The 260004-nt window shown below is 50.0% G+C and overlaps 10 protein-coding genes and 1 long non-coding RNA gene across 32 annotated transcripts; 4 read left to right on the top strand and 7 right to left on the bottom strand.

Annotated features, from left to right (window-relative positions):
- Nucleotides 1–1009: 1009 nt before the first annotated feature.
- UNC13D (unc-13 homolog D) lies at nt 1010–21547 on the top strand. Of its 3 annotated transcripts, none has more exons than XM_075111195.1 (32): nt 1010–1029; nt 9011–9043; nt 9306–9413; nt 9811–9870; nt 10142–10208; nt 10291–10468; nt 10834–10878; nt 11310–11378; nt 11576–11645; nt 11985–12089; nt 12414–12506; nt 12759–12862; nt 13126–13243; nt 13847–13971; nt 14200–14290; nt 14581–14637; nt 15037–15134; nt 15362–15413; nt 15728–15858; nt 16200–16320; nt 16906–17049; nt 17227–17325; nt 17638–17844; nt 18015–18083; nt 18430–18509; nt 18752–18857; nt 18936–19007; nt 19129–19212; nt 19508–19628; nt 20178–20301; nt 20656–20861; nt 20955–21547. In XM_075111195.1, the coding sequence occupies exons 2-32, from the start codon at nt 9011–9013 to the stop codon at nt 21059–21061; spliced, it is 3144 nt and encodes a 1047-aa protein (XP_074967296.1). In that variant the 5' UTR covers nt 1010–1029; the 3' UTR covers nt 21062–21547. The 3 variants fall into 3 exon arrangements, with proteins under 3 accessions (XP_074967296.1, XP_074967295.1, XP_074967293.1); XM_075111194.1 differs by lacking the exon at nt 1010–1029 and adding an exon at nt 2676–2821; XM_075111192.1 differs by lacking the exon at nt 1010–1029 and adding an exon at nt 6248–6412.
- Nucleotides 21548–24817: 3270 nt separating this feature from the next.
- Nucleotides 24818–71024, bottom strand: UNK (unk zinc finger). Of its 9 annotated transcripts, none has more exons than XM_075111213.1 (17): nt 70750–71023; nt 51490–51699; nt 49651–49827; nt 49086–49216; nt 48820–48955; nt 47069–47186; nt 45994–46078; nt 43940–44082; nt 42573–42620; nt 41509–41673; nt 37154–37222; nt 36306–36480; nt 35057–35158; nt 33345–33533; nt 30267–30448; nt 29484–29741; nt 24818–29082 (listed from the first exon to the last, which is right to left on the bottom strand). In XM_075111213.1, exons 1-17 carry the CDS (start codon nt 70845–70847, stop codon nt 28927–28929), a joined length of 2442 nt encoding a protein of 813 aa, XP_074967314.1. In that variant the 5' UTR covers nt 70848–71023; the 3' UTR covers nt 24818–28926. The 9 variants fall into 9 exon arrangements, with proteins under 9 accessions (XP_074967314.1, XP_074967316.1, XP_074967313.1 ...); XM_075111215.1 differs by having other exon boundaries at nt 30267–30364; nt 41473–41673; XM_075111212.1 differs by having other exon boundaries at nt 41473–41673; nt 70750–71022.
- A 1120-nt stretch (nt 71025–72144) lies between these two features.
- Nucleotides 72145–74259, bottom strand: LOC142065252 (uncharacterized). Its single transcript, XR_012663321.1, has 2 exons — nt 73094–74259; nt 72145–72928 (listed from the first exon to the last, which is right to left on the bottom strand). It is a non-coding gene; the product is annotated as an uncharacterized LOC142065252 (long non-coding RNA).
- An 886-nt stretch (nt 74260–75145) lies between these two features.
- Nucleotides 75146–76325, top strand: H3-3B (H3.3 histone B). Its single transcript, XM_075111226.1, has 3 exons — nt 75146–75287; nt 75371–75524; nt 75622–76325. The coding sequence occupies exons 1-3, from the start codon at nt 75160–75162 to the stop codon at nt 75748–75750; spliced, it is 411 nt and encodes a 136-aa protein (XP_074967327.1). The 5' UTR covers nt 75146–75159; the 3' UTR covers nt 75751–76325.
- LOC142065249 (uncharacterized) lies at nt 75772–84507 on the bottom strand. 4 transcript variants are annotated; one of them, XM_075111223.1, is made up of 17 exons: nt 84442–84507; nt 83639–83921; nt 83159–83266; nt 83002–83074; nt 82692–82848; nt 82560–82605; nt 81609–81667; nt 81467–81502; nt 80377–80429; nt 79967–80099; nt 79681–79877; nt 79411–79456; nt 79245–79310; nt 78685–78744; nt 78429–78511; nt 78163–78257; nt 75772–77301 (listed from the first exon to the last, which is right to left on the bottom strand). In XM_075111223.1, exons 2-17 carry the CDS (start codon nt 83673–83675, stop codon nt 77267–77269), a joined length of 1284 nt encoding a protein of 427 aa, XP_074967324.1. In that variant the 5' UTR covers nt 83676–83921; nt 84442–84507; the 3' UTR covers nt 75772–77266. The 4 variants fall into 4 exon arrangements, 3 of the variants coding, with proteins under 3 accessions (XP_074967324.1, XP_074967323.1, XP_074967325.1); XR_012663320.1 differs by lacking the exon at nt 84442–84507 and adding an exon at nt 77564–77792 and having other exon boundaries at nt 77234–77301; nt 83639–84236; XM_075111222.1 differs by lacking the exon at nt 84442–84507 and having other exon boundaries at nt 83639–84235.
- A 135-nt stretch (nt 84508–84642) lies between these two features.
- Nucleotides 84643–90652, top strand: GALK1 (galactokinase 1). The gene is made up of 8 exons (XM_075111225.1): nt 84643–84844; nt 85663–85852; nt 86178–86297; nt 86819–86954; nt 87369–87550; nt 87798–87948; nt 88956–89118; nt 90162–90652. The coding sequence occupies exons 1-8, from the start codon at nt 84677–84679 to the stop codon at nt 90231–90233; spliced, it is 1182 nt and encodes a 393-aa protein (XP_074967326.1). The 5' UTR covers nt 84643–84676; the 3' UTR covers nt 90234–90652.
- A 2-nt stretch (nt 90653–90654) lies between these two features.
- Nucleotides 90655–116455, bottom strand: ITGB4 (integrin subunit beta 4). Of its 2 annotated transcripts, XM_075111211.1 has the most exons (40): nt 116353–116455; nt 115943–116025; nt 115330–115431; nt 114690–114894; nt 114043–114139; nt 113432–113603; nt 112483–112746; nt 112009–112098; nt 111722–111844; nt 111404–111571; nt 111046–111122; nt 110692–110903; nt 110290–110393; nt 110021–110119; nt 109248–109374; nt 108986–109105; nt 108371–108477; nt 108009–108042; nt 107362–107550; nt 106723–106826; nt 106227–106285; nt 105555–105578; nt 105245–105393; nt 104985–105164; nt 104261–104409; nt 103700–103904; nt 102604–102764; nt 102074–102254; nt 101717–101854; nt 100985–101167; nt 100649–100780; nt 99427–99627; nt 98356–98529; nt 97698–97871; nt 96614–96763; nt 95305–95493; nt 94880–95035; nt 94258–94422; nt 93697–93813; nt 90655–93093 (listed from the first exon to the last, which is right to left on the bottom strand). In XM_075111211.1, exons 1-40 carry the CDS (start codon nt 116453–116455, stop codon nt 92951–92953), a joined length of 5610 nt encoding a protein of 1869 aa, XP_074967312.1. In that variant the 3' UTR covers nt 90655–92950. The 2 variants fall into 2 exon arrangements, with proteins under 2 accessions (XP_074967312.1, XP_074967311.1); XM_075111210.1 differs by lacking the exons at nt 97698–97871; nt 99427–99627.
- A 13470-nt stretch (nt 116456–129925) lies between these two features.
- On the bottom strand, nt 129926–161304 carry SAP30BP (SAP30 binding protein). Of its 2 annotated transcripts, XM_075111498.1 has the most exons (11): nt 161112–161304; nt 160891–161000; nt 157832–157879; nt 144165–144207; nt 137730–137818; nt 134679–134770; nt 134155–134215; nt 133701–133752; nt 133250–133308; nt 131978–132062; nt 129926–131301 (listed from the first exon to the last, which is right to left on the bottom strand). In XM_075111498.1, the coding sequence occupies exons 1-11, from the start codon at nt 161287–161289 to the stop codon at nt 131120–131122; spliced, it is 999 nt and encodes a 332-aa protein (XP_074967599.1). In that variant the 5' UTR covers nt 161290–161304; the 3' UTR covers nt 129926–131119. The 2 variants fall into 2 exon arrangements, with proteins under 2 accessions (XP_074967599.1, XP_074967600.1); XM_075111499.1 differs by lacking the exon at nt 157832–157879.
- Nucleotides 161305–161312: 8 nt separating this feature from the next.
- On the top strand, nt 161313–199861 carry RECQL5 (RecQ like helicase 5). Of its 5 annotated transcripts, none has more exons than XM_075111493.1 (20): nt 161313–161415; nt 161812–161942; nt 163208–163329; nt 165165–165683; nt 166397–166502; nt 166946–167057; nt 169263–169425; nt 169780–169862; nt 191070–191297; nt 192782–192881; nt 193384–193420; nt 193920–193978; nt 194126–194202; nt 194678–194771; nt 195228–195362; nt 195826–196493; nt 196714–196792; nt 197560–197916; nt 198439–198511; nt 198627–199861. In XM_075111493.1, the coding sequence occupies exons 2-20, from the start codon at nt 161822–161824 to the stop codon at nt 198725–198727; spliced, it is 3234 nt and encodes a 1077-aa protein (XP_074967594.1). In that variant the 5' UTR covers nt 161313–161415; nt 161812–161821; the 3' UTR covers nt 198728–199861. The 5 variants fall into 5 exon arrangements, with proteins under 5 accessions (XP_074967594.1, XP_074967598.1, XP_074967593.1 ...); XM_075111497.1 differs by having other exon boundaries at nt 197668–197916; XM_075111492.1 differs by having other exon boundaries at nt 161381–161513.
- SMIM5 (small integral membrane protein 5) lies at nt 171534–187437 on the bottom strand. 3 transcript variants are annotated; one of them, XM_075111500.1, is made up of 4 exons: nt 187335–187437; nt 178885–179038; nt 177172–177497; nt 171534–172378 (listed from the first exon to the last, which is right to left on the bottom strand). In XM_075111500.1, exons 2-3 carry the CDS (start codon nt 179009–179011, stop codon nt 177376–177378), a joined length of 249 nt encoding a protein of 82 aa, XP_074967601.1. In that variant the 5' UTR covers nt 179012–179038; nt 187335–187437; the 3' UTR covers nt 171534–172378; nt 177172–177375. The 3 variants fall into 3 exon arrangements, 1 of the variants encoding a protein (XP_074967601.1); XR_012663408.1 differs by lacking the exons at nt 177172–177497; nt 178885–179038; nt 187335–187437 and adding an exon at nt 173667–173826 and having other exon boundaries at nt 171681–172375; XR_012663407.1 differs by lacking the exons at nt 177172–177497; nt 178885–179038; nt 187335–187437 and adding an exon at nt 173667–173809 and having other exon boundaries at nt 171681–172378.
- A 959-nt stretch (nt 199862–200820) lies between the features above and the next one.
- On the bottom strand, nt 200821–228492 carry MYO15B (myosin XVB). The gene is made up of 43 exons (XM_075111491.1): nt 228434–228492; nt 227838–227915; nt 226233–226290; nt 224562–224692; nt 224358–224453; nt 222342–222577; nt 222083–222261; nt 221293–221365; nt 220664–220870; nt 220493–220572; nt 220193–220290; nt 219924–220011; nt 218403–218513; nt 218125–218219; nt 217309–217551; nt 216720–216816; nt 216224–216370; nt 215757–215943; nt 215552–215642; nt 214778–215000; nt 213108–213223; nt 212543–212602; nt 212240–212315; nt 211600–211718; nt 211227–211345; nt 210627–210768; nt 210379–210490; nt 209891–210051; nt 209513–209625; nt 209335–209398; nt 209018–209090; nt 208560–208636; nt 208101–208177; nt 207390–207520; nt 206669–206763; nt 206325–206402; nt 205897–206005; nt 205343–205491; nt 204817–204944; nt 203691–203824; nt 203078–203211; nt 202036–202176; nt 200821–201770 (listed from the first exon to the last, which is right to left on the bottom strand). The coding sequence occupies exons 2-43, from the start codon at nt 227838–227840 to the stop codon at nt 201711–201713; spliced, it is 4911 nt and encodes a 1636-aa protein (XP_074967592.1). The 5' UTR covers nt 227841–227915; nt 228434–228492; the 3' UTR covers nt 200821–201710.
- Between the last annotated feature and the right edge of the window lie 31512 nt (nt 228493–260004).

The following is a 260004-nucleotide window of genomic DNA, read 5'->3' on the forward strand; positions in this document are numbered from 1 at the left end:
CTTGCTGATATCCCTGGGGGCTGGGGAAGGTCTGTACCCTGGCAGGACGGGGCATGTGCGTGCTTGCCCGGGATTGCCTCTAGCCGAAGGAAGCGACCCAGCCCTCCTCCTCCTCCTCACCATTCTGCCCAGATTTTACCTTGAGCGCTCACGCTTCGTGTGACCTCTTACCAAAAAAAAAAATTAAATAAGTTTTTTGCATTAATTCCTTTATAGCTGGGGGGATGGGCTGATTTGCCATGCCGTGTGTATGTGTGTCTGTCTGTCCTCCTCTGGGGGCTGCAAGGAGTCCCCACCACCCTTCAAGCAGTAGATGGTCAGATCATGTCTCTGCTGCGTGACGGACATGTGGTTCATGAGCTACGGCTCGCAGTGCCAGCTCCCTGTGCGAGCCCCGCTGGAGGTGCCAGGAGCTGTGGGGCGAAGTTTGGACGCAGCTGGTCCCGGAGCAGCCGGGAGGGGGCCAGCCCTTGCCGGTGAGCGGCTCGCGTTGGCCGATGCGGTGGCATCGCAGGCACCCCCAGCAGTAAACAGTTGTTCACCAGGTTGGTATTACAAGATGGGTTTTGCTAAGACAGGCTGTGATCAAGAGGGGGTTTCGGGTTTAAATCTGTACAAGTGAGCCAAGTGACAAATGGGGGTTTTTCTGTGGGTTGGTGTGAAATGCCAGGACGAGCAGAGCGGAGACCTTCATTTTAGGCGGGTTTTCTTTGCAGCCGTACCAGGTATTACTCACTCGTCCGCTCTCCTACATGAGTCAGCTCAAAGAGCTGCCATCATGAGACTGAACTGGAAACTGGTATTTCAGCACCGTCCTTGCTCAAGGGCTGTCACTGTGCTGCTGAGAGAGGCCGCAACGGGATGTGATGAGACCCACGTATTGGCGAGCAGGAGTGGGGACTCGTACCCACCGGCGGGGGCTGCTGTATCTCACGCCTCAGGGTGCAAACAGAGTGGGAGCCACCTCTGCCGCGTCCTCCTCGCCGCCCGCCTGCCGTTTCCTACGGCCTCTGGATACCGGAGCAAAAGGTATCAGCTTGGCCTCCATTTGTGAGCTCGGTTTAGCAAATCCCATCTTTCTAAACCTTTCCTTTCCCTTGCTCAAGTTCAGCCTCTCCTCCTCCTCCACGTGCTTTGCTCTGTAAGGGCTGGGCCCTGGCTGGGGCATGGCCGCTCTCCCCGCAGTGTGGATCAGCTGCAGGTATATTCCGTGTTTTGGGGTGTCTGTCTGGGATCCAGGGGCGGGGCGGGGAGGTTCAGCCCTGCAGCCTCCTCCCATCGTCCAAGCATGCGGCTCCGCGGGGCTTGGTGGGCTCCTCAGGGGGCTTTGACACGTGTAGGGAGAGGTGGGGGTGGAAGAGCCAGGGAGGGACTGTTCTGGTGCTGAAGCTGATCAATAATTTGGTGTGTGTGCTCCAGGGTAGGCACGAAGATGCTTAATATGCACCGTGGGGCACGCCTGGTAGCCGGGTGTCTGCCCTGAGCTCTTCCACCTTCACAGGCATCGACCCTGGTCCCTCGCCGGCTCACGCGCGTCCTGTAGGTCCTGCTGCTCTGAACTCAGTGCCCCGAACTAGCAGATGAAATTACCCTGACGTTTGTGTCCCCCTTTCCTGTCCCTGCAGTTAGAGCCACCGCTGCCCCGGCCCCGCAGTGAGGCGTTGATAAATCCAGGGGCTGACACTGAATTCATCTCTCCAGGAGAGGGAGGTAGATGAAGTATTTGCTGCACGCACGTAGCACATGGCAGCGGTGGAGGAAACAATTTAAAGCAGTCGCGGGGCACCCCAAGCCGAGCGGACGGCACCAGGTCAATACATGAAGTCTGTGACCTCCTGAAGGACAAGGCAGGCTGCTCCCCGGGGGCTGTGTGGGGAGCCAGCCGCAGCGACTGAGCCGCGCCGCGGTCCGGGCAGGCCAGCCCCGTGCTCTGGGTCCCAGGGGGGTGGCAGGGAAGAGGGGTCAGGGTGGGCAGGACACGTCGTGCTGTCCCCCTTTGGGTCCCAGCCAGCTCCCTGGGGAGCCGGAGCAGCTCCGAGCAGAGCCTGGCATCGCAGCGGTGTTTTCTCCAGAGGGGCTGGGTCTGGCCAGTGAAGCCCCCCTGGCGAGCCTGGTGCTGACTGCCTCGCAGGCAGCACGGCCAGAGTCATCCTCGCACGTCCCCGCTCCGGAGCCAGTGGTCTCATGCCAAACCCACACTCCTGCCGGGGGAAACGCGGCTTTCACAAGCGCCCTGCCCCGTGTGGGGGGCTGGAGGTCCCCTTTGCTCTTCCCAGGAGGACGCGGTTTGCCTTGACATCCTTCTAAGATGTCCCAAATGGGGTGGGGGGCTGCTGTGTGTCCCCCCACCCCTCCGAGGCACCACTGCTTTTTGCTAGGTGTGCTCAAAGCCCTTGGGAGAGCCTGTGGAAGAAAAGATGTAGGGTTAGGGCAGAAATGACTGGAAGGCCCTGTAGTAGACAAGGAGGGGAAACGACTGACACCCTTCCCGGGTATGAAATCCCTGGTCCCGGAGCACAGAGCACCTGCAGGTCCCCGGGGGGACGCCCCGGCCCGGCAGCCCTGCGGCGAGGGAGCAGGACTGTCCCTGATTGCATTTTGAAACCGCCTTCCTCTCCTCCGCGCCGGGCTTTCACCGTACGCCTTGCCAAACTCCAGCAGGCACAGCCTGGTTTTGCAGAGTCATTGGACCCCGTGTTTAAAAGGAGAAGTGAGGGAGGGACATGTTGAAATCAATTTTTTTACTATTTGCCCATTCCCAGCCGAGAGATTGAAGTAAGGGTGAGGGCAGGCTGCCGCTCCAGGATTGTCAAGCCCGGAGGTAGGGAGATAAACTTCTGTTCATGCTCGCGGAGGGTCCTCTCGTACCAGGTTTTCCTTTAAGATAACCTTTAAAGAGGGGGGTAATGCTCGTTCCTTGGAGATCTGTCCTCTCAGCAGCACCTATAACCCTGCGCATGAGTGAACTGTGGACTTTGTTTATACCAGGGGGAGGCTGTTACCCCACAGGGCGATAGCCCTAGAGCCCGTAAGGAAAAGGGTTTTCCTTTCGGATGTTCTTAAAAGGAATGGAGGGGTTCACTCCATATTGTGCTCGTTCTGTATTATGCCTGGGTAGTTATTCTGGAGGGCAGAGTGATGTTGCGGGGAAGGGGGTGTCTGTTTTGGGGAATGCTGACCCGCTCCCTTTGCGAAACAAAGTCCTTTTACAGCCCTCCTGACCTGGGATGTTTTGCGAGGTCCTGGCTAGTTGTCCTGCGGGTTTGGGGCTCGGAGTTTATTGGGATTGTGCCTACTAACCAGAAATCTGTGCTACTTCTGGAGCTGCCTTTATAAGGCTTTTCTTATTGTTTCCTGGGCGAGGAGTAATTCAAGGCGCAAATAGAATTAGAAATGCGAGCTCAGTGATTTTTGTCACTGGTATTTGGTGGAGCAGGTGGCTGCTGGTAAAACCCAGGGGGGAAGAAAGGGTATTTGCTGCTATTGAAACAGGACCACCAAACAATTCTCCCTTTGCACACAAGGAAGCTCAAAACTGTGCGAGCCCTGCGCAGCCCTTCCGTAAGGGCCACGCTGGCCTCTGAAGGGGGACGCCTGCTGCCCACCCTGCCGGGCTCTGCCTGAGTGTTTCCAGCCAGCGTTGCAAACCAGCCCCGAGCAACACAGTGACCAGCTGGGGGACTTTCAGGGAAAGTCCTTTTTAACAGACGCTTCCACACCGAAGCTGAAGTTTTCCTCTCTAAAACCTGCAAAACCCCGGCACAGCCACCGGCTCCTGGCTGGAGAGTGATGGCTTGATGCTTAGCAATATTTATGAGTGTAGTGGATTTTATTTCTTCAGTGTTATGAGGAGAAGGGAGGTAGATTTGAGGGTTAACTAAACTCTTACTGGTTGTTTTCTCTGTGCTGGTTGAGGTAAGAGACGTTTGTTTCACCCTGTTATTTTTTGCTGGGAAGAAGCAGCAAAAGGTGTGAGCAGCTTGGGGATGCTCGCTCTGCCTCCTGCCCTTATCTCTGTGGTTGCTCTTTGCTTGGACAGATTTTTTTCTTTTGCAATCAAAGCTAAAAGCAAAGATGACAGCAATTATTTTCAAATGCAATCATGCACTCTGCAGCGCTACTTCCCACTGACAACGTTTTGCAGTGGAGCACGGTGCTGATGTCCCAGATCAATAAATAGCATTTGTGTGTGTGTCAAGGGAGAGGGATGCAGAATAGAAATCGGCTCCTCTGCCGTGTCCCCCTCCATCGGCAAGGGAGGAGATGCTTTTAAACTGCCTGCCCAAGGCGAAGCAAATGCTAGGCTGGTTAAAGTCGAGGCTGGCAGGGCTGGGCAAGCGCCTCCGAGCATCTCTGCCAGCAAAGGGCACCCTCACCGGGCACGCGAGGAGGCGGCTCCACCGCCAGACTGGGGAGCGCAGAGGAAGTGATGCTGAAGCCCAGTTCCTCGGGGCTGGTTCCGGGGGTCAGTTACAAAAGAGCCCTCCCGGCACAGGAGAGGCGTAACGAGCAGCTTTTTTCAGACCTCGGGGGATGAGGTTCAACGATCACTGTGAGAGCAGGGATGGATTTCAGCTTTTTGGTGTCTCACTGGATCTCAGGATTTTTTTTCTGTAGATTATCTTGGCATCCCCCTGCCTCTGGCAACGTGCTGCACATGTGCTGTGCACCCTCACAGCCCTGGTCCCATGCTGGCTGCCTTGGATAAGGAAAACCTGACCCCCACACCAACCCGCTGCTGCTGCCGGCAGCCCTTTTTCTATCTCCTGGTCTCCCAGCTTCAGGGAACCCCTTTTGCCAATATAACGTGCTCTGACAGGGTTTCAGGGCAAAGGGAAGTCATATCTCCTAGAGCAGCTAAAACAGTGCAACCTGCCTTCATTAAAGGATTAGATGATTGCAAGGATGGAAGGGACTGGCTGCCGGCCTCCCCCTCCCCGGTCCTCTCACAGGGATGCTGCTGCCAGCATCCTCCTGCAGCCCTGGCTCGATCGCGCGTGCTGCAGGGTGCCCCCACGCAGGTACCGCCGTGCTGCTGGAGGCAGCTCTTCCCAGTGCCTTGTACGGTAGTTAGGAGGACAAATTTTCCAGTGCAGTTTCCACCTTTGTGGTTGTGGTTTCCTGTTTGGATTAAGCAGAAATCCGTAACAGGCTACAAAGCACCACTGAACCCGACGTGGAGCCTCTGACCTCCACGCTGCAGCTGAAGCCGCTTGCGTACGGCTTCCAGGAGTGTCTGGGGCCAGAAATAGGAAGGCTGGAAAGACAAAAGCTCCCCTGAGTGTAGCGTCAGCCATGGTCACGGCCCTGCTTTGCAGAGCCCGTGGGGGCTCAGCAGTCGCAGCACCGACTCGCAAGCCCGGAGCGCAGGCTGATGTCCTTCCCCGGGCTGTGGGTCCATCCGCTGGGCAGCAAATGCTTGCGCAGCTCAGCAGCCCCTCCGAACCCGAGCCTGCTCTTAGCTCTGTGTGTAAGTACATTGAACATCCAGGAGCAAACCAGCTCTTCCCTTGGTCATCTCCTGGGCTGCAGCTCCCCCCGTTTGCCATCAGCGCAGGCGTTTCGATAGGGATCTTCGGGGAGCTGGCGCCGCTGCCGCTCTGTGATAGGCAACGGCCTTGTGAGTTGCAATCAGATAGAGTGTTTACAAGATTGAAAGCTGGCAGTAAAGCACAAGTTTTTAACTCAATTTCCTGCTGCTTCTTCTCCTCAGTAACCAGCTCTTCCTGGACAGTCCATTCAGGAACAAGGCTGCGCGGCCTTTCCCGGGGCCGTCCCCAGCATGTGCACTAACCGCATCTGTTCTCAGCCCAGCCTGGTTCAACACACCCGGGTGCCTCAGGGATTCCCGCCCCTGCAGCTCTTGCACCGGGTTTCAAATCCCCTCCATCCGCAGGGCTGAAGATGGCTTCTGCTTTCTCTGGGGCCCTCGTCTGTGCTCGTGGATGGAGCCCAAATACACAAGCTGGCGCCCAGATCCTCCCCATCACCCCCTTTCTCTGCTGGGCTTTGCCTTCTCAGGGATTGTTTCTGTCCACTTATTCCAAATTCCTTGCTCATCAATAATAGCAGGGCCTGGATGTGACACCGTTCTTTTGCTCCCACCCCATCTGTGCCATGAGATCCCCGTTGCCGAGGGGCTGCCTCTGCGGGACGGGGCAGCGGGAAGGGGGGCTGGGGCGCCTGCGTCCCTGTGCTGCTCTCGAAGGAGGCCTGTGCACGTTTCCGTTTGTTAAAATGGCTGTGTTGAGATAAGGTCTGTGGTTTCCTCTGAGCATGCGAGCGAGGGGGAGAGGCGGCAGTGCCAGGCAGAGCTGCAGCCGCTCCCCTGCCCCACGCTGAGCCTCCCCCCGAGATGGACACTGCTGGTGAGACCCCCGTGGGGACCTTCCCTGGGGATGAGACCCCTGAGGTGGGTGGCTGTGACGCCCGCAGGCTGGGGAGCAGGTTTGGGGCTGGGGAGTGTGTTTGGGCTGTGATGGCCCCACGGAGGGGGTCGGGGCAGCTGTGCCCAGGGGACCCCAGGTTGCAGAGCTGGGTGCTGAGGCTGTAAAAGGGGAACGAGAGAAAAGGGACCGAGTCCATGTCCTGGCCGGGATGCTTCGCAAGGGCGAGAAAGGAGCGGGGGTGGGGATCTGGGGGTACCCTACCCATGCAAACGTGTGCCCAAGGGCTGTGTATGGGATCGGCTGCAGCTCTGTGCTGGCACTGAGGGTCCCCTCAGCTCAGCTACAGCTTCCCAGAGTCCCCCAGCCCCTCTGGGCTCCCTGCTGCCAGGAGATCCTCCAAAGCCCTGCTCTTGGCTGACCCAACCCAACCGACTTCCTCTGCAGTGGCCGGACAGACGGCATCTCCACCCCCGTGGAGATGGGACCTGCAGCTCTGTCCGGCACTGCTGGGAGCATGCGGGCATGATTTTGCATGTTGGACCCTGGGATGATCTGTCTTGCTGCCTTTCCCCACCCCCAAGGGACTTGTCCTCCCTCCTAAGCGTCACCATCTCGGCAGCCAAGCTGGCCTCCTGCACCCGTGACGCTGCCGCCGCTCACGGGGTGGGGGGGGATGCTGGTGGCAGTAGCCGGACCTGGATTTAAGCACTGCTTCTGGATTTGAGCTGGGGTCTTGGCGTGGGGATTAGCAGCAGTAAACACATCCTGGTGGCTCAGCTCAGCTTTAGCTTAACCAGTCCCATGTGCTTACGGGCTCGGCCAAAGCAGATCCTGCGGCAGCCGTCCCTGATGGCAGAAGGGAGCAAGAGGGAGCTGCCCCCTGCAAATCACAGCGATTCCTCCCCCTGCCCACTTGTGCTGCTCCACTGCTGGGCCAGGAGCCCATGCTCGTGCCTTGCTGATAAGTGATGGCAGCAGAGGAATAAGGTCCTTTTTCTCTCCCCTCTGCACTTGCAACCCTGCTATGGGGCAGCGCCGCCCACGGGGGTGCCGAGGGATTTGGGACGGGGCCCTGGTGCAGGCAGGATGGTGCCAGGAGCAGCAGAAGGTGGCCGGGCCCCTGGGCAGGGGCAGGCAGGAGCAGGCAGGGGCCCTCCTGGCTGCACAGGTCCCCCTTTCACAGGGGCTGCTGAGCCACGGCAGCCCCTGGCCCCGACCAGCGGTTAAAAGAAGGGACATGGAGGCAGCTGGGAGAGAAACAGCTCGAGGGTTAAACTCGCCAGGGGTGGAAGAGTTGAATTTAGTCCAGATGGCTGGGGGATTATGCCAGCCCTAGATTTGCCATAAGCAAATATTAATGGTCTAGCTTGGGGTTGTTGTTTTGGTTTTTTTTTCTGTTAAGGGGATCCTAAGGTCATTCCAGGGCCAGGGCTGACCCACAAGTAGGGCTCGTCCGTCCATCTGTCCCTGCCAGCCCTGGCTGAGTGGGATGCTGGGGCTGTGCTCGGCGTACGCCCCTCAGCACAGAAAGGGCCAAACTCGTTTAAAAAATTTCCAATGTATTTTTTGGCGCCACCCCCTTGCTCCAGCACCGGGGCCGTGGCGGATGGCACGGGGGCACCAGTCCCCCTCCCTCTGGCTGTGTCACCCAGCCCTTGGCGGTGGCAAAGTCACCGTCACCCAGCCAGGCTCTGCGGCAGGGACGAGTTGCTCAGCCATGGTGGCGGCCAAATCCAGACCACGGTTAGAGGAAGAGATGCAGGATGGGCTCAGCCTCAGCGTCGGGGAGGGAACAAAGGGTGAGGAGAGGCTGAGAGCTGGGGTTTGCCAGGGAAAAACGGTATTTTTGGCAGAGGCGGTTTTATCTCTGGGATGGACCCATGTGGCGCTGGGATGAGTGGGAGGTGACATTTGGAGTGGGGGATGACGGGGGCTGTGCAGGCAGCAGGACCCCCCCCCCGCAAACCCCAGGGCTCAGTGTCACTAGAGCAGGGCTGTGCCTTGTCGCATGGTACCGGTTTAATTTGCCTTTTGGGAAGTAAATGCTATTGCTGGTCATCCTTCAGGTGGGGAATGGGCTTTCAACTCAACAACGAGCGATGCACCATCGCAGCAGAGCTCATTTTTCTTTCTGGCAAGGGAACTTGAGTCACAAATCCCGATGGTTTTTTGGCGGCTCCTTGCCCATAGCTGCCTTGCCCAGCCTGCAGCTCCTCGCTGCACTTTGGCCCCCTGCCCTCTCCCTTGGCTGGTTTCCTCTCCAGCCTGGTCCTGCTGGGCTTGACCAGGCCAGTGAGCAGCTCTGTGGGGCGAGAGGTGGGTGGCTGGCTTTTAAAGCCTCCTGTGGGTCACCCCAGATTGCTGTTGCCATCCTTACTGCCCCCTCCTCAGTTAATAGGTCTTGGGGGTGAAGACCCCATGCCACCCCACCAGTGGGTGATGGAGGAAGAGGTCCCTCGGCCACGGGGTGTCATGGCATCCTTTGGGGCATCACATCTCCATGGGCTGTGGGTGATGCCGCCCTGTCCCAGCTGCCCTGCCCTGCTGTGGTTTCCTCCTAAAACCGCTCTCTACCACGAGACCTGACGGGAAACCTCTCTCTGCTTCTCTTCTTTCTCTAGATGGATCTGTCCCATCGGTTCTCCAAGAGAGAGGTACGAGCGTGGCCCTGCCACGGTCTCCCCTGATGGCACTGGAGGGGGGTGGCGGCTCTGCTGGGGCTTGGGGACACGGCTCAGCTCGGGAAGATGTTCCCAGGGACAGTCAGTGGCGGTCGGGCAGGGCTGGATGCCAGGAGGGGGGCAGCAGGGACCAGCGGGGAGCTTGGGGAGGGAACCCGCTGCTAATCCTGGGCGATGCACAGAGCAAGTCCCTGCTGGCCTGGCCCTGCACGAGGTGTCGGTGTTCCCCCCACAGCTGGCCCTGCTCTACGAGGAGGTCCTCTACACTATCTGGCACCGCCTGGGCAAGCCTGAGGACCACCACGTTGCAGACACCCAAGAGCTCTATGCCTACGTGCAAAAGGTGGGTCCCCCACCTCCCCAAGAGGATCCCCAAAACCTGTCCCTCGACACGTCCACCTTCCCGCCTAAAGGAGATGGGGGACACACGTGCTTGGAGGGAGCTTTTAACAGGCACCTTAAGAGACATAGCAGTAGTGTCCAGCTGGAGGGCTGGGACAGCTTGCAGCTGGGAAGTATTAGCCTTAGGGAGAAATATTTATCTTAGGCTCAGGGTGGTGGGAAGAAGGCTCTCCCTCAAGAGCTTTCAGCTGGTCCCCAGCCCTTCTGCTGGGCCCTTTGCTCCTCTCCTGTCCCTTTGAGCTGCAGCTGGCTCTGGGGGAGCGGAGGGAAGCCCCTGGCTGCCCTCCAGCCACCGTTAACAGCGCAGCATCTGTTACCGGCCCTAATATCTACAACAGGCTTTCGGCATGGATGTGGAGGAGCACAGAGTCATCATGCAGCAAGTCATGGGATTGGAGGTACGCAGCGAGACGGTGTCTCCCCGGTATGCTGCAGTCAAGGGGGTCCCTGCATTGGGGTGATGCGGGGGGGGGGGGGGGCCGTGGTACCTTTCCAGCCCATGTGTTTGGCTTTGGGGTACGGGGTGCCCCGGGCAGTGCTGGGGGAGTCGCTCATGGGCTGTTTGCTGGCATGAGCAGCAGCCAACGATGCAATCCTTCTCGTGCCCCACCCTTCCTCATGGCCTCTGCGGCCCCCACATTAAGCACTTTTTTTTTTCCTTTCTTCCAGAGCCCAATTTTTTGCCTGAAAGCAACCGTGAAGGAAGCCAAGGGGATTTTGGGGAAAGACGTCAGCGGTAAGTGGAGTTGCATGGGTGTTCCATCGGAAAAAGGCAGCTGCAGCTCCCGACGGGGACTTGCACGCCTCCGCCCTCACAGGGTTCAGCGACCCGTATTGCCTGCTGGGCATCGAGGCCAAGAGCCAGGAACCGGCCCACTCTGACCACAAGAAGCGGATGAAGGCTGTGGTCAAAGACCTCATCCCCGAAGACCAGATCCATCGCACACAAGTCATAAGCCAGACCCTCAGCCCGGTGTGGGATGAGACATTTATCCTGTAATTTGCCACCCCTCGGCTTTGCTCATTGAGGGGATGGAGGGGGTGCCCAAGGCTCTTGGGGGTGGATGTGGGGGGTTCACCACTCGTCCCAACCAGGAGCTGGGGCTCTGCCAGGGCGATGCCCACTGGGGCTTGCCAGGCTCCTGGTCTGACCCATGGAGCAGGTCAGGGGAGGTGAAAAACAAAAGCGTGGCAAAAATCCCTCCCTCAGAGCTCTCCCACCACTTCCCCGGGCTGCCAGGGGTGGTTTGGGGTCTCCCCCAGGGAGGAGCCTCCTGCCTCTAATTCCCAGCTGTCCTGCCTGCTTGTGCCGGTCCCTCGGATGCTGCTTGAGTAACAGCATCCTGCCTGGTGTCTTGCAGGGAGTTTGAAGACATGGAGACGGCCAGCTTCCACCTGGACATGTGGTGAGCAGCAGCACCCCCCCAGCCAGCGACCCCGGCCCTGAGCGGGGTCCGGCCTCCCGGGAGGGTCGCTGGGGTGGCCCTTCCACCTGCACCCTTTAAAAGCCCCAGAAATCAGCTGCAGACCCCTTTCTCCATTGCTTTCTGCTGGAGCAATGCACAGTGCTGGATGTGACCAGTGTGAGCAGAGAGAGCCCAAGCTGGTTTTGCCCAAGCAGGGCTAATCCTGAGCCCTGATTATATTCAGGGCCTTATATTCAAGCCCTGTGCTTGCAGAGTTTGGCTGGACATCCAGTTTTGGGGGTGGTCTCAGTCAGTCCTGACACCCCCAGCACTTTCGCTCTTTGCTGTCATTGTGGCTCCCTGAACTGTTTCACAATCACCTGAATTTCCTCCTTTCCCCCCACGGTGGGTTTTGCTGCCCACCCTCGCAGGGACTCGGACACGGTGGAGTCGGTGCGGCACAAGCTGGGCGAGCTGACGGACCTCCACGGCCTCAAACGGTTGGTGCTGGTATGGCCCTAACGGCTGCTGAGGAAAGAGGGTTTGGAAATGCTTATTTGCCTGCTGGACTTTAAAAATTGCCTTTAGAAGGAGGGAGGGAGGGTGGCAGGTCTGCGTCACCCTTCTTTGCCCTGACCGCAGCTGGGTCATGGCTGCAGGAAGCCTTTTCACCCCCTCCTTCGTTGATGCCTTTCAGGATCTTTAAAGATGCTCGCAAAGACAAAGGGCAGGACGATTTCCTGGGGAACGTGGTCCTTCGCCTGAAGGTGAGTGCCGCGGTGCATCCTCTCTTCCAAGTGACTCTCCAGGTGCTGGTTAAATCTCACAGGGTCCGGGCAAGACCCCAGCCCTGTGGCAGCACCGAGCTCACCCAGGATCCCGGCTCAGAGCCACAAATTGATGCCAGGTCCCTCAGATCGGAGGCAGGTGCCCCAGCCACCCCAACACACGCGCTCAGTGATTATACATCTTTTATTTTTAAGCCAATACTAGAGTTATCCAATACAGTATCTTCCTGCCCCACTAACAGTGGGACCTGGTCCCTGAGTGGGATCCTTCCCCTGGGAAGGCTGCCCGGGGCTTCACCCCTGTCTCTCTGCGTGCAGGACCTGCACTGCTGGAACGACCAGTGGTACCAGCTGGAGCCACGGACAGAGACGTACCCCAACCGGGGACAGTGTCACCTGCAGTTCCTGCTGACTCACAAGAAGGTAGGAGGGGATGGGGAAGGGGGTCCCTTTCCATTGCCTTGGAGGATGAGGCAGCTGCTTGTCCCGTGGGGCCCATCTTGGCAGCACAGATCCCTGCCCCAGGACAAGAGGTGCCAGCACCAGGGTTTGCACGTGCTGGAAACCATCTCGACCCTCCCCTGAGGTCCATGCCAGCATGGGGGCCTTGCTCCTGGTGTATGTGCACCCCTTGGCTCAGCTTCAAACGGGGCTCTCTGGCCCCATGCTTTTTGGGTTCCTGTGTCCCCACGCTCTGACCATGTCCTCCGTGTTCAAGCAAGTTATGTTTATTGCTTGTCTCTTCAGAGAGCCACCACGTGCAGCAGGACACAGCCGAGCTACACTGTGCATCGCCACCTCCTGCAGCAGCTGGTGTCCTATGAGATCCTTCAGCACCAGGTACCGAGGGGGAGAAGCAGCCCTGCAGCAGCTGGGCTGGGGTGAGGGCTTCCTTTGGAGCCCAGCTGCCTGACGCACTGCTGCAGTGTGATGGGGAGGAGGGTCGAGATGATGCCTGCCCATGCCTGGCATCCTTACGGGGCACTCATTCCTCCTGTGGTCCTGCAAACACAGCCCGGACGGTGCCTGTCCCCCTCCTCGCTCAGCCCAGCTTGCGCTGGGACATGTCACCCTCCCTTTGCATCCTCGCAGGCCGGCAGCATCGCCTGGGACGGGGAGCTGAGCAGGCACGCCAGCACCGTGCTGTACCTGCACGCCACGCAGAAGGATCTCTCCGACTTCCACCAGGTCATGGCGTGAGTACCCCACGCCTGGGGAGCCACGATGCAGCATCGGGCGGGGGTCAAGGGCCCCGACTCATTCCCTGGGACCGTCTGACCGCAGCCAGTCTCTCCCAAGAGCTCAGCATGGCTGGTGTTGGCCCTGCACTGAGCAGCGCCAGGAGACCTGGGTCCTGCCCCTGCAATCCTAGCAACAGCCGTGGGTGGGGGAGCCCCACGCTGGCCCCTGGGAGCCCCCCAGCCCCAGGAGCTCAGCCCAGCCTCTCCCTCCTCCCCAGGCAGTGGCTGGCATACAGCAAGCTCTACCAGAGCCTCGAGTTCAACAGCAACTGCCTGCTCCACCAGATCACCAGCATCGAGTACCAGTGGGTGCAGGAGCGCCTGAGGCCAGAGCAGGTGAGGGGGTTCCAGCACCGCTTGGGGGGCAGAGATCAGGGAAATCTGCCACTTGCACCCAACCCCGAGCCTCTCCTCCAGCTCCCAGGGCCATTTCCCTCCCTCTGTGCCGGGGAGGGCAGGAGCTTGTGGAGTACAGGGGTGCTGGGGTGACTGGAAGGCATTTCTGGGGAGAACCAGCCATGGGGACCAGGACAACCCATGGGTCAGGGAGCCCCTTTGCCCCGGGGACTTGTTCCCCCTCTCCAGAGAGAAGCCCTTGTACCAACATCCCCCTCCTCCATCGCTGCCATCCAGTCAGTCACACGCTCTGCAAAACTTAAATATGACCCAATTCCTACTTTTCCCCACCTGTTTTCCCAGGGCATCCCAGCACCCTACTGAGACTCTGCACTTTTCATGCATGGCAATGAGGTTTAAGCGCAAAGCTCAGTTCAGCCCCTCCAGGGAGAAGTTACCTGAGGCATCAGGGGGTTTCCCATGCCTGGAGCAGGCTAGAAAGGAGCGGGAGACACCAGCTCCCTCCGCCACGGTGTCGTGGTCCTGCCGGCATCTCTGTCTGCTGCTGAGGAGGACAGCACATGTTTCCTTCCTTTCCCCCAGAAAGCAGAGCTGGCCGAGTCCTTCCAGTCCTTGCTGACCTACGGGATCTCCCTCATCCGGAGGTACCGCATCATTTTCCCCCTCTCTGTCCCGAGGTCCATGGAGAGGCTCCAGTCCCTGCTCCGGTGAGTCGAGCACCGCTGCTGGCTGCGCGCGGGGTCGTGTGGGTTGGCCACCGTGCAAAAACCCGCACGAAGCACTTTCTGCCCCCTTCTAGGCTGCTGTGACACTTGTCCCTCGTCCTGGGCTCCCCGTGGGGGACGTTGTTGGGAGGGGAAGGTCTGTTTGGGTAGGGTCTCTGTGGGGAGAGGTGGTTGTTCCTGATAGGATGGTGCTGGGTTCTCACTTTGCAGGGTCCTGGTCCAGATGTGCAAAATGAAAGCTTTCCACGAGCTGTGCACGCTCAGTCCCAACCTCCCCAAGAAGGTCTCCTCAGCCCTGAAGGTAGTGGGACCAAGGCTCTCACCCTCCCCAGCCCTGGGGAGGTGGCACCCTGCGGCTCTCCCTTCCCATCCATGCCCTGCCCAATGCCCACACCTCAGCAAAGCCACGCGGACCACCATGGGGGCGGAAAATACCTGCTCCTCTTCAACCTGGTGGTCCCAGCCTGTGGTTCCCACCCCTTGGAGCTGAGTCCTGACCACACCCAGGGGACAGGGAGCGTGAAGGGGGTGACAGAGCTGGCTTTGCCCCCCCTGCTTCCCTGCCACCACACCAGGGCTCCTCTCTTGCAGTCAGGCACGACGGAGTGGTTTCACATGAAGAAGCAGCACCTCAAGCCCATGGTGAAGGTCAGCTCCTATCTCTGCCTCTCTGACATTATAAGAGGCAACTTGCTGGGCTTGGGGTGGGAGGCCCGAGGGGGTGGGAAGACAGGTCTGAGACGAGGCTTCTCCAATTTTCTGATACTGTCAAGGGTTCCCAGTTTAAAAATACCATGAGCCATGTTACCTGCAGCTGCCGAGGTGCATTGAAGCTTAAGGCCTTGGTGCAATGCTCAGGAGAGCAGGAGGTGGTCCCCAACCCAGCCACGCAAGCACAGGGCGACAGCAGATGTTACCAACAATGTGGATCTAATGATAGGTTGCTACCCCAGGAGAACAAATCATAGAAACACATCAGATGAGAATGGAGCCCAGGTCATCTCAAAATCACTGAGCATCCAAAACAAGCTTTTCCTTCCTTTGCAGAGCATGGAGGAGAATGGCAAAGCCTTGTCCAGACTCCTCCTAGAGGTGATAGGGGATCTCCAGCAGTGCCAGAAAATCTGGAATAAATTCTTCATCAAGTAGGTTTCAGAGCTTGATTCCTCCCTTGTCCACCTTCCCTGGGGTCAAGAGCAACAGGGCACTTTGATGCCTCATTCCTTGGCTCTTGGGGTGCACAGATAGCACCCGTGGTCCCATCTCTGCCTCTCAGGGCTGTATGTCCTTGCCCTCACGGCAAGGGCACGGCCTGGGAGGGTTTGCTGGGCTGGGGCTGGCAGGCTCCTGACTCCCCCTTTCTCTCTTGCAGCACCTTGAAGTTGAATCTCTTCTCCATTGCCTACCTGGAGCTGGAGCACCTGGTGAGCAAGCCTGGGCTGCTCTGCACTCCTGGGACTAAGGTCTAAAGCCAGGCTGAATTTTTTGGCCACCCTTTGTGTGGCAACTGGTTCCTGCAAGCCTGGAAAGGGAGCAAGACAGGGAAAATCCCCGTCTTTCCCGTAAAGCGACTATCATCCGCTTACTTAACCCAAGGAATCTCCTGAAATGCCACCCAAAAGGAAGAGGCGTCCCCTGAGCTGACCCTCACGCCATGGCTCCAGCAATCCCCTGGCAGACCAAGCCTTCCTGGCCGGACCCTCACTAACAGCTGTCCCCCCTCCCTTGTCGCTGCCAGGTCGCGGAGCATGTCCAGGAGCAGCTGCACGAGGTCGACAGCAGCATGTCCAAGCCCACGGCCGAGAGCCTTTTCCAGCTCTACCTGAACCTGCAGGAGCTCTATCACATGAAGGACTTCCTCCCAAAGAGGTATCCATCCCAGAGAGAGGGGAGTTGCTGCAGCAAGGGAAGGAGCAGTTAATTGGGAAGAACGCCGAATCCTTCCCATTCACCTACCTCACAAATTACACACAAGGCAGACCAGGCTGTTGGAGTCTGGTGTCGGTGTGAGCATCACCAGAAGGGTTTCAGGCTTGCCTCTGAGTGGGGTTGATGGAGACCTCAACTTCCAGACAAGGGGAGGTTTCTCCTTAGCACAGTGCTACGTGCTCCCTCCACCTCGGGGCAGTTTCTTGTATGTGAGGGCAAGGAGGGGTGTTGGCCCCACGCCGTTGCTGTGCGGTTGGAGAAGCTGGTGCCTTCGCCCACAGGGATGGACCTCTGGCTCTGAGCAGTTTTCACCAGTGGTTCAAGGAAGCTGTGCCCCAGTGGCTGCAGAAGGCCTACACCATCGCGCTGGAGAGGGCGCAGAGAGCCGTCCAGATGGACCAGGTAACCCGGGGAGGAGAACGTCTCCCTCTGTCCTTTGGGGGTGCTCCAGCCTCCTCCACGCCCTGCCGCTGCGCCTGGCTCACAGTGTTGAGACCACCACGTAGGTGCCTCTTGCAGCCCAGGAGTGGGCTGGTTCCTCTCCCAAAAGCATAACAAAGGACGTGGTCTCCTGGAGCAGCTGATCCCACCCTGGCCCCAAACCACATCCCCGTGACCCTTCTCTCTCTGCCCTCTGGCAGCCCGAGTGAGCTGATGAGCCTGCGTTTGGGCCATGCCCTGGCCATCCCCTTCGCTTCTGACCTTTAGGAAGCTGGAGGGAAGACAGCCGTGGGCTCCTCGCCCCACTCTTCAGTGGGGTCCAGCAGCACCGGGTTAGAGTGTGACGGGGCACAGCCTGATGGGGGGAGCTGGGGGCGCTCCATCCATCCTCATCTCCTCCACTCTGCAAAGTGACTGGGTGATGGCATTGGGATATACGGAGCTGATGATGGGCCAGAGAGCCCCGAAGTAAAGGAGCAGCTCTCCTGTCTGGGATGGCTCCTTTCTGTACAAGCTAAGTTGCGTTTGTTTTCTCTGCCCTCCCAGCTAACGCCCTTCGGGGAGCACAACAAGCACAGCACGTCCACTGTCGACCTGTCCACTTGCTACGCCCAGATTGTGAAGACCTGGCAGCAGCTCAACTGGCCGGACCCCGAGGAAGCCTTCATGATCATGGTGAAGCTCGTGGAGGTTTGTATACCAGCCCTGCTCATGGGCATCAGCAGCCGGCGTTTCCTCTCCTGCTCTTGGAGACATGTCTCCATGAACGGGGCCAGTGTCCCGTGTCGATGTGGCGGGGTCCCCCGGCCCCACGGTGGTCCCTGTGCTGCCCAGCTCAGCCCCGTTGGCTTCTTCTCTGTCCTGCAGGACATGTGCAAAATTGCTCTGATGTACTGCCGGCTCATCAAGGAGAGGGCTGAGGCTCTGTCGCTGAACGAGCAGAACGAGGGCGAAGCGGCCAACAGGGTGGGTATCAGGGCAGGGTCCGCTGCTTGGGAGGAGGCAGCATTGGGCCATGGTTTCTGGGCAGGGGGACATGAGCTGCTGAGCACCCAGGTGCCATCCCAGGTCTGGCCTTCATGGGGACCAGCTGACCCCCTGGAAGCCATAATCCTGGAAAATCAGGAGGGGAATGGTGTGAGCAGGGGAAGCAGGATAGGGATGAGAATGGGGGTGAAGATGGGGATACTGATGAGGATGGGACTGGGGATGGGGATGGAGCTGGCAGGGGATGGACTGGGGGCTGTGGGACACCCTGAAGCAGACCCACCTCCCCAGCTCTGCATCGTGGTGAACAACATCAAGCAGCTGCGGCTGTTGATCCGAAAGCTGCCATCGCAGCTGGACTGGGCCCAGCTGGAGCAGCGCACGGAGGCCATCATCGACCAGCAGCAGATCCAGCACACGCTGCACAACCAGCTTGACAGCACCGTCTCCTGCCTGGACCACGAGGTCCAGGTTGTGGTGCAAGCCTTGGCCACCAAGGTGAGGCCCTGCCACTGACCCCCCTTGGCCCTTTCCTGGCCCAAAGCCGGGAGGTTCACCCAAGGGGTCCTGGAGCCCACAGTGCTCCTGGGATGGAGACAAGATGGGCCCGGGCATGGGCTGGTGCAGAGGGCAAAGCCCAAGTGCCTCTGTGCATTTCTTCCCGGCAGCTGGAAAAGGGCATCGCCAGGCACATCCAGGAGCTCTCGTCTTCCAATGACACCCAGGAGCCTGAGGATGTAAGTACCTGCCCTGGCCCCTCCTGGACCATCTTTTTTTGGGCAGCTGTGAATAACCATTGCTGGAGGCCCCCATCACCCTTCCCCACCTCTCCCTGCCCCACACCTGGGGCACAGGACACACCATCAATGGGGCCCAGACCTCCATATGCTTCATTTGATGCCCATGTCAGCAGCAGGACCAGAGTAGGCACAGCCTGCCCATGTCCTCACTGTGGGAAGGAGCCCCTCTGGAGACCCCTGCTCTGCTGGTTCCAGCCAGTAGTGCTCTGCCCCTCTCCCCGCTGTGCCCTGCTGGATATGGCCTCCCCATGCTCTCCCCAATGCCCCTCTCCTCTCGCTGCAGTCTATCATCCCGCTCATGAAGTTCCTGGAGTCAGAGCTGCAGTATCTCAATGAGCATCTGGTCCAGGAGAACTTCAAAAGGTGACCAGGGCACTGGGGATGCACCACGGCAGCAGCCAGCAGCATCGCCGGCCCTCGGCAGGAGCGTCCCCCCCAGCCCCATGGGGCGTGGGGACATCCCGCTTTGGGGCTGCCTGCTCAGCATAGCCAGATGAGCCAGTTCCCTCTGGGGCTTTGCAAAGCCCCTTGGCTGAGGACCAACCCCCCCAACCCAACCCAGCCCCCGGACCCCTGCTCACAGCCTTCCTCCCTTGCCCCTGCAGCCTCCTCACTCTCCTCTGGCATCACACCTTGGCCGTACTGTCGGCAGCCACGGGGCAGCAGGTCCCCTCGGCCCAGTGCTACAAGAAGCTGCACTGTGCCCTGAAGGTACCAAGGGGGGAACCAGGGGGTCCCCGGCAGGGGTGGGTGTTTGGTTGCCGGCGCTAACAGCATCCTTCTCTCCAGAGCCTGGAGCTGTGCTTCCATGCCGAGGGCTGCGGGCTGCCGCTGGAGACCCTCCACACTGCAACCTTCCTGGTACGGGGTGCTGGGGATGTGGGGGTCCCCAGGGCTTCCTTTGGGTGCTCTCCAGGGAGGGTGTCCCCCAGGCTGCAGACCCATCCATGTGCTTGACCATCACCTCTCGTCCTCCCTGCAGTCGCTGGAGACCCACCTGGCCCTTTGCTCTGCCACCAGCCGCAAACTCATCCAGAAATACTTCAGCAACAGGATCCAGCAGCAGGTGGGAGTCAGGATGGTGCCCCCAGCCCCTTCCCACAACCCACCCTTGCACACGCAAGGCTGCCTGGCACAGCCTGCCTGTGGAAACATGGGATTCCCCCACCACCCTCCCAGGCCTGGGGCTGTTGGGGCTGGTTTTGCCCCAAGGGTGGGCAGGAGGGCTTTCAATTGCATCCCAGAGGATGCCCATCACCTGGAAGTACCCCAAAGTGCCTGCTCAGCCGCCACCAGAGCCCAGCATCCCCTCCACGAGCTTACCCAAAGGCAGCACCCTTTTCTTGTACTCCACCGCTCAGCTGGACACCAGCTCAGAGAAGTACGGGGCGGTGACCATCAAAGCGCTGTACCTCCCTTCGGAGCAGAAACTCCGCGTGGAAGTGCTCAACGCCGTCAACCTCATCCCGCTGGACTCCAATGGTGGGTGCGGGTGGGCTGGGGAGCCCTACTGCCCCGGGCCCCCCCGTCCTCGGTCCCCGATACACCCTTGGGTGGGAGAGATGCTGGCAGTGCTTGGCGTAATGGGTCTTGATTTGCGTTTGCATCCAAGGAGGTGGATTTGGGGAAGATTTGGGGTTATTGCACCGGTCCGGGGTTGTTCAGTGGGGTGCGGCAGGCAGGAGACTGTACCCCCGTCCCGCTGCCTTCCCTTTGCAGCACAAGCCAGCAGCCAGGGCAAAACACATCTCAGACAGAAAAATGTGGCAAGGGACAGTGTCTCGGGTTGGCTGTCATTTGGGGAGGTCTCCAGGAGAGGTCACTCCTATTGCAGCCACCCGTGGCAGATCCACATGTGGGCTGGGTTGGGGGTGTTCCCGCACCCTCCCAGGAGCGTGGGCTGGGCTGGGGGGTGGCTGTGAGGGTGCCCTGACACCCCCAGTCACCCCAGTGTGTCCAGCCACCGCGGCTGGGCTGGGCTGGCTGTGCCGGAGGGGCGGCCGGAGGGGGCTGATGCCTGCACCCCACCAGGCTCCAGCGACCCCTTCGTCCAGCTCACCCTGGAGCCCCGGCATGAGTTCCCCGAGGTGGTGGCCCGGACCACCCAGTGCAAGAGGAACGAGCTGCACCCCCTCTTTGACGAAGCCTTCGACTTGTACGTAGGGGCTGGTACCCACTGGGGCCCCCCCCAAGCCCCGCAGCCCCCTGTGCTTCAGCTGAGCCCCTGCTATGGGGCTGCTGCCCTGGGAACTGGGTCCTGCCCTGGGGTTTCACCCCCTGCTCCCCAGTGGGGGCTCAGCCATGGGGTGCCATGGGGGAGATTTGGGGGGAACCCCAAACACCTGGGGCCCGCAGGCTAGTGTGGGTCTGTGCCAGGGCCCTGTGCTTTGAAGGGGTTGGGGTCAGTGTGGTGCGGGGGATTCGCATGGAGTATCACCCTGTTTGGTGCCTGGAGGGAAGGTTGAATTTCGGGACAGAGGGGATGGGATGTGCTGGTTTCTCCCTGCAGCTTGATCCCCCCCGAGAAGTGCCGGCAGGAGGGGGCCTGCCTGCTGCTGACCGTGTTTGACTACGACACGCTGGGGGCCAACGACCTGGAGGGAGAAGCCTTCTTCCCCCTCCGCCACCTGCCCGGCCTCGACACCGATGAGGACCAGGCTGACACCGGACGAGTGCCCCAGACCCGCCTCCCCCTCACCCACCCCAAACCCACCGGTACGTGAGCCCCACTGAACCCCGCTGGCCCAGCGGCAGCAGGAGGGGGCTGCAGCGAGCGTCTCCCACCATCCCTCCCCTCCTCTCTGGCAGGAGATGAGATCCTCCGGCTGCTGGAGTCCAGGAAGGGGGACAAAGAGGCTCAGGCCTTCGTTAAGCTCCGCAAGCAACGAGCCAAGCAGTCCAAGGAGACGGAGTGAGGGAGGAGGAGGGAGAGGGTCCCGAAATGAGGGCGGTCTGGACAGTGGGACCCCGGGAGTGGCTCTGCAGCCATCCACAGGGGCTGGGGGGGACAGAGGGGGGTCCCTGTGCTCCCCACCACCTCCCAGCACCCCCTCACCCCCACCTTCAGGTAGCAACGCTCCCGTAAGGCTGGGGAGGGTGGGCACGTGGTATTTCAGGAGCTGTCTTTGCCTGTCTGGCCTCGCAACACTACACGGGGGATGTGAATGTGTGTGGCTGTCCCTGCCCGTCCCCCTGAGCTTGTCACGGCTGGTGCTGCAGCGCCGGGCTGCGTCCCCAGCCCTCCTGCCTGCAACACCGCGTCAGGGCAATGCAGATGCGCTGTCATTTATTTAGGGTGGGGTGGGGACAACCCGTGGCCAAACCTGCCTTTTTTTTTTTTTTTTTTTTTTTTTTAAATAGATAAGCCTCTTATTTTAAATTAAAAGCCACAAAGCTGCTGATGTGTGGGCTGAGTCTGTGCAGGGGGTGCTTTGGGGTAACGTGCGAGGTTTTGGAGAGGGCTTGGCTGTGCTGAACTGGCCAGGCTGTTTCCCTCCGCAGGGAATGAGGTAGCGTTGTTCTGAATTCTGGGCCATTGCAAAATAGTAGGTATACCAAGGTATAAATCAAAGGGCTGGGAAAGCTGCCACCACCCAGCAGCGCCCGAGGCAGGAGGGGCTGAGCACGCAGCACGGCCACTGCCCGTCGACCCGCTGGCGGAGCCAGGGTTTGGCCTGCGAAAGAGCCCGATAAGCTGCACATCAAGCCGAGATCTGGCTCAGGCACGGCAAAAGGCTTTTAGGATGGGTGATGCCTGGTGGTTTGGTGATGAAGAAAGGGCCCCAGGCAGAGATGTGTGTCCTCAGGGCTGCTCGGTGCTGGGCAAGAGGGGTGGGAGCAGGAGCCATCCCTGCCCAGCGTGGCACTGCCGGCCCCAGCCTGGCACCCCCCTGGGCAGCCGGTTGGGCTTTGTGCTTTGGGGGATGGTGTGTGCTTCTTTTGTTTGGTTTGTTTTTGGTTTTTTTTAAATGCGCGTAGCTCTCGTGTGTATTTATTGTATTTCACCACCAATCATTCCAGCCTGGGGGTGCTTGCTGGAGCTGAGGGAGCCCGGGAGCTTGGGCAGCAATGAAGAGCATCATCAGCCAAACCAGGCGGCGACTGGGGCTGCGGAGAGCCCAGAGGCGGCGGGCAGGGCGCCGGTGTTGCCCGCAGCCCGGGCCGGGCACCGGCATCCCTCTGCCACAGCACGCAGGGGACGGCGGTGGGCAGCGGCGCCGCAGGGTGCATCGCCCGTGGGGGGCGGCCCAGCAAACATGCCCGGCGGGGCGGGAGATTGCTGAGTATTTCGGAGCTTGTTTTAGCTGCAATGAGTAGTAGTTATAAATCTGGAGCTGCCTCTGCCCCCACCCTGCCAAGGGGGTGGCTGTGCTTGAGCTGCAGTGGGTCCCTGGGACCTGCTGCGTCCCGGGGAATTAAAAGCATCGCCCTCCTGGTTGCCGGAGCACCAGCTGCTTTCTCGGTGGGCTGAGCAATCGCTGGGTCAATTCAGGTCAAGCCCTCGATGTGGGGATGGGGCGGGGCGGGTGGGGAGGAAAATGCTCCTTTGCTATCTATGTGACACGGCCTGGCTCATCCAAACCCACAGCAGGAGGGATTAAGGAGCTGATCGCTCACAAGGAAGCCATTTGCTGGCTTAAATAGCTCGTTTCAGTGCCCCCTTTTAGCTCTGCAGAGAAATAAGCTTTGGGGGTGGTGGTGTCTGTGCTTGCAGAGAAGCTGCGGGCCCAGGCCATCATTCCTGCCGGGCTGCTGCCGCTGCCCCCGGAGAGAGGAAACCCCATGCCTGCACGCTGCAGCTAATCCGGTGCTGGCACCTGCTAGCCACCGGCCCCACACGCTGTTGCAAGGCTTAGCTCAGGGGGCTGCAGGTCTGAGCGTGGTTTAGCTTATTTTCAGCTCTACATTTAGAAACCGTTGTCTTCTAACGTGCTCTGGGCTGACCGTGGCCCAGGCTGTCCGCGCCGCAGCCGACGGCGTGTCCCAGCAAGCAGGTGGCACAGGCTAACCTCTGGTTTGAGGTGGTTTGCTCTCTATTAGCCAAGGTGGTTTAGCTCAATTTTTCCTCAGCACCAGGCAGCTGTGTGGGTCTTTTCCCACCCTCCCCCCCCCAAAAAAAGAAATCACGCCCTTTGCAGACAAAGCCTAATAAAACATAAATGATCAGAGCGTAACTAACCCCACGGGCCAGAAGGAGAATAGCCTAAGCATTTAAAAAAAAAAAAAGGTTGAAGCACACAAAACCAGCTCCTGGCAAATGCAAGACTGAGGAGGAAGGCATCCCCACCATCATCCTGGTGGTGGAGAACCCCCGCCCCAGGCAGGGTGCTGCAGGGTGCGCGGCGGGGCAGGCACATCGCTTGTGTTGCATTACTAATAACCTAAGTCGGGTGATTGGGGTTATTGCTGTGGTTGGCCTAAAGGCAAGTGGTTGATGCACCTTCGAAGCATTAATTAGACGAAAACTCCAAGGTGATTCCTGGATCCGTACGTAACGCACGTCCTTGCGGGTGCCCACGCATGACCCTACGTTTGTATCCCCCCGCAGCTACGCGGGCACCGGCCACCCGGCTCTGTGGGAAATGCTTAGCGATCCCTTCTTGCCCAGACCAAGACCCTGGGTGATAAAGCATGCTTTGCTCTGTGGTGTTACCCTTTCCAAAGGAGTCTCAGCCCCCCCCACCTAACCACACTGCATCAGCTCTCCCCCCTTCCCCTGCACCTCAATCATAAAGGTGAAGGGCAACGCCCCCCCTCCCCCGAAAAGGGGGCTTGAGCCAGAAGGGAGCGCAGGAAGAAATTATTGGTCGTGAGAAAGGGAGAAGGCAAAACTTGCCATGGAGATGTATTTGATCTGGTTTGGGGTGGTTTTTTTTTGAGAGCTTCACTTTTACTCTTTCCCAGTGAGGGCACATCTGGGGGGGCTGCGGCCAGTTCTGGGCCCCCCAGTCCAAGAAGGGCAGGGAACTGCTGGAGAGAGGCCAGCGCAGAGCTGCCAAGGGGATCAGGGGCTGGAGCATCTCCCTTGGGAGGAAAGGCTGAGAGACCTGGGCTTGTTCAGCCTGGAGAAGAGAAGGCTGAGGGGGGATCTCATCAGTGCCTATAAATATCTGAAGGGTGGGTGTCAGGGGGCCGGGGCCGGGCTCTTTTCAGTGGTGCCCAACGCCAGGCCAAGGGGCCACGGGCACAAGCTGGAACACGGGAAGTTCCCCCTGAACATGAGGACAAACCCCTTCCCTGTGCGGGTGCCAGAGCAGGGGCACAGGCTGCCCAGAGAGGCTGTGGGGTCCCTTCCCTGGAGACATTCACCCCCCGCCTGGACGCGGTCCTGTGCCCCAGCTCTGGGGGTGCCTGCTCATGCAGGGGGTGGGACGGGGTGAGCTCCAGGGGTCCCTGCCAACCCCCTCCGTTCTGTGATTCTGTGACTTCTCCACACCTCCCCAAGCCCCAGAGCAGGGCGCAGGGCTGCACATACACCCTGGGCACGCATGCGCGCACACACATGCACACACTGCTTTATTATATATATTTTTTTTCTTAGCAAAAAAATAAAAATTTATTGTCCTCTAAAAAAAAAAAATCCATCCTGCCCTTGGAAACTGTGACACAGATTGAGTTCTTTCCAGCCCCACATGCAAATTCACTCTGCCAAGAAAAGAGTCTAAACCAGGTTTCCGACAGCCAAAACACATATTTACAGAGTACGAGAGAACGACAGCTGAAATCACAGTTCTATACATGGAATCAACAACACGTTTTACGCACCACCGATCACCATTCTGCCAACTTCTACACGGACTGGGGCGCTTCTGCCCAGTGCCCTTCCTCCCGGGGAAAGCGGGGAAGAGACTGGTCAAGAATTGCCACCAGAAATACTGCAGTGTGTATTATTATTTTTTTTTTTTAAACATATACTGTATTTATTTCATTTTAACATTGGAAGCTACGGAGTGGGGAAGCCCCAGAAATCTCTCCGATGCAGTCACTACTTTGCAGGAATACTTCACCTTTAAAATACTAGGTTTTACATCAGTAACACATATTTTGCTGTTGGCCATCACTCCCAGGATTATTATAATTCTGGAGGAAAACACTGGTAATATCCTTCCTTCTCAGATGGGGGGAAAAGGAGAAAGAGAGGACGTTCAGAGGCTGGTGGAACAGCAATGAGTTACTGAGTCCGTTCAGCATTACGGGCTTCCTCCCAGCGTAAGGACTTCTCTCCACGGTCTCAGCTGCACAAGCCTTGCAAGCGGCTCAGGTTCAGCTTCAGAGATGTACAGAGCGTATAAAACCCTTCGGCAGGGGAGCGGCCGCAGCGACTCCCCTTCAGGGGAGGTCTGCTTAAGGAAAATGTTGTGCTCCAGCTGAGCGCTTCCCCCCGTCCCTCCCGCGCCACAGCTGGCACGCCGCTCCCGTATCTACGGCCGGAGATGATCTAAAAGTGGTCCTGTTAGCCCAAAGCGATGCCAAAATTCTTCAGCTCCTGGCTATCGTCTACAGCTCTAGCCTTGCTTTCCGATATCTACCTACCCAGGACAGTGTTGTCTTAAGCCATCTGCTTCTACATTGTTTTTCCATAATAATGTAAAAGTTTATTGACCTTCGAGATACTGTGGTTTCACAACACAGCTGAGACTCCCCTTCCCCCAGCTCTTAGCTCGGAAGCGTCCGACCTGCACCATTAGTCACCAAGGTCAACACTTCCTAAGCTCCCAGAGATTTGGGGAGGAAAACGTCATTGTCCAATAAGGAGTCTGTGCGGAGAGGCAGGGCCCGGGCGCGTTCCCGGCTGTTACCCAACAGCCGGCCGGGCTGCTCACCCAGAAGCCTTGCGGACCAAAAACTTCGTTTTGAAGCATGACTCGGCCAAAAAAGCCCCCAAAACCTGACGTGTTACTGCGCGTCCTGTAAAAGGGAGCTCCTGCTTCAGAAGGAAGCGTGACAGTACATCACAGGGGCTGTACATCTTAGCACCGGGTTTATTTCAGCAAGACTCTTTTTTACACGACGCAGAAGCCGACCATAGGCTCTCGAGCAGCGCTGCAATTACGGCTTGTCCGTCCTTCCTGCCTGGGGCGGGTCAGAAATGCCCCCCTTCGCCCCTGCTCTCACCTCGCTCCGTTATGCGACAATTTCATAAGTGGCCCCCCAAAATATTCACAAAATACGCAAAGATGAAGTTCTCTCTTCCATCTGATGCTTAAGAACATAATTCACATTTCAGATATTTTTTTTTTCCTAAAGCAGCAAACAAATTAATAGAAACCTAAATTTAGGAAGCGTTTCTTGAAGAACCAGAGGAAAGCGAGAAACAGCCTATGTGCTTGTGCAAAGGGAGTGCTGAGATACGCTGGGGTGGGGGCGCGGGAAGGGGCTAGTGCTGATCCCTTCAGGCTGTTCCGCCACGAGTGCAGTGTGGCAACGGAAAGTTAGAATTTAAGGGCCACAAAGGGATGAAGTTTTGAATTCTTTGGTCCTTCAGTATAAGTTTTAAAACAGAGAAACTGTTTTACTCAAAAGGGAAAACAAAAACATGTTTTCTCTGGCCTGGAATTTTCAATTTTCCTTGTACCCCCCTGCCTAAACCACGTGCCCCCAGGGAAACGCCCTAGAGCCCAGAGCCCCGCGCGTGGCCGCGACCGCACGGCCGCGGGGCAGCCGGAGCTGCCGCCGGCGGGCAGGTTTTGGCGGAAGAGAAGGGACAGAGGGAAGAGCGCCTGAGGGAATCAGCTGCAGTCACGGAGCCGGGCGCCGGGCAGCGCTGAGGCAGGAGGGCTGGCCAAAGGCAGCGCCACCCTGCCCAGAGCCCAGGGAGGCGGGAGAGCCCACAAACCACCACGCTAATCCACGGTAACTTACAAACCAGTAGCCAAAAGCGGCTGATCAGCTCTGGTTCTTATAAATATTAAAGACCTGATTCAAGAGTTTATTTCCTATGATTTAAGTTAGTTACAAAAACTTTTTAGTAGATTTTAATCTTAGCTGGGCTTTTTACCTTTTTCCCCTGCTTTTTTTGTTTATTTTATTTTTTTTTTAAAAAAAGAAATGTTCACGTATTTTAATAAAAGGTCTTCCCTTAAGAACAGACCAAGGCAGATGTGCTGCCCCATGGCACAGACATTCAAAGGCTATAACCAAACAACATAGCCACAATAGTCACTCAACAGTGTCTCTCCATAAAAAAAACAAATTTAAAAAACTGATGCTAGTTACAATAAAATACACATGGAAAAAAAAAAAGCATTTTTACCAAAAAACCCCAAAACAAGTTAATGGGAAAAACATAAAAAAAGAACTACACAGAGCTGCACTTACGAGATCATCTGGGAATGCATATTAACCCCTTCCATGTAAAGGAAAGGTGGAATTATGGAAGCAAACCTAATTATGTCTTTGCATTAAATATGAAGCTTTCTGAGAGGCTCCGGTAAAAACTCAGTTTTCCTACAACAGTGGGCTGCCGGAGGTTCCAGTGCTTTTCCAGGTCAGGGAGGGTAGCACAGGCAGCCTCCCCGTGCAAAATAAAAAGGTTTAGTCAACCGAGTGGCCTTTTGGTTGAGATCCCAGCAGGTTACTGCAATCCACCTGATGTAAAAATCCAATGGACACACCGGTAAAGAAAGTCACAGGAAAGCTCAGCTACCGGGCAGGTCTAAGCTGGCGTCTCTTTCTCACGCTGGACTTTCCCTGTCACCACGGGCACACACGATCTCTAGCGTGGGGGCTACTGGACCCCGCAGCCCACAGACCATCCTTGAGGTGCTGACACAGACAACGGCGACTGTTCAACACAAGTGGCCTCAGACTACCTGGAATTGCTTCACGCATTCCAGCGGTGACTGTGAATCAGGTCCCTGTGGCTAAAACAGAATTAATCTGGCCTGACACAGTGAAAAGTCTCTAGACAGCCACCAAAGGAGTGCCTGGAGAGAACTAACCTCTGCATCCGTATTTCTTTCATAAAGGGCTTTAGCTGACACGAGGGCAATACTCTAAGGCTGCTCAGGCCTGGAACGCATTAGCTGTACCAGCAATGAACACTAGTCACTGAATTCTGGGGCTCGGCTTGCTCTAGGTCCAATACTTTTTTTTTTTTTTTCTCTCTTTTCTTCTTTTCATACAAATATACAAAGAGCGTAAAAAAAATTTAAAAAGCGAACTTTGCTGATTAAATGACAGACAAAGTTCCTGCACATTCAGAGATCGGCAACGTGAGGCCCACCAGGCAGGCACCCAGCGGAGCTTCCATCAGGGAGGACGGCTTTAACCAAGCTGGGTCAGCGAAAGAGCAGGGAGACCGAAGACATGAACAAGTCATTTCAATCCACCTCGATCCTCCCCGTGATCTCAACTCTTCCTCTGGAAAGCACGTGGAAGCCCCTCTTGCCCACTCTAAATCCTTCTGGAAATAGTCAAAAATTTGTTATCACCTAAATAGAAAAGAGGAGAAACACAGACTCTTTGCAAATGGCCCTTTGATCTGTATTAAAACAGCTCTCAAAGTTCCTCAAGAGTTAGAATTAGTGGGGCACGGGTGAGGGGCAGTTTAGATACGGGATGTAAAATATTAAAAAGTGCTCTGCAACTAATTTTTGTTTTATGTGTGTATGTGTGTGCGTGTGCATATATATACATACACAGACATGCACATACACACACATATATACATATATATATATACACATACATATATATATGTACACATACATATATATGTACGTATGTATAAAGTTAAAAAGTTCTATACGATATGATTGGAACAAGCGTCCTTGGAAGGTCACGACTGGAGAGAGTGGGGCCTGTTGGGATGGCAGATGGGGCACTCGCCCTCCTCGGCGCACGTTTCACACAGCACTGCGTGTTGGCACGGTAACACCACCCGGTTCTCCTCCTGACACTTAAGGCATTTCACTGACTGCATCTGAAATACCGCCTGCAAGAGAGGGGGACAGGGCAAAACGTAAGTATCGAAGCCACAAAGCAAAGGGGCTCCCGTCCTGTGCTCGGCAGTTTGGGGAACAGCAAGGAGGCAGCAGGGGAAGGGCGTGCGGCTGTCCGCCCGTTCGTCCTCTGAAGCAAAAGCAAAGCAGCACAGCATGATGTCTTTTAGGACCTTTAGGATCAACAGAGCAGCTTTGGTTGACTTAAACTCTGTACTTTAGGCACAAAAAAGAGGTATTTTCCTGTAAGCTGGCTAAAACTCACTTTGGCTACATCCACACGGAACTGCTTTGATAGGCTGCTGATTTCTGGCTGTATTAAAGAAAAGGGAAAAAAGCTGCGACCCGTAGGAGCAGAGAGCAAGGCCCTGCCCGGAAAATCCCTGGCACTCACCTTATCGACTTTCTCCAGGTTTGCCCGCAGCTGTTTCTGAAGGGTGTAAAGCGAAGAGAGTGAGAGCGTTTCCAGGTCGGAGAAGGAGCGCAGAAACTGAGGGTCCTGGCCTGTGTGGATCCTTTCCAGCTCCTCCTGCAGTTTCTTCACTTGCAGCTCCAAGGCTTCCCTCTGCTCCCGGGCCAGTTCACATTCCATGTTAGCTGTGTTGGCGCGATCATTTGCTTCCTCTGCTTCCTTTTTCCAAGCATCACAAGCCTACGGGTTCCGACAAAGAGGGTAAAAGAAGCAGTCTGAAAACTTGGTCAGCCTCCGAGAGAGGCAGAAATACCCATTTCCATACGCTCCTCGCCAGGAAAGTGTCCTGTCCAATCTGCCCCGTTCCCAAGGTCTGAAACTCCCATGGAGCTTTGCTCACTCCAGATACCCGATCTGGTTGGGCTGTGGTTCTTATTTGGCTCACGCCGTTAAGGGGATGAACTTTGCGTACCAGCAAATTGTCATGGATCTGAGGCCACTGGCACGTCTAATAGACTGTCCAGCACTTCGGTGCCTCTGTTATGGCACCTGGCCTTGCACTCCCAGCATCTGAACACATCAGGCACAGTGATTCAGTCCCTCCTTCCATGGGAGAAGAAAGAATAGGAATGCTTGAGAGAACCTGTTTGTAAAACCTACAGCTCTTCCCATCACCTCAATATCTGGAAAGCTCCTGTTGAAAGGCTGACACCCTCCTACTCCTTTACACTGCCTAATCCCTCTTCCCAGGAGTTGCCCACGTACCTGTTTGGCTTGTTTCCAAGACTCTTCCCACTGCTTTATTGTGCCGTTGGCTTCATCCAGTTCTTGCCGTAGCCGTGCCAGCTCCGCAGCACCTGGACCTGACAGAAATGCAGGTGAGGTACTGGGCGAAAAACTCCCCGAAGCAAAGTGTTCCCATATGCTGCTGTTCATCCCATTTAAACCTGTTTCACAGGGAAATAGAGAGGGTTACGTCACAGGTGCTGGCAACTTCCCCATTTCCTCCCTACCCCTGTGAAATCCAGGATTCAAAAAAGTGTACACAGGAAAGAGGAGATCACCTTAAGGATTACTTTCAGTCCCAGGACCCAGGAGTCCGTCACAGAGTGACTTTATATGGGAAGTTTTACACCATTAGGCCTCATCTTTAATGACATAGGGAGGACCCAGGAAACTGAGTGGAGGCAACTTTTAAACCAGGCTGTTTTTAGAAGCATCTGTTTTACAGCAGAGCTGCCTACCAGCTTGCACCCCCCTTCTCACATGAGAGCCTCCTAACTGCTTCCTACCTTCCCACTTTGCTGTGCAGCACAGCCACCAGCATTGGTGAACAGGCCGGTTCCCACAGCCGACCCAGGCCGTGCTTCCCCTCACGTTATACCCCTGGAAGACTTCTGGTTTTGCCTCCTCAGCTTGGTGCTTAGAAAAGGAGTCACTTCCCAGACTGTGAGACTAAAATGGGCCAATGTCACTGCTGTTTGCATATGTAAGGAACAGCACTAACTGGAAAACCCTGTTTATTAACAAGTGGAGGCGATAGGATATACATCAGCTTCATCCCCTTCCGAGTTCTAGTTTAAAGCTAGCCACTGCCACCAGAGGAGACTAACCAACCAACCCTTCCCTATTTTAGCTTGTTCAAACAATTTCTCTTTTCAGGAAGAAATTCAAGGCTTAGGAGACAAAGCAGTAGAAAACCAGTTGTAAACAAAACTGGCTATTCTTCTCAAATTCCAAGGTCTGTACTCTTTTAATAACAAAAATAGTTTTACTTCAAACAAGCACCCACACTTTGCACTCAGGGGAGAACTAGTAGGAAAAGCTCACATCGAGACAGAGCTCCTGAGCGATGTGGACTTGTACGCACACGGCCACGCACCAGTTTGGTTAAAGAGTCATTTTCAGTCCACTGGGTGGGGACATTCCTAAATCCGGCTGCATTTGATAATTCTGATCTTAGAGCAGCCAAACTGACTGTGTCTGCAAGCAAGCCCCAGAGCAAATGCCCTGAGGGCCAACCCGGCACCACTTACGTCCCATTTAGTACCAGCCAACACACGCAGTTACAAAAAATACAGCTGAAAAAAAATCGTAACTTGTCTTCACCTAAGGCTTAGGTGCATTAACAAGTCATCGAGCAGAGCAACAAGGGCTCAAGCCACTTACCATCGATCTTTCTCAGCTGCTCTGAAGCATGCTCTGTTGAGAGCAGGAAGTTTTAATGGAACCTCAACTCCCATTTTGTTTTTAAAGCTCCAGTTTTCTTGAAAGGGAATCTAGCAGCAAGCAGGATGCTGGCAAGCCACAAATTCTGCCATAATGCTGACCAAGCTTATCCTGTTGTTTCTTTTTACTCTCTCCACCTGCCGTTCTCATCTCACATCTGAAGTAGTAAGCCCCTTTGGTCAGGAACGCCTTCGCCACACGTTTTGCATCTAGCACAGTGGGAACCAGCCCAGGACTAGGTATTTTTAACTCAGATGCAATACAAATAAGTAATAGCTACGCACACTACACACTAACTTAAGTGCATTCAGCAAGTCACGTGCAATAGCTAGAGTCCAGATTCCCAACTGCTAGGTTACTATTTAAATATCCTATCAAAACCTCAGCAAAAATGATTTTGTTGTATTACAGAAAAATAACTCTTTTTCTTAAAAATCAAGTAGTTACATGCATTTGTGAATTTCCTGCATTTCTTTGGGGTTTTTTATTTGTATAATTACATAGTTAATACAAATGTGACTGCTTAACTTGTTTCTTCTGAAATTAAAAGCAGGCCTTAACAGGAGGTTTTCCTTTTCTTACTGAAATGGGGACGAAAAGCCAGCCTCAACACTAATTAATAGCAGAGGTACCCTCTGATGTCTCTTTTCTTATTACAGTAATCGTAAAAGCTCTGAGAGCCAAACAAATAGCAATCACAAGGCATGGAAGCATGGTTTCGGCCTATGCAAACAAGGGATGCAGTTACACAGATAAGTGCACACACAGATAGATTACAAAAGCACGTAATCATTTCATTAAGCTGAATATTAAAGATTAAAGTGTATCTCAAATTTGAAGAAGCATGTATGTCTAGTATCAATAGAGAGAACTATTATTTACTAACAGAAATCAGCAGAGCTCGTGTCACTGCAGCCTTTCAAACAGTTTTATTTCTCAAGGCAACCCTGCATCTTGATGATAAAATAGATTTGGCCCCTCAGTTCCCAGTCCCGCCTGGTACAGCTGAAGCTCCAAAGCAGTTTCTCATCCCTTCAGAGTCCCTCCTACAGGAAACAGATCCTCAGGGCAGCAGGGGGGGAAGGGAGCAAAGAGGACAAAGCTGGAACACTAGCTTTTTGCAAAGTCCACACTGCAAAACTGCGTGCAGAGTGGCGCACAGGAGGAAAAAAGTACAATGACCTGAGTCTGCCCTGGAGCTCCCAGAAGGCAATCTGGCCTACAAGCAGTCCCAAGGGCAAACTGCAGCCTCCACCCTAGCTAAGCAAAGCTGAGGACCCAACTCGGAGTTTCTAGTGAAGTGACGTCTCGGCACAGCACTGCTGGCAGGAAAAGGCATAGCTCTGTCCCCTGAAAGGCATCATCAGAGCAAGTCACTTAACCTGTCTCTTTCGCAGCCCAGAAACATAGGAAGTAGAGGGAATTGCTCCCTTGTTGACAAGGTATTGGCTGATTTTTGGTAAAGCAGCTTCTAGAACTGTTGCTGTTCTCATGGGAAGAAGAGATATAAATGGCAGCAGTGAAATAATACATTAAAATTAAAGCTAACTTAAAAGAAAATACTTACATGGCACAGAGAGGCATGTACATGGGACACACACACTGTGCATTTACCTAATGATCCATGAGAAGCTGATGTCCCCAGGAACGTGCTTTCTGATTGGCTTAAGTGTCCCTGGGGCTGATGGAGGAAATGCGATGAGAGGCTGACCGGTGGAGAAGGAGAGGCAGAGTGAAAAGAGGCAGAGCTTCCAAGGGACCCGGGGATATTTACAGGAGCAGAACTTTGCAGCAAACTCCCACCTGGACAAAGAACACACAGAGAGGATGGCTATGTATGACCATGAAGTATGGGCCAGAGCACAGTGCAGGAGTTCAGAGCAGAAGGCGTTAGCTTCCCTCTCTCCTTCCTAAGCCCCTCGGGATTCCCTCCGCTTCTCATCAGTTTCATTCCCCTCTTAGCCTTTAAGAAGAGCACTGAAGCTGCTGTCCCGTCAACCATGTAGGTTAAGACCCTCAGTTCAGCAGACTACTCTTTCATCGGCCAAAGCAACAAAAGGTTTTCTCAGCAGAGTTCAATCCCTATCAGTCCAGAGAAGATGAATTTGGTATCTGGTGAAATACTTTGTAATGAAAAATTCACCTCTAAAACATGTGCCTCTTCCTTTAATACTTCCAAACAACCCGGAGTGAGAAGATTATCAAGCTGGGTCAGGTCACGATCTTACCCGCTAAAAATCAGTGACTAGCTTTAGTCACTTTAGACATACTTGAGTGCCTGGATCTATCAGTAATTAAAAAAAAAAAAAAACAAACAAAATAAACAAAAGCCCAGCCTCCAAAGACATCACACTTCCCTTCCACAAGACGTCATTCTGTCGGCCACACACAGACTGAGGGAGATCTCAGCCCTGCTCCCCACTGTCTCCTCATCTCCCTTCTTACATCACCAGGTAACACCGAGACCTGACGTGAACGGAGGGGAAAGTAGTGTGGAGGATCTCTAAGCCACTGCAGAAGGGTAGTGGCAGAAGCAGGTCTGTCAGCAGGCACGCACAGTAAACTCCCTGACCAGGCTCTTATCTTTGGCAGGGAAGTGGAAACGATGCTCTTTAGGGTTTCTCCCACAGGCCCTTTCCCACCTCAGCACAGCTCCAGGCAGCATAGTTCCCCTTGGAAACCCTCAGACCACCAAAGTTTGCTCTCATTCGAAACCTGTCTTACACAGCAAGGGTAGCCAGAAACTACAACCACTTCCAAAAAGCTATGAGACGTTTGGTTTTTCCCTGGACGCTCATTAGAGACAGGTAGAAGCGGCCTTAGCCCACCGCCACGTATTAAAATGAGACAGACGCTACAGGAATCAAATCAGCAGATCATGATGACACTCTGTGACAGACAGACAGCATTACCAGGTCAGTAAGTTTCCTGTTACTGCTAGGGAGAGGTTTCTGCTTAAGATGCAAATAGTTATACTTTGGCCTGTTTTTAAAGGTATCAGATGGCTTCTAGAGTCTACTTACACACTAAGGAAGAAAAAAAAAAAAACAAAAGAGAGAAAGAAAAATAATCAAGCAAGTCCCATTCAGTCTCAAGAAACATCCCAAAGACACCTGGGCCCAATGGCAAGAACTCAGCTCTGCTAGTCAATGAGGGCAAGCTTTGACTTCAAAGGTGCTCAGCGGTTGCCAGAGTTTGTTATAATTGCTGTTTTAACCAATGGTATTTTGGGACTGGTTTTAGAGCTTTGTTGAGCTGGCTCCACTGAGGTGACTGGGCAACACTGCTTGGCAGAAGATAAAGAAAGCTCTGTTGCTTTCATGTACCTATCATGATGCCACTCGTGTGGGGCACTGTGCTGCTGTCAAATGTCTTCTCCAGGGCAGCCACTCCGAATTCATTCAGGTCCAGGTCATCCAAGGCAGACTCTGCCAGACACAGAGGTACCAATTATGTTATAAAGGACCAACAACTTCAAGAGATAGGATGGCCCAAAGAGCCTACATGCAGAGGAGCCTTCGCTCTGTATTTGTCAGCCTGCACAGCCCTACTCTCCGCCCTGTGCAACGCTGCTCTTAACTGGTTTGGCAGAGTGTCATGGGCAGCTTTTCAGTTCCGGTTCTTTTGACTGATCTGATTTCTCTTTGTCTCAAAGCATTCCCAAACTCTATACGAAAAAAAAAAAATGTGATGAAATAACAGCAGTTCCCATAAGTCTTCCCCAAACTGCTCTTTCAAGTCTGTCCCTAATATGCAGTAACACTGGCTTAGGACATGTCTGGGTCTGGCTTGTGCTTCGTCCCTACTTTGCTGAAGAGCCACTCAGAAAAGAAATACCAGTAGAAGGGAACACTTGAAAATAATCTCTGAGGTTCAAAGATGAGGTAAAATAAAGAAAGCTTATGAATGCCTGCAAATCTTGTATCTCTTTAAACGTGCCTCATCACTAATCATGATCAATATAATTCCATCCCACACATACCCACTCATTTCTATTATTAACAAATTAGTGAGATCACCTCAGAAACGTTAGATTTAAAAAAAACTAAAAAACCAAAAACCACCACAACCAGGTGACCAGAAAACCTGTACCTGTCTAAAAGGAGTGGTTCCACTCTCTGGACTCTCCTGTTCTCCTTTTTCTTACAGCCTCCGTCCCACACTCTATGAAGGGCAAGTCCTTGCAACCTACCTGGTGGTAGGCCTTGCTATAAAATTGCCATTTAGAATGTAAGGGGTTGTAGCTGTGGAAAATGCCCCCCTGATTTCCTGCCTACTGCAAGACCTCCTGATCATTTGACAAACCTAAAACTAAGGCCCTTTACACCATCTGACATTCTGAATAAGTGGCTCAGAGGCCTTCTGTTGGTCCCATGGGTGAATTTCATCTGTAATGACCTGCAGAAAACATCAGATGTGTCACAGTCACAGAAAAAGCTTACAGCCTCAGGAATCTGCCAGCACTGACAGATGAAAAATGAGTTCACTGGAACACCCGTGGCTACTCCAAGTCTCATACCTGGTGATCCACGTCTGAGGAAGCCCTATTAGCCTAAGTAAAAAAGGCAGAGTTACCTATGACAGACTCAACGGTGTCACTGGTTGGGTAGAAAGGAAGGGCATTGGCATTCATGCCCGGTATGCTGCTGGTGCCGGCAGGGCTTGGTGGCGTTGCAGCCAGGCTGGAGGTGATACTAGAGGAGATGCTGGATGTCAGTGGGCTCCCCACTGGGAGAATACCCAGTATGTCCTGAAACAAGAATTTTAAAAGGGAGAGAAGGAGGAAATAAAACATCTTTATAGAAGCATCCTTTCAGAAACATGCAGGAATGAGCCAAAGATCAGCAGCAAACCTGTTCCTGCCTGCTTCCAACCTGACAGATGGCTGGTGCTACTGCTGGACTGGGGGTGGGGGAGAGATTAACAGCTTCTCTTTAATTTCTGCCGACTGTTCTCCATTTCCCCGCCCTCCCCCCAGCATTACAAATATCCTTCAGGCTGCCCCAGAATTAACTCCTGTGACCCACAGGTTGCATGCAATCATAGGGATGGGTCACACAATCACTCATACAGACTTAGCTCAGCACACGACTTAGAACTTGATATTAAATTCTCTTCGCCAAATCCTTGAACTTAGATGACTCCAGAGATCCATTCCAGCTCAATTTTCTGTAATTTGGAGACTCACTCCAGCACGGTCCAGGCCTACGTATCTATCCTGAATTCGCACAGGTCTAGCCACGCACAGATAACCCCTCCAGCAAATCATCCCATCTTCATGAAGTAATCCCTCAAGCTGAGCACCCCTAATGGTGTCTGGGCTGTCATTTACTCCCTGCAGAGTTGTCTGGATCCAGAGATTTCCTTGTCTGTGGTAGCGCGAGCCCTGAGCTAGCTTCAGAGCCCTGCTAGCCGTACCGTACCTGTTTGGGCTGTAACAAAGGTTGCTCCTGGCTCCTGTGTTCCAGTGAGTGGGACTTCATTTTCGCTTGCTGCAGTAAAGAAACAGAACAAAAGATAAGCAGAGGGACCAGCAGCAAAATTAAAAATGGCTGACTGCTGGCTTTGGAGAGGCCATGGGAAACAGTCACCTCCTCTCTTACAGCCTGCTCTGGGCACTAGAGAATTCAGAGGGCGGGAGAGCATAGCAAACTGAAAACACTCCAAGTAATTTGCTTTCTTTATAGCAAGACATCACACCTTAGAGTTATGCTAAGACTTGCCACGATTACTTTTGCCTTCAATGCTGCTATAAGTCCTCTGCTAGCACAAAGGACATATTAAGAACCAAGACCAAGAATGAATTATTTTGCCCTATAAATAACCCATCAGCCCTACTAGTATCTAAAAAAAGGGCCAGAAATGGCGGGAGGCACACTATATTTTTAGATTATGTAAACATTTTTCAGCTTTGGGAAAATAAAGTATGTAGATTATGTCTTCCCTCAAACTTCTGCAGCTCCCAGCTAGGATTGCAAAGTGAAATAAAGTAGTAACTAACCCATTTTAAAAGCAGCAGCATCAAAACTGATTTAAAAAAAACCCAAATTCTTCCCCCATCTATTAACACAGAGAGCTCAAAGCTATTAAAACGTAAGTGAGGTCGAGGCTGTCTGGAACTGCAAAACTGCATGAATGCCAACCTATATTTAGAATTCCACTATCCAGCCTAAAAATTCAGCTTAAGGACCTTCCAGTACTATATCCTTAACGGATATCAACCCTCTTGCCTCCCAACATCAGTCAATTCTGAGCTACAGTAACCAGAGCTGGGAAGGAAGCGGCCTCTCGAGCCTGTTGGCGCGGAACGGTCTGTTCTGCAGGCCTTGCTCTGCTCCTCCGGTGCCGCTACACGCGCGAGGCACAGGGACATCAATCACAGCCTCCGGGCACAGAGAGGGAGCACAGAAGTGCTGAGCCAGGGCTACTCCTTTACTCGCTCTCCAACCCCTCCAGTCTGAATCAGAGACATATTCCAGTCACAAAGTCCGCTCGATCATTTTTATCGCAAGTGCAGGCAGCCACCATCTCCGCAGGGGAGGTTCAGGCGTGATGTACCGCAGCAGCGCACGAGACGCCGCGCTGACCTGAGTGATACGCCTCGACTTCCTGGCTTAAACAGTCTTATGAAAAAGATCGATGATTGCTGGAGAGGCATGACATAACCAGACAGGCGAAAGAGCAGCGGAAGAATTCATCTGTTCGTTTTACTTAATTAAATAATTTTCTCTGCTCAACTGTATGCCTGTGGGCAGATGGGGAGGTCAAAGCCTGGCAAACAGGCAGTTGAGATACAGATGCAAAGATCCTTCTGCGGTAGGTGCCATCCTCTCACGCTTCCCTGAACAACATACAGTGCGTTTACATCCAGCAAAACTGCCGCTAAACCGATCACAGGCTTGTTTTCCCTCGTGTGCAATGGACGCGTTACGTCAGCACATCTGTGTGTGTCTGATAACACGCCTGCTAGATTATCCAACACATCCCTACCCTGCTTGACACTCATCTGAACACAAGATGTGCTACGAACAGACATCAGAAGCTGGAGTGAAGGCACATACACAGCCGTACCCCCCCACCGAGAGGCTTCCTGCCAGCGTAGCTAGCTGGCTCTGGTGCAGTTCGGTCTTACTGGAAGGTTTTTTTTTCTTTGAGGAGGATAAAAATTGAACTCATTTCTAAGCTAGCCTCAATTTCCACTGCCTTGAATTCACATAACACTGGTAAAAAACAGAGCAAACCAATTGCCACCACTAAGCCAGTCTCCTTTAGCTCTGAATAACATTAGAAAGGGTACACATCAAGAAAGAAATTCAAAGGGCAAGCTGAAATTCTCCAGCTCACTCTGTTGCTGTCAGGAAAGAAAACAGGGGACATAAACTACGAGTGAAAGTGCATGTTTTCTGACCAGCATGGAACAAACCTACTGCACTGTGTGTCAGGACTTAGGGACACCTCCTGGTTGTGGCACTCGAGTCCTCCCAGTGCAGCCAGCATTTTCCCAGCTTGCTAAATCTTTCGGGACTCAGGAAAAGTATTTTTAGCTTTAACTGCTGGCTCAGCCTTACCACAAACTATGTGGGACCTATTAACACAGAAGGTGCATTTTTCATTCTAATAAGATAGAAAATATCTGTACTAATTCTACAGAGGGAAAATGACAAACCTATTGCAGAGCTGAGGCAGAGTGTCTCCTAAGTTTTCAAATATGAGTGAACAAAGTTAAATGCCTAATTATTCGTCTAATTTACAGGGTATATGAGAGTCTCTGGTGCCCACTGCAGCCAAAGGGAATTACAGAGGATTTAAAAAAGTAAGTAATTATAGATTAAAAGAAAATTAAATCAGGACACTTATGAGACACCTAATTTTGTCTGTAGAAGCCTAGCGTACGACAACTGTGATTACTTCCATCTATATCTTAATAGCTATTTATTCCAGTCATTTAATACAGGTTTTTGCTTAATTAAAGCCACATAAGTAAGAAGCTACCTGAATACAGTATCTTTGTAGCACAACCTGGACTTCAGACATAATGCTCATCATCTGGCCCTCATTTTAAAAGTCCTATTCATGCTCCATCCCCTTTCTCCTTGGCTTAGGCTTGCTGCTCATTTTCTCCAAAGCAGGGCCTCCCTGGCACCCTGCCTCTGCTGGCAGGAAACAGGGGTTCTCTCAGTCCTTCGGCTCTGGGTTCACCCCTCCTTTGCAGCAGAGGCAATAGAGAACGAGCACATGTTTTTTCTTTTGTTTCTAAACAACTGCTACAAGCTGCTGTGCCTGCGAGAAGTGCCAGGATCACAGCACGGTCTGCTCTTTACCCCCAAAGACGTGTTGCATCAATCTGAAATTTCCTAAGCCACATCCACGTTAAGCAAGACAATGAAAGCATTTATAAGAAAGCGTACATGCATATAGCTTCATCTGTATTTGTCACTAAATCATTTTAATTAGGCTAAAGAGTGTTCAAGACTGGTCCTTCTGCAGCGTTCGGTCATATTTTCCCAAAGTTGTAAAAATAAATAAAACAAACCCCACAGAGCCTGCTTCTAAATCCAACTACTTATGCAAGATCTCGTCTGGACGGGATATTTCCACTGTTTTCTCACAGCAGTGCAACGCTAACACAGCAGTGTAAGCACAAAAGGCTAGCTTCTTTAATATTACAGACAAGAGTTTAAATGTAGCCAGGCTGAAAGCAGCATTTCTTGTCATCTCTTTTTCAAGCAACATAGACCAGGTATTTTTATTCCTTTTTATATTTTTTTAATACCAAAGAACTTGTAGGAAATATTTTTGCAAGCACCTCTTCATAAAAGTAGCTAGTACTTCCCCTAAATCAAGTTGTTGTTCTACTACAGTTAGAAACTCAGCGAGGAATAAGAACTGAGACCCAAGTTGGACTCGGCTGACTTGGAGGGGACGGTGCAGAGAAACTATTAATTGTAACGTCAAGAAAGGAAATTCACAATAAGAAGTTGACTGTGGAAAAGCTCACGTGTGGCAGAACAGATGGAAGAGACTGTTGTAGGCTTAGGGAGCAGTCTGACGCTGACACCAAGATGGAGAAGACCGAGGAAGCAGCAAGACAAGACTGGGATATTCAAAAGGGATACGAGGGAACATCATTAGAGATGTGGGTTGGGTAAGATTGCAGAGGGTTCTTCAAATGAGAATGAGGAATTCAAATTTAATGCAGAAGCCACAGGAGAGAGTCAAGGGTCAGAATAGCGCAGCCAGAGAAGCAAGAGACAACTAACATGACATTTTTAATACACCAGAGAAATGGATGGTGAAAACAGAAGACAAACCAAGTCACGGAGATCAGGGTAAGAGTTCGGAGTGAGAACAGAGAAGGAGGGATGAGTTTCCGTGAGACAATACAGCAAAAGAAACAGCAGCTCTTGGCAAGGACCTAAACAGGGAAAAAGCGCAAGAAGTGATATCTGGGAAGCTACCCAGGGTCAACACAGGACAGAAGTTGTGAGGGATTAGGAGAAGTAGCAGCTTGACTTCTACAAATTGAGTGTGCGATGGCAGCTACGCAGACAAGAACAGATGAAGGATGGAAGAGACTGGAAGGGAGGCTGAAAGCTACAGCAGGGATCTGAGAACTGCTAATGAGAATAGCGCTTTCTCATTTTTGTTCCTTGAAAAAATAAAAATACATTCAAGCTAAACTGGGCAATTTCTCATTCCTCCTCATCCCCCCCAACTCCTCCAGCCAATACTCCCGACTAACCTGGCATTTGAAACTCTTCAAATACTCGGCCCCCACCTGATCTTCTCGCTCAAACCCCGGTGCTTTCTTGTAGCTGCCGGCTGCTGTTACAGAGTCTGGAGGAAAACCAATGGTCTCCAAGCTGTGTGGCTTTCCAATGGCGCCAGGAGGAGACCCACATATATTAGATGGGCTTCCGAGACTGCTGTTCCTACAAAGAATCTAATAGAAGGAACAAGTGTCAGGAAAGTATAGCCAGCCAGTAGCGACAACTCGAAGAGGAGAGGCACCCCACAGAAGAGCTCATTCACTTCACTGTGCATTGATTATACTGACAGTCAACACAAGCATACAGGCTTCCAGTAAACAGTAATTAAAAACCAGGACAGAGCTCCAGTAGATACTGGATTTATACAGTCCCACAATTATGGTTTTACTGCCATTACTTTGTACTGGAGTGCAGTCTTATAAAACCCAACCTACAGCTCTAGTGACATTTATTGTTTTTGAGGCCTCGGATGTGACCAATCAAGTTTCCAAACCTGACCAAAACTCCCTCTGCTCTCCTTCGGCTACGGTGGATCCTGTCTGCACTCTGAGTAGTAGAGTGAAACCTGGAAAGGTGCTATGGCAGTCAGAACAACCAAGCGTATCTGAGCTACGTGTAACACCGTGCCTTTTGCTTTCCAGTTGGAAATCTGAAAGTTTTAATGCAGGCACAAGGCAAGTATCAACAGCTGCATTAAAACACCCAAGGATTTCCAACAGCTCCATTCTTCAGACTAATAGCAGGGATCACAACCACATGCAACAAGGCTAGTTTTGCACTGTAGATGAAGCCACAGACAGCAGCAAAGGAGATTAAGATGAGTTTTTGAGAAAGCGCCTACCTGGATCAATGCAGATATCCCATTTCTCTGGGACAAGAAATGATTTGCCTGCACTGGCAAGCATGACTCTGCTTCAGACAACATTTCGACAGCTACTGCTACCACAGATTCAAATGTGGCACAATCTGGGCTAGCATTAGAAAGAAGGAGCATCCTACAGTGTTTTGATTTTATTTTTATACAGACATTCTGCTGTCCATGCTTCCCTACAGTCGCAAAGATACTACTCACTGTGGTGGAGGTGGGGCTAGTTGGCAGAGTTCCTGATTTATTCCACACCTACAGTACAAATACAAAACAGAACAGGCCATGTGAGGCTGGCTGCTAAGAGGGACCTTTTTCGCCGATTAATTCATCGTGTAAAGTGATCACCAGCAAAGCCATATTTGTTTGCAAGCTACATACAGATGCCCTGTGGAGTGATGAAGTCACAGAAAGACATGTGTTGCCATTTGGCATATATCCAAGGATTAGGAAGACTGTTTAAAAGACTAAGAGTCTGAGATAAAAAAAGACCTAAACAGTCTATTAAGTGGAAGGTATTTTCAATTTCGCTGCAGTTTTCAGAGAATTTAGATGACACATTCACAGGGTGAAGGGATGAAGGGGCTTTGGTTTTTACTGCTTTCCACAGTGCTATTTAGTGAGAGAAAATATTATGTCCAGGCTTTTGAAGATCTGTTTGGAATTCTAGCTGCAATCGAATTCAGGAGAACTATGAACTGTTAGGTCGGCTTTGGCACTAATAAAATTAAACTATCAGCTTCTCTTTTTCAAAGAGGGGGATAAGATAGAACAGAGGTCCTAAATGAGTTCACCCCATTCTGGTCAGTTTCAAATGAGTTTAAACTCATGTCATTTTACCTTCTCAAAACCTCGACCAATCATTTGAAAAGGTTACACACCTTATCAAGAGCAGTGCAAACAGGAAAGACTTCACAAACTAAAAAAAAGAAACCCAGCAAAAATGAAGTGGTCTGGCATTCCATGGGCTTCTTATCGGTCTGTGTTTATCTGTCCAGCATTTAAAGATCTTCCTTCTTGTAAGTGCAACTAAAATAAAGTACTACCAACGATCTGGGGCATTACTTAAACACATTCCAGAGTTTAGCTATCTCCAGAAGTAGGAGAGGGAGGGCATCAAGGATATCCTCTAATGCAACACACAATATGCACAGGCTAAACCTCTGAGATTACATATGTAAACAAACTCAATTGTAGTTATGTACTTTAGACATTGTTGGCTCACAGCCTTTAATTAGAGTACTTGGAAACTAAGCCCAATATGTACCTCCAGACAGGAAGGAGTTGGACTTCATGTGTGGATGTATTCCACTTTCCTGAAAGTACATCCACAAACTTCCCACATAAAAGAAGGCTTCGAAATTTTATAGGTGAGGGGACAACACTAAAGCCACTGAATTGTATGTTCAAAACAAATAGATCCCTTTAAAGAGTGTGGAGCTGAAATCGAAAAGAAAAATGCTGTATCTTTTGGGCTTTCGGATACTTAAGATTTCTTTTCTCGGGAAAAAGAAGTACTCAGAGAAACCCAGATTTATGAAGTACGGACAAGGCTTCCCCACAGAGCTACATACGTTGCTAAGGTCTGGGGCATGTGGGCTGGAAGGGCTGACCGGAACAGAATCGCCAGCTGCTGACGGCATATACATCACAGGGCCTGTCTGTGTCGGGCTAGACACAGCCGAGGACTGCTGTAAATCTTCACTGAGCGCAGGCTCTGGAAGAAATAAACACACATGGAATGTTACTCAAAGCTGTACAATCGCAATGGAGCACAAGACACTTAGGAACAAGAATATTTAAGATATTCTTGAGAGAAGAAATATTCCACAAGTACCTACTTATAAGTATAGAAGCAAGGAGAAACCTTATCTGGCAAATGGCTACTACTTATCTAATATTCCTTGCAGTATTCCTGTCACCACTCGTACACTATGCTGCCCTTTAGTCCATTAACGCTGCTCCAAAGTTATCTCCCCTGTGTGAGTTGTGTTTTATTCACTCAGCTGTCTTGAACTGAGCAGAGCTTCCTTCATTGCTAGGCACAAAGTTGATGGGTCCATTATAATTAGCTGAGGGAGATAAGCTCCCATCTGTGCTCAGTACACACCACTACCAAAAAAAAGGGAGCGTTACATAAAAAGGCATAGACAAAAAGGAATTGTCATTGGATTGGAAGGTAAAGCAGAGATGCTGCAGACTTGTAGTATTTACATCTAGCACAACTCAGCATCTTTACAAAAACTACAGAACAGACACTAAGCCTGTATCACAATACCTTTAAAGTACTGCTTTCAACACATTTCTTGCTAACAATCAGCAAAGCTCGTGCTAAGAGCAGATATAACATATAGGCTCCTGTTATTTTAATTGAATTAGGCCCTCAGTGTTCACCTTGCTAAGAAAGGACTAGAAGATACAACTCCATAAGACAGCACAAAAAATAACCAGGTTGGAATGACCCAAGTGCCACAGAATGTTACTCTGGCTTTGAAGTAGTAAAGTATCAAGTGCAGTAATCTTGTTAGGAATACGCATCTCCTGACCAAAATACTGTTATGCACTAGGGAGTTGGCTAAACTCTGTTTCTTTAGCAAGACTCCATTCTCCCTTAAGCTGGATCATACTGTGTAGTTGCACTACTGTGTTTCGGGGCATCATAGCCCACAGCTCCAGCTATAATTACTGCTTGTCCACAAGTCTTCCTACACAAGGAACTGCATAACCTGTAGGGAATTTACTCTCACCATCCCCTGACAAAGCCAACAATTACTAATTCCACCGTTTACAAAGGATAATCAAACACAAAGAGGTTTGCTCAAGGCCATGTACTGAGTCAGTATCAGAGCCCATCTACTGACTTCTGAGTAACCTGCTCTAACTGCTGCAACTTCAACAGTGAGACTGGAGTGCAGAAACTGAGTAGGAGCCCTAGGACCAGGAGCTAACTATTTATCTATAAATATTACTACCCACCTGAATATAGAGCCCCCACAACCGAAACAGCATCACTAGTTCACAGATGACGGAAGTGAGGACTGAAATAATGCCATATAAATCAGGGAGCTAGCAGGAAAAGAGGATTTGAGGAAAAGCAGACAAAAAGCTGCACGTTTTTCTCCTCCAACCTGACTGAAACCTAATTTACACCTGATTTAAACTCTAAGCAAAACTTTGTAAATAGTAAAATAGCATTTAATTTTTAAAACAGATCAATACATTCTCTATAATCAGCAATTTTATCCTCAGCTTTTTAAAATACACTTTGCAACTTTGCTAGGTACAGTTCATCCATGTACAGAAGAGAAGCAGCTCCCCCTGTTCCAGTCCTCCTAAACTGACATACAGAGAACTGAGCAAGCGAGAGGGAACAGAGGGAAGGATTTCAAGAGACAGCGCGGAGCGTGCTACAGGCTAAGTCCTTACAGCCCCCCTACTGCCTTCAGCTCTGCCAACACCTCCCACACTAGCACAGTTTTATAGGAATTATCAAAGTTAATACTTTGCTTTTGAAAATCATTCACAGAAGCTCTAGCTTAGTGGCCCTATATTTTAAACTATCTCTTCTGGCCAGAACGCTCTCCATAGCTCAGATATCCATGAAAGACGAGAGAAGCAGCCCACGTACGTTCTACATGTGCAAAGGCACAGAAGGGTCCTCGGGGACAGCTGCCAGACTGCTGCATATCATTGCATTTGGTGGATTTGTAGATCTAAGGATGGGAAAAAAAAAAAAAAAAAAACAAACCAGACATGAACAGGAAAAAAAACAGTGACCGGCAGCCCAGGTACAAAAGTACTATGAAGAGACTCGACAGCAAGATAGGAACACAGATAAAAGGCACAAAGGCCAGCAGAGTTCAAGGTGACCATTTCAGCGCTTTACTTCAAAGAAAGGAAAACCCACTGTAGTTACAGAAACACCAAAATAGGCCCATCACAGCTCAGCTCACCCAAAGCTTAACCCATCACGCATCAGCTCACCCAAAGGTCACCATTTACCATAAGGTCCCTCAGTCTCACTGGAAGCTCCATTGATATTGCAAATGGTAAAAAGTAGGAAACAGCTGACAGATGACAGCACAGGAAGGTACGGCCACACGTTTGCAAGGAAAATAACAAACCATTGACAATGACTGTAGGAAATGGATTATTCCCTTTCCCCCCAGTTTGACAGGCGGTGACAATGGTTACTTTGCCGATACAGGCCCAACAAAGCTTTTCAACACTGTAACATGAAGCAGACTAGGACAAGGTCTTAATTACACTTTCTGCAGGGATCCTGGAATGCTCTGGGCATGCTCACAACTAAGAGCTTAATGGGTTTTAGCACCAGTTTGTGGGTATCTATGGTTTGGTGCGATCATCGCCAACCAAGAATTTTTCTCAGGGGAAACAGATGCTGTATGCTCACCTGCAAACCCATATCATGCTTTCAAAAGGACCCCCATACATGGGACTGCTCTTACACTTGAGTTCTCCCTACTTTTCTTACCTCCTCCCATATGGTCTACCTAATGCAAAGGCACCCCTGCCAAGCAGCTGGATTTCAGCTTACTTCCAACAGGCAGTTTCTCCGTATCCCAGGACCACATGCAAGCAGCCCACGTACTCTCCCAGCTGGCACGCTAATTTACTTCATAAGCCTGGAATGCTTTTGCTTTTCTGGTCAGCTACCAAATGGAGCGAGCAGGTTACCGTACCTCTGGATGGAACTGCTGTTCTGTGCGAGTGTGGCAGTATTGGCATGAGTCCCCATTTTCACACTTACTGGGATCTCCCCACTCGTCTCCATGTTTCACACTGGGACATGGCGAAGACCTGTGTAAATAAGGTCGCAGGAGAATGCATCAGACCCACAAATGCTTTGCGCTTTGCTTCCTCAGCCGGGAGGCAGGTTCAGCTGCTCTATCTGTTTGGCTGGCCGCTGCCTCCCCAGCCCCCACCTTGCTGCTACCGCATCTTCTTCCCCCTCTTCCCATTTCCCGGTGAAAGAAACATGGCTTAGCTCTCCATCTGAAACCGAATACAACCCGAACCAACATAACTTAACAATATTAGCAGCTGATGTGATTAGTGTCAGAGATGCTGGGTCTGGTTTCTGTTTTGGAACTGTACGTTCATAGAAAGCTAATAAGTTAATTGGCTAATCCTAAAACACATAATACCCTTACAGTGGTACATTTCCAGGGTTTTAGTATGGCCATGTGGAAAAGGGGCTGAGTCAGGTCACTGGGGAAAAGGCAAGTCCATTTTCTCCCTCCCAGCCAGGAACAGTTCTTTTTCCCAGTTCTGAATTTTTGCTGTGACCTACTTCCCCCACTCTTTACGCTCTTAACCATACCCTCGAAAAACAGCAGAGGGAAGCAGATATCAGCAGCGGATGCCTGCAGGAAAGAGGCAGCCACATCAGCTGGGGGTGGGTAAAGCAACGCAGAAGTGAGCGGAGAACGGGAGGGAAGAAGCTTTCACCTCTTCCCTTCCCAACACACCCAGGCAGGGGCAGAAAACGCATCGCTGCTGCCTGAAGACTGGCTTGGTGTTTCTCTTTCTCCTGAAGGTGTTGGGATTAAATAAATAAAAATCAAAGGAACGTTAGTTTTTTAAATATGGGCTTTCAGTGCTGATTCAAAAATTTCTGTGAATGCTGGGGGTGGGGAAGGGAAGTGAGAACATCCATGGCATTTTCTCTCCCCGCTTTCTGGTCTGCTCTTATGTCTTTCAAAAAGGAACTAAGGAAAAGCCCCACTGAGACCACAACAAAAGCTCTGTTGTGTCGGAGGAAATGAGGGCCTATAAATTGGATGAAACGCGTTCAGGGAGACATGGCATGCTGAAAATCCAGCAACAGCTGAGTGACGAGAACACCCTGGTGCCTCAAAAGCACACTCTGTAGCAGTCGGTTAGGAATGCATGTCCAGCTACAGTACTGGCCATGCCATGCCTCGCGATCCCCATCACCAGGCACCCACAACCAGCAGCTTCATGATCCTGAATCCTTTACCATGAAAACACAGCTGTGTGAGTTTGTTTCTAGATGGGGGTTAAACCTTTCTTTTGTTTCCTTTTTCCTGCACTGCTTTCTAAAGCAGGAGTTTGTACGGTAAGGGAAGGCCAGACACAGGTTCTATTTGCCTTACAGCCAGGGCTGTAACGTGATTTAGCAACAGTCATTTATTAGAGACACTGGTTCCTATATACAACAAAACTCCTTGTTTAACTTGTTATCCTCTTTCCTAGGCAGAAATAACAGTCCATCACATTTGCCACTACAGGCCTTGGAGACACACTAAAAAAAACTCATCTAGTGGACAAAGTCCTAGATCCTTCATTACAGATTTCATAGAATTATAGAATCATTAAGGTTGGAAAAGACCTCTAGGATCATCAAGTCCAACCATCAACCCAACAATACCATGTCTCCTAAATCACAGAATGTCCAGGACCATGTTACCTGTATTTGTGTTTTCTCGGGCTTCTTCTTCTGTCTTTGCTATTGTGGTAGTAGGGACAGGCATAACCCTGGCGACAGAGACGGGGAGGTTTCTTACATTGCTCTGTCTTGTAATTTCCCAACACGTACGTTGTATCTGCAAAAGAAGGAACCAGTTAGCGGGAGATGACCGTGATCTGTATTTACTATACAAAAGTTTTCGAGGGGAGCAGGCACTCCACGAACACCAGACTTTCCCAGCGCCACAGACCCTAAGTGACACTCACCTTGCCACCTTGGCTCCTCACTCAGTATTTTCTCTATCATAGCATGGCTAGCAGCGACTGCAGACTGACCCTCTATGCCACCTTCTGATGTAGTCTGACCATTCTGCAAAGCCTCCATCGCCTGAAGCTCCCTTCGTGGACAGAGTTAAATGAATATACAGACTGAGCAGGTGAAGAGACAGATGAAGGTGTATAAACACTGACATACTGGAGCACAGTAACAATTCCTAAGCAGGTGCATTTCATTCATGCATTTTTTTGTCAGCACATCTCTAGTCAAACAGCAACTGCAATTCATGTTCTTCATTCCCTGGGAATTCCAGACGCATTATTTTGACCCCCCAGACTCCAAACCACGGCACAACTAGTTTGAAGTGTGCTCCCTTTCCCCATTTTGAGTATCCTCCCTGGAGATTTTGTAGATTTGCCTTATTAGGAAGGGATATATCATCATCGCTCCAGCACTAAGCTTTTCACGCTGAAGTAGTCCTGTCCTTCAACCATCTAGCTTTTCATTTGGGTACAGAAATTACCCTTTCCATAAAGAGCCCCAGCCTCTACTAACCTGATGTCATACACCGGAGAGCGTAGGTCATGGGGCCCATGAGCGAATGCGCAGTGGACTCCGTTCTTTGTGCAGTTTCCCTTGGAGTCTGTCTCATGAATGCAGATTCCAGTTTTGTAGTAGCGCAAGTGATACCTCCTCTCTGTGTCTCCAGTAGTTCTATGCAAGAAGGGGCACCTGAGGTACAGGAGGAGGGCAAGAACAGCCTGAGTTTGGTCACACAGGTGATGGACTCCACACTAACAGAGGACATATTGCCGATACAGGATGCTGTAGTTGACACCACCTTTGCTAACTCTGCCTCTTCTCCTGTGCTGTGCCTTCCAAAGCTACACAGAACCCCTAAACCTGTCACCACACAGTATAATAGCTTCCCTCCCAAAAAGACAGCTGGATTATTAAGCCAGCAGCAGCTTATTGTTCTAGCCTAGTGACTGCCACAGATCTGGAAACGAGCAAGAACACTGTGAAGGCGTTCCGATATACTAGCCATGACTGAAGGGACATCACATGGCACACACCATTTCCTCAGCAGCCCCTCTAGACTTCGTTCTGTTACTGTTTCCTGCTGATGTACTCCTAGAGGGCTGCAACAGTCTATAGCGAGATGCATCCTTTATGCAGCGCACAGGACAAGACAGGAGAATTACAATACTACCATTTTAACTGACGTTTTATTTCCCCCCTTGAGCAGAAAAGAACTATCTACACTGAGTAGTAGTAAAAAACAAGAGCAAGATGGAATAGATGAAGTTTAGATATTGCAGCATCAAGCTAAAAAATACAAATCAGCAAGGAGTTCTGAGATGGCAACAGTTTTCATTTACTGAGTTTGAGCCAGACATGAACAAGTGATCTAGAAGCCAAAGCCCCCCAATATCCTATTTCCAGTCCCTTCTAGTTCTCTTCTAACGATGAAGAAAGTACTGAAACCGAGGCCTCAGGCTGGGGGATTATTCCATTCTGCTGTAGTCACAAGATCTTTACTTAATCAGGTAAAAAAAAAATATTGTTTTCCCGATAAATAGCATTTTTCTGTGTGTTTATACTGGCACCATGAAAGGGAACTGGAATTCCATCTTTCTATAGCATCTCTATATAAAACACTCCCTATACTTGACCACAGTTTGGCTACACTATTTATTCTTCCAGATCTGTCATGTGGCTAAAGTTATATTACTAGGTTAACCCTTTCATTGCTGGAGTCTGCCACATATGCAGTAGAAACACTTGCACTTCTGCTCCAGTTAAACTTACCGCAGTCACAGGGAGAGAAGCCCCAACAAAACACACTCTTCCTCATGTTGCCTTATTCTGGGCACCTGCCATTTCCCTGATGGCTTCTTAAAAGTTCAGGAAGTCAAAACAAACTGGCAAGTAACCAATGTGATTTAAAAAGCTGGGGATAGTTAATTAGGGGGCAGACTAGAGGACAAAGCTCCTCCTCTTTCAGCAAGCTGTTAAAAACTAAGCTACCCTGCTAGTGAGCAAGAGCTATTATTTGACAGACAGGGACTTCGGGGAACAGAGTCCTTCTCAGTCCATTCACCAGCAAGCTGTTTTTCACACCTTGACTTTGCCAAAGATTCCAAGGCCCGTGAGGACACCGAACGATGCAAGAGCTGAATTCCCATCTAAGTGACCCGTAGGATCATCTCTGCAGCAGGCCGGGAACACATGGGTTGCTGTGACAGTTTTTACATCTGTTCTCATGTTACGCATGTTACAAAGCTGCTTTACTGCTGACTTGCCTCATCTCTACGAGAACTGGCTGGAATCATCACCTGGCCTGATCCCAAAAGCCTAATGCCTGAAAAGCAGGGTGCAGTCTTTACTTACTCATCCCCTTCTGGGCAGATGCCTGTGGTCTCATCATACTTGGTACAGTAAATGTCAGGGCTGTAGTTAAATGTACCATCCCGGCGGCGGATAGATCTGCGACGACGCTGGTTGACAAAGTGCCAGTGGAAACAAGTGTAGGGCCGGTGCTGGGTGCACTTGTGCTGCACGAAGAGAGGGCACTGCTCCGTGCGGAACTCCTTCAGGTAACTGCAGGCCGAAATCCAACAGCAGGAGGTCAGGACCAGGATGCTGGCCAGAGGCAATACCCACCCGCCCCGCAGAGTCCAGGCCAAACCCAGCCTGCGCCCGTCACGGAGATCTGATGTCCTTCCCACACCCTCCCCGGCTCTCCCTCTCACTAACGGAGGCTGCTGCGTGTCTGGAACGGGAAGATATCAGTTACCAGGGCAGTGAACACAAACATGAATGCTAACGATAGCAGAGGTTTGGTGTCATTGTAAAGAGGCTTTCATGAGCTTAGAAAACAGTTTGTGAGAAAACCAGAACTCTTAAGTACCTTTCTATCCATTTCTACCTCTAACTCTGAGACCTATCTGGGCAAAAAGGGGTTTCCTTCCCTAAAGATATATGTTCAGTTTAAAAAAAAAAAAAACAAAACCCAAAAACCCCAAATAAAATACACTTCCTTGTAGCAATGTTTAAAGCTTCAAGTTACTAAGAAAGACTTTTAAAAGACTCTCCTCCGGGTTTAACTCTGCTTCTTCTTCAGCACGTGGTTGACTATGAAATTAAAATTAATTAATTTCTCTCTTGCAATCTTGTGAATTCAGGACTCAGTCTTGGAAAGTGGGATAACTATCCTCAAACTCCTGCATGTTTCTGTGCTTTATTTTTAATATGTAATTCTCTGAAAGTATGTGCCTTTTATCCCGAGAACTACAGAAGTCACAAGCTTTTATTTGTGACACTAATAACAGCCTCTAAACCCAGATTGTAGAGGATTACAAAATGCTTTAGATCAACATAATGATCTGCCTGCGATCTGTGTGTAGGTGCTTACAAAATCCACGCTGCCTGAACCCCACCAGCTGCCCTGCATTTATTGGGAACGTACGAACAGCTCAGGTAGCTCAGACCCGAACCCGTCCCGGTTTGGGTCTCAGGGTCACCTGCAGGAGCAACACAGAAGGCCCAGAGCAAGCAGGCGCGGGGTAACTGCATCCCACAACAAATCACATTCCGGTCTCTTACTTTTAAAGGTCAGTTTAAGCAGCGAGCAGTGAAATTTGTCGGTCAAAATAGAAGTGCTGGTAATCTGTTGGAAGCAACAGGATGATATAACAGCAAATGTGGACTCATTTTAAACTGCTTATGTACTCCCAGGCAACAAAGCAGAGTACAGGAATTTGTCAAGCGTTCATTCCCATAGCAGACATCTTTCTAACGTGTTTCTAAATAAATGGAAAGCTGTCTGATACCCAGAGATGTATCTACAGATAATGCCATCATGCCAGATTCATTCTGAAAGCAACATCTGTAAATAAAGCTTCCTTTCCTCTTTACCCCTGGCTGAAGAGAAAGCCTCGGGAAAATGCACAAATTCAAGTTGTTTTGTTTACTATGAAGAGAGAACACCGCTGGCTTCCCTACATTAGATTTTGCAAGCATGAAAGGATAAAAGCTCTCCCTCCTCTTCATCCTCCACAACTTGCAAGTTCCACCGCTTCGGACCTGCGGACGCTCGGGGCTGGAGAGCCTTGCAGCCGGCTGTAAGCCCTTGTCAACCCAAACCCATCTGTCCTCCGCAGTCCAGCCTGGCTGGAACAGTATCTACATCGGGGGCCCAAGGCTTAACATCAGAAGAACCAGAGCCGGCGTGCAGAAGCAGGTCTGTTTGGAGGAGCTGAGGGCTAACAACATCACTTTGTTCCTGTTCGCTTTTAAAAAGCCGGCTCCATTCAGGTGGAGATCCCTACTCCAACCGCAGCAGCAATTCATCTGAAAACTGAATGCCGCAGTAAAATTAATCCATTCTTGAAAAGTTTTCCAAGCTGTCGGACCAAGTAGAGTTGTAAAAGGCAGAATTCCACAGATTATTTTATCTTATCGGTGCGCTAGTAAGACTTCGAACAAAGGCAACTATAACAACATTTAGGTTAGAAAGTGAATTAAGTAAACTTGAGCAGCACGTCACTTAGGCTGCCGTCCAGAGGTCCTACACAGTCACCCGCCAGTCCCTTCCACCTCTGCGTCCCCACCCACACGTCAGAGACACGAGGTTCAGGTTACTCCCATTTTACATACGGGGAAACCGCAAAACAGCTGGCTATGTGCCCTGGCCAGTATCACACAGCGATCGGAGTTGACAGCAGAAACCAAGGGCATTTAAACTCCTCCATCTTCACTGGAGTGAGTCCTGGGCTTAATTTGAAGAACAGCATCCTGAACCTCTTCGATGCTCTGGAAGCTAAGGGGAGATATCAGGCCTAAACAAACGGGGTATCGAGCCCAGCAGCACTCCAGACTTCTAGTGATAGGCGCGTATGAAACACTGTTAAAAAAACCTAAAATATAACAACTGCAAGATCAACCAAGCTGAAAGAGCTTCCCTTTAGCAGGAGAGTTTAAAAACGTACTCACTGACTAGGGAGTTCAGTCTCTGGAGTGTCAATCGCTGCTGAAGAGCATTTGAAAATTAATTGCATTTCATGATTGGCTAAACTCCCTGGAGAAACATTTATTATAATGTAAATGAGAGATAATTACATAAGTAAATGGTTCACCTGAAAAGTGTTTAACACCTAACTTGCTTCATCAGAAACTCATTCTTTAATGCTGTCTATTAAATAAATGACCTCTCACTCTTAATTTCAAAGCAAGTCCTGCAAACAGGTACCACTGAGCTCTGCAGGACACATTAACTGTGCGTGACCACCTCTGCAACAGACCCAGCAGAGGAAAAGGAGTTGTCACATTAACTCAGTTGTTTCAAGCCTTTCAATCACGGCTTTGGGTTTGTCTTTTTTTCAAGCCACTACAACGTTTTAAATCACCCTCCTCCACAATAGCCTGAATGGTAAATTGCCTTATACCCCTTTATTTTCCTGAAGTGAGTTTTGGCTCCTCTGGGAGAACACGGACCACTCAACCAGCCACTTTGTATTAAAATATATGAAAAGGCATCTAAACCACATGCGTTTTGGGAGCATAGAAAGGATACGCAGACCGCACTACCGCAACGTGATGGCTCACAAAGCGGAGAGCTATTAATATTTCAGTAGCCTCTTTGCAGAGGCTCTAAACAGAAACGCAGCAAACACTGTCACGACAGATTCTTCTGGTGTCAATGGTCCCCGTAATTTTTTTTCCCAGAACAGCTGAGAAAAAGGAATTCCTGAATGACCCTCGGAACGGAAAACATGTTGAGAGCTGGTACGCATTTCACGCCGCGTCAGCCAAACGCTGTGCCTGTACAGGAAGAGGAAATCCAGCAACGATAACTTGCATTTCTCAACTCCTCTCTAAAGATTTCAGGAAACTCTACAGCCCCCACATGAGGGACAGAATTATCACCTGCATTTTTACATGGGTTACTTCTATGTTTATTTAAAAAAACAAAACTGTAAAACTAATCAGCTCGGTGTTGGTCTACTTGACTCACTTCCTTTTGTATACACGTATATCTCATATTTTCAAACCCACACAACTTCTTAAAAAGTGGAAAGCACATAGCACAGTGGTCTTTTGATACTACATTAACATCAACAGCAACACCCATGTTCCTGGAGGAAATGTTATCATTTATGAGTCCTACTGAACAAAGACAACTGCAATTCTAAACAAATAGGACAAGACCAGTGAGAACAATGCAGATCAAAGTCCCCAGGCTGAATTGACCTTGCTGCCGAACAGGATGGATGCTACTGGAAATGAAAGCTTATTTCGCTAGGAAGACAACAGGAGAGGTTCTTAGACTAGCTTTGGGAACACCCAGAGTCTGGCAGGAGCTGCAAAGTACTAGAAAAAACCCTCCAATGCTACTTCGCTGAAATTTCACCTCCTCTGGGGTGAGATGTGGGAAGGGGCAGTAATTACCCTCCGCAAGAATGTACACTAGAGGGGGAACTGCTAACTGTCTTTAATTGCTCGTAGCAGCTGGACTCTCCAGGGCAGGGTAGCAAGTGCTTACATCTGCAGCCAGTAACTGCAGCCAGTTCCCGCTCTGCCCTGGAGGAGCTGAATCATAGAATGGTTTGGGGTGGAAGGAACCTTTAGAGTTCATCTAGTCCAACCACCCTGCAGCCCAAACACCCTTCAACCAGATCAGGTTGCTCAGAGCCCCGTCCAACCTGACCTGGAATGTTTCCAGGGATGGGGCATCAACCACCTCTCTGGACAACCCATTCCAGGGTTTCACCACTCTCATAGTAATAAGTTTTTTCCTTATATCCAGTCTAAATCTCCCCTCCTTTAGTTTAAAACCATCACCCCTTGTCCTGTCACAACAAGCCTTGCTAAAGAGGTCGTCCCCATCCTTCCTATGGTCCCCCTTTAAGCACTGGAAGGCCACAAAAAGGTCTCCCCACAGCCTCCTCTTCTCCAGGCTGAACAACCCCAACTCTTTCAGCCTGTCTTCATAGGAGCCGCAGCCTGCTTTGGGAGCTGCGGGAAAAAAGATGAGCGGGGTGGGGGAAAAAGAAAAAATTTGTGTTTCCAAACACCACCACCAAAAATATAAAAAAATCAAACCTAGAAAGGAGGGCTGGGGGAAGAAACCAAGAAGAAACTCTAACCTAGAAGCTTCGTTTTTAAACTCAACGTTGCAGTCCTGTCCTGGTCACGTTCGCTGCCTGCTGCTGTTGCAGAGATGTCTTCCTCTGCTGCAGCTTTACTGGTTTGGCTCCGTTCACACCCGGTGCGCTCAGGCGGCTCAGTACGGGAGGATACCTGCATCCATGCCGCATTCCAGGGCTGGAAACTTTCTGCCAAACAGTCACGCCTGCAGTGGCGTGAGCTCAACTCAGGAAAATGTGCTGGTAATGCATGAAGACAGCTGAGCTCTAAATTCCTTGTTAAAAGCCTTACCCAAAGCTCCCTGAAATCACTGGAAGACGCATGCTGATGCCAAGAGGGAAGTGTCTGCTTTGTAACGGAGGGATCAGGAAGACTGGGGAGAGAAACAATACTGAGGAGCTTGGAAACAAAAGGATTAAAACCAACTCTTCCAAACTCTCGTGGCTCCTGTAACGCAAAGCCGGGCCCTCCTTTGCTTCCAACAGCCCCCTGCACTATTTGAAATCTTTACGTAGGCCCCAAGGTGAGCTCCTCTCCTTTGCAGCCCTCCTCGCTCCTCCCAGTCAATCCCCTTTCTGCCAAAATTCCTTCTGGGCCCAAAGAGAGCGCGGAGGCTCATAAACAGGATCTGAATCTTGTGCAGCACTATGAGACACCAGAGAGAAAACCATTAGATAACTGTGGCTAATCCAGACTAAGGCACTATCTGTGAATGTGGGGCAATAGTGAGATCTAACTCCACTGTCATCTAGATTTCACGCACATGTGGGCATGTTTACACCCATGAAACTACACTACAGCACCCTTAGTAGAGGCCCACGTTATGTGACTGGTACCGGCGCTGTTTATCTGGTGTTAGACCAGTGTAAACTACAGACATCTTTTGCGCTATCGGGCAGGTCCATGCTCAAAGCACTGGCCGCTGTCGGAGGGGCTCCATCCCTGTGGCCGCTCTTCGATCACAAGAGACTAACCCAGAGAAGGTAGTCCAGGCCACGTTCAGGCAGCGCAGGCTCTGCTTGTTCCTGTAAAGTTCAGCCCAGGGCAGTCACTTCACTTTATTATTAGCACTAATATTAGGAATTACTAGCTTAGGGCTATATAAAGATTCTTAGTACTAGCCACTGTCCAAAAGAGCCCACAGAGGCAAATCTAACCAAGAAATCTGCAAATAAAGTGTTCGTGTTGTTTTTTTTAAAGGTTGTGTGTTTGGTTTTTAAACCAAGGCTTCAGTTCCTGATAAGATTTCAGATATCAGGAAGAAAATGCTCTTCTGCCATTACCATTTATTTTAGTCCCGTCTGCCTTCTCTCAGCAGAGGATCACGCTGGCAAAGATATAATTTAACCGGCACAAAAGCACATGGGAATGCTGGGGACTTTCGCTGGCACTTTTATACCAGTCACATCCTGCTTTTTCAGACAGGACTGCGCAAGGCCACAGACCTCGTCGTGAAGTTTCAGGTGGTCCCAGTTCCCCTCACTTGTAGACAGACATCCTGAATATTGCAGTCTGAATGAGAGAGGTCACTGCTCTCGGCCGCTCATCAGCTTTCCTTTGCTGGAAGCTCCTGTTGGCACTGATCTGTCCAGACAGCAGGCTGGGGAAAGTTTTCCTAATCCAGTTTAGTCCAAAAAAAAAAAAGGAATAAATTTTTTAAAATCACCAGCTTAACTTTAAATTTCAAATTAGCGGTTTGAGCTAATAACGGATAAAATTATCTGAAGTAAACCAGAGTGTGCTTACCAAACAGATACCAAACAGACTGCCTGCAAAGCAGGCAGCATTGCAAAACCTAGGGGAAAATATTTAACCATAGATATAGATGTTTCTAATTCATTAATGCTTATCTATGGAAAATATTTTCAAAACTGCTACTTTCTGCTTATGCTCAAAGAGCCACCCAAATGCAAGAGGAAGAGAGCTGTCCGTATTTAATCAGCGCTCTAAATTCATTTCACCCTCATAAAATTTTATTGCAAAAGATGATATCTGACACACTTTAAGTAAGAAACCCATGACTCAATTATTTTCTTTTACTGAACTGTGGTATTCCAATTGAAATGAGTCAGTGGTGCATGACAGAATCTACTTATTCCAACAGGATACTCAATAAACATCCTACTAATGCACCTTTTGTTTAACATATCATTACGGATAGAGAAAGCCCATGATACGCAGCTCTGACATTGCTCAGGAGTTTTTGCTCATAGGGCAAAGAAGATATTCCAGAGTAAGAGGATAAAAAAAAAAATGTGGATGTAAAGAATAGTGTCATTCCAAAACAATTAGTTCAGAATGGTTATTCTGGAACTCAATGTCTCGGCATCGGCAGCTCCCTGTAACACCCTTACACATCTCTTGGCAAACAACAGGGCTACTAGAAGGGTTGGCTCTTTAAGGAACCCCTCAGTGCAGCGAGGAGCTCGGCAGGTCGCCTACCTTGGGGCTTTTCTTGCTTCCAGTCACCACGGACTCCAAACCCGTTCAGAGAAAGGGTTTGATAGCAGCATTCCCACAGCACCTTACAAAATGCTGGCATTTCAATGCAAAGCAAGCTTCCTGCCAGGGGACAGAGCCTTCGACTCCCAGGTTTTCTAGGGATTTGGGAGGGAAAAAAGTGTAACAATCCAACTTCAGAGGAGTTGTAGTTCCTTGTTCCCAGGGTGGGCACAAGGCAACCAAACCCCTCAGCTGACAGCTGCAGCCAGGTTTATAGCCCACCTAAACCTCTGCAAGGAAATGCTCAGCATCCTTCTAATAAGAGCCATAGTTAAGACAAGTCTGTTTCAATAAACAGTGTTTTTTACTTACTGGCAGATGTAATATAATATTGAACTAGAGCCTCACAGGAATCACTGCTGAATATCAAACAATAACGAACACTTTTAGGAGCAATCTTGAAGGTTTTAATCATGATTTCAGGAAAAGTTCTGACTGGGTTTTACCAGTCATCTCTATCAGTTACTGTGGCTCACCACAATTGGCTATTTCCCCATTTTCCATATTTAACGGTATTTTTCTAAATAATCTCAAAGACCCGACAGAATCCTCAAGCTTCATATCAAGAAGAGCTCTTGCACACGCCATGCATCACTTGACACAAAATGCAAACGTCTCTTTCAGTACATCCCAACAACTATTGCTCTATTTGCCTTTCCAAACCCTCAACAGCCAGGTGCGGTTTTGTAAACCTTGAAAAGACTAGAAAGCATTTAAACCTCAAAGAAAAATATATGGATCACATTACAAAAACAAAAGGCTGACTGTGAATGTGGGGAAGGAGAAAAGGATGAGGAAAAAGTTTCAGTAAGCTCACATCTGTCAAGAAGATAAACTTCACATGCCTCAGTGTTTTCTTTATCACCTAAATAAATTGAACCATCAACTGGAAAAAGGTCACACAGCAGACAGCACTGTGTGATTTTAAAGCTGTTAGATTTCCCCTTCTCCATTAGAGCTTGACAATAATGTCAGTCTAAGGGCAAATAAAGAAAGCGAGAGTTGGAGAGACTTATTACAGATGCATGGAGTTGGGCTTGTTTGGTCATGGAGGTTTTTTTGTTTTAAGAGTTCATATAACTCATTGTGTACCTCAGTGGTCAGAAAGACAACTGCTCACACCCATAGCCCAGGGGTCCCCCGCTTTTCGCTGCAGAAACAGGTAGGCAGCACTCACAAGCTTTCCTTTTTCTAGGCATCTGATTGATTTAGCAAGTAAAGTTGAGCTGGACGCTTCTAAATAAATGCTGAAGGATAGAGCCTACTGCAGAAGCTGAAACACAAACCACTAGGTCACGGAAAACTCGTAACACACCAGCAAGTACAATAGTCATATTCAACAGTAACCTGATTGCTACTGTAACTCTATTTTTGGATTTCAATGCAGATCATGAGGTGGACAAAAATGCAAGTTATTCAGTTCAGCCACAAGGAGAGAACTATCTACTACCCATACTTCAGAGATAAGGACTTTGACTGACTGACTGCAAAAGTCCATGCTAAAAATAAACACGTGTTGGCAACTATCAGAAATGATCAAGACATTTTTCAGTGAAAACGTCAGACACAAACAGTTGTGTCTTGTCTACACTGAAAAACTAAGGAAAACCAAAGAGAGCCACTACAGCGCGGTGCCAGCCTACCACGAAGTCAGCCTTGCACCAGCTTCAGGCAAAGCATTGGTTGGTTTCCACAGTCATAGCAAAAATGGCTTTGCTTTGAGAGAAATACCATGTTGTAGCTAAGGAGCTCACCAATGATCTGTCTTGATGAGGAAAGAAAATCAAGGATTTCAACTCAATAAAATGAACATTTGTCACCTTTGTGAACAGCCAAGACACAAGCTCTGCTGACTCACACTCGCGTTACGGTCTGCAGGTGTCAGGGGAAAGAGGTGCTCGTTCAGACTTCCCTCGAGCCGTGCATCCCGTAGGCTTGGCATACATCGAGTTGTGTCGTTCAAACCCGACGATGAAAACAATTTGAGCTATTATTTTGGCAGCGTGGTCTCTTTAAAAAGCATAAACTCATTGCGTCAGTGGACCATGAAATGTATATGACCAAGCCATACCAGTAAGATCCATTTTAAACACAAGTGTTTGTTTACACAGAGCTTTCACCTTTTTAATTAAAACAAGCCAAGCACAGGCATATGTAAACATTTAACTGCACTACATTTTGGAGGGAGTTGTTTCCTTAAAAGCCATTCAGCAAGATCCAGAACCCCGTATAAAGCCTTGAGCTTACATTTACATTTCCTTGAGTTTGGCCTCTTTTCTCCCAAATTAGTTGGCCATGAATATGTATTACTTGACATGACCTCAAAATTAACTAAGCATTTAGACAGTTCGTGCAATGTTTTAAAAACACAGCCCATTTTTTCCAAGTTTAAGTGACATATTCTCAATTTGACACTGCTAGTTTACATAAACAACACAGCTGCGCCTCAAGTACACCTCCCTGCTTTCAAGCACGAATCACCCCCAACCAAGCCAACCCTCATCTCTCGCTGGGTTGGTTTCTGCTCTACAAACCATTCAGCTGCCATCAATCCTTCCCTACAGCACCTGTGTAAGTGCCGAGTCTATGAAAACAGGATCATACTGAAATAATCATTTTTCAGTAACGTGTGGGTTGAGCCTAACTGTTTCAGTGAAAATCCTGGAGCTTACAGCATCCAGACAGCTGCACACCGCCGAAGCTTTATACCTGGTTGAATTATCAGCACAACATATCAACACATGCTTAAATACAAGCAGTTAAATATTTTACTACTAATTACTTCGCAAAAACATCCATCCACAGACTTGTCTATTATGGTCATTTATTCAGCCTATATCCAGATGAATTTTCTATCTTATATTAACTGGATCAGATAGAGGATGCTTCTTCATCCCAGCGTTAGCATTTGTAGCCTCGGACACGTGAAGCATGTCTGCACAGCGGCAGAGTTCAGACGGAGTTTACACACATCAGGTTTGCTGCACTAGACTACAATAAATTAAGGTCTGAATGACACACCAATGCCCTGCGCTATAAAAATTAAAGTCCCAACTTCCCGTCAAGTTTTTCCACACTGTACTTCTCTCACCATCGGTTCAATCACTAAGCCAACTGTAGAAGCACTAGCGACGGCTGGGAACAGGGCTGGGCTGTTTTAAAACTTGTGTTACTCACTCTGCTAGTTCCCTACAACAAAACATCCCACATGCAAGAAACTGTAAAGGCTAATTCAGAAAAATATTTATTTCCATACCAGCCATAACATAGCTCAGGGTTTCAGTTACAGATTTTAATGGGCATTTTTAAGCAGCTAACCTTCACCAACTTGTCTCACAAGAGGTGCTTCGGAAATAGAGCACAGTAGCCTTCCTTCTCCTGGCCACGCCAAGAAGCCCCATGATTTAACAAACAGCTCGTAGATCAATTGCAGCCCCGTACTCACAACAGTTAAGACCGTACGTGAACTGTTTGAAGGTCTAATACTTACACTGGACCAAACCCAGAAAACCAAAACTCCACGAGCAATGATGGATCTCTAGTGCTCTCATCCAGGCACATCAACGTTTGAAAAATGAAACGGCATCTGCTTCTTCTCAGGTTAAATGCCAACCAGATTCGCAGCAGCCTCTTTGGAAAGGCTTACATTTGTGAACTGGCATTTTCTCTTGTGAGTTTCAAACCAAACACGGTGATTACCCAACAAGCATGAACCTGCATCCTGTAACACATGTGCCAGCACAAAGATAAAAGCCAACTCTTACGGGCTGATTTTGAAGAATCGATGTTGGCCATTCAATCAATTTTCTTTTCCATTCAGCACTCAGATCAGACTTCACCCGTGCCTGCAACAGCCCAGCGGACTCTTCCGACACTCCATAGGGCAGGTACACCTCAGAATCAGAGCCCTACACACACCGACAGACGGATCCAAAGCAGCACCACTACGTGACCCCACACCAGACTGCGCTTCGAGCGGGCACCCCAACATCGAGATGCATACCGGCTCTCCACCAAGGGGAAAGCCAACAAATCCCAGCCTGTACCACAGCTTCTCACGTTCCGTTCCGACTAATCAACGCACAAACAAATCTGGCGGCGCTCTCAAGATACTCGAAATGTGCAAACGACATTTTTTGGTTGTTGCTGTAAAGCTGCACAACTGCCCTGAGGCACCTGCTGGCTTTATTTCTGCTATGATGGGAATATTCTAGTGCTATTAATAAAGCTTGCGGTCTATTGAAAATTAGAGGAGAGAAATCACCCCTGAGTACACTGGGTGCAAACTGACAGCTTGTTTTTGAGCTGTGGTGACATGCTGAGGGTGAAGGCTAACAGGTAAAACAATACTGACTTTAATTCAGATTTTTGCAGATATTCATCAGGTGTAGCTTCAAGAAACTACTTCCCTTTCCATATCACAGAATCACAGAATCCCAGACTGGAAGGGACCTCAGGGATCATCTAGTCCAACCTTTCTAGGACAAGCCCAGCCTAGACAAGACAGCCCAGCTCCCTGTCCAGACGACTCTTGAACATGTCCAACATGGCCGAGTCAACCCCTTCGCTGGGGAGATTATTCCAGTGATGACTGTCCTCACTGTGAAAATTTCCCTCTCGTGTGCATGACTGCTTATTGATTTAAGGAAATTCTAGGCATACAATGATAAAAAGCAATTCACCCTTAATTTCTTAAGTGTAACTACCAGTGCCATCATTCTTAAGAAGCCAGTATGTTCTACTGAAAAGTATTCCCAACGTTTGACCAGCAGAGAGCTGGGGATGGCCTAAGATTTTTCTTGTCTGACCTCAAACTTGGTACAAGTTTCCCTTCTGCCAGTGTTCTGACAACTACATTCAAATAAACATCTCTGACTTTTAATAAGAGATAAGAATCGGGCCAGGATCAAGCATTTCAGTGAGCTAGCACTTTCATGGCCATCATTGCACTTCAGCACTTAAAATTGAAATATTTATTTCAAAGAAAACCTAGAGCTGTTCTTGTTGTAACAGTGACCTCCTAAAGCCGAACGAGCGCGACAGCCCAGCGAGGGCATACGAGCCAGAAGACGGCCTACGACAAAGCTACGCAGAGAAGAAACTGTTGGTATTCGTTTTAAGGGAACATTCATTCCAAGTGATATTTCAAATGTCAAACTGGTATTAACTGCATCAAGCACTGATCGAAATACACAAGACAGAGATTGCTGAGGAAATGATCGCAAGCATCTAAATTGGCTGTCATCACGAGGTGGAGCTCGAGAAAGTACAAGCCTTCAGCATCTCCCGATGTACCCTTCTGGTGAGGCTTTGGATTTTTGATTGCCCTGACACAAAAGACAAACTATCTCTCAATAAAGTAGAGGAAAAAAGGTAGCTAAGAAATTGCTCTGGCTCTACAGCCTGCTGGCACGCAACCGTTCATTAACCTGGGACACCGGGGGAATTGCTCTGTGCACGCGCGGGGCGTAGCCTTCAGTACGGCTTTGCACCCGATTTGCAAGTGATGGGCTGAACATTACAGACAGTTTATAGAGTATATGAAGTCTTTGTAAGATAGAAACCTCTGGGATCGTCTCCCTCCTGCAGTCCATGATTTCACCAAAATCTAGTTTGAGGGGTTTTTAAGGAAGACACCAACTGACACGATATTCAAAACCCAAAGACAATTAGACAAAAAAAATTCTTAGGAACAGTTTAGATGTAGGCGATTCCGTGAGGCAAAGGGATGGACCAGGTAACGTCTCACCAGCTTTTTCAGGCCTGCCTCTTGTGCTTTCAGAAAGATTTATGAAGTTTTTAAGAAGCAAAAAGTTAACGGAAGGAACAGAACACCACCTCAGCATCCTTTGCAAACGAACATAGCTCTTTGGATCCTGACAAGCAGGTCCTCGTGAGCCGCGACGCAGCAATTTATGCCATTATTGCTCCAGCTCTTTATTCCGCTCCTCTCTCAGGAATTGCAGCTTCTTCTAACAGGGCTAACAGACAGGAACGCGTGCCTGCTCTGCGGCTGCCCCAGCGACAGCCTGCTGTACGAATACAGTCTAGCAGCGACAGCCAGCTCATGCTAATATGCCACACAATAAGCGTGATTAACTGATGCCCTGACACATCCCCTCCTGCCCCGCTGGTGCAGGGGCTGCGGCGTCCAGCAAACAGCCAGGCAGCAATGCTGTAACGCGCTGCGGGAGGAGCTTCCAGAGGACATCGGTCAGACCCTTTGTAACAAGGAGGCGGCACACGTCAGCTGCTCACAGAAGTTAGAAACACCTTATTCTGGTGGGAAGGACAGATCTGAAGGAAATAAAAGATCGAATTCCAACAGAACTTCCCTTAAAAGAAAAGTCACACAATATAAAAAATATTAGATGATACATAAACCTACAAAATGAGAAAAATCGAAGTAGTGGGAAACTCTAAGCACTGAGGTTTTCTAAAAGAATTATTTTTTTTGTCTCCCATACCACAGAAATTTATCCCATATGCTAATATAAGCAATGTATAAGCATTAACATAATACTCTTTTTAAAAAAAAAATCAGAAATTTGAAAGAACCCTTTATCCAACTTGGAACAATTCTGCATGACTGAATCCCTCTCCTCTTTCAGAGAGCCTCAGATTTTAGAAATACCAAGCCTAGTCAGACCAAAACTGATTCTGAAAATGTCACAGCAGTACACGAAGCTTTTCACTCTGCAAAATATTTATATGCCACCTATACAGCAGTTACCTGCATGTGAATTCCCTGGTACTTCTGGTATCCAAAAACACTCACTTACGAAGTGTAAAGACAGGAAGCAAACCCGAGCCCCAGTCCCGCACGGCCTCGGCACGTGCATCGACTGGCAGCCCCGCGCGGAGCCTGCGCTACTGGTGGGGCCACGCGACCGCCGCCGCCCGCCCGCCCGGCTCCCAAGCTGCGGGCTTCCACCTCTCATCCTGTGAGGAGCCGTAAAGCCCAGGGCGTTAGTTTTCAGCGCGTGCAGTCGGTGGCGAGCACATACCGCAAAGGCAGCCCTTCCTGTTCACGCTCCAGGACTTGATATTTCCAACTTCCTGTAACTATTCACACAGTTTGTGGTGGACTTGTGTTCTGTGACGTTCACGCAGACTGCAAAAACAGCAATAGTAACCAGCTTATACTCGCCTGATAAGCTGACAGTTAGACTTAATGATGTAATAGTCTGCTACCAAGTCCCTGGTTTAGAAGCGCTGACTTATTCTGTGCCTTCCTAACTGTCTCCAATGTTATTACCAAACCTGAAACCTAGAAGCGCATGGGCTTTGCTGTTGTTGTGTTTGTTTTCTGGGTTGTTTGTGGGGGTTTTTGTTTGTTTTGGTTTTTTGTTTACTTTGGTTTTTTGTTCAAATGGCAGGGCTAGTTTCTATTTTTGTATAGGTCCATACCAGCTTATTGATCTAAGGGCTGTCACCAGTAAAACCAAAGCAGAATTAGGGCAACAGTCTGTTATTTTAAGAGTTCTGATGGTTTAAAAAGAACACAAAAGGTTTCTAAAAACAATTTCAAAAGCCTAAACGTATTTGCTGGGTTGTGAAGACCACCCAATTCAAGCACATCAGAAGTATAATCTAACAGACTATGCAGACAGATGCGAGGGGTCCCAGAAGAGCAAGCCACTTGCAACAACAACAAAAAAAAGCAACAACTCTAGAAACGCGTTAGCGACGCATCTGGGTTTTGGTTTTTTTTTCCACAGACAGTCAGTCTGCACATCTGAGATCAGACAAGCTGTGTTCGCCCTGCCAGTGATAAGACACTCTCCACCAATAAGAAGATAAGGATTACTCTCTGCTACTAGAAATGCTTTGAGGTGCGTTTTTGCATGCCATTACTTTTGAGTAAGAATTTAAACATAAAATTTTGAGATGAATAAGACTGCGCGTGCAAGCTTTCCATTGAAATCCAAGCCCACCTATGATCTTGCTATTTTTGTTTCTTCTTCACCCATATTTCCATCACTATCCTAATCAGAGTTTCTACTCAAGGCCGAGAAACCACCAGATATGGCACCACTCAGAAACATGCAAATACAAAAACATCTTCGAGCTACACCTACAGCATTGCACCAACCTGATTTTCACCCCGGCTTAAAACGCCCTTCGCTCAGGCGTGCTAGTCCTTCTGCCTCTAAACGGCTAGCACCGAAACGGTTGCAAGATAAAGCCTGGGTGAGCGCAAGCGGCGGTGGCTAACGGGACAGCCCGACCCAGCGCGTGGACGCGGTTCTAGCACTGCTTACAGGGTACCCATCCGTCAGGAATTTCCCACAATTCCTCCCCTCGTGCAAAAGGAAAGGCAAGTTTTTCTGTCTTTTACGTGGCAAAGGCGTAACCGCGCAGCTTGTCTTGCTGGAGTACAACTCCCAGGCATCTCAGTCTAGAACTCAAGTGAGGGGGCAGCCTGCGGGCACACGGAAACCCAAAGGTTATTTACAGGATGGCTGCTCGAGTTTAAGACGGGCACACTCAAAAGAATTACCTTGAGTAGTGATGATCTGGGTTACGCCCAACAAATCTGTGTCCCAAAGAGTCTATCACCTAAATCAGAGTATTTCCAACACTGCTTCTGAGCATGTGTATTTTGAATAGACTAGAATGATGGCATCCTTTGGTTTTTTCCATTAAATGGGTTAATTTATCTTCACCCAAACGTTTGCTTTCCTGCAGAGTTATTAAACTGCCTTTCAGGTGAATGCACAGTGAACAAAGGACTGCTCCACTTTCACCTATCTGAATTCTGCCAGATCAATAAACACCCAAGCCGTGGATCCAGCCTTTACAATTCACAGTCAAAGAGTCTGGTCTGACTGAAAACCAACGAAGACGGCAACAGCCGAAAGGATAGATGGTAGCAAAACAAAACGACACCAGAGCACTCGGTATCTGCAACTCCAAGCGACTGATCTCTTGCTTTCAGTTTCTTTGAACTCAGCCCCTCTACATTTGTAGATAACACATTAAAGACAGAGATAGATACACACAAAATAACCATGCCAGCTCGAGCCACGAAACGGTGCGAAGTCAATACCTCGTTGAGGTTTGACGGAGCATACCCAAACCAAATCTACTTCCCGCTGCGAGCGATCAGCTAACCCCTGCACGGCGTGGCACCCAAACCAGATCAAAGCCATGCCAGCCCGCAGGGAGCCCAGAACCGAGCCCACCTTGCCCATTCCAAGGGATACACGGCCCTCGTCCCCCACGGGAGCTGCGGGATCGCCCAGCACAGCCACACGCAGGGATCTCTCACGCAGCAACCCAGAGGGAGCGCTAACAGCAGCGGTTGAGTATTTCATTACTTGCTTGAATTCTACAAACCGAATACCAGATCCCCAGATGAGAAACACGCCATTCATAATTAAATAGTAAAGTCTAGCGAACACCAGAACAACTTAGTCTCCACGAGCGTCCAGCTGCACGCTACAACTGTGACCAAGGACACGCTCAAAGGGGTTTTTGAGGCTCTCCTTCCGCCAGCAAACAGCGCCAAAAGCATGAAATAGTGTCAATAATTCTGGGGTTTTCAAGATTTTATTTTGCTGTACATCTAGAACTAATACAAAAGCTTCCTGACGGGATATAGATCTGCAGTTCAAAGTACCTAAAAATCTCAGGCAAATAATTCCAAGAGTTTAGAAATCGACACTGATACAGAAATTGGAACATTTCCTAACAAACACAACCAAAACTTTCCAAGACAGAGATCCCCGGCACCAGATTGCCTGTCCCCAGGGAACAGCAAAGTATGCAGATAATTAAGCTTACTTGAGTTTACAACTTGTAACCTTTGTGTCATTTTATGGAAACAAACTATATTTAAGGGAAAAAAAAAGAAGAAAATATTTACATTTTGACAACATACAACTTGTTCACATGGACGACCACCAAGTAAGTTCCCATATGTTATCAGAAGGAGGTTTACAGTCTGATGTGACCTCGTGTTCTAATCCGAGATGTTCAAAGTATGGCTCACATCCCGCCGCCAGCACTCCGCAGCCCCCAAACCCATCCTTTGCTTATGGTTGGTTATTCAGCTTCTCTGCAACGGTTTTCACCAAAGTATTTTTAGCATCCATCTGAAAATACACACTTTGCCCCCTGGAAAGAGGCAAACTGCACCATCACCTCTGTTCCACACTGTCCCATTTCCTCCTCCGTCCTTATCTTCCTCCTTTTCCTCCCATTTCTTGAATTCTTTCTTCACTGTTTCTTTCCTAATCCTCAGTATCCTTCTTTCCATGGACATGCTTCACCGTGTTATCGCCTTCCTCTACCTAGCCCACTTACAACCCCTCTACCTCACCTCCTCGTCACCTGGGTTTTTCCCCCTCTCACTTTTGACCGATTGCTTCTGTCATCGGTGTCACTCCACCTCTACCGGCAGGTCCCGCACCCCCCACCAGTACAGCAACAGCCCTAGCAGACCCCTTCATTCCAGCTGCTCCTACGGGGCGGTCAGACTTCAGCTGCAGACACTACCAGAAATGAAGTAACCTACAAGGCTGCGCCTCGCCAGCTCCCTGAGGATCACAGCAGGGTCTCCACGATGGACTTAAAACCCAGGAGCCCTCGTTCTGCCACAGACTCGGTTATTCCGAACGGCCTGAAGGAGGAGGACATCAAAGAGGCTGTGACGCCTGCGGCGGGCACAGGGGCTGTACGGATCCACGCCTCGGCATTTCTGGCAGCTCTTCTTATCCCGTGTGTCACAGCACAGAAGAGGTCCGTCACCAACTTTGTGAGAACGCAAACTAAAGGAACACAGAACACACTCTGAACCTGCCCTTCTCACTCTGGGTGGGGGCATCGACACGAGTGAGAGATACGGGTTATTTGTATGACTATTTTCTGTATGCGGACAACACCCTAAAATGATAAGGGTAGACAGTTAGGCACACATATTTTGTGCACAAGGAACCGTCTTAAACTTTTTTCTTTTAAGGAGAACAGGGAACACCTGACCTACTCCGACCCATCGCACGCCCGTCGCTAGCCCACCCTCACAAGGACAACGCTCGCTCTCAATCCACCCCGTTATCCCGATCGCCGAAGGAGAACCGAAGAGCATCGCCACAACTCCCAACCCAAACACCTTATCGCAGGCCAACTCCGCACAGCACAAGCTCCAGGAGAGTGAATATCCTCGGGACGATGCCGTCAAACGGTATTTTTTTTGCTTAAGGAAGACACATTCCAGCAGCCAGCCCGCACCGAGGCGCCGTCTGCAGCGGCGGAGGCGACGCGCCACGTGCCCACCGCGTTTCCTGCAGAGGAATCGCGCCCGAGCGGCGCGAGAAAAGGCGGGAACAGGGCGAGCGCGTCTCGCGGGCTTCGTGCGCCGCCTCCTGCGGGGACGCTCCTCGCACGCACGTGTAAAAGGCTCCCTCGGGCCACCTCGCGGAGACGCTGCCCTGAGGAGGGACCCTCGTGGACTGGCGTCTCCTCACGACGCCTCCCTCCGCGGGGGCCCGCGGAGCCCCTCGGCAGGTGGGGGCCCGAGGTGACTGGGACCCCAGCGCCCCAAAGCACCGCCGCCGTCACCGCCACGCGTGCCACCTCCGCGCCTGAGGTGACACGGCCGCGGGGCTGGGGGCAAAGGCATCGCCGCCAAAGCGCAAGGGCGCGGAAGGGGGACCCCGGCCCCAGGAGACGGGACAGGTGGGCGCACCGGCAGCAATGGCGGCCGGGACCCCTCCTCACACACACACCCCCACCCCTGGGGGGGGGGGGGGGGGGCCGCGGCCGCCCCGGTGCGTCACGGGCGGCGGGGGGAAGGGGAGCCGCGCCCCCGCCCCGCCCCGCCCCCCCCGCGGGCGGGACCCGCCGGTCGGGGCCGGTCGGGGCCGGTTGGCGCCGGTGCCGCGCGGGCGGGCGGGCGGGCGGCGGGGTCTCCGTGCGCGCGTGCCGCACGCTGCCCGCTGACGTCAGGCGCGTGTTGGCGCGCGGGCGGGCGGCGGAGAAGCTCTCGCTACGTACGTGTAGTGCTGCGGCTTCTCGGGCTGCGCCTGCAGCGCGCTGGCGGCGCTCGCCGGCCCGGCCGCGGCGGGGCCGCCGGCCACCGGGCCCTTGGACATGCCTCCTGCCTTCCGCTCCCGCCGCCGCCGCCGCCGCCGAGGAGACCTTTATTATTCACTCTGCGCGGTCCGCACGGAGGGCGCCGCGCGCAGGCGCCGCCGCCGCCATTGCCGCCCCGGTGCGCGGGGCGGGGTGGGACTTGTAGTCCCGCCGCTCTCCCGCCCTCCGCCAACCCGGGAGGCGGCGGGGCGGCGGCTTCCGGTCGGCGGGACTACAACTCCCAGAGGCGCCCCGCGGCGGCGCGGCGCGCACTTCCTGCCGCGCGGGGGCGGGGGGGGCGACGGGACTTGTAGTGCCGGGGGAAAGGCGCGTCAGGGCGCCCCCTGGCGGCGGGGCGGGATCGCGCCCGCTGTGCGAGCCCCGGGGAGGGCCCCGGGGAGGGCCTGGCGCCATTCATCCCAGCCCCCCCAGTACGATGGGGAAGGGCGCGGGGGAGGCCGGGGCAGGTGGCCTGTGAGAGGATGAGGAGTTATTTGTGGCAGGCGGCCTCACTTCCTTCCTCCCCCTCTTCCCTCCGCCTCAGGGACCGACGCGGGAGCACAGCGTTCCGGCCAAAGGGTTATTTTAGTGTTGGCATCTCTCATCGCTCCATAGCCTTCCCCACCCACGGGGTAACGCCGTCCAGGAAGTGCTCAGGAATAGCACTGTGGTCCTGAGGAGGAGGAGGAGGAGGAGGAGGAGGAGGAAGGCCCAGCAAGCCACATGGAGAACCTACCTCGGAGTGGGTGATGCCAAAGGCCTCGGGACGCTGCGTCCTCAGAAGATCGCGTGGGCTCCCCATCCTCCACCCTGAGTAGAAAATCCCCCCCCCCCTCAAAAGGAGCCGTGTCCAAGGAAGTGGCTGAACAGCCATGCAAGAGCTTCCTCCGTAAATTAACCTCCCTCCCGGGGGAGGAAATTATACGAGCTTCTTTTAATAGGACTTTGATCTCTTGGGCTCCGCACAGAACCGCTTCCCTCGCTGGGCTCCTCCAGCCGTGTGGTAAAGGGCAGCACAGATTTATAAGGCAAACACCTTTTTTTAACTCTGCCAGCACATGCAGGGTGAACAACGTTAATAATAAACTTCGGGGCCTGGTCTGTGTGCTACCTCCCCTTTGGGGAGGGAAATAACTTTTTAAATTCTCATTTACACCAATTCAGCAGCTATGACTGGGGTCATTTAATAGCTTATTCCCCTGTGTTTGGAGGAATAAGTCACCGGGTATCAATACCTCCTCATTCACCAAACCACCCTCTGCGGGAGGCTGGAGAACCATAATTACGCAGCTCTTGGTCAAGTAGGACAACTTTGCATAAGTCAGTGCACGTGGAGGTATTTAATATCTATGGATGCACACCCATACACCCGATGTAAAATCACTGTCACCAGTGAACCCGCAGAAAAAAAACCTTCAACTGTTGACAAATCGCACCAAAAACACCATTGATGTGCACAGGGCTTCGGAAACCACGGGCTCGAATCCTCGTTCGCTGATGTTTAGTTGACAATCTGGTACCGACACCGTTTCATCTTCCAGTTCTCTTGTGTTTCACGGTCGGGACAACTCACTGCGCTCCGCCAAGAGAGGAACGCTTAGTCGGCCCCCCCAGCTACGCGTGCCCAGGGCGCATTTAGTTTCGTCTTTGCGCCGGTCCTCGTTAATGTGTGCTCGCCTGCTCTCTCCAGCCTTGGCGTGTGCGCCTTCCCCTCGGCCCGGTTCGTCCCAGAGGACGCACAGCCTTTCTCCGGTCTCAACGAGAACCAAAAAATCACAAGTAGCTCTAAAGCGAGAAGCATAAGCAGCCCCCGCTACAAAACCAGGGCAGAGGAAATACCCAAGGAGCCCCAACTCCCGGTAACCAACACTAAGCGCTGGTCTCTTGGCTTTAGTGATAGCAGGGTACGGTCTTAAAAATAACCAAATTTTTAGTATATGCTGATAGCACCAGAGCAGGGTTCTCCATTTCTTCTTCCTAAGCATGAACAACTCAGATGAAATGGGAATTCTTTACTTCGGAATTGCCAGAACACGTATGACGCAAATCATCACTTACCTGCACCTCCCAAGTCGCTCTATTGACAGGCAGCTTTTTCTCTCTGGTAAATAATGAACATTTTCCTTTACAAGCAAGAAAAATCAACCTGAAAACGAGGGCCAGAGGCAGAGGAGATGCGCAGGAGACGCTGTCCCGCCGGCAGCCCCGGCCCGGGCACACGTGACGGTCCTGTCGCACCATATTGGCACGTGTTTGCTTGACTTACCCGAGCAGGCGGCGAAGCGAGAGGCACGCTCCCTACGTGCTGAGCTCCGGCGATCCTCGCTCTGCCCGCCGCGCCGGGCGTTGGCCCGAGAGGCTTACGCATTCGGCGAGGATGCAAAAACCTCAAGCAAAGTGTGCGTGATTACAGCTGTGCTCCGGTTTGCGGAGCTGACGGGTACCTTTAGGAGCCAGCGGTTAAGCAAGCGCCTGGTTGCGTTCGCTATATGATCTGTGGGGCGTTTGGGACCTGTTCTTCCCGATGGAGGTACCCTCCCCATGGGGGCAGGAGCTGCCCTCGCTCACAGCAGTCGCTACCAATGCGATGAAATAGTAATATAGAGTGAGGCAGCAACTTCCCCAGAAAGATGAGTCTTTTTACGTAATTGCTATTTATCCTCCTAGATGCTGCCAACAGGGAACATGGATTACGGCTTTCGACTAGCAACAAAACTTTGCGATTCGCTTTGGAGTCGAAGGCGACCCACCAAGCTGGCGGGGTTTGGGGGATGGGGGCGCAGGGGGACACAGCCTCGATCCCTGTGCGCTCCCGCCTCCCCAGGGCCGGGGGTCAGACCCTTCACCACTTTTGCTGGGGGGTGTCACGGCCCAGGAGGGCTGCCCGCTCCGAAACCAAGCCCCCTCACCCGCCCTCCCGGGCTGCTGCGGCGATAAAACCCGGGTAGAGCAACCGCGGGCGGCGCTGCCGGAGCCCCTTCCCCTGCGGGGGGCTTCGCTCATCCCCCGGCGCGGGGGGGCACACGGACACACACACGGCACACACGGGGGACGCGAGCCCCGGGCGACCCACCGCCACCCCGGAGGCTCCGGCGCCCGGCCCGGGGGTCGCCGCCCCCCCGCGGCTGCCGGAGGAGGCAGAATTGGGGGGGGGGGGGGGGGGGGGTCGCCGCCGCGCCCCCAGTCCCTCAACCCCCCGGGCGGCCCCGTGGCCCGGCCCTTCGCCGCTCGCAGCCCCCCGCCAGCCGCCTCCGCGCCACGGGCCGGGGAAGGGGCGTCCCGCCGGGGGCCGGCCCGGGGGAGCCGGCCGAGGGGAACCCGCCGCCCCGCCGCGCCCCGCAGCCGCTCGCCCCGCTCCTATTGACTTCCCATTGTGGAGCTTTGCAACAAAGGGTAGGATCCAAACCCTGCCCCGTTTCGTCCAATCAGCGCGCAGAGCGCCCGCCCTTCGTCCATTGGCCCCTTCTCGCCCCGGAATACCCAATCGGGCGCCTACTTTAACAACCAATCAGCGCCCGGGCGCACGCCCAATCAGCGCCGAGGAACCGGAGCACGGCCTTTGTGTGTCGTGACGCCACGGCGCCGGCGGAGGTCCCGTCCAATAGTGCGGCGCGCTGCTTCCAGGCATTGTGAGGTCACCGCGCCGTGTGCCGCCCCCGCTATAAAATGCGGGTCCCCGCGGCGGGGCGGGCGCAGTGAGGGGGAGGTCGGCTGCCGAGCGGCTGCGGGCAGGAGCGGCGCAGGCTTCGGGGCGCGGCGCTACCGGTCACCGGTGCTTCCTTCTTCTCCCAGCGGTGAGTGGCGGGCGGTGGGTGCGTCCCGCGGCGGGTGACGGTGCTGCGGGGCCGCCGTTGGGCCTCGGCGCCGCCCGGAGCCTGCCGGGGTAGGCCGGGCCTTGCCTACGTGCCCCGAGTCACGGCTGCTTCCCATCCCCCCCCCCGCCCTGGGGCGGCCCCGGGAGGAAGGACGAGGAGGCGGCGGCGGGGGCAGCGTGACTCAGGCGGCTTCCCCCGGGGAGGGGAGCGGGAGCGGCCGGGCCGCGGCGGGGGTGGAGGGGGGGAACGGTGACTCCTCCTCCTCCCGGGGGAGGCCGCTGGCCGGCCGCCCGCCCGCCGCGGGGGAGGGGGGGGTGACTTGCCGGCATCTGCTGCTTCTGGAGCTTAGGGGAGTTGGATGTTCCGGGTTGGGGGGGTGGGGGCGGCGGCGGACAGACAGACAGACGAACACCCCTCTGACAGGGAGGCCGTGCGCTGCGTCGCCGGGGCTGGCGGGGACGGGGAGAGCTGGGCCCCCGTGTCACGCCCGCCTGTCCCCGTAGGTAAGTGAAGAAAAATGGCCCGTACAAAGCAGACCGCCCGCAAGTCCACCGGGGGGAAGGCCCCCCGCAAGCAGCTGGCCACCAAGGCGGCCCGGAAAAGCGCTCCCTCTACCGGCGGCGTCAAGAAGCCCCACCGCTACAGGTAAGGCCCCGGGCCCGGCCCCCCGCCCCGGCCCCCTGCACCCGGCCCCGCCTCACCCGCTGCCCCTTTCCCCCTCCACCCAGGCCGGGCACCGTCGCCCTCCGTGAGATCCGTCGTTACCAAAAATCGACGGAGCTGCTGATCCGCAAGCTGCCCTTCCAGCGGCTGGTCAGAGAAATCGCCCAAGACTTCAAAACAGACTTGAGGTTCCAGAGCGCGGCCATCGGTGCGCTGCAGGTACTGGCGGCGGCCTGCTGGGCCTCGGCGCTGGGCGGTGCGCAGCGTCCTTCGCCGGCGGGTTCTAACGGCGTTTCTTCTTGTGCTCTTGAAACAGGAGGCCAGCGAAGCGTATCTGGTGGGTCTGTTCGAGGATACAAACCTGTGCGCCATCCATGCCAAGAGAGTCACCATCATGCCCAAAGACATCCAGTTGGCTCGCAGGATACGGGGGGAGAGGGCTTAAGTGAAGGCTGTTTTTATGGTGTTTTGTAGTAAATTCTGTAAAATACTTTGGTTTTAATTTGTGACTTTTTTGTAAGAAATTGTTTATAATATGTTGCATTTGTACTTAAGTCATTCCATCTTTCACTCAGGATGAATGCTAAAAGTGACTGTTCACATAAACCTCAGTGATGTGAGCCTTGTTGCTCAGGAGTGACAAGTTGCTAATATGCAGAAGGGATGGGTGATCTTTCTTGCTTCTCATGCATGTTTCTGTATGTTAATGACTTGTTGGGTAGCTAAACTTGTAAGGTACTAGAATTGATATAAATGTGTACAGGGTCCTTTTGCAATAAAACTGGTTATGACTTGATCCAAGTGTTTAACAATTGGGGCTGTTAGTCTGACCATACATCACTGTGACCAAATGTGGACTTTTTCAGAGGGTGAAACTACAAGTCTTAACCACAGTGTAACTTACAGTTTCCTAAAAAAAAAAGTAAACCTGGCAGCTATAGAATACACTATGTGCATTTATAATAGCTATTTTATATATTGTAGTGTCAACATTTTTAAATTAAATGTTTTACATTCACATGCGAGGAGTCTTTGTCATTTGGTGTGTACGGGCTTGAGGGCGCTTCCTCCTCCTGGCTCTGGCAGGTCAGTGGTAGGTGCCCACGAGCCGGGGCTGCTGCTCTGGTGCAGGCCATGGCCACCTGGGTAGGTGGCTGGAGCTTGAGTCACTGCTCCTGACTGGTGAGAGCAGTGCTGAGCCCTGCAGCTGTGGGGCAGAGGAGGAACAGCCGGATGGGCAGGTCTAGGCAGACTTTGGGGCTTTTCATAAAGCTGGACTGCTTACCCAGGTCAGCTGTTAGATCCAGCTCAAGAAGGAAGTTTTTTTTTTTTTTCCCCCTCTCCAGCAGATGCAGGGAAGTTTGTTTTGAAGTGGTGTGACTGGTCCAGCTTGTCCTTGAGCTGCGTTGGGCTGTGGCCTGTGGGAGCTGCCTCAGGCTGGGCTGAGGATGGCAGCCTGTGCCTGGAGGGCTGCTGGGTGCTCAGGAGGGTTCTCATCTGCCCCCCTCAGCTTTTCTGATGAAACGGGATTATACTCAAACCTGCGTTTAGGAATACCTCTCTCTTTGCTAAGCCAGGTCTGGCTTTGCCGGCACTTCCTTAGGACAAGGCAGAAAGGCAGGTAATTAACATGTGAATGGCAGGGCCGGGCGGCTCTCCCCACTCCTCCAGAACCGGCTGCGTGAGTAAGGCTGGGGTTGGCACGGAAGAGTCGCGCAGGGAAGTGGTTGAGCGAGCTCGTCTTGATTTATTTCAGTTCAACCACGAGCGCCATGGCCCTTGAGGAGGGAGGACAGCACCGCTCCCACCAGAGAGCAGGCGCTGGGGCGATGCTGGCCCTTGGCACAATCGCTGGGAGGCCGTCGGCGTTCCCGGTGCTCCCCTCCATGAGGCCAGCCGGGGTGTGGTGTGGGGCCTGTCCCGTCGGGGTGCCGCCGTGGCGCCGCCGGGGCGCTCCCATATCAGACGAACCACTCCGTGCGCTCAAACCCTAGAGCTGGAGGAACAGGCACTGCTTACCCGCGGCACTCACGCCCCTGTGCCCGTGCTGGTCCAGGCACACTCGGCGCTAACGCAGCCCCCGGTCAACGCGATAGCGTCGCTGCCACAGGGCTGCTAGGAATGTGTTCTAAAATAGTCCAAGATGAGGGTTTACACGAGTATTTTCCTCACTGCTAAACCTGTAGGGAAAGAGATTTCCTTGCCTCCACGTTGTGAATTTAATTGCTTTAAAGGCCTGGATCAAAGTTAAGCAGCACCTGGGCACCTCAGTGAGCTCAGGCAGCTTCAGGGGGTGGCTCTGTCCTAGGGCATGGCTGCGACATCCCCACAGGAAACCTGGGGTCCTCGGCGGCCCAGGGGCCGAGTGCCGGGGGAGCACCGGGCAGCTTGCATTTAGGCAGGTTAAAAAAAAAAAAAAAAGAATTCCAAGTGATCGGCTTTATGGATGTTTGATTTGGTGCTAAACCGCAGTAGCAGGCCGGGTTCCTGCAGGAAAAGTGTGTTTTAAAATAACATCCCTCGAAAACAATGTTTCCTCCAAGTTCTTAGTAGAAACAATGAACCATCTGGGTATGCCCAGAAGCTGTTTCTTAAAATAAAATCATTGTCTAGCAGTTCTTAAAAAAATAAAAAAAGAAACAACCACCCAAAACAAACAAGCCCGACACACAACAGAACGCAAACCCCAAACCCACCAGAAAAACCGTATCAACGCATTCAACGCATCCCTTCATCTTAGTAACCTCAACAAAAAAGAAATTAAGTTAGCGCTTGCGTGTCGTGGGCCAGAATAGCGATTCTTGGCATTCCGCGCTCTCGCTGTGATGAGATCGACAGCCGTAACCTGGTCCCTTACCCATTCTCCTGACGATTTCCTCGCATTCTTGCTCAGAACCCGATGCAAACACCAGGCAGTCGAACGTGCTCCTGTCAGGGCTCTCCGGGGAAGTGCTAAAAATGGAAACACGTCCATTAGCTGGCAGAGAGCGCGGCTCCGAAAGCCCAGCCCCGGCTTGTGGCCATACCAGAGACCCCCGCGGCGGGTCCGCGTGGTGCTCTGTTATCTTCCAAGCCCTGCATCCCTCTGCATCCCCCCATCCAGGCCCCACGGGCAGCACTTACGCCACGCAGAAGGCAAATAAACTGCGGCTGTCCCTGCAGCGTCCCACGCAGGAGATGGTGGGGTAGGGGTGGCGGCACAGGAGCTGCGCGGGGGACGGGGGAGGCGGCGTTGAGGGGCTGCAGGTGGTCCCTGCCCTCCCCGCTCCCGACCAGCTCCGTGACCCCCCCAGGCGGACACCGCGACATCGGCAGCCTCGGCAGGCACCAGTTTTTCCTGTAACCGCTCTCACCCGGGCCTTGGCCGTCACTTGCTCACCTCGGAAGACACCTTGTCCTGCACGAGGAGTTCTGCTTCCCTCACATCAAACAGCACCTCCTGCATGGGGGTGGAGGGGGAAGAAGCCCCGATCACCACAGCGCCCGCGCTCTCGTTTTAATAAGACGCTTACAGGAGAGCGAGTATTCAAAAGGCTGAGGTGACCACATGCAGTCACACACAGCTTTTTCAAGGCGAGACCATTGCGCTGCCCTTCTCATCACCCCCCGCCCCAGTGCTCTCGCACTGGAAGCTGTTCACAAACAACCCCCAAAGGCTCAAGCAGCAGCACCCTGAGCCCTGAAGCAGCCCGGAACCAGGCTCAGCCTCCCCACAGTTTCCCATGCGCTTTGTATTATTTTCCCTTAATGCACTTCCCTATCCTGGCTGCAGAGATCCTTCTAACCAGAAAAACAACCCGGCAGGGGTGGGGGCTGTCAAACACTCAGCCAGGCCAAGCGAACCTGGAGCCGGCAGGAACGAATACCCGTGGGCAGGGACCGCATTTCCCTGCGGTTTTCTCACCGTCCCCGCCGGATGCCCTCGGCCCCGCCGCTCACCTGCGCTGCCGAGCGCCTCTCCAGCACGGCGGCGATGGCCCAGTCCAGCACCTCTTTGCCACCATTCTGAAACGGAACAGGAAGGAGGGGATGAACCACAGGCACTTAAAAAGAAGCCCAGAAGAGACAATTTGTCTGTAGGCACGTCTCTGCCCCAGCGCCTCACCTTCCCAACGCCGATCCGGCCCAGGTACCGCAGTGTGTAGAGCAGCCTGGGGAGAAAAGGGCTCGGGGGCATCAGAGCGAGGACCCCACGCACCCTCCTGCTTCTCTATGCAAAGTGGAAGCTGCCCACAGCCCCCCACCACCCCCAGGCCACGGGCATAGCTTTGGCCCCACAGCCCCAAAGGGAGACCAGGGATAGCGTGGGCAGGGGCCTGCCCTGACACCAGGACCCCCAGCCCATCCTGGGGGCTCCCTGTGGTGCTGGACCTACCTGCCCCCCTGCAGCCTCTGCAGGTCCCCCTCGCCCCTGCGCCGGGGGCCATGCTGGAGCTGGAAGCGGGGCTCCTTCTCCTTCAGGACCTTCAGGTAGGGCAGGAGTGGCTCGTAGACCCCCCCGTCATGCCACTGCCACCGCAGCAGGCGAAAGCTGAGCGGTTGTCCCTTCAGCTTCTGCAGCACGGCCCCGGCCTGGAGGGAAGGTGAGGGGAGGACGGGGAGGATGGGGGGCAGGAGGGGGGGAGAGGGGGGAGATAGGCGAGCCCTCCCTGCCCACCCACCTGCCCGCTGTAGGCGTTTCTCAGTGAGCAGCCGTTGATCTCATCGAGGACATCGCCGGCCAGCACCACCTCGTCCACCTCCGCCTGGCTCTCGGGGAGCACCTCGGTGACAAAGACTCGGCCGTCCACATACCTGGGGGTGCAGCCGAGCCCCGGGCTCAGCGCCAGGGACCCAGCCCGGCTCCCCCAGCTCTTCCGTACCATCAGCGATGTTTCCCCAATGCCCGGAGACAGGGAAAAGCCACCCCAGGGACAGCAGATACTGGCGAGGCTGAGCCGATGAGGAGAAAAGCACCCAAGACAGCCGCGATGCTCACAGCAGGGAGCTTATCTCCCCTTTTTGGGGGGCTTTGAGTGCTGTGGTGTCCAGATCCCGCTGGAGAGCAGAGAGGAGGATCAAGGGCTCCTACCTGAGCACCAACCCCAGTGCGCGGCACGGGACCGTCTCGTAAGTGATGCAGACCTGGAAGAGAGTGGCCGGTGACAGCGGCCCTGCAATGGCCACAGGACCCCCAAGAAGCGTGACCAGGAGGAGGACGGGGACCCCTTGCCCTGGCTCAGTTCTGGCACTGATGCCAAACCAGGGCTTCGGGAGCCCAGGGAGGGCCCGGTCCGCAATGCCCCCAGCTGGGCTGGGCCTAGTGGTGGCTGCTTGTCCCTGCCCTCTCCTGGGGTTTGGCTCTGCCCAGACCCTGGAAGGACAAACCCGCCTGATGGACGGGATGGAAGCAGCAGGTGAACCCTTAACTCAGCGATGAGCCCTGCTCCTTCAGCCCATGCACCCCCACGCGGCGGGGAAGCGCTGCCACCCCTCCCCAAAGGCGCTGCCGTTTGCAGCGGCACTTACTGTCACATCGCATTACCCAGGGACCCGAAACACGGCCAGTTCGGCCAGGAGCACTTGCTGTTAGAAATGCCCAGAAGCCAGCGGGATCCCAGCCTCCGCAGCAGCGCCGCGGCTCGCTGCGCACCGTAACCAGCCCCAAAGCCACCTTGAGCTTTTTGGGGGATTCTTTTGGGTGAAAAAGGCAGTGGCGAGATGCTTTTCATTTTTAAAAGGCATGAAGGCAGCCCCACTGTTCTCAGTAAATGCACTGATATTTCACTGAGCAAAACCAAGAGCGAAACCAACTGATGCATTATCTGTGTCAGCCCAGGGAAACGGGGAATATTTTTGGCAATAAATCAGGGAAGGGAGCATGGGAAAACTTCATTTGTGTCAGCAATTTAGGCCCGGGTACCACTCTTGCTTGGTTTTACTCCCAGGAATGCTGGGGTCTGCTCCTGGTGGCAGCGCAGGCCCCCGGCAGGAGCCGGCATCGGTGGCAGAGGCGGTTCTGCTTGTGCTGGTGAACCTGAGCCAATTCACGCCCGGCTGCGGCCTGGCGGAGAGCTGCGTGGCAATCTCTCCCCACCAGATCACTCCTTATCTTCCTCATTTGACTTTTCAGCGAGGGCCGGGCGGCGGAAGGACGGCTTCAGGAAGAGACGAGCTCTTACCGGCAGCAGCCAGCTTTCGTCCAAGAAGCTGCAATTCTATGAACAAAGGATCATCAGCGCCATCGGGCCCAGCGAGGAAAGGGCCGGGGCCCCACGCCAGCAGCCGTGCGCCGGCCACCACCCTGCCAATTTGTCTCCCTACCTGCAGGTCCAGGGAGAAATCCATCTCTGTCAGCACCAGCAGCAGCGAGAGGAAAGGCTCTGCAGGGGGACAGGGATGGAGAGGCAGCGTCACCGCCGGGTTCCCGGCAGCCACCGCCTCGCAGGGACATAGCAGAGGTCCGAATAAAGCCATTTTCGGCATAACTAATGAGCCCTGGGGAGCAAGGCCCTGAGAGCATCGCAGCACCGCGACACCCAGGCTGCTGCTGGAGGCACGGGGAGAGAAGCGCTGCAGCACGATACCTGCTTTCCCCAAATTCAGACCAAGGCTCACAGCAAATGCTGCTGAGGAGCAACTTTCTCTCCATTTCTCCCCCTAAATGCAAAGCGAAGCCGCCCGGGCTCTCGTGCGTGAGCCTCGTAGTTACACTGACAGAGATCTGCAATCTGCTCATGCACCAGCAGCGCGAGTGATTTATAAGCCATCTAGGGACAGATTTAACGCAGGGTTATTAATCATAATCAAAAGATTAAAGGCTTTCACCCTTGCCTGCCCCCCCGCAGGAGTGTGGCTGCGACGGGGTGGTGCAGCTTGTCAAGGCAACGCAGCCATTTACCGCACCAAACCCCTTGCGCGGCACCGCAGCCTGGGCCCAGCTGCCACAGGCTCCCCTCAAAGCTGGGCTGCCGGGTCTGCTTAAACCAGTGCCCTTGGTACAAAGAAATAACACAGAAGACACTTCAGAAGCGATTTTCCTATCCCATGACACTAAAGCCAACCTTGGATGGATTAAAATCCTTTTTAAATAGTCACACCTTTTCCATCCCTGCAGCAGCATATTTTGATTTCACTGCTAAGTTTGGCTTAGAAAAATCACAGTGGACTGTTTTCCTGGCCCCCCCCCCGGCCCCCAGCAGTGCGGTGCCGTAACACCCGTGACGGCTGCCCAGGGGTGGGTTACATCCCGCCTCGGGGGAGCCGCCGTCTTACCCCGGAGGTCTTCGTTGCCAAGGATGGAGCTCGATGGATCATAAAACTGAAACAGATAAAATGCCACTGTTTCCCCACCGCTCGCTTCGCTGCCTGCACCCACGGATGGCGGCTCCCCACCGTGTGCCACACCTCCGGGAGCCGGGGGGTCTGCGCCAGCTGCCGCACGGCCGCCGCCAGCACCTTCCCCTGCAGGGCCAAGCGCAGAAAGTACCGCCCGCGGCCCTGGGCCGTCCGCGCCTTCTCACAGCTGCCCGCTCTCTGGATGCTGATGGAGAGGGGGGTCGGCCTGTTTGGGGAGAGGGGAAGCGGCTCGGGGCCCAAACTCCGGTGGTGTGTGGGAACACCCTCCCCACACCGGGGGGGCTTTGGGACGAGCACATCATGGCGGACACTTCCACGGCTCTGATTTTCATCCCCAGCCTGGTTCGGGGTTGCTCACCCGCCACCGTCCCCCGTGGGCAGCTGCTCCAGCCAGTGCCAGTAATCCCGTCTCCTGAAGCCCCAGGCTGGCTCTGCGGGAGAGAGGGAGCGCGAGGGGCCTCGCCGCGGGCACCGGCACGCTGCCGCCCGCCGCCCGGGCGCGAAGGACCACTCACGTCGGAGCCCCTTGCGCAGGATGCTCTCCAGCAGCCGGCACAGGGAGGCGAGGTGCGGCGAGGCGTCTGTGCAGGGCCCCCCGCCCTCCCGCAGCCGCAGCACCCCGCCTGCGGCACGGGGAGCATCAGCACCCATGGGTGCCCCAGTTTGGCGGGGGGTGTGGGGGGGCACCCATGGGAACAGCTGTCTGCACAGCCCCGGGAGGGGGTCGCTGGTGCTGCGGGAGGTGCCCGACACCCCGGCAGGATGCGACCCGCCGCACCGGGCAGAAATTCAGGTAAACGTCCTCAAAGCCGAAGGCGGGTGCAAAGCCCGGGTCAGGCAGCGGCGCTGCCCGACCCCCCACGGCAGCCCCCGGCCCGGGCAGCGCCCGCCCAACCGGGGCGGGTGCGGAGGACCGGGCTCCGGGGCGAGGGCTACCGGAGGAGGAGGGGAGGGGACCGGCCCGGGGGGGGGGGGGGGGGGCGGGCCACGCTCACCTTTCAGGGCGCTCAGCAGCGGCTCCTTCCCGGCCATGGGCTCGGACCACCCCCCCCGGCCCGGACGGTCCCGCGGCGGCGGGCGGGGACCGGCGGGGAGGCGGGAACCGGGAAGGGGCCCCGCCCCACGCGGGGGAGGAACCCCCCGGCCCGCCCGGCCTCGCTCTACGGGCACGGGGGGGTATATATACACCTCCACGCACGGGCGCGGTTACGGCGTGAGTTCACGTACGTGTGTCTAAAAAGCACAGGCGGGCATCGGCACGTATGTACCTATCTACCTCTATGGGTATATAAAATCCATGCGTTGGCATACGTATTGGCATAAAACGCATATATAACAGAGGCGCTGGTGCATATACATCACAGAATCATTAAGGTTGGAAAAGACCTCGAGGATCATCAAGCCCAGCCATCGACCCAACGCCCCCCGGCCTCCTAAACCACGTCCCCAAGTGCCACGTCTGCACGGTGTTTGAACCCCCCCAGGGACGGTGACTCCCCCCCCTCTGTGGGCAGCCTGTGCCAGGGCCTGACCGCTCTTGTGGTGAAGACATTTCCCCTCACATCCAATCTAAACCTCCCCTGGCGCAGCCTGAGGCCGTTCCCTCTCGCCCTGTCACTGGTGACTTGGGAGCAGAGACCAGCCCCCCCCCCTCACTCCAGCCCCTCTCAGGCAGCTGCAGAGAGCGAGAAGGGCTCCCCTCAGCCCCCTCTTCTCCAGGCTAAACCCCCCCAGCCCCCTCAGTCGCCCCCCAGCACACTTGTGCTCCAGACCCTCCCCAGCCCCGCTGCCCACACACCGGTATCTGTCCGAGCACTGGGACAACGTCGGCACCGGGGACCGGCCGCGGGAGCGCGGAGGGACCCCCGCATCCCACCCCCACCCCCCCGCCCCAGCTCCGCCGCGGCCCCGCAGCGCCCCGAGGTCGAGCCCCGGCGCCGGCGGTGCGGGAAGTGACTGAGGCGGGGCGGGGGCCGGGGCGGTGCGGGAAGTGCCCGGGGGCGGTGCGGTGCTGGGGGCGGTGCGGCGCGGCCATGGCGGAGGTGGCGGAGGGGCCCGGGTCTGTCCCGCTGCTGGCGGCCGCCCTCCGGGCGCACGGAGCGGCTTTCGGGGGGCCGGCGGCGCTGGCGGCGTGGGCTCCCGGCCGGGTCAACCTCATCGGCGAGCACACCGACTACAACGGCGGCTTCGTGCTGCCCATGGTAAGGGCCGCGCTGCCTCCAGGTCCCCCTGCCGGGTCCTCCCTCCGGGGGTCCGCGGCCGCCGGCCCCCCCCCCCCCGCCTGCCCTGGGATAGCCCTCCCCGGGATCCCTCCCCCCGCCCAGGACCGTGCGGGATCTCCCGGGATCCCCCCGCACCGCGCCAGGGAGCACCGGAGCTCGGAGCAGGACCCGGAGCATCGGAGGCAGCACCCCCAGACCGGCTGCGGGGGGACGCGATTCCCCCTCCCCGACCACCGCTTGGAGGGCTGAAGCCTCTTCTCTGTGACCCCGTTAAACAATTTGCCGCTCCCGGAGAGCAATGTTCTGGTGGCAGAGGTGGTTGGAACCAGCTGGGGCTTCCTGACCTCCTTCAGCTGGGTGGGGAAGCCCCCACTCAGCGTAAATCAAACGTACAGCTAATTATTGTGAGGCCAAGGAGCGTGGGAGCGGGTCAGCTGAATTCCCCTTGCAGGCGAGAAAACTTCCCGAAACCCCTCACGGCCTCGTCATGGGTTTCCGCTCCCCTGGAGCCCAGCAGCCAGCGCCCCGGCGCTGAGCTGGGGAGGTCGGTCACAGCATTTCGGTGCTGTGAAATGCCCGCTGACCCCATGTGGCATTAAATAGCCAGGACGTTTAATGCTGCGACGAGCCGGAGCTTGCGGTGGGGGCTGGCGGCTCCGCATGGGCAGAGTTAAGGGTTAACACATGTTGGGTGCTGCCAGCTGTGGGTTGAAGCAGCCACGCTTGTCCCCTGCCGCCGGTGGGGATGCTCCAAGGGGTGCCGCGGGGTCTCAGCCCACCTTCCCCCCCTGCCCCAGGCCCTGCAGCTGGGGACGGTGCTGGTGGGATCCCCCACGCAGGACGGGACCATCTCCATCCTCACCACCTCGGCAGAGGCGGACGAGCCCCGCAGGGTGCAGTTCCCGGCTCCCCGCCAAGGCAGCCCCCTGAGGCCGGGGCAGCCTCACTGGGCCAACTACGTCAAGGGCATCATCCAGCACTACCGGGGTAAGGCCCAGGCTGCCGGGTGGGTTAGATCCCCCCTCGTGCGGGGCCGGTGCTCAGCGCCCAGCTTTTGGTGTCCTCTGAGGGCTCTTCCAGTGCCCATGCGATCCTGCAGCAGCTGCTGGGGCCAGGCTCCAGCAGAGATGCTTTCAGCTCCAAAGACCCCTGGTTTGGGGAGAGGGGAATACCCAGGTCATGCTCTGCCATGGGTCACCCTGCGTTTTGAAATGGGATATCGGACAGGGGCTGCTGTCTGCCAGTTCCCCGTGAGCTGTGGGGCAGCCCCAGCCCTGCAGGGCCTCACAGCTCCTCCTGTCTGCTCCTGCAGGTGGTCCCGTGCCAGGCTTCAGCGCCGTGATAGCCAGTGACATCCCCCTGGGCGGGGGCCTCTCCAGCTCGGCCGCTCTGGAGGTGGCTACTTACACCTTCCTCCAGCAGCTCTGCCCTGGTAAGGCAGCGTCTGGTCCTGGCCCCTGGCACCTCCGTTCCCGGTGGGAGCGGGATGAGGGGGGTGCCCTTATCAGATCCCGCAGCCCTTGGGGAAAGGCCGCTGTGGGGTGGGCCACAACGCCTGGCCGCAGCCAGAGCTGGCACCGCCGTGGCTGCGGGGCCCCTCTGGCTCACCCAGCCTGACCTGCCCATGCCTCTAAAGCCCACGGACCACCCTGGGGCTGGCCAGAGGGATGAGGAGATATTCCCATGGGGGTCATCTTCTCCCCACCCTCATGTCCCCAGAAATGGAGAGAGCTGAGACACCAGTGTCAAGTTACTGCCTCCAGCTGTATCTGGGGGCCCACGCTGGCACAGATGACGTGCCATGGTACAGGAGCAAGCACCTGCCGCTGATGCTGTATAAAAAAAGCATTCCATGGGAAAGCAACCCTTTACCTTTGTGTTTGTTCCCCCTGCTCCAGGGCAAGGGGCAAAGGGCCCAGGGCTGCTAACCTGCTCCCCTCTGCTCTGGCACAGATGACGGTGATTTGGTAGCCAAGGCGCTGGCATGCCAGAAAGCAGAGCACACGTTTGCCGGCATGCCCTGCGGGATCATGGACCAGTTCATATCCGTGTTGGGCAAGGAAGGCCACGCGCTTCTCATCGACTGCAGGTCAGGGCCGAGCGCCGGGCTCGCTGCACAGTGCCCACCTCCTCGGGCAGGTGGGGACGAGCTGGTCCCATGGCCATGAAATAAATGCAGGAGTGCAGGGAGGGGTTAACCCCTGAACGCAGCCAAAAATCTCATCGTGGGGCTGGGGCGCCCTGCATTTTAACTCCTGTGTCTTGATTCCTCCTCCTGCATCCTTTCTCCTGCTTGCCTGGGCTGTCTTTCCCACAAAGTTGTTAGGGTCTGTTATGGGACTAATAATTGGGAGGGAGTGAAATGCTCCAGTGAAATCTTAAACCACATGGACTTTGCCTCTGCGGAGGCAGGAGCCGCCTGCTGCGTGGCCTCCCCTGGGTGGCTGAGGGCTGGAGCAGGCTGCGGGGTGGGCACATGGCCCGTGCTGAGCTCTCACTGCAGGTCCCTGGAGACTGTCCTCGTCCCGCTGACCGATGACAGCCTGGCCGTCCTCATCACCAACTCCAACGTGCGGCACACGCTGACGGGCAGCGAATACCCCACGCGCCGGCGGCAGTGCGAGGAGGCGGCAGCGGCGCTCGGCAAGGCCAGCCTGCGAGATGCCACCATGGCCGAGCTGGAAGGTGGGGACGGTCCCGCCCTTGGCTCCAGCCTCTCCTCGGGGCAGCGGGAGCTCGGTGCCCCATGGCGCGGGCTGACTCTGTGGGGCAGCACCTGGGATGGGTGGATGGGTGCGCACGCCGGGATGGGAGTGTGCCGCAAGTAGCGAAGCTCTGGCACAGGATGGTTGCAGGACGTGGCCGTGCTCGCCCCCAGCAGCATCCCACAGACCCGAGCAGATTTGCTGCAGGGGCATGCATGTCTCCGCAGCGGCCAGGAGCCGGCTGGGCGAGGAGGTGTACCGGCGGGCCAGGCATGTCATCGGCGAGATAGCACGGACAGCCCAGGCAGCGCAAGCGCTGCGGGACAGGGACTACGAGACATTTGGGAGGCTGATGGTGGAGAGTCACAACTCCCTCAGGTGAGGATGTACCAACTGCGGGGCAGGGCAGGCTGTGTTGGGTCCTCACGGGGTTCCCTTGCCCATGGGTGCAGCGCTGGGGGCAGCCGGAGACGTGTCCTGCCCCATGTCTCTCACGGCTCAGCCTGCTGGGGAGTTTTAGGACAAGCCCCACTTGTGTGCCGGGGTGCTGTGACGAGGCAGCGGATCACGTACCTACAGACGTGTGCTGCTTACAGCAGCGCCCAGCGGGTCCCCAGCGCCGCAGCCTCGCTCATGTATACATCCGCTTAAGGCAGCGTGCTGGCTTTGGCCGGGGTAGAGTTAATTTTCTTCACAGTAGCCAGTATGGGGCTGCGTTTTGGATTTGTGCTGGAAACAGTGTTGATAGCACAGGGATGTTTTAGTTCCTGCTGAGCAGGGCTTGCACAGGGCCAAGGCCTTTCCTGCCCCTCACCCCACCCCACCAGCGAGGGGCTGGGGGGGGCACAAGGGGTTGGGAGGGGACACGGCCGGGACAGTGACCCCAGCTGACCCCAGGGCTGTCCCACACCGCATGGCGTCATGCTCAGCACATGGAGCTGGGGGAAGAAGAAGGAGGGGAGGGGGGGATGACATTGGGAGTGATGGCGTTTGCCTTCCCAAGTCACGGTTACACGCGATGGAGCCCTGCTGTCCGGGGGATGGCTGAGCACCCGCCTGCCCGTGGGAAGGAGGGAATGAAGTCCTCATTTTGCTTTGCTTGTGTGCACGGCTTTACCTGTTAAACTGCCTTTATCTCAACCCACGGGTTTTCTCACTTTTACCCTTCCGATTCTCTCCCCGTCCCACCAGAGGGGAGCGAGTGATTGAGCGGCTGTGCCATGCTTAGTTGCTGGCTGGCATTAAACCACGACAGGCAGGGCTCTGGGCCGGGATCTGCGGCACCCTGCATTGCATCCATTGCCGTAGCAAACTGCAGCACCAAGACACACATTTCAGCTGTTCATGGTGCAGGACAAGGCTGACCACGGATCTCCTCTCTCCAGGGATGACTACGAAGTGAGCTGCCCGGAGCTGGATGAGCTGGTAGCGGCAGCCCTGGAGGTCGATGGGGTTTATGGCAGCAGGATGACCGGGGGAGGCTTTGGCGGCTGCACAGTGACGCTGCTGGAGGCTGGGGCTGCAGAGAGAGCCCAGCACCACATCCAGGTACGTGCCAGGAGATTGGCTTAAAGATCCCAAGGAAACACTCAGGGCCACGCTCCTGTGGCCCTTGGGGGTTGCTGTGGCCCAGCCGGTGCCATACAGGGATAGCCCCAAGTCTGTTGAGGTTACTAAGGTCTTGCAGGCAGTTCAGCACCGCGCTGGTCACAGAGCACTGCCCAAGGACCTTACTGCATTGAGAAAGTGAGAAAAAGGTGCCGGGCGAGCTTCAGGAAGGCTAAATCTGTCTAGGGAAAAGTAATCGAAGCTGAACTTAGGCAATGCTGAGCTTAATGCCGGCAGTTGCAGCCCAGGAAAGATCTGTGTTGTCATCAATGTCCTCTAACTCGGCAGCTCAGCGTGCGCTGGTAGCTCAAAACGCCAGCAAAGTGGGGGGTGTCAGGCAACGGGGGCTGTGAATGAGGCAGAGCCTCATTTTGCTGCTATATGAGATCATGGTGCGCCCTCTAAATCGTGGGGGGTGGTAAAGAAGGGGCAGAGGGAGGCGTCTGAAAGGCGGAGAGACCAAAAGGGCAGTTCCTTTGCCATCTGATGAGAAGCTGGGAGAGAGGCACCACGGTCAGGAGTTATGAAACAATGAGGGGGGGTAGGTAGAGGTGAGTGTGGCACTGACCCTCACATCCTCCAAAATAAGGTGACTTAGAAGAAAAACAGAGCTGAGGAAGCACCGCGCCGAGCTGCTGGTGAGCTTCCTGCTGTTGCCAGAGGCCGCGGAGGTCAGCAGCATCAGCAGGGTCAAAAAGGGTTGGAAAAAGTCCCAGAGAACAGTCCGTAAGGGGCTGCTGAAGAGTCAGCTTGGGGCTGCATTGATAGCCTCCCTGCCCCCTGTGGTGGACGGACCAGGGGACCCCAGGCAGGGGCCAGGACAGCATACTGTTTCCAAAAAGCATCTCATGCGGCCACCTTTGGAGCAGTGGCTGGGCCAGCCGCAGGGCTGGGCCGTTCTCCCCCTGGCTCCAGCATCCCCCAGCCCAGGCGCTTGGTGTGGCCCCAGAGCACCAGCACTTACTGCTCCTCTTGCCTCCTAGGAGAAATACAGCGGCACAGCCACCTTCTACCTCACCAAACCCTCCGGTGGGGCAAAGGTGCTGCCCCTGTAGGAGCGACCACCTCGCCTGGGATCGCCTCCCGCCGAGGCAGCTGCTTTCCTCGCGTCACAAGGGAATCAGTTTGGCTGCAGCAGCTGTGTAATAAATGCAAACCACTTGCACACGCGTTCTGCGCCCACCTGAGCCAAGCTCTGATGCCAAAGTCACTGAGGAGCTTTCCTCAGAGGAGGCTGGTTTAATTCCAGTTCGTGCTGGTGTAACAAGCCTTTACTGGGACGTGTGGTCCAGTAGTGCCTCTGGAGCTGCAGTCACAGGAGGGGAGGGGGGGTGGAGGAGCAGCAGGTGCTGACACATGGGAGAAGCCCCTGCTTGGGTTTCTGCTTCTGCCACATCCCTCACCCGCTGCTGCAGCTGGAGTGCATGGGGGGGATTTTTTTTTTTTTCTTTTTAAATAAAAGCTAAAGGCAGCCTGTAGAGAAAACATTTATTGAGTGCAATAGGAAGCCATCTGATCAAAGACCCGCTGTCAGAGCAGGCTGTGGCTCTGCCTTGGAAAGGCTGAAACAGCACCAGCCCGATGAAAATTAGAAAGTGATGCTGCTCTTGTGTGAGGCATGGGATAGGGGCACGGCCACCTTGTGCCCGGGGATGGTGTCAGGGCCTAGAGAGCAGCAGCTCAGAGGCTGTGCTGGTCTCTCGGGTAACAGGATAGTCTTTGGTTAAGATGCTTGGACCCTTTTTAGGCAGTTTTCAGCATTTTACCCTGGACCACAAAGCACAGGGAAAGGGTCACAGCGTCCTTGTGCAGGAGGAGACACATCAGCTGGAGAGGAAATCCCAACCACAGAGGTGAGCGGCAGGCAGGCTAACGCCACGGGTACTGGCTCAGGAAAAATAAGTGCTTCTTGAAGGCATAGTAAAACCACAGGGTTGATGAAGTAGCTCTTGACCCAAGCTCAAAACTGACCTAGATCCAGCTGCAGTCCTGGAGATGCCTGTGGCCTTCACTCACCCACGTGCATCTTTGGCTCGAACACGTACCACCCATCCTGCTCAAATGAACAGCCCAGAGAGGAGAGGGAGCTCTGTGGTGTCAGCGCTGGGAAGTCTTCTGAGTCCAAAGGGAAAAAAACCACCCAAAACCAAAATCACAAAACAAAAAGGCCAAGGTCCAGTGTCAGATCAAATCAGGCGGGCGATGCTGCCAGGGAGACCAGGCAGCTGCTGCTTCGGTTGGAAGCTCTAATCCAGACCGGCGGCAGCTGCCGCTTCGGGCAGGATCCTTGCTTTTGGCAGGCTCCTCGCCTGCTCCCGTGCAGCTGAAGCACGCCGGGGAAACGCGGGGCTCAGCAAGGCATGGAGCCCAATTGTTCTCGTTGGCAGCGGGATGCCAGGCACCATGCCCAGAGCCAAGAAAACGAGTCCCAGCAAGGTCTCAGCCCTGCACCCAGCACCGTGGGAGGACAGCTAAAGCTGAGGGCTGAAGGAGGCCCAGAGCCTCGCTCAGGATGATGAGATGCCTCAGGATGATGACGAGACCACCTGCTGTTCCTTGCTCTTCCTTGGGTTTACTGAGGGATCATGGGTTCCTTTATGGATATTTTTGGGCAAAAGGGCTTTTAAAAGATACCCAACATATTCGGCCCCCCAAACCTCACGCTGTCCCCATCAGCCAGGTAGGAAACCCCAGGCGCCGTTCCCGTCTCCAGGCACCACTGCCCGGGCCACCCCCATCCCTCGCCTCCAGGCAGCCCGATGCCCTTCCGCAGGTGCTGTGCCGCGAGCGGGTCTGGCCGCATGCAGCCTTCTGCCGGAGCCTCCGGTGCCGGAGGATGTAAGGCCCAAAGCAGAGCCCACTAGCTAATCGACAGGCTTTCCACAGGGTTTAGCGGCCTTTGGATCAAGCCCTTAACTAATTCTTCCACTTACTCACATTTCTGAGCAGCCACAGCCCAAGTGTAGCCTCCACATTCAGCAGAGGTCTCATCCATCTCCACTTCTTTATAAAATAATAAAATACATTTATATATATACACTACGAAAACTGTACAATATGGTATGCAAAAAAAAAAAAATGCAGAGGCCATCATGAGTAATGCTATACAAATGAAAGGCTAGACTTAGCTATCGTGGTACCAAACTGTTAGCAGCAAAGGACAGACGCAAATAAGTGCGGTAAGAAAGCATAGGTTACCCCAAACGCCTACCTTGCAGCTCCTCATATAAAAGAAAAAACCCCAAACAGAACAAAATAACCATCTCCAGTGGGCAGGCAAGTTGCCAGGGAACCTGGAGCAAAGATGGAAACGGTGACCCTCTATAAATCAGGATGTTGCCAGCTGGGATCCTCTCAAAACTGAGGACCTGAGAATAAATCTTTCTGTTCCATTTATCTGGGGAGGCTGGAGCCACTGAGACACCCGAATTTTGGCAGGTGTATCTGGATGGATGGGCACTGAAGAAGGGTACTGGAGTAAGCGGTGATTGTTCATGGAAGGCATCCCTGTGGAGTCTGCAGAACTGAGCCTCTGCAGAGCAGGACAGGGTGAACAAGCCCTGAAGGGTGAGCACACACCTGATGACCCAACCGTGCCAGGGCTTTGAGTGCGCGGGGCTTCGAAGGAGAGGCCCAGAGCTTGAAGTGCCTCTTCCCACAGGAGGAGCTGCCCAGGCACCGCAGCAGTGTCTGGATGAAGCACCCTTGGGTCGTTCCACAACGTCCTGCCATCTGAACGCAAATATCCCGCTGGTGGGCAGCCTGCCCTGGCTCAGGCCTCGTAGAACTGCCTCTCCATCTGCTTGGTGAGGGTCCCACTGGACATCACGGTCCGGCTCACAAACTCCTTGGTGACTTGCTTGGTGAGGGCGCTGCTGGTGCTCTCCACTCGCTGGGTCGTCATGAGCATGCCATCTGCAATGAGAAGCTCAGTGGTCAGGACACCACACGCTAAGTATGGGGTCACAGGGAATGGGATCTGCTCCACCTGATAATTCCTGGCAGAGTTTTTCTCCTTAAATACCACTTTCACTGATTGAAAACCTCTCCAGATCAAGTGATTCAGTACTTTGCTACATCAGTCAATGAGATGGATCTCCTAACAGCTCCCAAACTCTCTGTGTTGCAGCATGAAACCGTGAGTTCATTAACTCAAGTGGGACAACTACACTGATGTAAATGAAGATGGTCGTCATGATTCTCTGGGGTTTTTTCTGCTCTGAAGAGGTCTAACCTTGCAGGAAGAGCTATGATTTGGTTCCTAGTGATAGTCCTGGGGGACTTTGAAAGTTCAGCGTTCCCTCTGTGTCTGGGCAGCACACAGGGAAGCAACTGCATCTGCCTCTGGGGTGGAGCAGGGACATGGTGCAGGAAAGGTCTGCTCCTCTTCATCAGTCCCACCTGATGGACCCTCCCTCCCTGCTCTTCACACTTGCGGTAAAAGCACCCTCAGACCTTTGGAGAAGCAAAGTTATCCTTTGCTTTCTGAGGGTTTCGAAGCAGACAGCGGGCCCCTACCTGTGAAGTGGGGATCCAGAGAGGAATGGCTGATGCTGGTTTTGGTGGTGTATTCGGTGGGGAAGTTGTACACTTCTTCTCTCATGTACTGCTGTCCCCCAAACTGGGAGAAAGTGCCTGGGAGAAGGAAAAGGGATGAGTCAGCCAGGAAACAATGAGGAGCTTCCAACCCCTCAACCAGGAGTAAAGCACCAACAGCCAGCTCAGGAGGTCTCTCTTGCTGACATCAGAGCCAGGTTTAGAAGGAACTGGGAGGACTGGGAAGGTCTTACACCTGTGCAGTGTAAGAAGCTGCAACCAGGTATGTGTACAGCCAGGCATAAGACAGTAGTTTCATACAAAATTAAGCACTGGCAGGTTCTCACGATCGTCCCTCATTCGGTGCATCAGGATTCGGGCAGTGCTCGCAAGGCACAGTGTTGTTGCCATGGAAGACAACGTCACCGTGTCTTTCATGGAAAATGGAGTCACCACCAGAGCTGGAAAGGGACTCCAGGAGTTTTGTTCCCTGCTCCGAGAGGTTTCATATCTTTGCACCTCCCCAAAGACACGGTACTGTACCTCCATCCTGAGATTCGATGGTGATGATGCCTTCTCTCTCTGGCCCAAAGCCTTGGGTGGTCTTGGCTTGCACTTTGAACTTGTACGGGACTTTTTCACTCAGGTGAGGCACAGTCAGGGTAGTTTCTGGCTTGTCTCCTTCAACATAGATATTCCTGGGCTCCCCTAATCCACACAAACAAACCAGTGGTGAAGGCAGACAGGAGTGACAGTCCCCCCGATCACAGTCCCCCCAACTCTGGCTGCTGTCCTGGCTTTCCCTAAGTTTTATGCCACCCACAAACTGTATGATCCCACCCAGTTCTACTAAGAGTTAAGACAACCCTATTTTAGAACATTTGTGATCCTCAATAACCGACCTCTTCTGGGTTTGGGCTGTAATAAGCTACAGGTCCTTCCTCTTCCTACCCCATTTGTTACACCAGACCATGCAATGAGAAAAAGCGTGAGGGTCCAGCAGCTCCCAGGCCTGGAATCAGCCGCATGCCCCCACTTTGCCTGCACCGATGTAAGCAGGCAACTTTATTGCCAGTCCCAACAAAAATGCAGCAAGCTGCTGCCTTTGCTGAAGGTATCTTGTGCTCTACACAGGGAACTGGGCTTCCACAGCCTGATACCATACCTCCTCCATGCAGCATCTCACAGGTGATCATGTAGCCCAAGATGGACCCGTTGGGCTTGCGGGGTCTCTCCCAGCTGAGCTGCAGGGAGTCAGGGCTGAGGGCAGTGAAAACCAGTGGTCCAGGAGCACTGGGTGTGCTCAGCGTGAAGGGTGAACCTGCAGGGCACAGTGAGAGGTCAGTATCACAGAAGGTGGCGAGGAGGAGCCTGGGTCTGCACACAGCATTTGTGAAATGAGCTAGAAGGTCTCAGCTGTCTAGACAGCTAGTGGAAGGTGAGTACGTGGGGAAGGAGGTCCTATTTCCAAATGAAAGGAAGGAAAGGAGAGCTCAGGTGTGGTAAGGGGAGAGAAAACAGCAAGGCCAGCACTGTAGACAGCAGCAGAGATGTCAGTGTAACCCTTCTCCTGTCCCCTATCCACCTCACCTGGTACAGGGTTGAGCGGGCTCTGCGGGTCCACTTGGGACTCTATGGTGATGACTCCTTCCCTCTCGGGGCCCCAGCCTTCCTCACTCTGCGCCTTCACCTTGAAGATGTAGGATTGGTTGGGCAGCAGGTCCTCTACCACCACCGAGTTCTGGCTGGGGTTGGGGATGGTAAGTCGGTGCACCTCTCCTGGGACACATAAGAAAGGGGGATGTCAGCACCGTAGAATCATAGAATGGTTTGGGTTGGGAGGGACCTTTAGAGGCCATCCAGTCCAACCCCACCCCGCAGTGAGCAGGGACATCTTCAACCAGATCATGTTGCTCAGAGCCCCGTCCAACCTGGCCTTGAGTGTTCCCAGGGATGGAGCATTGACCACCTCTCGGGGCAACCTGGGCCAGGGTTTCACCACTCTCAGAGTAAAAAATGCTTTCCTTATATCCAGCTTAAATCTCCCCTCCTTTAATTTAAAACCATCACCCCTTGTCCTGTCACAACAGGCCTTGCTGAAGAGGTTGCCCCCATCCTTCCTATAGTCCCCCCTTTAAGTACTGGAAGTCCGCAATAAGGTCTCCCCGCAGCCTCCTCTTCTCCAGATGAGCCACCGCAACTCTCAGCCTGTCCTCGTAGGAGAGGTGCTCCAGCCCTCGGAGCATTTTTGTGGCCCTTGTGCAGGCACAAAGACAGAGCCATGGCTTTCACTTAAACTCTCTCTCAAATGAACTGCCTGGAAAAGTCATCTACCTGGCCACCTCCATCACACCTTGCCACCAAACACTGCTAGGGCAGGATGAGTTGTTGTTCCACAGAAGGCTTGGGACAAACAACAGCTTCTTGAAAACTCAAGGATTTTCAGCCAAAGAGAATTACATTTTCACTAACACTGCCCCAAGTTTCATGTAAAAATAAGAGATTTTCATTGCACTTCTTCCTCCAAGTCCAACGTGATGAAAAAACCTTCAACTAAAATGTTGGGGCTGTTGGAGAATGAGTCCAAGGTTTTTTTGGAGGAGAGGTGACTCCACAAGCAACCCCAGGAATTGCACCCCCAGCAGAAATGGGGAACAAGAGCTGTGGGGTAGCTGAAACATTTCCTCAAGGCTACATGAAGAGCAGAGGTGGGACCAGACCCTGAATCACAGAATGGTTGAGGTTGGAAGGTACCTCTGGAGGTCACCTGGTCCAACCCCCCCCCCCAGTCAGGCTGGTCATCCAGAGTCAGTTGCCCAGAAGACCCAGACCAGACTCTCCACCACCAGAAACTCCCACCACCAGCTGCCTGGTGGGCACTGGCCGCCTGTTCACTGACCTCCGTTGAGGAGCTGGTACTGCACGCTGTAGCCCTGCACCTCCTTCTCGCAGTGCGGCTCCTGCCAGCTCACCTTCAGGGAGGTGGGTCCCAGGGCAGAGAACACCAGGCGTGTGGGGGTGTCGGGGATGCCCAGCGGCAGCCTAGAGTCTGGGGCAAAAAGAAATGTCAGTGCGGAGAACTGGGGGCTAAAGGGGCTGGGGGAGAGGAGGGACTGGCACGTGCAACTGTGGGATGGTCCTGATGGTCCAGGGAGAACATGGCAAGATGTCACCTCTGCAAGCTGGCCCATCACAAGGGGGTACTGGCTGGCTCTGCACACCTACAGTGATGTCCCATGGCCTTGGAGTGCCAACCCTCGGTGGGACAAGGCCAGGTAAGCTTCAGGCCCCTGCAGTAGAGAGACCAGAGCAGGGGCCCAGGTGCTGTGTGTGTCCCATCTCGCTCACCCCAAAGCACCCTGTCCAGTCTGCCAAACACTTCGTGGACATCTTCCAGTGAAGCTCTGAGACTAACCCTAGTCTACAGCTACGGCAAGCCCAACACCTCCAGGAACTGTTCAACTGGATGGAGGCAGATGGGACCGGCTGCTCCTGGCTCCCCACCAGCTCAGCCCACCGGGACACAGGCTCATGGCGAGCGCAGCAGCCTCCCAGGCAGGCGACACTCAGGGAGTGAAGCCCCTCTTTGACATAAGCTTTGGCCGAGGCGCTTGCAGAGGGACACCTCTATGGAGCACACGTTCTCCCCAAGAGTTCTCCAAAGGCCTGTGGGGTAAGACTGGAACAACAAGCTTGTTAGGAATGAAGAGGACAAGGACAATGAGCTGATCAGCTCGTTAGAGCATGGTGGCAGTGGTGGGATTAATCAGCCCAGGTGGGTTGAAACACAGCTGAAGTCACCTGCAAATGGAAAGGTGGTGTGATGGAGGCACAGGCCAGGTCAGGAGGAAGATCAGTGCAGCACACAGCAAGCCATGGAGAGAGGGCTTGGGGCAAGCAGTGGATGGCAACACTCATGGATGACCGGTGGCTTGGCTATTATGGGATGCATGGCGGGGAAGAGACACTGGAGACAGCTGTACCTATGTACTTGCAAATCCCCGCAGACCCATCAGTCATGATTATAGAGTCCCGAAAGCCAGTGCTGGGGTAGTAACCCTTCACCTTTGCCCTGCTCCTGAAACCCACATCCCGGGGCCGTGGGATTGTCCTCCCAGCATCTTCACGGATGGGAGGGAGGAGTGTCCCCGGGTAATCTACAGAAGCAGTGCAAGAGAAAGAGAAAAACACCATTGCAGACTTCAGAGGGGGTCCAGCCCAGGTGCTGGCTCCTGCAGAGACTTTTTAAGGCTCAGATTTGAAGAACCTTTTAACAACCTTCTGTCAGTGCCAGCTGACATACACGTGTAGAGCTGAAAGGCAGCCATGCTGCTAGTGAAGTAAGAAGAGACACATGCTCTTCCCGGGGTGCTTTGCAGTGTGAGGATAAGGATATAGCTCCCTTTCCTGAGCACTCTGCACATGAGCGATGGGAACCCTTTCCAAATTGGTCTGGGAGCAGGGTGGCCTTAGCAAAGCACCCACACAGCAGTGTTGAGGACGTGGCCTTCCAGATCTCTGGTTCATATGCCCCCTTAGCTGTGAACACAGTCCTCACCCCAACAGGACTTGCAGGGGATGGGTCTGAAGACAGTCATGGGGGTGGAAGGAAAGGACAGGTCCCATCACCGCAGCACTCACCGTGCCCCGTCAACATCGTGGAGTAGTCTCTTGTCAGCGAGGAGCTCCCCATCACCCTGTACTCCTGCTGCATGTGCGAGCTCAGCTGCTGGTAGCTGGTGTTCGTTGTCCTTGTCAGCGTGCCACTGGCACTGCCGGGGTAGGAGAAGTCCATCCGGCCATTCAGTAAGTGCTCTGTGAAAGAGGGCACACCGTGAGGAACATGGCTGTGGACAGGGCTGCTCCAGTTTCCATGGGGAGGAAGCAGGAGGCATCATGGTGTGCCCTGCCTTGGCTGCATCCCAGCTTCAGCCACTCTGGAAGGTCATTCTGGAGCTCTACATCTAGAACAAGCTACAGCCACCCAGCACGATGATGGGGAAACAAACAGGTAAATGGAGACTTTGCTCTACATCCAGCACCAGAGACACCCATGGTGCCCAAGGTAACTCCAGACCTCGGCCTCACTGGGGCACTGCCTTGAGTCTTACATCTCTCCTTTGACGCAAGCACAGGTTTATAATTTCAGATTAAAAAAAAAAAAAAAGGTGGAAGAAAAACAGCCCTTTATGGAGGCAGTTTCTCCGTATCTCTGGATCCCATCTCAGCTGGATCTGAAAAGCAATCTCTGCTCCATTGTTCTGGTCCTTTGCAAACCCCCATCCCTTCCCAGCAGGCCAGGAGAGATCAGCTACTCATGACAGAGTGATTTCTGTTTATCAGTCCAGCAGATCTGCCCAGAAGCTCAGGACACTTAGTTAAGGTGAGGAGCTGTCCTTGGAGGTGGCACTTAGCAGGTATCATCTGAGTTTGCTCCTGCCTTGAAGGTCCAGCCTTTTGTAGAAGAAACTTGCTAGCAGGCTCCCAAGTCCATGCCGAGATGGGGGTTACCTTGACACTCTTGTGAGCAGACACACCAGGACAAGGCTTTGAAGCAGGCTACAGCACGTGAACAGTGCGTCATGCCAACATGAGGATGGGCACACGAGGGGAGGAAGGGGACACGTACTGGGACAAAGCCCAGCTGCTGGCCCCTTGGCTCAGAGCAGGACGAGACAGGACACTCAGTGCCGTAACGAAGCCATCCTTCACCTGCTTGGGGCCGGGGGGTCCCGCTCCTCGTCAGGCTGCCAGTAGCCACGTCACTGTCCTCCTCATGGAGGAGACCCTCGGTGTCTGAGGAGAGGTGGCTGCTGCCAGAGAGGCGGGGAATGGTTTCAGGTGGGAGCCTCCAGGTGATGCGGCGAAGATCCAAGTCTTCTCCCAGCAACTGCACATATTTCCACCTGGAGCCTTTTGGGACAACGCAAGCACTGGTGTTGGCATGATCTGCAGGGGACAGAGTGGGCTACCCACCACTTTGTGCTGCTTGCTGGGGAGAGGAGGGGGCAGGCGCCAGTGGGAACAACACCCCTTCACAGCCCGTCTCGCCAAGTGTTGGCTGCTGAGTTCAGGCGGTGCAACCATCGTGTGACTGGTAGATGGAGGGACCGTGACGTGCATGGGGTTTGTCAGCTCCAGGGCTGGTTTCCAGCCCTGTGTCCGTCACAACAAAAGGCAAGAGTCAAAGTTCCACCACATGCCTGTCCCTGTCATGAAAGGTCTGCAACAATTGCCCTTTCCTCAGGAGGGGTTTCCTCACTCTCTGATGTGCACATGGGATGGTAGAACTCTTGGTGTTCCCATTACTGCTGCTCCCTACAAGGACCAGGGGCTTGCTCCTGCATCCCAGGCCCTGGAGAACTCTCCCAAGGAAGACCCTCCAGATCCTACTGACAAGCCTCATCGTTTCACTTATAGCCCATCTTCCCCTCATTGTCCCAGGACAAGACAAGGAAGCCGGCCTCATTCAGCGAGTGAGGTGATGGAGGAAGAGAGGCCAGTGCCTCCCCAGCACTTGGTGAGTTCCCTCCTGTTGGCTTGGCCAAGACCCTGAGCATTCAAGGGACTCAGAATTCTGTGCCTTGGTGGTGCCTGTTTGCTGACAGTAACTCTCGTGGTCCAGCCACATAGCAACAGGAAGGGAAGATGAGCAGGGAGGACCATGAAAAGCTCCCCCCTCACCCCACGCTGAGATCACTTTTTGCCTCATGGATAACAAGGAGGCACTGCTCTCCTTATTTACACTAGAACTAGTCGAGTGTTCTCATAGATACAGCTACTGTGCCTTGGAAAGGCTGATCTCCACCATCTCCATGACTTGGATCTCCCCATCTCCATGAGGAGGAAGAGAGCAGTGAAGTTCATTGGTGAAAGCTGTTGTCAAGGAAAATTAATGTTAAAAATGACCTTTGCAAAACTCCAAGCAACATACCCGAATCATCGGAGACACTGGGATGCTTGCTGCCAACTGGAGAGCGAAGCACATCTGTGCTGTACATCAGGTAGCTGTCATAGTCCTCACCTCCCTCAGCATCAATGATGGGGACGTCAGGGATGATGGGTACTGGAGGAGAGGTGGAAAGTACTATTAGACAAGCAGTTCAAAACCACACAGGGCTCCCACGCTCAGGCTGGCCTTCAGCATTCAGCAGGGTGGCTGGTGCAGCGGAGCAGGCAGGGTGCAGTGAAGCAGCTGGGGTGACGGGGAGCACTCCTCAGCACTGCTCACGCTTCCTCTGCTCCCCACCCAGGCAGGGCAGAAACTCACTGGACATCGGGCGCTTGGGCTGTGTGGCAAGGTTGATGGTGGCTTCTCTGTCAGGTCCCCAGCCAGCACCATTTCTGGCCTTTACCAGGTAGCGATAGGGCTGGGACTCCCGCAGGTTTTCTATAAGCACCATGCGCTTCTTTGGGTCTTCAACCAGCACCTTCTTCATTGGGCCAATGGGTACTGCAAATATGGGTACACACATCACCCATGACGTCATGAGATAGAGGACCCCACAACACCCCACCCTTGACCAACGGGCTTGCTGAGGTTTGATATCAGGACAGAGCCTGGCTCTGGGACAAGGTGCAGAAGCTATTTGGGCTGCTCATGACAGGCCTGACATCATCTCGGGGAAATTCCCAAACTGAGCACTGAAGTCAACCTACAGCAGAGGTCTCCTCTTACTGGTGTGTCACCCAGTAGCATCCCCCGGCACCCTAGCCCTAGGGCTAGGCCTATGAACTAAGTTTTTAAGATGAAAGCCAACTAGGGAAGTGAATAGGAACTGAGAGTGCTCCGGGCTTTGTAGGACTAAGTTCTGGGTGGTAAATTCCCTACTCCTTCCATCAAGAAGTGACCCCTCCAGATCCCAGTTTTCACAAGAAATATGCTTGGAGCCATTCTGGCTCTGCTGCTGTTTGGGGCCAGCCCAACCCGCAGAAAGCGTACTGTAGCCCCTCAGCCTGGCTGAACTGCCACAACTGCCCCGGTCAGAAAATGGGCTCTCACCGTTGTCCTCATTAACGAGCCCATAACTGACTTCGTAAGCCGTGATCTCCCCGTTGGTTTCTGCAGGCTCAGCCCAGCTCAGCTGTGTCACGGTGGAAGACACAACATTGAAAGCCAAGCGGCCAGGCTCGCTGGGGACTGGAAAGGCAAGAGCAAAGGGTCCAGGTTACCACAAGTCAGAAGCCAGAGCGTGCAGATGCCCAGCGCTCCCTGCATCGCAGCTGAGTAGCACTGGGAGCTGCTCAGTGCTCGTCCCCAAGACCATCAGAGCTCAGGGCTGGAGCCCTGACCCCGTGCCAGATGCACGGGCACCAGCTTGTTCCCACACAGTGGGAAGCAAAGCGCAGAGTCGCTCACCGTCCTCAAGTGTGCGGCAGTGGATGGTGTCAGAGTAAGCCCCTTCACCCATGGCGTTGTAGGCGCAGACTTGCATCTCGTAGTCACAGAAGGGGTAGAGGTTACTCAGCTCTGCCGATGGCACTTTGACATCGATGAGACGGGCTTCTGACTCAGGGTCCCCTTGGATCCAGTATTTCACCTGGCAAAGCAAGAACAAGCCATGATTCCTTCAGATCCTCACCCCATCTCTTACTAGATGTGCTCTGGGAAAGACAGGGTGTTGTGCCATTCCTCTGAAATGGAAGGCCAGGATAGTCTGGGCATTTCATGGTAAGTGATGGAAAGGAGACGAACCCACCAGGAATCTTTCCTGCAAAGCCCATATCCACCCAGCAACGGTCCCTCAAGGACGGAGGGGGCCAGAGAGTCTGAGCTTGCTCCCGTCCTTTGGGCTGCTTCTCACCATCTCTTTGGCACAAAGGACTGTGTGTGTCAGAGACCTGCAGGATGGGACCCACACCCTCCCCTGGGATCCCCTCACGCCTTACCTTGTATCCCAGAGGTTTTCCCGGTGGAGGAAACCAGCTGAAGCGGATTTCCCTGGAGCTGAGAGCATGGGCACTGGGATTAAGCGGTGCGCTCAGGCGGCCTTTGGGGGACTGGGAGACCTGGCTCAGGCCAGTCATCGAGGGGACACCATCCACCACCTCTGCAGACACAAGAAAGAAAGGGCACATCAGTGCGAGCTCCCCTCAGAGAAGGAAAAGAAGGAAGCATGCCTCTCTCCAGCAGTGCCCGGCCATCCCAAGTGAGCCTCTCAAAGCATTTCTGAGGGGTAGAACCCCATGGCAGGGAAGGGAAACTGAGGCACTTGGTGGCGACATCCCCCAAAGCCACACAGCAAGCTGGCACGAGAGCCAGGCTCAGACCCGCCAAGTCTGGCACCTCCTGCTGCTTCTCACAGGCTGCCCAGGTAGGAAGAAATGAAGAGATCACCTTCTTGCCTCTGAAAATCTTTAGCTCTATGAATGTATTTAATAATGCTTCAACATGCTGCAAGTGAAAACAGAGATGGGCAGAACCTTCTCGAGTCGCCCAGTTGCTTCTCCTGGAAACCCAGCAAGTCCAGCTGAGAGCTCTCTGGAGCCTCTCCAGCCCCAGTGCCTGTCCCTGAAATGGTTCTGGTTGGTCCAGTAACAAGGGACTTTCTTGTACCCCCAGTATTTGTGACCCATACTGTGATAAATACCTTTATGTTATCGACCCACTTGATGACAACCCTTATAGCTCTGCTTGTCCAGCCACAGGAACCACCGAGAATAGCTCATGGCAAGTCCTATTATAGCTCTCTCCTATTTGTATAGCTTTTTATTCAAATCCCCAAGGAAAAGGAACAAAGAATGCTCTCTATTTCCTTTTGAGGCACTGATTATCCACCTCCTCCCCACCCACTGTCTATACCCACTGACGCCTCTAGAGGGAGGCCCAAATCTACCAGTCGGGGCTGGAGGAACCTCCTCGTTGCTGCTTTTTGGGTGAGGAGCAGGGCAGGAGCTCTGCACACCACCTCGGGGTGGGCTGGTCCGGTGGGGGGGTCCCACACCCGCTGCTGCCCTTCCCCATCCCCTGGCTGCCAGCCCCTACCTGGGTCGGCGATGGTCACTACGGTCTGGGGGTATCGGCCGATCTTGGCGCCGTACTTGGGATGGAGGAGGTCAATGGCAAACTGCTTGAGCTGGCAGTTGTGTAGGAGGGTATCTATTTCCGTCAGCTCCAGCAAGGGGACCTGCACCTCCTTTCGGGTCTCCCCGGGCTGGAAGACCAGGTCACCCTCTGTGAAGATGTAGTCCTGGTGGAGAAGAGGTATGTGATTATAGCCCACAGCATCCATGAGAAGGCCCCCAGAGAGCTTCCCCTTATTTCCCAGTGAACCCCCCACTTGCCTCCCAGTGCCCGCAGCTCAGGGGGCAGCCAGTACCTTCTACCTCAGGAACAAGCAGCCTCTCAGGTCCCCGAGGCACAGGTGGCACGGGATGGAGGGGAAAGTGTCCCCTGGCGCTGACCTCAGGCCTTGGATCTCCCCTCTCCCAGCCACATCCTCTTTGAGCCCGATCAGCTGCTATTCCGCAGCCCCAGGGTCGGATCCTGCCCAGCCCTCTGTGCCCACTCGTTCCTGCCCGCCAAGGCCAGAAGCATCATCCTTACCCTGCCATTCTTTGCAGTGAGATCTCGTGTCCTGTACATGACTTGGGATTTCCCGTTGTCTATGATCTCCCGGAGAACAGAGATCTTGGCCAGCTTATCAAAGCGGCTGTGGGAATAGGCTGGCTGCAAGAAGGTGATGAGGCTGCTGGCTGGAAGGGGCAGGAGAGAAGGAATGTACAGAGCCAATATATGAAGAATCACATTACAAACACGAAGGTGTCCTCCCTGAACAGAGTTCCTATTGCCCACGGGCGTGAACTGTGGATGAAATACTACTGCATGGGCTGGGGACTTAAACACTCCTGGCTCTTGCTCCCTGCTCAAAACAATGGGATGGGAAGCAAAGGCAAACCGCTGGGGACATTCACCTGCCCCAAGCACAGCGCACCAGCAAAGAGGGTTTACTTTACTCCAGCAACCTATGAACTGGAGCAGCAGAGGCGTATGGTCAACCTTGGATCTGCCACAGAATTGGTAGTATCTAAACCTGTGGTGGTCAAGTGTTTGGGTCTCTGTCACCAGGGATGGCAACCCTCCCTCGGATGCTTTAAAAGACACTCTAGTTTAGACGCAGATGACTTAAGAGTCACCAAGCAAGTCTCTGGCCTGTGATCTGGGGGAGCTCAGATAGGCAGGCTGCACCCTCCTTAGAAACCACATGAGACCATCTGGACATGGGGCACACAAACACCCTCAATCCTGTGCCACAGCTGCAGCCCTTCACCTTGTTCTTTGATGATGGTGATGTTGACAAGCCTGCGTCCAATCTCTGCAATGCCGGTGGGGACATCAATGGCCTCCACCTGCAGCTGCTTCTCATCATCATCATCCTCCCTGATGAAAAGTGGGACACGGACATCAACCAGCTCCACGGCCTCTTGGAACTCCACCATCCCGTGAGCATCTAGGGGAAGGAGCAATGGCGAGAGGTGGGAAACGTCCCCCCTGCCCAGCCTGGAGGCAACGCTAGGCTCTGCTCCCTACCTTGGTCTGAGGTCACAGTGTAATAACCTGGCGAAACCTTCAGGTCATTGAAAGCCTCGTGGGAGACGTGCTTTTCCATTACTTTGATGATCTCTGGCTTGGCTGAGCGAGGGGCGGTGAGCACTGTGTCCACAATGGTGTGGTCCTGCCTGCAACCGGTGGGAAGAGAAAGCCAGGTAAGAGCTGAGGCCAGGGTAGCTCATCTCACGTGGGAGCTGCAGGGGGTAGTGAGTGCATGGGGCATTCAGTCACCCCACACGGGTGTACAAAGGGAGAAACGGCACAAGAGATACCTGCAAGTTCTTCTTACCTTTTCCCAGAATTGGGCTGTAACCTGGCAAAAAAAAGAAAAAAAGAAAGAACAAAAAAACAAACCACAAATCAGAGTGACTAATGCATATGGGGAGACAAAGTTCTGTGTGAATCACAGCCCCGTGCAGGTCTGAGCTGTGGCGGCTGCCCTGTGGGTGCCAACCCATCCTGCAGAGCCTGTGGCCCCATTGCATGTTCCCTCCTGCCTGGCTGCTCCCTCCAGCCCTGGGTTTCCCAATGCAATGAGGAACATGCCTACGGGGGAGATCACGTCTGTTCAGAGCCCCAGGAAGGGGATAACACGACCTGCTCAGCGCTGGCATCCCCGGACTCCTCCGTCCTGCACCAGGCACTTGTGACTTTGCACAGGGCTGAAACTTTTTAAGTCAGCAGGAATTTTCCCATTGAGCACCATGCGAGTGGGATTTGTCCCTGTTTGTGGGAATCTCAGTCCAAGGCCAGATGCAGCTGAGGTCACCTGCACAGCTGGGTGGGCTCTGCAGCCCCGGCTGGGTGACGCACGGCCCCGGGCTTGTGCTGGGGATGTCTCACAGACCACGCTCCCTCCTGGCATCCTAGATTTCACACCCCAGCCCTCCGGACCACTCCCTCATCAGCAGGGCCCTGGGGGAACCTGGGGGAACCCTGCCCCGCTCCCATCGTGACTAACCTGAACTTGGTCTGCTGGAGCTTGTGGCAGCCAGGGATGTGCTTGAAAATGTCATTCAGCTGGAAGGAGCAAGAGGGACTCTCACAACACATCCTTGCCGAACAGGAACATGTGCAGCAAGCAGACATGGCTGCCAGCAAACACGAGATCCCTCTGGCCACCCCCAGGTCCTCCCTCCTCGCCCTGCCACACCAGAGACCACAACATGGCTCATCCCAGGACATGGCAAGGGGCTGCAAACTGAAGCCAAACAGCAGGCTTTAGACCATGTGCCCTGAAGCAAACCTCAAACGTCATCAACAGGATGCTTTGATAATTCTCACAATCAAGATCTTAAAATCTATGCTTTCGGAAAGAGGAGAAATTTCTTTCTCCTTTCAAGAGGTGTCTGGGTTCATAGGGAAGGGGTACGCCCCCCCTCCAGCATCGCAGACACCCCGTCAGTGTGGCTGTCCCCCAGTCCCACCCCAAGCCCCCCTCATGCCCAGGCTCTTACGTTCTCCTCCACTTCCTTGCGTAGCTGCTCGCACTCCCGGGAGTCTGGCTTCACCAGGTTTTGTGTGAAAAGCCGGGTCAGCCTCAGAGACAGCCCATAGGGAACTGAAAAGAGAAATTTCCAAGTCAAACTCCGTCCTTCTTGGGCAGAGAAATGACCCAGCCGACAGCTGGAAGCATGGGGACATGCGTGACGCTCGGTGTCCAGATCCTGTACCGCTAGCACCCAAACCCCACAGCACCAGCAGAGAAAAGCCTCCGAGAGCTGGGAGGTTAACTGGGAAGCGCTCTGCCAGATCCAGCAAAGGAAACAGTGTCCAGTGGTGGCTCTGGGCTGATGAGGTGGTGGCATCAAGGCTAGGTCCCTGAGCTAACGAGACTGACACATGCAGGGTATTTCCACCATGAGGCTGTCAGGTGGTCTCCAAGGCTGCCAGCTGTCCTGCTACAGGCCTGGGCACAGGAACGTGCTGCTCAGCTTCCTCCAGGATAGAAGTAGATAAAAGAACAACCCCCCTTGCAATGGGGCTTGGAGGTAATAGCACGGCTGCTGGAGCTAGCGGCCACCACCAAGGGTTCATGTCCTTTACGGCACCCGCCGCACCTCCTCTACGCCCTGTTCCCCAGGTGTGGCACTCACTGAGGTCTTTGGGGTTGGCGGCAGCGAGGGAGGTGAAGCCCTGCTTGTGAACGTTGTTGTTGATCTTCCAGCGGACTGTGTCCCGACCCTTGAGGGACCCGCTGCGGACCATGGGGGTGTCCAGGTGGTCGGAGGACATGAGGCTGTGGCGAAGCATGTAGTGGTCCTCCTTGAAGCCAACGGTGCGACCTGCAGAGCCAGGGGCAGGGTCAGAGTCTGGGCAGACTGGGACAATGCCAGCCATCAACTTCCCAACACTGGAGACTTTGTTCTGGGGAATCTTTGGGGCTTTCACCACACTAAGGGTGTTGGGATGTCAGGAGAGGAATGGGGTGGAAAGGGTCAGGAGTTACCATGAATGGGGAGAGCACATCACACCAGCTAGGCGTTACAAGGGCCACTGGTCAGGGGAGAGCCAGCAGTAGGATTCCCATCGGGACACACCAGGGTGTGGGGCAGGGAGGAGCAGTGGAGCTGCAGCTCAAGGGCTCCTTGGCTCAGGCTCTCTGCTAGGAGCTTTTCCCCCGATCCACCTCTCCAGCCCAGAGAGGAGGAGGAGGGACGCTTATCCCAGCACGATCCCCCCCAACCCAGGAAGGCAGTGAACCCCACAGATCCCTCTCGCCCTCAGTTCAAGGGGCTGGTACCTCGTGCGCAGCAGGGAAGCAGAGCCAGGCAAGCCTAGAAAACAAATGGCCAAAGACACAATCACTTTGAGGCCAAGGGCAAAATAACCCCCACGTCTCCAGCTGGGAGGATTCACATCAGCGGGGGCGGGTGGGCGGCGGATGCATGGGGCTGTGGAAGCTGATTTTAGCCAGACATTCCTTCAGCGGGGGAAATCCCACAGCAACTCATGCCGGCAGCAGCAGAGGTGCCATATGCAACTGGGACCCAGCCCCTGCCAATCTGGCCGTACTGGAGGCTGGGTGGATTCTGGAAGTTTGCAATGATTTTGGCCTTTACCTGATCCTCTCCCCAGCCTGGGACAGCTGGCTGAGACACTCACCTTGCAGCAGGTGCAGAACTTCCAGCAGAGCAGCAGCAGCAGCCCCAGGAGCAGGATGAGGAAGATGAGCAGCGGGATGAGCCAGAGGAAGCTCCCCGGCGGGCACTCTGCGAACGACAGCAACATCACTGCCAGGCATCAGCCCCGTGTGGGGTTTGCAGGGGGGGAGTGGGGAGGCAGAGACAGAGGGGAAAGGCTGGGCCACAGCTCTTTGTGAGGGATGGAGCAGCCCAGTTAAGCCTGAGAACTTCTCTCTTGGTGCTCACAACAAAAGTGCCGTTCAGGGAGAACTACTGCACGTCTCTGCTCCCAGCCATCCATCCCAAGGGGCTATTCAGCACCTCGCATCAATCCCTGCCCAAGCCGCAGTGAAAAAGCACTGATCTCTAAAGGCACTGGTCTCTGAGGATGCTACACTTCACTCCTTGCAGTTCACGTGACAGCCAACGTCACCAACCCCATCACACATGAAAGTGGGCAGGAAGGTACTTCTGCCCCTGGTCCTGCCCAGGGGCACAGCAAAGGGACAAAGCGGGGATCAGAGGTGTTGTGGAGCAGGTCGCTGCTGATCCAGACCCCAGGCTGGACATCCCCTCCTGCCAGGTCCCTGCTCACCTTTTTTCTTCTGCACGTGGACAGTGGTGTTGGGGAGGACGGTGGGGTCTCCCTCCAGGGTGTAGTGGTACGTGCAATCATCCTCCTCGTCCTGGAATGAGCAATACTCGCTGGCCTCCTCTGCGGAGAGGGGGGACATGGTTGCAAAGTCATCAGGACCAGAAAAGGCTTGGGGAGCAGCCCCACATGCATACACACATGGGGCAGGGCCCACAGGAGACATGCCACATGTGTCTGCACCCAGCTCCACTTCTCCCGGTACCTTTCTTCAGCTCTTCCACCATCTGGATCTGGAGGTGGCATGTGCTGCAGTTCCCTTTCATGTTGCCTGTTCCCCAGGCCTGGCAGCGAACACAGTCCCGGATGCTCTCGCACACAGCCTGGAAGCCCTGGGCAGAAAGGCGAGGTGGGATGGTCAGGAGACAGCCCACGGGGAATGAGGGAGGACATCGCCTCTGAAAGGCAGAGCTGCAGAGGCAACGCGGTGTCCTCAGCCCAGCGCCAGGGCAAGGTCAAAGAGAGGAATAACAGAGGGCACGCAGCTAACGAAGCCAGCTCCAAAAATCTCTTATACCAACAGCCTGCATTTAGGTAGTGATTTAGTCTCCAAGGCTTTTAGGTGGCCTTCCCAAAATATGCCCAAGCCAGCTTTCTCCACTCCCGCTGGGGGATTAGCCCACATTTGTCAGTGGGGAAACAGGCATGAGAACATGAAATATTTTTTTTCCCAGTCTCAAGACAAATCAGAACAAGCCAGGAGCCAAGCCTCTAATCAATGCCCTTCACCGGTGTGCAGATAAACACAGATGGATATTCTACAGCTGCTGCTGGTGAACTGGAGGGCAAAGAAAGCCTGCGGCTGCAAGGCAGCTCCCGTACTAGACCCTTCCTGGCTGCCAAAGGCAAGACTGACCCCTGATCAGGATTTTGCTCCCGACCAAGATGAGTCTTCATCTCTGCTTCGCTTTCTTTCCCCAGAGGCTCTACAAGGGAAGGAGAAGTGACAAACGCAGAGGAGCCCAGGCTGAGGCTTACCAGGGAGTAGCTGATTTCACAGGTGGAGCTGGTGTACAGCGAGGACTTGTCACAGATGCATCTGCCACATTCACACCTCCCATGGTTATTGCAAATGCCCTGGGAGGAAAGAGGTGAGAGTTGGTGTCCAAGGGCAATCTTAGACATGCAGCAGCACTAGGAATCAGCAAGGTGCCAGCTCCCAGCGGCCCTGAGCCTCGAGCATCGGGGCAATTTGCTACAGCCCTGCTTGGTCCAGTCATCCCTCACTCAGGCAGGGAAGGACCTACCCCTCGGCTGTCGATGCAGGTGTCATTGCTTGTGGGACATTCGCAGCCTGGGCCCTCCCAGCCGCTCTCGCACACGCACGAACCGCTGGAGCAGCGACCGCGATCTGTGACGCAAGAGGAGGCATTACCCAGGGAGCGGTGTTGCACTGCTCCCTTCGCCCTGCTCACGGGCTGCCCCAGCTCTCCTGCTTTCCTTGGGGTGCAAAGGGGCTGCAAACAGACTCCACGGCATCCTCCCCACACATTTGCAAGCGCACAGTCCCTGCAGCCCATCACCGGTCACTCAACCCCCCCATGCCAGTGCCACCAGCCCAGGGACACCCTGCCTATCCCACCGGCATGGAGCAGGGCACAGCGCACCCTGCAACTGGGGGATGCTGGGGGTGGCAGGGCTGCTCTCACCGTTGCAGAGGAAGCCAGAGGTGCGCGGGCACTGCAGGACGTCGTACTGGCAGAACATCCCGTCGAAGCGCGGCGTCAGGTCCTCGGAGTAGCACTGGCACTTCCCACACAGGCACTCGCCCCGGCCCGAGCACGGCTCTGCATCCCCATCGCGGATGCAGGCTTCATTGTTGGGGGACGATGCCGGGGAGCAGTCGCACTTGTCCCCTCGCCTGGTGGGGAGGAAATGGTGCTGAGAGAGGTGGGAACAGAATGCACATGGGCGAGATGCCCAGGGCACGAGTGTGTGCCACTGTGGGTCCCCAGCCCCAGCAGGAACCCTGGGAGTGGTATGGAGCTGGACAAAGTCCTTACCAGCCCGGGTGGCAGATGCACTGTCCGCACACAAAGTCCCCATGGAAGCTGCAGCTGGGCGAGCTGAACTCTTGTTGCTGTAAGAGAAGGGAAAAAAGATGTTGCCACATGGGCTTAGCAGCCCCCAGGACCATTGCAGGAATCAGAAAGGCAGATCTAGGGGCAAAGTTCTGCCCACAAGACTGAGCTCTGCCATAGCACAACATGCCCAGCTCGGTACAGACAGTGGTGAAGATGTCCTTGGCCAAGCTGAGCAACGGTGAGGGGTCGAGCAGGACCCACATGCACCAGCCAACACATTCCCACCCCGGGCTGGCCAGGAGGAGGTCATCCCTCTGCAACATGCTCCCCCACGTACTTGTTCACAGAGGCACACATCACAGACGATAGAGGCTGTGATGTTGAGGCTGTCGCTCAGGGATGTGGGTTTCACACGGATAACTCCCTGCCGGTCTTTCTCAGGGAGGCTGCAGACGTGCTGCCCGCCAATGTACTCGAGGGCCTTCACACGCACATTGAACTTGCCCTGGAAGGAAGGGACACGCCGCAGGAGTGAGCCAGCTCTGCCGGACCACGGCTTGGCAGGACCCTCCTCGGGTGAAGGAGGAAGGAGGGACGCAGCAGAGGGCTCAGCCCCTTGCACGTGCCTCCCCTCCGGCACCATCCAGGGACTCACCACTTCCCCACGGGTGATGTGGAAGGAGCCAGATTCTGTCTTTTCATACTCTGAGGAGGTGAACTCTATCTTCATGGCTTTGGGGACAAAATCAGCCCGGATGTCCATCTTGGAGCGGATGCGCTGGGTGGCAGAAGACGATCACAGCATTGATTGTCAGCAGTACCCCTGTGACCACCCCACAGCCTGCTCCAGCGAGGCTGCATCCTGCCTCCTCTCCTGGGCAGGAGATGCCCACCCTCTGCCTCCCCTGGGAGCAAGAGCGAAGCCCCAGAGAGCACCGTTACCTCAAAGGCTGTGCGGAGCAGCTCCACGATGTTGGAAGAATCCTCCTGGAGCACCCCGATCTCAGAGATGGGGAAATACTTGTGCAGTTTCTGCAGAGAGACAGGAGCCCCCTGAGCCAAGACCTTGAGAAAACCCCTCTGCACCCACTAGAGTGGGCTCTGCTTTGAGCAGAGACCTCCAAAGGTCCCTTCCAACCTAAAAACCTCCAGCTCTGTGTCCCCGCTGCTTTACAAGAAACAGATGTCAGCATGGGGAGACCTCTAGAGGCTGCTCCCAATAAGACCCTGAGACCTCCCATGAGCCAGAGCAACCCAACACCCTGTGTCACCCTCCCAGAGTATCAAGGTGTTGTTTTAGCACTTGGGAACAAGAGGAAGGAGAACACTTCCTCCTCACAGCCGCGCTGCAGGCAGAGAAGCAACAGTCCTGGAGGAAAATAAGCCCACGTGGCACCACCGCCATGGTCTCCTCACCTCATAGTAGCTGTAGGAGTGGTTGGTGACAGCAAAGATGGGGATGATGTTGTGTTGGCCCAACAGGCGCACCAGGGTGGGCACCGACGGATAGTCCTGCTTGGTGTCATACACGTAGGTGCCACTGGTGTCTAGGTGACACTTCTCATCATTTTTCGTCAGGATCCCTGCCAGGATGTTGGTACCATCAGCTTCATAGTGAAAGGCAGATTCAGTGGAGAACACGAGCAGGTGAGTGCTGTCTTTCCTCCAGCCGATCTTATCCTACGGCCACAGAGGGGGAGAAGGAACCTTTATCTCTGTGCCCCGCAAACCACTGGACAGCACTTGCAGCTGCTGGCAGGCCAGCGTTGGCAGGAGCTGGAAATCCTGAGGGCCAAGGCAACACCTCCACTTGGCAGCAAACGCAACCAGCTATACAGCCCTGGGAACCCAAACCAGCAGGTCTCCGCTTCCCCCCTCTGCACCCCCAATCCATAGGAGGTCTCCCAGCGGCTTGGTGCCAGGCACATATATGTACAGGGGGCAAGCCCACGCTTTTTGGGGTGTATTCGGAGCTGTGCTCATCCCTCAACCAAACGGCCAAGCCCAAGCAGGCTGTTTTTCAGGGAGCAGAGTTTCACCACCACGGGCACGAAGCGGGACAGAGCAAAAAGCACACTCAGGCTGCCCAGCAAGCAGCTCCTGTGCTGGGGATCAAACACCAGAGGTGCACACACAGGAGGTCTAAGACCTCATAAAAATTGGGGATGCAAAACAATTCGGCACCGGGAGCATGTGGCTGGGAGGGCAAGAACCAATTGTAGCTGAACGTATAGCCTGGCCTCCCTGGCTGCCTCATCAGCTGCCCAGCCTGCTGCTCTTTTGCTCATCACCCGATATCAAGACAACCCGCTCATGAAAAGCGGAGCCCTGCCCACACAGAACCTGCATCCCCGGCCACCATCACCTTGCAAACAGCTGTCTGCAGGATGGCATCAAAGCCGCCCTCGGGGGCATCCAGGTTGCCGGAGATGCGCTCTTTCCTGAGCTCCTCGCTGAAGTGGTTGACGTTGCTGGTCAGGCGGATGACGTTCTTGAAGGAGAAGGGGGGGTCGGCGTTGTTCCAGGGCTCGCGCAGCCTAGGAGAGAAAGGGAGAGCAGGGTTTCTGTGGGGGGCAGGAGCAAAGGGATGCCTGGGTGCAAGGAGAGGAAGCGGGGAGAGAGCCCCCAGGGTCTGGGGAGCCCCTTAAGGAAAGACATGAAGTTGAGTTGGCAATCGGCACTGAGAGGTAGAAGGGATGAGGGCAGAAATGGAGGAGAAGGCAAGACATGCGATCTGTTGTGGTAGAGCGGGGAAGGTCTGAAATCAGAGGAGGACACTGCTGGCATTGGCATAGTCCTGCAGAAGCCCTGAGCACAGGGTGGGGGAGGCCAGGGGAGACAATCAAAATGAAGGGAGAGAAATGGATGGAGACTGTCACACCACAGAAAGTGAAGATCAGGAAAGCCATGCAGAAACAGAAGGCACCTGCCCTCCCCTCTCTGCTCCCATCCCAGGGACCCATCAGCCTCACTCACTTCTCAGGTCTCATGTCTGTCTGAGGGGATGAGACTTTGTCCACAAACTTGCCAAATCCAATGGTGTAATTGGAGGTCAGTTCTTGCAGGAACTCCGCTGGGAGGAGAGGAAGGGAGGGAGAAGATGTGAATAAAGATATGCCTGTGAGCTTGTGGCTCCAGGGAAATAAGTCCTTTCCTGGGCATCTTCTCTGCTGGTCAGGTCTTAGATAAGACTCCCAAACTATCAGCTTTTAAGCTCTTTGGGCTTGGGGCTTGTCTTTTTTGGGACAGAAACCTATACCACCTTTGGTAAGCCCTTTCCAAGACTGGAGCTTCTGCAATAGCACACACTGTACCGATAGGGTCAAGATGCCAAAGCCACTGCACAGATCAGCTCTGCAGGGCACCAGCCCCTACGCTGGGCTGAAAGAAGAGAGCCCACATGGTGGTCCCTGCAGGCCCAGGAGAGACATCCCTCCCAGAAAGCTGCACAAAGCAGCGATAATACAAAACTAATTAAAACCAACACCTCTCAGCCCTTTACCAGTTGCATCCCTTTCTCTGGTGCTGGCAGAGAACTCGCAGCTGCACACAGGAGTGAGCTGAGCTGCCTGCCTTCATCAGCACAAGACCTGGCTCCCCTCTTCTCCCAGCTCTGGTCTCACCTATGTTTTGGCCCATGCTTTTGAGGTTGTCCAGATCATCAGACATAGAGTAGGAGAAGTCCATGAGAATGTAGAGATCCACAGGGCTCTCCAAGGGCTGGAAGACATCCATGTTGAAGCTCATCTCCTCACCAGCTCGCAGCCGCATGAACATATGCTGGGGGGACACCTGGGTCCTCTGCAGCTTCGTGTCGATACGGACATACTGTGAAGAAAGAGCGACATGAAGAGGATGGACTCCGTCTCCTGCAGAGATGCAATGAGGAGGATGCAAGGAGCAAGCTGATACTTGGGAAGGCAGGGATGATCATGCTCCCTCCACTCCTGTACAGCCAGGGACCGAGGCAGCCTCCCCTGTGTCCACGCACACCCAGCTGGGCGCCTCCTCCAGACCATTTCCCTTACATCTCTTTTGCCTCAAAAGCCACCCCAGCCCTGAGCGATCAGGGCTGGTTGCCAACAGGTTCATCAGCTAGCGAAGGCAGAGCATTGTTTTTAAGTAGACCCGACACAGACAGAGGTCTGGACTTCATATTTTTCCTGCTGAAGGCTCTAGAAGAGGATGAAGGACGTGAAGGACACTGGGAAGGGTGGGACCCCTCAGGAGAAGCTGAGCAAGGGCTGTCTCCCCAGCACCCACCTGCTGGGTCTTTATCTCGCCCTTGTTGTACACGATGCTGGCCTCCCTGCAGCCGTACCGCAGCAAGTTCTCCCGCAAGTCGCACCGAGGCTCCTCGAAGCTCTGCCAAGGGGGCAAGAACAACATTACAACCACAGAAGGCAGCAAATCCTGGACGCAGAGGGAGAAGGCTCTCGTCAGGGTCCTCTGCTGAGACCGTTAGCGAGCCTTTGGGAGCAGGAGAGGGGCAGAGAGATGGGGACAAGCCTCACACAGAGATCCAGCGTCCCCCAGCACCAGGGCAATGTGACCGCCAGTGAGTTACTGGGTTGTCTGAGATAAGACGCTCCCTCCAACCCTTGCACACACTGCTCCAGATCTGGCACACTGACATTTTCTGATGAACTCCTGTATTCAGGAGTTTGCCCCAGCCACCGCTTCCTCCGCGTTTGCCCACACCAAAGGAAACCCACGTTTCAGCGCTTCCCGTCCAGACCAGCTCTTTGCAGAGGGAAACCGGAGCCAGAAGCCAACCCTGCTCTCAGGTCCCTCTCCCGGTTTTCACCAAGGAGGGTGGGATCCCTCCGTCTGCAGGGCGGGAAGCGGAGCCCTGAGCTGCCCTGCAAGCTCTTACCTCATCGGTGCAGAAGGCGCAGTCCTTCTCCACTCGGACGCACTCGGTGCAGCTCTTTGCCCGGGACAGCACGCAGCGGTTGTCTACGGGGAAAGATCAGGCCATAAGGAATGGACAAAACAGGGCAAGGCATGGGAGGGCACGAGAAATGCTGATCCCGTTTCCCACTTGAGCCAGTAGAGGTTTTGCCTGGGTGGTGAGTAGACACTGGCTACAAAACAGCAGCGGGGTAGCAAGAGAGGGGCCCCAACTGGTGGGGAGATAGAAAATAGGAGGAAAGGCACAGGGCAGATCTCCCAGGGATTTATCCACGTGAGGATCAAGGTTTCCAAAGCCCTGGAGGGGTGTGCACAGTCCCTGCGGGGCAGCGCCAAGCAGAGACCGCAGACAGACACGAGAGCTGCACTCACTTTTGCTCCTTTGGCAGAGGCCGGTGGCACAGAGCAGGGACAGGAGGAGCAGCCCCACACACGCCCGTGGCAGCACATCCATCCTCTTCCTCCTGAAACACATGGATCGCTACGTCACGGAGAGCCGAGAGGTGGAAACGGTCCCGCAGAGCCCCTGCCCAGCCCCACCGGGGTGGGATGGCCCTGCCAGCCCCGGGGAGGCTGATGCAGACACAGTCTCTGATCCCAGCACGCAATGATCAGTAGCAATCTCTGATCTCGGCAGGGCAGGGCACAAAAGCAAAACCAAGAGTGGCTCGTCCTCTGCTCAGGCACGTGCGAAAGGCTCAAAGTCCCCGGCAACGCCAGGGCAGAGCAGCTGCCACGCCGCAGCGCCCCTGCGCCCTGGAGTCAGGGCGCCCAGCCTGGTGGGTCCCCAGGGGCGGCGGGGTCTGTGCAGGCAGCTGGAGTCCCGGCCACAGCCCAGCGCCGCCCGCACGTGTGAGCACTGACCAGGTCAAGACTTTGCTTTTCCTGGTGGGCTAAGGAAAAAAAGAGAGGGGGGAAAACAAAGCAACTGTCTACATCTCTTCCCAAAAGCAAAACGGACCCCTCCCATTAGCTATTTCCTATCACACTAAAAGTTTCCAGGATGGTCGAACCAGCAATAAATAGAGGGTGAGGCCTTGGGAAATGCCAAACTCGGAGCTTTGGAGCTGTTGAATGAACCCGTCTTGAGAGCCAGCAACTCCTCTCTGTCCTGTCCAGGGCAGCGGGACCGCTTGTGTGGATCCAGAAGCCAAATCCTAAACAGAATGAACCATTCTCCCTGCACCCACACGTGACTGAGAAAACTCAGTGCCATCCAAAAGTCAGCATTTGGACATGGTAAACAAGAGACCAAGCTGGAACTCGAGCTCTGGGGCTGCTGTGCTGGGGGGTGGCTCTGACTCCAGCACCCCAGCGGGGCAAGTGAGAGCAGTCGAGGCAAAAAATCTAGTGTAAAGACATCTTTAAAGCATCTCCTTTCTGGAAGATGCAAGTGTGAAATATAAGATGCAAATCAATAGCTTTCTAGCCTCTTGCTGTGTAAGCCCTGACTCTAAAACAAATGAAGAGAATGTGAAAACCACTTGAAACAGGGAAGGAAAATGGTAATACTTGTTGTGTGCAGCAAGGATGTCTGAGTTCCCAGGGGACATCCAGCACACAGACCAGTCATTTGGTGACTTAGCTACTAACAGCCTGACTTGGGGCCCAGGGGAACCCCTGGAAAGACCCTCTCTAGTCTCAATTGTTGGATCACCCTGGATCCTGCATCAGCCTCTGACACCAATAGAAATATATTGAACGCATGAAGCTGAGCACCTGCAGGAATCCTTGCAGCATTCCTGCTGCATCAGCCCCAGGAGACATCTCCCTTGCTCTCCATGGTGGTCACTGGATATACAGGTAACACATGACAAGACATTGGTATCTCATTTGTCTTGTTGGTTGTGCTCAGAGGGATTTATCACACGGTAATTAATCCCCCATAGCTGAAACATGAGAAATACGGAAACCCCAGGGCAGCATCTCTGCTGGGGACGCTCAGGGAAGCTTTGCTGTTTATCAGGACCTGGTAGCCAATATGCTGTCTTGCGTACAGGTAAAAGGTACCACTTGGCCAAGGAAATCTCTGTATTTTCCTCCCTGCAACATTGACCATCGCCAGCTTGGGCTCTGCACACGTTTGGTTTGGGGGTCCCCCTGGCCAAGCCCCTGCACTGGCTCTGAGGCCAGCAGTTATCCTCATCCCCGGACATGTCTGTGACCTCCTTCAGTGAAAGTCCCCACGCCACCACTCGCTGACAAACACCACGTCCCTCACCACCGAGACAGGCGGGTTTTGAAGCCAGGAGAATCCCTTTTTCCCTTGCGCCGCCCCAGCAAGTCGTGCCAGCCGCAGCGACCAGCACTACGAAGACGTGGGGAGACGCCAATTAGAAGCGAAATGAAAGGGTAGGGAAGTCCTTTAAGCCCATCAAGGGAAAACACAGCAAAAACATCCCCCAAGCACTTGGCAGATCCCATCTCCCATCACGGCAAAGGCCACGAGGAAAGGATTGAGTACGGGGACTGGATTGCTCAGCTCACACACCCGTCTTCCAAGGTAGCCTCGAAGCACATACCTAATTCATCCTCCTTTAATCACAGGTAAGGGAAGAGTCACCAAGGGATGAACGGACATGCAAACCACTATCATATCTCTTCAAGTGCTGAGACAGAAGACCATAAAAACCAGCTCAATATTAGCATCCTGTTGCCTATGAACCACCAGCCTCCAAGGGTTTATCTGGCCGGTTGCCAGCGCGCAGGGCGTTGGTGGTACAGAGCATTGCTGCTGCCGGCCGCAGGAATGCAGCCCGTAATATTGGTGCAAAATATGCAAGTGGCCATCCCGTGATGTCAAAAGTGTCCTCTGGAAGGGAAAGCTGCGGGGTTTGGTTGGATTTTCATGACGATGACAACAACAACAACGACAGAAGCTGTTCAGTTGTGCAAAACAAGGGAACAAAGCTGAGCAGCTCCCTGCTGCACACATCCTACCCCGTCCCAGACCGCAGCTCTGGCCTTTCCTCCTGGTCTCCCGCTCCTCCAGCCTTTACCAGCGCCTCAGCACAGCCAACAAACCTGCTCCAGAAAGACCCTGGCAACCCCAGAGCCTGGAGAAGCCCAGGGTGGGTAGTTCATCCCCAAAACAAGGGGATGCTCCAAAGAACCCACTGGAGCAATGAGCCGGTGACACGGTTGGAGCAGCAGAGCTTCATCACCCTGCCCGCTCCCCACCCCGTTCCCAGCCCAGCAGCTCTGTGCTGGGAGGGGAAAGGTTGAAGCCAGGCATTGTCCCAGGGTGGATGGAGGAGAGGGACCAAGGAGCAGGTTATGATGAGCCACAAGCCCATGGTGGGAGCCTGGTCCCAGGTGCCACGTGGGGGACAGGGGGGTGGGAAATCAAGGGAGATGCTCGAGCTCCCCAGTGCAGCCCTTCCTCCCTCTGTGGTGGGCATCGCAACTTTTGGTGGCTGCAGACACCCCCATCCTGCCAAGGGGCGCACTGGGGCCTTGTATGGGACTGACACCCTGGTAGGTGGGAGGCATCTGGAGGAGCATCTGCTTGCCGATATGTGCTGGGGACCGTGGTGCTTGCAGCGTGCTGGGGTAGGCAGGTGGTGCTGGGCACCGTGACCAGCATCAGCCCAGGGCTGGTGGTCCCGAGGGAGAGCTAACAGCAATAGAGGCAAAGCAGAAAGGCAGCCAGGTGCCTTCCCCAGGGACCCCAGACCCGCTCCCCCCCGGGCAGTGCAGTGACAGCTTGCACAGGCTCGGTTCCCCCAGGGCAGGGCTGCGGGTGCATGGATCGGGGCCACAACTCACACTCTCTCCCTTCCTGGCACAGGCAGCAGCGCAGAGCTCCCAGGGGCCGTGCTCAGAAACATAGAAATTATCAAAAGCGACCTCTAGAAAACTATCAAAAGCTTGACCTGCAAATCAAAGCATCGCTCAAACACAAAATCACGTTCATCTTTGAGTTTGTCTTCCCTGTCCATTTCCCCTCTTTCCCCAAGTATGCCTCTGCAGCTGGGAGGCTCCATGAGAGTCACCATTTGTTTACAGCGAGGAGGGGGATCCCTGCTCCCAGGTCGAGCTCCAGACCCCAGACACAGCCCCCAGCATCCTCCACCGAAGGTCAAAATAAGCGGGACCCAGCTCAGGGACCCGTGTGGAGCTGCCAGCATCAGGGAGTGGCCGACACCACCCTGTGCCTGCAAAGGGCCGGGAGCTCTGGTACCTCCTCCCTCTGCCCCCCCAGGCTCGGGCAGGGGGGAACCCCAAGGGGCAGAACCAGTGGGAAGGTCAGGACCCTGCCTGTGGGGCTGCCTGAATGCCGGCACAGCCCCAGACCTTCCTGCATCCCCCGTGCTGCTCCCAGCACATTCTCTGCTCCTTTGGCCCCACAAGACACTTTCCCTCCCCTCCGTGGGCGCTCCTCATCCTCTGTTTCCCTGACCTAACCCGTGCCTGTCAGCTCCCTTGCACCAATCCCTCTGTCCACCTATTTCCCATGTATTTCAGGTCTGCCAACTCACAAATACCCCAACATCTGCAGCTCAGCAAAGGCCACCCCGAGCCCCCACGGCCTTTTCCTCCCGGGACACCCCTCCCCTCGGCTCCCCCCTCGCAGGGGGTTTCCATGCAGTCACCCATTCTGCAAAACAACCGCCGTGGGTTTGGCGAGTGGGAGCCACCCGCAGCCCAGCGAGCCGCCAGTGCTTTCACCCGTAAGAGCTTTCCCTGGGTGCCAGCTCCAGGGCACGATCGCCTTTTCCCCTGGAAGCGGGGCTCATGGAGAGAGCAGCCTTTGAAACCTGCAACAAATGGTCCCCGAAGGGCTCTGTTCTGCCTTGGCACACAGCGGTACCCCCACCCCCCCCACACCCAAACACCTTTGGAGACAAAAACCTCCCCAACACAGCGCTGCAAAGCCTCGCTCAGTCACGAGCGCTGCCTTTCCCAGCTGGCTGAGAGGCACGAGACGGCGTCCGACACCCAAAACCAGAGCAAAAAGTGGGGACGAGCAGGCAGGGAGCTGAGCCCCCTTGCTCTGTGCCCTGCCTACCTGCTCACGCAAGGAGCCCCACACTTTACTTCACCCCCCGGTTAATCAACACAGTGAAATTAAAGCAAGCGGGATGTTAAAGAGCACAGATGAATTAATTCCACAAACCTCATTAGCGCTGGGTCTGACTCAGTGTCCAAATCCTCTGCTGCAGCCCGAATAACAGGCACCCACACACCAAGCCAAGAAATTCTTCCGAAGGCAGAGAGGGAACACGCTGCTTTGCTGCTGTGACTCGGTTTCCAGCCTTGGACTTTTCTTTTTTTTCTTCCTCCCTCCTCTCTATTTTTCTGCCCCTTCTCTCTTTCCGGTTAAACGTCAACTTCCAGTCCAGCGGGGAGGGCAGGCAGCCCGCGATCCCGCATACCTCCCCGCTGACTTCTGTACCCTCCACTCAAATACCGACTTCGTTCTCACTCCCCTCGCCGTCGCAGAGCTGCCGCCTCTGCCTCCCGGGGGGCTGGCGGGGACCAAAGGCGGGAGCCACAATAAATGAGGTCGGATCCCAGGTGAGGACGAGCTTTATCCCAGCTGGGGAGGGAGGAGGAGGGGGTGCCCGTGACTCAGGGGTTGGCATTCCTCCCTCGCACACCTGGACGGGCAGGCACAGCCCGCGCAGCCGCCCCGGACCCTCCCTGTGCACAAGCACCGTCCCACGGAAGGGCTGAGCGGGTGGTGGGGCTGTGCCCGCCCTGTAGTGGGTGCATGGAGGGGGCTGCGGGTGATGGGCAGCATCTGCTGCTCCACTTCACCAGCCTGCTCAGGGCAGAGCCGAGGGTGCTCCCTGGCCCCCCTCGCTGGGGGTTTCTCCAAATTTCCCACTGGCATGAGTGGGAGGTGTCACCCCTAGCACCCAGGTAGCTCCTAGCTGAAATATCAGGTAAGTTCCTGCCATGACAACCACCACCCGGCTGCCGAGCCCAGCCTCGGTACCTGGCTCACAAAGAGGATGGATCCACATCCCGCTTTATCCAGGGCACGAGCACGACAGCCCACTCCTCAACCGCACCCACTCCAGCTCGTGGGACAGTGGAGCCCCTCGTAGCACCAGAACTGAGCCCCATCCACACCTGCTCCTAACGCATCGTGCACAGTCCAAGGGCGCAAGGAGCAGCAATCCCACCGCTGCACCCAGCCCTTCTGCCGGGCGGGATCCAAACCCCCTTCCCCAGTCAAAGCAACAGCAGCGAAGGGTTTGGGGTTCAGGTGAGGTTATTTTTTTTTTTGCCCCATGGCGCCTTTCCTTTAGGGTCTGGGGTTTGTCACGGCTCAGACCCAGCTGCACCTCCCACGGTGCGGAGCAGACACGTACCGGCGCAGACGGGATCGCAGAGGCTGCGTTTTACCTCCCTGATAAACCCTCACAAGGGAAGCTGCATCCCCTGGCTTCAACACAGACAGCAACAGCCGGATGAAAAAGTCACCTAGTTCCTGCCTTTCCTGGCAAGTGAAAATACAAGCAGGGCAATTTTGGCCTCTTCATTATTGCATTATGGTGGCCGCTGATTGACTCCCTAATGATGGTGACCAAGCATTGATTCAAATGAAAGCAAGGGGCAGGATTCCTTTCACTACAAGAAATAGGAAGCTTGAGTAAATACATGTAAACAGATTAAGCCCCAGGAAAAAGGAGGGTGTGCTCGTGCCTTTAAAAACAGCAGCAAACGGGAAACAGGCAGGGGCGCAGCTGAAGATGGCCCAGGCAGTTGAAGTCTGGTATTTCCTAGTCTCTGAACACTTGACTCGGCAATCAAAACATTACCCTGGCCCTTTGGGAGATGCCATTTCCTATATTTCAAGAAGAATTCTGAAAATTAAGGTGCTTTTTTGTCTGGGATTTTTTTAACCACAACATACGTTTACTGCAATGTGAGAGCTGGGACGTGAGGCTCTGATGCTCAAGCTACGGCTGCGGCTGCTGGCAAAGAGCAGGTCGTTACCATTGAGGGGCTGAAGGCAGAGGCTCCCGCTCTGCCTCCGGGAGCCACAGAGGCAGCAGACGGCGGAAAGCTGGGCTTCAGCTCCCGAGGCCGGAGGGGAGCGTGTGCTGGTGCTCGCAGACACGTCTGCTCACCTCCCCGGTCTTCCCTCCGGTCCTGCCTGCCAGCGGCGCCCCAGCCTACCTCCCGCCTCCACAGTTCTCCCTTGGCAGCGGGGTAAGCAATGCTGCCAGGCGCTGGAGTTAAAAAAGGCAATGTGAGCTGCAAGCAAGAAATATACTGCTTAAAAAAAAGAAGTATTTTAGTGATGGTTTCCCAACAGGAGCCCTGGAGCCAACCAGAAAAGCTTGGGAGCAGCTGGCTTCCACCCCTCCACCAGAGTCTTTGGTGTCCTGGGTTTCTGGATGTTCTCCTGTCTCCACCTGAGATGGAGGATGCTCATATGTTGCCTCCTGTCAAGTGTTTGGTCTCACCTACAAACACTCTGACAGCCCCGGGGCTGCCTGACACCGTCTCTCACCTCCGTCCCAGCAGCCTGGAGGGGCAAGGACGAGGACGGGCTCTGCTCCGCACCTCCAGCCACGAGGAGCCCCTTTACTCACCACAGGTGCTGCCAGAAGAGCCCCGGCTGCTCATTTTCCGCCTTTCTTGGGAAAGTGTCCCCCTCAGTCTCCAACAGTCCCCAGCAAACGGAGCCTGAATTTTCATGGAGGTTTAACTCGGCTGCATTTAAGGAGACATTTGCAGGGCTGATAAAAGGCACTTTTCTGATACCAAGACAATTCGACCACCAAACTTTGAGGTGCCAAAGCAGAGGGGAATTATAAATTCTCAGTAAACAGTCATAAGAATTTATCAGGTTTTCACTTCATCTTGTCTTTTAAAAAAACCTATTGGTTTTTATGGATTGCTTTTCAGGCAACTTCTCCGAAATACTTCTACCAGAGAAGAATACCTGGTGAGCTCCAGCCTTTGCCACTGATCGATACCTCACACTCCCTGCCTGCTGGATCAGGCTTTTGCTGCACAAATCTGCTGTTTTAAATACCTGAGAAGTGGGACTTTGGGAGAGGAAGGATCAGCAGATTTGGCTGCAGGTGCCTCCACCAAAGCTCACAACCCCATACATGGTACAAATATGATTTATAAATCAGTGATTTTCTGCTGTGGCAGTGTGGCCTGAAAATTTTTGCCCTAGAAGTAAAACCAAGTCATTTTTATAGCTCATGCTAAATTACCGCTCTCTGCTGAGGCTACCAGTCCGAGTGCCAATTACTGATAATTACAAGTGGTTTAGGGATAATTTTGTTCTTCTTTTTTAATGCCACGCCAGCTCGTACAGAACCTTTCTTCTTTCTGTCCTGCCACCGCAGCGTCCCCGGAGACGGCTCTGGGGCTTTTTCTAGGTCTCTGTTGAGCGGTTACAGCTGAGGTCCTGCCGCTGGAGCACGTTCATTCCCTTTCTGAGCTCTGTACCAACATCCCCCGCACTGCACATGGCATTAGCAACATCCTGCTATCCGGCATAAATTTGAGGAAAGCTTATAATATATTGTCAATGTACCTTAATGTACACATAATTTATTGAACTAAATTGTGCTTAATATGATTACCCAAGTAATTAAAAGTGCAGGATGAAGTCCTCCCATGTTCACAGAATGCCAGGCTGGGAGGGACCTCAGGGATCATCTAGTCCAACCTTTCTAGGAAGAACCCAGTCTAGACAAGGTGGCCCAGCACCCTGTCCAGACGACTCTTAAAGGTGTCCAACGAGGCCGAGTCAACCCCTTCCCTGGGGAGATTATTCCAACGGTGACTGTCCTCACTGCGAAAAATTCCCCTCTGGTGTCCAGTCGGAATCTCCCCAAGAGCAACTTGTGTCCATCCCCCGTGTCCTCTCCATGGGACTCCGTATAAAAAGGGAGTCTCCATCTCCTTTGTAGCTACCCCTTAAGTACTGGTACGTGGTGATGAGATCCCCTCTGAGCCTCCTTTTCTCAAGGCTGAACAAACCCAGCTCTCCCAGCCTATCCTTGTATGTTATCTTCCTCAGCCTTTCCTCTAAGACAGCATTAACTACGCGGGTCATCCGTTGTTCCATGTCAAACACGTACCTAAAAAAATAAATCTTGTTGAACATCACTGATGCCCACTTGCCCCCGGGATGGACCAGCAGCAAGAGGTAAGCGGGCCAAAACTACACAAGAGGAAAACGTTAATAAAGGATCCAGGATCAAACTTCAGCCCACCGCAATCCTATCATCCTTCCAGAGAAAACAGGACCTTCCAGGGTTACATCGGCATCTTACCCAGCTGCCAAAGGGCTGAAAACGCACCCTCCCCCCGACGTTGTTTGAGAGATTTAGCGAGGCAGCCCCCCTTTCCGCCCGGTTTGTGTTGGGTGGCCCCACGCAAGGCATTCAATGGTGTGGGCGAGTCTCGTGAGGAGCCAACCAACACAAGCCGGGAGAGAAGGTGGACTGTCACCTTTTGCCATGATCTCCAGCACCACAAGAGGCTACACAAAGAGGAGAGAGGTTAGAGGTACCAGCAGCTTCACCTCTTATTGCTGCACCAAAAGGCAGGCTTGTTTCCTTCCTAATGCTGGGTCATACAAACGTGGTAGGGGACAGACAGACAGACGCCTTCTACGTGAAAAGGCAAAACCTTTTCTTGTGAAATCCTGGTGCTTTGCTGTTTATTGGCAACCGAAAGCACGAGCTCAGCCCCAGCCAAAGACAAGTTTCAAATAAACAAAGACTAAATATTGGAAGTCATCGGTGCCCATGGTTCTCGCTTAGAACAAAGGGAAGGAAGTTGAATATAAACCGTCAGCGGAAGAGCAGCGCACAGCAAGGCTCGGGGGTGGAAAACTGCTCTGTAATGGTGAAGCACGAATACGCTGGGGTAAGCGCTCCTGAAAGGAAGATGAGGCCTTGGCAGAACCTCACAGCCCCCTCATGGGTCTTGCACCTCAACAGCTATTTATTTTAATGTTTGACAGTCTTACAGCCCTGCTGAAAAGCACCTCCTTCTCTGGAGGTAACAACTCTGGCCTTTCCTGGGTTCACACACCTAACAAGCAGCCCACACCCTTCGGTAACTTTCTGGACACATTGCAAAGACCATCTGTTTGAGGGCCTTTGCAGAAAGTTACAGCCTCTTTGCCCCTGCGATGAAGAAGAGCTGGAAAGGAGCTCAGGCAGGTGTCTGCTGGCCGGGCGCCGGCTGAAGCGATCGCCTCCATGCTGCTAGAGCTGGCCGTGTCAACGGCAAAGCCTCGCCATGGCCCAAAGCCTTGGCAAGGAAGACTTTTTTTAAAGTCTTGGTAAATAACTCTTATAAGGCAGGCAGTGCTGCAGTGATCCAACTAAAACATAGCTTCAGGTGCTCACATTTTACAGTTTGAGGTGGGGCTGGCAAGGGTTGCCCCTCCCCACCTGCTCTTTTGGTTAGGCAGCACCCAGAGAGACATAAAATACAAAGCAAATCCTGAACACACAAAAATCGCTTCCCACAACAGCATCAAAGGAGGACAGGTCTCTAAATCACAACAAGCAAATAGGAAAGAAAATCAACACCTCAGGGCACGGAGGTGGGAGAAGAGACTTCAGAAGGGAGGGCGGGAGCAGAACCAAATCTGCCAAGGATGACCTCACCACGGCAGCTCTCCTCCCTCCGCTGCGCAGCCCAGCACAGTAGAGACACACTTGGACAGGGAGTTTCAGCTGAGACAAACCTGCTCAAGCTCAGAGACACCCATGCTTAAAAAGGCGGTAAGCAGAGAGAAGCCGGAGCATGAGCCTGTAATTCTCAGACTAACAAATAATGAAAACAGGACTGGTTTTACTCTCCTGGCTACAGTTAGTCTCCCCTTGGGAGGCGAGGTAAGCGTGATTATCTACAGCTTTTAGGAGTCAGAAGTGCAGCCTGAGCAAACACTCTTGCAGCAGCATAAAGAACATTTAGCCGTGCAAGCCGTGAGTTTGCATTAGTGCAGCCCGGACGCGGCTTGCCGTTCGTAGGGGCTATTGAAAACACAGGCATTTAAAACACTCAGCGGGTCCCTCCTGTGCTCGGCAGCCATCCCGCAGCCCCGGTACCATCACAGCCATATAGATTTTCAACAAGCAAACTAGTCAAACCTCTCATTTGAGGGCTTCAGGCCACGGCTTCGTGGGCCAGGAAAGGATCCTTTCCCTCGGGACGTTGTTCTCGCACGCCTGCAGCTCCCCCACCATCCCCTGGCGCGCTGGCTGCCCACAGCCAAGTGCAAGCCACCAGCCTGCGGGATCACGTTCGCAGGGGTAGGGAAGAGGTTTTCTCCTAGTACTGTAGTTTCCAACCTGCGTATCCGTCTCTTCTGACGGCAACACGCACGACGAGCGGTGAGCTGTTGCACTGGCTGCGAGCGCGTCACGCAACGGTTGGCATCTCCGCTTCAGCTTCTTGGAGAGAGGAAAATTTAAAAAAATCCCCAAACCAAGTTACATGTGTTTCAAGTTGCTTTCCCCACTGCGGACAGCAAACACGTGGTTGTGAGAGCTCAGGAGGCAGCTGCCAGAGCGCAGCCCAGCTCAGCCGGGTCTCTTGCAGGAACCTGTTACCGCAGGAGCGTGGGAGCTGCTGCTCCAGGCGCCCCACGGCCACCTCCGCTCAGCGCGCCTCAGCAGCACCGCGGCAGGAAGCTTTCTCCTAACCCCAATACGAAGCACCACCAAGCCCTGCTGAGGAGCATTTTCCTGTTGCTCCAGAGTTGCTGGACATCGTCGCTCCCTGCCCGCCACGGCAAGGCAGGAGCCAAATGAGCAGCGTTTCTTAGCGCTGGTCATAAAGTGGAGTGACCGTGGATGCTGCAGAGCAAGAACTGGGCACATGGAAGAGGAAGGGGTGGGATGCCAGGATGGGCGATATGAACAAGATACTTGTTCAGATTCACAGCTGCCAATGGCACTTTCTTGTTTTATTTATTTTTTAATCAAGTCCTTTTTCTCTTCCTGCAGAACTACTCCTCTGGTTCGTGTTGAGCTGCAATCTGGTACCAGCTTTTAAAAAGAAAAAAAAAATATTCACACCCCCACCCCCACCCTCCTTTGCCCCCTGATATGGTAGGGCATAAGAAGAAACAAGTGCTGACATGTTTAACTAGGTGTATAAGTAATATTTCCTTGTAATCAAGCTAATTAATCTCGCACAGTTGCTGCTGGTTAGGATCAAGAATCACTTTTACTGCGTTAGTCAGACACAGTGACTCACTTCCATGGAAGACAGCCTTTCCGAACTACTAGAGAAAGGGAGAAGCTGAGCAGAAGCAAGAGTCAGGAGGGAGTTTCACATCACGGGAGCAGAGTCTGAAGCCCTCCATCTGCCAGGGGGGTTCGTCTGTCAGGTGTCAGTGACCACCTCTGATCCAGCTTCACGAGGACCCACAAGCCATTAGGTAAAGGGCAGTCAGTTCTTCCAGAAAGCACAAAATCTTCTCCATTGCAATTTACTTAATCTATAAATTTTGTTAATTTTGCAGCCTCAGACCCTCCCACTTTGCGTTCGCCACCCGTTACAGACAGGGCAAAGGGGATGCACCGACTGGCTGGTGCCGCGGGCGCTGGGCTGCGTTGCCGCGTACTGGCACGCGTCCCACAGGCAGGTAATCCCACTCGGCTTCAGACTTGCTCCCAGCACAAAGGCTACTCGTTAGAGGACCGTTGGTTGTTGCAGAAGCCCAGACACACCTCCCGCCCCTGCTCACGGGGGTGGGCAATTGCGGCGATCATTCCGGTGCCCAAAGCTTGTCATTAATCTACAGCCTGAGAGACATCGCGGCACCTGGTGCCCGCTTTGCTGTAGTTCTACTGTCGGACCTTCATCCACTCATTGTTCAGCAGGATGTTAACACAGATATTTATACCATGCAAGTTTTAAGCAGGCTGGAATGGTACAAGATGCTTTAGACAGGAGAGTCGCCTTACGGAGCTGCAAAGCTACTGAACAGCCTCGATTTCCCGCCACAAGCACATCCTTGGCCTTTAAAGGAAACTCGTGAAAACTCTGTTCCTCAAGGCAAGGAAATAAACGCCTTGAATAACTGAGGTGGACCGTGCAGTCCTGAAACAGAGGATACCCCTCACCTCAGCCAAGGGAGCTGCTACCATCTTCCACAGGATGAGGATGGGGTTAAGGCTCGCAGGGATCAAGTCAGAATCCCAGTGCAGAGAAATGTAACAGAAGAGATGTTTCCATCTTGCTGTTTTCATACCTTTCAATATTTCATCGTTTTTTTAAAAAAAAGAGCAATTCCACCATCTCCCCAACTTCCCACATTACAGTCTCATCAGTCCCATCTTCTCCCCCATGAGCATTCCTGGATAAGCAGATGATTTTTTAAAGCTAAATCAACTGCCAAAAAGTGTTTAGCACATTCTAAAATTATTTTAAAGCAGGAAACCGACCTCTTTATCTTCCTTAGGTCTCCATAAATGCAAAGCCTGGGTCAGGAGTGAGATAAGGTACACAAAAATCTGAAAAAGCAACACTAAGCCGTTTACACTCGTGTTGATCTGGCAACCTTCTCTCCTATTGCTGCTTATGCGCTAGAAAAAAAACAGGCTCTGGGTAGAAATTTAACTTAGAACAATGGGAAACAGGAAAACTACTGAATCTGAAAAATCATGATCTAAGAATTAAAGACTATTTAAATAACCTGGAGTGACCACTGCAAAGAAGAAAAAAGTCTGGGTCAGCAGCTGCTTCTCCACACGAATGGAACCATTGGAATTATTTGTCCCACCGACCTCAGAACAGGGACACACCACTTCACTCGCTGTTGAGCTCCTTTTCAGGGGACCGGCCTTTCTACATGAAGTTTTTTATGAAGGACCCAGGTGCTCATACTAGAAAGTAACTTTTGAAGTTTAAGATGCAGGTTTGAGAAAACTAGCACGAAGATCAGCTGAATTAGCAACTATTTCAGAACACGTTCTCCAACAAAAGCATCTCCAATCAAAAACCAGTTTAATGCCTCAATTTATTCCCCCCTCCCTGACAAGTTTAAAAAAAATCCATAACATAAAAAAACCTTCACACCTGCGCAGCCCTCACGGAATTATCGCATGCTCACCTAACGGTGTCTGCAACCCAAAGCACAGCACGCGGGCACCGATTCTCCCTCGCCAAGATGAGAAATGCAGACACATGAATTACACCAGGGTTTTTCGTTTCTTTTTTAAAAGACTTTTCCATTTTTATAATAATTTTTTGCTACACAGGTAAGAAGATTTGTAAAATAAAATTTTCAACCGAAAATACTTTTCCACAACAGCGGAGCGAGCAGTAACTGCCATGTGTGCGTATCACAGTACGTCACTATCTAGTACGAAGATGGACAATATCACAATCAAGATCAGATCCTCTCCTCTGCTTATCTGCTGGCCAACCTCATTCCACAGCAATGGAAGAGTTACCTTTGCAAACAAGTTGATAAATCAAACCTCTACAGCTTCTGGGGTCTGCACAGAAATCTCCATCCCTGCAAGACGGTAACAAGACTACTTCAGCACAGTTTCCTCAGTTGTTCAACTATTTAACACGTGGTCGCTACGATCTACACAGATTTGCACACAGGTACAGATGTCAGCACTGCAGCAGAGGGTCTACATTCGCAGGTGTCGATCGCTTCAAGTCTCTGCTACACATGAGAAGATGGACACTGACTGATCGTCTCTGCTCTAGTTCCCTTGGAACTGAGTTAGCGCACGGGCGGCAGGTGCAGATCACAAGCTGCTAGCAGCCTTTGAGCGTGACGTGGAGCACACAAGGGTAATACCGATATTCCTTCACTACCTGCCTTTCCGCCCCCCACCCCAAACCAGACTTGCAAGTAGGAAAGAAGTACCTAACGCAGTAATTTAGTAAGCTAACTTTTCCAAGCCGACTCCAGACACCACCCTCCTCCAGCACAACGCACGCAGACTGGTTCTTCCCACAGCAAGACAAGACAGAGGCGTTTTCGGCAGAGGTCCATTCCTGTGGGCGCACAGCTGGCGTGCCTGCTCCTGCCCCCGTTCTTTCAAAAGGGAACTGTGGTCTGGTTCAAAGAATCTTGTCATCTTTTACCAAAGGCGAAAGCTACCCCTCCCGTCTGAGAACAATGGCTTCAATGACAGTTAAGTCCCGAAATCCAGCACGCCGGTCACTGCTTTGCCTTTTTCACAATGGTGCCGACAGCCGATATGACTGTAGTTTTGGATCCACTTGCGCTGGTTGTCACTGTGACAACACCTGGCAGCGTTGCGGTAGTGGTGAGGATGGTGGGCTGAGCTATCGTCGTTACAGGGATGGCCGAGTCCCACTTGCTCTTCCTCTTCTGGGCATCTATGAATTTGATGAGATCCAGCAAACGAGGATTAGCATTATGTTAAAGGTCATTAATCCCTTTGTAACACCCTGTCTTATCAACGGTTAATATATTACTGCTTAACTAGACAACTTTCCCTCACATTAATTTCAGAATACACTAGCAGTAAATGTTGAAGAAAAACAACTTGATAGCTCAAGAGTCAAATCCTACACCTGAACTCGAGCCAGATGGGAGACAGGTTCGATCCGTGCCCCAAATCATGTTTAATTTTAACAGAGCACACGGATGTCCGTTGCTCAGGTACAGTCACAGGACACGCTCATCAGCCTCCAGTGCTTTTTCTCCCTTCCTCCCAGTTCAAAAGGCAGGCTGGAGGAAGGAGAATTATTTTTCAGTCTTTGCATATCTCTTGAGACACATCAGCCCCAAGAACACTCTACAACCACAGGCATCAGCAGGTTTCATGACCCACTAATACATCTCTTCACTATCCTACTTGTCCCTAGCCTTTCATCTAGAAGGACAGCCATGGGATATAAGGACTAGGGAAAAGCTAGTCTGTCAAGTCTTACTAGAAGGAACACTTTCTTGCATTCTATACACAATCACTAAGGAGCCTTCAGGGTTTCCAGGAAGCACTAATCCCAGCATTACTGCAGCTTAATAGGTGCAGTCACAACTGTTCTTTACCTCCCACAGTGGTACTGGCTGTTGTGGTCGTCGTAGAGGCGGCGCTTGTTGTCGTACCCTTCTTAGTGCCAGTCACAAATTCAATCTGGGAAGAGACAGACACACAGAAGAAAGGGGAGAAGATAAAAATGAAGCGCTAATAGACACAGTCTTTTTTTTAATCCACATCACCTCTCTATGTTTGTAAAGAGCAGCTTTAGTGTCATGTAAGAGATTGGTCTCCAAGCTGACTGTTATGCAGGAAGAAGGATGTAGACCTCAGGCCAAACCATACTGGAGTCACGATCATTAAGGATTCCTGCGACCCAGCTCCTAAGTCAGATACGAAAATTGTGTTTGTTCACTGGTATAAGCATAGGAATTTTATATAGCTCGGAAAGGACAGATCCTGGTCATTAAAGATTGTATTTATACAGTTGGAAGTTCTTGTTGCTCTTCCTTTAAGAAACATGCAAGACAAGTCCCTACCTGCACAATTTACTGCGACTGCATCACAGCAGGAACCTGGCAACAAGAGCTACAACAGCACGCAGCCTCTTATTTTCAAAACTGCAGATATGGGCAAGGACGTAATCAGATACCTGGGTTATTGTGCAAAAACCAAAACAAGTAGCAAGACACAGCATGCACTACAAGAAAAAGATACCTCTATGCACTGAATATGGAAGGAGCGTTCTGCAAGGTTAGATGGCAATCTCTAACATTACACAGTTTTCTAATGCCAGCGACTGAAGGAGTGGAATAGAGACTTCCAAAGCCTGCCTGTGTTCTTTTTTGGGAGTACATAAGCTCAGTTAAAGCTACAATAGGCCCAGTGCTTCTGGAAATTAGATGCAAGAAGGCAATGTCAATGAGAACAGAAAGCAGGTATCTCACAATGAGGTCAGGTGAGGCAATTAAGCTATAACTAGGCTATGCCACCAGGCAAAGTGTCATAGATTAAGAAGAAAAACATCTGTTCTTTATGCATTACCTCGCCCATATCTGGCTTACTGAATATCCTTTTAAGAGCTCTGTTTTTAAAACACTGACAAAATAGAAGGAAATTCAGTTGAATAAACAGCCTAGAGAAATGGACCTGTAAGGAAGGGCAAACAACTCGGTCTGTGCAGCTTGGAAAAAGCCATGCAAGAAAAAAGGACAGAGCCAGGGAAAACCAAACAGTATCAGCACAGAGCAGTTCCTAAGAAACAGCAAAGCAATAAAATGAAATTCATCAGGGAAGGAAACAAAAGCCCTGCATCTCAGTCTCTTCTGGTTTGGAATAGCTACCTTTGTGCGTTCCTTCTTGGCCTTCTCCAGTTTGTCCATTTCAATCTTCTGGGCTTTAGCTGAGAAAGATCAGAAGTTACAAGAAGCACTAGGAACAGTGAAAATCCATAGTTCTCTCTCACACGCTTCCCATCATAAGCAGTCAAAACCATCAAATTGTGTACAGAAAATTGAACTGCCATGAAACTAACTACTGCTTTTTAATCAAAGCATCACTGCACTAAATTAATGATTTAAGAGATGAAAACATTGAAGAACCAGTTTAAATGAAAAGGCTTTCCAGACTGATGAAGCTTCAGGAACATTCAGGCACATCCAACCAGAATGAAGTCGTTAAAGAGCAGCATGGAATGACTTCTCGCTTATAAAGGAAGCGAAGACTCTAGTGCAGTTAATTAACTACAAAACACAAAGAGCTAAGTTAGGACAAAAAAAGGTTTCCTGGAATTACCTAGTGCCTCATAGTACGAATCCTCTGACCAGCCATGAGGATCAAACATATCCTAAAGAAGCAAAAAAATGAGCCAGATTAGGACTATTTCCACATATATGTAAAACCCAGTTCAAAAATATTGTATGTGTTCCTCTTCACTGATGATATTCATTACTGATCTCTTTTTGTACCCCAGTGACACAAAGGTCACTTCAGGCCTTTTATAGGATCGTGTTCTGTTGTGAATGGAGAAACAGCTCTGAAGCCAGAAGGGTGCTGGGATAAGACATGCATTCTTCTACTGCTCAGCTTCTACCCCTCCAGGAGTTTCATGTATATCTACACACTCCAGCAGTTTTTGTTCAGCAAAGTTAGAGGCACCGGGGCTCATCACCACATAAAACTGTTCACTTACACCCCCCTATATTCGCTTTTACCCACTCCCTTGCCAGTCAGAAGTATTGCACCTCACCTTTGGATAATTTGTACCAAGCTCATCAATTGAGCAAAACTGGATCAGCTTTTCATAGATGCTGCAAAGGAAAGACAAGAGTTCAGAACAGAGCCATTGAGCTAGAAGTAAACGGAGCATTTCAGGTTTGTTAGCACAAAGAGGTTGTCACACCTCTTCATGCTGCAAGAGTAAAATCAGAACCTGGGAAGTTACGCTTGCTATGATGGGTGTGGTGCGCCATTAACCACATTATTTCCCACTTCCCCCAAATTAATCTCCTGGCTCCCAGAACAGACACATCATCTACAACCCAAAGCCCGTACATTTAAAATTTAACCAACACACCAACTCTAGTTGTTGCCTCACAGAACACAGGGAAGAGTTTTCCTGTTTCAGTTACAACCAAATTATGTGTTTCTCATTTCTGTAAGCAGTAGTACTTCTTGCTCAGTATCCTGTTTCTGCTAATCTCCAACAAAGAAGAAAATTCTTGGAATTTGCTCTGTGGTGCTTTGGTCACACAGGAAAAGACGGTGGCTCACCTAGGATTGCGGAACTCCTTTTTTCTCTGAATAATATAGTTCATATCCATGCCCTCTTTTATCTTCCTCTCATATAGTTTTTGAATTTTATCCTAAGGGAGAAAGATTATGGGGTGAGTCAATATGAAAAGGAGGAACACACCAGCTGACTATCAAGCATACATGTGGAAACAAGCCAACTGAACCAGTGACTTCCTTGCAAGGATTCTGCCCCTCCCCTAAGGCCAGGCAGGCTGATTAGTACAGACAATCCCTCCTTTAGGGTCTGAAAGTATCTTCATGAACCGTCTGGATGGGTAAGGGAACTGATCTTTGTGCTTTCTGAAGGCTTCAGTAATAAGATTTGCATTTGAGGCAGCAGGGCACACTCCTCCTCCCCACTCTGCTGTTTCCCGTTACAGCTATGGCTGTAGAGAAGTAGGAGCCAGCTACTAGAGGGACAGGAGAACCCACAGAGGTTGTCCCACAACTCACAGTGACCATCACACCCACCTTCAGACTCAGGTGTGCACCTGAACAACAGCTGCTGGGCTACAGCACACAGAAGTCAAGGCTGATGGCTACGCCTGGGTACCATGAGCAGAGCCAAGCTCTGCTGGAGAACTAAACCCAATGTGATCGCCAGGTATTGCTGGTGGTGTCTACTGGGAGCCAAACGCTCTGAGGAACAACGCGCTTGTGAACACCTGCTTGGGCACAAGTGGCCAGTTCGATGCAATCAGCTTCTCTTTGCAGATCACACACAGTTATGAAGTCTACAGGTATCTTACTGAAGTCACGAGCCCCTGCAGAAGGCAACTTACTGGCTCAGGTTGGAAACGTCAAGCAGTCTACGCTCCAAAAAGACTGAAAGATTTAAAAATAAACATGGTTTTTCTTCCTTAGCAAGGTAGCGGAAGACCTCAGATGTATTTCTACCCTGGTGACACTGAAGGGATAGCAAAAGCAGAAACTTTCAGATGGAACATAAACTTCAGTGGTAGTTTAGGAGAACAGCCTCAGTAATTCCCTCCATCTTTTCTTTTTAACACAAATTTCTCACATACAAGAGGCATACAAAATAAGACCAGAGGCTAGGCTTTCAGGCTTTCAGGATGGGAGAGTTGAGTCAATTTTCCTTTGTTGCTTCTGGATAAGTCACTTCATGTCTCCCTCTGTACGGACAGTCAACTCAAACAGAACTGGCTATTGTCTAAGGGTTTGCTGATGTCTGAATAAGAGAGGACTGTTAAGAGCTGATACGCAACTTCTATTTCATCAACCTTAAAAAAAAAAAAGGCTTCCAAGATAAATTTTCATCAGGTCCTCACAAAATTAGCAAGAAGAAATGACACAATCTCCACATCCAGCACAGACATTGTGAGGTTTGAAGGAACAACTGCAAAAAGGTGAATTTGAGGAGTAGAAATGATTGAATAGGTGTTCCCTTTTGTCCCCTCCCCGTGGAGGTAGCAACATGGGTCACAAAATCCACAGATTTGGAACTATTCAGTTAACTTTATAATATGAAATAATCCCTTGGGCAGAATTCGAGATACAATTTATTAGAGGAAGAACCTGACAAAAGGAAAGAGCAAATCAGCAGCAAAAAGCCTAGAACATTTTGCATCTCTAAAGAACAATCCCATCTCCTTGCTCAAAGTGCTCTAAGATGCGGTTTGACCTGCCAACAGAGGACAAGCTCTCCTTTGATTTAACATAGTAAACTGCTGTCAAAGGGGAAGAAAATCTGCTTTATTCTGTCTACTCTCTCAAGCTCTGTGCATTCCTCAGACCTAACGCACTCTAATTCATTGGTGTCAGAACAGTCAAATCCTCCTACAGCGCAAGAGGAGGAATAGGTGTGCCCAGGTACACTGTGCAGAGAAGAAAGCATGATCCGGATAGTGAATCATTCTGAATCACCGTTGCACATTAGGAGCTTACTTTATAGAGCATCCCAGAGTGATTCTTTACTTGTTTTCCTACTTGTTTTCTGTGAGTTTTAACTGCAGTTCACAGGTTGGAAGGGACCTCAGGGATCATCTAGTCCAACCTTTCTAGGAAGAACCCAGTCTAGACAAGGTGGCCCAGCACCCTGTCCAGACGACTCTTGAACGTGTCCGACGTGGCCGAGTCAACCCCTTCCCTGGGGAGATTATTCCAGTGGTGACTGTCCTCACTGTGAAAAATTCCCCTCTGGTGTCCAATCGGAATCTCCCCAAGAGCAGCTTGTGTCCATCCCCCGTGTCCTCTCCATGGGACTCCATGTAAAAAGGGAGTCTCCACCTCCTTTGTAGCTGCCCCTTAAGTACTGGTACATGGTGATGAGATCCCCTCTGAGCCTCCTTTTCTCAAGGCTGAACAAACCCAGCTCTCCCAGCCTGTCCTCGTATGGCAGCTTCCCAGTCCTCTGATCGTCCTGGTGGCCCTTCTCTGGACCCCTTCCAGCCTGTCCACTCAAATGGGTGCTAGGAAAGAGCAGCCCCTGCTCTTTCATTTGCCCTCCATCAGGAGGAGGAAAACAGAGCAGAAGGTTATTGCAAAGGTGGTTACTGCAATTATTTGGGCGTGCACCAGAGAAAACATGCATTTGTTTTCTTTTGCTCCCTCCAAGTTACTAGCCTCCCTCTAAATGTTTGTCATCTAGTGATATGTAGGTGGAAAAGGAATCCAGTCAATGCTGCCTCAACCGTTCCAGTTAGGGGATTCTCAGGCCTAGATAGAAAAACAATGATTTGTTCTTTCCTACGGAGCTGAATTTGCTGAGGTAAGAGGATAACAGCCTTCACAGTAAACATTGCTTCTGTGTCACTGGCGGGATCGAGGGCCATTTGAAAACCTAAGTGACCCACAGAGACTGGAAAACAGCTTTAAGCTACTTTGAGATTCCTAAGCTAGAATCACTGTAAAGTCTAAAGCATTAACACTGTGCATTCATAAACTCAGTGTGGTAAAAACCCAGCTTTAATGCTGGGTTTTTGACATGTGCAAAACACCGAGCTGAGTTCCCAAATACACCCCCTTCCTACTGAATTGCAAGCCTTAAAAAAAAGGTGGACTGATACCAACCTGCAAGTGGTTAGAACATCTGCCAGGAGGCTCAGGAGGGATTTTGATCTCATCTGGAGACATGTTCCGCACTCTCTCTGAAAAAGAAGCTGTAAAGAGCAAACGGGGCATGAGTTCTTGCAATACTGAAGGGAATTTAAGCCATGCAAATCATTAAACTTGTTTTATTTCCTTGCTAGTGCTACACTATCCTTGAGAACCGATGGGTAAAGGTAAGAGGGAACGCTGCCAGCTGGTACCTGTGGTGTTTCCAAAGTGCTGAGCATGAAGCAACTAACCTAAAGGTTAGATCCCTAGAAGAGGGATGTGATGCTTGCTTTACTGATACCTACTTTATACTGTGGCTCTGTCATATCCATGCTTAAAGCTTTATTTTCACTGCAGAATGGAAACGTGGAAAGCTAAGCTACTTCCCCCTCAGCTGCAATTGTTGTCTTAACAACATCCTCAAAGGCAAAGGATCTTCAGAGGAACAAAGGCTGGCTTGAGGAATGTATCTCTAAACACCTGCACTGCACACCACATACCGAGCCCGCCACTACTCCAGGTCTTCCATATGCACTTTAAAGCCCTGCTCTGAACAGCTCGGATAATCTGAGTCTGACAAACCTTGTGCCAGAATACTCTCAGAGAGAGCTGGACCGTGCACGTGGAGGATCATGGGATCAGTCTAAAGCGGCCTGGCTCATTGCCGTTTTCAGGGAGGTAATCACTTTGGGTCCTATTTATTTCAAGACCTACCTACACGAACCCACATGGTTCAGGACAGGAACAACCCTCCCCAAGGCTGTCAGGAGTTAACCACAAGAAATTACATTTCATCCTTAAGTTAACGTTTCCTTAACAGGCACTTTGATCTTTGCTTACAGAGTCAGACTCTTGCTAGAAAGAACAGCTTGTCCTGCAGGACTGAGAACAGACCAGTACAGTGCGCCAGATTTCTATAGCTGTTTGTGTTGGGATATACTGTTAGAGTACCTGATGGCCCTGTAAAGATTAGCTTGTAGAGTTATCAGCAAATGAAACTGTCGTGTTTCCCTCTATTGCTTGCTACTTTCCCACTATTATGGGAACCCCAGGCAGTTTTCTAGCCAAGTCTCAGAGCACGGATTTGTGCCACATCTAAGCAGCTGGGATTCTTTTCAGCTCTAATTTGTAGAGGGAACACATCCCGGCGTTGGAGTCTGTAATGGATAAAAGAGACCTGACACCAGCACAGAAGTCGCATCAACCAGGCCATTCACGTTTGCAGCTCCTCAATTATACATTCCTCAGTAAAAGCTGCCTGAACCGCAGCTCCCGCACGCTCCAGTTCAGCTCCTTTGACTAAAGCCCAAAAAGGCCCAAAGGACAGACACCGGCATGTGAACGCAGCGTGCTCTCCTGCCTTCCAGCACAGAGCATCGGATAGCTGGGGTTACAAATAACCAACACTACCCATGTTCAGCACTACTACAGTTGCCATTTCCTTTGTAAAAATGTAAAGCGCTAAGGGCAATATCCTTTGTCCCTGCAAAGCCAGCAGGCGACCACTCGTTCTATTTGATCAAGATGTTGCTGAGGGTTAAGTTCTTCGGTAGTTGCTAGTAATGAACAAAAAGTGTCCTTTGGCATTTAGTAAGAGGGTGCCTCTATGGAGGAAGGAAAGCTTGCCAGAGCCCCTACAGAAAGGCAGGCAAACTGGAGCTCCCTGACAACAAGGCAGACATTTGTTATAGGTTACAGCTGCTGGTGGGATGGGGAAACCTCTAGTTTAATTAGAGTTTCAGGAACCCAGAGAGACAGTAGCAAATAGACAGAAGTGCGCACAATAGACTGCGCACTAGGCTTTCTGAGAAAGGTGAAAGCTGATTAACGGCTTAAAAGATTCACAGCATCAGCAGAAACACTAAAAAGGAAAAAAGGCCGCCAAATCCAGACCTCGTAAGGCAAAGAAAGGACCTAAAAAAATCAAGCCTAGCTCCAGACTAGACATCCCATAGGCTCCTCAACTTCGCAGATGACGAGATGAGCCACAGAGAAGCACCACATTTATGGGAAGGAGAACCCTGTGCTTACATAAACTCAGGAGCTCTGGGCAAGAACTCTGGCCAGTCAGCAAGGAAGTCAAGGTCATAAGAGTATGTTCAGCAACCAATTCAAAGCTCCCTTGAAACAGAAACAACATTGGAGGCAAAACAAGACCTCCCAACGAAGCGATATATTTTGATGCATGACTTTTCAGGTTTTGGTGCTCATTTCTCTTTTGTTAAAGCCATGTGGAAACAATCATTTATCAACAATGTACTGATGGGGGGAGGCATCTCTTAATGCCTTACAAGGAACCGTAACGAAGACCCTGTTGTCTACCGCAATCCCACCACAGCTGTACGCAGCCGAAGGCTGAGTCAGCAGCGAGGCTACGTGCACCTCGCAACCTGAGCGTAAATATTCATCATCAGTTATTTCATCACGTTGCAGCCAGACTGGGATGCCTCGTCATTAGGAAGAAAAGGATGAGTTTAACCCCTTCAGGCTTATTTACAGTAAGGAAGCGCAAATTAGCCATGCCCTCGAGCAGTCCTCAAACTTCCTGCCCAGAGAACAGAATGGCTGATTCCACGGCCTCTTCCCACCAGCTCTTTCCCTAGAGGAAGGGGCAGCTGGGATTATCTTTCAGAATAAACCTGGAACTTGCATATATGGCCACTGGGTCCTGTAGAGAAGATTTTGTTTTCAGAGTCCCAAGCACAGCTTTCCGCTGTCGATGCAGCGCTGAATGCAGACGGACAGCTAACAACAAGGTGTGTCCTCACAGGATACATCCAACTGCTTTGTGCATCCTGTTATTTCTGCCAAGATCAAAGTTTTACTTTTACATGAGTCATAGGTAGTGACACTGGCTGCAGTCTCTAATTGGGTCTGTGATATGCTGGCTCACAGCCTAGAGGATCTCCATGTGGGGACCTCAGGAAACTGGCTGTTGGCACAATTGATCACTATGGGCACACCCAGATTCTGGCTCACGATACAGTAAGCCAATATCTTCCCCATATCAGATAACTAAGGCCATAAAGCAGATCCCGTGACTCAGATGGGGGTTCGAGAAAGCAGGAGCCAATGCACTGCCAGGTCTGCAGCTGAGGCATCCTGCTGCTGAAGGACACCACCACCGGTGCTTAGTCCGTGTGTTCTCCTGCCGCAAGCTGACCTAGAAGTTACCAATGTCATCAGCACAAGCAATAGGTGCTCGTAGCTTTTTGTGCAGTCAGTGCTCGCACTATGGCAAGGCAGATGTTCAGCTGCTCCCAGGCTCTCCGTAGCAGGCCAAAGCACAGCCAGCCATCAGGGTGTACCTAGCGAAGATTCACTATCTCAGTAGTCTATGGAGGATATTTGCTTGCCGGATCTTGGTGAGGCAGACAGTTAAGTGGAAGGGCTACATTTAATCTGCTTCAGTTTGAGATAGATGGGTTATCTGAGCAGCATATCCACCACTACAAAGACACACTGCATAGCAGGAGAGAAAGTATCCCAGCGCAAACTGTGCGCTCGGTTCCTTCCAGAAGGAAACAACTGCTCACAGTCCAAAGGCTATGCTGGAGACATGGATGGGGGCACACAGGAGCTTTGTTTCCTACAGGTGGGTCAGCATTTTTTCCCAGGGCAGAGAAAACCAAAGGAATAGAGAGCTGGCGGTACCTGGACAGATTGGGGTGCGGATCACCTGAAGCCCGGTAAAGCATCCTGCCTCAGCACTCTCAGTGAATAACACTGCTCTCCAGGTAGGATTACAAACTCCTGTCCCTTTCAAGGTTCGCTTGTACGCTGTGTCTTAAGCGGCCACAAGGGATTAGCGGCAACATCAGGTGCCAGTTTGTCTATAAAGGTCACACTGTGCAAAAAAACCACACAAAAACCTGGAAAGGGTAATCGGAGGGGCATGGCTCTCCCCCGGACACACGAAAACCAGTGGTGCCTGGTCTCTAAAACTGCGTTCTTTGGCACTCTAATCAAGTCCCCTTGGCATAAACCAGGGTGTGTGGGTTTCTGATTTCCTGGCACCGGAACAGCCAAATCAGAGGGAAGAACTGGAGGCAACAACATGCCAGTGAGTCACCCATCCATGGAAGGACACTAGTTCCCTTTCTATTCTGTGGGCTGAGAAATGCAGAAAGAGACCTGCAACTCAGCCATATTTTCTGCTCTTATGAACACTGACTTTGTGCTTAGATATCATAAGGGCTGGGGATAACATTTCTTACAGTCCAAAAGGTAAACCACCACGCTACAAAGAACTCCAGGGCAAAAAAATGCATCCTAAAAGCATTATTTTGCAAGGCCACATGAAACGGCAAATGCGATGCCTTGCAGCACCATGTACTCTTGAGAGTGGTACAAAAAACCCCAAAAGGACAACACTGATGCAGACATCAAAATAAGTGTCACACAACCTCCTCAACCACAGGGCAGTTACTGCTGAAACCTCCCTTCCCATTCTTTCAGGCTTTGATTATGTGATCACTACTTCAGCATCAGTCAGGACATCCGTGCCCTTCCCAGCTGCTCATCCCTACTCTTTCTTTGTGCCAGCTCTAGTGCTCACCTAGCATTCACTACGCAGACCAGGAATGGATCCAGCTGGAGCCCCACAGGACAGGGCAGGAAGAGCAGTGAAGGTGGATCTCAGCTGGCTCCAGCTCCCAGGCCAGCTCGAGGCACACAATGTGAGCATGCGTCCGGGGGAGGTAAAACAAAAACGTGATTTTTGGCAGAAGCCTACATTTGTGCTGTACTTAAGCGACTGCATAACCACGGACTTTAATAAAGGTGATGCTGAACTACATAAGGTTATCTTCTGAGAAGGGCAGGCCCACAAACTTTTAATGCAAAAAGCAGTTGCGGAAAACTGCCTAAGGAAGACTTTGACTTCCACATACTGATATTAGACACAACTTTAGGTGTCCAGATTGGAGAAGTTACTTGCTTTGTCTCAGAAAATCCCACACCTCCTTCTATTCAAGAATTCCAACTCTAACCGTCCAATTTTCCAGGACGGGAGTGGTTATCACGTTACAACAACTATAGGGCTCTTGCAGCAGTTGCTTTTCAACTAGATAAGATGTGGTCTAATGCAAAAGACCTACAAAATCCAGCACGGCAGGTATTCTGACCTCTAATAATCTGGTTCTGCACAAAACTAGCCTACACGCTGCTCTGTATGTGCTACTATTGGAAAAGGACATTAAAGATATATTGCAAACCTTAATCCAGGTCCTGGACTCACCAAAACCGTCCACTCACGAGTGTGCGACACTAGTAAGCACCCTCTGTGCAGCTTTTAAGCCTGTATTCAAGTCTGGGCTATCATGAGCCAAGTGGGATTCAATCTTCTAATCTCCTGCGGATGGGGCAGTCCCTGGGGGAAGTGGAGACTAACAAAATTGTAACCTGAGCCTTACACCTGAACTAAGGAAGGGCTTCCCACTATGTCACTTTACAAGGGTAGAGCTCCACCCATATGTAAAGTAGAGAGTAGGAGGGCAGTTGGCTTTCAGATGTTGTTCTTTACTTTTTACCCTAAACGCTGTTGTCTCGTCTGTGTTTCTAGTGTGCATTCTTGGGGCAGATCAGTAGTTTGGAGAAAGATCTCTGCTGCATTCAGTGATGGGACTAGTTAAAGCAGTTTTGCCCTCTAAAGGCTGAAAATTCCATATAACAGTTGGGTTGGTGCAAAGCCTGGGCAGGCCGACTGAATGGGACTTAAGCCCAAAACTTCAGCGTGATGGCTGCTGTAGGAGTCAGCTCAACATCCTAGTCTTCACTCTCTTATTTTACATTTATCACACTCCATGGCTGAAATATCATGCTTGAGCCTTGACATGCTGGCTTGACAGATAACGAAGCAACTTCTAAGCTCATGATTTTTTTTTTTTATGGTATCATTACATGCTACCACACAACTGTACTAGTAACCTCAGGAACAAAGGGTTAGTTCAAGACAGCCAGAGCTTCAACATAAAACACACTTTCTGTCGAGCTCCACAGAGGCCAAGCAGAGGACACTTTGAGCTGATGAACCTGGACTTTCCAAGCATTTTTTCCAAATCTAATAACGATGCAATGACGAAGTGAGATGTCACAAAAATCAAGTAAGTTTCAATAACCGTTAGAAAACATATGGTATGTTATGTCAACACAGCAGCTCTAAGTCACTAGAGGGTCACGTTTAAGTGGGGATATTTTAGGTATGTTTTTGAAGCCACAGAACAAAGTATCCATTATCATTCCTGGTTATACTGGCTCTCACAGAGGTGCCTGGACAAAGCTACTGCTTTATTGTTTTTAAGCTCATCTAGAAAAACATCAACGCAGCCCTTTAGATACATCATATATTAAAAACTAGAAGGTCTAGTTTGAAAAATTATGTGACTAAATACTTCTGAGTGAACTTACCAACTAGCTCCTGAGGATCTCTCTTCTCCAGCTCTGAGAATTCCTGGGAGGAAGGGGGAAGAAACAGATTTTAGTCAAGGTATGCTTCCAATCTAAACAGCTATACTGTCCACTTGTTAGAAATTTACACATTACTTCTGAGACAAAAGGATAAAAATTAAAGAATAAAAGCAAGTAATTAGATAACAGGGCAATGTTTGTACCATGGAAAGTCAAAGCCTAACAGGATGCTCTGTTTCCTTTCAAAGCTAAATTTAATCAAAGAATTCAGGCTTTGCCTCTATGAGTCCTGGATGCTCAGCTGCTTTTGAATTCCACAAAAAAACTTTGGTACTTGAAGCCTTTCCTCAAAACAGATCAAACCATAGATTCTTCATTTTTGGTGACTGGACCTTGGCACCAGCCAAGAGTCAATGTTTCAGAGCACAGCTCGCTAAGTACAAGCTGGATCCAGCCCACAGAAAACTACTTAAGCCCTGGGAATGCCTACCACAGACCCGTGCAACCTGCAGTCTTTACACAGGGCCAGCAGGATGCATTCCCAGAGCAACACAAAAGCAGCTGAAACGCTCCCAGGGCCAGCGGCAGAGCAGCCCCTGATGGGCCTCTCTGCAGACACCCAGGGCTCCACAGGGTCCCGGGCTGCAGAGGTTTGCTGTGGTGCCAGAATTCACTTCTGTAGTTGTGCCGTTCAGGGCTTCAGCTGATGATCCCGCTACCAACCAAAACCAGGCAGCATGGCGGCGATGCAGACCCTGTACTCCCATTTTGGAAGAACGCTGCCACTGTCAATTCTCTCTTGGCCGCTACTTTCCAAGAGCGACATAGCCAATCTGCTCTACCAGAAACTCAAGGGCAACCTCACTGCCATGCAGTGCACTGTTTGGAGATCTTTTCAATGCACCTAATCCCTCCTTAGCTATAAAAATTAAGGCCGCTTCAGTTGTGGGAGCACAGCAGATGTTTGCACCAGAGCCTGCCGAGCAGGGGTGTCGGATAGGATGAGACACACTTCAATGCACTTTCACCGTATTGAGACCAATGTTCAAATATTTTGGTGCTTCTGAGAGACCCCAGGAGAGTCACAAGTGATATCAAGTTCAGCACAAATAGTTTCTGAAACAGTATCAGCTGTATCCCGACATTGCCCTCTCCCCCCGCCCGCCTCCCAAAGGCCTTTTGTGACTCACTGGACTGTGCGTCCGAAATTCCTCAGTGCCTCCAAACACTGAAGCTATTCATTCAACCTGACACAGACATAATGCTGCCTCCTCGCTGCTTAGTAACCACTCTCTAAACCCCCTCCTTTACTCCATTCCCAATCAGGTGAGAGATGCGTAAGTTGAGGAGAAATCAGCAAGGTCGCAGAGCCAGACCTGGGAACAGGCTGTGCCAAATTCACTGTGAAAACCCACCAATTTCCAGAGAAGCCAAAGACCTCTGGAAGGAGAAAAACAAATTCTTTGTGTGGCACTAACTGCTACAGGGCACTTTTTATAGCCATGCATAAAAGAAAAAAAAAAAAAAGAAAAACACCCCACTGTTTCTCCGTAAGTACACTCAGACCATAAAAAGACAAGGCTAAAGCTATTTTCAAAAAAAAAAAAAAATAGAAGTACACAAAGGAGCACACATCTACGCATCTTCTTGCTGGCCAGCTGGCGAGGCCCCAGGCCCCTTTGTGAGATGAGCTGTGTGTAACAGCTCCAACCCCTCTACGCTGATGCATTAATGCCTCTTCTCCCGGGGTCTTCAGAAAGAACAGCACAAGCAGAAAAAAATTAACACAGAAGCATGACATTTCAAAGCAGAAAACTTATGCCAAGAGAAAGAGCCCTCTTTGGCGAGAGCACTGGACAGGAATCCGGGGAATCTAGGCTGTTCTCCACAAACCTACACGGACACGGCATTAATGTGGTGAGCCTCAACCGCACCGACACGGCACGAAGATGGCGAGCATCGGTTTGCCACCAGGGAGGTGGGGGCAATTCTGCAGTAACAAATTGTGAGGACAAATTCATGTCAGCATGCTAACACTGCACGCGGGCTGGAGAAGCTACAGATACAAGGGAAACCTATGTCCAGGCAGCATACAGTGACTCATCAGGCAGTAAACCATGCGGTCAGAAGGCTGCTTTATTCCCTTTAGGGGGAGAACTTGCTAGATATGTAATTAAAAGTATTTCTCGCCTTGGTTTGAGACAACAAGCAAATGTTCGCTGAGGTGAAGGGAGGGTACTGCTTTTTTTCCACCCTTGCCTGAATTACATCCTGCACTCTTACCTTTTGAAAGTTTTAAGTTGATTGAGAGGGAAGAGGAAGAGATGAGCTACGTCCCTGAGCACTTATTGATCCTTCCTCTTACCCAACACTGTATTTATTATTCCATTATCCTTCCCATCTTCTGCCCTCTTGTCCTCTCACCATCCAAGAACACAAAGGCAAGAGAAAAAAGTTCCCCCAAATGACCAATACTGCAAGCAGGCACTTAAGCAACCCAGTGGCACAGTCAAATTCAGGTGCTTTAGACACACACTGAATGCCCTCAAGTAGGCTGCCCTCTTCTTTGGCCAGTTAACAGGGTTGCAAGGTTATTTGCTGTATTTCTGAAGTTTTCAGGAGCCCGTTTCCAAGTTTCCTGTAGCTGTTTGGAGCCAGCTCCAAGCGTAAGCACACAATTCCCAGGAAACAGAAACCGATATTCTGAGAGATAATTTGATAGCTGAAACCTCTCCTGTTATGTACTAGTATCATCAGTAAGTTTGCTTACCAGAAGTAAGTTTGTTCTTTAATTTGTATCCTTTGGCCCTAGAGCTAAAGCACAAGTCTGCTCTGTTTGTAACAGGCTCAATAAAGCCAGTCCTATCCATCCGCCACTGTGTATTTACGGCCTGATCACCCACACCCGTTTCACCACAGCCGCTCCAGCAAGTCTGGTCTCCACATCCTCAGGCCGTAGCCAAGATATCAGAAACCCCAGAGCTACACCAAGCAAAAGAAAACAAGCTCACTAACATATTATAGGCACACCTCACTGCCCAGAGGATATAGATTTTGCTTACTGATGAATTACTGCGTACCTACACCCACCGCTCTGTCATTAACAAGCTGAAGACATCAACACAGCTTTTCATTAAGCCAGACTACTTTCAAGCCTCTTAAATGCCTTCAGAAAACAAAGGGATGACTGACTCCTCCTTCAGTGCTTGTTCATATTGGCTCAGTTTACTAACACCATGGCGAGGCAAGCATCAACAACTTGACTGAAGACATACAGTTTGGCAGATGCAAGATTTAAGAATCTTGTTCAAACCTCTGACTATCTACTGAAGATCCAGGGACAGTCTAAAAGACCTTCAGTGCAATAATCACCCAACAAGAACTGTCCTACGCACTCTTAAGGTAGTTTAAGTCTGGGACACGTGCTGAATGCAATGAACTGATTAGAAAAGACAGCATTAAAAAAAAAACCAACCACCAAACAAAAAAACCCCAAACCCAGAGACCAAAACCCCACCATATTTTTTGCAGATCTAATCCAATATAAAGTTGAATGAGGCAGAGAATCTCTAAGTACCGAGGTACAACAAATACTACATGGTTGCTATCTTTTCATTGTGAAATGGAAGAAATATTTACACAGGGACAAGAGATCTCTACAGGAATTCAAACACATTTAATCAATGGAAAATTTGCAAGACAACTGAATTTTAAGTCGAGAATTTTCTGAAATCCATTCAGGGCAAGGTGATCCTTTTGTAGATTACTACATCATCGATACCCCCCATGCTATGTATCAGTATTTCACACAAACAGCACAAAATAAGCAGGTGAGCAGTTCCAAGCAGAGGGGATTTTGTGTCAAATCTGTTTATCTATGAAAGCTATTAGAGCCTCCAAGTATCCCAGAGCTACAGGCATCGTTTGTTGGGATCATTTCCATTCGGACCCTGATCACTGGAAAATAACCACATCAAGACTTCACTAGCTGCACCTTCCAATACTGCCCAGGTTTCACAAGCCCGACCTCTGAAAGGCTCTATGGGAGCACCTCTGGGTTTACTTTTGCAGCCAGTCTCTCACTACTTGCACGGTCAGCCTGGACACATCAGTTATGCTGAAAATTCTCTCTACCATCATGGAAATGCAAAACTCGGGCAGAAAAAGTGTCCTGTATTAATTCATTTTCTCCAGCCATTAAATCCCATCTGGTATTACATGATGGCCTCTAAGAGTGGTTAGACTGAGTTAAAAAAAAAAAAAAGCAGTACTGTACTTTATTCCTCTCATGCACTTGGCAAGTTGACTTTCTGGCTGCTATCTGCTTTGCAGCCTAGATCTCACAAGATCAACTGTTTAAGAGCCTAAAGCCAGACGGCCTTGCTCCAACAGACCCACTGAAAGGAGTCAAGGGATGCCGTGGTGGTTCATAGCCAAGTTGGAAGAGGACTGAAAGACAGCAAGACAAGCAGAAGGCAGACTCCTTTCCCCTGATCCAGACACTAACAAAGAGCAGCCTCTGAAAAGCACAAACTGCTACAGGCAAACACAAAGTCTTAAAAAGCAACAAGGAAGAAAAAACCCAAGCTTTTAAACATCTGACTGGACACTAACATAAGTCACAATTTCTGTGCCTCTAAGAGCACAGCTCACCGATAGCAGAACACTTATTCTATCACTATTCCCGTGTGCATTCAGGAAAATTACTTCCATTTTTTCTACCTCCTTCAAGCCCTGGGCAAGACAATGCTTGATAGTTCAGTTTTCATGTACCATAATCAGCTAAAGAAGAGCAAGCTGAAGGGGGTGCGTGTGTGTGTTCGCGTACAGGCATAAGGAAAGCACTGCATTTTGGCTTAAGATTTCACCTTGCTGGGATGAAATATAGACCATCTTTTCAGTCGTAGAGTGTTTCCATTCAGTTACATAAAAAACAGTCTCTGCTCAGGTTCCATGGAAAATAAAAACAACCAAACACAATTCTTGGTGTGGAACAGAGATTAAAGGAAGGAAGCAAAAACAATATGAATCCGAGACTGATGAATTCAAGTTTGGAAAGGCTTGCCCAGAACAGCTTTATTTAATGGAAAGAATGGACTGACTTACAATAATGCTCACTAAATCCTTCCTGAAACAAGATCTATAAATCCACTACAAAGCCCACATCGAACATAACTGTTGGCTTTAACTGTTGCCAAAAGGTATAAATTCAACCATCAATTTCTTGCAGAATGGCTGCACGGGTTAGCGCAGGTGTACTTCGAACTACACGAAGGAACGGTGGAACAGGGAGGCAGAAGAGATACAAAACCAGAAACTGATTGCTTTAAATAAGATGCAGGTTGTTGGAAGCAGAGGTTGATGCCAGATTTGTTGCCACTCAACTGTGTTCCGAGACTCGCAGCCAATTTAGCCCTACGGCTTCATTTTTCCACTGACCTCCAGTTAGTATTTAAAAAAAAAAAGTGGCTAGGAAGCTTCCACAGCACCCCTCGACAACGCTTGCTTTTTTTTTTTCAGAGAACGCTCCTGCATTGCAGAATTTCTTCTCTTCCCCCAGCTACTTCACCTGATTGCTTGCACATCAGGAAATTTAACACCAATTTAAACTGACAGCCACAAAACGTGTAGGCGAGTCACATTGTTGTCATGCTAGAGGATTAGTTGGAAGATATTAATGCAGAGAATTTTTCCGTGCAGCCCTTCCACTAGTAGCCAGCAGACCTGCTGCTGCAATAGTTGTTATAGTGGATTTCTCTCATCCGAGCAAGTGCCAGCAACAAGTTTTTGTAATTTCTCCTCCTCTCTACAATTCAGACTATCACCCACACTCCTAACAGACCAACAGCCTCATCTGGCTGAGCACGACGGAAAGAAATTCTATAACTTAGCATAAATAGTCAGAAGAGTTATCTAAGCTGACAGTGATGATGGCCTCGCCCGAGCAAGCGGGTGAAAAGTTTATTCTCCAAAGACCTCTCCAAACCCTGGCTCATCTGCCTTTTTTATTTGGGGGGCCTTTTTTTTCTTTCTTTTTTCAGGAAAATGCTAGCAATTATGTTCTTGCTTTTCTACAAGCATCAGAAGTGCTTATGGGAAGAGAACACCAGAAACTTCTCATTTAATACTGAAAGTGCCCGACAAGAACTATTTCATTTCTTGCTCACCAGATCTGCCTGCCGTTGGTGTGCCGCCGGGCTGAGGGCAGCAAACAGAGTGCGTGTCAAGGGTATTCAGAGTCTGAGGAACAGTAAGCAAGGAACAGAAATACAGTGCTTTTATTCCTCCTTCCCCACCTTTTTTTTTTCTTGTGTTGTGAGAGAGGAGAATCCCAAGAGAAAGCTTGAAACAAGCCCATTTCCTACAGCCACATCCTGTTTGCCAGCTCTGATACATAACGCCAGGCAAAGTGCCCAGTACAGGATAAGAAATTTAACTAAGAAAAAAACATAGGGACCATGATCTAGATACTAAGAGAAGCACAGCAGCTCAGAAATAAGCCACCTATAGGAAAAAACTGATCCAGCCAACCTTCAGTGACCCTTATGTACAGTCTGTACAAGCCTACCTATTTTGAGATGCTATTGTCACAGAGGGAAGGAAGAACAAGTCAGGAAAGAGTCAACTCCCGAGACATTCCTGGAGCATCTTATCAAAACAAAGAATGTGTATAGCTGACACAGCCTTTTCATTTTTGAAGCTAAATTAAGTCTAAAATTCCATCTTCATTTTAATTTCATTAAAAAACCACTGAAAAATCCCAACCAAGATCTGGCAAAACATTTCTGTGAGAAAATGCTCTAGAAGGGAAGCATTCATAGCATAAAAGCCTTTAAAAAGCTTCTCTGAAACTTGATTCCGTTCACCTGACATATGCTATCTCAATATTTGACAAAGATTATTTGTTAGAGGTAGTTTCCAGTCAAGGAACTGTGTGCCAGGACTCTCGCTTTCCAAGTGAAGGCACAGCTAATAACATCTGCCTCACGACAGCACCCTGCTCCCAAAGCTACCTGCTTCCGCTGGCTGCCTCCTCTCCCCCCGGGCTGCTAGGGGCCCCCCAAGCTTCGCATTTACAGATCACCCCGAGCACGTGCTTTACAAGACCACAGAGTACAGCCTCTCCACAGCACAGATGCCAACCAGGGCGCAGCGGTGTAAGCGCGAAACAGGCTGCACAGAGGACTGCCCAGCCGCGGGAGCACACCAGCGGCTAACAGCCGCTGCGCTCCGAGGGCGGCCAGCGGCTCAGCTCCCAGCAGTCGCCCCCCGAAGCCACCACGGTCTGCAGAGACATGGCTTGCTCTGCAGAGCCCATAAATTCCGCTCTCAAGTCACTTTTGCTGCCTACAGTGAAACAGGAATTAAGAGGTGAAATATCAGCACCACATGACAGGGCTTGAGGTGTCAAGCTGCTTTGATGACTTTTTTTTTTTTTACAGATTGTTGCAGTTCAGAATCAAGTAGAAGGCAAAGCTGGGCTGTGAGAAATCCTAAGCCTCACAGCAGCAAAGGAAAGGCTCAAGAGAGCTGACAAAATTAACTTCTTGCACAAGCTTTCTTCCCCGGTATATAGTGCTAAAAATTCCCCTTCATGGTTTGGAGTAGAGGCAAAGTGTAAAAGTGAGTATTCTCACTGGGATATTGCTCCTCCATGAATGGATCCCACGGGGTTTTTGCAGATTTTGGTCCTTCTGTACCCAGAACGGGGAAGCTGGAAGAATCTATTTTCAGCTATTTGTTGGTATTTGAGGCAATCCTCCATCTGTGCTGACTGTTCAGACTCTCACTCTGACACGCACTGACATGCAAATTCATAACCGCCTATTTCAGCACAGCAGACAGAAATAATTGCAACAACAGAACCGGACTTGAAGAGCTTAGACCTTTATCAGGTGAAATATGCAAGGGGAAGCAGCTCCAGAAAGGACTTTTCTTCAAGTTTAAAACAAATAGAAAAAGCTTGGCTCCCCCTTTGGAGAAAGGCAAGCCACACCTGTGTCAATAATCTGTGGTATTTAGTACTGCAGGGAGCAAAGAGTCTGCCGCAGCATGTATGCCTGGCGGGGAGGAAGGAACAAACATGTCCGTGGACATGCCTCATCTTCCAAACAGCTCAAGAGCTGGACTGAAGCCAGCAGCTCTGAAGCAGGTAAGCCAGTTTCAGAGACCAACAATGCTGCGATCCATCTCCCTTGCAGGCAGCCAGGGCTGGAGACACAGAAGTACACGGGGCAAGGGGCAACGTAATCAAAGATGCCCAATGCTATTTTGTTTCTTGTATGCAAAACTGTTTAACCACTGCTGATACGCTCTGGCAATAACTAAGGTCAACAACCCAGTTAAAGAACAGGAAACAGATAACAGCTCTTCCAGTGTTTGAGCACTCACTGTGATAGTGCAGAGAACAGCATTAGAAGCTGAGCTAACTCTGCTGCCCCTAAAGGCTCTCTGCATGTAATGCTGACTGCTAAACTGCCAAACTCTCAGGTTCCCTCGACAGAGCGCTGGAAAACAGCATGCCAAACCTAAAACGAGGGAAAAATATGTAGAGTTGGACGCACAGACGCTATTTTACACAATCATATTAACAGGAAGCTGGAACACAGAAAAAGATTCATCTGAGACTGCAAGTGCTTATCACTGGCACTTTCGGGCTATGCTCACAGGCAAAGGAATGAGTGGGAAACAAACCACTGGAGATCTAACCTGAACCCTGGAAACGCTTTGGAAGTGTTTACAGAGAGGTACAGAGCACGGCCATGCATAGCCATTTTTAAAATACAGCTGCTCTTTTGCCAGTTCTGCCCATCGGAGGCCAGTACTTGCTCAGAGAGCATCAAAAAGCCAAGGGGGGGGCCAGAAAAAAAGCATAATGAATTTTTTTTTTTTATTGCTGATGAGACATTGGGAGTGCTTCTCTGCAACACACTTACAAACCAGTTATATCCTACCAGATCCAGCCACCACAAGGAGACTAATACACGGCCACTTCAGCCGTCGCTGTGTGCACTGGTTTTGGGTGGAACAGCAGTTTTAGTGTGTGTTCCTCAGTTCTATGACCTTTAACATTTTAAGTAGAATTTTTAAGGCTACCTCGCAACAACCAAAAGCATCAAGGGCTGGTATTTCCCAAGCAACCTTCATAATTTGCCACCGCCAAAGTAAAAGATTCAAATAGTTTTCTAAAGCTTACCAATACCAGCTTTGTACAGCTTGCTGGGTAATACCCAAACAGAGCACAGTGCTTTAATGATACAGCTTTTCCCAAACACTCTTCTTCCCCTTCTTCAGAGCAACACAGTTATACTTGAGGTGAGAGTTACTGAGCAGGTTCAGGCATCTTTTGAGAATCTGGCTTCATGGATGTATCTCAAATTTAGAAAAATTCATACACCTCATCAAAATAAGAGTTAATTACAGGGATTACGTTACTGGACGCACCTATTTACTGGTTCTTTGCTTTTACTTTAAATCAAGAGAAGTTTGGTGTTTAAACAAACATATTAACAGGCAGGCAAGATAAAAACCCATTGCAATCAAAAGCCTCTACCTAAGTATTAGTACACACCTACGGGTCATAACAAAATTACAGGTATGCTGGATCAATAAAAGCTAAACATAATAAAGCGTTGATGATTATCAAGAGGCAGTACTTGGACACGCTTAGAAAGAGAGTGTTCCCCTGAAAATCTGACAGCCTTCTGCTGGGTCCCGGTTCGGCTGCCCTTCCATACAATGCCACAAGGATGCAGAGGGGACCCTTAAAGCAAAACCAGAAAAGGAAAACATCAAAGTAGCCACCTGCTTTGAAAAACTGTTACCCTGTGTCAGGCATTCACTGGCCGAGGGAGCGGCAATATTTATCAGCTTTCCTGCACCAGCTAGTCCTGATACCACAATCAAGGCTCAGCAGTTAATGATTTCCTGCTGTGAAAACTCCAGTGAGCCAAACTGCAGGGCTGGGCTCTGTCCTTGATCAAGGCTTGCAACCGGTTATTCATCCAGCCCTGCAATATGGAGTACAGAACCTCTCAGGTGAGACTTGGAGTACAAGGTCAATATTTTCATTTAAGGTTCATTTTCCTTCTTCCTGCAAGGCTGGCCCATTTACTGAGCTCTGACGGCTTGTATCTTGTTACTGCATCAAGGCTGTAACCTTAGCCAGCTGCTGGCAAGCGCCCAAGCAACCTGCACTCACTGCACAGCCTGTTAACCCTCATCATTCCGAACCAACACCAGCAAAACACCCAATTTCACACCCATTTCCATGACGTCCTTTGTTTTGTACCCACAGCTCTATTTCCATTATCAGAGGAAAAGACATAAAGAACCAGCCCAGGCTGTGGAATTCCATCTTTAACACCACGCCTCTGCCAACAGCTTCTGTTGACCATTTCTTTTCCCTTCTAAGCAGAAGGCTTTGTTTCTGAAGTGCTTTTAAGACAGTTGCTTGTTTACAATCGGTGACTGTTCACTTAAAACCAGGGACCCCTGAAGTGGTTTTGGCCACTAACAAATACGTCCTGCTCCAGAGCCTGAGCACATCCTCCCAGAGCGAGATTTGGAAGAGCTATTAGCTTTACCTAGATTTGAATCTCCCATTTCCCATGAGTCCCTGATGCACTTCAAAATGCAGTTACAGGATGCAAGGTGTGTCACTGTGCTAAAGATGAGAATCCTGCTTTCTGCTGCAAGCACACAGTGTTTGGGCCTGGTCACAGGTGCTCAGTAACAGAGGGAGTCCTACGGGCCAGAAGTCTGCTCTGGAAGAATGCTTTCAGGTGATTGATCAACCAGGGCATACTCCCTGGAATCAAGACAAAATCCTGAGATAAATATAAACACCAAAGGGTGGGGGAAAAACCATCTCCCCTTTGGGGCTATTTGAGGCACGCTCCAAATTCCACTCTCCCGACCAGTTTACCAGATGGTTTTTACATCATTCCCCACTTTCAGTCTCCTCAGTCTATACCCACAACTGACACTGACTGAGCCTTCTGGAGGTTTTGTGCCTGGTGCTACCCAAGCGCAGAACAAGGCCAAATCACAGAACACACCAGCAGCAAGGGAACTCCTTCTCCACACAACCTGGCTCAAGTGTCCTGGCCAATTATTTAAGACATAATTCAAAGCAGATTGTTCACCATATGTACAAAGAGGCAAACACTTAAATGCTGAATGTATGCTCAGGGCTTGAAAAGACTATGGTTAACTGATGAATTGCAATGGTTTTACATCATTCGTGTGTTCTAAAGGATTTACCTTCTGTGTACAGTCAGATTCAGACCCTTGAAAAGCTCTAGCCATATATAAAGAGCCCGTGATGTCTATTTAAACATCTTTCCAGGTCTGTAATATCTTACAATGAAACTGATAGAGCAAGAACAGCTACAGCACTCAGCTGGGACAAAACAAAATGAAAGTTATCCAAAAGCGTCGGCAAGTTATGATCAAGTGCCTCGATTTTTGCCACACCTTGGATTTACAGTAACTACAGCTCTTACTCACTAGTTGTCACAGATATTGCGAGCTCAAAGCAATGAGGGAGAATGAGGAGAACACTGCCACTCGGTGGAAGAGAGGGATAGGAAACATTTGCAACTGCTCCAAGTAAAAATACTTTTACAACGATGTTCCATCTCCCCCCAGTCCCGAGTGAATTTCTTAACAGCATGGCTAGTGCAGCTCCGCCAGAGCCCCAGAGAACACCGTACAGCGGCGTGCCTGCTCTCTTACCAGCACAGCACTGGGCGGCCTTGAAGTGTGCTGTGAAGCAAAGGAGTGCTTCTACCCCTCCCCTGAGCGCCAGCTGGCCATTTAGCTAGAATTCCAAAAAACCCAAAAAGCCAGAGGAGGCTATTCCCTTCTTCACTTCTGTATGAAGATATCTAGTAAGGATGACATGGAAGTCTGAAACTGCTGACGTTCAGATTTGCCTCCCTGCTATTCTTCTCCTTGCCTTTCATGCCGCACTAGGATAGCAGGAATTATATTTTACTTTTTTTTTTTTAAAGTTTCATTTACATTTTCAGTTCTTGCAGAATTCCTACTGCAGAGTGTCCCCAAAATACCAACGAAGCCGACACTGCTCCATGGCCACGTGTAGCTCTTCAGAAGGGCAAAATGCCCCGGACAGTAGCACATAGAACTCACTGAAGTCAAGAGGCTTTTTCAACAAGCCAATGTGAAACATCAGCAACATATTAAAGCAGCAGCCACACAATTCAGTGGTAAGATTTCTGTGAAGTGTCATTACTCAGACAAGAGCTAGCACAGCCTGATTTTGTTCCTTGTCTCTTTGCGAGTTCTTTTCTCCATCACCCTGAAGTCCTAGAGCCCCTTCAGAGGACACAGGAGTGCATACAATAGCAACAGGGCCCTACTACAGAGGCTGTGGTGACGTACACCAAATTTCTCTTTTAAGGAAAACCCACCTATTCTTCCTTCACAGTACACATCTTGCTGGCATGCTCACCAGCCACAATGGCAAAAATTTGGAAGTAGAAAAAGAATAAAAGTAAGAGATTACCTTTTCCTCTCTTCCAAAAAAAAAAAAAGGAAGAGCTTTTTTTATTTTTCTTGCAACAAGGAAAAGTGAGAATACATTCCATTTCCAAGTGCATCCTACCTGTATGCCAAAGGCATCAATGATATTTCACACACCAATGCAAGGGACTTTACTAGCTGCAGTCCAGCTGCCAAGCTTTTCAACTGTGTATCACTATAAACCCATAAAGAAGATGCTGCTATAAAACTAATTAAAGCAGAATAGGTGAACACATTCATTTGCCTTCACCTTGTCCTGTCAAAGCCCTATGCTAATTCAAATGCTCTGCAGAATTTCAGTTTGCAGCACAGTCCTCTGGTTTCCTTAGCAGAGCCTAGAGGCTGCCTGCATCCTTGGTGGAGCTACTGGATAGAACAGAGGCCCTAGCAATTGTTGTTTGCTCTGTACCCCACAAAATTGCTCATATTGCATGGGCGACTAAACTAGCATAAAAATTTTAGCACAGTTCTCTATAAAATTTCAAATAGATTTGGTCTTCTGTCTGCCTCCCAGCTTTTAGCATGATGAATGTTCCTATGTGCTGTTAAACACCTGTTTTTCAGCAGAAACAAGATACAATCCCAATATGAAGACAACTTCAACTATTTATGAGAGTTGATCTACCTGTCATCTGGGGATCTTTAATTTTCAATACACCCTTTACAAAACTGCTTCATTCAGGACAGAAAGGGCTGGAGATAATCAATTTTGACACATTCCATGAACTCTAGGAGCATAAGATCATTGATTCATTAAGTTGTTCTAAATGAAGAAAGTATTCCAACTAACACCGGTCATAAGAGAATTCTATACTGAATACTGCATCTCCCAGAGCCCTGCAAAATAAGTGAGATGCTGTCAGAAAACCTACCTCAGATCTAATGCACAAGATGACCAAGTCCACGAATGCAGGTCTGGATCGTGACTCAGCCCAGAGCCTAACTGGTTAGCCACCTTTGGCAGAAGCCAGAACTGAAGTCAAAAAACCACGTTACAGCTACAAAAAGTACGAAACTAGCTACAGAAGATCACAAACGAACAACCAAGCCATGCTGTTAAGACTTATTCCTCTTGTACTGAGCTTCCCCCCCCACCACCATACCACACTTCCAAATACCTTTAGGTCACCAGCCTCAGGTTTTTCAGTCTCTGAATCGTCATCTTCCTACAAGACAAGAATTTACAGGATTAAGCTTAAAGAGCAGGCTTGGCAAGTAACGGCACTTACAGCAAAGGGCTTGCATTCAGCAGCCCAGCAGTAGTCCAAGACCCTTTCCACAGAAGGTAGTTTTGCCCCACCCACTCATGACCAGTAAACAAGCCCTACAGTCAGGGAAAGAAGTGGTTGTTTGGGTTTTGGGGTACTTTTTAGGCAAAAGCATCACTTAGTAGCAGATGTTCCCTGCAAAACTCATGCAGCTCCTGAATGCTCAGAACTAGGCAAAAGAAGCAACAGAACTGGGGGGAAAAAAGCATTTGTCATTTGGTAATTCTGCCTCTTCCAGTTGGCAGGGGAGCTTTTGCACTCACCCCCGTTCAGCAGCACTCAGAAAAAGCAGCATTTGCAAGCCCTGTTATACTCCCCAGCATACATCAGCCCCACACAGAGCACACACAGCTGGCCTGCCACCCAACCAACATGCAGGCGTGGTGAGGGTCTGCCCTAGCACCAAGCTCCAAAGATCCAGCGATGCCAGCTGACACCGCATCTTTCTCATTTGGGTAGGGCTCTCGTAGCCTCGTTTGCAGATGACATGAACTGGCGCAGAAGGGAACGACTGACAAATTTCACTGTTTTAAGTAACAGACTCCATTCAATTTTTATTTCTACCCAGAAATAAACTAAAGAACTGGGCAGATTTCTGCCCTGTGAGAGCTTAAAATACTGAACTCCGCCTCGTGTGAAATTCTACACTGCGTGAGAAGCAAGGTCCAGCTTTGGGCCCAACTGGTAGGGAAGCCTACTCTTCCACTACCCTGCAAGCTACTTCACTGGGGATCCTCGAGTTATCTATGTTTCTAGACTTAAATACATACTCTGGGTTCAAAACAAGGCTAAGAAGCAGAAAATACTTTTCAAGCTCATACAACTCAGCAAAATGGTTTTTCTTCCAAACTTCACCACAAATTTCAACTTTGGGGCCAAAACAAGACCTCAGTGTTTTAACTTCAAAAAAGAAAACAAAAAAAAAAGCAAGGTGATTAAATGCAGCTGAAAGGAGGAGTTTGCAACAAAACACCCACCTCAGAGTATTAGCACATGAGCAAGTTCTGACAAGGCAAGTTAGAGAATAACCACACAACAATGTCAGTATGTTTTAATTGCCTGAGCTAACATACATATCCAACAGAAGTGAGACATCAAACTCCTTCACTTCAGCTACTCTTCAGCTCACCTTTCTGAAACATGCACATATGCCAATAATTCAGTCTTAACTGTCAAAGTTTAATAACAGTAAGTTTGTAATTAGAAAAGAACCATAGTATCAAGTAACTTGGTGTTTATCACAAATGAGATTCCTCTCCCCTGCACAGTCCCACCTATATTATAAAAATAAAAGTCAGTTTCAACAAAGCAATGATGGGTTCAGTCATTCATGTCACCATTTCTGCCTTTGAAAAAACAGAGTCTGTTCAGTTAAGGTAGAAAAGCACAGAGGTGTTTAGATAAAAGCCCAGGACAACTTGAGCCCAGCTCACACTGCTCTCTAAAAACAACTTGTAACCAACAGAAGCTACTAGCACAAGCAATATCAAGGAGGCTCTGGATTCTGGTCAAAGAATACGTATTGCAAAAAACCAAGCACTGCTCTCCAGCAATAATCCTGGAGAGAAGGCACTATGCATAACCTGCACACATCTGTACAGTAACTGCAGACACGAGAGACCTACGGGCCAACACCAGAGCAATTCGGCCAACTGCCATTACTTGGACAGCAGCTTGTCCCTCCAGGTGACGGACAGCTGCAACCTGCACTGAAATAAAGTGTGTGCAGTAAAGGCTACTCCACTGACCTGCCTATTGTCGAGGCTAACTAAACACAGCTGATCTTGACACACACCTAGATCACACCTACACCTTTCTTTAAACTAAAGAGATATCATTAAAGAAGGATCTAGAAGTTTTGGATCTCAAAGGAAGAATTACTAAAGCTGTAAAAAAGCTTCAGTACTTTAGTAAAACTTTAGTTTACACTTAGTACTTTAGCCAGATGCCAGGAGCAAGTCCCAAATGCTACTGCTTGCACCTTCCCAGTTAGCAAAAGAACAAAACCAAAAGCAAGAACCAGACAAATTTCTTGTCTGCGACTTGGGAAAACAGATGGCAGAAGGAGTGAGTGTCTCAAAATAGACTGAACTAATGCACACAGAGTAGATTTCAATGAGGAAAAGTTATAGTAACATAACACTATTTCTTTCCTCTACCGTGTAGCCAAAAAACCCAAACGGGGACAAGATAACAAAAGCAAAATGTTGATGAGAAAGACAGGAGACAAGAACCTCCCTCCCCACTCCCCAAAACTTACTGGTTTGCTCTTGCAGACACAGGACAGAACTATATATCCTTTTGTGTACTACAGCCGCACTCGTGGGCAGTGAGCTACACGCCCTGCCTCATAACGTACCAATTACCTCAATATTTAGATGATATTATACACGTGCCATGCGCCTATGACAAACAACAGCCACTCACTTTGAGACAGGACACTATTACATCAAGATAACTTGATGCAGTGAGTGGGTTTAGTTACACACAAAAGAATAATTCAAGACATCACAGAACTTTATTCTTTTTCATCCTCCAGCCGACCATGCAACAGTGTGTTCCTTTTACAAGGCTCTCAGGCATGTCGACTATGCTTACAGAATAATTTTCATTTAGTGTGGCTGCTGACTCGTACCAGCCTTTTCCCATTAAAAAATTCAAGGAGCATCAACATGGTTAGTAACAAGCAACACAAGCTGCGCCAAGCCACTGAGAGGTTTCAAAGGAAATGCTTTCTACTTTAAAATGAAGCAAACAGAAGTACTTGGATAGTGCTAAAACCCACACCAGGAGTCAGATATTCCGAGTTCCAGCTTGGGCTGCCAGTCAGGGGCTTTCCTTAGAGGAAGAAAAGCCTCTGCGAGCATGGAAGGGAGTAGGGCAAGCCCTGGGAGCAGAGAAATACTTACTGACTGCCTGCTGTTCTCATCATCCTCCTCTTCATACCCGTCCTCATCCCCGTCCAGGCGGGTGAAGTCGTCGTCTCCGTACCCAACCGAGACCAGGCCTCCTTTCTCTCCTAAAGAGAAAGGGAAAGAAAACCGTGAGGCAGGAGGCGGCGGCAAGGAGCGGGGCCTCCCCGCCATGAGGGGACGGCGACCCGGCCCGGCCCGGCGCCCTCAGGCCTCACCCGCCGCCGCTCCCCCGTCGCTCCCTGCCGCCCCGGCTTCGCTGTCCGACTCCGGGTCCGAATCCTCGGCATAAACCGCCAACGACGAGAGGACGCTACGCTTCGCGGCCGCCATCTTCCGCCTCCGCCACGGCGCGCTTCCGGCGCGCGGCGATGACGCGCGCAGCGCAGTCGCCATAGCAACGCCTCCCTTCTTCCGCCTCAAGCGGGCTCACGTTAAACCGGGAGAGGCCCGGCGAAAGGAGGGAGCCCCGCGGCAAGGCGGAGCAGGGTGCCTATGGTGGAGGAAGAGGAGGCATAAAAAGTGCGGGGCCTGCTTATAGCGGGGGTGGCTGGCTCTTTAAGAGGTGTTTCTGACGTCATCTCGCGGCGCCGCGGCAGCACCTGCCGGACCCTGACCAAGTGCGAGAGGGCGGGGGTCGGGCCGAGGAGGGGTGTGGCGGGCGGGCGGGGTGAGAAGGACCCCATCCCCCCCACCACTGTGTCGGGTCTGGGGGCAGCCAGGTCCCCTCAGCCCCACGGGGAGGCCTCAGCGGGGTCCGGCCCAGAATAGCCGATATCGGGGTCCCGTCCAGTGAGGGGCCCTGGAGAGCATCCCTTGGGGGGGGCTAAAAAAGGGGGGGCCCCGGCAGGGCAGCCGTGGGGCAGCGGGGCGGGCGGCGGCGCCGGGGTTCAGCCTGGGCTCTGTCACTGTTCGCAGCTTCTCCAGGATGAGCGGCGAGGCTCCCCCGGGCCTGGAGGGCAGGGTCCGGACAGCGCTGCGGAAGGTCTTCGGCTTCGACTCCTTCAAGACTTCCCTGCAGGAAAGTGCGACCATGACGGTGGCAAGAGGTGAGGCTCGGCGTCGCAAGGAGGCAAGCAAGCGCGTCTGGTTTTCCACCCTCCTGTGAGGGCGGTACTGCAGGAGCTGGTACCGCGCCTGCCGTGAGGAGACGCATCGCCTGGACCAGGCAGGACCACCTGGCCCTCCGAGCCCTCCTCGGTCGCTTCAGCGGCGTAGGAGCAGGAGCATGCGCTGCACGCAAGCTCTGAGCACGGCTTTGCCCTGCCTGTTCTCCTTTGCGCTTGTTTTGTAACTCCACTATTGCATCAAGCAGAAAATAGGAAACCTTGAAGTATGCTCTTGTTGGTATCTCCCCTGGAGGCGTCTGCCAGCATGTTTATGGTCAGATGAGGTCAAAACTGTTCACATTTATACATTTTCAGAGCAAACCTGTCCTAGCTGTAGATGGTGTTAGACTGAGATGATACTACTAGAAGACTTGGTTTCCTGGCAGTTTATATCTGTTTTCTGAATCACGTGGCCATTATCAGAAACATGACTTTGGGGGTATTGACGTATCCACCAACATATCGCTGTTGGTTGGACAGACAGCTCACACATCCAGGCTGCCAACCGCCAGCTCCCCTGGCAGGTCTCACAGTGCGAATCAGAAAGGTGTCAAACTCAGCCTTTGGGCTGTAGTTACAGTTTCCTGCTGCCGCCAGGAGCTGTGCAGAGGTGCTGTTGACAACAGACCGGCCAAAAGCCGTGTTCAGTCAGCAGGGGGTCTCTGTTAACATCGCATGCGCTGGCATCTCCCTGACTTGAAGTGGATGCTGCTTAACGCAGCGACAGTCACTAACCGCATGATATTATCTTTCTGGTTGAGATTTCCAACCCTTATTTCTGGATACCTTTCTGAGATAAGCTTTAAGAAGATGTGGTAAATACCTGTCATGGGGCTGGTAATTTGGTAACTGGATATCTGTAAGATGAGTGAAAGCAGCTCGTCTAGAAGAGGATTAGCGTGAACAACTTGTTTGACTTCTCTTTATCTTGGTTTCTGTGTATCTTCTCGTACTTTGGTAAGGCTGTTTCTAAATGCTTACAAAGCAATGGGAGATTCTTTGAAGGAAACCGTTGCAGGCGTGCAAAGTATTGCTACACTTTTAGAACCTAAAATGAAGTGTCTTTTTGTGGATATGCCACATGGTATAAGCACACGTATGCTGTTTCTCACAGATTACAAGCCTTTCAGCCCACCCCTCCAGTCAGAGCCCTGGGAACGCGCCACCACTCAGTAGCCTTGAGCTTTCTTCTGTTGTCTTTGCAGGCAAGAAGGATGTCTTTGTATGCATGCCCACAGGGGCAGGGAAATCCTTGTGCTACCAGCTTCCTGCAGTTCTGTCAGTGGGCATCACCATTGTCATTTCACCTCTGATTGCACTGATTCAGGTAACTGTCTCCTGTTAGCTGTGGAAAAGCAGGCAGTGAAGGGGGTCGGGAGACTGTGGAGGCACAGCTGCGCCTTGTCTTTCTGTCCACGAGTCTCTGCCATCGGCCTGCCTCTAGTTTCTCATCCTGATGTCTCAGTGTGTTTTGCTTACCCTGGTGATAGGTGAAGAGGCTGCAACTTAGCTGCAGAGCAGAGTAACTCTGGTATGATACCATGCAGTTCTCTAAAAGGAGGTGGTGGTTCTTTAATAATAACCTGGTGGTTTTTATAACTGAGCCTTTCTCCATTTTCTCCAGTTGTCTTTTACCTCCTGTGTGCTGTACAGAAGCAGCAAAGTAGACAACCTCAAACGGACCAAACTGGATCCTTGCCCAGAAGAAAACTGCCATTTTACCCAAAAGTAATAACTCGGGGACTGATGAAGTTGCCTTTGAAGGCGCAATTTGTTCTGCACCAAAATGTGTTTTTGTTGCGGACAGCCTTTCTGTTGTGGGAAGAAGCTGGCTTAGCAGAGCTGCTCCTTGAGCGCTTTCATCTGTGAGACTTTCCCCCCCCGCCCCATATTTTGCCTTTTCTACTGTTTCATCACCTGTCGGGAGAAACACCTCCTTGTAAGAGCAGCTGCAGCATTGCTTAGACTTGTGTAAAGCATCTGATTAACATTGCACGATATCTGGTGTTGTAGGCCACTGTTTTGGTTTTTGTGGTGTGTTGTTTTTTCCTTTGTTAACTATTTTACAGTCTTAATGTAATATATTTTAAGGATGAAGAGCAGGCTTGGTGATAGAAAGCTGTTACAAATAGCGAATTTGTTCCAAGGGAAAGGATTTCTAATTAAGCTCCAGCGCAGGCAGTATTTTATCAGTGAAATGGAGGTTAAGGAAGTTACCACTGTACGATTTGCAGGTGAAGCAGAATGTGTCAGAGTGACAAATAGGTTGAGATGGGCTCAGCGAGTCTCAGGGAAGAGAGCTGGAGTGAACCTGAGGCCTCTCATCAAGCCTGGGGGTGGGGTGGCTACGCCTCAAATGATCATGATGTATTTCAGTGTAGCCAAGCTTTGAGAGCTTAGTCTGTAGTTTACCTTTGGGAAGGCCGAGTGCTGGCTTTGTGAACAGAAGAAGGTGGATATTAAATCAGTCACTGAAACCAGTTATTGAGTGAAACATTGAGATATCCGTTTTTCAGGACTGTTCATATCTTCTGAAATGTTATGTGCTAGTCACGTGCAAGCGAACAGCTCAGTGTAGGGACAGGGAGGTGAATTTGTATGCCCAGGGTCCCTCTGGATGTGTCTGGACATGATGCCATGTTTTCCTCTCAGTTTTCATGGCACGATTCTCATCCAGACTTGGTTCTGCCGCAGTGGTGATTTGCCCGATTCTTGTACTTCGTCCTATCCCGGCTGTGTTTGTAACATCATGTAGCGATTTTGGAGTGAAATGCACTCTGTTGTTGTAGGGTGGTGCTATTCATTTTCCATCTGTCACAACTTGATTGTGTAAATCCTGAGACACGTTGGTGGCTTGTTTCAGCTCGCTGTGACCGTGATGAGTTATTCTGCACGGACCCCAGCTGGTGTTCCCTAGCAGCAGAAAGAGTGTGAATGGACGCACAAAAATGCAGTTGGATGTTAGGGCTGGACAGATATGACAAAGGCACCTAGAGTTGAAGTTCTAAGTACCCTGACTGTAGGTGTATGTTGTCCTGAGCCTTGATCCTGGAGGTGGAAGCTGGGGCCTCACCTGGATCTCCCTATTAGTCTTTCTTGGTGATGGTGACTTTTTTATATCCATTTGCTTTTCATTTAATTTTAATATTGTACTTACTCTAGGATCAAGTGGATCACTTGCTGGCTCTGAAGATCAAAGCCAGCTCTCTGAACTCCAAGCTTTCTGCCCAGGAAAAGAAGACCATCCTGGCTGACTTAGCGAGTGAGAAGCCCCAAGTGAAGCTCCTGTACATCACCCCAGAGATGGCGGCTGCTTCATCCTTCCAACCGACGCTGAACTCTCTGGTGTCCCGAAACCTCTTGTCCTACCTGATAATCGATGAAGCGCACTGTGTCTCCCAGTGGGGACACGACTTCCGACCTGACTACCTACGGCTGGGCACCTTGCGCGCTCGCATACCCAATACACCCTGTGTTGCCTTGACTGCCACTGCCACCAAGCAGGTCCAGGAGGACATTGTGGCAGCACTTAAGCTAAAGCAGCCACTGTCCACGTTTAAGACTCCTTGCTTCAGGTCTAACTTGTTCTATGATGTGCAGTTCAAAGAGCTCTTGACTGATCCATACACCAACTTGAAGGATTTCTGTCTAAAGGCGCTTGAAGTGAAGAACACCACTGGGGTAGGTGTTACAGTTGGGGAAGAAAGCTAAACCGAACAAATTCTACCTTAATGGTCACTGACCTTCCAGTGGTTGGTCTGTGGTAGGGAAGGAGGAGGTCCCTGGAAAGAAAGTACTCACGTATATTTTTTGCTCCTCTGAGAGTGCTCACATACGCTTTTTAGTTCCTCAAAAATAGGTAGAATGTGAAGGCCGTGTCCCTTTCAGAGGTGTCCTCAGAAAGGGGTTGGTCTAAAAGAAAATGGGTTAGGAATATGTGTCTAGCATTTCTGTCTTGGTTTGTCATGTCCCAGGTGCTCACTGTACGTTTGATTGCGTTCCACTCTTCTAGCGTGGCGAGGGTGAACAGAAGCGTTTGGAGTGTTGTATTGAATTTCCTGCTCTAAACCTGATCCCCAAAATAACTCTCAGCAGCTCAGTTATGGCCTCTGCACCTGAGTATATCTGTAAGGCGGAGGGAGACTGCATCTTGCCTTGTGCCCACTGGGAGAGGATTGGGGGACTGTGTTTGGTTGATGTTAGGCCTTGTAGGACCCGTAAAGGAAGTCTTTTTGGGTCTGATATTTTTTCTGCAACAGTGTCTTTCAGTTGCTGGGGAATCAGCTTGGAGAAGAGATGAGCTTTAGGCATCCCTCTGCTCTCGCCATGCTGATGGTTGCTGCTTTGTTGATTGGCTTCAGGCAGTGTCACGGACTCTCTCTCCTGTTGCCCAGGTGTACTCCGGCTGTGGCATCGTGTACTGCAGGATGAGGGATGTGTGTGACCAGCTGGCTATTGAACTGAGCTACCGAGGAGTGAAAGCCAAGGCCTATCACGCAGGTACTGGAAGCTGCATCTGCATCTCTCGGCAGCTGGTAGAGCTGAACTTTAGCACCTCTAAGGCCTGGGTTGGGGCTACCTAGAAAACAGCTTTCTAGGCATGGCCTGCAATGTGTGGGATGCTCACGCGTCAGATATGTGAGGTCAGTGCAGGGCCTTCAACAGAATGGCATTCCCTTCACTCCAGAACTGTTGGTTTTGTTGGATCTTCCATGGCCTAAATATAGCAACTGCTTTTATCTCAGGAGGGATCTGAATTTTTCTCTTTGGAATAGGAACAGCTGCTGCTGACCTCTTGATTGCAGGCCAGAGAGGAGTGTGGACATCAGTCAGTTTTAGTGAGGGGGTAGACTCGCAATGGGGGAATGGAGGAGGAAGAAAATGCTCTTGTTTCTTTTCCTTTATTATTGTTGTTGTTTCTTTCCCTCTTTTTCCCTTTCCAGGACTCAAGGCAGCAGACAGGACTTCCATCCAGAACGAATGGATGGAGGAGAAGATCCCTGTGATTGTTGCAACCATCAGTTTTGGAATGGGAGTAGACAAAGCAAACGTGAGGTATGTGAGGCTGAGCATTGTGTGCACCAGGGCCTGAAACCTGAGCAGTGGGAAGGGAAAGCCTCAGTCTCTGTTACCTGATACACCTGACTGAAATGCCTCGTGAACACTTGCTAAAACCCACAAAAACAGAGCTGGAGGTTTTTTTTATCTTAGAAGCAGCAACAACAAACCTGAAAGGGTTTTGTAAAGAAATTAAAAACAAGGCACCAGAGCTCCCCTTTGCCAGTCACCTTCAAAACCAAGAAAATTGGAGGAATGTTTGTTTTTTGCCACACCCTCCAGGGTTTCAAGAAGATCCATCTCAGAGCAATCACAGCTGTCCCTTTCACTTCTCTTAGTGCAAGAGTTGCTGTTAAAAAGCAGAGGGAAGAAAATCTGCACCTAAAATAATTCATACACCCTCTACTAAAATAGACAGAGCCAGATTTTTTTGAGATCTCCTTTTGCAATGCAATGGGGAAAATAAATAGCAGTTCACAAATGGCAGTAACTATAAAAAATACAGCTGTAGTCCAAGGACAGAAACTTTGCACGTGTTTTCAATTGCTGTTCCTCTGGGACTTTTGTCACCATAATCGCTCTGTGCTGTTAGAATCCCCACACTGCAATATAGCTGTGCTGAGTTAGTGCTGTGAGCTGTGATCACTTCAGAGGGGGATAACTCAGGTGCAGCTCGCTCAATGCTCCACACAGACCTGATCTTTACTCTAAAATCCACATAAAGCAATTGCTCTGAACACTGGGAGAGGGGCAGGACATCACCGAGACAATCGCATGGGTTCACAGCTGTGCCACCCTTCTGTCTGTGTCACTATGCTGACAGATAACAGGCTATTTTCCTGCTTGATGCATGTTATCCAACAGAGAAATGAGAGGTTTCCTAGGACAGCAGCATGAATTAATGACCCGCTGAAACCGCTCTGCCCTGTTCAGGTCATTAAAAAAGGCAAAGAGTAACTGAAATGCACAGGGCTGACTGAAAGAGAAATGTAGCTGAAATGTGCTTGTCATCTGGTTAGTTTCCAAGAGTGGAGTTAAAATGACTCTTTACAGGATGTTGTTTAGCAGTTTAAGGGACATTGACCCGAGCTCAGGCAACAAGGTGCTGCTGCTTAGCCTTCGCTCTGTGTTGGCAGAGTTCTGAGTATTCCTGCATATGTTACCGAGTAGGTAACCACAAGTTCTGGAGGTGATTCTTCTGGACAAAAGAGAAACCAGAGGCATTGTCTTTCCTTCTGATGGAATCTGCTCTTCTCTCTTCACTGCTAATTCAGTTTTGCTTGAGATTATTTATCAGTTCCTTCGGTAAACTTCCTGATGGCAAATAAATGTGTTAGGGCCCTGATGCTTCCTGCCTGGCCTGCTCCTGGAGTGTTTCTGTTTGAAGAAACATGTTTGCTTGCCTTTGTCATTTAATCTTTTGCCACACCCATATGCATCCTACCTGCCTCTGGGACACGCTGGTTTTGAGGCAGGCTGGTATTTGAAACGTTGGCACTGTTACTGTACTGCAAAATCTCAACACAGGTGAATTGCTGAATATTCAGGTCCAAGGAGGTTTAAAGCAGCCGTGCAGTGATGTATTGAAAACCTTCCTTCAGAGATTACAGTTTAGTAATGATTCATAGTCACATCTGCTGGCTGGGAGGGATGCCCTCATCTACAAGTGAGCTTGGTGAGACAGAATTTCCCGTGCAGACTTTGTTGGCAAAGAAGTGTCTTTTTCAAATCGAGTATTTAAAATTGTGTTCTGTAGCATTCAAATTGTGTTCCTCAAACCAAACAGGACTTTTTAATTAATGCTCTATTTTACGGTAAAATCTTCCAAAATCCTTAAATCAATGTCCCTATTCTCACTCTTCACAGCTGTGCAGTTGCGTGCACGGTTGGGATACTCACGTGCCCATTTGTTTCCATCCGTGGGGTGACATCCTGCTCACGTGATGTTCAGAACATGAAAGCCATAAGAAAACAAAAAAATACATTTGTTTTCTTAGAGCTCGGCTGCTGTCCTTGTGTTTCGTGTCTTAAGAGAGATTAAATTTCTGTGTGCAAAACCCCTTGCTCTGCTAAGCCCTCTGTCTTTTATGCTTTTGCTGCCCTGTTTTTTTACTGTTGTTGATGTCCACCAACAACACAACCATGCATGTGGTGATCCGGAAACAGGCAGCCTTACGTTTCCTGTTGTCTTATCACATGCAGATTTGTTGCCCATTGGAATATTGCTAAGTCAATGGCTGGGTATTACCAAGAGTCTGGCAGAGCTGGGAGAGATGGGAAGCCATCCTGCTGCCGCCTCTATTACTCAAGGAATGACCGGGATCAAGTCAGCTTCCTGATTAAGAAGGAGCTCTCTAACATCCAGGTAAGATCTGCGGAATCGTATCTGCCTGCTTAGATAGGCTGCCTCTGCTCTGATCTGTTTGCCTCTTGCCTGCAGTGACCTCTGAATACGCAAAGGTGAAAGGAGCTTTTCTGGGTGTAGAGCTGTCTGTAGCCCTGCTTCAAGGGAGTGAAGCAGGAAGGGGAAGGGCTGCCAGACCCAGCTGCAGCTCTGTTAGAGAGGCATGGGTGAGCAGAAGCGTGGAGCAGAGACAGGGTCGTGTCTGTACCTGTCTGCTGTATTGAGCAGAAGGGTTGGATTCGGTCATCACTAGAGTTACTTTATCTGTTTATGTTTAAGCTGAAGACGACAGTTATTGTCCCCGTCTACTTTCAGGAAAAAAAAGGCACCTTAAGAGAATCTGACAAAGCTGCAATGACAGCTTTTGATGCCATTGTGAACTTCTGCGAGGAGCTGGGGTGAGTGCACTTCTCTCAAACACTGGTTAATGTTGAGGAGAGCATGCCCTAACCCTTCTGAGGCACTGCTAAGATCTTGCATGTCCAGGAAAAAGAAAATACTGAATGAATCGTCTGACATTTTGCAGTCTGCACTGAGGAAGGTGTCCCTGAGACACCTCTCGCTCACTCCCACCTCTGAGTTAACCGAGATGTTGGTCTTGGAGCCTGACCAAGTGACATGGTGATGTTAAACTAACTCCTCTAGCTATGAATTTTACTATGTTCTATCTAGATGGTGGGTTAATTTAGTTGCATTGTATTTTTGTTTTGAATCTTTCCTCCTTCACTACGTCACCTCTCTTCTAAGGAGACAAAGAGACAGCCTGACCAGCATGGGCTGGAAGCATTTAGATGTAATGTTTCTCTAAATTTCAGAGGCTCCACTCTGCAAAGTACTAGGTATCCATGATTCTGATTGACCTTAGAAGGAGCTGATGGTGCTTAGAATGTTTCAGAAACGGGCACAAATGATGCTCGTGCCCACTCTAAATGCAGACTAGCAACCACAACGAACGTTGTTCAGGTTTAGTTCATGACTTGTAAGCTGTAATTGTACTAATTGCTGTTCTGTGCTGGATAAGACATCAAAGCTATAATTTTGCCAGTAAGAGAGCAGTGGGTGTTCACTAAGTGCAAACGGTCAGCGTGTCTTGCTTTCAAGTCTGTGTTTTGTTCAGTTTTCACACCTGTGTCTAGGGCAACTTTTTGAGTGTGAATGTAACGTGCTTCTTTTCTGATGCCTTGGTGAGTGTGTTCCTTCCTTGTGGGCACTTCTGGTAAACAAATCCTGTTTTTATGGGGTTGCTTGGAGAAAGCCTTGCTTGTACTGAAGTATAGCACCACGCTGAGTCCTGGGGCACCTGAAGGAGCACTTCTTTGCCCAAAGCCAAGGTGATTCTAGGAAGTAGGTACTAGGAGGCTTCTTGCTATAAGAGTTATCCACTTACTTGGCTAAGCAGCTCTGCTCCTTCTGATGTGTGGTACCAGCTCACAGCAAGAGTGGCCAGATGGCTGTTGGTGTCTGGGTTTTGTATCATCAGAGAGGCAGCTGTATCTACCTCAGGAAACCTTGTCTCAGTATGAATGTCTTGGTTCCTAAGCTGGTTATCAGTAGAGTTAATTGTGACAATCATTTCTTGGAATGCACACTAGTGCCGTAAGAACTGGACTGGGATCCCTGAACTGATTTTACACAAGCCAGAAGCAGCCCCAGGATGTTCCAGGGTGGAAGCCCAGGGAGGGCATGGGTTAGGCTCCACATAACCACCCTACAGCATCTCCTCCTTCATGCGTGCTGTAGGGAGCCTGACTGCTGTCTGAAGTGAGGGCCTTCTCTAGAGCTGCACTGCAGCAGTGAGGCAGGAACTGAGCAAGGACAGAGAGAAAACACTCTCTCTTTTGCTCAGATGAATAGTAATGGAAATAGGATTTCACTGGGCACATAAAAGAGGTATTTCTGTAAGGGAATATCACTGACCTAATTAGAAATCACACCTCCCATACTTTTTCTTCCCTCCCCCAGCTTGGTACATTCTTCTTACTGTATGTCGTATGCATCCCAGAGCCACATATTGCGGCACTACTGACTGGCTTCCCTACTCCTAACTGTACAGAGACTAAGATACTATGTAAAGGAACGCCCATGTTGCATTTATTTTTTACATTTTGAATTAATACAGTTCTATTCACTATCCAAACAGTGAAAGCAAACCTGAAACTCTGACCTTGCAAGGTTCTAAATAAGAACAAATAAAGACAGACTTGTACACTGGCAAGCAAGTTTTTGTACAGTATATTTAGGCTATTGTCCGAGTATGACAGGAGAGCAATGGTATAAGCTGCTTTAAGGGAATGGGTTTAGACAAAGCTTTTGCTGGTCAGAGTTTCCCGTCGCCCTTTTGCAAGATGGAGAAAGCTCCATGTAACTGCAGCAGCAGAAGACACCTTTATACGTGTTAGGTGGTGGCTTGCCACCTCTAACCAGTGGTTTTGCTTGAAAGACGAAAATCAGGTAGAGGTGAGTTGACTTTGGTATTTGGGTAGCTGTGCAGTTCCTGAATACAGATAGCCTTACATATTGAGCTTGCTGTGGACTTGCAGAACAACGTGCTGGCATTGGTGCATTGCTTGAGGCAGGAAGGTTGCATGGGGGGAAGGAGCCATCTGGGGAGAGGAGAGGAGAAAGCTTCCTGTGAGCAACACAATCAGGTTGTAGCTGGGCCGATTCTCACATAGCTGCAGGGCTTCAAGTACTGCATCTCAGCTTCGCTGTTTAGGCACCGCTCTGTTTGTGCCTTGGAGATGAGCAGCACCCGTAGATGGCAGCAAATAAGAGGAAAGCAACAAAAACAAGACAGAAGGTGCCAATCACCGCTAGCCCTCCAAGAGCCCAGTCACTTGTTACCGTCAGCCTCTTTAGGTCTTCCAGAACCGAGGATGCCTCTTGGACTGATGACATGCTGGCTTCCACCCTGCTGGAAGTAGACAAGAACAGTATCAGGTGTTGGTGTATCCTCTCTATGCTCTGAGCTACAGTCCCACAACCAGTATAGGCATGTGCGCTTCCTGTGCCTGCAGGCATCCCTCTTCCAAAAGGGAGAGTCACCCTGCACAGAGATGGGAGCGTAAACCAGAAGAAAGATAGCTGAGGCCAGTTTCAAAATCAGATCTAGCGATGCAGAGGAAAGCTTCTGGCTTTACAAGATTTTTGGCAGTTGAGATTTATTTTGATCACAGTTTATCAATATTATTAATAATATCATACAGCGTCTCTCCCAGCATGTTCAGTATGAACGCTTCATCTCTGTCAACCGTACAGCCTATGCATGAAAGACAAGTATTCAGTGAGAGAACTTCCTTGATACCGTTGGAAAGATCTCTGAAAAGGAGTTGGGCACTTAAACTCTGAGAACACACTGGAGATTAAATGAACGCTTATTTAAAAAGAAACAACCAACTCACCAGCCCACCAACAATAAGCAAAGATCTTCATGTCTAGAATAGTCTAGTTATGTTAAAAAAGTCTCCTGTTAACAGAGTTTGCTTTAGTAGCGCTTTCTGCTACTCTGCAATGGAAGCATAAGTTTTCCTCCCATGAAGTACTTGGTCCAGCAATAATTTAAACTGGGATCTCAGTGGGTTCTACGCGCTTGCTCTTTCACTGATACTTTGCATAATGACTTAGCAACCAGCTTTCTAAAGAATATCCAGCATCTCTTTGTGAGCATCTTGTGGTTTTACTAAAGCTTCCTTGCTCCTCAAGGGAAAGGATGGATTATATATCACACTTTCTCTCAAATACGGCTGTGCAGCCATAATGCAGGAAGAGGTCTTCATTATTTTTGAAGATCTGTTTGACTTGCTGCTCCTTATGTCTGTACCCTTAACGTTGTAAGGAACAGGATTCGATGTAAAGCATGTTTCATCCCCAGCAAGTCACATTTGACTAGGAGCACAACCTCCCACTTCAGCTTGCTGAAGTTTTTGTTTCTTTCTCAGCAGCCAAATATATTCAGTTTGTGCTTTGTTTTCTGGAATGACGGCAGATCACTGTGCCCAGTCTCTAACCAGCAGGCATACAGGACATGCAAGCCATTCTGGATAGCTTCCTTTGCCCTTAGAAAGGAGGCAGCCTACGTACTAGTTCTGTAGACCCCAAGGCAGAAACCCGGTGTGACTGTACACCCTAGAAAGTTCCCGTCTCTTTTGCTAACTGCAATTAATCTCCTGAAACAGGAGAGCTGTATGTGATTTCATAAATACCTGAAGCTGTTGTGTTTGTAGTAGTCGCTTCTTCTGGTGCTTCCTCTGCACCCCCTCCAAGAGATCTTAGCCTGTGGTAAGAGACCCCCTTACTGTACCTGGAGACTTGCAGAGCTGGTATGGAAGTTGCCTGTTTGTACTGCAGTAAATTATTAACACCTTTCCTGCAAAGGTGTGGCTAATCTAATCATGGGCCTTGAGCCTAGTTAGAAAGGCCTAGTTCAGCTGTCACTCAGACACTTCTTCCCCTCCATGGTTTCATCCACCTGTTCCAGCACTTGTAAAGGCCCACTATGTTCTCTGACCAGGGAAGGCTGCGGGTTGCGGTGGAGAGAAGAGGGCTTTGTTTCCTGGATCTGCATTCTGAGCTCCTTTAGGGGACTGCGATGTCTAAAATGAGCCAGTGAACACGACTGCCTGCCAGTCCAAACTTTGTGGTGACAGTTTAGGTGGACGAACTCAATACAGAGCCTTGTACTGCTGTTAGTCACAATAAAACTGACTCCCCGTTGCCTTCCTAACTGAAGATGACCAGAGGGATGGTGCTGGAGAGAGGTGGGAGGGGAGAGGGAGGAGAGCGTGGTGTGTGAGACTGCGTGTGTGTAAAGGAAACTTGTTTTTCACAAGCCAAGCAAATCACTTTGAAACCAGAGGGTTGATGTTACAGAACAGAAGCGGTTCCATTAAGTCATCAGCAGAACTTCAACAGCTTCTGCTGGAGAGGGCGGCCTCACTGTCTCTTCTAGGTTCCTCAGGGAAATAAACTATTTCAATGCTTGTATCATCAGGACTGAAGTAACTATTCCCTTGCAGTTCCTTCTAGGCTCACTCAGGCTTTCACAACATGGACAGAAGTTGCTGTGTCTGAAGCAGCCTTGCTTTAGTCTGCGCTCTTCTGAATCTCCCTCTGCTTTTTGAAACAGAGAGGATCCATCCTCACTAGTGCTCAGGGTGTTCCAGGTCCCTTTATGTGGGTAATGATTGAAGCCAAAACCACAAAAGCTTGTGTGAGTGGTGAGCGGGGACCCAGCGGCTGGCGTGCTTCTAGTTAACGGAAACTGAAGAGCTGCAGTAAGCTGGGCGTTTGCTGGGCATCCTTCAGGCCAACCTGATCTGCTGCACGCAAGAAGGCAGCAGGCCCCACCCAGCCCGGGCAAGCGACTGGCAGATCTGAACACCGAGTATAGGAATAGTCCAGCTGAGTACAATGGTACAACATGGTACAAAGCAGAACATTAGGCCAGTGAGGTCCAGGCAAGCATGTAGAAATCAGTCCAGGGACCCTTCCTCTACATGGCAGCTGCTCCTCTGCTCCAGAAAGCCACCTGAATTCTTTAGACAATTGCTTAATTTTCTCTCCTCTCTTATTTTAACAGTGCTGTGTTTACTCTCTGCTTCTAATTCTGGAACTTACAGTGGCAGAGATAAGACAGGAGCCATTTCTCTTGTCCCCCTGCCTGGTATCTGTCAGTGGTTTAACTTGTAACACCACTGGGAAACACATATTTGCAGCTTTTCCTGTTGAGATAAGGCCTGGCAGCTTGATCCTAGTGACAGCAACCTGTCAGTCATTGGTCTGTTTCCAGCCCCCTGAGCTTCCTCCTGAGCATTACCACAGGCTGGTTCCATGCTGCTGAAACATTTCTCAATGGGATTCTGTTCATTCCTGTAGCTGGCACTGTCTAGCGCGAGCTAGGAAAGAAAGTAAGCTCTGTTCTTTCACAGGTCTCGTGGCTTAATTTAGATACAAAAACATCTGTTGAGTCTGTCCCCTGCAAAAGTGGTTCTGAGACTTCCTATGTCACCTTGATTGTCATGTGTAAGTGGAACAAGCAAACATGTATCTTCCAGAGAGGTTAGCGTGATGCATCTTAGGATGTTGATTAAGGTAAATTGATGCCACACTTGAGCTTAACCTACCCCAACATACTGGTTGCGAGTGAAAGCTTTGGGACAGCAGAATGAAGGCCAGCGCTTTGTTAAGTCTTAGTGTAACTGTGCATGCAGTAGCTCATACTAGTGCAGTCTTCTGTTGGCAGTTGTCAGGCTGGGGCTCAAATATTTACTTTCTAAGGCACATCCTCATCTTCTGCTAGAAAGTTTTTATTAATTTAAAAGTAACATTGGTAGTTTGAGGTTTTATTTTTCCTTCATTTTTAGACTATTCTCTGTGTTGTTGGCTGCAGATATAGTCTAATGTGCAGCAGTACAAAAATGCAAATTACCTAAATCTAGTTTCTTTGCAAAAATTAAAGCACAATAAATAAACGAGAAGCTACTGAACGTAATGTGCTTTTCACTAATGTGGATGCAGGCATCAGAGAAAAGAGTTTTCTTTACAAAGTTTTCATATTTTTGTCCTTTCTGAAATGTGAAGAATATTTTAAAGCCCACTGTTATAAACTTGATCATTCTTTTCTCTCTGGCTAGATGTTGGCTCTGGTGTATGCCTCTGTAATCCCTTTGGCTCCTCTACACTTAGCAGTGGAGTACAGGGGTAGAAGATGACTTACCTACACGCATGTAACTTTTTATACCTTCTCATAAAGGTGGCTGGTTTCACATCTGGGGCTGAAAGACCGACCAGTGGCTTGCAGTGTTAGGTTCAGTCTGATGGTCCCCCTTTTGGCTGGCCCAGTTAGGAAAGTCATGGCCTGCACCATAGCCTTGTACTTACAAAAATTTCTGAAGTTCACCGAAGTGTAAACCAAACGTACGCAGCGGCTGCAGCATGGAAAAGGGATTTATTTGCACTTGTTAACTTCAGCCGTACAGCCCGTACTTGGCTCGGCTTTGTCACAATGCCCACCGTCAGCTGCTGCGTGTACACCCCGAAGTGACGGTTGCCACGCTCTATGTCAGTCCTCTGAAATGCCTTTGTGCATGCTAATAATCATACCTCAGGCATAACATCCACTAAAATAAACTGCACACAGTGCAGGGAGTCAGGCACGCAGGTCCCTCGAGCAAGGACAGGGATTTGTTCATCTGCCCTAACTCCTGTGCTCTGTAAGGACCGTTCACGTGCAGTAAGGAGAAAAGCACAACCACACAGCGGGTGGGGAGGGAGCACGTTTAGCAGCAGAATGATCAAATCGAGCTGTAGCATGCCTGGATCAGAAGATCCACCGTTTGTTTTCAGGAGACATCTCAGCTACACGTGTCTGATGCAGGTGGCTTTTAAGAGGGCAGGTTTGGGCTTCATTCAAGACATACTGGGCACGTGGACCTCCCAGTGATGTCAGTGGGTTTTGCTAGCACCCAGCATCATCCTTCTGGATTAACCGCTTGTGAAGAGAGTGGATGCTGCCTGGCATGTACGCGTTCTCCACTTTGGTCTGCAGCTCGGTCCTTGGGGGACGTCCAAGGGAGTCCTTGGCTGGCTCAGCTGCAGGGCTGCCACTGGCAAAGTGGGTCTGTTTTCTCAGCAGCATGTGTCCATGCACCCCCATCCCGCCCCACCCCACCCCAGAAGAGGGAGGCAGTGATGGTAAAGTAGCGTTACCTTTCTGATCACGCCACGGAGCCCAGCAGTGGCTGTCACAGAAAGAAGGAATTGCGTGCTGTGGCTTCTGGTCCACTGAGTCATATTAATTAATATTGTTATTGCCATTTTCAGCAAGCTAGTGTTGAAAGTCATTCCCATGGGTCTGAATCATGGTGTCCATGCATGTCCCCGAGAGTAAGTTGTGTCACCTTTTGTTGCACTTCATGAATGGGCAATTGGGCGGACTTGGATCTTCCTACGTCTATGGTCAGGACGTCCGTCGCAGCTACAGCAGCTGTAGCAGCAGCAACTGCAGGCAATGATCATGAGCAGCAGAACAGTAACTGGAAAGAGAAGCCAAGGATATTGCTTCGTGATGCAGGAGCAATCCCTGGAGAGTAACCCTACATCTCCTCCAAGTTATTGGGTGAGCAGCAGAATGAACAAAGCCTGCTTTCCTCCAGATTGTTTTTCCCCCTGCATCCCCACCTCCCTCCCCCTAAGTTCCTGCTCCCTGGTATTAGTTGTCCATGTAATCTGGACAGTCGTTATCGGATATTTAATGATCTTAAGAGCTATGTACCAAACCAAATGAGGGCATATCTTTACCTGTCTAATGGGCTACTGCTTTGGAGACAACATACAGCCACTAAGTAGAGCTGCATGCCTGGAAGGGATGGAGACCCCACTCTCCCCACAGTTGTGTCGGAACAGCTCGAGAGAACTTGGTTAGTCAAACCAGCAGTTGCATTGCTGAAGAGTGTGTGCAGTGAACCCTTCAACGAGGATAGGTATTCATGACTGGGTTGGCTTTATTCTTTAGCTTGAGAAAATACATACTTCAAGCACAGGGTTTTGTTTCACAAAGCCGTAGGCTATCGTACTGTTCTTCTACACTAGACATAATGGTTGGTGCTGGGAAGGATATGTTAGTTTATCCGGAACAGAAAAGGATGACGCGTTTAATCCTGCAAACACATAAAAGTGCGTGAACGTGCACGTGTGTTTGCATGTGTTCCTTGTAACCCTGGAGTTGGGCCACCACGTTACCGGACCTGTGGGGAACCAGCTGTACGTATGAAAAAAATAAAGCACCAGGTGTGTCTTTCTGAATTCCAGCCCAGGGAGGAGTGTCCAGGCTGGATACACACCCTTCCTTTTGGCCGGGAGCAGAGTGTACCTCATTGAGGGGGAGGGCCTGCCTTTCTTCCAGCTTGTTTTCCTATTGTCTAAACAAACTTCATCCCCCTTGATCAAGCAGCTCTTTGTTATTCCTTCCATGCCATCCCTACACAGAGCAGCAGGAGGGATCTTGCCATTACCAGAGGAGGACAAATAGGCTCATCTGAAGCATACTGGCTTCCACTGGACTAAGCACAGCAGTGACACTCAGAGTCTTGGACTTTAAGTATCTTCTGCGGCAGTGAGATGCCCTAACACCATTTGTCAGAAACTATCTCTGATGTATCAAAACATTGCAGCAGCTCTGGAACGCTCAAAATACTGTTGTTTAAACTAATGCTTAAATATGAGAGCTTTGGGGAAAGCTATACTGTTGCCTGGCGCGCTCTGCATGCATGTAGAGATACACACTGGGTATTAAAAAATCATCTAGAAATTAAACTGGAAAAGAACTGCCAACACCACCAACCTACCCAGAGAGACAGCGGAGCAAGGTGCCCCCAGAGAAGAGACATTCTGACACCCCTTTGCCTCCAGCGAAAAACTCACCGATAAACAGAAGAACCACACAAAAGGACACAATCTCCACCAGGTCAGCCTTGGGCAGTCTCTGCAGCTTAAGGAGAAACTTCTCACCAATGGTTTGCATTTCCTTCAGAAAGCCTTCGGAAGACATTCCGGCTCAAGCTCTCCAGGCTTTATGCTGTAGAAGAACCAAACAGAGAGTAAACCTTTTCACTGACTAATGCTAAGAAGCTGCCAGCCTTCTTATAGAGCTGGTGATCACAAGCAAAACAAGTTTATCTGGTCTCAGTCCTTGTTCCCAGTAGCTAAGGTGGAGGACTATTAATTGTCTACATGTTCTGGCACTGGTTTAGTTTCTTGTTTTGAGGGTGCTTTTGTCGGCTGCACTGTTGAGCAAAGGTGAAACGGTGTTCTAAAAGGACACTTATTTCAGCAGGCATAGAGTTAGAGCTGGACAGTGTCTGCCTTTGCCTTTCACCCGATGAAAGGAATATTTTTCTTCCAGTTGTGCTAACTTTTCCTTCCAGAAAGAAATGCAGTTCTAACTCAACTTGAATTCCAAATGCTGAAGCCCAGTGGAATATAGTTTTCAGTTGTTTTACAGAGTAACACAAAGTAGACCCCTTTGAAGACTTCCTGCATTTTCAGCTACAGAAAGCCCCTTCAAAAACTAAGGCGCTTACTTCAACACCTCGCTACAATACCATTAATAATGTTTTATCAACCAGTTTTACTGAAGAGCCAATGTCTGTGTTCACTAGCGACAGCTGGATACTTTTCAAGTTCTCACAGATGTCAGCAAGTTTTTATACGGTAAGCTAAATGTAGCTTTTTTTCTTCTAAGCCAGAGTCTGTTCTGATGGAGCAGTGTGTGACTTGAACAGTGGCTGCCCACCCATCCCTGCTGGTGGTAAGCAAAGCAAAAGCCTCTGGATCTCTCGGGCAGATACCTCCATTGTGGAGCTTAATCCCTCCTGCCCTGCCCAGTAATCTTACACTGTCTTTATTCTCAGAAAGAATGATCACCAGGAACTATTGTTACTGAGAATATTACTAGTCTACTCAGGGGCCTCAGTTTTGCCACCAATATTTGCTGTTCTTTTGCCCCGTGAGCAAAATTTTAGAAGGCATTGCAACAAACAAGCTTGCGTGAGAGCTACGGAAGTTCAAATTTTCTTTCAGTCAGTAAGTGGAATAGGATGTTGTTGAGAAATATCCATAGTTTCCCCTAAAACAAGTGTTTGGACAAGTCAACACTTGGACTATAACTGTCATGTCATTATGTCAGAACGGCCTAGCTTGTGTGCGTTGTAATGGTCAGCCCTGGTTTATGGGACTGGAACATTGCGATTTAATATCCTGGTCTTGGTGATACCAGAAAGCCAAGTGACCAAGGCAGTACTTCCAGAATGAGCCAGCTAGTTCATCAGTGCACATCTGGTTTGGTTACTCAAACAAATGGATGCTTGGAGTTCAGTTTTTCTAAACACACTGAGGACAGAGAGACCTTGGCTGTTTCTTTGCATGCTGCGCTTAAATACTACGGTGCCAAGTTAAATTACATTTTGTATGTTTATGCAATTCAAAAAGGGTTTTCTTTGTTCTTTTAAATCCAAGCTAAGGAATAGAAATCGGAACCAGCTGGTTTCCTAGGGATGGGGGTGGATGGAAAAATCTACATCTACAGAAAAATCTCTGTGCAACTTAGCAGGGAGGCATAGCTGTGGCCTTTTGACCTGAAAAGGTCACTTTTGAGACTAGGGTTAAATAGTTCTTTCCAGATGATTGTGTACCCCAAGCGAGCTGCTCCAGAAACGGCTGCTTTATCCTTTGCACAGTGCTGCGGGATTCTGCGTCAGCAGGTTTCCAGTTTTGTTTCCATTCCAAGGGGTGGCAGCGCAGGCAGAGGTGAAGTGATTTGTGTTTTCTGCTGTTGGCTCTAGAAGAAAAACTTTTTCTCAAAAAAAAAAAAAAGTATTTCTGGCTCTAACGTTCTGAAAATGTTTGTTCCCTTTGCGTTCCCTTTGGGGGTGTTTCTGCCTGCCCAGAATCTCTCCTACTAAGGAATCTGCTGTAACCTTTCGTACCATGCTTTGGGCTGCACCAGCAGCAGGCAGTGTAAGAGCCAGGCTTCTGAAGTTTGGGTATATGGTGTAAAATTACCAATTAAGATTGTGGAACTCCACGTGGATTAGCAAAGTGCCTAGCCTAAAACGATAAGAGCTTGTGTCTCAGTAATGGACATTCCTCTGCCCCATTGGTACCTGAACCCGAGCTAGGTGAAGGAGCTTTTATTCTAAAACTTGCAAGGAATGTTGCTGGTTTACCTTGGTTTGAACTTCTTCAGGGACAAGGTTTGATGTTGGTGTTGCAGTCTCCAGCCTACCCATGAGGAAACAAATGTTTTTCCGCTCAACTGCATTTCTGACTGCAGGGCTCTCACTGCTTTGGGATTTCTGTTTGTGGAGCGTAGCAAAGGGTGAAAAACAGATCATTTCTTAAGGAAAAGAAAAAAAGAAGTAAAAGAAAAACTCCCCCCCCAAAAGCTAGTTGTATTCGTGGACTTTTATATCTTCCGTTCAACTTGTGATGTAAAGTCCTTGGTTAGGACTAGTTCAGACTGTGATCTCTTTCCAGCTGATTCCAGCAAAACCCAGATCTTGCCCTAGAGATTAGCATAAGGGTAAGGCTAGTGCTGTGTGACTTAAGTTGTCTTATGCATCTGGCTCATCTGCCTCATGTACAACACAATGATGACATTGCTTATGAATTTCAGAGTGGAGCTGTAACAATTAATTCCTTTTTTTACTATTATTATACTGTGTTCAAGTAAGCTCCCAGTCACCAACAGGCCAAGTGCTGCAGGATATTTGGTTGAAGCAGTGACTGTAATGATTATTATTAAAATGGGCAAGTCTTGAGAGATTTGAAACTTAAGGTTGTAGGTCTTAACTGACAGTTTACTTCCCAAGACTGGAGTGCTGTCCTAGAGCCTAGAACAGCCACCCAAGTTGGTACCTCACGGATTCTGTGGGGTTTAGAGCACAAATAATTGTTTTTCTCAGTTGGGAATTTCTCCTTGCTCATTGTCCTTCCTCAAAACCACATCCACTGAGGATGGGAACCCTCCAGAGCAGCAGAGACATGGCTGTTAGGGCAGCAAAGCTGGTGGAACACATTACAGAAGAATTGCTGAAAGACCACAGTGCAATGTAGTCTTCATAACTCATTGTCCTGACTCATGTCGTGAACTTTTGCTCCACAGCTGTAGCTAGAGGTCATATGAAGTGAAGATAGGGTGAAGAGTGGCAAGACGAGGAGCTTGCATACAAAAAAGGCAAACACAATGCTGACATCTTGTGACAGGCAGTCTTGGAGGTTCCTCTGGGGTGAGGTGGCAGCCTGGAAGTCGTGGTTTCTGCTGTTTGCTCTTCTGGCTGTTCTTCAAAAAATAACTCATCTACCCAGTGCTGCCAGTGGGACTAGGTCATTGAATCTTTCTGCCCTCCTCTATGTTACAAGGCCTGGCAGGGGAGGGAATAAAACAAATCTTTTAATTTGGGCTTATTTGTTTTTGAGAAAAAAGAGGCCAAATCTGCCACATGCCCTGAGCTGTTAGCCTTGGATGAAAGGAGAAAGCACAGTCATAATACGGGGGGCTAACATCTGCAGGTGTGCTGCTCGGCTGCGAGGATTAGATGGTCCTTTAAAACCAAAGAAGCATGACCTGCGTTTAGGGCTTCTGTAGATTTAGATTCCCAGAAAGCACTAATACTTTTTTAATGCAGATTCATCTTGCTGTACCCACGGAATAAAGCTGTGAAAATTGCCATAATAGCACTGAAATTATCTTTCTGAACTGTTTTAATGGACTTATGCCGTACTGGAGCACTCAGAAGCTGGCTGCTCAGCCCTTTTGAGAATAAAGCTATTAAAAGGCCTCAATCTAGACATTCAAGAGAAGAGCCTTGGTCACGGTTTCTTTGTACTGTGAACTGGCTATGTGTGGTAGCTTCCAGGCTTCAAGCAAGAAAAAGAGCTTTGGGATGACCATGTAAGGTGAGGTCCCACATCCCTCTGCCTGACTTCAGCTAGTCAGGTTGCTATAAGTACTTTGGAAATGATGTAAATTGATTTGGGATTTTTGGTCGATCTTTGGTTTGGAAAGCTGTATCCTATCTGTGTGTCCACACAGGTGTATCAAAAGTTGAACTGTAGGGAGTGGGTGAGCTTAAATTTACTGCTGAGGAATGAGACACGTGTTTAGTCATAACCCTGGTGGCATTTGAGCATTCTGTTTCAGCGCAAAGAACATTAATTTGAGTTCGTGGTTTAGCCCCAGGACTGGAAGTTAGTAAAGGCAGGCAGCCTTCCTGGCCTGCCAGTGATGCTTACTGGTTGTGTGACTCAGTTAAGTCATCCCATCCCTCTGTTGGGTGACTTCATCGCTGCGAAGCAGCACAACATGTAACCACCACCAGAGGTTTGTTTGCTAATTGTTGTGTGTCCAAGTCTCTGACACGCTCTGAAGCCTTTACATAGAAAGACAGCAAGTCCCTGGGTTTTTTGCAGTTACAAAATGTAGTGGCCTTTGCTTGCTAACTGCTTGTTGCGCTCCAGGCACTGAGCCTGTTTAGGATGAAAGTAGCTGAAAGCATGGCTTCTGCTCCCAGTTGCTCCTTGCCCAGTCATGCCCCACAGGGTTTATTTCTCTTGACATGCTCCCGATCCATTGGTTTTACCGTGCTCCCTCTGAGAATCTTTGCTTGCGTGGGTTTGTTGCTATCTTTTGGTGGTGCCCTGAAGCTGCCAACGCCTCTAGTCCTAACGCAGCACGTCCCAGCAAAGGTGAGTTCCGTGTCCTCTGCTGTGCCCGCTGCCCGTAGCAGCAGTGCTCCAGAGGCCTCGCAGAGTCAGACCTGCCTGATGCGCGCGAGCAAGCAGAATGCCAGGGCACCATTCTCACTGCAACGTTGTCTTTTTCCCAAGACTGTGGCTGTGGAGAAGCAAATACTTTGTGTTCTTTCTCAGACAAGTCAAATAAGTTGGTTGAAACTGGACCAATACAGGGGTGGGAAGCCTGTATGGATTGTGGTAGCTTATTTGGCGGGAAATCTTAGGAGGCAGTCCCAGCCTCGTGGAAGGAGAGTGCTGAGCAGCTGAATGGGAGAGGATGCTTTTTATTCTGGTCTAAAACTTCAAAATCAACTCTGACTATATTTGGCCACTTTCTTAGGAACCTGGTGGCTTGGCCGGTTTCTAAGTCTACCAGCTTTGTTCTTGGTCCCTGAAATGTGCTTCTGATTTTGTATGGGTAAGGTCTGCAGTGCTTCCTGTCCCCAAACGGTGCCGGGCCGCGAGGTGTTGTTACAGTTCAGATGCATTTTGGCAGAACATGTAATAATTCCTGTACGATTGTTTATTGTTCTAAGTTTGTAATATACTTCTGAGATGAAAAGGGCTATAGAAATGTAGTCGTATTATCAGTGCATGGTTTTCCCTCATCATTGTTAATGCAACGTTTGCTGCCATGACTGTAGTTAACCAGCCATGTGAATGTTATCTATAGTCCACAGACAAACCCTTTTTTGCTAAAACAGGAGTAAATGGAGCCAGACAGACCTATAATTTATTCCCAAGCAGATGAAAATAGTTTCCAGTATCAAGAGAGTTCAGCTTTTTAACAGCACACACCCAAACTGGTAAATTGCAGCTCAGTGTCATGGAAGAAAAGCTCTGACTTTGTCAGCTGGTCGGGGAAAGAAGGCCACACATTCTTTCGTATTATAAAGCTGCCCTGACTGGGTAGCCATTTGGCTGGAATACCCTGTCATCTCCACCACCACTATTTGGAGATTGGTTTTGAGGCAGCACCATAAATGTTCCTTTCCTCCCCTACAACCTAATATTAGATTAATATAAAAAGGCACTGAATTCCCTGCTATAGCAGCCTGAGAAGCTGAGGCAGCCACTGGGGCACTGAGCTGAGCGTCTCTCCGCCTCTACAGAACGTGCTGGTTTTCTCCAGTCCGTCCCACAAACAAGTCCACAAACCCCCATGAGCTAATTCCTCACTACTAGTCCCATTTTTAAGAAGGGGGCGAACCAAAGCACAGAGCCATCCAGTGAAAGGAAAAGGTCAATTTTAAAAATAAACCTGTAGCTCTTCTACAAGAGAACTTTTTTTAGGGTTGCTGATGCTTGAATCTAGCCTGAAAGTCTATTCTAATATTAGCAAAATAACCGTTTCTCAGGAAGCTGACAGCGAGGTAGCTGTGTGCCTGTGAAAGCCATCTAAATAGTTACAGCACAAACATCCCGGGATCTCTCAGTAGTTCGGTGATCAAGGTGAAGCAGCTGGAGCCCCCTGAGAGTGCTGGAAACACCTTCTCCACCTTCCTTCAGCCACCTCTGTGTCCTGTCCTTGACTGGTCTCAGACCTACAGGTCTCAGAAATGACATGCATTTTTGAGTTTTTCTGAAGTATGCTGGTCTAACCCTAGTAAAGATGGCTGTAGGAACTCAAAACTGAAGGCTACAGCAGCTGCTTCCAAGGAAGCTGTTTTGAACCTTATCAGCTGTGGTTGCGCTGGGTAGTGGAGAGAGCCTGCACGGAGGCGAGGGGTGGGTGCTGCTCTCCTCACCCAGCTCTCTCACAGCCTCCTGCAGGCCCTGCCACCCAGCGTGCAGCTCTGCTCGCCGGCCCCTGTGTGGGCCAGGGGTTTGCGTTACAGAAAGGACCTGCTCTGTCAAACTCGGTTTATTTTGCGCCTCCGCTCCCATAACCGCTTCGGCATTGCAGTCAGTCTAAGAGGCCCGTGCGCTATGACAGCTGTAACACAAGCCATGTGCTGCTTCTTTCATCCAGACATGTGTTTTGTATTGCTTCTTCCCCCCCCACCCCAACACCCCCCCCCGCATGTACAACACGGCTGCAGCTGGACAAGCCCCCAGCCAAACCCGTTAAGATTTTCTTTTGGCGAGGAAAACTTGGCGTGTTTTTCTACCTCCCTCACTCTCTCCCTTGCCCTCCTCCCCTCGCTCCTCCCTTCTTTTTTTTTTTCTTCTAAACTTTGTTTTTCCCGTACTTTATTTGACAAACCATCTTAACTGCAACAAACAACCTACAGAGACCGTTCATTAGCAGGGTGGAAACTTCCCTCCATCCCCTTTGAACCTAGGGCTAGACTGGAGGCGTGTGGCTCGTAACTGCGGCATCTTCTCACAGAGGCACTTCCAACACCGTGTTTGTACAACACAGAAAGACCTGCCCTCCCTTCCACCTTAATGAGAATGGAGGGAAGTGGAAATACCTGATCCTTAACATTCCTCCCTACAAGCATGTGTAGGATGGGGAAGACATCTTCCTGTGACAGTTGCCTTTCTGCCTCACCCCGTACCCGTCCGTGGACATCTGACTGCCCAGGGGTCCCCGCTCAGCGCTAGGCGCTGCAAGAGCTTCCCAGCGCAGCAATCGTATGTTTGTCATGATGTTTATACGGTCGGTCTCCTTGCCAGACCCCTCCCCACACCCAGCAGCAACCGGAGATGGGAGCACAGGTTGTGAGACACCTCTCGGTACAAAATCAAGGCTCAGTGGGTAATCTCATGTATTTGGGGAATCCTTTTCCTTCCCTTCTCGCTGCATTCAGATCTGACGGTCTTGTTACTGTAAACCACAGACCATGTATGTGTACCATGTTCTCCCAGAGCAGTGGTTTCTCATGCTATTTTGAGCAGTAAACCAGCATCTGTGCCCGATACATGAGCTGATGTTTTTTTAAATGCTCTCGTTAGAAGCTGTGTAAAATCTTTCCATTTGTTTCTATTGGACACAGATGCTTAACTTGCACAGTATGCTAGTTTCCCGACCAGGGTTTGTTTTCAAGCTCTGTTTGCTTCAGGATTTGGGGGATAAAACTTAGCTCCAGCTGGGAGGAGCTCTGGAGAAACGCTGTGGCTGGTACCCACTCGGTTTCACATGTGCTCGCCTGTGCTGGCAGCTACTCGCTGATGGCACACACGCCTCTCGTACAGAGGAGCAGAGCAGCTCTCTTGTGTACGCTAAATCTTAAAATACCACGTTATCACTGTGGAGAATGCCCTGTGCTGGACCTGTTTATTACCTAAGGTCACATTCCATAACAGCAACAGCAAAATGAGCAGACAGCCTTTCTAATCAGGGAAGAAGCCGCTTCCTCCTGCTCTGCTTGGCGAAGCGATGCAAGGCTGCAGGCTGGATCCTTTAGCGGTACGGCTGCAGCCCAGCCTTCTGCACTCTTACTAAAAGCTTGTTCTCTCACCACCTTTGCTCCTGAGTGCCCCTTGCAAACAAATTCCGGCTAGCAAGCTCTGCTCCGCGGCCGATTCTGCAGCTCACCGTGCAGAGCGCGACACCAGCTCCAGCTCCTCGCCAACAAGCCCGGGTTTGAGGTGCTTTGCTCGACCCGCCAGCAGCAACAGCTCAGCCTTACCCCAGCCGCACCGCAAACTCCGCTCCTCTTGGGTTTCCTTTCTGTCTTCTTAAACTTTCACGTCATCTCACCCTGGCTCGCCTCTCCCTCGCTCCTCTCGGCTCCTCTCGGCTCCGCGGCTGACAGCCAGCTGGTGTCTCGGCCTTTTTTTGTTACTGGTTGTCCCGGCGATGGGGAGTTTCGTGTTACGCGGGTGCGGGGGGGGGGGCGGCCGGAGCCGCAGAGCCAGCGCCGGCACTTGTTGCTCGCTTCCTCTCTGCATCTCCTCCTAGAAAGGTCTTTTATCTTTTTCCCTGTAATTACAGCTTTTTCTGGAGCGGGACCCGAACCGATGCGCTCCTTGCGATAGCTCGGGTGTGCGTTAAAGCAATTAACTTGCCTTTACGCTGCCCAGTTTCCTTCCGACTCCCGGGAAAGGAGCTTTTCTCGTGGGTGCTCTGAAGAGGCAGAACCTGCCTCGGGCCGGGGCACAGGCACGGTGCTGAGGTGGGGAGTTTGCTGCCTGTCCTTGGCCAATTCATTTACTCTCCCAACAGCGTGGGGTTTGCTGCTTGTGTTGTCGGACAGCAGACACCCGCTGCCTTGTCTCAGAGGGTTGTTGAAGTTCGGCTGGTAGTACAAAGGGTCCGGCCCTTCAGATGGGCGCAAAACTGTAATTCCTCATCAACCAACAAGGAGTTTGTTCTTCTATTTCATCTTTTATTCTGATTTGCTCTTCTATTTGATAAAGCTTGTTAAATGGCCTTTGTCCAGCAACTGGAATACGCATAAATGATTTGTCCTCATATGATTTTTGTCCTTTTAATGCTTTCATTTCTTGGCTTCATTCCAAGCCTTGCTGGGTTTATTTTGGGGGGGAGCCCCCCGATGAGGCTCCGTACCCTTCTTTGGCTCATGTGAGGGAATGCTTTTTTCTGGTATGTTTTGGGAGCGGCAGAGCTTCCTGTACGATATGTGACTGTCCTTGTTCTCCGACAGTCCCATCTGTTTCTCTCAGTTGCCGCCACAGGGCTCCTGTTTTACCTGGGGTACAAAAGCAAGGGGTACCAGAAGGAGGCACGGTGCAGGCAGCCGTGTGGTCAGTTTAGCACTTTCCTGAAATGTATTGCCACAGACAAAAACATGTTAATAAACCTGACTGTTATTTGCTCTTCATCCTATCCCAGGATGTAAAACCAGGGTGGGATGTCTCAAATTAAATAATTATTTTGTTTAGACGTTTTGAAAACCAGTGGTCAGCTCATATGTACTCCTGCTGAAGGGTGGGGGAGGCAAATAATGCAGTTGCATATTTAAAAGATGAAAAAGTTTTAGGACATGTATAATAATACATACTACCATTAATTTATGTAAATCGGCTCTGCATCTCGCAGGCATAGGTCATGTGGCTCGGGAAGTTTTCCCACCACCTTTAATGCCTAATGAACTATGTCTCAGGACCTCTTGCTTTCAGTTAAGCATTAATCCAGTGGTTCCCCCCAGCATCCCTATTGGTACCTCTGGTTTTGGCCTTTTGACTCTAATTATAGGACTGCAATCTTAGTTCTGCAACTGAATTTCCGTTATGACCCAACTCATGAGCACCACTGGCTAAAGTGGGGCTGTGGCCCCGATTTGCGTAATTCTGCAGGAAGGTACAGGCGGTTACAGGAGGCTGGACAGAAAGGGCTTGACTTTACGAGCCTGGTGGGTTTGAAACTAGAACCTCTCTGAATTGCAGTGGCTGCAGAGCTGATCTCTCTCTCGGCAAAGCCCTCCCTTGGGGCATCTTTCCCATTTGCATTAAGGGACAGAGGTGAGTGTGGATGTCCCTCACCAGCATAAGCCTGTGAGTAGGCAGTGGAAGTGAGGAGAGGGCTTGACCATTACTGCATGCCTCGGTTAACTCTAATACAGATCAGTGGGTGTGAGAGAAAGAGACATGGACTAATGAGAATGCCTGCCTGTTTTCTTTTGGGGAAACAAAAAGCTGACTTGCAGCTCGCTGACATTTCTATAGTCACGTTGCATTGGCAGGACAGGCAGCACCAGTAGTTCTTTTGGAAAGGCATGACAAGGGGATCAAATGTGTTGTCCCCATCCCGGTCCCCCCACCCTTCCCCACCATGTGAAAGGAGCTCTTTGAGTGCAAGGCGAGAGTGCGTCAGTGCGGCTCTGCAGGGGGATATAAAGCCAGCTTTGTAGCAGCCCTCCCTGGGCTTTCAGTGCCCTGGACCGTGCAGCACAACCTCACCCTGTTGCAGCCCTCTTTACCTGAGCAGCCCCAGGTCCTTTGCGCTTCAGCGCACACGTTTCATTGCTCTGGCGACAGTAGTCTGGAACCTGCTGCTTTGCTGCTTCGCTCAGTCTTTTGCTGGGTAAATTAACCTCCCAGGCCGTGGGAATGAGTGAGCCAGCTGCTGCTGGAGACCCTTGCAGCGTTTGTTTGCGATACTTCGGTAGACATGCAGTTGTCTTTCCCCCCAGACACACGCACGCACACAAGTGAAGAGGCAAACTGCATTTGTTAGATCTCTGGCAAGTTCAGACATGCCTTAAAGGGTTTATAACGAGAATAAATGAAGTGCTCGCTCTCTTACTTTTCCCCTCTGTGACCCACTTTTCACAGATGAAGTTGGTCAGCCAACTAGGGCACTCCTTGGCAGAGAAGAAAAATCTCCACTTTGTTCTTCTTTGCAGTAAAATAATTCTCTTCTAAAATAACTCCTGTTGCTGCAGGATTTGATCTCTAAATGCCTGATGAAGTAAGTGTTTCTGTGTAGCTGGTATCAGCATCGTGATTAAGAGACAGCTGGCCACCTCTGCTGGGAAACCCAAGTTTTAAAAAGCTCCTCTAAATTCTGCCCATTTTCTTAAAAAAAGATGAAGAAAAAAGTAACTGCCTGGTTATTCTTTCTAGCAAAATCCGTGTCTTCACTGTTTCAAGGTAGGGAGTGTTCTAGAAGAGAAATTACTTCCTAACGAGCCTGTCTCTGTCACCAAAAATTAGTTTACATGTCCAAAAGCTTTCATGTCTGCCAGAAATCTTTGGAAGATTCCTGGAAGAAGCTAATCATCTTCACGTGGCTAGTTTGCTAAGGCTGGTAGAACTGGTTGTGCAATACTGTGTGAGCAAATGGACTGGTTTTCATGGACTCTACCCAAACTTTGGCTGCGCGCGTTAGCGGATCGAGACCCAGGGTGTATGATCTGACTAGAGCTCCCTCGTGACCTCAGTCCAGGCTGTTTCTGTGACTTAATTTACATTCCTGTTTCTTCAAATGTAGATTTGTTCACCTTCAAACTACAAACAATAAAATCCGAAGCTCTCCAATGTGAAATATGCAGAACTACTCTTAACCCTGAGGCACAGGGATCAACAGGACCGCTCTACATATTTATCCGAGAGACATTCTGACTGGACATGGAATATATTTGGCCAGCTGCACAGAATTCATAACTGCATATTTTATCCACGTGCCTTTTGCAGATCTCAAAGATCTGAAGGCATTTAGCAGAAGAGATTGACACCACTGTTTGTTTTACAGGTGGGGAAACGGAGGCAGAGAGACCTTAAGCAGGGTGCCAGGAACAGAACCCCAGTCCAGCTCCAGGGCTCAGCCCCTGGGATTCCTGCTGGAGTAGGCTTTCTCTGCAAAAAAAGGCTCAAGTCCTTATCAAGGCACCTTGCATTTGGAGCGTGAAGTTCTGGTCAATAAAAATAATTACCAGGTCATTTTCCCGTTTGTTTCCCAGATGTCGCCATGCTGCCATAGCCAAGTACTTTGGGGACGTCACCCCACCCTGTAACAAGTGCTGTGATTACTGCAAGAACCCCGGGGCAGTGAAGAGACAACTGGAGTCACTGGAGCGCTGCAGCAACACCTGGAGCAAAACCTGCATCGGGCCCACAGGTTCCTCCTGGGATAGCTATGACCCCGAGCTGTATGAAGGCGGGAGGAGAGGCTGCAGAGGTTTTAGCAGGTCTGTACTTGGTAGCTTGAACTCAGCTCATCGAAGCTCTCAGAGAGAAGAGAGCATCTCCCAGCTTCAGGCCCAGCCACTCCTATTTTCAGCACATGCTCTGTGTGGTGGTATTTTCCTGTTAACTTCCTGGCAGCAGGAGCTGGAATTTCATTTTCCACACACTTTGGCAGCCTTGATCACATTCGTGTCCCAGAGAGCCAAAAGCTGGTTTGACTGACCTAAGAACTGCCCTGCAGAATGTAATTGGTTCAAGAAACTGGCTTGAAAGTTTTTGAAAGCGGTGAGTGAGCTTGGCCCGTTCACAGTCACAAGGATCAAAAATGTTTAAATTGAGACCAACGTGACAGCAAAGCATGACACGATCCAGAGTTCATTCCTGACTTTGCATGGCTGTCTGTGGGCCAGCGGGCAGGGGGGCCACTGACAGGTCTTAGTCATCACAGGGAATGTAGTGGAGTGCCAGCGCCAGCTGCTTCGGCAGACTGCTAAACTTTAGTGTTTCCCTATCAGGCTGACAGCAAAAGGAAGATGTGTGATGGGAGACATAATTAATTCTGTAAAATGCTTGGTAGCGTGGAGATGACGACTTCTCCTCCTTGTTCTCTGGCTGATCTGCAGCGATCGCACAGCTCTGCCAGGATGCATGTTTTGCTGCCGGTGCTGCCCGCGGAGCGCCGGCAGGATGCACAGCGCTGTCGGCTGGCCTAGCTCTCTGCCTTATCTTAAACAGCTTGAGACTGGTAGCTTTGTTCTTCAGGCAAGTCCGGCTGAGTGGGAGGAAACTGGTGTACTTGTGCCCTAAGCCTGTGTTTCGTCTCAGGGCCTGAGAGGACGCAACCGATGCTGTTGTACAGCACACTGTTTGCCACTTGATTTCCTGAGCCTCTCCAAGACTTGGCTGTAGCTTTGGCTTGGAGGTTGTAATGGTCAACAGCCTTAAAGCTCTGATTTGTGATACCTGTAGGTTTGGGCTGTGACAGCTGTGGAAGGCAGTAGACTTGGGCTACAGCTGGCGAGAATCAGCTGCTGCGTCTCAGTGTATTAGTGATGGGGATTTAATTTGATACAACAGCCTGTGCACAACTGAGCCTGAGGAATGGCTGCTTTGCCCTTTCTGCCGTTTGCTCCGAGGGCAGTAATGACTGACAGGTGGGGTACGAGACATGAGGCTCCATGGGAGGGGCTGGCAGAGCTTCTGAAATGGAGCCCTCCATTTTCAGAGCACTAGTTACGTGCTACTAGTTCGTGCTACTGCTTACAAGTTCAGGGGGTTGACAGATCCCATGAATTTTTGGAGGACGGTCGCTGCTGTCCAGGTTGAGGGATGGTAGTGAAACTAAAAGCTAGGGCTTGTTCAGAAAGGATGTGAAATACATCATCTTTTATAAATACTGGGATGACCGAGGCTTTCCAAAGCCTGTCGCCAGGTAGTGCTGCAGCTACAGAAATGTTTGTTCCTCTTGTTTTCCTGCCCTGTCCAGGTATGATGAAGAAAGCAGTGGGAACTGGGATGAAGCCAATGAAGAGAGTCGGAAACGGGAGTGGAACAACTTCTACAAAAAGCAGATGAGCCTGCGCAAAGTGAGTTGGTGTCCCTTTGTAAGAGTCACAGGCTGTTTGCTGTGAGAGCTTGTCTTACAGACATAAAGGCTTTCTGGCACTAATGAAAGGAAATTATTGCATCTTGCTGTTGCTTGTTGTGATTTTTACTTTTGTGCCTCTGCTTTGCTGTGTTCTCCACATCTCTGGGTCAGCCCCATCATACGAAGGAACGCAGCTTATTCATGTACTAATTTCTCTGCGGTGCTAATCAAGATGATCCTGTTGTCTTTAACACTTCTGATCTTAGTCAAAACAGATTTTCCCGGCCAAATTCTCTTGCATATTCCTATAGCAAAGGTGAACTTTCAGCTTTGATTCTCATCCTTTGCCTCCTTTCCCCCATTTTGGTGCCTTTGCAGTACCTTTGTAACTTCAGCATTAATTTTCCCTGGAGCAGGGGTATCAGATGTGTCTTTTGTGCTTCTGGACGCAGTAATGGGTGTTGCAGGAATGGAAATGTTTGATCTTTGTTTTCTTCCAGGGCAAAGAACCAGAAAAGGAAGATTTTGTTCCTCCAAGTAAGTATCTTCTTTGGTTTATAGTGGGATTTCTTTGGGAGAAGGAATTCTTGTATTTTGCAGCTGTGTGTAATTTCTATAGCATCACCACTGGAGGTATCAATCCCTAGGCACAGAGGTTTTGGCTGTGAAAGCTTGGCTGGAGGAGGTGGATCAGACCTTAGCTTTGGTTGGGAAAAGGGTTGCATGTCTTAAGACCTGGGATTCCTTGAAAAAGGATTTCCTGAGGTGGGGAGGTTTTGGAAAGCTGTTGGTCATAAAGTAGCAAAGTAGATGTTCTCATCCAGAGAGAAAAATCTCACTTCTGCTTCTGCCTACTCTTTTAGAGATTGTAGCTCCTCCAGGTAGGAAGGGTGACTGTGGTGGTCCTTGGGGCGGCTCTCTGGGGAGGAGCATGCCAAGCAGTGCTGGGCTGGCGCCCCCCCAGTGCCAGCTGAGGTGTTCTCCATCAGCCCCAGCTCTGCCATGACGCCCTTCCCCAATGTCTCTTCTGTGCTAGGTGTGGACTGCCCCTTGAAGGACGCCAGCAGTAGGAGAATCTCTAAGCTCACAGTAAAGGTAAGGAGGGCTGGTTAATGCGCAGCCTTGTTGACTTGCAAAGAACAACAAAGGTTCTGCCCGCCTTGTTCTTGCTCCTTCAGGGATGGAAGTCCAAGGGGCACTGTGACTTCTGTAGAGCATGTCTGAGTATCCCATGTTTCCTAGGGACGGGAACACTGCTTGAAGATGCTGGAAGAAGCTTTGAGCACCAATCAAAGGGTTCCAGCAGCAGGAGGAAAAGGGTATGAGATGAGGGAAAAGGGGTAGCCTATTGAGTCCCTTACCACAGGGCCTGCGCCTCCCTGAGCAACATTACCTCTCTCAGGGAATACCTTTCTAAGTTTTTTGGTCCAAGGATGTAGTTGCACCAAACAGCATCCCTCTTGTAGTGATGTTCGGGATCAGATATGAAGATTTCCGTGTCCGATTCTGCTAAATCACCTTGATTCAGCAATTCTTCCCTGTCCCACAAGATGGAGATAGTGTACTTCTCAAACTGAGCAACTGAGGACTTTGATTTAAAACTGTTTTCACCACCCTTTCTGTTCTCCAGCAATTCACCCACTGCATCCCTTAGGACTTAATTGGAAGTTATCACTTATTCTTGCACTGAAGGGAGTGAATCATGTATTTTCTTGGGAGATGCTTAAGCATTAGTGTTCCCTTTGCAGATATAGAAGTGTGTCTTGCAAGAAATCAGCCCAGCCTGTGTTACAGGTCAGACCCTGGTGCCTGTGCTGTGGAGCTGGAGTACGAAGCTTTCCGAACCAGTAAAATGGCTAACTCATACAAGGCAACTGTGCTAAAGAAGGTGTGTCTGCTGTTGTTCCCTTGAATGTGCTGTGGCCTCGGCTCGAGGGGAAACAGGGTAGGGTTTGTGTGGGAAGGATGACGGAGAAGCTCTGCTTTGCCTTGGATAACTTCCAAATCTTTCTGCTTGGTTTTGTTTGCAGGAGGGCCCAGAATCACGCTGGTTTCACATCTTTGTTGGCTTTACAGGCTTTGGAAACCTACACACCAGTGCAAGCTCATCCAAATATCCTCTAGGTCTAGCAGTAAAGGGAATGGGGAGCTCCTCAGACTGTCGCTGACAATAGAGGAGCCTTGGTTTAGGTTAGCTGGTTGCACTAAGTCTCTTTGAAGATGTTTCTGTTCTTGAGATATGTCTCCAGGGGAGATGTGTTTTGCCACTGTGGCTTTTAGTGTCTATAGAGACAGGAATGCATAAAGATTTCTGGTCATTACAGCATGTTTCTATTCTCTTCAGGTAGCAGAAATCAACAAAGCCTCAAAACAAGGAGAGCTGTTCTCAGTCTTTGGGTCCAGAACTGGTAGCAGCAGCTGCTTAGAAACAAAACCTCCAGCAGAAGAGGACTTCCTCCCTGCATCCCAGGTTTACTCGGTGAGCGAGTACAGGTCGGACGAGCAAGGAGGGAACGGTGTGGTTTGTCTATCTGCTTTTTTACAGTTTTATTTTAGGTCCTTTGTGTGGCTGTAGCTGTTTATCTCTATTGGAATTGCCTTCCCTGTCTGTCCTTGGGTTTTGGAGTGAGATCAACAAGTCGTGCTGGCTCCTATTAGTGAATATAATCTATGTGCAGGCCATTGTCAGAGAAGTTTTTCTCATCTTGCTCTAACCAAGCGTGCTGTCTGTTTCTTTACTGCGAGCCTGTGACTTTAACCTAATCCATTTCCCTGATGTCTCAGTTGATGGTTATGATGATAAGTCAGTTTTAGAGCCTTCCCCAGCTCACAGCTGTACACACTGGTCTATTGTATACAGAAACTTCGCTCCTTTCAGGCTTCTGCACACAGGGCTTCCTTAATGCTCTCATATCCAAAACGACTTCTTCCTTTCTCCCTAGTTCAAACCCAAGCGTGTGGGAGCAGGATTTCCAAAGAAATCCAGCTTGTTCCAGACAGCTTCAGAACTGCTGAAGATCCAGGAGAGTGATGCAAAGCCTGTCAAAAAAGTAGATTGTCCAAATGGGCAAGACAGCAGCGACTGCAGTGTGGAACTGGACACCAGAAATGCTGCTCTCCAGAAGAAAGAAATAGCAACCAAAGCAATGTGTGGGAGTGCTGGGGTGGAAGTGCTCCTTCCTGAAAAGAAGGGACAGCAACCCAGTCCAGACAAAAAGGCTGCCCTTTCAGATAGCCCTACTAAGAAGTCCAAACGTAGCAAGAAGCAGCAAATGCTCGCAGAAGCAGCCAAAAAAGAATCACAGGATATTTCCAAATTCTTCTCCCTCCCCAAAGGTGGGTCTAAAGCCAAAAGTTGCAGCTCAGCAAAGGAAGATGGCTGTTCTGCAAGCACGCTACCTCTGGTTTCTTCTCAAAACATGTGTCGAGAGAAATCAATACCTCAGGAAAACAAAGATGTCTCTGGAGAAGATGTGTCTGGACAGTCCCAGGCAGAGAATGAAGAGCTGGGAGAGACAGAAGTAATACTGACTGAGAGGGAGGAGGATTTTAAGACCCAGCAGGCTGCTGAGTCTGAACTCTTTCAGGAAGAAATTGATGTAAAATCCAGGTAAAATCTCTACCTCTCTGCTCCCTGCGTTGCCCTGTTAATGAGCTGCAGAGCCCCACCAGCCTTGTCCTGGAAAGTGGGAATCTGTGTTAAACCTCTAGGCTGGTGAGGGAGACTCTTGCTTTACCATGGGAGAGTCTTGTGGCCACTGACAGTGAATGCAGTAATATCTTCACTGTGGAATGATTAAAATTGGCCTTCTCTCCACTCTTCCCACTAGTGTTGCTAAAAATGTCGCAGACACTGAGCTAACTGTTGTTGGGGAAGGTGAGTGTGGGAAGAGACCAGGATCAGATGAGGTAAGACTTTAATGGATGCTAATTTCCTCTTTTTCTTCTGCCTATCTTGTGCCAAGTCTCCCTCTGGGAGCGATGCTCCTGATCTGAACTTCACCTGATAGCGTTACTTGTCTGGGGAGGGCCCAGCCACAGTTGCAGCAGCAAGAACTGTAGTTGCGTTGCACTCCTGCTGTCTCCCGGCCCGCCCTCTGGGCCAGTGCCAGCAACTCAGCCTGCAGTGGAAAGCTTCCCCTCCACTCGGCTTTGTCTCCTCTTCTCTACAACACATGTCACTGTCCCCTTGCTGCTGGCGTGCAGTGAGTCTCTCCACCCCCTCTGGGTCTGTAACTAACTATAATTAGCAAGCTGCTTTCTCGAGTCAGGGGAACAACCACAAGCCAGTGACACGCAGGACCACTGAGAAGCGAACCACGCTCACAGCCTTCCTTGCCATTCAGTCTCTGGTTCTGCATTTGGCAGCTGAGACTGCCTGGTAGTGCAAATTTTCTCCGTGCTCTTTCAAATGGAGCCAGGAGCGTGGCACTCCTGAAGTGGTCGGTTCTCCCCGAGGGGTGTGTTCTCAGCAGACATCCTGGACATCTTTTCCTGTCAGTCTTTCCTGTATAGGATGGGGTCTAGCAAATAGCCACCCTAATAAAAGTAATAGGGTAGTTCTAAATGTGGTAGTCTTGAAGAGTTTTTCTTAAAACTCCTTTGTGTGGGGAACAGTGTATTGTGTCTGCACAGCAGAATGGGTTACATAGATTCTTGCATGGTGTTTGCTGTAGCCTGCAGGGTGCTGCAAAGGTTCTTGTTCTCAGAAGGTACTGGTTGATTGGAACTGTAATGCTGCTACAGGAATCGGTGGGTTTGGTTTTCTTCTGTCCCATCTCCAGGATATGGGAAGTCCTGCAACAAAGCGGCCTCGGACAGCAGCAAAATCTTCTATTCTGTCCCAGCCAGAAAGCAAAAGTGTTGGTCCAACAAAGAAGAAGGTGACTTTTGATCCAAACTTATCGCAGTTTGATGAAGGAACCAGCAAGACTGTACAGCCGGTGACCAAAGGCATGTCCCTCAAGGAAACAGCAGACATCGTCGTCAAATATTTGACCCCATTCTACAAGGGTGGCAAATTTGCTTCCAAGGTAGGGCACAGCTCAAGACCCTCTCTGGCAGAAGGAGCCTGCACCTTCCTAGTGATGTGGGGCTCTAAGAGGGGGAAGGTGATGTGGATACCGCATTTCATTTCCAAGTCACATCGTGGTATGTGCTGTTGTAGTGGCTCTACGTGCAGCAATTCACCTCTCCCAAGAAAGGGTTTGTGTGTGATTTAGAGTGGTGTCATGTCGGTTCCACACTTGTCTGTGATTGTTCATGTTTTCACACTAAACTCTGGTGAGTTTTTACAAACTCCCACCTGTGGAACGGCAGCAGATCAGGGTCAATACTGGTGCAGTTTACTTGATGTGTTCTGCAGGGCAGCATGCGTGCGCGTGTGCTTCGCCGGCACTGCAGGGCCAGGTGTGTTTGCAGCACTCCTGAGGTCTAAATCTGTGAATGGTTTGTGCTAGAGCCAGCCTGTGCGAAGGGCCTGACAACTTGTGGAGGCAGCCTGGTGAGGTAAACCAATGTCTGCTTTCAGCTCTTTATTTCCCCCAATTCTGCAGGATCTGTTCAAGGGCTTTGCTCGGCACCTGTCTCACTTACTGACTGAGGAGCAGAACCCTGCCCGCAAGACCGGTGAGTTGGCAGCTGGGGAGAGCACTAAGAATCCTGGGTTCTTTCGATGCTAACGTCTTTAGAAGGGGCAGATGTCTTCAGTTTCGTCTCAAAGGTGGTGCCTCCTCTCTTGCAGTGAAAGAGGAAGCACAGAGACTCATCAAGGAGTTTTTCAAAACAAGGGTCAGGTGTGAGAGTGAGACAGACTGGCAGGAGCTGCAGAGCATAGAGAGCTGATCCTTGCAACCGGGCTGGCTGTCTTCCTTCCTCCAGCAGTGGGACCAGGGGACCTGAAGAATTCAGCCATGGAGGGTTTCATGAAACAGCAGAAGTGGGCTTTCTTTTCCCATTGCATCTTTGCTCACTTCTGTCCTTAGCAACATGCACTTCCAGGAAACCATTTCTGTGAACTTTTGGAGGGTTACTCCAATAGCTGAGGCACGGAGGCCCTCTAGTACCTCCTGCCAAGAGGTGTAAGTGTGCAGCTGCTGTGTAGGTTAGGGGCTGCCGCCCCAGGCGTTCTGCAGTGTCTCCAACCTCTGCTCCTTGCAGCAGCCTGGGAAGGGCTCAGACTTTCCCATTGTGACTCTGCTTTGGGATGGCATCTTGCTTCCCAGATGGCTCCTTCCCTCACTCCCCCATCTCTTAGTTCTTACTTCGGTGTTACCAATAGAAGCCTTATGCTACACGTTTCCACGCTTTGCTCAGGCTGCCAATGACCAACTTGGTGGTTGAGTTCCTGGATGGAATGTTTTCCCTTGAAGGGCAGGAGGGGAGTGTTTTGTTTTTACCATGCAGACAATGCCTACTTTCTGAAGGTGGAAGGACTTGGATTCTTTTTCTTTTAATCCAGATTTTTTCTTTAACTTTCTGTAGTTCTGCCTCCCCTTTAACTTAAGCGGTGACACTCTGTCAGTATTAACTCTAGTGGTGGCACCAAGGTTGCCAACACTTTTCCAGCATTTGCTTGTAACCCCTAAAGCCATATTTGCTCCCTGTGCCTCACCCACAGTCTGCAATGCAGAGGGCGATGCTGCTGTGACAGCTAGTTAAGGTACTGCTGTGGCCCTCAGATTGACGCTGTGGTGCCTCTGCTGCTATATTTATATAAGGACCTGAACCTTAGGGTGTCAGTGGGCTTGAAATAACCTCATTCCTTGGCACAAGTCCTTTCTGTTGGGTTTTTGTTGGTGTTTGCCTTTGTTCCATGCTTATAGAGACTGGTGGCCTCAGGCACTAGGGCTGCTAGAGGAATCTGCAGCCTCAGAGGCCATCAAACGGGCTTTTGTATTGCTGTACTCAACGGATGATTTTTTTAAAAATGTACTGAAGGGTACGTGCGGAACTGACAATAAAACTGTTACAGCTGCTGTGGACTCTTCCTGAAAGCTTTTTCTTACCCATTAATCATACAGACTGGTCTAAACTACATTAAGATGCCATCACTGAACATAGACATGCAAGCTCATTTCTTATCTGAACAGAAAGCTAATCAATGCAAGCCTGAGATGGGATGGATGGGGAAGCATGTGCCAGCAGACACCCCAGCCCCTTGTAGCTGCAGGACTGCTGCAGCTAGAACCAGAAGGAGAACCTGGAAATGTTTAACTCAAAAGTCACTTCCATCTTCAGCTTGTTCTGCTCACCAGAGGACAAAGGCCTTATCAAAGAGCCTTTTACACAATAGAAGTATTTTTTCAGCTGTTGCCTGCTGGCTTCTATTTTACCTTCCCATTAAAAATCCTGTTTCATCAGCCACTTAAGTGGGGTTACTGTCTCTCCGCAGTCCAGTGCTTATAGAGTTCAGCTGCTGCCTGGGCAAACTGCTCAGAAATGCTTTGTCTGCTAAATCAGGGGCTTTCGGAAGGGTTGGTTAAGGCATGGGGGTGTGTGACAAAGTCCTTTATCACAACACAGGGCGTGTCTAACCAGATGAGTTGTGCTTCTATGTAAGGCAGCAAAAGCTCAGAAAAAGAGAAGGGGAATAAGGGGAAGTTAGTCTTCTGAGATCTTCTCTAGTCCTTTCTTTCATGTCGCTGTGCTGCTTTACCTAGCCTTGCAGGAGCGCTGCTGGAGGAGGAGGGGGGAACACGCTTCAGCTCAGACCTCACCAGCCCCAGCCTGTGGGGAAGTGCCGGACAGGGAAGATGCTGTAGCTACTGCTGGCATCAGCTCGCCCGCAAGAAGCTAGCTGTGCATCATGGCTTGCCTTGAGCACCCTCAGATCTAGCCTTCCCCAGCCAACGGTGAAACCTTTTCCTCAAGTTTTGCCATTTACCTCCCGTGTTAGATGTAAACCGGTATCTGTCACGTCACAGCTTCAGACCAGCTCTATGTGATTATTTTATTGCAGTCTCCTAAAGTGCAGATACTTTTCAGTTCAGCAGGATAGCTGTAGCAATAAAAATAAATTAAGCATTTTTGTATAACCCAGGACACTCTCCTCTCCTCTAATACAAGTTCCCTTTGAATACGCTTTCCCCATGGGCACAAAGCCATCATTTGACAGCTGCATGGACATGACTGACTTCTTTATAGTAGAGGGAAACATATGCATGTGATTATGTCAGTAAAAAATTAATTAACACTAAACTTTCTTACCATTGCAGCTCAGTCTGTGCCCCAGCACATGTGTTAATTGTATATTAACACTGCTCTGCTTTGCAGTTAAGAGCCTTTCTGCAAGCTCCGGCTTCACAAATCCTGCTACAGGGCCCCTTGTGTATCAGTACAGAGAAGAAGCTGGCCTATGGGAACCGCCAGCAGCCAGTGCAGTCATTTCATAGCCTCAGCTTTGTGTTGTGATACACAGATCTTCAGCAAGCATCAGTCTTTGCTCATGTTAATTAATTCAGAAAAGAAAAGACCAGTCCAACACCGCATAGCTTAAAGGCAATTGCGTGCATCTGTTCAGCTGCTCTGTGCTGGACCAGGCTATGAAAAAGCAATGGTGTGGAAAGGGTGTCTGGTGCTTTGTTTAGCCAGTGCATGCATCGTGTCAAGGAAGAGTACTTGGGGACTGAATGGCGGGGTCACAAGGGGTGATATTATGGCCCAGTCCATCAACAAACACTGTAGTGGCAGTCTTAGGAAGCAGCTGTCGGAGGTGTGGCTGGCCTTTGGATGAGTCCTCTCCAGGGGTCAGGGCAGGGAACGCTGAACCAGCTCAAAGAAAGGAAAGCAGTGCTGTTTCGCTTGGTCACTCCCCTCCTCTTAGGCTTTAGTGGTGTGAGTCTGTTTTATCCAGAATGACAACAATCGTGTGATACATTTCTTTAGCCTGTCAAAACACAAATCGATATCAGTCATTCTCTGCCCCAGAAATGGCTGCTTTTCATGATTGAGTAGTCCCATAAATCACTTTCCATAATTAAATATGAGGTAGGTGCTGGGACAAAGCTGTGCTTTGGGGCCTGGGCAATGCAGTGGCCCCATCCACCTCTGGGACAGAAGAGAGCAGTCGTACTATTGCCAAGCAGAGGCTCAGCTGTGGAGGGCAGTGTCTGAATTGCCGGGAGGAAGCTGTAGGTCCAGGCTGAGCTCACCTGTGACAGTTCAAGCCACATAGTCTTGGGGCTGGCAGCTGAGCCATAGTTCAGTTCTATGCCAGGAAGCCCACCATCAGAGACAGGCTGCAGGGTTCGCATCTTCTGCAGCTCTTTCAATGGAATGACGTGGGACACCACCTGTGTAAGGAGAAAAGCCACAAAACTGTGTCCAGAGGAGGGCCACGGAGTCGGTGAGGCGTTTAGAGGAGAAACCATATGAGGAGTGGCTGAGATCACTTGTTTTGTTCAGCCTGGAGAAGATGAGGCTGAGGGCAGCCCTCATTGCGCTCTGCAGCTTCCTCCCAAGGGGAGGAGGAGCAGCAGGTGCTGATCTCTTCTCTCTGGTGACCAACGCCAGGCCCCGAGGGAATGGCAGGGAGATGTGCCAGGGGAGGGTTAGGCTGGGTATCAGGAAAAGGTTCTTCCCCTGGAGGGTGGTGGAGCCCTGGCACAGGCTCCCCAGGGAGGCATCACGGCACCAAGCCTGGCAATCCTGATGCACTTGGACAAGGTCCTCAGAGACATGGTGTGAATTTGAGGTGTCCTGTGCAGGGACGGGAGTTGGACTCGATGGTCCTTGGGGGTCCCTTCCAAATCAGGACATTCTATGATTCTAGGGATGCTCTCTGGTGCAGTCCTTACAAATAAAACCATCTGATTCTCACCAAGGAGACTTCACCTCAAGAGCCTATTGAAAGCTGAGACAAGGACTGGCGTGCAGTGTGTACAGAATACAGGGTAAGGTCCTGCTCCCAGCATGTCCCTGGAACTTCTGCAAGATTGGGACAAACAGGAATGTGACTGACGCCTAGTTTTACCATGCTTGTTAGCATGACCACTGGACTTAGAAAAGCGCATATGGCAGTACTAACTGTCCTACCACTCTTGTCACGTGCTTTGGGCCAGGACTGCTGTTAGAGTGGCTGGGATGCAGGTAAATATAGTCGCTTCCTGCACAAGTTCTTTTAAAAGAAGCCGTCAAAGTTAACATCTGATAGACTCAGGGCTCTGGCCTCTAGGGAAGAATTGTCTAGCATACCTGGTTAATGCTATCCACCACAATGATCTTTTCTTTATTCACACCAAAGAAACAGGGCACAGGGATTGTGTCATCGCTGACTCTCTCGACAAAGTAGGTGTTGTAGCCAAAGAAAGGCAATTTCATCACATGCTCTGTAAGAAAGCAAGAGGCGGCTTTCAGGCAGCAGCTTCCAGCCAGCAATCTACTGCACCAGCCTAAGGTGGTCAAAAGCTGCAGGTGTTCCCAAGCTTTTCTACATTAAAAAGTAAGATTGACGACAACTCCCTCCCTCCCAGGCTACTGATACTCGATTCTCAGCAACCTGAATAGATGTCCCATCCTCTTCCGACCAGAAAACAGACGTGCAGCCAGAATATCAATTAAAACACAACTTGTACAGAGCTCTCAAAATCTACTGCAGACTTCTGCAAAAGAAGCGGGACTTCTACCATCATCACCGTGTTTGAGAACAGGTGCCAGTCTGCGGGGGGAGGCTGTCAGGCATATGTCATGGCCCATTCCAGCCTCCGAGGATCCTCACCAACCTCATAAACTGTCCCAAAAGCACATTCAGAGCAGCTTCCATCACGCTTGGGATAGACAAGTCAAGCAGATCTGGCTGTCTCCTCACCTATGAGCTGGATTTTTGCATCCAGTGGCTGGAGGGGCTGCTTAGTTCTCATCAGTATGCCAACACGGTCCTGCAGAGCCTGGGGACTGATGGAGGACTGCAGGGTCTTGGGTGTGTACTCCTTCAGCTCTTCCCTGTGCCAACAAGCAGACAGTAATTCACTCCCTGCCCAACTGAAATCGAAAGGTCAGCCAGGGGGATTAAGAAGGAGGTGATCTGGCAACAATTTTCCATTGCATGGCTGGGGGCAGGGGTGGAGGGAGAGGGGAAAAGCACAACAGGCTGTATCTGAATTGGGTGGTGTGGAAGGAAACATCAGAGACAGTGGGACCACCATTTTCCACACAGAAGGCGGCTGTGCACCACTGACTAGTGCACTGAGAGACATCCCTCCTCCTCTCTGGACACAACAGGAGCTCTGCAAGCAAGGACTGTAGCATGAAAGTAGACCCATGAGGTGTTTCTTTCACAGGCAGTCCAGCTGAAAAACAGCTTGCTCTAACTCTGTCTTGCTCCTGGGCCTCCAAAGCACTACACAGAGCAGAGTTCCCTATGCCCAGCAGGGTTATGCCATCACCCACTGCCGCTGTGAGGCGATCTGATGGAGCCATTTCATCCACTGTAAGTGCATAAGGATATGGGGAGGCAGGGGTGTGAAAATACAGCTCAGGACTGCAGGATGGAAGCTTTCTAATACCCAGGGACTTTCATTCCCATTAGGCACCTCACTACAGATTTCAAGTGCCCAAGGCTGAAAACTCTGGCACTTGTGAGAAAGAATAAAGGCGCATTCATCCCAACGATAAGCTCATGCGCTTCCTTCTTGGTATTACAAACATGGCAGTCAGAAGAAACGTCCATGGCACCGTCGTGACCCTGAGCTCCGGAGGAGTCACAAAAGGAGATGTGGATCAGAGACAGGCAGCATTATGAGTGTGAACAGGAGGTAAAGTTTCTTGATCACAGGCAGGAGTCAGTCACTAAGAAGCGACATTAATTAGTAGCTTACATTCTCCAGAATTGTCCATTCTGTAATTATCCAGAGAGTACTTTCAGGCACCTACTCCTAAACCCCTGTGGTGCCAACAGCCATTAGAGACAGCGACCCACACTGAGACAAATGTACCTGGAGGGAGCAGAGTTCTGCTGCTTTGTTTTAGCCCAGTGCTGGAGCATTGCCAAAATGCCCACCTCCATCTCCATTTCTTTACTACGGATCAGCAGTATCCTCCCATTCAGGTAATCCCACAGCACCTGAGAGACAGCACAGCAAAGAGCCTTTTGCTAAACCTTCCAGAAGGTACAGGCAGGTCTGGGCAGCACCAGGTTGCAGAGACCCACATCCTGCCTCGCTGGTAGCATGCCCAGATCAGGCTGATAACAAGAAAGCAAAGGCTTTCTGGGCTCAGAACCGCACAAACTGCATGCAGAACTGCACAAACCATGTCTGGATCAATACAGCACCTAAGCTAGGGATACAGGCACACTGCCTTCCTTGCACCCATAGCTCCAGCTATTAGTCTTGCCCACAAACAGCATAAAAAGCCAAAGCCCTCCCAGTTCTTTGGCTCCGTGGGTCATTCCCATCGGCCTGCACACTAACCCTGCCCCTGCTAGGGAGGTTCCTGGTGTGCACTGCCTTCATTGCTTACCTGTCCATAATGAAAGTCAGTATAAATTTTGTTCTCGAAGTGCAGAGGTGTCATCCAGGTGAGCCTGCGTAAAGTCACAGTGACCAGCTTGTCCTCCAGCAGGTAATCGTGAATATACTCCTCTGATCTTATCGGCCTCACCATATTACCTACATGTTTATGCAGAGAGAGGGTCATCACTCTTTGTGCTGAGACAGTCGGCTGAGCATCACGACCTGGGACAGGAGCCTTCCTGCACCTCTGTTCCACCCTGCCCTTATGACACCCAGCATCAGCCCTTCCAGAGGGACACAGTCCCACACAGACAATCACACACCTCTTTCAGGAACAAGCAACGCAGCCCCTGAGACTGGGGGAGGTTGGGGGAGAACAAGACCCCCTGAGATGTGCCCTGGGTTAAGGCACAAGCCTTAACTCTAACACAGAGGGAAACTGCTGAAGGTGAACCTCCCCAGAGCCAGCAAGGGTGGGGGAACTATTCGAAGCGGTAGCCATGGTACTCCCGGTTGGAGAAACTGCTTTGAAGAAGAACCTAGATGCTAGTCTCTACTTGCCAAGTTTATTGCTCTCACTCCTGATGGCAAAAAGAACAAATTCCTGTGTCTCTTCCTGTTCGCCTACCCCCATCTGCTCACAGATCTCCTGCAAGAGCTCCTTGGCCACCTGAATTGAAGAAAGAAGCAAATAAGTATCATGGCCAGCCAAGCCCAAACCAGCCCCAGAGCAGTTAGACACACTGGGCTTTTTAGAGGGCAGCAACATGGCTCTGGCCATTGCGCGAGGAAGCAAGCTGGGTGAGGCATCCCAGCATTGTGCAGGCCCTGCAGAGATAGGCTGCTATGGGGATTCCGAGGAAGCGAGTGGGAAACTGTCACAGCACTGTGGGAAGCACAGGCCAAGCCCAATGTTTTGATAGGTAAGGGAGTTCCCTGGTGTGCCTCAGAGTCCAGATCAACGAAGAAATTCAAAGCAGAAGACTCACAGTGAATGTCTTGACTCTGGTGATGTATTCTATGCCTCCAGGCATCAGTATTGCTAGCCGGCGGGCACTGCGCCCCTTCTGCAAAGGACAGTCTTAAGGCAGCAAGACATGCAGGATCCCATCAATCCCACAGTTGTTCCCTCCTCTTCCTTCCTCCTCGTCTCTGCATTCCACTACTTGCCCATAGTACCTGCCTCTTCCCTGCCCATATATCTGCGCTTCCCAGTCCCCTCATTTCCTCTCTTGGAACACTAACCGCCCCTGCAACACTGCACATGGCACCTCCTGGCAAGCCTCTGCCCTCCCTCTATTCCCAGCATCCCCAATTCTCTGCCCCTCAATACCAGCAATGCCTCTGTCTCCACAGGGGAAGGAAGGTGGCGACGGCCCCCATACAAGAAATTTTTCCGCATGTTGCTCTGACAATTCTTGGCTATATCTGCAGGAAAAGGAACAAGCTTCATGTGCTGAGCCAAAGGGAGGACTCAGCATTGTCTCCTGTGGTGTTGGGACATCCTGGCTGTGTTGAATCTAACCCAAGGCTGCTGCTAGGAGAGGAAAGAGACCTGACTTTATCTCCCACTCTGCCAGGACACATCCAAATCACGAGGCTCCAGCCCCAGACAGTGTCCAGGGCAGTAGGACCACACAGGAATGACAGGATGGGAGAACTAGAACCCACTTCTCTGGCAGGATTCCAGCCCAAATACCTCACAGCTGACGACTCTGGAACACCACAGCCTGCCTTTCCCCCAGGGTCTGGCTGTCACACTGGGCCTAAGCCACAGAGCTAAGCTAACTCTCAGAGATACAATTCCACCTTGCCTGGGTGAAGATGTAACAGGAAATGACCTCTGCGAACAGGAAGACTAGCGATACAAAGCAGACTCTTGCCTGCAGGCTCAGGTCCCTCAGTACCCCGCTCATTTCTCTTGCCTAACAGGATAAGGGAGTTTGTCTTGTTGGACCATGTACCCACCCAGATCCTGTCATCTTTCCTTGTCCGCTGGGCCTTAGTAAAAAGGGGGCAGCCGTTTATTTTACAGGAGACAGAAACAGTCATACCATGGTGGGTGCTGGATGGATCACTGCTGGCTAGCTGCAGGAACTTGGTGGCATAGGGCATCAGAATGTTAGAAGGGAGGAAGTACCCAGTTAGCAGGCTTAGGAGCAACCAGCCACGGAGCACGCTTTCCCTGCAGGACAGAAAAAACTGTGGGCACCTTGGAACAAGATAATTCCTGCTCCAAGCAGCTCAAAGTGAGCCTCTGCCCCTCAGAACATGTATGGCAGGTGGCAGAAAATGAGGTGGCAGCCCTTGGTCAGAGTTTTCTTATGCTGAGGAAGGGATTGATTCAGTTATTCAAACAGCAGACAAAGAACGGGAACGGTTGAGGCATTCTGATGGCACTGCTGCCATATTGCAGGACAGCGTGGGGTCAAGCCAGTCCTAACTGTTGTGCCAATTCCCCAGGGCTGTGAAGAGGAAATCGAGGCTCTGAGCTGCACCGCTACTGGGAGCTTTCAGGAATGTTTACCAGTGCCCAGATATATCAGCAGCCAGAGAGACAAGGACAAACATCCATTGAAGTGAAAAAGCCAAATCCAATGACTGGCTAAGTTTCCCCAGTGCTCAGCAAAAGCCCCAGCAACTGAGCAGCTGGGGACAGTACATCACTGGGGGCAGCCTCTCCCCTGGCCCTGCTGTCTATGCAGCAAGGCAGATGGTTCCCCTCCACCTGTGCACACACAGGAGCTGATGGTGCTGGTACTCACTGATTAGGGTTCTGGGTGACCTGTTTGATGACCTGGCAGTAGACCTCATCATGCAAACTCTCCTTCTCCTTGCACAGCTGCATTCAGAGAGGAGAAGACAATGTCAGAGAGGGGATAAGAGCATCAGAGAGGCCCCAGGTCAACTATGTGCCCTTCTCTCCCAGCTCCAGAGCTCTGCCAATGTGGCTTAAAGCTTGGGCTTTGCAGAGTCTGGTGTCTAGTGCTAGTTAGGCCCAAAGGAGAGGCAGGTTGTGCTCCCATCCAGACAGTGATGTCCAGGGAAACCATTTACATGTAACTCCTCCCCATTATGTTTTCTAATCAGCCTCTATGTTTCAGCTACTTTTCTTATACAGGAGGTTGGATTACAGCTCTCCCTGTTCTCTCCTTTCCCAGCAAGGTCTTGGGCCTACATTCCCATTGATGCTTCAGCAGCTTGCCCAGGAGAGGGTCACAAACCTGCAGGATTTCATAGATGCATTCAACCTCATTCTGGTTCTTGAGTTTTGATTGATCTCCCATGAATCGCATCAGAGCTGCAAAGCAAAGGCTAGCATTTAGGTCTAAGCAGAGGTGATCCTGCCATGGGACAGGCAGTAGACTAGAAAATGTCCTGAAAGCTTTTCTGCTCCACAGACTATTACTAGGCTTGCATTGGATGTGTGTATTGGTTGAGGTATCAGCCCGGGCAGTGTGTATTCTTGGATACTTTGCACTTGAGGCAAAATGCATTTTGCTGGACACTTTGAGCAAGGACACAGGCAGTTATTAACTGCAGAAGTGCCACAGGAGAGGCCTTCCCCTCAGAGTTTTCACTCCTCACTCTGGGCCCTGTGATGCCCATGTATGACCACCAAAGGTATCCCACTCACCCCTGCCCCAGCCTCTGCAGCATTGTGTCCTAGGGAGGTACTTACTCTTGAAGTTCTTTGTAGCAAGCTCATTCAGCTCACCGTCAGAGTACCGGAGCAAAGACTCCTGGATTGGGACCTGCAGGGCCAGAATACAAGGGTAAGCTGGGGAAGCAGGTCACACAGAGCTGCACTGCAGGCTTCACAAAAGACACAAGCTCCCAGTATCTTGCAGGCAGCACTGAATAACAGAGGGCACCTACTCTTCTCCAGAGACTACAGCCAAGGATCTGCCCTCTGCCCTTTTGCCACATGGGGACAAAGCTAGAGGCAATGCTGGAGCTGGGATTCTGGCTGTAGCTGTGAGGACAGACTGGGCTCACCTTGGTGTGCTGGACCAGGTCAGCTACACTCTTCTTTTCAGCAGACACCCCTTTCAGTCTCTGCCTAGAGAGAGGAGAAAGAACACGCAATCTAAAATATCCCCAGAAATGGCTTGGTGCGGGTTAGGCTACACAGATCCTGTGTATGCCTTTTCAGGAAGGACCACAGCCTACTCACGTGGACTGAGCCTCTCGGAAGTAGGCTGTGGCGAAGTCCATCATGGTATAATGATCGCCAGCAGGGACTAACATGTTGCTGTTGGATTCTGATGTCAGGCTGGGGACAGAACTCTGCAGGGACAGGCACCAAACCCACCCTGAAAAGTCAGCTGCGGAACTGCAGTGTGTTTTTCCCTCACCTGCCAGACCTGGGAAGGCCTCATCTGTGCTTGCCCCCCCACCCCAATAGTGTTTGAGTATCTCCATCTGTAAGGATTAAGCAGTCATCTTCTTCCCTCTAGCCTTGGAGGTCAGACACTAGCAGGGCCATGGACCCACCCTGGCAGCTGCCACAGAACCTGGCCATGTTCCCTAGCATTTCCTAAGAACAACTCACCTCCCTGACGGTGTTCCTGCTCTCCAGGGAACCTTTCATGCTCTTCCGTAGACCTTCACATCTGTCCATGCTGGTGCTGAGGTAATCAGGGGCTGCAGCCAATTGCACCAGGCTGGTGGGGAAAATACCAGAGCGGCCACCAGTGGAGCCAAACTGCCAGCCTGCAGAAACCGGGGAGAAAGAGTCAGGAGTCATGGCAGCTACCAAGGGAAACGAGCAGTGAGGCCATCCTACTGGCAAAGGAGAGCACCAGACCAACCAGCCTTCCCTGCATCCTAAGATAACATCCCTGTAACTATGGCACCTGGAACAGGTTCAGGCTGCAGTCAGAGAATGGCAGAGCTGAAGGCTGACTATGCTAGCCCTTAACAATCTGCTTTCCTCTGGCTTACTCAAGAGCAGCATGTAGAGCTTCTGGGCACCGTGGGTCCAGCAGGCCCTTGAACCCAGGCCCCACCTTTCCTGCCAACCTCGACAAAATCCCTTACCTGGCTCCACGCCTTGCATGGGCAGTAACTTGATGAGGTCACCCTTCTTGAAGCTAAGAAGGCTCTTGTCATCCGTGATGTAGCTGCGCAGAGCAACAACGTAGTTGGTATCCTGGGGAAAAAGCGATGGGGAAGTTAAATCTCGTCCCCAGGATGTGAGGGACTTGGACCATGTCATCCCATGGGCCCTCTCAGGTGCATGTGGGAAACCACCTTCACTCCCTACTACACTGCAGCTACTCCCTCACCTGCCTCAGCTCCTGGATGAAGAGTTCCACCATGGCCTTGATGCACGGAGCTTTTGGAGAGCACAGGAAAAGCTGTTCTGTCTTCAAAGAGAACTCCAGGGCATTGCTGCCCTTCAGTTCCACTGACAGCACATCTGCAAAGCTGAGAACACAGCAGCATGCTCAGGCTCCCTCTGCCAGAGCTAGGGATGCAGATCGTGGGGATGGGAGCTCATTCCAAGGACTGAGAATGGAGACAGGCCTCAGCACACTCCAGAGGGCAGCCTTTCACCAGCGCTGCGTTACAACAGTAATAGCACCATAGGCTGCGCATGGCTTTCACCGTACCACTCTGAGGACCTCCCTTCTGATGACATGCATGGAGCTGACTCGTACCTAGCACTCACTTACTGTGAGCAAAGCACAAGGCAGGAAGGAAAGGGAAAGGCCAGACTCATTAGAAGGAGGGTCAGTGAGCCACAACTGGCCTAGGACAATCCTAGAGAGTACAGCACAACCGGACAGTTTTCAGCTCATCTGTTCAATCTGCCTCCTACACACTGAAAGCATCCTGCAAGTGACAAGTTACCATCCTGCAGCAACCAGTGCCCTCTTGCTCACCTGTAGCTGTTAAGAATCTTCAGGTGCTCAGGATTGTAGCCAGATGCTTTCACCACCTTCAGCAGCCGCATGCCCCGGTGAGAAACACCCAGGATCTGCACATCACTTCCATTTTCGCCCTGTAAGGGAAGCGCAGCAGAGCGCATCAAAGGCTCCATCCCACCCGGGCAGGATGCAGCAGGGGAAGAAGGTGCTACCATATGTACCATGAAGGAGGCCCTGGGCTGACAGAGGTGTCAAACCCAGCAAGGTACAGAAGGCGCAGGACAATGAATGATGTGTGGCCGGGCAGGGATACAGAAAGAGATCCCAGGTGAACTACAGCCACACAGCTAAAGCAAGCCCAGGGTCTGGTGAGAAGATTAAGACTCACATGAACTGGGAAAAGGCGGGAGAAATAGTTAGCCCAGTTATCCCGAGCAGCCAGTACAATCCTCTTCTTTATCCCATCCTCCTGAATGGACTGGACGTCGTTGCCAACCCGGAACTCCACTAGGAGGGATACAAAGCAGATACTTTCTCAGTAAAACAAAGACAGCCAAGTCTTCGGCTCCCCAGGGACTCATTCCCACCAGTCCTCCTCAGTGATTACAGTGCAGCAAATGCCATGCAGAGGGCAGAGGTGCAAGGATACTATGTCACTTGCACACACCCATCTACTACTAGTTTCTCTCCCTCTCTCCATGAAGCTCCTATCAAAGGAGGCAATTGGTTTTTGAGACAAGTCAAAATCCCATCCTTGGGCCTCAGTTTCGTCTCCCCACAATAAACATATCAGAACTAAGTTTTTCTGGCTCAAAGAAATTTCAGGGTCATTTTCTGGCCATTTGGAACAAACAAACATTCCCACACTGCACTACACAGCACACACAAATGTGCTTTCTTGATGCAGTGACAAACATTTCTCCTCTGTCCTAAGTCCTGCCTGAAAGGGCTTGGAGGCTGTTTTTTTGTTTCAAGCCAAAAGCTGGGATGGGCACAGGGAGGAAGGGATTGATGGGGCTGTTAATTACTTAGCAGGTCTTTCATCTTGCGCTTCTCCTCCCTGGAGATCCGAAGGCAGGAATCAGAGAAGGTGTCACGCAAGATCTGCAGAGGAAGGAAACAGAGAGGCTTCCACTGAAAAGTCACATCTGAGTGTGTTAAACAGACTGAGTTTCAGAGAGGAGTGAGCAGGGGCTTGACTGGATGAACCTGGAGAAGAGACTAACACTGCTAGGGATGCAGAAGTGAAGGCAACTTGTGCAATGTAATTATGGAGTGTTTTTCCCCAAACAAGAGAGACAACAGGCCTTGAGTCATTCATCAGTACATACCTGTTCACACAGCAAGTTCAGATAATAAGGGTGACTGAAATTTTCTTTGGGGTAAAATACCTGCAAGGGGAGGACAAAAACAATAGTAGTGTTACAGATGTTTACAGGTATTGAAGAAGTAGCTCCCAAGGGATGTTTTGTAATCCATATGCCCTACTGCCAGAGAGGAGCGAGTCCATCTCCAAGAACAGGCAGGAAAGGGACACTGGTGAGACCATGGGACGAACCCTGGTCAGTTCAGTGCACTCTCCAATACTTGATTTTAAACATATTTGTATATTTTAACAGGAAAGCACAAGGTAACAACAAATGCACTTTATTTGTAGATTTCTCAGTGCTTTGCAGAGGAAGGAAAGGACAGGTGGGGAAGGTGAAACACCAGAGTCAGTAAGTCAGAGTAGGACCCAGATCCCCTCCTCCGACTCCTGTGTCAGGCAACCTCCTCCCACAACTGTCCTTGTGCTCTCATATCACACTGGGTGCCTATGACAAAAAATTATTTTAACAAAATGTGGGACCCGTTCCCTCCCCCCATAGCCAGCCCTCAGCTAACAAAGAGCTGTACCTCTTTGCGCAGAAAGATTTTCCAGGGAGGATTAACATAGGAGAAGCTGACACTGGCAGTGAGCTTGTACAGCTGGGTCTTGATACCATCATCATCTGCTATCGTTACAGTAGAGTCTGTGGGAGCAGAAAGAGCAGTGAAGAAGGGCTTTGCTGACTACAGGGTCACCTTCCCACTTGCCAAAGACCTACCAAGAGAAAGGTGAGAGTGGCCTCTGCCTGACTGAAGATTGCTGTCAAGAACCCTCTCGAAGGTCAGCAACCAGCTAATATGAATGCATGCACAAAGCAGTCATCATGTGAGCACCACCATTTCTGACAGCATTTGTACTTGCTGTATTAGCCACATCAGTGCTCATAACAGAAACACTCCAGAAACAGGGACCACACAGTGTCCCAGGCAAAATACTACCCCTGTGCTTAAGCTTGAAGACACAGTTTCAATTTATGTCATTATGAAAAGGCTGCAAAAGATTTCAAAAAGACATAAAAGTTCTCCCGAGACTACAAGGCTCTGGTAAAGGCACCTGGTGCTTGCACTGGATTTTCTCTCTGCAGGAGATCTATTAAAGACAGGCTCACACTGAAGACAACCTGGGGTAGGTTGTCTTCAAACAATTCTAAGGCATTGCTTTGCAAGGTAGGAATATCCTCATTTAAGCGCTCCCAACTTTCAAAACTTCAGAGCTCATAGGCAAGAAATGTAGTAGATCCCACAGTTCAGCTGTTTCCATATTCCTATTCAAAAGCATGTAGGGACTTTTCAGGCTAATCCAGTTCCTTCAATTTTCTTTCATACAACTTCCCTAAAGATCCATTTTTTAAGAGAAAGGGAGTGAAACGGACATTCTTTTATACCAGAGAAGCTGATGCAAGTTGGAGTCCTACAGTAATGTGCTTGACTAACTGTTCCTTGCATGTTATAAAATGTGATGCTGATGAGAGTTTTAAACAGCTTGAAATACATTGATAGATGTATCCAAAATAGCAGTAAAGTATAAAATGAATTATGGCTCCAGTCCCCCACTGCAGTTCAGAGGCAAAACCTAGGACTGAATAACACTTCCGAACTCCTGCTGAGAAGCATTAGCTATGCCATTTTTCAGGTGGGCAGCATCCAAACATTCCTTATGTGGTCAGTGCCCAAGATCTCCCAGGCTCTCATTCTCTCTCTGAGAAACATTCCCTCATTCCTCAGCCTGTCTCTAACCTCCCAGAGGCTCTAGAAGGTAAAACATCTGGGTTTCCATTCCTCCCTGGTCTGAAGTCCATCCGTTGAATTGCAGCTTTGATAAAGTAATTATGCTTCAGCTAGGTAGTAAAATGTATTGTGGACTGGGCCTTGATAAAGCTGTAGCCCAAAGGTCCTTTCTGGTTTTAGCTGCATTTTTCAGAGAAACCCAGCCCCTTCTTCATCATTTGTGCCTGACAACCTACGCTGTGCTGGGAAGAATGGGAAGAGTTAGAGCTGGGAAGTGTCACACTGAGTGCTGGGCCAGACTGGAACTATGGTGACAGTCCCTGATTTCACACAGCCCACTCAGTCTTTGGCCAGCTGGCCGATGGCAGAACATGTGCTGTGACTCTCCCGGGCCACTGGGCTGATTCCGACCCCATCCCTTCCACCCCAGCCCCGCTACCAAATCCTGCTTGGGTTAAATCAATACTCACCCTTCCCTGTGGATTCCTGCCAGCCTTGGTTCCCAGGCAGGAGAGGTGAAGGCAATGGTGGGGGAAGAGGGGGAGCAGGAGGGGTCTGGGAACCTGGTGGGGTACTCTCCTGGCTGAAGGTAGACAGGAGAGGCAATTGCTCCTCTTTGATAGAGTTGGAAGCTGAGCCTGGCTTGGGCTTGAGAGGTGGAGGTGTTTTCTTCTCTTGCGGCAGGGGGGTTGGCTGCAAGACAGCAAAACCATTTGACCCAGTCACGCTCTGCATTACTGTGCTCTGTCCTGACACTCCTGTTATAAATCATCCCTAGGGCAGCAGTCCGACCCTAGAAACAAGATCTGTGTGAACAGAGGTACCAGGATTTTTAAATCAGTACATGATCTACAAACAGATGGAGACCAAGTAAACCCAGGTACAGAGAACCAAGTATCTGAGACTGAAGCCTCCAGTTTGGAAGAGATAAAAAGACATTACTGATCCAAGACTGTGGTGCCAAATGTGAGGAACATGAGTTGCTTGCTTCCAGATCAGCCTTAAACATACCACAGTAGGCCTTGCTGCTCCAGAGCCTCTTCTCCAGGACCTCAAGTGACTTTACAGATAGGAACCCAGTCTAGGATGGGCAGCACCATGGTATGAGCTCACAGCTATCTAGTAACCCAACAAGAAATCATCTGGCTGCTATGGCACTACCAAATATCTCCCAACCTGTTGGAGACTGGGTATATAGGCCCTCTCTGGTGAGTTCTTTGGTGACCGGAGAGCAAAGAACTCACTGATTTGGGAGATGGGAGGTTCATCATTCCCAGCTTAGCCAGAGCCTCATTTTTGGGGTCATTCTTCTTCATAAATGGCTTGGGCACTCTCCTGCAAGGGAATGGAGAACACAGTTACAGGGGCTGCAGAGGGGTTGTGGCCACAGTGGAGCCATGTGGCAGTGCTGGGATACGGTTCCACTCATCTTCCTGCCCACTCTCTCACCTGGTAGGTTCGATAGGCTGGGGCTCGGGGGCTGGCCTGCTCTGGTACATTTTGATGATGTTGCGGATCTCCCGGCTGGGTTCAGGCCGCGACTCAGGGCCTGAAGGCTTCACTACAGGTGGCTCCTTTGCTTTTTTTGTCTGCTTTCTTGGCTTCAGCTCAGGAGGTGGCAAAGGGGAAGCAGGAGCTATTGGGGATGACAGCTTTAACCAACAGGCCAGCAAAGACACAGGAGAAAACCCTTTATCTCATTTGAAGCCCCCTCTCTTTCACCCCTAGGCTGACTGGCCATGGCCTTTCACTGCCTTGCTTTGGAATCACGCTTCTCAAAGCTCAGGCCTTTCTCTCACATCTCTTGTCAAGGTGCAGACTCCCAGAAGAGCCAGATCCTTTCCTCCTCTGGCCTGATACTCCTGGAAAGCTCCTGCTTGTCATCCTGCCTGGGTCTCCACTGCACAGCATCTTACCTGCCTCTGTTTTAGGGCTGGGCTTCTCTTCTTTCTTCTTCTCCTCCTCCTCTTCCTTCTCCTCCTCCTGCTTTGGCTGAGGATTTGCTGGAGGGGTACAGGTTTTGGAAGGAGGCCTGACTTTCTTCACTCGGATCTGTTGCTCTCCTGCGTAGAAAGGGGAACCTGAGCTCATTAAACCCACAGCCAGAGCCTAGCACTAATGGCGTAGTTCCCACCCTTGCATCAGTCAGCAGAAGACTATGCCGTCTGGAGGCAAAGGAAGGTGTGGCAGACACAAGCCCAAAGATCTCTAGAAAACTGGCAACACAACCCCTCACAATCCAAATTGCAGTCAGCTAGGCAGACACCCAAAACTCCTGCTGCACAGAGCACCAGCAGCTCCTGCAGGGATTAGCTGGGTTCCAGACAGGTAGTCAAGAACACCTTGTTATGCAAGGGGGCTGCAGAACAAGGTGTTAGGATGAGTGAAATCCCCAAAGTGGCAGATGCTCACCCATCTTCTGAAAATATTCTCTCTTCTGCTGGAAAGTTTCCCGAGGATAGTCATCATCTTCACTGCTGGAAAACTGGTCTTCTGTATAGTCATAAACCTGCAAGCAGTTCACAACATGGCTAGTTAGCACTAGCCAGCAGATTCCTCCACAATGCCCTTAAGTTCAGAGGTGATCTTCCCTCGCCAAGTCTGATCTAGAATTTCTCCCCATCTGGGATTATACCAGGAGATCTGTGTCTGACCCAAGGAATCATCAACCAAGTCCAGAGGAGGAGTATGTTAGAGGTCCAAGACAGCTTGCTGGAAGATAAAGAACTCAAAGCGATAAGTTTTCCTCTGGAAAAAAATCAGATCAGCTGGGATTTAATTGGTAACACTGCAGCCAAACCTCCACAGAGCTAATGCCACCAAGGTTTGCTCCTGTGTCTTAAAGACTCGGCAAGCAAATTTTGAAAGGCCTCAGTATCATAGGTAAGCATAGCTTTCAGCTCTCCTCTCTGCCAAACCACTGCCACACTGGAAGGGAAACAGAGCAAACACAAATCATTAAACTCAAGCCAAATTCACCACCACTGCTTGTTTCTCATACCAGTTCTTCTGCCTTAGCTGGCGGTTCTGGAGCTTTTGGTGGTGGTGCAGCATTCTGGCTGCTGTCAGGCTTCTTGGGTTTTGGGGAAGTGGCTGGGACTGGGGCTGGAGCCGAGGCTCGGTCTTGCGGTGGACTTGAGACTCTTGGCCTTGAGTTTTCAAGAGACTGTTGCCACCGCTGCTGCTGCTGCTGCTGCTGCTGCTGCTGGGAAATGCTAATGGCTTGAAGGGTCACCTGCTGGGCCTGGAGGAAGGAATTGCAATGTCCGTGAGCTCTAGGCTACACAAAACCATCAGCGATCAGCCAGGCTGTCCAATTCTTTCACTGGTAATCACAGAGCATCTACATAGTCCACTGCAAATTTCCCAGCATTATGGACAAGGCATGCCCAGGGAGCCTGCTCCCGCCAGGGCAAGTATGCAGAGCTCCTAACAACACCCTAAAGACTCACCTACCAGTGAGACAGCCTCCACGCCCTCACAAAGCTTTGTACAGAAAGCAGAATACTGCAGATCTGCATCTGTACCAAATTTCAGGTTAAAACCACATGGGAATTACAGATGAGGCTGCTTCTTATCCCTGCTACTCACCCACCCATGGTGCCTCAGTGTCCTCATGTACACAAAGCAGCAAAAAGGGGGTTTCCAGTTTTGCAGTCTTAAATAACCCCAACCTAACCCCCAGCACATAATCACAGAGTGCTAAAGAGCAGGCCTAATGCAGGAGGGGAGTATGGCTAACCTCTTCACAGACATACACCAGTGCGTTTTTCTTCCCCAGTTCCCGAGCCCCTCCCAGCCAGTCCCTTCCACTCACCATGAGCATGGCTTGCTGGTTGATAAAGGTTTGCTGTTGTGCTGCTAACTGATTGGGATCTATAGCTGGAACCACAGGCTGGGGCATAACCATGGCTGTGGAAGACACACATGTCTGCGCACACCCACAGGCAATCATTCCCCACAGTGCCTGAGCATCAGCCCAGAGCTGAGTGTTCACTCTGCGCTCCACCTGACATTCAAATGCACAGGCTCTGTTACAACACCCACCCTTCCACCCTCTTCCCCTGTATAGTTACTGAAACACTGTGTTATTACCTGGCATAGGTGCCATCCCCCCAGCCACTGGCATCATAGGCGTGGCTGCTGGCATCCCCATCATCGAAGGCATGGGCTGGTAAACTGGTGCTTGAGTCATTCCAGAGAAGCCTGGAGGCAAAAGGCCACACAAACAGTGCTTTTGGTGAATCCCAGAACAGGAAGCCCGGATCAATCCCCACAGAATGCATCACACACACTGGGTACCTCTGATTCTCTCCACATGTACCAACCACAGGGACATGTGGATGGTTTATCTCTTCACACACAGCAGGACACAGCAAAACTCAGGTGGAAAAAGGAAACCTAAGAGAAATGTGTGGCCTGCCAGACCTTACAATAGCAGGATCCAGACCCTGCTTCTGCAGTGTAGCTTAGGACACCACCATCCTTCATGGCTAAGCATATAAATAGCTCCTGCCTATGTATGATTAGAGAGGAGGGTTTCTCTTGAGGGTTGGGCAAAGATCTCTGGGATTTCTAGATCCATATTTGCAGCAGGTAGCAAGGGTGAGTGAACAACGAGCCCTGGCCTGCGTGTCTTTGTGTATCATGTGAAGGGACTGTGGGGAGAAAGGAGTTCCTCTGCTCCCAGCAGTCAAGTCCCACATGAGGCCACAAAGCAAATCCCACTGAGGGCAAAGAGCGCAGAGCAAGGGGCATGGAGTCAGTCTCAGCTAGGAGTGAGTCAGCACACAGCATAGGTCTACTGAATCATGATGTCCTCGCCAGGGAGAATGGTCCATGGGGAGATCTTCACATCCCTCACTGATGTAAGTAGCCACATGAGTAACAAACTGGCCTCAAGCCAGTGATCTGTAATAAGGGTTGTCATACCCCAGAGCCTCTACAATAGCCAAAAATAGTCCCAGTCTCAGTAATGATCTGAACAGGACATTCCCTACTTTTCTGAAACAGCCTGGGTGTGTTCCTACACATGCAGACTTCTCAGTGCCATTATATATTGGTGTTTGACTCCACCCTGCTGAAAATACCCAAGTCTTAGCTCCACAGAAATGCAGAAAAGTAAAGAATCCAAACACACAAAACAGAACCTCTACAGGGTTCAGACTTACTAACCCAAGGCATAGCTAGAGATGATGGAAAAGTCTGTAAGGAAGCAAAAAGAAAGATTAAAACCCTCCCCTAGAAAGGCAGCAACTATTTTGTGAAAGAGCAAGGTGAATAGAAGGTGAATACAGGACTTATGAGTATTGGCCTAGGGAGGAAGTGGCCCGGGTCAGAAGCAAGGTACCTGTTGCCTTGACCCCGAGACCAACGCAAGGGAGAAATTAAAAGCTGAACAAAGGTGGTACCCTTACGTAGCACCTTCCCCAAATCATCTGTCTCCCAGCACCTGGGAGTGAGGAGTGCAACTTCTAATGACCTACACTAAAGACCAATTCTCTTCATGAATCAGTTGAGCCCATGCAATAATTAGCGTTTAAGGGACTCCCTGACTTGTGCTCACTGAAGCTTATGTAGCCCCACAGGTGTTCCCAGCTGTCCCCATCTACAGACCTGTAGAAGGAAAGATTCCTCTCTGTGTGGGTCCAATCTTCCCACCCCCTTTCATGCGTCCAGTCAGACTCTCCCTGTTCTCCATATCCTGCATCAAGAAAAAACAGGGTTACCTGAGCCCAGAGAGATAGACTTCACAGAGGGCGAGCCAGCCAAAGGCATATCTGAGCTGAGCAGAGGCAGAGTGAATAGGCAGCAGCATGCATGAGGGAGTCACAGGGACAGGAGAGCTGCAGAAGGAAAGTAAGAGGGAACATCAAGACACTTACTGGTACTCTGGAGCCTTGATGCAGCACAGTGCTGAAGAGATCATCCACATAGTGATCCAAGCCTACAGGGGTCCTCAGGTCACCTCTGAATCTTGAATCTAAGAGCAGAGAGAAGTCTGGTGACAAGGCAGGTAAGGAATATTGCTTCATCTCCAGTCCCTGTTGGACAGTCATGTTTTGGAGTAGGGCCCTTCCTTGCCCTACATACAGAATCACCTGCCTCCCACTCTGCTCTGATTCCCTGGCTGGGGCCCATCCGGCCCTTCCCAGTGCCATCCACAGTCCTGGGCAAGAGCTTACCTGGATGGACATTGCTGAATTCTGGAGGCATGCTAGGTGGTGGGAAGGTAGGGGCTTGGATTCCTGGAGCAGGAGGGATCCTGTAAGAGGAAAATGAGATGAGGAGAGAGAAAGATGAGCCACAGGGTGACAAGGCTACAAGTGGTGGGGCAGGAGGACTAGGTGACTTACGAATCCAGGTCAGAGTTCCGGAGGAAGCTCCTCTCCCTTTCAGAAGTGATGGGGTACTCAGCTGAGGACTGAGGGGTGTTGCTGAGGTTGCTGGTCTCCTCCATCTCTCCGATGAGGTCCAGCACGAAGTCACAGCCCAGCAGGTCCTGCCATGTGTTGCCAGTAAACATGGAGAGAGACCACCCTCGAGACTTCTTATCACAGCCCCTGGTAACAGGGAAAGGAAGGAGAGAAGAGGTATCCAGGTAGGCAGCGGAAAGAAAGGAAAACATTGCATTCAGTTTCATCTTGCCTTGTCTATCCTGGCTTAAGTTCTTAAGATTTAGGGTGTGAATCAACTATTAAGTGCCCAGGGTCAGGAAAAAATTAGAATCACTCAAGATTTGACCATTTTTTTCCCCATCTTTTCTCTGAAGCTGCTCTGACAGATCATGCCAGTGATTCCTCTGTTCCTAAAGAGGCCCACAGTTTATACACCCAGATGGAAGGGTAAAGGAGATAGCACAAGCCAGAGTGGGTAAGGAGTGGCTATTCCACATCTGACCATATAAATTCCAGCCTGCAGCCTCAACCAGTCTGAACCTTAGAACTAGTCACACCCCTAGACTTCTCCCATCCTCTGGCAGTACCTTGCATTCAGGAGCCAGCCTGCATACTGCTCCCCAGTCATCCAGGACTCCACCTCAGCTGAGAACTTCTCCTCTAGCACAGAAAAGAAAGTCATTACACACAGCCTCCCTTACAGGACCCAAAGCAACACGTAAGCTCTGCAGGACACAGGCAAAGCCCAGCTGGAAAGACTTAAACACTCCTGAGGGGGAGCTACAGGTGGACTGACAGCACATGGAGGGCTCACATGAGCACATTCACATCCGAAATAACTGATGGCATAAGTTGGCATTTCAAAGCTGACAGCTGAAAACCCTCACAGTGTCCTGGTTCGCTTGGACCACAACTCCACTCACCAAGGAGCCAGGGCAGGGATGTTTTGCATTCAATTCACAGAGCTTCTGAGCGATCAAGAGGCACCATAAGCCAATATTTGAGAAGGGAGGAAGGCAGAAAGTCCCTGTAACAAAGGCAGCAGTGGCTGCTGCCTGGGCTATTCAATAACGGATAATAGGAAAACCAGACCCATACAGATGCACAACTAGACAGCCCTCTGTTGAAATGGGCCCAAACTCAGAAAAATCTCATCCCTCAGGCTGTGTAGCAGGTCTGAGATCATCAGGCTCAGACTTTGGGAGTCTTAAGTCTAGATTCATATGCTTGCATCCCCTATGGTTGTACCAGCCAGAAGGAATCGGTACCCTGATCCCTCTTTACTAAGCTGAGGGAAGCATTTTCTGAATGTTGATTTCTGCACTGGAAAAGTCCTTAGGGACTAGAAGATAGCAGAGGGGCAGAAGCACGAGTTACCGTTAAAGGTATGAACATCCAGAACCATCTTCCCTCTCCTCTGGTTTGCAGTCCACTCCAGCTGAGTGGGAGGGTAGGCCCGGGCGAATGTAGAGTCTATCTCCGTGTGCTGTGCCGCTGTCAAGATCTTGCGCTGGCAAACAGCGTTGTAGCCCTCCATGCCATGATCTGACACAAATCTAGGAAAAGAGTGCCTTCACACACTGCTCATCTCTCTTAACCTTAATGAAAGTGTAGCTGGCTCTTTTCTCCTCCTTACTTCAGCAACGGTTTCTCCAGTGCTGGTGAAGGGGCAAAGCAGCTCAGCAAAGTCGCCATCAGGACCCAAGCTCGCTGGCTGTGCTCTGTGTCTGGGTTCTTCCATGTCTGGGCAACTACCTGACTGAAGATTTCGTTGCGCAGAGCCACATTATTCAAACCTCTCCCAGCAATGTAGTTGCCCAGAAGCACCTCCTGCCAGCCATGGAGACTCTTATCACCAATGAACCGCAAAATCTAGAAGCAGCCAGGGGGGGAAAAAAGAGAGAGCTCTAGCTGTAACCCTCTGTCCCAAACTGTGTTGTGAGGTGACAACCTGGGTTGTAGACACCAGGGTGTTTGTGAGCCTAAGGGTAGCCAACACCGAGATCAGGATTTGTTCTCAGTTTTTGTGCACGACCTGAGTCCTGGGGAATTTGGGAGGCAGTGCTCATAGATATGGGACCCTGACTGAAAATCAGGACGACTTCAGACTCCTCTTAGTTATGCCTCTGACTCAGAATTTGTTCTTGGGCAAAATACTTCCCCTTCCATGGGCAGAGCTCAGGTACACAAGCAAGTTACCATAGGCTATTTGTTACTGTGTCTGAGCTCACAGGCTGCCTAGCTGTAAAAATACGTAAAACAAACTGATTCCTAACTCATCTTTGTGAAAAGCTCAGAAAGCCAGACATGAGAAAACACTAACAACTGAATGTTGAAAAGGCTTTGGTATAGTTAGTATTATACCAAGTAGTATGAGATGTGGTATCTCAACCAACTCACTTGAGCAATGATTCAGCTTCTTGGCTATGCATATCAATACCTTAGATGCTTTTGTAATTTGTATTCCTCACCCTTAGGTATAGAATAATTTCTTTCAGCCTCTACACTTCAATATATCATTAGATTAAATTTTTTCTAAACTCTGCCATGGACAGCTTTGGAAAGAACATTTATGAGTGACAGCCTATGTTTTTCCACAGAGAACAACACCACTTAAAATGGTTAATGGTAGTAAATGTGTCAGAGATTCACTGAGGGAAACAGGAGATGGCGGTTGTTTAGCTCTCATGGAAATCTTTGCAGTAAAATCCCTTTGTATTACAGCCTTTGCCAAAGAAATAGCCATTTTTTAATTAGCATTATTTGATTAGCATAATTATCTTTGACCTTCATTAAAATAATAGTAGTCAGCTTAAACACAATCTTATTCACAAGATGCTGTTGAAGCTTATGCTCTTCTATAATTGGGATCATTAGGACAAACAAGAGACTGGGTTTAGCTACTACCTTTCCTAACGGGCTTATTTTAATTACCTGTAATTCTCAAAAGGATTACCAGATTTACCTAGAAATTATCTGAAGTTTCATTCTATTTTCAGAGAGTCAATATCACCATTTTTAAGAAGAAATGTATGCATCACATCCACAGAGATGAAATAACACCATCCCCCTCCCGCAAACACTAAAGAATCAGGGTGTGGTTCCAGGTGTAGCTTTCTTGATGACAAAGTCCCTGCCTTTTCCCAGCCTTTGTACAACAGTTCACTGTCCCCTGTTGTGTACTGATGCAACTGTATGCCTGAGATACAACCAAGATATTTACTATAAACCATACCATGGAAAAGATCTGGGCTAAATTAAACTTTTTTATGACTGACAGATAAGAATAAGTACTTGGGCAGACAGAGCTCCCTTATACTATCATTGCTACTGAATCTGGAATATTGGGACACTAAGGCTTAGCGGCCTAATTCCTATATGTCCTGCCAAATACCAGGCAATTCACTTTGATGCCGTGGGTCTATGGCTGGTCTATGCCTCAGCAAGCACACAGGAACCCTAAGGGGCTGCAAGTGATCTCTGCCATCCTGCTCCAGTGCCTAGAAGGAGCAATTTATTCTGCTCCCCTAACACACCATGTATTGTAAGAACAGTAGGAATCACCAGCATCTTGTTGCACAAAGGCATCAAAACATTGTCTTATGCTCACCTGTCCTTCAACAAGGACCTGGTCAAGAAAGATGTCTCTTACCAGCTTGTTGATCTCAAGCGCGCTCTCATGGTGTTCAGCATCCAGATGTGTTAAGGGGTGCTGCAGAGGCTGACCAGGGACAGGGAAATATGTATTCTACAAAGAAACAAAACAACAGAAACATAGAGTTTGTTCCTGGTGTTACTAGAACTAGTGTGTCTCCCCAGTGGAGAAGCAATGAAGAGATATAAAACGAGTTCCCACCTCGAAGTGTGACTTAATGAAAGAGGAGAAAGGATAGCTGTTGATGGTGGGTGGGAGGGAAAGGTCATCTTTGACCTTGACTTCTGGAGGCAATCCCTCAGTTATCTGTTTGGCCTGTGCTTGGTACTGACCTGCAAGAGAAAGAGGTCTGTGTGTTGTAGCTGTTGGAAAGGCAGCTGGGATGTCCAACTCACAGTGCAGCACGTGGCTAACATGCATCTAATCTTGCCTGAGCACCCGTACCAACCCCTTGGCTCCAGGGACACCCAGTCCACCCCTGCTGCCCTAAACCCCCAGGCAGGGACATCCTCACTTCCTTGAGACCACAAGGCCTAACTTCACGAGCGAGCTTTTACAGCTCTGATCTCTCAGACTCTTATCACCAGGTAACACCCAGAGGGCAGTCAGCACCTGGAGTTTCAGTTCTGTTAGGCAGAGTTTACAAGGCAGAAAACCTTGTAGAGCCTATGCAGAGATAGTGCTGACAGCTGCTCAGTCAAAAAGTAGATGAGAGGTCTTCATGATGAGGCACCGTATGAGGGATTTATCACAGATAATAGAGGAGCAAACATCTTCCTAAATGAAGAGATTTCTCAATGCAGCACAGATTCTGTGCGTTCTCCAAACCAGCGTGTCCCCTGATACTCTCCTCCTCCTTCCAGTTCACATCCCATCGGTTTTCATTTTCCACAGTTTCAGTGCGGTTTGTCCCCTGAGCTCCTCTGGGTCACGCTGCTCACTAGACCAGCTGATAGTCCCTAGAGGGGTATGCCATGAAGTGTGAGGTGTTTGGGAATCCAGCACAGTCTGCTCCAGTTCACAAGACTCTTCTGCCTGATTATATCTTTCACTGTATTCTCCAGAAGGCTAAAGATACAGCTGTCATTCTGTTAGCTGCTATACCAACATAAAGAGGCAAATCCTGCCTCAACCTATTTCAACGTAAATATATATTTTGTACAAAGTTACAGAGGGAGCAAAACTGCAAATAACTTAATGCTCAAGATCAGATCAACAGCTTGGGAAATTATTTAGTTAGTGGTATTTTGGTGATTTGAAAACAAAACAGAACAAAAAGCTTCCCACGCCAAGCAAAACGTTTCCCTTAACTGTTATGTTGTTACGTCGTTTCTACTTCTATTTTAAAAGAAGTTTGAACAAGTTATTTTTAATGAAAACCCAAAAACATTTCTTTGAAAGTGCCAAAATTGTAGTTTTGACTTTTTCACCTTTAATTTCCCTAAAGATTTTTGAGTAGAAAAAACAGGTGGTTTTAAGTTCTCACACCCCAGATACCCAACTCTGCAAGAGACCGGAGTTCATTAAAGAGTTTGCTGTCACATAGCTTTGAGCAAAAGGTTTTGCACCATCACTGTCATCAGCTCTCTCAGCAGAGTTCAAAAGCAGAGCTGCAAAGGTAACAAAGATACTGAATTTTAATCTGGTGTTCTGCCCACTGGCCCAAGTCGCTTTTCTGCCCTGTCATGTTGGGAAACCATATACATGTCACCATTTGCTGTTATTATATTTACACTGCAATGATAATAAATCAAATACCAGGTGACAGAAAACAGATAGAACAAGCACATACTTAAACTGCTAGAAAATGAGGAAATAAACAGTAAAGTAAGACAGCGCAGGAGAGGAAGGGAAGGAGGGAGGATGTCTCACCTTCAGCTAACTGCAGGAGCACAGCAAGCTCTGCAGGGATCTCCAGCAGTCCCACGTCCTGTGGGGAGAGGGAACAAGTCAGTCACTGGGGTACCAGAAGTGAAACAACAAAACCCCTGAGCTGTTCTGTGGAGACTGGGTAAAGCTGCCTTTGAAAAGCTGGCCGGAACAAGGATTGAGCATCTGAGCAAAGCCCGTAGCTTCCCCCCACGCAACATTCACAAACATTACAAATAGGGAAATGGCATATTAACACGGTGTATGACATGGGCCAGCAAATGAGGGAAAGGTGAGTAACTCCTAAAATATCAACTGGCACAGCAGGAAGTGACAGGAAAGTCGACTTTCTTTGACTCATCTCTCATTACTAACACGTTCGGCATATTGAACGGAAGAGATTGCAGCTCAAGTGTAAGGGCCATTTCCTACTATGCCTTTTTCTGCCATTTTTATTTTCCAGTATCCAAGAGTGCTACAGCATAAATAGAGACCTGATTCTGATCTTTGATGCACACCACTATTTTGGAGGTTCCTAAGGAAGCTCAGATCTGCACCTGGGTAATTCAGATGATAATCTGGCCAGTGAGCCTTGATTTTTCACTGGTTTGTACCTTGCATTATACATGCATTTGTGCAAGGTAGGAAATAAATGAGCCGATGAAACACAGGGTGTCAGCATCAACATCTGCATATAAGGTCAGCTCAGGGCATTTCAGACAGGACTACCCAGATTAAGACTTTTGGCTCTTAACCATTAAACCCTTAGCTTTTGGGTTTTGGTGTTTTTTTAAGTTCTGCATAGTAAAGCCTCTACTCACCAGCATACTATTCTGACACCTCGCTCCACATAAACCTCTCAGCAATGCTTAAAGACAGATTCACAGCTTTTTTTGATCAGTTTGATTTTGCTCATGAGAAGATACTTTAAGTCTAGCTTTTCAATGGCATAATCAGGAAGTAGACTGCAAAATGCCACAGTCCTGGATCCACACCTGAGGAAGCACGTGATATTGCAAGAGCATCCAGTGCTAAATATTCTTGTTTTTATTACTGAGAAATCTGCACAAAATTGTGGATTATGTCAATTCAGATTTCCTTGCTACACACATCATGGCAAATGTGAGGCTGGTCTAGACACACAAATAATAACATTACTTCACGGTGTGACATACAGTAGTTGATACATATTAAACTTGTTATGAAGCCTTTAAATACCTCCCTTCCTCTACAACATCTTCCATAACTATATTTGTGCACAACTGCCTCATTCCCACCTCTCCTGACAGAACATGATTGTCAAAAATAGTCTTCCTCCCAGCTCCAAAGAACAGGTCCAGTGCTGTGAACAAGTACGGTACTTTATGATGCCTGACTATGCCCAGAGATCGGGAAACACTGAACTAATGAAAGAGTTTGTATTAGAAGGCTCTTTATACCAGGCTAAACTGCATTCTTGCTAATAGGTTTCCAGTACACATGTGGGCTCTGTACACTCCACAGATGTTTTGCTATTCCCCCGCCAACCTGGGCTGAGGAGGCATAAGGGAGGGAGAACAAGAAACCCTTGTTTTATCTCAAACTCTCCCAGACTGTTTGACAACTCACCATTCCTTGGCTGGGACTGTTCTCTGTGTCACCACTGGCCAGGGACCTCCTTCTTCGTTTCTTTTCCTCTAACTGCTGCTGTGAGGAGATGAAAGGGGGATGGGGAGGTGGGAAAAGATGTATATGAGGTCACTTCCAGCTACTTCTAAGGGCAGACTCCACAGATGGGCAGGAGCTGGGATCCTGCTCCAGCAGACAAAATGAGAGAACAGCTGCAGACCCTTCCTGGGACTCAATGCTGCATTGAGAAGGGGGTGCTCAAGCAAAGCCCTTAGCTTTGCTGAAACCCCACCTGCCCGGAACAACACAATTCAACACAGAGAGCCTCCACCACCTGCCCAGCATCCCTGCCACACCTTTCCTCCCTTACCTGGCATTTGATGTGCCCCAGGACAAAAGCACACAGAGGCTGTCAGAAATATTCGCCTGCCTCTTCCAGCATCAAAGAATAGGGTAACACAGCCTGAACATAGATGACAAACTTGTCCATGGAGAGTGACCCCTTTAGAGGGGATGGCAGGGACACCAAAAGCCAAACGCCCTTGCAGCTCTGCCCTTTCCCATCCATTCTATTGTTCCCCAGCCTCACCACTCACCTGACTCCTACTCCGAGATGGAAAAGGAGGGTCTGTGTCTCTCCTCCTCTCTCTCCTGTTTGTCTATGTTTCAGAACCGAGTGACTAGATGGGAGGTTATGAGGGCTGGGCTGAGAAAGACAGTAGGCATATGAAAGTCCAAAGGGCAGGGCTGTAGGGTGGGAGGAAAGGAGGAACTTTGCAGCAGGTGAACTTTGAGACCTTTATTGTTGCTACTGCTTATACAGAAACGTCAGCAAGCAAACACTGGAGGAACAGAAACAGATTCAAAAGAGCTGTGCTGTTGTGGCTACCTGGAAGAAAGAAAAGCTAGATTCTGTCCAAGTAAGAAGGGGCAGAAAAAGAAACAGAAACACACACTGCTCTGGGCATGGCATGGCAGAAGGAACCTCTGCAGTCTTCCAGCAACAACACTGACCTTAACCCTCTGCTCCATCCTTTGCTAGTCATGCCAGCAGCTGTACTGGGTCCCTCCCTCCCTCACGGTGCTGACACCTATAGGGATGTTAGCTGCACCCTAAGGAGAAGTGGTCTGATCTCCTGTTTTCAATTTTCTTTTTAATAGCTTGTGCAAAATGCATTCAACCCATTTGACAGAACCATAACTCTCTCCTGCATACGATTTTCCATTTTCTCAAACCATTGCCATCCTGTTCTCACCCCAGCTATGGGCCCAGCTGAGGGCCCATAGCTGAAGGTTGAGGACTTTTGCAGCCAGAGGTAGCTGTAATGGGTCATGGAAGGATCTCTGTGGACTGAAAAAATCTTGCATTTCAGTCACCATCTGGGAAAACATTAGAAATTGAACTGGACAACTAAAAAAGCAAGATGAAAGACTCCTTAATAGCTTGAGCAGAGCAGCAGCTCTGGAGGCCACAAACGGCATAAGCTCATGTCTTGTGTGGCACAACCCAGAGAAGCTCACATACACAGACATGCAAACCACCTGCATTTGTACTACCTTTGCCAATTCTGAAATTTGTCTACAGAAAGAAGGCTCCAGTCTCTGTATTTCCTTCTTTTGACTACATTTATGTCAGCCAGAGAGCGAAGGACACCTCATTGGATCATTTCCAAGAAACTTGCTAAAGCCATCCCTGCCCTGGCCTCGCCCCAGCACCAGCTCTCTCTACCTGGGGCAGAAATAGCTCCTGCAGTACACCTGGTCCTGACAAGAGTGTTACCTGGCAGTGCTTTCTCCTTTGAATCAAAGATCTGGAGATTAAAATCATGGTATTAAATTGCACCAAAGTTTTCTTCAGCCTCCTGTAACGCTTCCTGGAGAGATGTGAAAAGAGAAGGCTAGCTAATGAGGGAAACATCAACAAAATTTAGGCAGACAGTGGACTCATTTCAAGGGTATGGGCCAAACAGAACATTTATACAATCAGCCAGTCTGGATTTGGGCGTACTGTGTTAAGCCTGGTCCTCTCTTTGATGTTTTCCCTACATCCTTTACTCTGGCTCTCACAATATCAGCCTTAGCACAGGCTAATTACAATAACAGTTTTAACAGCAGCTGTATTTCCCCTGGAACCTCTGCTCAGTGTCGGGAACTGGGTGGGAAGTCCCTTCTCCACCATTCCAGTGACAGGACACCCCCCTGCAGAGCAGGCCAGCATGAGGAGGGGCCTGGTCAGGCACATCCCCACCTTGCTGTCCTAGGCAAGGACGAAGGGCTGTACCTTGCCTGGCCTTTGGCTCCTGACCTTGCCTGGTAACCTCGAAAGTGAGCCTGAATGATTGTGACTTTCTCCTGGAGGACACGGAGGCGTCTGCGGTGAAGGAGGCATCGGAACTTCCTTTGCAGAGTAACAATGGCCCAACTCTGCCTCTGCTTCCATCGTCTCTCCAGAAGCTGTCTGGCCTTCTCCTTCAGAAAGACCTGGGCAAAGATCAATAATAAAAGCTGCTGGGTTACCTCTTTGTAGTCTTTAAGGCTCCCTGCTAAGGATACTGCACTCCCTTAATTGGGGAGGGTGGGAGGCACAGGTACAGGTAACAGAAATAGGTGTATTTGTGGAGGACAGGGAATCAGGGAGTGATAGAGATTAGTAGGCAGGAAAGGCAGAAGCCCAGGTCTCCATCAAGGAATGCTGGGTAGACAAAGGAGTTGGCCGTGCTACTACGACAATCTGGAGCCAGAGTCTCCTGTTTCTTTATCTGAAATGCTAAAAATTCCTCCTTCATACCTGAGACAAGAATCAAAGCAAAGGGGAGGTGAAGACATGGAATGTTCTCCCCCTCCCTCCCTCTTCACTGACAGCCAGTGAATTGATGGCTGGTCCTGTGCGACTTAGACGGGATTCTCTATAGACATCACCTTTGTTAAACCAATCTGATAGAGATCTGAGGGGTTCCCCACCACATGAGACAGCACTGCCGCACAGCCTTCTCTCTCCTCCAAGCAGCTGTGCCCTTGCCCAGCCAGGAGGCCATACCTGGAAGATGACAGAAGCCACGGCTGTAACTGGAGTTCTCAGAGGAGAACAAATCACAGTGTGCTGAGAAGTTCATCCTGGCTTTGAGTGGCTGGGGAATCCCAAGCTCGTACACTACTGTACCTGGCTAGGAAGTTCTGGAATGGAAGACGGATTGGATATCCCTCCTTTCTAATGTGGATGGCCTCCAGTATCCCAGAATGCTGCAGTTGACAAGTGACATATTCCACATCAAATATATTTGACAGCTGTGAATATAAAGCAGAAGAAAAAATGTAAAACAAGAAATAAAGAAAGAATAAAGGAGACAAAGGGCAGAGAGTTTAGAAAGGGCCTCCCATTGTCCTGTCCTTGGGTTAGATCTTGCCATGATGTATGGGCGATGGGACACAAAACCCAACACATCCTTTGCCGTTCAGCTGACACTGGCTTCTTATTCTCCAGCATGTGGTCGGCTCACATGGCCACAGGGAAGGGTGAGAGACAAAGAAAGGGGAAGAAAAGTTTCAAGCTATCAAATGAAGCAAAGTCATCCATACCCCAGCTGCGAAAGGAGGGCTGCTGGAGAGGACTAGAGTTCAAGGAACAGAAGGACTCCATAAGGAGCTCAGGGTGCTGCCCTACCTTTTTGGGATTAGGGGTGATGCACCGAATGAAGAAGGCATGGCTCCTGCAAAGCAGAAGGAAGAATCTTTGATCATCCTCCTCTCTGTGCTGACCTGGGAGGACTTCACACACTTCTGGGTGCAGCAATCAGCCCTGTACAGGGATGGCACCATAACAGCATCTCTCACCTTCTCAGCTTGGCTGTGAGGTCCTGCAAAGACTGCTGGAATTTGGACACCAGTGTGGAGGCCTGAGGCTTGAGCCCTTTCCCTCTGGTGCCCAGCTCCTTTTGCTGACTATAGGCAGCTTTAGCCTTCTGGAAAATGTGAGACACCACCTGCAAAAAGAAAGAAATGACCAAAGCTCCCTCAACTACATGGAAAGAACAATCTCTTCTATGTGAAACCAGGGGCCCTGTCTCCCTTGCCCCTAGCAGTGCCAGGAACCCAGCTGCATCCTCAGACAGTCTATGAGTTTTATAAATAAAATGCATCAATTGCAGGCAAAGACGACTTGCTCAATTCCCAAATGTCCTTCAGTAGAACAAAACTCCTCATGGCTCCTCCAGGTTCTCCTGACATGAGGTTCTGCTTCTCACATGAAAGCAATGCGTGGCTCATTAGGTGTCTGCAATAGAGATCTTCATCTTGAACTACTACAGTACCTTGAGGTGACTCTGAGAAAAGATATCCAGCACCTCTGGACGCAGCTGGTCACGGTTTTTATTAACAAACTTGTGGACCTGCAGAAGCAAAGTCTGATTTAATGTGCTGTTCAGACCACCAACCAGACAGGTAAACACCCTTCTTACACACACCTTGACTTGGGGCAGACAGCTGGAGAGGTAGAACAAGGGGAAAGCCCTAGAGAGTGACGCCTGCTCTTCCTGCTGCCACCAAGAATGGAGAGGACAATGACTTCTGCATTTAGGAGGGATTGCTCCGTTTCCCCTTCATATTGCCCAGCAGGCTTTGACCCCTCACTTTCAGCCGCAAGAGCTTTCCTGGATTTCCAGGGCTCTGAGACAAGGAATGTAGGCTGCTGTGGAGCCGAGGCCATCACCTGTTTTGCTTCTGCCCAGAGGCAGCTTAGTTGCCTCTCCTAACAAGAATCTCCTCATTTCTGATAAACGGATGCTCTAGAGGGATGTGCAGTTACAAAGAGGAGGCTCTGTTCACAGCACTCGGAGCTGGTCCATCAGGACATCCACAGCATGCTTCCAAGCTGGTCTGTTGCTCCAACTGCTCAGAGCGCCCTGCCAGCTCACCTGATAGGTGACAGGGCCTGCATAGTGCTTCACAGTGAAGACTGGCAAAGGAAGCTTGGGCTTGGCATACCAAGGGCTGTTTCCATGATGGTAATGACATTTCTGGAGGAAAGTGTGGTCAGTGGCCTGTTAAGGAGATGACAAACATGTTTCCTGCTGCTGCAACATATTCAGTAGGCTGAAAAGCCACTGTTAAACCAAAGGTAAAACATCTAATGCTTGTGCAAACAGTCCTTGTTCAATCTGTATAACTGCCTCACCATAACCATCCTGTGAAAGGGTTCCTATAAGACAATAAGAACTTCTCACCTGAGTCAGCGAAGTCTGGTCATCCAGGATACAAAAGATGCCATGGGGTTTTGCAGCAATGAAATCTAGGCATGACTCACTGTACATCTTGGAAATAGGAATCCAAGCTAACTGCTCTTGGCTATATTCTTCCTGCATGTTAAAGACCAGCCAGTCAAATCCAGCCATGCAAACAAGAACAAATGGAGGGAGTTAACAGAGGGATTTGATTTATTCATCAGGAAGGTAATGTTTCGCTGCTGTTAGATACTTGCCTAGAATTATCTAGTTTTGCATTCTGAAACTTCTTCTAAAGCCACTAATGACTTTCCTAATTTAAGAGAGGAAGGCAGAGTGATGAAGTGAACTGTAGAAGGCAACTAGTCTCATAAATACACTTTCATCTCCAGGTGGATGAGTGGTACATAAAATGCTACAATGAAACAGGCTTTAAAAATACCAGCTGAGGTCTGGGATCCTTGATCCTGACCAACTCACTTACAAAATCTGTAAAAGGGAGCAAGGCACTAACAAACTCCCCTTCCCTTAATTTACTATAGAATTAGTAAAAGATCTTTGGACTAGGATTCCACAGGTACTGCTTAAAAGGGCGAAGTCTATTCAGCCTCCTGCTCCCCCACTAAAGGATACTCCCCAGCTGAGGCTGCCTCAGCTCCTTCACATGTCCTGCCTTTCACCTGCTGGCATGAGTTCCATTTACCTCTTCCTGGGCGATGACAGTCTGGCTGAAAAAACGCTGGAGATGCTCATTGGCAAAGTTGATGCAGAGTTGCTCTAAGCTGTTCACACCTAGATCCTGCAAAGACAAAAAGGCATCATCACTTCCAAACCGCAGCCCTCCCAGGAGGCTGTGTCTTCTTGTGAATAATGCACAGCACCAGATGGTGCGCTGATCTAAGCTGCTGGTTCAGGCAGCTTGTTCTGATCAGTGTGAATGAACCTGAGAAATTCAAATCATCTTACATCTCGTTTGCAAGCTCTCAGCCTCGTTTATTGACTAGGCAGAACAGCAAGAGACAAGACAAGCTGTGAAGAGTACAAAGAAGAGGAGACCTACTCTTGGATTCACACCCCACCCTGTATATGCTCCATTGTTTGCAGCAATCATCAGAACACATAGATTTTAACAGGAATCCTAAGCATAAAACTCACAGGCCTTGATGAGCACGTATCACTCTGAGCTCCTGCTCTGCCTGTTATTTACTTACCACAAGCCTGGAAAGCCCCCAGGAGCTCACTGGGGCAGAGATGTGGGTGTATACCTGCCACAAGGGTAACAATGCCTGACCCAGAACCCTAGATGCTACCTTAACCTCAATTTCAAAAAGCAACACCTTGCACAGCCTTCGCTTATAAATTATCTGCACTCCTATCCCTGGCCTGATCCAAAGCCTAGCGGATCAGGGAGAGTCTCTTCGGAAACTTCAGCAAATTCTGGACTTGCCCCTACTCAGGCTGGGAATAACAGAAAAGTAGGATATGCTGAAGCACATGAAAAGAAATAAGTTGTAAAAGATGGTGTTAATATATTTTCAGCTTTACCAAAATCTTCAGGAACAAATGGGAACAGTTGGATTAAAAGAACATTAAAAATGTTTTTCTTACTTATGTTAGTAATAGCACCAGGAATAATTAGAATGTGATTCATTAAGAGTTAGCTTATTCAGCTAACCTCATCAGTACAGCAAATTTATACTAGGTGGGTTTTGGTCCATCAAAACAGGATGATGAGTGATGTGGCTCCCCAGGCCACTGCTGAGCAGCAGAACACAGGCTGCAGGGAAAGGACTGTGAGCTGTTTTTCACAGAAATTTGTGTGTAAGTGAACATTCTAACAAACTTCTGGGGGTTTTGTCAAACCTTCTTTAGGTGAGAATTGAACCATGGAGTTAAAATCCCATGTGTCCTTTCAACACCACACATAACCTGGTTTGTAAACTCCAGTGCACTTGCTGAAAAGACAATTTTGATCTGTATTTAATGCAGCATATGAGCTAATTCAATGGGCCAAGGTGGCTGAAAGTGGTGGTTTTGCTCTGATTTAAAACCAAATCAGTTTACTCTTCCTTCGAATGACAGAACCAAAGCTAGTCGTGTGCACTGTCTGTGCAGCATCATACCGGTCAATTCATGCAAAGGTATCAAACATGCAAAGCTGACGTGGCAGGAGCACCAGAAACCACTCTGAGACTAGGCTGGTAACTGCCTATGATTGTTAGGACTCTGCTCACACACCGACACTATTTACAATCCACCAGTCCTATGTACCTTAGGAGTCTACCTATGCCACACAGCCACGGAAGGCTATGGGCTCCTCCAGAGAGCAATTCATAACAGGAGTCTACAGTAAAGGTGTTAAATCTCACCCTGAGCAAGCACTTCTCTACTGCCTCTGAAAAAAAGAAGTACCTCTCTGAACACAGACATCTACATTACATGGTACAATTACTGTCTCCTTTCTGAGGAAAAAACAAAAATGAAACAAACAAAAAGGAACCAAAATGACCCATCAGATATGCTTCCATTTCTGACAGTGACTGAGGAGAACCAGCACATGCACTTGCAGGTCAGAAAATATCAAAAAATATAGGAAAAGCAACCTCAAAACCATGTATGTCCACGATGCCCACGGCACAGTCTGATTCCCAGGGAGCCAACCACTCATTAATTCTCAGCAGCAGCCACTCAAAAAGCAGGTAATACAGAGTCTTGGCAATGGAGTCCCTGAGTAGGAGAGGGGGGTAAAACCAGTTACAGCAAAGACAGAACCCTTGGGTGCAACGCAGACAACAACAGCAGAAGTCACCTGGCATCGATGGCTCCTTCTACAGACAGAGGGGTGAAGATCCGATCATAAGACGTCACCTGGATATATAAAGATTTGGAATTTACTGTTATGATCTCACAAATTCACTTTTTTTTTTATTTATCCACAAGGAAGTCAGCCTGGTTAATAAATGGATTTTTTTTTTCTATTTGGCATGAGAAGTTACCTAAGTCTCAAAGGGAAAAATTAAAAACAGAATTTTGCTGCCACAATTTAGGATGGGAGTCAGCTGGCCAAAGTGTTCAGCTTGAAGCCACCTCATGTCAGGAAAAAGCACTCCTAGACATGAGTTATTCCGTCTTTACAGAGCTGCCTTGAGGTGTTCAGCTCATCCCCATTACTGATCCAGCACAGCAACCATTTTACTCCTACTGTTACCTCCCAGATTTTGGACCTTCTGAAGTGGTGGCCCTTCTGCTGACAGAGCGCTGGGCTAGGGCATTCCATGCCTCAGGAGGAATGAGAAATTGCCAAAAAGGTACTCACAGTGACACGGTGAGTGACAGCACTTTGCAGGAAATCTGCTGAGACTCGTAACAAATTGGCCACAATCTGAATCTCAGTGTTGCTGGCGATGGCTGCGTGTTCATAGGATTCTTTCTAAATAATGGAGAAGAACAACAGACTCAGCTGCACACTCCACTAGTATTAATGTTCTCAACAGCACCTCAGCTGCACAGAGCTGGTCACAGCCTGGGCAAAGTGCCAGCATCCAGGTTTATTTTGGCTCCTCAAAGAGCCACCCAAGCTCTAATGACCTTTGGGTGCCTCCCAACTTCTGTCCTTGCCTAGACCAGTCTAAAGCCTAACGTCAGAAGAACAGAATAGTCTTCAAAGGATATAATCTTCAGTCAAGTATAATGTCCCCAGTCCCATCACATGGGATCACAGCAACGTTCAGCACGAATAGCCCGTTCCCAGGCCACCAAGGATTAGTGTACCTCGTAGGAGGTAAAGCAGATATTCCCCAGTTGCAGAATGGCGGCCAGGACAGCCCAGGTGGAGGTCAGCTGATCATCCGAGAGGCTGATTCCCTCCAGAGCTTGCACCAAGACTAGAAAGTCCTGACCATCCTCCTTCCCCAGGATGTCACAGGCTCTGCCCTGAGAGAATAGGGACAGATAATGTGGTCAGCCCCTTCTTGCCCCAGCCTGGAGCTGAGCTACCAGCAGCAATCTTCAGAGAAGTAGTTCAATGTTTTAAGGACTGGAGGAATCTGAAATAAAAAGACCAAAGACGCCACAAGTGGGAGCTCAGCATTCAAGACAGACCAGTCTTTTCTCTCTGGAGTTTTTTTCAGTATGATCTCTCTTGCTCACACATGCTAAGTTTTTATTATGGTTCCCGTATAGGCACCCCAGCTACCCCTTGCTCACTACTGAAGTGCAGCTTGAGAGAAGAACAGATGCCAGAATCTACTCCCAGGTAAGTCATGTCAGAGTTGCTACCCCAAATGGTACCAGAACCCAATGTACCAAAGCAAATGGGTTTCTGTGCACCTAGAGAGCCATCCTGGTGTATAGTCTCACTCACCTCTACCACAGAGCTTCACTACAACATGGGCATATTATTCTTACTCTTGTGGTTTTCTCTACAAGAGGACACTCCTAACAACTGCCTGTGACCCTAAAGTTCAAGAAAAATCAAGTCAAGGGGATCTGTAGAACCTGTTTGTGCACTCTTTGACAAACGTTTACAGCTGATCGCCAGATTCAGATGAGGACAAGAATGAGGTCCAAGGCAGCTCTTGGGTGGCTTCTTGCCAAGACCAAGATCCAAGAGAGATTTTAGTCAGTCTCTACTAACTTCTCTATGCATGATCTGATCTTTTTCCCTTTCTTCTCTGCAGCAAGCTGAGACACTCCTGTTAGCTACCACCTTGAGTTTAGTTTACAATACAGATCCTTTCCCAACTAGGAACATCACCCCATTAAGGGATGGGCCCTTAACTGACCCTCCATCCTTGAGTCGTTAATGATACTTGTCCATTCCTTGCCTGAAGGGAAGATGATAACAATCATTCGTCAAGGATTCCTCACACGACCACAGCTGCTGTAAAGAGTTTGCCTGCCTGGCAAAGCTGACCCACACAGCTGAAATGGGACAGATATCGTGTTATTGCTGTGAACTCTTGTGTATGGAAAACATTCTTAAACAAAGGAAACCATGCTCCAAGATGATGGCTTGCCCTAAGTCTGGCAAACAATTTTCTAATTTAAATAGGTTGTAATCAGCAGTACATTTCAGTGGCTTAAAACTTCCACCTGTTGACTCAGTCAATGAAGCAAGTATTTTGCCGACGGTAGAAAGAAATACCCCGGGCTTTTTTTCAGTGCCACAATATATTCAAACACAAGGAAAGACGAGGAAAGGATTTCTTCACCACAAGGTGGAGCCATGGGCCTACACGACAATTCCTTTTAAAAAAGGCTTTCTTTGGGAGCTGAAGGGGCCTGAAAGGTGAGAAAAAGATCACATAACAGTGAAAGGTAGTCCTTCTTAGGTCAGGTATGAGAAGGAGCAGAGCAGACTTTAGCATAGTCCTGAGAGGGACACATCAGGAAGGAAGCAAAGTTATCAGGTGCCTCACTAACCAAACAGAAGTGATGTCTCAGCCATTTCACACTATCAGCTGCTGCAGAGCATCCTCGCCCCACTCACCTGATTCAGGTAATAGTAAGACTCTGCCTCTTGCAAGTATAACTCCTCTTTCTGCTCCACAGGCAGCCCAGCCAGTAGCTCATAAAACACATGGTAGTTCCTCTCACCACGGGCCTGACAGGGAACAGAGTTCATAGAGTTGACTCATATCCAGTTCCAAAATCCTACAGAATACATGCTGCCAGGAACCAAACACTCAAAGAGCAGGACACTGAGACTCTGAGGTCAGGAAGATGAGGCCAGAAGCCACCCAAGAAGTATTTAATTTAAAAGTTTTCAGGGTTTCTCACTGACACCTTAAGAGCATTCTTTCTGAGGACAGTCCCTTTCACATGGCTCCAGTATCTGACCTTTTCCACACTGCAGACATTAAGAAAAATTAGTTGAGGAAAGATTTAACTTCCAGTAATCCCTAATAAGTGGCTTCATTCAGACTGTTTGAGACAGAGAGACCTCCTATTTCATTCAAATAAAATAAGCAGTCACCTTGTGCTATACAGAGGGGACATATTTCTTGCTAACAGAAGAAATGGGAAGCAATTCTCATACTTATTCCAATCTCTGTTATTTAATGGTAAATTTAAGATTAAATATGAATAAAGGAGAGAGGGACCCCTCTGGGAGGGAGGGGCTCATTGGTCCTCACCTGAAATACCACACGAGACTTCTCCAGCAGGTACTGGGAGATGGATGTTCCCACCACGACGCCACTAAGTGTAAGACAACAACAGATCCTGTCAGAAGGTAGTGACAGATTTTCTGTAGACCCATTTCTCTGAGGATTTAGCAGAGGGAGTTGTTGCTGAGAAACAAGGGCATGACCTGACCAACTTGCTCTGAATTTTGAAGCTTTCCAGCATTGGTGTTTTGTATCAGACAATTACAGGGAAAGCAGCTATGAAACGTACAGATTCAAGTCTGGGTTCTGAACAGCCTCCAGAGTACAAAGGAGCTTAGACTTGAATGATCCTCACAGAATACGTCCTGAAAATAGTCCAGGGAACATGCCACAACCCTTCCCTTCAGCCATATCTGATTGCTGTTGCGTTACCACTCCCCCATCTGACCTTACCCACCCATTTCATCTGTCAGGCTGATAGCCTGTGGGGACAGGGCCCACCTTTGTGTTTTGTAATTTAATTGCATCTTGCACAAAGTCATCCTGGACCAGAAGCAGAATGTCCAAGTACTACAGCAATAGTGGGCCATGTAGCCAGCAGCCTGGAGTTAAGCTACATGCAAAGACCTCTAGGCCTTTAAGCCTGTCATGTGTCCCATGCAGATTAGGCAGACGTGTAATGAAGCACTGAATTAGTGGACACCTGAATATATACAGTTCATTTGAAAAGAGTCAATATGGCTTCTGTAAAAGGAGATCCTGCCTCACAAACCTCCTGGAGTCGTTTGAAGGGGATGACAAGTTTTCAGGCAAGAATGATCTAAAGGATATAGCCTACATGAATTTCCAAAAGGTTTTGACAAGTTGTGCAACTTTCAGGGAAACCAAGTAACCATGGCATAAGAGGGAAAGTCCTGATGCGGGTAGGAGTAAATGGCTACTCCTCTTAACAGTGGGAGGCGATGACTGGAGTTCCACAAAGTGTCTGTGCTCTGACCTGTGAGTGTAACTCAAGGTTTAGTGAGTGACCTAAAAGAGGAGCTGCACAGCAATGTGACAAAGCTTCCTGACTGTATGCAATTATTAAAGGCAGTAAGGATGAAGGTGAACTGTGAACAAATGCAGACAGACCTTACACTGCTGAGTGAGTGAGCAAGAAAATGGCACATGAAATTCAATGTAGATAAATGCAAAGTGATGCATAAAGGCCAAAGTAATGCCAGCTTCACATAGAAACTGACAGGCTCCAAGTTAACCACTGCTGCTTAGGACTGAGACGGTGGGGTTGTGATAGACAGTTCCATGAAACTATCAGCCCAGTGCTTAGCAACAGTCAAAAAAAAAAAAAAAAAAAAAAGAAACAAAACGAAACCAGAAGTTAGAAAAGAGGCAGGTTCAAAACAAAAAAGGTGTTTTTCATGGAACTGGTTAGACCTGTCAAACAGTTGCCAAAGACTGTTGCGGAGGCATGAAGTTTATATGAGTCCAAGAGGAAACTGGAAAACCACAAGAGTCTCAGAAAAACTCCTGAACTGCTGGAAACAGTTAAAAGCTAACAGAGTGTTAAAGAAAAGCATTATATGTATTTGGCCTATTCTTACTGTTGCTCAGTGAATGCTTGTGGCCAGCGTTGGAGACACAACATTGAATTAGATGGCTTCTTGGTATAAACCAGTTCAGCCATTCCTTCATTCTTAATTTATCACCCATCTTGAGAGGTGAAGCTCTATTCCTTTGTGGAGGAAACCTAAAAGCAAATAGGGTTGTAAATTCACCCTCTTCCTATCCTGATGATAACAAGAGTGTAAGGGAGGGAGGGCTATTGCATGAGCTCTAAGCACTGCTAGATATTTTGTCACCCAAGCACCCCTTGACACCTGGGAAGGACAGCATCACAAGATGTTTCTTTAACTCACTGTTGCAGGTGGACATTCAGAAGCTTTCCAAAACGGCTTGAGTTGTCATTGAGGATGGTTCTGGCATTCCCAAAACTCTCCAGGATGGGTAGGACACTGCAGGGCTTGAAGAAAAGAGGAAGAGAACATTTCAGCAGCAGTCATGGGTTTTTAAACCCAAAAGGTTTAAAAGATTAAGTAGCTGCTAGTTTGAAAATCCAAGAAAAACAGGACTTCACTGAAATAATTCCTGCCTGGGTAAAGAGTCTCTTTTTAAATTTGTCTTGGTATCATTACCTCAAGCCATTGGTGAGTTGTTCTATGAGCTCTTTACTTTCACTGATATGACCTTTCACTTTAATTCTGCTTTGTGTTTGTTCAGATTGACCTCCCAGACACTGCTATAAGGTCTCTGAGGCAGGTGTCATTTCTCTGTTTAAACAGATACAGCGCTTTATACAGTATCAGGGCTCCCAGATACTAAAATACAGAACAACAAATACACCAGCTGTCCTCGTGTCTTTATGGGACCTTCAGCTTGAACCACAAGCCATCCGAAGTCCAGCTCAGTTAAACAGGAACAAAGAAATAACGTAAACAGTATGGCCTCTTTACCCTGTCTTTGGCTTCTACTCCTTGCACAACCATCACAGCATAAAGCCAATCTCAGTTGCCTGTTACCTGTCTGATCCTGTGGCTGTCTGATCTCTGGTACAGCATGGTCAGGTACTGCACAATTGCTTTGGCAGCTTCTGTTTTACCTGATCCACTGTGTCCACTGGAGGAACAAGAAGTAAGGAAGCTGGCATGAAAGCAGAATTACTTAATTTAGACGTATCACAGGACCCATTACAGTAAATCGGTGGAGTTGTACTGATTTACAGCAAATGAAGATCTATCACATATTGTTTGAAACACTGAGACAACTTGAAATAACAGGGCCAAATAAAACCCCACTGTGGAATGCCAAACACCTCCTCTTCCACTCCTCCAAACCGATGCGAAGCTAAATTCAAACCATATTTGCAGAGTGAAATAAAAATCCATCTTATTCATGTTCTCTACTGACAGCCTTCATACAGGAGCCGGAAAGATAAACTTATAGACAGTGAAATATAAAGATGAAAGTCTTACATAAAGAAATTAACAAGCCTTCAGAAAAGTCCCCTTATTTCCTACCTGATGACGACACACTGCTCTTGCTCTGACGACTGCGATAGCGTGTAGGCCATTTCTGCTATGGCAAAGATGTGTCTAGATGTACAGAAAGAAAACCCCGGTTAACCGACCTCACATTTCTACCTCACAAATAGAGCACCAAAAGGTTACTTGTCAGTGACCTACATTAGAGATGGGCCAGTATCTTGGTCTGAGAAATGTCAGGAACCAGGGAAATCAGAGCTTTGTTCTTTGGTGACGTCAGGATAATACCACTGTTACAAGCTATTGCAAAGTTCTGGTTCCTCCAGGACCTTTTCAGCCTAACCTAAGTAATGCTCCATGCCAGGGTGCTTAATATAAGGGACACCAGCAGTATTATCTGCACTAGAGGAACCTGCCTACGCTGCTAGCTCTGGTAGGGCTGTGCCCATGTTAGCAGTGGGGAACACATACTGCCAGAACTCCTCAGTACAGTCCCAGCAGGCACTGAATTCAGGACCTTCGAGCAATACTGAAGAAACTTAACCTAAAAAGTTTAGCATTTAGCATTACAGGTCCGAGCAACCACAACTTTGCCAAATAGATTGTTCACTTCCAGTGATGCTCATCCTGCTTTACCAGACAACTGGAGGAAAATAAAATACTTTCTAGAGCACAAACCGAACAGAGTTAGGGAGTTATTTGAGAAAAAGAAACATACGGGGCATTTTTTGAGAGAGTCCCTCGGTGGTACTGGGTAGCCACATCTTCAGAGTAGATCCTGAGGTCTTTGAAAGGATTCACAGAAACCAAGATTTGCCCAATGTAGGTCTAGGACAAAAATAAGAAAGGGGGAAAAAAATCTGGTGGCTTCTTCAAATTTTCTGAATGAGGAGTGCAACTGAACACATATATTAATACAAAGATTAAAATGAATTTTAAAGGAATACTGTCTATTCTGACTATACTGGCACCTTATTCAGGGCATGGCACAATTTTTCAGTGGTCATTTTCAAAACTGTGTCATTAATATTTTGGGATAAGTGAGCACTCACTGGTCTGTGGTCATCTTCACTGGTCACTGTCTATTCCCCAATCTTCACATGAAATTACAGGCACAGGTTTGAACACCTGAGCCAGTAAATGAAAGAGAGAACAATTACCCAGCCAGAACTAGCTCTGGAACACAACACTAAAATGTTTGCAGAAACTCTGAAATTTCTTCCCAAGATCCACAATTTTAACTCAGAACTGCTTTGCTAAGACAGGAGAGTTCCACTAAGAGCAGCTGAGGCTAAAACTGAACCCAGGTATATTCATGGGTTGGCAACAATACCAAAATTAAAGAGAAATTCTGAGACTTTCAGATTTTACCACAAACATTTCATGCTACCCATTCTCTGAGCAAAAGCAGTGTGAGTATCCTTTTTATCAGTGTTCCCAGTAATGAGTGAGCTCTTGAGCCACCTGGTACATTATTAAAGCTTGATGGAATGATAGAAATTATTTTCTCTTAAAACTCATTGTTCAGAATGAATAAGCACTGGAGAAAACAAAACAAAACAGAACACCACTACCCATACATAAATAAGATTGCGATGGAACCTCTTCTTCAGACACAGCAGAACTGAGCTCTCACAGACTTCCCTGCAAACAGAGGAAAGGACTTGTCAGCCATAAGCTTCATTCACATGTGTTAATATTAACCTTCCTGCCCTCCGAAGGATTTTGTAGGAGGCTGGGATCTGAAACTATTTACTGCCTCCATGTGGTTCCAACATGTCCAGGATTAAACACATCAGAGAATAGAGCAGCCAAAGCTGAGAATATCCAGCCTGTCCATCCCCATGTGATCACACCTCCTTGCTCACAGCCTTTACAGCTGTTTATATCAACAGGATGGCAAGGGTAGGGGGTGCAGGACGCATGAGAAGCAGTGTTAGGTGCTTCTTTTTTGACAACAGCAGTGACCCCATGATTTAAAAGCTGTTAAAGCTGTAGGGCCCGAGTTTGCCATAGCTGAAGGCAACAGGAGTTGCTAAAGCCACAGATGCCAGTGGCAGTAGGCAACCAACACAGAAATGCGCCTTTCATCCTTCAAGTCTTCCTGACTTACCACACACTTCATGCAACAAGAATGGTATGTCGAATTCCCAGTTCTGTACCTCTGCAACACTACAGGAGTCACATCAGCCTATAAGCCTCGTTACCCCTACCCATAAAGTATATTTGGATTTTTTAGAACCCATTTCAGGACTGGGAACCATTTAACAGGAGAGTTAGAGTTCCCTGGATGCATCTGTAAGAAAGTCTGCTAACTAGGATGAGCTGCTCTCTCTGGTGTGTGACTGCAGAGATTCGGCATGTACTTCCCTGTGCAGCACAGCCTGGGCACACACCACATACAACAGGCAGGAGTTCCCTCTGCAGCTGTGCTCCTCCCCACATGATTCAGTGTAGGTCCATAACTTAAACAGTGCAATTCAGCTACTCAGCTATGATATGCATCAAATTAATTCTATTTTCTCACATGGTAGCCAAGGATCTATAGTGTGCTTTCTGTTGTTGAGCCAACAGGAGCTTTGAAGGACAACAAGCAAGCCCCTGTGACCTTGAATTAGCTGCAGAATACCACTGAGGACACATACTCCAGTCTGGTTAGATCTTCTATCTCCTCAATTCCTACACAGTGGTCTTCACACATGTACACCTGAAATGCATAGATATATTAGTGAAAATCAGGAGATGTTCAGCTTCATTCCAATACTGGAGACAACACTTGTACCTGTTTCTGCATGAATTCCATCTCTAGCATGTTGTCAGTGATGTCTTCTGCCTCCCACGGCTCCTTGCAAACCTTCATCACATGGCTGTTGGCCAGGTGTGGGTCCTTGTAGACAGCCCATTTGCTTAGGTTCTCAATGGTTGGTTGTGGCAGCAGCAGTTCAGAATTCAGGCACGCTGCAGGATCGCATCCCTGAGCTTGCTGCTGAGACCAGTGAACACAAGGTGTGACCATGGACCCTGCAGTCTGGAGAACACTTGAACCCTCTTTGACATCTACATCACTGGAATAATCTGATGCACGTATTGGATCCTCTTCTCGATGTGGAAGGAAGCCCTGTTCACTGTTTCTCTGAGGGCTTTGGTCCAAAGATCTGGGAAGGTCACATTTGAATCTGCAGCCCTGTTGCACAGGCATAACAGATTTTCTGGCTGATAGAAATCTCACTTCCTCTGGGAAAAAATCATTCCCAGAGCCCCTGGGTAAGGAGGTTTTTGTCTTAACCATGCTGTGGACTCTGGGGAATACTACAGCAAACTTGGCATCAGCAGCATTGTTCTTCTCATCCAAGCTAAGTAAGTACGGAAGGGAACTGGTTCCATGAAGAGGGGAATCACCAGAAGAAAAATCAATGTGTCCCACTTCCTCTGCCATTTTAGAACCATCTTTCCCCTCCACTAATGGGGGAGAAGATTCTTTGTCACTCAGCTCAGCCCTCGACAGCTGTCCAGTGGCACCAGGGAAGGTTTTGCTAGACCAACCAACCCACCCAGCAGCGCTTACAACCTGAATTTCCACTCTACTTCTGAATCCAAAAGGTTTGCTGCTCCTCTTTCTCTGCCCAAATTTCTTCAAGAGCCATCTTGAAATACCAATTGCACGTGCCACGCTCAGAAGACGAGCTTTCAGGCTTGCTTTCTTGGCAGGTTTTTGACCAAGCCAGCTGGTGACTTTTCTAAAAGCAGAATGGGTGTGCAAGTACTTGGATCCTTTCCCATCATGAATATTTTCTTTTTCAGAAGTTGCCTCTGCAACTACTTCTTCTGCTTTCTCTTTTTTTGCCTCTAAAGTCTGGCTTGAGCTCAGTTTAACTTTTCCAACAACTTTTCCAACTTTCTTCTTCTTGCCAAGGAGCTGCTTATCAGATGATTTTTTTGTAATAGTGGAGCAGCTTGAAATATGTGAAAGATTCAATCTTTTCTCTCCAAAACTCTGAGTTATGTTGGATTCTTTCTGTGTACTGAGGGTTTCTAGAGTCGTGGCTTTTGAACAGATGCTTTCAACATTTTTCAGGTCAGAGTTGGTTTCCAAAGCCATCTGGACAGGATTTGTTTTACAGCTTGTTAATAGTTTGGTCTCAGCAGTTTTATGTTTCTTTTTCAGATTCAGAAGGATTTGGGATTGAGAAGAGCATTTCTTTGTAAGTATCGTCGTCATTAACTCCTGCTTGCTGCAGTCTGATGAACTGTCCCTCTGGATATGTCCTACCACTTTACTTTGTTCTGCAATCTCACACCTCCCAGATTTCTCTTTCAGTATCATCGGCTGCATGGAGAGCAAAGGGCTATCTTCCAGTGCGCTGCCTTCATCATTCACCTTCTCTTCCTGTTCAGTTCCTTGAAGCACTTTGCTAAGGCAAATGTGGAGGTTTGCCTTCACAGCACTAGGCAGTGGCTGTTTTGTTGCATTTTCTTTTCCTTTGTCAATGCTCTCTTCAGCGCTGTTCTCCCCATTGCTGTCAGAATTATCCTGTGCCTCTTTTGATGTATCTTGAACTTTGCCATTTTCTGATATATTTTCTTTGCCTACTTCATTATTGTAATTTTCTCCATTCTTAAGCCTTTTAAGTTGGAATCCTGAGATGCTTACATCATCGTCTTCCTCACTGCTCTCAGCTAGAATAGATTTTGGTTTTCTTGCCATGTCATCTTGCTTCTTCATTTTCTCCTCTGCCTCCAATCCTGCAGAGTCAGTGCCTTCATCCTCAGATTCATTCCCTCCATCTGTGGTCACCTGCTCCCTTTGAGTTTTATTAGATGCTTCATTACCTTCATCAAGCAGTTCCTTGTAGCCTTTTTTGTCAGCCACAGGAGGATCTTCGGGCATGGCTTCCTTCTCACTGATCCCATCTTCCTCTGAAGAACTACTCGTCTCTCCACTGCTTGCAGTACTGTACACTACAGCCTCTTTTGTACCTTTTTTATGGGTCCAATGGCCTTCACCGCTGGAGTCAGAGCAGGAGTTATCTGAGGTTTCCAGGATATTTTCTTCTGCACTTTCAGTGACAATAATCCTGGTATGTTTTCCAACTTGCTTTTTCCCAGTTCTCTCACCTTTTCCCTGTGCCATACTGCCTTGGGATTGAGAACCTGACTTCTGCTCAGAGCCTTCCTTAAAGCAATGATTCTCATTGTGCTTTTCCCTGTGCCTGGCATTGTGTGCCTTCTGCAGTGAGCCATGTTTCTGAGAGCCTTCAACACTCTGCACTGCAACTGGCTTTACAGACTCTGACTCAGTGACTTCTTCACTAACAGCAGGGTGCTTTCCACACTTCTTTTTAAAACTGTGTTTCTTGCTGTTTGTGGTGGCCTTTTCCTCCTTATCACTACTGTCCTCGCTTTCTCGTCCTGATGTCGTTCCCTGTTGCTTGCAGGCCTTTCCTTTTTTCCCCTCCAACTTGGACACTAATTGTTCTCCATATTTTCTCCCCAAACCAGATTCTCTTTTATCATTTCTCTTGTAGGCTCTTTTACCCCGGAATAACTTCTGTCCATTTTCTTTGCTTCTCTGAAACCTCTGGCTTTTTAAGGGGTCCTTTTCAAGGGTGTCAGCTTGTTCAGGCAATGACCCTTTGTCCCTCAGCTGGCTTTTACTCTTACCTTCCCACCGTCTCCCACAGTGGATCTTTGAACCTCCTGGGGAGCTTGCCTTTTTGTCACAATTCAACTCTTTCTCTTTTCCAAACTTCTTGTGCCAAGTCTTGGATTGGGAAGGAGGCATTTCTCCAGTGTTCAGGAGTATGTGACGGCTTATCTCAATTCACCTCTGAAAGGAAACATTGTGCATTTTGCTGTGAAATAAGCTACAAAGAAAAGTCAGATCCTCCTAAGTGGTAATTTACCTCATTTCTATAGAACTGAACAAACGTTTGCAGAACCATACCTGTGCAGCTGAGGAGTGCCAAACTGACTGTCCTGTTCCACATTAATCTCTGGTTTATTTTGTCATGAATCATCCTAATTTTCTTTTTTTATTAGGACTCTGGTGAAAGGCCAGTCATATACAGGCAACTGAACAAAATCTGTGATTTTCTGCAGTTGACAAAGGTTTGGCCACACTGTAGTTTAAGAAAGAACAATTATTTTATTTCTGGTTTTGCTTCTCCAGTAACCTTCTTTGTGCTGAAGAAGAGAGGAACACATCTAACAACCTGCAGCAAATGAATGAACAGCAAAGAGTTAACTCAGTTTCATAGGTATCCAGAACCACAGTTAGATCTATATGAACAACACTGGCTTGCACATTGAAAATACACAATACTGAGTAGATGCTGTATTGCTGAGTAGAACTGAAAAGACCATGACTGTACAAGCTGTATTGCAGTACTAGAATCTGTACAAGATGAGCTGATATGTAGTTAGTAGAAAAGATGCAAAAATATAAACCCCACTTTTGTGTTTATTATTCTTCCCCCTTTTATGTGAGCACTTGTCTCTTAACAGGAAAATAAGTACTTGGTAAATTTAAATATACATTGTAATTACAGTTAAATAGTACCTAATTTTCCAGGGGATAACCTTTTACATTTTCTGCAGTGCAAGAGAAGGACATTCATGAACAGATCATACCCAAGATTTGACCTTTCATGAAAACAGTTTAGTCAAAATAGGAAAATATATGAGGAAAGCATCTCTCCTAGCAAATCATGTCTGTCCCCAAACAGCTCTCTTGAAATCTTACTGGAGAGAAAGCTAAATAAATAAAGGAATTAATAAGGAATGGGAAAAAGAGAAAAGAAATAAAACGGTAGAAGAAGAGATATAATAGAGTGGACAAAACCAATAACAACCCAATCATGTAAATTGGTAATCTCTGCAGGAAAAGACAGCTGAAACTCGGTTAACTTTGTAGCATAAGTTTACATTTCAGAATCACTTCTGAAGACTTAGAAAGAAAGAAAAAAACCCAGTAATCTTCTGTCAGTATTCTTTTTTTAGGATAGCGTATGTTAGTTGCCCACAGCAAAAGGATTTTAAAATTATTATAACTGATTCTACATCAGGATTTTTGTTGATACATTAACTACTTCCAAAAACACAGTGCATAAATCCTGGCGAGCATTTGTATGCCAAAGAAAACCCCTAATACAGACCTAGTGCATGTCTGTGGAATTGCCTGAGTCCATCTTTTCTTTTAGCATGAAGGGGCTGTTTTTGAATGGTGTGTTCTGTGAACAAATGTTCGATGTGTTCCAGGATCTGGCTAAACCGAGCAAGAAGTCAGAAGCAAATACTGCTCCACTCTGTAACAGCATCTCCACACAACTCCTCCTGAGTGCGCTGTTATTAGCTGACAGTCTAGGAAATGTTCGGTATTTCAAGTGTAAATTAGCATTTCTTATCTCTTTATCTTTCCTTTAATCGTAGGCAGGAAATAAAGGATGTAAAAGTACCCAAAGGAGTAGTCCTGACCTTTCAGCCTGTTGGAAAATAGCACTTCTATCCTTTCCAGGTATAAAGGTACTTTATTTTATGAGTCAACCTTTTGCTGCTTCAGACAGACCAAAATACCACTTGGGCTCCAGACTCCACTTCTACCCATTTGTCTGAATGAAGTGCTAATGGCAGGGCCTGGTTTTGATTCCCCAGACACTAAACACTTCAGGGCAAAGGTCCAAACCAGAACACAGTAAGGGCAAAACTGAAAGGAAATGATGGACCAGTGAAAGGAAAACTTGGAGGTGAAGAGAGGAGAAGAATGGGACTAAGAAAAACAAAATTATAGCAAGAAGCCCAACAGTTGGCAACAACTTTCCAAAGAGAAAAGGTTAAAAGCCTGCTGTTAGGGCCATTTGTAGCTACCTTAGAGATTACATTAGCCAGTGATGGGTGAGGAACAAACCAGCACACAGGGCACAGGGAAATTCCATTATATATTTTGTCCTCTCACCTCTTTTTCTCTTAAACTCTTCTCTCTCTTTGCTCCTTCTTTCTCTTTCTCTGTATTTTTCAGCCAGCTCCATAGATTCTCTACAGGCAGAAGGGAAACTTCCACCCATCATAGCCTTACAATTCCTCTCAATAGGTAACAGAAGACCTAGCAGTCAAGATCTTGTTACTAATTCCTGCTGTCATCATAACTCCACAAAGCGTTAACTTATTTATTTAAAGGCTGAAATACAGCATCTGGAAGCCTTCAGTCAGATCCTGGACTATTATGGGTTGCTGGCAACATACTCACCTGCCACACAGCTCTGAACCCTGCATCTCAGTGATCACAGTTGCAGCGTACACACTCTGACAGCCATACCCAGCAGTAATTGGGACTGCAAAGACACACGAGGGCCAGCGGGGAATTCTTGAGAGATAGAATTGAGCTGGAGGATTAGCTATACTGTATGGTACAAATGTTTTCTTTCCTGTAATGAAAAGTAAACCCTTGCTGGTTATTGTGCATGCGCTACAAGCCTAGAAGAGTTCTGGCCAGGTTTGTTGAAACTTGCTTCCATCCACAGGCTTCTCCTAGCCCTAGGGTAGGGGGATGGGGGAAGAGTACACAGTGATGATTGCAATTCAGCATAAAGCTTTAAATCTTTGCAGCTACTATAAAGTCTGACAAGGAATGAGAATTTTTAACATTTAATTCCTCAAGAAGGCAGCCTACTCTGCTGGATGGAAATCCAACCACTCTCCAGAATACCTTATGACTTGCTTGCAGACTAAAACTTGTCTAAGCATCCTTGTAAGTTATTTAAAACAAAACAAATTAGAAAATACATTCCAGTGCTCTGGGAACAAACTGGTAAGGGACAACTCAGCGAATCAAAGTTTGCCTCACCTCAGTCACCCCAAGGAGGGCAGCAAAACCACATTTGAGATTTACACAGTCCAGGAAGGCTTGAAGCTCTACAAAAGCAGCACCCTAGGCATGTGTCAAGCACATGGGTTTATTGCAAATGTTTTTTGTGCGCACTACCCATTTTGTACTCTTTTGCATGACAGAACAATCTCCCACAACTGGAAAAAACAGTATCTCCCTTTTCTCCTGTTGCAACTCTGACACTGAGCAAAAAGCTGCTGCCCTGAAAGTGCTGTTATGTACAGTTAAAGGTGCTTCAACAGCGTCTTTAGTGTTCCCTCTAAACTTGCTTTTTAACTCTGGTCTAGAGTTGACACTATCCAAAACACCTTGCACAGGTATGTTGCATAGGACAGAGCTCATCTCTTAACATCAAATCCTCTTTTTTTATCCCTTTCGCTATAATAACAGTACTCGCTCGCTATAATACGTAGGTGTCTGGTCACCTTATTTCAGCCTGCCCCCCCCCCTTAATATACCAATACGAGTGGCCTAGATCTCTAAATCCTGCAACAAGAGTTTTGTTACTGAGATTAATGGCAGCTGAATTAGACCCTAAATCCTCAGTACAGAATAGTTGTTAATATTCTGTTCTCCTGGGGGCTTAAAGTTGATGCAGCTTCTCTACAATACCAAAAGCAGTAGAAAAAAATATAAATTTAAAAGTCTGCTTTTATGTGCTACTGCTGGATAGTTATATGTTGGGAAAGCTAAAGCCTTCTGCGAAACAAAAATGCTGCAATACTTGGATGATGAGGAAAATCAGGAATATCACCCAAATTTGTAGAGAGCTTAGACACAAGACTCTGGGTTGGGTCACTGTAAAAATAGGACCCTAGTCTCTGAATCTGGGTTAGAATGTGAAAACCTAGAGTTCACAATTCTTCTGAGACAGGGTTTTAGAGCAGATGGTTTTGTAACACCACTGTTATTACTGGGAATGGTAAGATGAATCACTGCTTATATAAACAATTCCTTTGACATCAGACCTGCTTAGATTAACTGCCCTGGACCATCTGCCTCCTGGACATGCTGCAGCAGGTGAAAGATTCACATCAGTTTTCCAACTCCCCTCGCTATACCAACTTCATCTAAACCAATACAGGAAAAAGAAAAATTCATTTTTGTTCTTCCTTTTTAGAAGAAGTAAGATGACTTTACATCAGAGAAAGAACCTCAGTGCTATTAAGAAACACAACATGAACCTACAGACAAAAAGAAGAGCAGATAACTCATGCTTTTAAGACCAGCAGAGAAGTGAATCTCATCTTCCCTAAACACAGTAGTTTCTCCCAGCTGATACAGAGGAAGAAGTACAATCATTAATCTTAAAGTGAAATGCTTATAACTTAATTCTTAACAGATTTTGTTTTCATTCACCCATACAAATTGCATAAGCCTCTTCTTTATCACTCTGCACAGTAACTTTTTCAACGTACCTACACCATCCGTCCTGATTCCAGCAAGCTTCCCAATACTGCATGTCACAGGTCATATTCACATATACGGTAACACTCACACTCCTGTACCTTCTTCACATGCAGCCTAGAGCCTGTTCCAGCATCCTCGCAAACCCGCCCAGCAGTGGAGTCTAACATCAGTTCTGGCTGGGTTGTGCTCAAACAGCAGATGATTACAGGCATAGGGAAGGAAAGTGGCATCAATAATTCAAGCTTTCTCATGGCACCTTTGAACTCTTCAACCAGCAATATCACCAGCTGGTTGGCAGAGTTTTGGATAAGAGAACAGGCGGGATTTCACCTAGGCAAGAGCTAGGTTCAGACATGGTATGACTGGGTGCCCCTCCAAAGAAAGACTGGAAAGGAGAGGTCAATTCCATTACCAAAACATGTCTGCTATAATCCAAGAGGCTACCAGACAAGGAACAGTGAATACTATCTAAATAAGAGTGAAAAGGATTAAATCATAAGCCTCTCTCTTCTGCACCCCTGGAGCCTTATTGCAGGGAGCCAAGCATGGATAGCTCAGCCTCTGCCCTCTTCTCCTTGCCAATACCAAGCCCTCTGCTGACAACAGGAAAGCAGTTTCCAGCTCAGCACTGAAAAGACAGCAAAACTGGCACCACTTTTGTCCTCATTATGCCTAAATCTGAGTCCAAATCAGGCAGAATGACTAACTCTTCTTTCAGCTTGAATTTCCAAATAAAGCCATGCTTCCCTTTAAAGAAAGCTTTTGCAGCCAGGTCAGGGTTACTCGCAGCAGGTGTTTGTGTCCATGCAACGTTGCTGTCTCACTCAGTGATGGCTTTGTCCTTCCTAGGTTTTTCTCAGGAAATCAGGTAACAGAGCAAGCACAAACGCACACTGTCTAGTCTGTTCATGCAGTCCCCCTCTGCATTTACCAGCTGTGAGGTGACAGCGTCCTTAGTGCAGGATTTAACTACTCTGAGGATGACCCTGGATCTTTAAAGCAAAGTCCCCTTCTACCCCCTGCCCCCTCCCAAAAAGGCTTTCCAGAGGAGTTGGAGAATAAACAAGGTAGACTCAGGTGTGGCCAGCAACCAGAGCAACTGACCCTAACATAAAATGTGATGAGTGCTGTTAAGATAAGATATTAGATGCTTAGCAGCATTAGTCTGGGTGGGACCTGTTCTCCTATCTCCTTCCAAGAAGCCTCAGGCTGTTATGTACTGTACCTCAAGGGCTCCTCCACTAAGAAGCAAAGATAAAAACTGGGCACTGAGCTGGGGAACTTAAGAAACATGCTTTACCTAAGCTTTCTGTCACTGGATGGTCCTCTTCTCTTAGCTTATAAGAATGAGCTGTAGAGCAACAGGTTAGTTAACTATTTCATCACATTATTTTATTCATTATTTATACATTTATTTATAATTTATAATAATAAATTATTTACAGATAACTCTCTATCCCTCTCTGCAGAGAAGAGAGATCATTTTTGTGAAGCCCAGAATGACTGATGTCATCTGGATCATGAATTCCTTATCCAATCTTGAAAAAAAAAAAAAAAAAAAAAAAGCCCTGGGGCTCTTAGCTTTAAACTGATGTGTGCATGGCAGGGAGGAGAAACTTATCTGAAAACTCTAGTTTTTCACAGTTCCTGCAGAGGAAGCGGCTCTAAAACTCTATGTCGCTATCAGCTGGAGCCTCTTCAAGGCTCTGTACACCCAAGGCAGAACCGGAGCCCTCCGTTTCTTTGATTTCTTTGATTTGTGAGAAGTCTCAGATGGTATGACTGGGTTTGCCTGAGGAGGATGGCCAAGATGAAGGTACTGATCATGTTCACTTTCTTATCAGACTACTGTCTGCTTTGAGCTACACTGAGATGAGAGGCTAAATTGAGTCAGTGTAAATAGTCCCTCTCCACCTTTGCTCAGTCTCAAGCTTGCTGCCTCAGCACCTCTAACCTGAATTCTCTGCACAGACTAAACATTGCATTTGTTTGCCCTTTAAAGCGCTCCTAGCAAGATGCTGGCTGTTTGTTCACATCTTTTTAGGGGAGGGGGAGATAAGCAACAAGAAAGAGGAAACATTTCCAGATTTCTGCTCCCATTCCCTGAGCAGACTGGACAGCAGAGTTTGTGGCCCAAGACTTGGGTTCAAAACCCATCTCAGCCACTGATTTACCATGTAGTTTTGCCCAAGTCATTGCTTCAGTAACAAGACAGATTCACTTCAGATAAGAGTATTAATACTGACACAGCTTGCCCTCGTGCGCAGCACCCTCAGCACTGGGTACATGCAAGGACAATTAAGTAATCTTTTGAACTAAAGTCTTGTTTGCACCTTCCCAGTTTCACGGCCCTTCTCACCTCTGCTCATTTCAGCCCACGGGGTTGAGGAGGCAGTGCGGGGCGGGATAGGGAGCTGGGGAGCACGCTGTCTTTGCCAGGTATGCGCTCACCAGGGATACCAGTTCCAGTACCAAGAGCTGGCTGGCTCCTCTGACTTAAAAGCCCTTTTACCTTGGAAAGACAGCTCTGACTGGGGAATCCAGCAGCAGATGGAAAGAACAGAAGACTTTAAAAAAGAGGCTATATTCCTTGAGGATATATTCCTTAAAAAAAGAGGCTATATACAAGGGTCCCCAGTTTCCTAAAGATTCCTTAATTTATACAAAATATCAGGTCTTTTCAGCTAGCATTCAGCCATGATGATTTTAAAATGTTATTAGAGAGTGATAACACATCAGACCCACCTTCTCTCTGCAAATTCTTCTCAAGACGTCTACATAAAATGAAAACATTGATGCCATTGCAGAAAAGAGAGCTAAGGAGGTAACTCAATTCAAAAAAAAATGGCTAAATCACATGAATAAAGGAGTGGAAACTGGTCATGATTGATTAGAGATATGGCACTTTGCATAAATTCATTACAGCCTTGGTTTTTTGTTGGTAGTTGGGGTATGGGGTTGGTCAATGCTGTTCCTAACTGTTTTTAAGATGAACCTTCATAAATGTATGAATAGGGTCTCCTCTTGGTTTCATTCTATAGTAAGCAGAATTGACAATCCAGTCAGGACCCTGCAGCCTATAAGGCCGGTTTAAAAATATCTTCCTCTTTTTTGTGGTTGTTTTTTTGGCTTCAGTTGCCCCCCCCCCACCCCCCCTCCTCACTATATTAATATAAAATATTTATTCTGTTCCTTCCTTATCACATGCTGCCGGATATTGGCAGAAAACATTCTCCCTTCAGCATGTAGCCCAGGCTACTGAGAGAGAACTCCCGGCCTCTCTCTGCCTCAAACCAGTAAGGCCTCTGCTTCCTTCTTCCAGCTATTTTAAGATGAACTAGAAGGTCTCCAAGGTCTTATTCCCCAGCAATAACCTGAGGAAGCCAAATAAAGTATTCATGACTGCAAGAAGAAACCAAAACAATTAAGTTACATACGTTTTAAAACAGCCTCCTTGAATATTTCAGGAGCACTTTGTTGCCCAATTGTCTGCCATTCAATGAGGCTGGATGATCCTATTACACTGGAAGGCAGAGTCCCATGGCCTCTACCCAGAGGTCAGCCAAAACGACAGACAGATACACTCTACAGATAGCATTACACCCTACTAGAGGGGTGGACTTCATCTGGGTCTGAGCTGAAAGACTGCTCTATGCTAAGAGGCAGCCTAGGCTTCCTCCTTTTAATCCCCTGACCTACCTCTGTGGTTGGTGTCTAAAGAGAGCAAATTGAAGATGCAAGGCCAGGCAAGCCTGCACTAACTTTAATCTTGCTGGTTTGGTAACCAGAACAGGTAACAACAGTGAACAGAATAATGACAACAGCAGGAACTCTGGCATGATCAGAACTCAGCAGGCCCAAGTGACATTCTACTGCATCTTCACTGCTCTTGCCCTGTGCTAGCTGCAGTATAAATAAAGAGGATGTGATCTTTGTGCTTCCATCATACTTTCTTTTTACTGGGCACGCTGAGGTGCCTGGGTGGCCTCAAATAAGGAGCAGTCATTGCTCCCCTTCTCCTTTTCTGCATAGCTTGGAACTGTGGGTTTGATACAGAACTCATTTGAGCTGGTAAAATCCCCTGGATTTGGTTTTCAAACCAATTATACGTGAACTCAAGAGACTTTCCAATTGTGTGGGCTACAGCCCTGGCGTGTGGCTGCCCACAGGGACTGTTCTCCCATGAGAAAGGACTTCTCTGCAGAAAGCATCATAGCCCCTGAAGTATAAATCAAAGGATCAAAGTAAAAAGTTAGATTGTCCAGACTGAAATGATTACATGCAGACATCTGAAAATCCCCAGCAGATGCTAAATAAACTTGCAGAGATAAAGGTAGAAGGAATCATGCAGCTAGGGGTGAGGTTTCATATTACAGCTAAACGGACTTTATGACTCTCATCTGAAAGGGGCCACTCCTTCCTTCCAGTATCTTCTGTATTCCGCAGTTGTTTCCTTTGCACCAGTTCTGGTGGTCACCTCAGTGCAATTTGACCTTACAGGTAAGCTGATCTAATGGTAAGCTTCCCCGCAAATAAGTGGGCCTCCTTGCCTGCAATTGCTCTTGCTGGTTATTCCCTCACTCCAGATCATAAGGCATTGGTTCGGTTGACTGATTTGGCAAAATTTTAACATAGTTAAAAATAAAATTGAAAGCAAAAATAGGTACTAGGAGAAGAAAGGGAGGAAACAAGTGACACAGGAGGGCAGAACAGCTCTTAGCAGCGGCACCACAGACGTGCAACTCTCTTCATAGAATCACAGAATGCCCTGAGCTGGAAGGGACCCTCAAGGACCATCGAGTCCAACTCCTGTCCCTGCACAGGACAACCCCAAATTCACACCATGTCTCTGAGGACCTTGTCCAAGTGCTTCTTGGACATCACCAGGCTGGTGCCATGATGCCTCCCTGGGGAGCCTGTGCCAGGGCTCCACCACCCTCCAGGGGAAGAACCTTTTCCTGATACCCAGCCTAACCCTCCCCTGGCTCATCTCCCTGCCATTCCCTCGGGGCCTGGCGTTGGTCACCAGAGAGAAGAGATCAGCACCTGCTGCTCCTCCTCCCCTTGGGAGGAAGCTGCAAACCCTGATTAGGGCTCCTAAGCTCTGGGAGGGAATGAGGAAGAAGAGTACAGGGAGATTAGAGTACGTAGAGAAAGATTTGGGTTTGAAACTTTGACAGATGCTCTGTCAAAAGCAGATTATCCTATAGTGGAACAACAGGAACTTAGGTGTGATACTGGGCCACTCATGCCTTTTGTGCCATTATATTTTATTTACAGTTTTGCAAGCACAGGAACTCTTATTATGCTTTGCTACCAAAGATCTGGGACAAACTGGGAGCAGTTTGCCTAGCCAGGCATTAGAAGACACACTTGAAGACTCCTCTCAAGGGGATTGCCTCCAAAACTTGTCACTTATTTTATAGGACGATGAACATTTTCTCCCATTTAATATTAACAAGCCTGTCAGTATCTCGTGCTCTATTCCACTGCAGATATTTAATTTCCTTAATCTTCTGTAGATAGATCCCTATTCATTTTATGAGAGGTCTCATGTCTCCCTAGGCACAGGAGATATCCTTATAAGTAATAAATACCTCTCAACAGATATCACTTTAACATGGAAATGGTTTACAGAATTTGAGTCACTTCCATGCAGCATACATTCTAATGGAAAGTTCCCCTTCTGTGTATAAGCAGTCCTAAAAAAAGCCCATCAGTGAGCAAGTTAACCCACTGAACCAAGTCTGTTTAGACTTATGAAAATAGAAAGATCACAGGTACTATCTGCTGCTTCTTTTCACAGAAAATCTACCAGAGTTAATGGTACCTACCTCCCATGTTGTTAACTAATGAGGCACATGGAGCTCCGATACAGATACATTCATTCATGGCTGTGATGTCAGCTACTGAGAAATTAGCATTTTTCTTGTGCCCTAAATAATTGCTAGATGAAGATCTCACCCTCAAGCCGGGTTTTCTAATGGTTTAACAAACCAACCCCTAAGTAACAGTAGAATGAACACAGAACAGTAGGGAGGAATCTGCCTATGAAGATCATTAAACTGAGCTAGTAGGAGCAGTTTCCATCCAACCCAAGATTAGTCTTTGCAAACACCACGTGCTTCAGAAAGACAATATGATATTATTTCACTTTGAAATTCTTATGTCCCACTTACTGTAGTCAAAATAAACCTTTTTAAGGATGGTCCCTGAATGTTGCACAACAGAAGTCATAGGGCCTGGACTCTCAGATTCCTTTTAGTAAAGGCTTCTTTCTGTGCTTCCTGAGCCTTTAGGACTGAGGCATTGCCAACTCTGAATGTCTGTGTGGAGTCTCCAGCAAGTCAGCTAAGTATAAAACTAAACCAGTCTTTTTTAAAGGTTAATTCCATATGACGTGACTATCACTTAGTGCTTAAGTTTCATTGTTTCCAGAACCTTTGCCTCATGGGCCTAACTTGACAGAATTGAATTTCCTTGAGATGGATTTTTTGAAGTCCTCATTACTGTTCATTGGCATTCAAAATGTCTTCCTATAATGAAAGTACAGGCAAATACATCAGGTCTGAACTGTGAGCAAACTGTCACAGCAGTGACAGCATCACAGGCTATCAAACCAATTAAGGGCTACCATACCTCCTTTGGACACAGCCTGCATTTTATCTACTCTTTGTGTCAGAATAAAGACAAGAGGAGGTACTTGCCTGTAGAACAATACACCCTTTAAGAATACCTCCTCCAAATCCAAGTGTGGCTAACAGAACAGACACTCTTCTAAATCCAATAATCTTCAGACTTTGCAGTCTGGAATAAAGGTCCCTCAGCAACAGTTTAAACTGCTTTCAACTCAATATACAGCCTACGCTAGCAGGTTCTCCTAAAATAATACTAAGCCTTTACTCAAACCTGCATATTCTCTGCTTCCTTGGACTCTTACTTCCATCAGGACTTGAGCTGTAACATCTGACTTCGGGGTGGCACTGAGTAGCTCAGAGGTGTCTTTGTGTAGCAGATTTGGTTTTTAAGAGCTCAGCCTGTTTCTCAAGGGCTCAGGCACAGCAATCTGGTATAGCTAAGTTCCCTTTAAGGAAGGAGAGTGTGAGCAGAATCTAAGCTTCATTTTTTCATGTCCTGCCCTAAGCATAAGCAGGGAACAAAAGATTGACTTTAAAGAAATTTAAACATTCAGAGTCTCATTAGGAATAAGCACGTAACATACATTTGCCACAGGAGCACACAGGAAGAAGAGTTCCATATCTTCTGAAGGGGAAGAGTCAGTGACAGGCTGGGCTCTGCCCTTGGAGATACAGATCTTTCCTACCTAGGGTGACTCTCCCTGACTGCTGTCAGAATGTGTTCAGGACCATCCATCCTAAAGAGAGCCCCCTCACCAAACAGCCATTTTAAAATATAACTTAGCTCTGGACACAAAAGCTATGCCTCAAAGAGCTGGAGAGCAGCAGCCTCTACACATTTAACCAAGGAAGAGTTGTACAGTGGTAACAACCA

This window comes from Phalacrocorax aristotelis, chromosome 16, assembly GCF_949628215.1.
Source record: "Phalacrocorax aristotelis chromosome 16, bGulAri2.1, whole genome shotgun sequence".
Taxonomy (NCBI): domain Eukaryota; kingdom Metazoa; phylum Chordata; class Aves; order Suliformes; family Phalacrocoracidae; genus Phalacrocorax; species Phalacrocorax aristotelis.

Bases quoted from the DNA above. Each gene is read 5' to 3' on its own strand.
- UNC13D (XM_075111192.1), top strand. From the start codon at position 6,356: ATGGACACTGCTGGTGAGACCCCCGTGGGGACCTTCCCTGGGGATGAG. The intron at 9,871-10,141 runs GTACGCAGCGAG...CCTTTCTTCCAG, and splicing joins AGCAAGTCATGGGATTGGAG to AGCCCAATTTTTTGCCTGAA. The intron at 20,862-20,954 runs GTACGTGAGCCC...CCTCTCTGGCAG, and splicing joins CACCCACCCCAAACCCACCG to GAGATGAGATCCTCCGGCTG.
- UNK (XM_075111212.1), bottom strand. From the start codon at position 70,847: ATGTCCAAGGGCCCGGTGGCCGGCGGCCCCGCCGCGGCCGGGCCGGCG. The intron at 33,534-35,056 runs GTACATGAAAGC...TTCTTTGTCCAG, and splicing joins CACGAGTGGCATCATGATAG to GTGGGAGTTTGCTGCAAAGT. The intron at 29,083-29,483 runs GTGAGTGCCAGG...CCTCTCTTGCAG, and splicing joins ACCTGGAGAAAGTCGATAAG to GCGGTATTTCAGATGCAGTC.
- H3-3B (XM_075111226.1), top strand. From the start codon at position 75,160: ATGGCCCGTACAAAGCAGACCGCCCGCAAGTCCACCGGGGGGAAGGCC. The intron at 75,288-75,370 runs GTAAGGCCCCGG...CCCTCCACCCAG, and splicing joins AAGAAGCCCCACCGCTACAG to GCCGGGCACCGTCGCCCTCC. The intron at 75,525-75,621 runs GTACTGGCGGCG...CTCTTGAAACAG, and splicing joins CGGCCATCGGTGCGCTGCAG to GAGGCCAGCGAAGCGTATCT.
- LOC142065249 (XM_075111223.1), bottom strand. From the start codon at position 83,675: ATGGCCGGGAAGGAGCCGCTGCTGAGCGCCCTGAAAG. The intron at 82,606-82,691 runs GTGTGGCACACG...TATCTGTTTCAG, and splicing joins AGACCCCCCGGCTCCCGGAG to TTTTATGATCCATCGAGCTC. The intron at 79,311-79,410 runs GTGAGGCGCTGG...GTTCCGTTTCAG, and splicing joins GCCGGATCGGCGTTGGGAAG to AATGGTGGCAAAGAGGTGCT.
- GALK1 (XM_075111225.1), top strand. From the start codon at position 84,677: ATGGCGGAGGTGGCGGAGGGGCCCGGGTCTGTCCCGCTGCTGGCGGCC. The intron at 84,845-85,662 runs GTAAGGGCCGCG...CCCCTGCCCCAG, and splicing joins GCGGCTTCGTGCTGCCCATG to GCCCTGCAGCTGGGGACGGT. The intron at 87,551-87,797 runs GTGGGGACGGTC...ATGTCTCCGCAG, and splicing joins CACCATGGCCGAGCTGGAAG to CGGCCAGGAGCCGGCTGGGC.
- ITGB4 (XM_075111211.1), bottom strand. From the start codon at position 116,455: ATGTGTTTCAGGAGGAAGAGGATGGATGTGCTGCCACGGGCGTGTGTG. The intron at 113,604-114,042 runs GTGAGTGAGGCT...TTTCTCTCCTAG, and splicing joins ACAGACATGAGACCTGAGAA to GCTGCGCGAGCCCTGGAACA. The intron at 105,165-105,244 runs GTAGGGAGCAGA...TCCTTCCCCTAG, and splicing joins CACTGTGACCTCAGACCAAG to ATGCTCACGGGATGGTGGAG.
- SAP30BP (XM_075111498.1), bottom strand. From the start codon at position 161,289: ATGGCGACTGCGCTGCGCGCGTCATCGCCGCGCGCCGGAAGCGCGCCG. The intron at 144,208-157,831 runs GTATTTGGAAGT...CCTTCCTCCCAG, and splicing joins CTGAGGCTGGTGACCTAAAG to GAATTCTCAGAGCTGGAGAA. The intron at 134,216-134,678 runs GTGAGCCACCGT...TTTCCTTTGCAG, and splicing joins AAGGAGTTCCGCAATCCTAG to CATCTATGAAAAGCTGATCC.
- RECQL5 (XM_075111493.1), top strand. From the start codon at position 161,822: ATGAGCGGCGAGGCTCCCCCGGGCCTGGAGGGCAGGGTCCGGACAGCG. The intron at 163,330-165,164 runs GTAACTGTCTCC...TACTTACTCTAG, and splicing joins CTCTGATTGCACTGATTCAG to GATCAAGTGGATCACTTGCT. The intron at 169,863-191,069 runs GTGAGTGCACTT...TTTGTTTCCCAG, and splicing joins AACTTCTGCGAGGAGCTGGG to ATGTCGCCATGCTGCCATAG.
- SMIM5 (XM_075111500.1), bottom strand. From the start codon at position 179,011: ATGTCTTCCGAAGGCTTTCTGAAGGAAATGCAAACCATTGGTGAGAAG. The intron at 177,498-178,884 runs GTGAGTTTTTCG...TTCTCTTTCCAG, and splicing joins TGTGGTTCTTCTGTTTATCG to TTACTGTTCTGCTGCTCATG.
- MYO15B (XM_075111491.1), bottom strand. The intron at 224,454-224,561 runs GTGGGAACTCGT...GTTTCTTTGTAG, and splicing joins TCATTAAGTCACACTTCGAG to AATACATATTTCCCTGTCCC. The intron at 206,403-206,668 runs GTATTGAGGGGC...TGTCCTTTGCAG, and splicing joins TGGAGACAGAGGCATTGCTG to AAGGGGCGCAGTGCCCGCCG.